The 288,358-nt window shown below is 37.1% G+C and overlaps 3 protein-coding genes and 3 pseudogenes across 7 annotated transcripts in view; 3 read left to right on the top strand and 3 right to left on the bottom strand.

Annotated features, from left to right (window-relative positions):
- Window positions 1-724, top strand: part of LOC150001828 (max-like protein X pseudogene) — a 1,742-nt pseudogene extending 1,018 nt beyond the window's left edge.
- Window positions 1-79,801, bottom strand: part of SUGCT (succinyl-CoA:glutarate-CoA transferase) — a 1,282,463-nt gene extending 1,202,662 nt beyond the window's left edge. For both annotated transcript variants that reach the window (XM_090286756.1, XM_090286757.1), the window contains exons 1-6: window positions 79,672-79,801; window positions 41,087-41,138; window positions 40,366-40,439; window positions 36,337-36,422; window positions 35,785-35,835; window positions 19,071-19,191 (exon numbers count right to left, since the gene is read on the bottom strand). In XM_090286756.1, the coding sequence (XP_090142882.1) occupies window positions 19,071-19,191; window positions 35,785-35,835; window positions 36,337-36,422; window positions 40,366-40,439; window positions 41,087-41,138; window positions 79,672-79,762 (475 nt within the window). In that variant the 5' untranslated portion in view covers window positions 79,763-79,801. The remainder of the gene's footprint in view (window positions 1-19,070; window positions 19,192-35,784; window positions 35,836-36,336; window positions 36,423-40,365; window positions 40,440-41,086; window positions 41,139-79,671) is intronic.
- On the top strand, window positions 45,281-51,958 carry LOC150001827 (G2/mitotic-specific cyclin-B1-like; annotated as a pseudogene).
- Window positions 79,802-80,032: 231 nt separating the features above from the next.
- Window positions 80,033-82,409, top strand: MPLKIP (M-phase specific PLK1 interacting protein). Its single transcript, XM_090286755.1, has 2 exons — window positions 80,033-80,602; window positions 81,629-82,409. The coding sequence occupies exons 1-2, from the start codon at window positions 80,264-80,266 to the stop codon at window positions 81,827-81,829; spliced, it is 540 nt and encodes a 179-aa protein (XP_090142881.1). The 5' UTR covers window positions 80,033-80,263; the 3' UTR covers window positions 81,830-82,409.
- A 41,004-nt stretch (window positions 82,410-123,413) lies between these two features.
- Window positions 123,414-259,398, bottom strand: CDK13 (cyclin dependent kinase 13). 4 transcript variants are annotated; one of them, XM_090287374.1, is made up of 15 exons: window positions 257,137-259,398; window positions 214,625-215,284; window positions 207,170-207,340; window positions 205,681-205,820; window positions 203,822-203,992; window positions 161,266-161,455; window positions 159,646-159,702; window positions 149,931-150,032; window positions 149,752-149,829; window positions 139,637-139,753; window positions 138,981-139,112; window positions 133,957-134,004; window positions 132,239-132,444; window positions 125,455-125,907; window positions 123,414-124,895 (listed from the first exon to the last, which is right to left on the bottom strand). In XM_090287374.1, the coding sequence occupies exons 1-15, from the start codon at window positions 258,357-258,359 to the stop codon at window positions 124,045-124,047; spliced, it is 4,599 nt and encodes a 1,532-aa protein (XP_090143500.1). In that variant the 5' UTR covers window positions 258,360-259,398; the 3' UTR covers window positions 123,414-124,044. The 4 variants fall into 4 exon arrangements, with proteins under 4 accessions (XP_090143500.1, XP_090143502.1, XP_090143501.1 ...); XM_090287376.1 differs by having other exon boundaries at window positions 125,455-125,727; window positions 257,137-259,396; XM_090287375.1 differs by lacking the exon at window positions 133,957-134,004 and having other exon boundaries at window positions 257,137-259,397.
- LOC150001824 (dnaJ homolog subfamily C member 9 pseudogene) lies at window positions 177,442-179,601 on the bottom strand (annotated as a pseudogene).
- Window positions 259,399-288,358: the final 28,960 nt, after the last annotated feature.

The following is a 288,358-nucleotide window of genomic DNA, read 5'->3' as shown; positions in this document are numbered from 1 at the left end:
CACATATTTAGAAACCACTGTTTGCCTGTTTTGGTCTCTTGGATGATAACTGGCCCAAGTTTGGCCATTTTGGCAGTAGATGGACAGGAGGAAAGGATTAAGAGGAAATACTTCCACAGCTACAACAGGTGAAAGGCTGTTCATGCCTAACCTAGAGCTGTCTGATTAGCCAAAGTAAAGCCACGGCTTTCTGCCAGCTCAGGGCAGGGCTGCCAGGTGTCCTGCTCCTGCCTTCTCTTGCTCCTCTGCTGTGGACAGTAAAGAAGGAACTTCCCACCCACTCCTGCCATCTCTGTCCCCACAGGCAGTGGCACTACACAGCAAAGTCCAGTGTGACACAGCACATTAAATTTTTTATTTTTCTAAATACCAACAACACAATTTTGCTAAAGTTAAGAGTTTTAGAAAATTAGCTGGGCCTCAAAACCGCCCCCAGCAAAAGCCATGCACATGGGTCTCCACCATCTCAGTGCTGCCTGCATTTCCCCCAAGGACTTGGGGGTGGTTAGAGGCCTCCTTGGGTATATAGAACCCAGGAGAATCTGGGGTGCAGCCCTGTACTCCTTGAATGCTGTGTATAATAGTCTCTCTCTACCTTTGTCCCCCAAGCTTCCTTTTGCCTTCCCCAGGTTTGATATCTGGGAGGTTTGATTATCCAGGGGAAATTAAATATTTTTATATCAAATTATATTACAATAAATATTGCCAAAGGCTTTCCTTTAAAAAAAAAAAAAAAAAAAAGAATGGTCAAAGGACCTGAACAAACACTTCTCCAAAGAGGACATACAGAGGGCCCATAGGCACATGGAATAATGCTCAACATCCCTAGCAACCAGAGAGATGCAAATTAAAACCACAATGAGATACCATCTCACACCTGTGAAAATGGCCAACCTAAACAAATCAACATGATTTCCGGCCTGGATGGAGACCTGGACAGACATTCTGTGTCTCCCTCCACAACAAAGAAGAAATAGAACTACGTTAAATCTGGAGACAACCAGAAGATCTGGAAATCGAGCTGCGTAGAAGTCCAACAAAGATGTAAAGAAGAAATACTCATCCGGACAGGTTGAAGAGGGCAGAGAGGATGCGGTGTGGCAGCAGCAGCAGTGGCAGTGGTGGCAGCGGCAGCAGTGGCAGGCCAGTGGAGAGCACAGTCAAACATTTTACAAACTAGGAAGGGACACCTGGAGAGCGCGCCCAGCACCAGACCCAACTGCGCAGCTAATGGTCCCAGCACCGGGGAAAAAAAGCCTCATGCTTCTGACTGTGCAAACCAGTGGAGGTTTGGGTGGAGGAAGATACTGACAGTCTCCCAGCAGAATCCAATTCTTTAAAGGACACCCATGGACTAGAATGTCCACAGACCCACCCGCTCTGAGAAAGACAGCCAGGGCAACAGCTAGGGAGGTGCCAGTCCCATACAAAGTTGCAGAAGTGCCTGGAAAAGGGGCAAGTGCTGAGCAAGCGGCATTGTCCCCTCTCAGACCTCTCCCTCACAAACAGCGCCACAACATGGTGAAAAGGGTTGCCCTCTCCTGACGTATAACTAAGGCCCGCCCCTTGAAACATAACAGGAGCGACAGCTCTATCTAAGACACAGAGGCAAACAAACACAGGAGCCTGTCAAGATGAGGAGACAGAGAATTATGGCCCAAAAGAGGGAACAGAACAAGGTTCCAGTGGGAGAAATAAGTGATGAGGAGATAGTCAACCTAACAAATGAGGGGATAGCCAAGCTAACAGATGAAGAGTTCAAAACACTGGTGATAAAGATGCTCACAGGCTTGACAGATATGCTTAAGTATGGCAGATGCATAAGGGAAGACATGAAAGCTATGCTAAATAAAAGGAAGAAAAATCCACACAAAGCCAATGGTGAAGGGACTGAAACCAGGGTTCAGATCAATGATTTGGAACATAAGGAAGAAAAAAACAGTCAACCAGTACAAAATGAAGAAACAAGAATTGAAAAAAATGAGGAGAGGTGTAGGAACCTCTGGGAAAACTTTAAATGTCCCAACATCTGAACCATAGGGGTGCCAGAAGGAGAAGAGAAAGAGTAAAAAATTGAAAACTTATGTCAGAAAATAATGAAGCAAAACTCTCCAAATTTGGGGGAGGAAATAGACATACAAGTCCAGGAACCAAACAGTGTCCCAAAAAAGCTAGACCCAAAGAGGACCACACCCAGACGCATCATAATTAAAATGCCAAAGATGAAAGATAAAGAGACAATCTTAAAAGCAGCAAGAGAAAGCCAAGAGTTTCCTACAAAGGAGTGCCTATAAGACTATCAGCTAATTTCTCAAAAAAAAACATTGCAGAAAAGGAGGGACTGGCAAGAAGTATTCAAGGTGATGTAAAGCAAGGACCTACATCTAAGATTACTCTATTCAGCAAAGCTATCATTTGGAATGGAAGGGTAAATAAAATGCTTCCCAGACGAAGTAAAGCTAAAGGAGTCTATCATCACCAAGCTATTATATGAAATGTCAAGGGGATTTACTTAAGAAAAAGATCAACATTATGAACACTAAAATGACAACAAATTTATAATTATCAACAACTGAATCTAAAAGATAACAAAATCCAATTCTAAGCAAACCAGAATAGGAATAGAATCATAGGTATGGGGATCATTTGGAGGGTTATCATCTGAGAGGGAAAATGGGATGAATTGGGGAAATAGTGCAGGGATTAAGAAGCATAATTGGTTGTTACAAAATAGACAGGGGGAAGTTAAGAATAATATAGGAAAGAGTGAAGCCAAAGAATTTATGTGCACAGCCTGTGGACATGAAATAAGGAATGTGGGATTGCTGGAGAGAAGGGTGGTACTGGGCAGAGAGGAGCAAAGGAAAAAAACTGGGTCTACTGTAACAAAATAATCAATAAAATATACTTTAAAAAATCCACGAACAAGTGCTTGTGAGGATGTGGATAAAGGGAATCCTAGTGCACTGTTGGTGGGAATGCAGACTGGTACAGCCACTATGGAAAACAATACAAAATTTCCTCAAAAAGCCAAAAATGGAACTAGCTTTTGATCCAGTGATTCCATTGCTAGAATTATACCCAAAGAATCTTGAAACACCAATTAAAAGGAGTTATGCACCTCTGTGTTCATAGCAGCACTATTTATGACAGCCAAATGCTAGAAACAGCCTAAGTGCCCATCAGGAGATGAGTGGATCAAAAAACTGTGGTACATTAAAAAAAGATAAAAAATAAAAAATAAACCTGTGGTATATTTACACAATGGAATACTACACAGCAGAAAGAAAGAAGGAACTCCTACCATTTGCTACAGCATGAATGAACTTGAGAGTGTTATGCTAAGTTAAATAAGGCAGGTGGTGAAAGATAAGTATCATATGATCTCATCTAATACAGGAAACTAATGAACAAAACAAACAAACAAGCAAAATAGAACCAGAGACATGTAAACAGGAAACAGACAGACAGTGACCACAGGGGAGGGTAGAGGGGGAGAAGCTGGTAAAGATGGGGAAGGGGCTAGTCAAGGAACTAGTGTGAATGACCCATGGACACGGAAACCTTAATGGAGATAGACTGTGGGAGAAGGGGGTGGTGGGTGGAGCATGGGAGAGCAAGGGGGAAATATGGGACAACTGTACTAGATAAATAATAAAATATAAATTTAAAGAAATGATATAAAGTTGCATGCCACACACAAAAAATCTATGAACGTTAAAATGACAACAAAGTCACAATTATAAACAACAGAATCTAAAAAATAAAGTCAAAAACAAACTAAGCAAACAACCAAAATAGGAACAGAATCATAGGTATGGGGATCATTTGGAGGGTTATCAGCTCAGAGGGGAAGGAGAGAAATGTGGAAATGGTGCGAGTATTAAGAAGAATAATTAGTAGGTACAAAATAGATAGGGGGATATTAAGATTTGTATAGTAAATGGTGAATCCAAAGAACTTATATGCACAATCCATGGACAGAACTAAGTGGACTGCTGAAAGGAAGGGTGGTACTGGATGGAGGGCAGCAAAGGGAAGAAAAAAAATTGGGAGAACTGTAACAGCATAATCAATAAAATATACTTTAAAAATAAAATAAAACAGTACATCTAAAAAATAGTTAGATCTAGTGGTAACATGTCATCTACTATGTATCGAACCTGTCTTTCACATTGATTCAACAGAGTAATGATCACTGGACTCTTCATTCTGTTTAAAATAATAACACTCACTGAAACATTGCAGTTATAGTTTACTTAATAGGAAAATACCACTACAGAAATATTTACACTGTGAAAAGCACTATTTACACCAAAGTTGTATGTCATAGTCAAAGTATTAAATTATCTCAACCTAAATGCACAGAAACAGGAGTATTTCGGTTATTATTTTGGGTAATAAATATTTCAAAAATAGTATGTTTTGTAGTTTTTATATTATAACAAGATTTTCAGGTATCTATTTAAGATAAATTTATTGAAATATAAGGAGTCAAGTTTTTGCTTACTTCTTTTTTCAAATCTTCTTAAATGTAGTCATTTTCCTTCCTATCTTAGGAAAAACCCTAAGGCAAAATTATTATAACTGTACATTTACTTCATTGTTCATGCTCTTTTGGTACTTTAAAGTAATGAAAACTGTATAGTGCTATGGATGAACTATAGAAGAAATAACAAATTAGGTCAACTATTCACTAACCCTAGGTTATCTCTGAAAGTATATTTGTAAAATATAAACATAATACTTACACTTACCATTATCTAAAAAATGTGGAATGCAGAAAAAATGGCAGCTATTAAAAACTTTTTAGAGAACTTCTGGCCAAAATGGAGGCCTACATAGACACACTGTGTCTCCCTCCACAAATAAGAAAAAAAACTACCTCAAAATTAGAGACAACTAAAGTTCCAGAAAACCGAGCTGCATAGAAGTCCAACAAACAAAGATAAAAAGAAGAAATACCCATCCAGACAGGAAGGAGGGGCAGAGCCAGGATGGAGAGGAAGTGGTATGGCAGCGCAGCAGCATCAGGCCAGCAGAAAGCACAGTCATACATTTTAAAAAGTAAGGAGGGACACCGGGGGAACACTTCCAGTTCCAGACCAGACTGCGCAGCTACAGTTCCAGCACGAGGGAAAATAAAGCCTCATTCTTCTGTGAAAACCAGTGGGGGTTGGGGCGGAGGAAGAAACTGCTGGTCTCTCAGCAGAGTCCACTTGTTTAAAGGGCCCCATGGTCCTAGAATGTCCACAGACCACCCACTCTGGGAACAACAGCCAGGGCAACAGCTAGAGGGGCACCAGTCCCATATGGGAAGCAGATGAAATGCCTGGAAAAGGAGCAAGTGCTGAGCAAGCTGCATTGCTCCCTCTCAGAACCCTCCTCCACAGACAGTGCAACAATGTGGTGAACAGGTCACCCTGGACTGACAAAATCTAAGGCTCCACCCCTTACTATATAACAGTTGGGACAGCTCTAGCTAAGACTCAGAGTCAAATAAACAAGAAAGCCTGACAAGGTTAGGAAACAAAGATGTATGGTCCAAAAGAAGGAACAGATCAAGGCTCCAGTAGGAGAACTAAGCCACAAGGAGACAGCCAACATAACAGAAGAGGAGTCAGCCTGTTACTGCTACAGAGGCGAGATTGAACACTTTGAAGCGGTGTATAAAGTAAGCAAAGGACTTTAATAATGGCCAGGAGTTGGGCAGACCCTGAGCTGGTCTCTAACATGCTCCAACCTACAATGGAGTCTAAACACTGGGTTATTATACTGATTAGGCCTCCTTTGTTTCTTCTTTGGCGGGAAACAGCCTTAGGAAGAGGGGGCTGGGCAGTAACAGGAACAGAAATTCGCAAGGCTATAAAGTTATCTCCGGCAGCAGCATAGCTTTTCAGCCAGGAAATAATTCTTTGTGAAGCTGTTTATTTTCAAAGGGCTAGATATTCTGTAAAGTATAACTTTTACAAATGTTATAAACCAGACACAAGTAAATGGAAGGTGACAGAGGCTGAGGTGCTTTTAGCTTGTAAATCACCAATTGCTACACTTTTTTCTACATTTCTTTTTTCAAGATTTTTTAGCAAGTCCTTGCTACTTTTTACAAAGAACATCTGAAACCCCTACATATTTACATATTTAGCAGACCTTTGAAACTTTTTACAGGGAATATTTGGTGCCCCTACAAGCCAATCTAACAGATGTAAAGTTCAAAACACTAGTGTTAAAGTTGCTCACAGGCTTGAAAGACATGGCAAACACATGAGGGAAGAAGTAAAGGCTATGCTAAATGAAACGAAGAAAAATCCACACACAATCAATGGTGAAGGGAAGGAAACTGGGGTTCAAATAAATGATTTGGAATATAAGGAAGAAAAAAAACAGTCAACCAGTACAAAATGAGGAAACAAGAATTGAAAAAAAACGAGGAGAGGCTTAGGAACCTCTGGGATAACGTTAAATGTGCCAAAATCCGAATTATAGAGGTCCCAGGAGAACAGAAAGAGCAAGAAATTGAAAGCTTATGTGAAAAAATAATGAAGGAAAACTTCCAAAATTTGGCAAAGGAAATAGATATACAAGTCCAGGAAGCATAGACTCCAAACAGGCTAGACCCAGGGAGGACCACACCCAGACACATGATAATTAAAATGGCAAAAGTTAAAGATAAAGAGAGTCTTAAAACCAGCAAGAGAAAAGCAGAGTTACCTACAAAGGGGTTCCTATAAGACTATCTGCTGATTTCTCAAAAGAAACTTTGAAGGCAAGAAGGGACTGGCAAGAAGTATTCAAGGTGATGAAAAGCAAGGACCTACAACCAAGATTACTCTATCCAGCAAAGCTATCATTTAGAATGGAAGGTCAGATAAAGTGCTTCCCAGAGAAGGTGAAGCTAAAGGAGTTCATCATCACCAAGCCATTATTATATGAAATGTTAAAGGGAGTTACTTAGGACAAAGAAGATCAAAACTATGAACATTAAAATAACAACAAACTCACAACTATCAACAACTGAATCTAAAAAATAAAAACAAAATCCAACTAAGCAAACCAGAATAGGAACAGAATCATAGGTATGGGGATCACTTGAAGGTTTATCTGCTGGGAGGGGGAAGTGGGAGAGATGGGGAAATAGTGCAGCAATTAAGAAGCATAATTGGTTGACAAATAGACAGGAGGAAGTTAAGAATAATATAGGAAAGGGTGAAGCCAACAAACTTATATGCACAACTCATGGATATGAACTAAGATTGATGGAGGGAAGGGGGGTACTGGGCACAGGGGAGCAAAGGGGAAAGAAAAATAGAACTACTACTGTAACAACATAATCAATAAAATATACTTAAAAATTTTTTAAATTAAAAAAAAAGAAAATAGATACTTTCTTCCCTTGTCTTCCAGGATGTTCTCTCCCCCACCTCATTAACAATTCCTTCTCAACCCTTTTCACTGTTCTTGTCAGTTCCCAAATAGCTAGTCACTGTAGTACAGTTTTCCCTCACTTATTGTGGGTATTACGTTCTAGACACCCCTGCAAAGTAGGAACCTTACATTTATTCTACACTCTTAAACCTACGTAACTTTAACAACATATGTATTCAGCACGGCAAAATCCCACGATATAGCAAAAAATCCGCGATAACTAAATATAATATTTTTTTAAAATCCTGCAATACAGTGAGGTTGCAATAAGTGAACCGCGATATAGAGAGGGACTACTGTACACCAGGCTCAGCCCCTTTAACTCTCCTTTATCTACACTCACTCACTAAATGATCATACCCAGGCTTCAAATGCCATTTAGTTGATCATAACTATCAAATTTTACATTTTCCCTCAACTTCTGACTCTTAGACCCAGTCCCTTACTCTATAGCTCCACCTTGATATCTAATAGCATCTCAAAATGAGTCACACTTGACGTCCAAACTTTCAAAACACCAAACTTTTCACATATTCCCAACCAAACCTTCTTTCCATAGTCTTCCTCAACTCAGTAAATAGCAGTTCCATTGTTCTAACAGCTGAAGCCAAAACCGTAGTCATCCTTAACTCACTGTTTCCTAGACACATCAAATGTATCTGAAAATCTTATCCCCCTTTATCTTGAAAACATATTCATAATCTTATCACTCTTCAACTACCTCTACCACTACTACCCTTATTTACACCACCATCATCACTAAACTGGAATACTGCAATAGCTCCTCTTCACCCCATCCCTCTTGCCCAGTTTTATTCCTCTCTTTAGCCCTTATCACTACCAAACTCAATTTTGAAAAACACAAAGAACATACATGTTGACTATCTTTCCAATGTAGAACTTAAATCTCCTTGAGAGCTTAAATATGCTTTGTTCACTGCCATATCCCAAAACTTTAGAATAATGCCTATCAGGGAGTTTGCAATCAAGATGGTAGAGTAGGTAAATGTTGTGCTGACCTCCTCCTATGACCACATCAAAATAAAATCAAATTAGAACAATCAACCTGGAAAAGTAAAGACTAACTGAATAGAAATCCTATAACAAAGGATATAAAGATGTAACATCAAGACTTATAAAAATTTCCGGCCTTGATGGATGTCTAGACAGACATGATGTGTCTCTCTCCACAGCTAAGAAGGAATACAACTACCTCAAAACTAGAGACAACCAGAAGTTCCAGAAAATCGAGCTGCATGAAAATGCAACAAATAAAGACATAAAGAAGAAATACTCATCCAGACAGGTAGGAGGGGCGGAGTGGGGCCAGAGATGACGCAGTGTGGTGGTGGCAGCAGCAGCAGCAGCAGCAGCAGCAGCAGAGGAAGGCCAGTCACACGTTTTAAAAAGTCAGGAGAAACACCTGCAGAGAGCTCCCAGCACCACACCAGACTGCACAGCTCACAGTCCCAGCATCAGGGAAAATAAAGCCCCATTGTTTCTGACTGTGCAAACCAGTAGGGGGTTGGAATGAGGAAGAAACTGCCGATCTCTCAGCCGAGTCCACTTGTTTAAAGGACCCCCATGGTCATAGAATGTATGCAGACCCACGCACTCTGAAAAAGACAGGGCAACAGCTAGAGAGGCGCCACTCCCATACTTGGAAGTGGGAGAAGTGCCTGGAAAAGGGGCAAGTGCTGAGCAATCAACATTGTTCCCTCTCAGACCCCTCCTCCACAGACAGCACCACAACATGGTGAAACGAGTTGCCCTGTACTGACGAATACCTAAAGCTCTGCCCCTCAGGACGTAACAAGTGTTACAGCTCTACCTAAGACACAGAGGCAAACAAACACAGGAGCCTGTCATGTTGAGGGGACAGAGAATTATGGTCCAAAAAGTGAAACAGACCAAGGTTCCAGTGGGAGAACTAAGAGATGAGGAGACAGCCAACATAACAGACACAGAATTAAAAAACACTGGTGATAAAGATGCTCACAGGCCTGATAGATAAGCTTAAGTATGGAAAATGCAGAAAGAAGGAAGTGAAGGCTATTCTAAATGAAAGGAAGGAAAATCCACATGAAACCAATGGTAAAGGGACTGAAATCAGGGTTCAGATGAATAATTTAAAAAATAAGGAAGAAAAAAACAGTCAGCCAGTACAGAATGAGGAAACAAGAATTGAAATAAAGGAGGAGAGGCTTGGGAACCTCTGGGACAACTTTAAATGTGCCAACATCCAAACAACAGGGGTGCCAGAAGGAGAAGAGGAAGAGCAAGAAATTGAAAACTTATCTAAGAAAATAATGAAGGAAAACTCCCCAAATTTGGCAAAGGGAATAGACATACAAGTCCAGGAAGCACAAAGAGTCCCAAACAAGCTAGACCCGAAGAGGACCACACCAAGACACATCATAATTAAAATGCCAAAGGTTCAAGATTAAGAGAGAATCTCAAAAGCAGCAAGAGAAAAGCAGAGAGTTACCAACAAAGGGGTGCCTCTAAGACTCTCAGCTAATTTCTCAAAATAAAGTTTGCAGGCAAGAAAGGACTGGCAAGAAGTATTCGAGGTGATAAAAATCAAGGACTTATAACCAAGATTACTCTAACCAGCAAAGCTATCATTTAGAAAGGAAGGGCAGAGGAAGTGCTTCTAAGACAAGGTAAAGCTTAAGGAGCTCATCATCACTAAGCTATTATTATATGAAATATCTAAGGGAGTAACTTAAGAAAAATAAAATCAAAATTATGAACATTAAAATGACAACAAACTCACAACTATCAACAACTGAATCTAAAAAATAAAAACAAAATCCAATTCTAAGCAAACCAGAATAGGAACAGAATCATAGGTATGGAGATCATTTGGAGGGTTATCAGCTGGAAAGGGGAAGGAGGAGGAATGGGTAAATGGTAAAGGGATTAAGAAACATAATTGGTTGGTACAAAATAGACAGGGGGAAGTTAAGGATAATATAGGAAAGAGTGAAGCCAAGTAAGTTATATGCACAACCCATGGACATGAAATAAGGGGTGTGGGATTACTGGAGGGAAGGGGGTTACTGGGCAGAGGGAAGCAAAGGGAAAAAACTTGGGACTACTGTAACAACATAACCAATAAAATATACTTAAGGAAAAAAAAAGACCCGTAAAAGGGACACAGATGTGAAATAGGCTGGGCTACCACACACATGTGGCAGCTGAGAATCTGGAGGCATATCACAGCTGCAGAGGCTCCCCCTGAGGAGCAAAGACTCCTAGGCCCACACTGGGTTCTGCAGCCTGGAACACCAGTGCCAGGAACATCTTGCTGTGAAAATCAGTAGGAATTCAGTCCATCAGGTGATATGAAAGACTTCTGGAAACCCAAGCATGTTCTTAAAGGGCACATGTACAAACTAACTCACTTGCAGGCACACACTCTGGGCTCCAACAAAGGGACAGAGGCTCAGGAGGTGCCTGAAACATATAGGGGAAAACTACTATGTGGCTTTAGGCAAAGTCTGGAGGGACAGTCGCCATCTCTTCTGTGTTGAGTTCTCCCCACAAAAGGCCAAAACTGAACCTGCATTAATCTGGTGATCACCATTCACCACACCTTGGTGACTCCGTAACATCCTGTCTTACCCAACTCAAGTACCACCTGAGACTCTTTCAGTGGCTTAGCCTTACAGACAGCTGGCAGAAAACAGCAGACCTTGGGGTGCCTAGTGTCTTTTGCTACTTAGGCCCCTTGCCCAGTACTGGTGTGAGCCAGCTTGGGTTACCAGTGTGGCCTCACCCACATGCCCAGCATAGGCAGCTACCAAATGCAGATCACTTTATAGTTCCTACCAGGTAGGATAAGGCCAATCACAGGCAGCAGCTGACCTTGGCCTGTACTGGAATCCCTCCTGAGAGGCTCCAAAACTAACAAACCTGGTGGCCATCTTCAGACCACAACAGAGCACCAGCTAATTAGCTTCACAAGCAGCACACCCAAAGGGTTGTCTCAGGAGACACTAGACCTCACTGGGGCAAACCCCATTCATGGGGTCAGCCCCCACACAGCAGTTCATATGCCGCCCCTTATAGCATAGGAGGTGTGACAGCCCTGCCCAGGAAGCAAAGGTAAACACAAAATGGTCAGGATGGAACAGATCATGAGAGAGATCCCAGTGATGCAGATGACCAGACAGCAAATATCTAATCTAATGGATCAGCAGATAGGAAATCTTTCTGAGGCTCAGTTCAGAGCTATAGTTACAAGACAGCTTACAGACCTAACATCACATCTTAAACAAGACAGGGAAGAAATGAAGGTTAGTCCTGCTGAAATGAACAAAAATACATATGAAACTAGTGGTGAGGGCAAGAAAACCAGGGATCCAATCAACAATTGGAACACAGGAAAGGAACGAACAGTCAACCAGTGCAGAAAGAGGAAACAAAAAGTGAGGAAAATGAGGAGAGGCTCAGAAACTTATCAGACAACTATAAGCGGGCCAACATCCAAATCACAGGGCTGCCAGAAGGTGAAGAAGAAGAACTAGAAATTGAAAAATTATGTGAAAAAATAATGAAGCACAACTTCCTGAACTTGTGGAAGGAAATAGATTTACAGGTCCAGGAAGCACAGAGAGTTTCAAAAAACTGAACCCAGGGAAGACCACACCAAGACACATTATAATCAAATTGTCAAAAATTAAAACTAAAGAGAGATTCTTAAAAGCAGCAAGAGAGGACTTCCGGCCAAGATGGAGGCTTAGACGGACACGCTAGGTCTCCCTCTACAACTATAGAGGAATACAACTACTTCAAAACAAAGGATAACTAGAAATTCCAGAAAATAAAACTACACGGAAGTCCAACATATGAAGTTATAAACCAGCGGTGCCATTTGGGCAGGTAAGAGTTAAAAAAGGCAGTGCTGTTTGCGGTCGCACCCGGAGCGGCGGGCAGCAAGGAGTCCCGGCAGGCAGCGAGGAGTCCCGGCAGCCAAGCCCCTGGCGGTGCGCGACCCCAGCGAGGAGTCCCGGCGGCCAGGCCCCTGGCGGTGCGCGACCCCGGCGAGGAGTCCCGGCGGCCAAGCCCCTGGCGGTGCGCGACTCCGGCGCTGGGGAGAGTGGCCACCGCATCGCCTTGAACAGTGAGGCCCAGGGGGGCGGGAGGACGGATCCCGGTCTCCTAGCTGAATAACTGTGTGAATCCATCTTGGACCCCCGCCGCCAAAGAAAGCACCACAGGGCTGTGAAATAGGTCGCGGACAGGCAGGCACCGGTCGCTAATTTGTGATGCGTACACAGGCACTGCCCCTGACAGCCAGCCCAAGAAAACAAAACGCATCTGTCAAAATGAGGCAGGCAACTGTAGAAATACCGGTAACACAACTCACCAGGCAGCAGATAGAGAACCTGACAGATGAACAGATAAGAAACCTGTCAGAGGCTCAGTTCTGGGCCATTGTTATCAGGTGGCTTACAGAATTCACAAAAGAGCAGGAAAAAGATATGAAAGAAGCGAAAAACTTTCATAACGAAAGGAACAAAACCGCACACGAGACAGAAGGAAAGGAAATAAAATCCAGAGTTCATTTCAACAAACTGGAATATGGAGAAGGAACAAGCAGTCAACTAATGCAGCGAGAGGAAATGGGAAGCAACAATGAAAGGATCAGAAACCTCTGGGACAGCTATAAAAGGCCCAACATAAGAATCATTGGTTTGCCAGAGAATGAGGAAGATGAACTAGAACTTGAAAAATTGAGTGAAAATATAATAAAGGAGAACTTCCCAGACTTGGGGAAGGGAATAGACCTGCAGGTCCAGGAAGCAAGGAGAGTTCCCAAGAGACTGGACCCAGGGAGAACCACTCCAAGACACATTATAATCAAAATGTCAAAAATTAAAGATAAAGAGAGAATCTTAAAAGCAGCAAGAGAGAAGAAAAGAATTATGTACAAAGGGGTCCCAATTAGACTATCAGCTGACTTCTCAAGGGAAACCCTACAGGCAAGAAGAGACTGGCAAGAAATATTCAAAGTAATGAAAATCCAAAACCTACAACCACGAATACTCTATCCAGCGAAATTATCATTCAGAATAGAAGGACAGAGAAAGTGTTTCCAGGACAAAATAAAACTGAAAGAGTTCATTAGATCCAAACCACTGTTATATGAGATGTTAAAGGGACTGGTTTAAAAAAAAAACAGAAGCTAGGGAGATGAAACAAAGGCAAACTAAATAGGCAACAAGAGTGGAAGAGGAACTGTGGGTACGGGAAGCATATTGGGGGGAGGTCAACAGGGAGGGGGAATGGGGAAAGGGAGGGAGATGATATAGGAATTGGGGATCAAGGTAGGAGGGAATGGAATAGACGGAGAGAGGTTGGGAGGAACTGTATGCACAACTAATGGACATAATCTAAAAGGGGGGGACAACTGGAGGGAGGGGGGCCACCGGGTGGAGGGGAGCAGAGGGAAGGGAAATTGGCACAAATGTAATAATTTAATCAATAAAACACATTAAATCTGAAAAAAAAAAGCAGCAAGAGAGAAGAAGAGAATTACGTACAAAGGGGTCCTGATAAGACTATCGGCTGATTTCTCAAAAGGAACTGCAGACAAGAAGAGACTGGCAAGAAATAGCCAAAGGAATAAAAAGCAAAAACCTACAACCACAATTACTCTATCGAGCGAAGCTGTCATTCAGAATAGAAGGGCAGAGAAAGTGCTTCCAGGACAAAGTAAAACTGAAGGAGTTCATCAGATCCAAACCACTGTTATATGAAATGTTAAAGGGACTTGTTTAGGAGAAAGTGGATCAAAACTATGAACATTGAAATGAAAACTGTATCACAACAACCAACAACAGAAGCTAGAGAATCGAGACAAAGGCAAACTAAGTAGACAACGAGAATGGGAAAAGAACTATAGGTATGGGGAACATTTTGCGGGAGGTGGGCAGGGACAGGGATGAGGGGAAAGAAAGGGAGATGGTACAGGAATTAAGAAGCAGAGTAGGAGGGAGTGGAGTAGATAGAAAGATGTTGAGAAGAACTATATGCACAACCATCGGGCATGGACTAAGAAGAGGGGGACAACTGGAGGGAGGCTGGTCACTGGGTGGAGGGGAACAAAGGGAAAAGAAATTGGGACAACTGTTACAGCATAATCAATAAGCATATTAAAAAAAGAAAAAGAAAAGAAAACCCTATACATTCCACGAAATCGTTACTCTACCTAATAAGTGAATTTGGCAAAATAGAAGAGTACAAAGTCAATATTCAGAAATCAAAGGCATTTCTGTATACCAACAATATATATCAGAGATAGAAACCAGAAAAAAATCCCATTTATTGTAGCAACAAGAAAAATAAAGTACCTAGGAATAAACTTAACCAAGGAGGTAAAAGACCTGTACTCAGAAAACTATGTAATACTGAAGAAAGAAATTATGGAAGATACAAATAAATGGAAGCATATACCTAGTTCATGGATGGGAAGAATCAACATCATTAAAATGTCCATACTACCCAAAGAAATTTATAGATTCAACACAATCCCTATTAAAATACCAATAACATATTTCACAAACCTAGAACAAATACTTCAAAAATGTATATGGAACCAAAAAAGATACAGCAATCTTGAGGTGGAAGAATACAATACATGATATCAAACGATACTACAGGCCACTGTAATCAAAACAGTCTGGTACCAGTATAAGAATAGACATATAGATCAATGGAACAGAATAGAGAGCCAAGAAATAAACCCAGGTCTATATGGTCAACTAATATTTGACAAAGGGGGTAGGAACATAAAATGGAGTGAAAAGAAATGGTGCTGGGAGAATTGGACAGGGACACGAAAAAAGAAAGAAAGAAAGAAAGAAACTAGACCACCAGTTTACACCAAACACCAGAATTAACTCAAGATGAATCAAAGACTTAAATGTAAGTTGCGACACCATACAAGTCCCAGAGGAAAACATAGGCAGGAAAATTTCATATATCCCACGTAGCAATATTTTCACTGATAGATCTCCTAAGGCAGGGGAAATGAAAAAATAAACAAATGGGACTACATCAACTAAAGAGTGTCTGCTCAGCAAAAGAGAAGAGCAGCAAGATGAAAAGGGATCCAACCATACGGGAAAACATGTTTGCCAATGATACCTCAGACAAGGGATTGATCTCCAAAATATATAAAGAACTCATACGATTAAACACCAAGAAGACAGACAACCCAATTAAAAAATGGGCATAGGACCTGAATGAATACTTCTCCAAAGAGGACATACAGAAGGTCCATAGGCATATGAAAGAACGCTCAACATCACTAGCCATCAGAGATGCAAATAAAAACCACAATGAGATACCGCTTCACACTGGTCAGAATGGCCATCATCAACAAATCAACAAATAAGTGCTGGCAAGGATGTAGAGAAAAGAACCCTAGTGCACTGTTGGTGGGAATGCAGACTGGTGCAGCCACTATGGAAAACAGTTTGGAATTTCCTCAAAAAACTAAAAATGAAACTGCCTTTCGAACCAGTAATTCCATTGCTAAGATTATACCTCAAGAATCCTGAAACACCAATTCAATAACCTATGCACCCCTATGTTCATAGCAGCACTATTTACTATAGCCAAGTGCTGAAAACAGCCTAAGTCCCCATCTGCAGAGGAGCGGATCAAAAAAATGTGGTACATTTACACAATGAAATCCGTCGTCGTCGTCGTCGTCGTCGTCGGCAGCCGTCCGTCTCGAGAGACGATGGTGTAGCTTCTTAAGAGTCTATCTGCACCGCCGAGAATGGTTGTGCAGTCCGACTCGGGAGTGACACGGTATCTGTCTCCTCCCGTGTTGAATCAACATCTTGCGATGACGCTGAAGCTACAGAACCTGGGCAGGGTAATATGGAGGGTCTGCTGTTGCCCATGCAGTAGACGCCCCCCTCTCTTCGCAGCTGAAGGGTCCAAGGGAAAGACGGAGTCAATACAGCTTGGCTTCAGGTGCGCCGCAGGAGTTGCCGGTGTTGACTACAACGTCAAACCGCCTTAGGGACTCCGGCTCCGGATTTTCTGTCGGGGTTTACTCCCTTAGCCTTTCCCCTGAAGAGGTATGCCGCAAGGCAGCGGAGGTTTTTTGGAGTCAGAGTTTTCCTTCTCTGATGTACCCTGACTGGAAGATCGAACCAGCGACACTTAGCTCGCAGGCCGACGCTCAATCCACTGAGCTAAACCAGCCAGGGCAAACACAATGAAATACTATGCAACAAAAAGAAAGAAGGAATTCCTGCCATTTGCGACGACATGGATGGAACTAGAGAGAATTATGCTTAGCGAAATAAGCCAGGCAATGAAAGACAAATACCATATGATATCACCTAATACAGAAAACTAATGAACAACACAAACAAATGAGCAAAATTGAACCAGAGGCATGTAAACAAGGAGTAGAAAAACAGTGACAAGGGGGAGGGGGGAGTGAGAGAAGGAAGATAAGAAGGGGCAGGGTCTAGTCAAGGAACTAGTATAAAGGACCCATGGACATGGACAATGGGGTGGAAACTGACTGTGGGAGAAGGGGAGGTTTGGATGGGGGGAAGCAATGGGGGAAAAAGTGGGACAACTGTAATAGAAAAACAATTTTTTTAAATGATTTAAAAAAAAAGAATACCCACTTCAGATTGAAAGATACACTTAGACTATAAGTATAGGAATGAGCAAAGATGTTTTATGCAAATAGAAATTTTTAAAAGCTGGGATAGCAATACTTACACCAGATGCCCCAACAATTACATTTCTGAGTATTTATCTGAAGAAATCCAAAAACACTAATTCAAAAAGATATATGTACCTCTATGTTCATTGCAGCATTATTTGCAATTGCCAAGACATTGAAACAATCTAAGTGCCAATCAACAGACATTTAGATAAAGAAGATGTAGTATGTGTGTCTGTGTGTGTGTGTCTGTGTGTGTGTGTGTGTGTATACACATAGAACATTACTCGACCATGAAAAGAAATTAAATCTTAACCACGTGTAACAGCATGAATGGAGGGTATTATGCTAAGTAAAATAAGTCAGACGGAGAGACAAATACTATGTGATTTCACTTATATGTTCAATCTAATGAACAAAAATTAATGAACAAAGCAGAAACAGATTCATAGATACAAAGAATAAACTGACAGTTGCCAGATGGGAGGTGGGTGGTAGGACTGGGTGAAAAAGGTAAATGGATTAAGAAGCACAGATGGTAGTTACACAATAGTCACAGTGATATAAAGGACAGCATAGGGAAAATATATAGTATATGATATAGTAATAACTATATATGGTGCCAAGTGGGTACTAGATTTATCAGGGTGATCACTTCATAAATTATATAAACACGTGGATTGAGCGTCGGCCTGCGAGCTAAGTGTCGCTGGTTCGATCTTCCAGTCAGGGTACATCAGAGAAGGAAAACTCTGACTCCAAAAAACCTCCGCTGCCTTGCGGCATACCTCTTCAGGGGAAAGGCTAAGGGAGTAAACCCCAACAGAAAATCCGGAGTCGGAGTCCCTAAGGCGGTTTGACGTTGTAGTCAACACCGGTAACTCCTGCGGCGCACCTGAAGCCAAGCTGTATTGACTCCGTCTTTCCCTTGGATCCTTCAGCTGCGAAGAGAGGGGGGGTCTGCTGCATGGGCAACAGCAGACCCTCCATATCACCCTGCCCAGGCTCTGTAGCTTCAGCTTCACTGGAGAGGACACTCCAGCGTCATCGCAAGATGTCGATTCAACACGGGAGGAGACAGATACCGTGTCACTCCCGAGTCGGACTGCACAGCCATTCTCAGCGGTGCAGATAGACTCTTAAGAAGCTACACCATCGTCTCTCGAGACGGACGGCTGCCGACGACGACGACTATGCTGTACACCTAAAACTAACATAAAATAATATTGAATGTTCACTGTAATTTTTTTCTAACATTTTTGAAAGAATAATGCCTGGCAGATCATTGGCATGCCATAAGTATTTGGTGAATGAATGAATTAAAAAAACTGAAAAATATTATGAATTTTTCTAACAAAAACTAATTATATGACTTTCAATTTTCAGAACCACTTTCCTACATTGAATCCTTAACTGAAAGTTAATTGCTTATGAAATATGTAAAACTAAGAAATATGATGACTGTTTTTTCCCCATTGGTCTAAATGCACATACTCACATACATCCACACACTCACAAAGTTAACTACAAAGGCTTAAGTACCTAAAATACTTTATAATACTCTTTTCCTTGGCTTAGCACTTTTGAATATATTGAAGAGATATATTGAATTCCTGTGTTTTCTTAAAGCCAATTAACATTTCAACTATAATTCTATTGCATATATGAGTTAATAGTACTTTGTAAATGTCTGAAAAATAACAACTAGGAAAACTGGCAAAAATTATAGTCAGACAATTTATAGAAATGTAAATTGCTAATAACACATGAAAGTTTTTCTTCAGATTAATGTTCTTTAAAGTTTAATTTTCAGCATCCTAAAATGTCTTGGGAGGGGAAAAAGAGCAAAACCACTTCAAAGGGTTCTTATAGAAATAAAGAAATAAGGATATTGGTAAATCTATTCAGTGACAAAGGTGTGGAACTGAAATACCTGTGATGGAACAATAGATGATGTGAGGAGCAATCTTGTCTATATCTTCGTAGCCAAGGCCCATTGCAGAAAGTTTGCCAGGAACATAGTTTTCCATGAATATATCACAAACAGCTGCAAGCTGAAGGAAGAGTTGAAAATGAATAAGACTCCTTAAAGGACTGCCAAACTTTCAACAAATCCCCGCATTAAAAAATTCTAATTTCAGTAAAAAAACAATTGATCCTCATTTTGTAATAGTACAAAAAAATCACAGAAAAAGTAGAATTACAAAGTAGAATTAGATCAAATTTCAGGTGCCAATTAACATTTTATCTGTTTCTCCTACAGCAACTCTATTCAGCATGCTCCAAGGAGAACCCCAATAAATATGCATTTATTTACTAATAATTTTCTACCAAGTATTGCTTGGGGGTTTGGAAGAAAGCAGGTGTTAGTATAAAATAAAACCCAAAACTACAGTTACACATCAATTTATTCCACACATTTCTCTGAGTCTCTATTTACTACTTATAGATATCAAACACATCTAGGCTTCTACAGCAATCATCTCTCACTGAGCAAGTTATGCATGGTGCATAATATAGTACCTTATGCAAATGGCATCTAATGTATTATTTTTAATTTTAAAAACCAGGTTTCATTTCTTCAAGAAGTTGAATATAGAATTACCATATAACCCAACAATGCCACTCATAGCAGGGACTCAAAAAGATACTTGTTTGCAAATGTTCATAGCAATATTAGTGGCAACAGTCAAAAAAGGTAGCAACAATCCCATCCAGCAAAGGATAAATGTATCCATAAAGAGGGATATTGTTCAGCCATAAAAAGAAGTTCTGATACATGCTACAGCATGAATTAACCTTGAAAGATTATGCTAAGTAAAATTACCCAGACTAAAAACTACAACTATTGTAGAATTTCACTCACATGAAATATCCAGAAAAGGCAAATTTAGAAACAAAAAGGATAAGAGATTATCAGGGGCTGCGGGGAGAGGCAATTGCAGTTATTACTTAATGTATACAGAGTTTCTGTCTGAGGTGATGAAATACATTAGAAATAGATAGCAGGATGGTTGTACATTGAATGTAATTAATGCCACTGACCTGGAAACTTGAAAGTGATTTAAATGAAAAAATTTTAAATATATATACCACAATAAAAACAAAATTTTAACTAGGTAGGGTTTTGATATTTTTACACTTCTATGGAATTCTAAATCACATCTCAATCCACATAAAGTATCCAGATGGAACACAAATTCACTATTTCAATAAGACAAAAATACAAATATAATGAATAACATACTAATAGAAAAGTGTTCAAATATTTTAATTAATTAAAAAATCAGATTGAAAATAATTTACATGGTATTATTTTATGATTGGAGGGGAGGAATAAGTATACAAGTGTTACTAGAAGACAATCTGTCCAGATCATTGGGGAGTCACCCCCATTGGCCAAGGTGGTGGCAAGCTGAGGTTCTTACACTAAGCACACAGAAAGCTAGAAATATCAATGGATAAGGCCTGAGCACAAAAAGCTAGCAAAATAAATGGATAGAGGAAAAAGCCCTGCCCCCTCCTTCTGGTACCGGATTGGTGGTGAGACTAGTGGAAGGTAGACACATGCACCATAGAAGTCAAATTGGCACAGAGGCAGGTGCTGGACGAAAGAGGCTTGTCAGTCTAGCCTGGGGAAAAAAGGGATTGGTGGATAGGCAGACCTACCAGAAGAGCACCAAACTATGAAAAATTGATTGGTCATTTTGAGAAAGCACCTCATCTATCCCATACCCAAGATAATATAATCTTAGGGGAACATAGAAACACTCTCACATGTTACTTGCTTCCTCATGACCTGTGCTCACATGGTGCACCAGCCTGTTCTCTCCAGGGGCCATGTGGCCTTAGGAGCTGTGTAGCCCATGACTCCAGGAGAAAGCCTCTCTCAGGTTCTCTCTTGTCCACCTGGTGATGCACTCTCCGTGAATTCACATACTATATTGCCCAGGAGCACATGACCAAGAGGCTATGGCACCTGCAGGCTCCACACACAAGCTCCAGGAGACAGTTGAAATGAACAGGAGCTGGGAATGAGCTAAGCTACTGAATGGTGACTAAGAGTGCCTAGCAGCCACATGCAGGCTCCAAAGGACTGTACTTTAAACTGGAGGAGAAACTCTGGACACTGGCTTTTGTCTTGGTTTTGCTGAGGAAATGCACTTTGAGACAAGAGTACACCATTCTCCAGGATCACACAGCACCTGAATAAAATCTATTTCCTTTTGCACCAGCATCTGACTCACGAGTTTGGCTTTTGTGGTAATAAGCAGCCAAACAGAACCCCTGTTTTATTGTTCAGTTACACAAGGGCATAAAGAGATTTGACCAGCCAAGATGGAGGCATAGGTAGATGCACTGCATTTCTGCCCACAACTAAGAAGGAATACAACTATCTCAAAACTAGAGACAACCAAAAGTTCCAGAAAATCTAACTGCATGGAAGTCCAACAAAGATATAAAGAAGAAATACTCATCCAGAGAGGTAAGAGGGGCAGAGCTGGGACAGAGAGGAAAAGGTATGGTGCCAGAGCAGTGGAGGCAGCCTCGGTAGCAGCCTGGCAGAAAACGCAGTAATACATTTAAATAAGTAGGGAGGAAAACCTGGAAAGCACTCCCAGCGCCACATCAGACTGTACAGCTCATGTTTCCAGCGCCAGGGAAAATAAAGTATCATAGCTTCTGACTATGAAAATCAGTGGGGGTTGGGGTGGAGGAAGAAACTGCCAGACTCTCAGCAGAATCTGCTTGTTTAGAGGGTCTTCACAGTCCTAGAACACCCACAGACCCACCCACTCTGGGAACCATTGCCAGAGCAACAGCCAGAGAGACAGCAGTTCCATACAGGAAGTGGGAAAAGTGCTGAGTAAGCAGCACTGCTCCCTCTCAGAACCCTCCTCCACATACAGTGCCATGACAAGGTGAAATGGGTTGCTCTGTACTGACGAATATCTGAGACTCAGCCCCTTATAACATAACAGGTGCAACAGCTCTATATAAAACACAGAGGCAAACACAGGAGGCTGTCAAGTTGAGGAGTCAGAGAATTATGGCCCAAAATAGGAATGGATCAAAGATCCAGTGAGAGAACTAAGCGACGAGAAGATAGGCAACCTAACAGATGCAGAGTTCAAAATACTGGTGATTAAGATGCTCACAGACTTGACAGATATGCATAAGTACCACAAATGCAGAAGGGAAGAAGTGAAGGCTAATCTAAGTGACATGAAGGAAAATCCACACAAAACCAATGGTGAAAGAAAAGAAACCAGGGTTCAAATCAATGACTTGGAACACAAAGAAGAAATAAACATTCACCCAGTATGAAACAAGAACTGAAAAAAATGAGGATAGGCTTAGGAACCTCCGGGACAACTTTAAACTTGCCAACATCCAAGTCCTAGGGGAGAACAGGAAGAGCAAGAAATTAAAAACTTATGTGAAAAAATAATGAGGGAAAAATTCCTAAATTTGGTGAAGGAAATAGACATACAAGTCCAGGAAGAATAGAGAGTCCAAAACAAGCTAGACCCAAAAAGGACCACACCAAGACACATCATATTTAAAATGGCAAAGGTTAAAGATAAAAAAAAATCTTATCTTTAAAAACAGCAAGAGAAAAGCAGACAGTTACCTACAAAGGGGTGACTATAAGGCTGTCAGCTGATTTCTCAAAAAAACTTTGCAGGCAAGAAGGGACTGACAAGAAGTACTCAAAGTTATGAAAAGCAAGGACCTACAACCAACATTACTCTATCCAGCAAAACTATCATTTGGAATGGAAGATCAGATAAAGTGCTTCCCAGAGAAGGTGAAGCTAAAAGAGTTCATCATCACTTATTTTTAAAAAAGAAGATCAAAACTATGAACACTAAAATGACAAAAAAAACCTCACAACTATCAATAACAGAATCTAAAAAATAAAAACAAAAACAAACTAAGTAAACAACCAGAATAGGAACAGAATCATAGGTATGGGGATCACTTGAAGGGTTATCAGCTGGGAGGGGGAAGAGGAGAAATAATGTAGGTATTAAGAAGCATAATTGGTTGGTACAAAATAGACAGGGGAAGTTAAAAATAATATAGGAAAGGGTGAAGCCAAAGAACTTACGTACACAACACATGGGCATAACTAAGGGTAGTGGGATTGCTGGAGGGAATGGGGACACTGGGCAGAGGGAAGCAAAGGGAAAAGAAATTGGGAAAACTGTAACAGCATAATCAACAAAATATACTTAAAAAAAGATATTTGATATGATACAAGTATACTAAAATACTAATCTTTTTGCCCGTGAACAGATATTGTGTAAGAATAAAAATAATTTTTTTAACTAAAAATATTTTTAGAGTACCATGTAGTCTACTGTAGAATGTTATTTTAAAAATATGGAAAACGAGAGTAAGAGTTTCTACTGATAAAGAAACCTAGTAGTTTTTTATGATACCCAAGAAGTCAATATGTATATATATTGATAAAATATCCCTAGAAAAGTATATAGGGGAGAAATTGTCATTTTCTCCATTTTATATTTATTTTAAATAAATAAAAACTAGCCATATACTAGGTAGTCTTAGTGAATCTGTCATCCAAAATATTCTCTTTCCCTCTCTTATTTCAGGATATTCCCCCATTTTGAGATCATGTATATTCCCTATAGCTTTAGAAAAGTCACTCACAAAAATTCTAAACAGAACAATTGTAAAATCAGACCTTCAGAAATTCCTGAGTTATACTAATCTCCACATTATCTCCAAGTATTATGCAAATCAACAGCTCCAGAATAGACTAAATTTGTTTACTGAATTTCCCTAACCTAATAATCTAATAGAAAATAAAGTGAAGAGAAAAAAAGAAGACTGATTCCCAGTTTTATTGGAGATCACCTCTGCCTCACATAGTTGCTCACAAATTACCTAATAATCTATTCTGAAACCTTGCCTCCCCCCCAAAAAAAGCAAGCACAATTTTGTATGAGTTAGAAAACCCACCATCTTTTTCTTTCTGAAAGGGTAAAAATAAATCTTGCAGTCACAGAGGAAAATAAGAACTAAAATAAATTTGAAATATAGAGTACCTAATTCTGAGTTCTCTTTATTAGATATCACTTAGTAACAAAATGGATGAGCAAGATCAGAAGTAGTGAGAAATGTGATATTAATTTAACCATATTTATGAGTACAAAATTAATATTAAATAATTTTTAAATATTACTTGTAAGAGATGTGTTCTGAAGGATTTATGGCAAAGTGTCTTGCCTTCTTTCAAATAGTTCATAACCATACACATAAAAGCATGCATACAGACTTCCAGCCAAGATGGAGGCCTAGATAGACACACTGGGTCTCCCTCCAAAACTAAGAAGGAATACAACTACCTCAAAACTAGAGACAACCAGAAGTTCCAGAAAATCGAGGCATATGGAAGTCCAACAAACAAATATATAAAGAAGAAATACTCATCCAGACAGGTAGGAAGGGTGGAGCCAGGCCGAAGAGTGTGGTGACGGCAGGAGTGGTGGCAATGGCAGGCCAGCAGAAAGCACAGTCACATGTTTTTAAAAGTCAGGAAGGACACCTGGGGAGCACTCCCAGCACCACACCAGACCATGGCAGCTCACGGTCTGAGTGTCGGGGAAAATAAAGCCTGATTGCTTCTGACTGTGCAAACCAGTAGGGGTTGGGGCAGGGTAAGAAACTGCCAGTCTCTCAGCAAAGTCTGCTTGTTTAAAGGGCCCCCACAGTCCTAGAAGATCCGCAGACCCACCCATCTGGGAACAACGACCAGGCCAACAGCTAGAGAGGTGCCAGGCCTATATGGAATTGGGAGAAGTGCCTGGAAAAGGGGCAAGTGCTAGGCAAGCAGCATTGTTCCCTCTCAGATCCCTCCCCCACATACAGTGCCACAACATGGTGAAACGGGTCACCCTGTACTGATGAATACCTAAAGCTCTGCCCCTTTCAACGTAACAGGAGTGACAGCTCTATGTAAGACACAGAGGCAAAGAAACAAAGGAGTATGTCAAGATGAGGAGACAAAGAAGTATGGCCCAAAAGAAGGAACAGATCAAGGTTCCAGTGGGAGAACTAAGCGATGAGGTGATAGCCAACCTAACAAATGAGGAGATAGCCAACCTAACAGATGCAGAGTTCAAAACACTGGTGATTAAAGATGCTCACAAATTGACACATATGCATAAGTATGGCAGACGCATAAGGAAAGAAGTGAAGACTATGCTAAATGAAACGAAGGAAAATCCACACAAAACCAATGGTGAAGAGAAGGAAACCAGGGTTCAAATGAATGATTTGGAATATAAGGAAGAAACAGTCAACCAGTATAGAATGAGGAAATAAGAATTTTTAAAAATGAGGACAGGTTTAAGAACCTCTGGGACAACTTTAAACGCGCCAACATCCGAATCATAGGGGTGCCAGAAGGAGAAGAGGAAGAGCAAAAAATTGAAAGCTTATGTGAAAAAATAATGAAGGAAAACTTCCCAGATTTGGTGAAAGAAATAGACATACAAGTCCAGGAAGCAAAGAGAGTCCCAAACAAGCTAGAACCAAAGAGGACCACACCAAGACACATCATAATTAAAATACCGAAGGTGAAAGATAAAGAGAGAATCTTAAAAGCAGAAAGAGAAAAGCAGAGAGTTACCTACAAAGTAGTGCCTATAAGATTGTCAGCTGATTTCTTAAAAGAAACTTTGCAGGTTAGAAGGGACTGGCAAAAAATATTCAATGTGATAAAAAGCAAGGACCTACAACCAAGACTACTCTATCCAGAAAGGCTATTATTTAGAATGGAAGGGCAGATAAAGGCTTCCCAGATACAGTAAAGCTAAAGGAGTTCATCATCACCAAGCCATTATTATATAAAATGTTCAAGGGACTTATTTAAGAAAAAGAATGTCAACACTATGAACATTAAAGTGACAACAAACTCACAACTATCATCAACTTAATCTAAAAATAAAAACACAAACAAACTAAGCAAACAACCAGAACAGGAACAGAATCAGGTGTGAGATCATTTGGAGGGCTATCAGCTGGGAGGGGGAATGGGGAGAAATGGGGAAATAGTGTAGGGACTAAGAAGCATAATTGGTAGGTACAAAATAGACTGGGGGAAGCTAAGAATAATATAGGAAAGGGTGAAGTCAAAGAACTTATATGCACAACCCATGGACACGAACTAAGGGGTATGGGATTGTTGAAGGGAAGGGGGATACTGGGAAGAGAGGAGTGAAGGGGAAAAAATTGGGACTACTGTAACAACATAATCAATAAAATATAGTTAAAAATTGTTTTAAAACACATACATACAAATATGTACATATATAAATGAGCAAATACAGCCAAATGCTAAATTTTTTATATCTTTCAACTTTTGTGTTATATTTGAATGTTTCATAATAATATGTTGTAGGAAAATACAGCCTATAACATTGCTCTGTGGACACTGTATAGATATTGTGACTGTCAACTAATTAACGTGGAGAATACTTGAAATATAATGTTAGAAAGTTATCAAATCATTTTTGCCATGAAAATACAAGGTTCTACATAGATTTCATTCGCAAAATTTTGTTTTCACACAGCCTGTTTTTGGTTAACCTAGTTGACAAAAGAGGTTTTTTTTTTTTTTTTTTTTGAGCTCTCATGTATCCAGCTGATTGCTTGGTATAATACTATAGAAGAGTTTCTATAAACTAGACATTATATTAGCAATCATAGCCCCCAAGGCCTGAATGCAGGAGTTATTTTACTACTCTTAAGGCCAAAAAAGAAACCAATGCCATAAAAATTTAAAAACAAGGCAAAATAATTTTTCCTTTAGGCAGTAAGACACATAATTTGGAATGATATAACTAGCCAGCCATAGAAATGAATAATGTCCCCAGACAATCTAAGTTTATATTAAGTTTAATATGAGTCAAAATGTACTTTGTTATTACGAATCAGATAAATCAGGCCCACAGTGAAACTTAATTTAAAATCCTTAGAGTGTGGAGGAAGACACTGGTAAGTAGCAAGGACAGTAAAAAGGAAGTCCCAGCAATTCGTTTATTTTGGTCAGAATTATACATGTAGGCCTGAAATACTCAAATGTATTAGTAGTAAGAGTTATGAATTCCACCTAACACTGCCCCATTGATAAACCCTACTGAAGCTGTAAATTATTTGTTTAATCAAATCTGAAGCCTTTACTATTCAAGATTCAAGATAAAATATCAGAATACCCTGAATTAAAAGCAAAGAAGTAGGGATTGTGAACACTGAAGATGAAAGAAAACAGAAAAAGAAAATTTAGGAAAGAAAACACTCTTAGATTAATAATAATAATAACTACTGAGATGATAAAAGGAAGGACCTGAGAAAGAAGACAATGGGAAATGGATCAAGGTGAGAGTAGGCACTGTAGAAAAACAGAGCAGTACTACAATAATAAAGAACAATTTATAAAAATCAAACAAAGTTTGACCTGAAAAAAAAAAAAAAACTAGGAATGTACGAGTGTCTGTCCATCTGCGTAGGTGCTCGGATGCAGGTGGCCCAGGCTCTCCCAGCAGAGTCACTGCTGCCTGGCCTGGCACTTCTGGCTGTGCATGTTTGGAGCATGAGCAATTTTGTGAAATTAACCAAATTCTCCTTGGGAAGTAGCTGCCTGTGAAATTTACAAAATCCTCCTCAGGAAAAAGCCAGCAGAGCTGACCTGGGGGCCAAGCCTTGTTCCTGCCCCTCCACGACAGGCCAGACTATCAGGAGCTAGGGTCCAGGAACTGCAGTATTTGCCAGGGAGGGGCCTATTGCCTCCCCAACCCCTGACGTCACTGAAATGGCAAGCCAGATAGAGTGGCACTGAGGAGGCTGTGGTTTGAGAGAGGAGCTACGAGCACCAGGGGTAGAGAGATGGCCAGGGCTACATGGGCTGCAGAGGCCAAGTAGGGAGCACAGCAGCAAGAGTCTGAGGCTAGGACCCACCGGAGAGCGTGAGCTCACCACAATAGTCCCGTGTTGTAGTTTTGCTGCTAGACTCTTCCCTCCCTTTCCCCACCCCATCAGGGTGATATGAGACTTGAAAGAAGGCAATTCATACAAGATATATTCTAGTGATTTTAGGGAGAGTGAGAGAAAAGCATTGGTGTGAGAGAGAAACATCAATAGGTTATCTCTGGTAGTGCCTTCACTGTAGATCCAACTCACACCCAGAAGCCCTCTCAAGGCAGAAGCAGATCCTGCAGTGACTTGGGACATTTACTGAAATACCCCAGCACCCAGTGTTGATAAAAGCCAGTTTTGCAGAGCAGCTTGGCATACCCTGGGAGCAGCCAAGCCCAGAGGAATAAGCTATAAACTGTGGATCACTTGTAGCTTCGAAAAGTCTTCTAAGGGCCAAACATGGACAGCACCAGACATCAGATTCAGGCATCGGAGCAGCATCCAAAGGGATAAACCAGCAGGCAAACACCAAACTCTGCTGAGACCAATCCACTTAGTACTTTTTTCATTATTTTTGCTTTTTCTTGTTCATAGCTTTTTTATTATTTTTTTATTGTTGTTTGAAAAAAATGACAGCAAACTTCCCCAACTTGGTAAGGAAAAAAAGTCAAGCAAGTCTAGGAGGCAAAGAGGGTCCCAATCAAGATGAACCCAAAGAGACCAGTCCAAGACACATTACAATAAAAATGGCAAAATTTAAAGACAAAGAAACAATGTTAAAGTCAACAAGGGAGAAAGAGCTAGTAACATACAAATGAGCTCCAATAAGGCTATCAACCGATTTATCAACAGAAACACTAAATGCGAGAATGGACTGGCACAAAATATTCCAAGTAATGAAAAGCAAGAACCTGCAACCAAGACTACTCTCATTTAAAATCGAAGGCAAAATAAAGAGCTTCGCAGAAAAAGAAGGCTAAAAGACTATATCTCCACCAAGTCAGCATTGCAAGAGATGCTAAAGGGACTGCTTTAAGAAGAAGAAATGAGAGAGACGGATAGGCAGGGACACAGGTACAAAGGGAAAAACTAGCAATGAATAAGTTCCTATAAAAATAACAATGAATAATTACCTTAAATATCAAGACCATAGAGTGGCTCAATGGATATGACCCACACATGTGCTGTCTACAAGAGACCCACCTCAGAACAAATTATTTACACTGGCTGAAAGTGAAGAGATGGAAATAAATATTCCATGCAAATGTACATGAAAAAAGATCTGGGGTGGCAATACTCATATCAGACAAAATAGACTTCAAAATAAAGGCCATATCAAGAGATAAAGAAGCTTACTACTTAATACTTAAGAGTATAGTCCAACAAGAGGATATAACTCCTGTAAACCTATATGCACCCAATATAGGAGCACCTAAATATATAAAGAAAATCTCGGAGGACTTTAAAGAAGAGATAGACAGCACTACAGTCACTGTAGGGAATATTAACACCCCACTGTCAACAATGGATAGATCTTCCAAACAAAAAATTAACAAGAATATTGCAGAACTGAATGACACTCTCTACCTCAGATGAACTAAATTGATATTTACAGAACATTCAACCCCAAAGAAGCCAAATATACATTCTTCTCAAATGCATATAGGTCATTTTCAAAAACAGACCACATGGTAGAACACAAAACAAGTCTTAACAAATTCAAGAAAACTGCAGTGATATCAAGCATCTTCTCAGATCACAATGACTTGAAACTAAGAACCAACCTCAAGGAAAAAAATCAAAAACATTCAAATATATGGAGGCTGAATAACTTGTTATTGAATAATACATGGGTTAACAATGACCAAAGAAGAAATCAAAAAGCATCTGGAAACAAATAAAAATGAACACACAACAACCCAAAACCTATGGCACACAGCAAAGGCAGTCCTGAGAGGGAAGTTCATAGCAATACTGGCCTTCCTAATGAAGGTGGAAAAACATCAAATAAAGAACCTAACCCTACATCTAAAAGAATTAGAGGAACAACAACAAATAAAACCCAGAGTGAGCAGAAGGAAGGAAATAATCAAGAACAGAGCAGAATTACATGACATAGAGACTAAAGAAAGCAATCCTAAGCATCAATGAATCCAGGACTTGGCTCTTTGAAAAGATAAACCAAATGACAAACTGTTAACCAGACTCATCAAGAAAAAAAGAGACAGGGCCGAAATAAATAATATTAGAAATGAAAGAGGAAAAATAACAACTGATACCACAGAAATACAAGGGATTGTAAATAAAATTATTATGAACAACTATATGCCAAGAAATTAGACAACTAGACAAAATGGATAAATTTCTAGAAACATACTATCTTCCAAAACTGAATCAGGAAGAAGTAGAAAACCTGAATACACTGATAACAATGAGCAAAATTGAAGCAGTAAAAAAAAAACTCCCAGCACACAAAAGCCACAGACCAGATGGCTTCACAAGTGAATTACCTAACATCTATTCTTCTCAAACTGTTCCAAAAAATTCAAGAAGAGGGAAGACTCTCAAACTTTTTTGATGAAGCCAGTACTATCCTAATTGCAAAACCAGGTAAAAACACAACAAAAAGAAAATTACAAGTAAATATCTCTGATGAATATAGATGCAAAAATCTCAACAAAATACTAGCAAACTAGATCTAGCAATAAAGTAAAATGAACATACACCATGATCAAGTAAGATTTACTTCAAGGAGACTTCCGGCCAAGATGGAGGCTTAGACGGACATGCTTGGCCTCCCTCTACAACTAGAGAGGAATACAACTACTTCAAAACAAAAGATAACTAGAAATTCCAGAAAATAAAACTACACTGAAGCCCAACGTATGAAGTTATAAACCAGTGGCACTCTTTGGGCAGGTAGGAAGAGCGAAAGTGGGTGGTGCTGTTTGCGGTCGCATCAGGGACAGCGGCAGGGAGAGCAATCCCAGCGGCAGGGAGGACAATCCCGGCTGCAGTCAAACCCCGGCGGCTCGCGACCCCAACGCTGGGAGAAGCAGCCACCACATCGCCTCGAACAGTGAGGCCCAGGGGGCGGGAGGACGGATCCCAGTCTCCTAGCGGAATAACTGTGTGAATCCATCTTGGACCCCCGCCCCCACACAAACCGCCACAGGGCTGTGAAATAGGTTGCGGATCGCAACTGGTCGCTGGGCAGTGACGACAAAGCGCCGGCGAGAAAGATTGCGGACCGGCGACGGTCGCTGGGTTGTGACGAGTACACAGGCACCGCCCCCTATAGCCGGCCCAAGAAAACAAAACGCATCTGTCAAAATGAGGCAGACAAGTATAGAAATCCCGGTGGCTCAGCTCACCAGACAACAGATGAAGAACCTGACAGATGAACAGATAAGAAACCTGTCAGAGGCTCAGTTCAGGGCCATTGTTATCAGGTGGCTTACAGAATTAACAAAAGATCTGGAAAAAGATGAGAAAGAATCGAAAAACACTCATACTGAAAGGAACAAAACCACATATGAGACAGATGGTGAGGAAATAAAATCCAGAGTTCAAATCAACAAACCAAAACACAAAGAAGGAACAAACAGTCAACCAGTGCAGAGAGAGGATATGGGAAGCAAGGATGAGAGGATCAGAAACCTCTGGGACAGATATAAAAGGCCCAACATAAGAATCATTGGTTTGCCAGAGGGCGAAGAAGATGAACTAGAAATTGAAAAATTAAGTGAAAATATAATAAAGCAGAACTTCCCAAACTTGGGGAAGGAAATAGACTTACAGGTCCAGGAAGCACAGAGAGTTCCAGATAGGCTGGACCTAGGGAGAACCACACCAAGACACATTATAATCAAAATGTCAAAAGTTAAAGATAAAGAGAGAATCTTAAAAGCAGCAAGAGAGAAGAAAAGAATCATGTACAAAGGGGTCCCAATTAGACTATCAGCTGACTTCTCAAGGGAGACCCTGCAGGCAAGAAGGGACTGGCAAGAAATATTCAAAGTAATGAAAATCCAAAACCTACAACCACAAATACTCTATCCAGCGAAATTGTCATTCAGAATAGAAGGGTGGAGAAAATGTTTCCAGGACAAAATAAAACTGAAAGAGTTCATCAGATCCAAACCACTATTATATGAGATGTTAAAGGGACTGGTTTAGAAAAAGGAGGATCAAAACTATGAACACTAAAATGAAAACTGCATCACAAGAAACAACAACAGAAGCTAGGGAATTGAAACAAAGGCAAACTAAACAGGCAACGAGAGTGGAAAAAGAACTATAGGTATGGGGAGCATATTGGGGGGAGGTCAGCAGGGAGGGGGAAGGGGGAGAGGGAGGGAGATGATATAGGAATTAAGGAGCATGGTAGGACAGAGAGAGGTTGAGAAGAACTATATGCACAACTAATGGACATGGTCAAAAAGGGGGGGACAACTGGAGGGAGGGGGGCCACCGGGTGGAGGGGAGAAGAGGAAAGGGAAATTGGGACAAATGTAACATTATAATCAATAAAACACATTTAAAAAAAAAAGATTTACTTCAGGGATGCAAGGATGGTACAATATTCACAAACAAATAGATGTGACACACCACATAAACAAAATGAAAGACAAAAATGACATGATTATATCAACAGATGTGGAAAAGCATTTGATAAAATCCAGCACTGTTTATGATAAAAACACTTAGTAAAGTGGGAATAGGGGGAGCATACCTTAACATAATAAAGGCCATATATGAAAAACTTACTGCAAACATCATACTCGATGCGATGAGCAAAACTAAAAGTGTTTCCCTTAAGATCAGGAACAAGACAAGGCTCTCTGTCTGCTTTCACCACTCTTATTCAATATACTACTGGAAGTCCTACCCACAGCAACCAGACAAGAAGAATAAAGTGAAGGTATCCAAACTGGAAAGGAGAAAGTAAAACTGTCATTATTCCCAGATGACGTGATAGTGTATATAGAAAATTATAGTCTCCATCAAAAAACTACTTGACATAAGTTATTTCAACAAAGTGATGACATACAGAGTCAACAAGCAGAAATAAATGGCATTTCTGTACACCAACAATGCACTATCAGAAGGAGAAACTAATAAAAAATCCCATTTTTTTTACTATAACAACCTAAATAAATAAATAAAGTGCCTAGGAATAAATTTGACTAAGGAGGTAAAAGACCTGCACTTGGAAAACTATAAAACACTGAAGAAAGAAATTGAGGAAGATACCAATAAATGGAAACATATACTGTATTCTTGAATTGGAAGAATTAACATCATTAAAATGTCCCTACTATCCAAAGCAATCTATAGATTCACTGCAATTCCTATTAAAATACCAATCACATATTTCACAGACTTAGAACAAATATTCCAAAAATTTATATGGAACCAAAAAAGACCCCGAATAGCCTCAGCAATCTTGAGAAAAAGGGGTACAGTACAAGGAATCACAATACCTGATATCAAACTATACTACAAAGCCACTGTAATCAAAACAGTCTGGTACTGGCACAAGAACAGACATATAGATCAATGGAACAGAATAGGGAGCCCAGAAATAAACCCAGGTCTATATGGTCAACTAATATTTGACAAAGGGGGAAAAAACATAAAATGGAGTAAAAGTAGCCTCTTCAACAAATGGTGCTGGGAGAACTGGACAGGGATGTGCAAAAAAATAAAACTAGATCACCAACTTATACCATATACCAGAATAAACTCAAAATGAATAAAAGACTTAAATATAAGTTGGAATACCATAAAAATCCTACTGGAAAATGTAGGCATTAAAATTTCAGATATCTCGTGTAGCAATATTTTTATTGATGTATCTCCTAGGGCAAGGAAAACAAAAGGAAAAATAAACAAATGGGACTATATCATCTTCAAAGAAGCTATCATCAAAATGAAAAGGGAACCAAATGTATGGAAGAACATATTTGCCAATGATACATTTTCAAGGTTTAATCTCCAAAATGTATAAAGAACTCATACAACTCAACACCAGGAAGACAAAAAATCCAATTAAAAAATTGGATTTTTGCTATTCAGCAAAGGAGCTGAATAGTCACTGCTCCAAGAAGGACATACAAAAAGATGCTCAACATCACTAGCCATCAAAAAGATGCAAATTAAAACCACAATGAGATATCACCTCACACCAGTCAGAATGGCCATCATTAATAAATCAATAAACAACAAGCGGTGGCAAGGGTGTGGAGAAAAGGAAATTCTAAGTGCACTGTTGGTGGGAATGCAGACTGGTGCAGCCACTGTGGAAAACAGTATGGAATTGCCTCAAAGAACTGAAAATGTAACTGCCTTATGACCCAGCAATTCCACTGCTGGGAATACACCCTAAAAATCCTGAATCACCAATTTATGTGCCCCTATGTTTATAGCAGTGCTATTTACAATAGCCAAGATTTGGAAACTGCCTCAGTACCAATCAGTAGATGAGTGGATCAAAAAACTGGTACATTTACACAATGGAATACTATGCAAAGGAATTCATGCCTTTTGCGACAGCATTGATGGAACTGGAGACTACTATGCTAAGTGAAATAAGTCAATCGGTGAAAGTCAAATATCATATGACCTCACTTATAAGAGGAATCTAATGAACAAAAATAACTAATGAGCAAAACAGAGCCAGAGGCATGGAATCATGGAATAGACTAACAGCAGTAAGAAGGGAGAGTGAAGGTGGGAACTTATTGAAAGAAGTTGAAGGGATTAGTCAAAGAACATAAATGAAGGAACCATTTTCATGGACAATAGTGTGGGGACTGACTATGTAAGAAGGGGTGGGCTGGGTGGAGTAGAATGAAAGGGGAAAAATGGGATATCTGTAATAGCACAAACAATAAATAATTGAAATTTAAAAAACTATATTCAAAAAACTAAATTATGCTATAGAAAAGATGTAGGAAAACAGATCAGGGCAATAATCAAGTTTTGAGTTCAAAATATATCTGGTAAACAAAAATTCTAAATTTACAGGACTGATCCAATAGAACCAAAGTAGATGGTCATTGGTTCTCATCTTAATAAAATATATATATATACATCTTTTAATCACTCAAATAGATAAGGAAAGCAGCAGCAGAGCAATGATGTTAAAGATGATTGTATGGTATAAAACAAATTTTGAAATTTGTTTCTTTTATCTAGTCTTATATCTATTAGATTAGGTTTTAAACTTCAACAAAGATGGCAAACAAGTTCTATATCACATGATGAATTCAATTTCATGTGCATCAGGAACAATAATAATTATAACAACCACTCCAAGAAGTAGGTACCATTATTACCCCCACTTAACTGATAAGGAACCTGAGGCATTCTTTAAGTAACCTGTCTGAAGTCACATAGCTAGTAAGTAGAGATCTGAATCCCAGCAATGAAATGCTAGGATATGACCCAAACCATTCCGTAATGAGTAGGCACTCAGTCAATAGCAGCTAGTGCTACAATTGAATACTCTCACAGTGTAAAGAAACATTATACACAATATACAAGGAATTATAAAGCAAATTATACTTACTATAAAAGTTGAATTCTTAAATGGCAATTACAGCAAAATTACAGATTGTCAATGAAATAAAATTTTAAAACACTTTTACTCTGTTGTTAAATCCCTAATTACAACCCAGGTAATACTGTACCTCTTTGATGATTTTCACCCCTTGTGGATCTTTGATATTAACAGCTATACTCTACAAATTAAAAAAAAATATATATATATATATATTAAAATGGTACCATAACATTTTTTGTTAATACTGAAAACTCAACAAGAAAGCCATTCATATCATAGATTCCCCTCTTAAAGCAAGTTTATTTTCCTCCTAAAGAAACATTTAAATAATCTTTACTGATTTTATTTGCAATTCAGATGTGTTAGAATGTAGTAAGGATTACAGTAAAAATTCTTCAAATAATAATACCAACTGTTAAGCAATTACCAATTGCCAAAACAGTAACAAATATAAAGAGCCATTTAACAAATTTAATAAAATTATTCCCATTATAAAGCATTATAACTTCTTGTGCAACGTTTTAAGTTAGTAAGTAGAGAAGAAAGATTAATAAAAAGCTCTATTATTCCTATTTGGTAACTGCTGAATGAATAAAATTTCACCTTATTTGAAATATTAATTACATCTACAAAGGAGGGTGGAAACTAACAGGCCAGAATAATATTACAATATTCTTACTTTTTTATTTCGGTTTACACTGAGAAAATAAGTACTTTCTGTCCCCACAAAAGGTGGCCCCCATGTTCGTGTATCATCACCAGCTCCTAAAAGTAATAATATGAGCTATTAATCTTTAACTTTGAAACTTCATGAGACATTTCAAACTAACAGGCTCACTCATCATGTACATTCCAGGTGCCTGAACAAGATCAGCGCAATTCAGTTGAATTAGCAATGCAGAAGAGGCCATAGAAGCCCATTAGGACTACCCAAATTCTCTACCTGTTTATGTTAATCACTGAATCCTTCCATATGCTTTCACTAAAATCCATCCCTGAAAGCCAAAATCTAGAAGGAAATATCCTCCTAGCAGTCTATAGATTTAATAAATGGCAAATTCAAGGGAAAAAAAATTTACTCTCAGTTTTTGGCAAGCAATTCAATCAGTGATTCTTGCATTAAATGTGCAAAGAAAATGTTGAATCTTCAAAAGATGCTTAAATATTATTTAAGTCAGAATAGTGATAAGTGACAAAATGGCATGATAAAATGGCATCTGAGCCTATGTATAGAACAATGACAAATACACTATTAAAAAACTCTGTAACAACAAATCAGAAGAGGCAAAACAAGTTATTGAATAGCAAATTCAGCTATTTATTCTAAATATTTTGTCTAGGTATTGCTTTAAGATAAAAGTTTGAAAAATAGGGTATTTTATTCTGGACATCTATATCAAGTGAATCAGAAAGTCTTTGTGTTTGATTTAAAGACAACACTATAGAGTTACAGGGAAAAAAAATTTTCTTTGCACAACAAAGCATCTGGCAAACAACAGAACTCAGAAAATGAATCAACAATTAAATGGCACAAAATAGTATCACTTGAAAATTTTAATGCAAGTTCTGATTAAAAATTGATATAAGAAACTAATCAACTATATAATTACAGTTAAAGTATTTATCACTAGCCTCCCAAAAAGAATTTGTGAATATAAGTTAAAGCTTAAATTCCAATCTCATTTTAATGATATAATTAATCTATTAGCCATTAGACTTGACTAAAATTAACCCAGAAAAATAGACACAGCCTTTGGAATATACAAAAAACCAGGCAAATAATAAACTCATTTATTTAATTTTTTTTTAGAAACAAGAGAAACAAAAGGCATAGGATGGAGGAAAAAAGAAGCTTTAGTTCTAATTGGAGATTAACCAATAACAACACAAAACTCTAAATGTAAGTATCAAACAAAATACTATGCTCAAAACATCAGGTGGACAAAAGAAAAAATTCCAAGAGCCCACAAAGGAAATCTCCCACTAATTAACCAGAGGCTTCATGGAAAAATTTACAAATCTAGATCTTCAGGATCAGACAGGACTTCTCAGAGTCAAGAGAAAGTCTGGAGACTTTCAAATTTTTTTTTTTTAACTCCCAATACATTTTTAAAAATTTTTTTAATGAAGCAATGTCTAGATAAGGTTAAAATTAGGTAGTTTATTTTCAAGGTTTGCATTGATCTCTCAGGTAGACAAAATGTCAGAAATCTAAATTGGAGGACTACATGGCTTCCCTGCCCCACATTGTCCTTGGTATACAATCAGGGTTTTAGAGAGGCAAAAGAATCAATGCCAATGGCACATAACAGGAAATAAACATTAAAGGTCACAAAATGGTAAAACTAGCAACTGGAGATACATGTTTTATTTGACCCACACACAATTTAAAGTTTATAACTAGCTGCCATGGTTTCAAAATCTAGAGAGCTCAAATACAAATTCAGACTGCTTTAATTGATATTTTATCACATTCAAGCATTTAGCAAGTATTTATTGGCCCCTACAATGTCACAAACACTGTTCTATGCAGAGCACACACAGCAGTGAATAAAAGATCAACACCGCTACCTTCACAACCTTGCCTACTGAGGACAACCCTGAAAAATCAGTAGCATCATTTGCAACCATACACAGTCCACTTCACTCATTTAGGTTACCTGCCTGGCCCTGCAGGCATATAAGTTACACTCACTGACTAACTCTATAAAAAGAAAAATGTATATACTTAAGCTTGATATGTTCTTTGATTACACAAATAAAAATAATCTAAGTCTTAAGTCAGAAAACTACAACCAAATTGTATTTAATGAAAGAACTGAAGAAGTGGACACAAAAAGTGACTACTGAAATTTTAAAATACTCTCAAGTCACTTTTCCTCATATATATGTTAAATAACTATGTTGAAAATCCAAAACGATTAAATGTATAATATGAACACTAAAATGTACTGGGCAGGAGAAGTAAGGGAAAGAGATCAATCACGAAAAGAGTGATAAAAACCTGGGAACAAAGCTCGATAAAAAGTATATGGCTATGAGACATAATAAAGGCCTAGATGAAGGAAGGTGTCTCCCACCATGGAAACAAATAGACCTAAGTAAACAGAAAATAACAATTTAACAATTTCTAAAATTAATATAAATATAAATATTTAACCTAGTGATAAAGTCAAAGAGAGAAATTAGATTGGATGCTCTAGAATGGAAGACAGAGTGGCTGAAATTAGAAAGTGCTGTGGTATTGAAATAGATAGCAATGTAGAAATTAGAAGTTTTATGGAACCCAGAAAAGAAGATGTTTAGCTAGAAAGTAAACACTTTTCAGCATGTATCCAGCAATGACTAAATACAATGAAGATCACTGACTGAATAAATAAAGCATTATCTCTGGAAAGCAGGATTTGCCAGGTTCCTCTACTACCTGGAGCATGATAAACAGTGTCAGATAAATACAATAAAATATACTATTTTCCATGCTGATCAGAGAATCTTCTGCTAACTACTTTGGCCTCCTAAGTAGATCTATGAGTTTTAGCAAAAAGTTGAACCTTCCAAATTGAGTATTCTACTTTATAGCATTTAATCACTATAGTAAATAAATTGACTTAATTATAAAACTACTTTCTTGGCTTATAAATGCATACACACAATTCAAGTCTAGAACATTTTCATTGACTTGGGAATTATGTTCCAAATCCATAAGCATTAGATCTTAAAGGATAAATAATAGCACTAGTTTTAGAAACCTTCTCCCAAAAAGCTGTCTATAGGTTGATACAGAGGACATAGAGAACCCAGACTGTTGACTGCTTACTGGAGGAAGGGGGCATGCAACATGACACTTTTCTAAGTGTCAATAATAGCATGAACTGAGCACCAAAATGCTAAGAAGGTACCAAATAAAAGTGAGAATTGTATACACAAAAAAAGTTTATGTGGTAGACAAAGGGGAAAGAAAGAATATGAAAGATGTCAGATGAAAAACATAAAAACAAGGATTGATCTAAGCCTACATGTTTTCCCTCAAACATGGAAAAATGTTTATTAGAAATAGAAAATAATAACTTAGATTGGGGTATTTGGCTTCCTTTTTGAAGAACTTTGATTCCTTTTCCTTATCTCCTTCTGTGTCCTATTTCTTCCCTTGTAAAATGCCTTTGTCTTTGCCTTTTACTTTATCCCACAGTTAGGGAGTGTGGCCAGGCTCAGTCTAATCTCAGTCTCAACAGTAAGGTTTCTGTGGGCCTAAGGAGAGCCAGAATCAGAGCTGTGCCTGGATATTCTTAGCTGTGTGACCTTGGACCTCAGTGTCTCTGTCTTCTCATTTTTAATCTAGGAATAATAACATCAACCCACAAGGTTGATGTAAGATTAAACAAATTACAATAATATAAGCAAAGAATTTGGAAATATGCCTGGCACTATAGCAAGTGCTGTCAGCATCATTATATGTTGCATTTCAGTTTCTACCAGAGGCTTTCGGGTATGTGTGAAGGACCCGGCTTAAGCCTTAGCCCTTGGCACATATAAAGTATAAGAAGAAATCATTAGTATAGGTTCAGAAGAAAATAAAAAATGGAGAAGAGAAAATAATCATTTTATTTCAATTCTTTCTTCATTCCATAAACAGGTACATGAATTTTTTTTAACTATTAAAAATATATATTAGTTTGTTTCTACGGTTTAAAGGTAGCAATATCTTTACCTGGTCTTTCCACTTTTATAACCTCTGCTCCAAGATCTCCTAAATTCATAGTAGCAAAAGGTCCAGCCAGTACTCTACAATATTAAACAATGATAAATAAGTTACCATGTTGAAGATTTTTATTTTAATTTTCTTAATAGTCCATCAACACAGACAAGCTCATATAATGCTAGTAAGAATTAAAATTGTTAGCACTGTTCAAAAAAGTAATTTGGCCATATGTATCAAAAGCTTTTAAAAATATATTTCCTTTAATGCAGAAATTCTACTTCCAGAATTCTATTGTAAGGAAAAAATTTAAGATTTTTGAGACAAAGATTTATATAATAGGAAGCCTAATTTATAATAGTGAAATATTGGGGAATGACAAATTTTGTGAAAACTGTATAATAAAATATATATTTTTGTTGCATTTTGAATGACACAGGAAACCACTCAAAATATAACATGTGTAAAATGTGGGTAAAACCATCATTCGCATAAGGTTCAAATTTTTGTTTTTAGAATTATATATAAACATAAAGATTGGAAAAAATGCATAAATAATATACAAATTGCCTTTTAGAATGATAAAATTACAGAAATTTTTTGTTATTCTTCTTTCCAAAATTTTGATACTAAGCATATAAGCAAGCACCCTCTTATATAATGTAAAAAATAAATGAATGTTTTTGAGAGAAAGTTAAAATTCATTTACCAAAACAGATAAGCCAATACAAACCTTGTTAGATCCAGAATTTTTACACCCTCCAATGGTTTCACATTTTCAGTATCTGCCAAAACACAGAACACACTTAAAGAGTATCAATACTAATTTTCAGAAGAATGCAGAATTCTTCATACTGTGCTTTAAGCAATCTCTATTTCTACCAAAAGAAACGTTCTTTTACACTATTTCTGCTTTATATAAAACACAGAAATCTTGACCTGATCCAATTAAGTCAATCTGTAAAACTTAAAAGCCTCCAATCCCAAATTATTCCCAATTAATTAAACCCCAAGCTACACTTAAGATAGTTTAATGAAAAATAAAGTGAGATGGGGAGGGATGTATAGGCTGCAAAGAGAGGATTTTTAGGGCACTAAAAAGACTCTATCTATACAATACTATAATGTTAGATACATCATTATACATTTTTCCAAATCCAAAGAATGTACAAACCAAGAGTGAACCCTAACATAAAGTGTGGACTTTGGGTGATTATGATGTGTCAATGCAGGTTCATCAGTTGTAACAAAAGTATCCTCTGTGGGAGGTTGTGAATGTGTGGAACTAGGGGATATATGGGAAATCTCTGTACCTGCCCTTGAATTTAACTGTGAACCTGAAACTGCTCTAAAAAATATATAGTCTTAAATAAATAAATGACTAAATAGTAAACTAAACAAGAAAAATGTACTAACAACAAAAATTAACAACAGACTTCCCGCCAAGATAGAGGTCTAGACAGACACGCTGAGTCTCCCTCCACAACTAAGAAGGAATACAACTACCTCAAAACTAGAGACAACCAGAAGTTCCAGAAAATCAAGTGGCATGGAAGTCCAACAAACAAAGGTATAAAGAAGAAATACTCATCCATACAGGTAGGAGAAGCGGAGCCGGGGCGGAGAGGACGCCATATGGTGGCAGCAGAGGCAGGTCAATGGAAAGTGCAGTCATACATTTTTAAAAAGTGAGGAGGAACACCTGGGGAGCACTCCCAGCACCACACCAGACCGCTGCAGCTCACTGTCTCAGCTCTAGGGAAAATCAAGCCCCATTGCTTCTGACTGTGCTTCTGACTGGGTTGGGGTGGAGGAAGAAACTGCCAGTCTCTCAGCAGAGTCCACTTGTTTAAAGGGCCCCCATGGTCCTAGAACATCCGCAGACCCACCCACTCTGGGAACAATGGCCAGGGCAACAGCTAGAGAGGTGCCAGTCCCATATGAAAGTGGGAGAAGTGCTTGGAAAAGGAGCAAGTGCTGAACAAGCGGCATTGTTCCCTCTCTGACCCCTCCCCCACATACAGCACCACAACGTGGTGAAACGGGTCGCCCTGTACTAATGGAACACCTAAGGCTCCACCCCTTACAGTGTAACAGGAGCAATATCTCTACATAAGACACAGAGGCAAACAAATACAGGAGCCTGTCAAGTAGAGGAGACAGAGAGGTATGGCCCAAAAGGGGGAACGGATCAAGGCTCCAGTGGGAGAACTAAGTGATGAGGAGATAGCAAACCTAACAGACAAGGAGATAGCCAACTTAACAGACTCTGAATTCAAAACACCTGTGATAAAGAAGCTCCCAGGCTTCACAGATATGCTTGAGAACGGCAAACACATAAGAGAAGAAATGAAGGCTATGCTAAATGAAACGAAGGAAGATCCACACAAAACCAATGGTGAAAGGGAGGAAACTGGGATTCAAATCAATGATTTGGAATATAAGGAAGAAAAAAATAAACCAGTCAACCAGCACAGAATGAGGAAACAAGAATTGAAAAAAACGAGGAGTGTCTTAGGAACCTCTGGGACAACTTTAAACGTGCCAACATCCAAACCATAGGGGTGCCAGAAGGAGAAGAGGAAGAGCAAAAAATTGAAAGCTTGTGTGAAAAAATAATGAAGGAAAACTTCTTAAATTTGGTGAAGAAAATAGACATACAAGTCCAGGAATCACAGAGAGTCCCAAACAAGCTAAACCCAGGGAGGACCACATCAAGACACATCATAATTAAAATGCCAAAGGGTCAAGATAAAGAGAGAATCTTAAAAACAGCAAGAGAAAAGCAGAGAGTTTCCTACAAAGCGGTGCCTATAAGACTCTCAGCTGATTTCTCAAAAGTAACTTTGCAGACAAGAAGAGACTGGCAAGAAGTATTCAATGTGATGAAAAGCAAGGACCTACAACCAAGATTACATTATCCAGCAAAGCTATCATTTAGAATGGAAGAGCAGATAATGTGCTTCCCAGACAAGGTAAAACTACAAGAGTTCATTATCACCAAGCCATTATTATATGAAATGTTAAAAGGAATTACTTAAGAAAAAGAAGATCAAAACTATGAACACTAAAACGACAACAAACTCACAACTATCAACAACTGAATCTAAAAAACAAAAACAGAATTCAACTAAGCAAAGCAGAATAGGAACAGAATTATAGGTATGGAGATCATTTGGAGGGTTATCAGCTGGGAGGGGGAAGGGGGAGGAATGGGGTAATGGTGCAGGGATTAAGAAGCATAATTGGTTGGTACAAAATAGACAGGGGGAAGTTAAGAATAATATAGAAAAGGATGAAGCCAAAGAACTTATATGCATGACCTACGGACATGAACTAAGAGGGTTGGGATTGCTCGGGGAAAGGGGGTACTGGGCACAGGGGAAAGAAATTGAGACTACCGACATAATCAATAAAATATACTTAAAAAATAACAATAAAGCCCTCTGCATATTTGTTCTATATTTAAGATGAAGAAAAAATTGAATTTTAAATGTTTTTTAAACAATTACAATCATGTGTGTTATTTCCTTTTCTCTTCACCCAGCAGCTTTAAAAATAAGAAAACGTGTTGGTAATTATATCAGTAATTCACAATGTATTTAACAACATTAAATCACAAAATCAAATTCTAGTTAAATGGCTTATGAAGTTTAAATTATGATGACTGAGATCAGGCTGAACTTATGAGGAATAATGATGAAACTACTGGTTTGATACATTTTTTTAAAAATAGACTTTATTGGTTCCTGTGGCACTAGGTGGACTGGAAAAGAGGCCTGTGTGATTGTGATTGGGTACATTGCAGCTATTGCTGTTTACAGATAATTATGATTGACATTTTCAGAGCTTTCTAGAGCCAGAAGTGATTTTCACTTTCCCTTAAGATGGAGCATATTTTCACAAGCACCATTTGGATTTTTTGGATCATTCATCTTCAAGGAAGAAATGAAAAGGAAGACAATATTGGAAAGATGCTCCAGTTTTCTGGGAAGACCCACTTCGAAATTCTAATGAGGATTCTGAGCACAAAGTAAGAAAGAACACATCTCTGTGAATGACTTAAAGTGCTTATTACTACATGATCATTCAAAGAATGGCTTTTGAAATAAACCAAACAGTAGAATCAAATATTCCAAAAGAGGTCTGAAGAAAACAGGAGACTGTCAACATACCATAGAGTTGATCCTTTGCTAGGATAAAACTGGAACACTTTGCCCAAAGATTTACTCCATGTACCTCACTTCTAGGTTCTAATTCATGTTCCTTCCTTCCCATTACATGCTTCTTCTCAACATCACCTACTACAAATCCTACCCATGTTTCAAGGTCTCCATTAAATTACTTCTTCTCAATGAGTTTATTTCTTATTTCCTAATTGGGTAATAGTCCTGTGGCCTTAACCCACATATATATTTTTGTTGTTCTTATGACATTCACTTTATTCAGCTTTGGGTTCTCATATAGTATTTATCTCCTAACCATTTTGTGCTTTTGGACTGGTGATCATTAAGCTTCATACATACTAAGTACTCTATAAATAGTTCTTTAATTGAATGCAATTAATTTAAGGCAAAAAAAATTTTTAGTAATGATATATCACAAACAGATTATAAATAGTACGCTGCTAAGGTAGTGAGTTACAAAGAAAACAAATGTTTTCTTTTAAAAAATAAGCTATGAGTAGATCACAAAAATATGTTTGTATTTACAATATTTAAATACAGTAAATTTATATAAGAAGCGATAACTGTCTAAATCACATCCTCTGAATCTTGATTCAGATTCTATTAATTAAGAATATGTATTTGGGGCATGCAACAGAGGAACAACTGTTGATATGTGTTGGGTTCAGGTACGCCAGCTCCTCGGAGGCTCCTGCTTTCTATTTCTCCCCACTGAGCTACTGCTTGATGAAGGGGAAGCCATGGCACACCAAGTCACCAAGAATACGAAAGTTAATGCTGAAAATAAGGAAAAGATAAATATGGCAGATGCAAAGCACATGCCTATGGCCACTGATGCAGCCTCCAAGCCCCTGCTGAGGCCAAGAACAGCCCTTGGATACATCAGTAACAAAATCAGTGAACAGCCGGAGGTCAAAGTGTCTTTGAAAAAAGAAGCAAAAACTTTAGCTGCTGGACAACTTATTGCTAAAAACTGCCAACTCTCACCCTGAACCTCTTTTGGTTGATACTCCTTCTCCAAGCTCAATGGAAACATCTGGATGTGCCCCTGCAGAAGAATATCTGTGTCAGGATTTTTCTTATGTAATTCTTGCAGTGAATGATGTGGATTCATAAGATGAAGCTACTCCAAATCTTTGAGGTGAATATGTGAAAGATATCTGTGCTTATCTAAGACAACTTGAGGAAGCAAGCGATCACCTAAACTACCTCCTGGGTTGTGAAGTCACTGAAAACATGAGTCATCCTAATTGATTGGCTGGTGCAGGTTCAAATGAAGTTCAACTTACTGTAGGAAACCAGTTACATGACTGTTTCCATTATTAATCAGTTCATGAAGAATAATCCTGTGCCCAGCTTGTTCCTGCATATTGTTGGTATCACTGCCATGCTCATTGTTGAGCAAATATGAAAAAATGTACCATCCAGATATTGGTGACTTTGACTCTGTGACTGACAACACTTACACTAAGCTCCAAATCAGACAGATGAGAATGAAGATTCAGAGAGTTTAAATTTTGACCTGGATCGCCCTCTACTCCAGCATTTCTATTCATCTAAGGTTAGATGCATCTAAGGTTAGAAAGGTTGATGTGAAGCAACATACTTTGGCCAAATACCCAAGGGAACTATGTTAGACTACATATGATACAGTACACTTTCCTCCTTCTTATATTTCATCAGGAGCTTTTTGTTTAGCACTGAAAACTCTTGATAATGGTGAATGAATAGACACCAGTTCTACCATATTACCTGTCATACACTGAAGAATCCCTTCTTCTTCTTTTAAAAAATTTTTAATTTATTGTTTTTCTATTACAGTTCTCTCACTTTTCCCTGATTGCTCTCCCCACAACCCAGCCCACCCCTTCTCCCACAGTCAAGTCCCACCTCGTTGTACATGTCCATGGGTTATTTATACTAGTTCCTTTACTAAACCATTCCCCTACTCACTTAACTTTTCTCCTCCCCCACACCAACCCCCTGCTGGAAACTGTTAGTCTGTTCCTTGTTTACATGCCTCTAGTTCAATTTTCCTCATTTGTTTGTGTTGTTCATTAGTTTCCTGTATCTGGTAGTTTTTTTTTTTTTTTTTTTCATTGCCTAGATTATTTTGCTAAGCATGATTCTCTCTAGTTCCATCCATGTTGTCGCAAATGGTAGGAGTTCCTTTTTTCCTTCAGCTGCATAGTATTCCATTGTCAACTGTACCACAGTTTTTTCATCCACTCATGTACAGATGGGCACTTAGGCTGTTGCCAGCACTTGACAATTGTAAATAGCGCCGCTATGGACATAGGGATGCATAAGTTCTTTGGAATTGGTGCTTCAGGATTCTTCAGGTATAATCCAAGCAATGCAGTCGCTAGTTCAAAAGGCAGCTCCATTTTTAGTTTTTTGAGGAAATTCCATACTGTTTTCCACAGTGGCTGCACCAGTCTGCATTCCCACCAACAAAGTACTAGGGTTCCCTTCTCTCCACATCTTCACCAGAACTTGATTTGTTAATAATGGACATTCTCACTGATGTAAAGTGGTATCTCATTGTGGTTTTTATTTGTATCTCTCTGATGACTAGTGATGTTGAGCATTCTTTCATATGCCTATGGACCTTCTGTATGTCCTCTTTGGAGAATTGTTTGTTCATGTCCTTTGCCCATGTCCACTTTTGATAAGGTTGCCTGTCTTCTTGGTGTTTAGACGTATAAATTCTTTATATATTTTGGAGAACAATCCCTTGTCCAGGCACCATTGAAAAATGTTTTCCCATATGGTTGGCTCCCTTTTCATCTTGCTGATGGTTTCTTTTGCTGAGCAAAAACGCTTTAGTTTTATGTAGTCCCATTTGTTTATTTTTTCCTTTATTTCACTTGCCTTAGGAGATATATTGGTGAAAATATTGCTACATGGGATATCTGAAATTTTCCTATGTTTTCCTCTAGGACTTTTATGGTGTCATGGCTTACACTTAAGTCTTTGATCCATATTGAGTTTATTCTGGTGTGTGGTATAAGTTGGTGGCCTAGTTTTATTTTTTTGCACATCACTGTCCAGTGCTCCCAGCACCATTTGTTGAAGAGGCTCTTCTCACTCCGTCTTATGTCCCTTCCCCCTTCTCTGAATATTAGTTGACCATATAGACCTGGGTTTATTTCTGAGCTCTCCACTGTGTTCCATTGATCTATGTTTGTTCTTATGTCAGTACCAGACTGTTTTGATTACCATTGCCTTGTAGTATAGTTTGGTATCAGGTATTGTGATTTCTCCTATTGTGTTCTTCTCTCTCAAAATTGCTGTGGCTATTTGGGGCCTTTTTTGGTTCCATGTAAGTTTTTAAGTTTTTGTTCTAGGTTTGTGAAATATATCATTGGTATTTTAATAGGGATTGCATTGAATCGATAAATTGCTTTGGGTAGTATGGACATTTTAATGATGTTGATTCTTCCTATCCATGAACATGGTATATGCTTCCATTTATTTGTATCTTTCTTAATTTCTTTCTTCAGTGTTATGTAGTTTTCTGAGTACAGGTCTTTTACCTCCTTGGTTAAGTTTATTCCTAGGTACTTTCTTTTTCTTGTTCCTATAGCATCCAATTTTTTTTCTATTTTCTATCTATATTTTATTGCTGGTGTGAAGACATGCCTTGAATTCCTTAATATTGACTTTGTATGCTTCTGTTTTGCCAGATTCACTTATTAGGTCGAGTAGTTTTTTCATGGAGTCTATAGGCTTTTCTATGTACACTATCATGTCATCTGCAAATAATGACAGTTTCACTTCCTCTTTTCCAATATGTATGCCTTTCATTTCTTTTTCTTGTCTGATTGCCTTGGCTAATACTTCCAAGACTATGTTGAATAGAAGTGAAGAGAGTGAACACCCTTGTCTTGTTCCAGATCTTAGGGGGAATGCTTTCAGTTTTTGTCCACTGAGCATGATGTTGGCCACAGGTTTCTTGTATATGGCCTTTATTATGTTGAAGTATGCTCCCTCTATTTCCAGTTTGCTGAGTGTTTTCATCACAAATGGGTGTTGTACTTTATCAAATGCTTTTCCTGCATCTATTGATATGATCATGTGATTTTTGTCTTTCATTTTGTTTAGGTGATGTATTACATTTATTGATTTGCGAATATTAAACCATCCTTGCATCCCTGAAATGAATCCCACTTGATCGTGATGTGTGATCTTTTTAATGTGTTGCTGGATCTGGTTTGCGAATATTTTGTTGAGGATTTTAGCATCTATGTTCATCAGCGATATTGGCCTGTAGTTTTCTTTCTTTGTTGTGTCTTGACCTGGTTTTGGTATTAGAGTAATACTGACTTCATAGAAAGAGTATGGGAGTCTTCCATTTTCTTGGATTTCTTGGAATACTTTTAGAAGGGTAGGCATTAGATCTTCCCTAAATGTTTTGTAAAATTCCCCTGTGAAGCCATCTGATCCAGGGCATTTGTGTGCTGGGAGTTTTTTTTATTACTGCTTCAATTTCACTCTTTGTTTTCAGTCTATTCATGCTTTCTCCTTCTTCTTGATTCAGTTTCAGAAAATTATATTTTTCTAAAAATTTGTCCATTTCATCTAGGTTTTCAAGTTTGTTGCCATACAATTGTTTGTAGTAATTTCTTACAATCCTTTGTATTTCTGTGATATTGTTTGTGATTTCTCCTTTTTCGTTTCTGATTTTGTTTGAGTCCTCTCTCTTTTTTTCTTGATCAGCTTGACTAAAAGCTTGTCCATTTTGTTTATCTTTTCAAATAACAAGCTCTTACTTTTGTAGATCTTTGGAATTCTTGATTTAGTCTCTATGTCATTTAATTCTGCTCTGACCTTGATGATTCCCTTCCTTCTACTCACTCTGGGCCTTGATTGTTGTTGTTCCTCTAGTTCTTGTACCTTTAGAGTTAGATTTTTTTATTTGAAATTCTTCTGTTCTTTTTAGGTAGTCCTGTATTGCTATGAACTTTCCTCTCAGGACTACTTTTGCTGTATCCCATAGGTTTAGGTCTGTTGTGTGTTCATTATCATTAGTTTCCAGAAACTTCTTGATTTCTTCCTTGATGCCATTGTCAACCCATGCATTATTTAATATCAAGTTATTCATTCTCCATAAGTTTGAATGTCTTTAAGTTTTTTCCTTGAGGTTGATTTCCAGTTCCAAGGCATTGTGATCTGAGAAGAAACTTGATATAATTTCAATTTTCTTGAATTTGCTGAGGCTTGATTTGTGTCCTACCATGTGGTCTATTTTGAAAATGTTTCATGTGCACTTGAAAAGAATGTATATTTTGCTTCTTTGGGGTGAAAAGTTCTATATATATTAACTAAGTCCATTTGATCTAGAGTGTCATTCAGTGCTTCAATATCCTTGGGTTTCTTTGCTTGTAAGATCTGTCCATTGTTGACAATGGGGTGTTAAAATCTCCTATTCTGAGTGTGTTGCTGTTGATATCCCTCTTATAGTCTTCCAAGACTTTCCTTATATATTTGGGTGCTCCTATGTTGGGTGCATATATGTTTACTAGGGTTATAGCTTCTTGATAGATTGTTCCCTTAAGTATTATGAAATGCCCTTCTTTGTCTCTTTTTATGGCCTTTGCTGTGAAATCTGTTTTGTCTGATATAAATATTGCCACCCCAGCTTTTTTTTCATGTCTGTTTGCTTGGAATACTTTTTTCCATCCCTTCACTTTCAGTCTGTGTAGACCTTTTGTTTAAGGTGTGTCTCTTGTAGATGGCATATATGTGGGTCATTTTTTCGTATCCATTCCGCTACCCTATGTCTGTTGATTGGAGCATTTAATCCATTTTCATTGAAGGTTATTATTGACAGGTATTTATTCATTTCCCTTTGTACCTGTGTTCTTCTCCCTCTCTCTTTTTCTTCTTTTTCTTAAAGCATTTCCTTTATCATCTCTTGCAATGCTGGTTTGGTGTTGATGTATTCTTTTACTCTTCTTTGTCTGGGAAACTCCTTATTTCACCTTTTTTAAAAGAGAGCCTTGCTGGGTAGAGTATTCTTGGTTGTAGGCCTTTGGTTTTCCTCACTTGAAATATTTTTTGCCATTTCCTTCTGGCTTGTAGTGTTTCTGTAGAGAAGTCAGGTTATAGCCTTATCGGAGTTCCCTTGTCTGTTATTTGCTGTTTTTCTCTTGCTGCATTTAGGATTTTCTCATTGTCTTTGAATGTTGCCATTTTAATTATGATGTGCTTTGGAGTGGGCCTCTTTGGGTTCATCTTCATTGGGACCCTCTGTGCTTCCTGGACTTGTGTGAACTTGTATCAAATTAGGAAAGTTTTCTGTCATTACTTTTTCTAACAGGTTTTCTATCCCTTGCTCCTCTTCTTCTCCTTCTGGTATCCCTATGATAGGGATATTGTTGCATTTCATGTTGTCCTGAAGCTCTCTTAAACTCTCTTCATTCTTTTTCAGCCTTTTTTCATTTTGTTACACTGGGAATTTTTTTCTACATTGTCCTCTAGCTCAGTGATCTAATCCTCTGCTTCATTTAGCCTGCTTTTGATTGCTTCTTGTGTGTTCTTCAGTTCAGACATTGTATTCTTCATTTCTTCCTGGCTCTTTTTGATAGTTTCTATGACTTTTTCATGCTGGTGTAGTTCTCAGTAAGTTCCTTGTAACTTCCCTGGAGTTCTTTGTAGTTTCCCTGGCATTCTTTGTAGTTCCCCTGGAGTTTGTTGTAGTTTCTCTGAGTTTGTTGAGTTCATTGAAGTTCCTTATTACCATTGTTTTGAATTCCATGTCTGATAGTTTGCTTGCCTCTATTTCATCCATCCCTTCTTCTGGGAATTCCTTCTTTCCTTTTGTTGGGGTGTTATTTCTCCTCCTCCCCATTTCAGGTGGCTCTTCTTATTGTTTCTGTTCTTAGATTGACCTGCTTTTATTTCCTGCCTTTGTGATGTGACCTTCTTATATACAGTTGTTGAGCTGCTGCCTCTGGCTAATGCCACTTGGAGGGGACTAGTCTCCTTAAGAGATTTTTCCCATAGCACTTGGATGATTCTGCACTGGGATATAGTCTGCTGCTCTCCCAGCTCTTTCTCCAGAGCCAGCACCCAAAATGTTTACAAAGTGCCTGTAGTTCACTTCACCCTCCTTTGGCCTCAGCCGGGGGCGAGTGCGCTCCCTCGCGCAGGCGAGGGGCAGACGGATGGTTTGCACACTGGGGCTGGCAGGCCTCGAGTGCTTCTGCATGCTAGCCAGTGGGCTGCAAGAATCCCTTCTTCTTGTTATGCAACATCTGGCTAAGAACATAGTCATGGTGAATCATGGGTTTACAAAGCACATGACTTTCAAGAACAAGTATGCCTCATCTAAGCATGCTCAGATCATCACTCTAACACAGCTGAACTCTTCACTAGTTTAAGATTTAACCAAGGCTATGGCAAAGGTGTAACTCATGAACTTGAGTTGAAGTACTATAATATTTGCAAATAAAACTGGCACCATGAGTTATGTGTATATATCTTTTTAAAAACAATATGTATTTTCACATGAATGTTTATAGTGACTGTTTGTAATAATCAAAAACTAGAAACGACCCAATGCCCATCAACAGATGAGTGGATAAACAATAAATAAACAAAGCAATAAAAATTAACATATTATTGATACATACAGCAACATGGATGAATATGAAAATAATTGTGCTGAGTAAAAGAAACAAGAAAAAAAAGAGTATGCAATGTATGATTCCATTTATATAAAACTCTAGAAAATGCAAGCTAATCTACAGTGACCAAAAGCTAATCTGTGATTGCTAGTGAATAAGAAAGAGGTGGTTGGAGACATTACCTCGGGGTATGAGGAAACTTTTGGGATAAAGAAAATGCTATCTTTATTCTAGAGATGGTTTAAAGGGTATAACATACTATGTGAAACTTATTAATTTGTACACTTTAAATAGTATTGTTTATTGTCAATTATATCTCAATAAAACTGTTTTTTAAATTCCTCTAAAAATAATTTTATTTATTAGTTTTAGATTCACATTAAAATTGAGCATAAAGTGCAGAGAATTCCCATGTGTCCCCTTTCCCCCACATACACACAACATCATCCACTTTCAACACCCATCACCATAATGGTACAATTGATGAACCTACACTGACACATCACTATCACCCAAAATCCACAGTTTACACTAGGGTTCACTCTTGGCGTTGTATATTTTTTGGATATGGGAAAACACATAAAGACATGTATTTATCATTATAACACTATACAAAAAAGTTCCATTGCCCTAAAAATCCTGTGTTCTGCCTATTTTATCAGTTTCCCTACTCTAGCCTTTGGCAACTAATCTTTTTACTGTATCCATACTTTACCTTTTCCAGAATATCATACAGTCAGATGCATACTGTAGGTAGTCTTTTCAGATTGGCTTCTTTCACTTGGTAATATACAGTTAAGTTTTCTTCATGGCTGAGAGATCATTTCTTTTTAGTGCTGAATAATATCCCATTACCTGGATATAACCCAGTTTATTTATGCATCTACCTACTGAAGGACACCTTGGTTCCTTCTAAGGTTTGACAATCATGAGGAAAGGTGCTATAAATATCATGTGCAGGTATTTGTGTAGACATAAGTTTTCAACTCATTTGGATAATTATCAAGAATTGAGATTGCAGGATCATATGCTCAGAGTATGTTTAGTTTCCTACTCTGTCTTCCAAAATGATTGTACCATCTTGCATTACGTAATGAATGAGAGTTCCTCAGTTCAATACATCCTTCAAAAATCTCAATGTAGCTCCATCACCAGTGAGATAAGAATGAGAGTTATGGAAGTCACACATTTATATGTATACCATCATAGGCTTGAGATGGATCATAGGGGTACAATGATTCCTACTTAGGAGGTCCCCAAACCTCACTACTCTGGTTAGGAATGCTGGAAGTCCATACAATGCACATTATCTCATCAAAATAAGCCAATTCATCATTTTACAATAAGAAATTGCTGCCCCGTCTGGTGTGGCTCAGTGGATTGAGTGCTGACCCGTGAACCGAAAAGTGACCAATTTGATTCCCAGTCAGGGCACATGTTTGGGTTATGGGCTAGGTCCCTGGCTGGGGATGTGTGAGAGGCAGCCAACTGATGTTTCTCTCTTACATCAATGTTTGCCTCCCTCTCTTTCTCCCTCCCTTCCCCTCTCTGAAAATAAATAAATAAAATCTTTTTAAAAAAAAATTGCTGACAGCAATAGGACATACATGAAGGCCACATGACTGGTGCATTATTTTCTTGGAAGCACATTGATGTGGGAAAACAAATTATATTCAGAAAATAAATTAATGGGCAAAGGATCAGAAAAAGGAAAGCAACTGGACTGTTATAGTAATGGCATCCATGAATCACACTTCCAGATATCCACACACTTGTGTATTACCTTTCTATGTTGACCCTGGGCTTAGACATTTGTCTTTCTTTAGCCAATGGAACATCAGCAAACTTGAAACCAGCAGAGGCTGGGTAAATGTTTGCACACTAAGGCTTGGCTTTTTGGAATGCTTCCACCTTCATATGAAGAATCACAAGATAAAAGAACAAATAGAGTGAGGCTCAGCCACCCCACTCATCACAGCTCCAGACATATGGGTGAAGTCATCTTAGAAAATCCACTTCCAGCCATGTCAGTGGGTTCAGGTGAGTACAGCAGAATAACCAGAGAACTTGGAGAAAAAATAAGCCAGTGTTGTTTTAAATCACTAAGTATTGATGTGGTTTGTTATGTAGCATTAAATAAACAGATATAATGACTTATGGCAGAGATAGCCTATTTTGGCAGCCAGAGTGACCCTTTTGAAATGTAAAACATATCATCTAATTCCCCTGCTCAAATTGCTCTAATGGCTTTCTACCAATCTTAGAATGAGATTCAGTATCTTACTACAACCTACAGATCCTACTTTTTCTGGCCCTTGACTACCTCTCCAACTTCATTTCCTATCACTCTCCCTCTCATTTCTCCAGCTACATTAGCCTTCTTGAAGTTCCTTAAACACATTGAGCACATTTCTGTTTTAGGGCCTGTGGCAGAATCAGAGATGTATCACTCAGAATATGCTTCAAAGCAATGGCTTTCTATCATCTAGAAGAAGCATGGTTAGCTTACAACTTCCAGTATTAGCTTCACCAAGGTCCATCCACCTCAGCTGAGAGAGCACAGTATTCTTAGGGCATCCCCTGGTCAAACAACAGCAAAATCATCCCTAGACCTGAACTCTTCCTCCATACATATGCATGTGTCACTCATTTCATTCAAATTTTGGCTCAAATAGCACACTCTCAGAGATGTTGCCAGATATAAAATAGCACCCTTTGAATCTCTATATCTGCACCTTAGTTTTTCTTGATAACACTTATTACCTAATTATATCTTTACTTACTTTATCACTGTCTTTCCCACTAGCATGTAATGTCAATGAGGGCAAGACTTATCTGTATTCAATTCTATACATAAGTAGCTGGCACATGGTAGGCACTCACTAAGAATTAGTAAAGATCACTCTGGGAGGGCATGAAAGAGGGAGGTAAAAACCCATATACTTGAAAATTAGTATGTTCATTGTAATAAATTGAATGTTTGTATCCCTTCAAAATTCATATGTTGAAATCCTAAACCACAATGTTATAGTATTAGGAGATGGGGACTTTGGAAAGTAATTAGATCATGAGGGTGGAACAATCAGGAATGGAAAGGACCCCAGAGAACTTCCTTGCCCCCTTTCAACTATGCGAGGGAAGTGCAAGAAGTTGGTAGTCCTCAACCTAGAAGAGGACTTCGCCATAATCTAACCATGCTGGCACTCTGATCTCACACTTCTAGCCTCCAGAACTATGAAAAACAAATTTCTGTTGTTTATATGTCTGTGGTATTCTGTTTTGGCAGTCCAAACTATGATCATTAAGATATCAGAATCCACAAGGTCAGTTAGCTAATTTTTCTCTCATTTGTACTGGGCTTGACTACAGTAGAAAGAGAAAGTTAAAGAGACAGCAAAAATGCTCTGCCAGAAAGAACAATGATGATTTGAGTGTACAGATAAGTTTAGAACCTAAAATAGAAAACAAAATTAGAGGACAGGAAAGTGAGCAAGAATAGCAGGAGAAAAATTACCAGATAAGAATTTCCATTAGTGAAATAGCTAAAGAACAATTTTAAATAATAGGAATAGTTAATATTTGATTTTAAGTTATATGTAGAACCTCTCCAAAATCACCAAGCTGGTTTTGTAAAGCCTTGCACAAACACAAGTTCCCTGTGTGAGTCATTCTCAAAATCAAAGAAAAGAGGCTGAGTTCCACAATTGAGTTGGTTCTGGGGCAGAAGGAATAGAATAGGTGTGACAAATGATATGAGTGAAAGCTCCCATTAAAAATCCTAGTTCCTACTTTGTGCTAATCAATCTATGATTAGATTAGTAATGACAGACATCACATTCCTTCCTCTACAAGGATTCCATTATCTACTGGGGAAAACAAAGATGCACCACTACTGCAATGATTAAAAGCAATGCCCCTAGGTTCAAAGTGTTACCCTCTACTATATTCTACTTTGATTTTCCCTTTTGTAAAATAGGGATAATAGTGATACCTATTTTCTAGGGTTATTTTAAAATAAAATGAAACAGTGCCTCATGAGCATTTAGCCATGGTGCTCAGTAAATGTCAGTATTATTTCTATCTTTTTCCAACATCTGCCTTTGTGTTCTTTAATTCAGTAAATGTCATTTCCCACCCATTCAGTTACACAAGTCAAAATTCCAACCAAAATCCTTGAATTCTCTCTTCTCTCATCCCTCAAATTTAATTAAGAACAATTTATTATTCTTTCGCACAAAGTATCTCAACTGCTCTCTCTTTTCTCATCCCTGCTGCCACCACTGATGGTTCAGTTCACCATCAACATTCTCCTGAATTAGTCAACAACTTCCTAAACTCACATTCCAGTCTCCAATCTTGGCTTTCTTCACAACACTCTCCATAATGTTGCCAAAATTACCTCTCAAAATGCAAATCAGTCCAATCTTTTCTACCTTATCTGTTTCTGATCTCTTTCTTCCCTCTCAGTTAATGGCATCAACCACCACTTCATGATAGAATTTAGAGATCTTCCAAGACATGTCCTCTTCTTCACTCCCCATATTCAATCAGCCATCAATTTTCTATTAAATCTCCTTTTATATTGCTCTTCAGTTCTCTGGTACTGCTTCATCATTCTCTGTCCCAACTGCCCACAAAAGTATCTTAATCTAGTCCTGCCAATCCTCTGTCCCCACCAATCCATTCTCAACATTATTTCCAGAGTAATTTTCCAAAATGAAAAGTCCATTATGCCATTCTATTATTCATTTATGGTCCTTTCCCTCATGGAGTGTACAGTCCTAAAGAAGCAAATGAGGCTATTTATTATTCATGTTTTTACTCCTGTCCACCTTTCATATTTCAATCTGCAAAAAATAAAAATAAATAAAGGAATGTCTTATCAATCATACTTCTTTCAAATGCTTCATTCTTCTAAGCTTTTGTACATGCTCTGTTCTCTGCCTGGAATAATTTTCTGCTCTTCCTCATCTACACAAGTCCTTCCATCTTTGATAATTCAATCTTCCTTGGAAATTATTCCTGCTTACAACAGCATCTTGATCACGTCTTTATTGATAACATTTATATGGATTGTAACTAACCAGTTAGTTTCAATCACATGATAAACTCCTGAGAGGAGATCATTTTATTCTGTATTTACAACCTCAAGTATTACTGCCTGACATGTAGTAAGAGCTCAATAAATGTTTCTGGAAGAAAAGGAAGGAGAGAAAAGGAAAGATAAAGGAAAAGACACAACATCAATCCTAGTATTTTGCCGCAATGTATTAATAGATTGCCATAATGAAACATTGTAAAAAAAAAATATATTATGTAGTCCCATTGGAACAATATTACAACCAGGGTTTCTTGATGGCCAAGATTTTTTATAACGTAATCTCAGAAGTGACATACTATCACTTCTGCCATATGTTATTAATCACATATACCAATCCTGGTGCAGTATGGGAAGGGTACTACATAATGATGTAAGTATCTGGAAGTAGGACTCGTAGCCAACTTGTAAACTGGTTAATAACACTCACTGTTGTCTTGATTTGTATTTCCCTGATGACAAGTGATGTTGAGCACTTTCTCATATGCATATTGGACATTTTTATACCTTTTTAATGAAACATCTGTTCAAAACTCTTTGCCATGTTTAATTGTGTTCCATTAATGAGTGTACCTACTTAGTACCCTTACAATCCTAGTCACCTAACTCAACACAGTGCAGCATAAACATCAAATTGATGAGCAGAGGCTACTGAGTTTTGTCCCCTACAAAATCCAGCTGCCCAACTTCAAATTCATTACTACCCAATAACCTATTACTCAACCCACCTCTTCCCAAAACAACTATTCCAAATCTCCTTCACTATTGATAAGTTTCCAAATCCCCTTTTCTTGAGCCTCCTTTTAAAATAATCCTACTGGGAGAAAAATGTTATCAATCCCCCAAAAAAGATAACTAAAGATACTGACATTCAGGTGTCATCCATACATAAAGGTCCAGCCATATCATCCTGTATTGAAGCTCACCAGTAAAAAAGCCTATTTTAGTTTTCTAGGGCTGCCATAAACAACAGAAATTATTTTCTCACAGTTCTGGAGGCTAGAAGTCCAAGATCAAGGTGTCAACAAGGTTTGGTTCCTCCTGAGGCCTCTCTCCATCTGGTTGCCTTCTTGCTGCCTCTTTACATGGTCTTCCTTCTATGCACTACATCCCTGGTATCTCTCTCTAATGTCTGAATCTCCTCTTTTTATAAGAACACCAGTCTCATTTTAATTCAACTACCACTTTGAAGGTCCTGTCACCAAAAATAATCACATTCTGAGGTACAGAGGTTACGACCTCACCATATGAATTTGGAGGGACACAATTCAGCCTCTGACATGCTCTACTCACATACACAGTTTACAATCAGCTTTTTAATGCTCATTTCTTATCACACAAGAGAACAGCTAAAAATCAAAAAAATATAGTAAAAGTCCTGAGGGAAAGAAAGAAACCAACACAAACATGAAAAAGAAACTCAGAGGAAACAGAGATAAGGCAGCTGAAAGATTTTTTTTTTTTAGCTACCATTATGATTTCATTGATATGATATTCTGGAAAAGGCAATATGATAGAGATAGAAAACATATCAGAGTTGAAAGAGGCAGGGGATAAAGAGAAAGAAAGATTACAAATTTTGAGGGATGAGTGAAGTGTACTATATGGTTATATAATTTTGTATGTTTGTCCAAACTTATAGAACTATACACCAAAACAAGAATTATACTGTATGAAAATTTTAACTCCATAAAAAAACTGTCATTAATATACTCAGAAACATGAAGATTTTCATCCATAAAACAGAAAAATGTATTTCTTTTAAAAAAGAGTATTCAAAGAATAAAAATCTGATCTTGGAATATAAAACAAACAAACAACAACAACAAAGAATGAGAATGTAAAAGAAAGGCAGAAAAATAGAGGTAATAAAATCACCTATAAAGCAGACAAAATAAAAGAGACAAATGAAGAAGAAGGAAGAAAAATAAAGGATCAACTCAGGAATTACAATAATATAAGTTTGTCACAGAATTAATAGCAAATCAAAAGAGAGAACATTAACAAAGAAATAATTCATAGAAATTTTCCAGAACTAAAGGGCATGAATTTCCAGATTAAAAGGATTTTAAAAAGGCACACACCAAGACAAATCATTGTGAGATTTTGGAATACTGAGATTTTTTTTTCTCTGACAAAAGATCTTGAAAATTTCTAGAAAGAAACAAAGCAGTTCATATACAAAGGATTGGCTATCACAATGGTATTGAACTACTCAAGAACAATACTGAAAATTAAAAGTAAAAATGTAACAAAAACTTTAATATTTTGAGAGGAGAAATTATTTCTTTGAAATTCTAAACCCAGTGAAGCCTGTGTCATGTGTGAGGGTAGAAAAGAGAATATTGATAGAGGAGAAGATGGTGGAGAAGTGAGGGGAGGCGGCGCTTTCTGGCTCCCAAGACCCATCTGTAGTTTGGACTAATTGCAGACAGAACATCTTGGTGAGCACCTGGACACTGGCAGGTGTTGAGCCTTGGCAATGCTGGATTAGAGAAAACCATATGGGAGTGACCTGTTTGATGAGGATAGCGGAGGAAAAAGGCATGAGATGGGATTTCTGACTGGGGTGGCTCCCTGAGCTGTGGCTGGAAGTACACAAAGACTTTGTAGCGACCACAGGCTTCCCCAGAGAGGAATCGGGAGCAGAGTAAATCTTTGCCCACTGGCAGAACCAGGAGAGGATCAGGTGACATCTGGCGCTGAAAGACAAGAAATAGCATACTGCTGTGCATGTGAGAACGTGATTTTTCTTTATTTTTTTCTCTTGTATACTGCGGAGAGGGGAGGAAACTTGGGGGTGATAGGACATTCTTGAGGAGCGCAGGCGCAGAAGTGTGCTCGTCCAATCCCCAACCCTCCCCCTGGGTAGCGTGGGTACGCACAGGGAAGTGCCCTCATACACTGTCCCAGGTGTACAACCAGTTAGCTGGCCGCACATCTGGGAGCCTCTTGGACACACCCCAACAGATATAATATCAGTGCCCCAACTAGCACAGGGAGGGCCCGCTGGGCACGCAGAAGACAGGGCGCAGACACCCCTGGCCAGCCCCAGTGGGCACCAGGCTGGAGCACATACCAAAGGTGCAGGCTCTGCTTGTGCCCACCCAGGCGGGTGCGGGAACGGTGAGCGGCTGTGGTGCGGGAACAGCAGGCGGCGGAGACTCACAGATGCTCACTTCCACCGTGCACAAGTGTCAGGGGGCCCCTCCCCAAGGGGCGAGAAACCAACTCCCAAGGCATGGCTTGGCAGGCCTGAGGCTAGCGCTCTGGCTGGCTCCAAACAGGCACCAAACCTGCAAAGATCAGGAACCTCTGGCCCATCTCATTAGACCAGCTGTGGATCCAGAAAAAGAAGATGACACACAAAGGTTGAACTGAGTAAAACCTTTCCTTTTGCATATATATATATTTTTTTAATTTTTATTTCTATTTTAGTTTTTTATTTGTATTTTATCTTATTTTAATATTTTAAAATTTCTTATTTTTTATTTTAATTTTAATTTTTATTTTTATTAAAATTTTTTTAATATCTCTTCAATTTGTTTCATACCATCTCTCCTTCTCATCCTTCCTCTTAAATTTTTGTTTATTTGTTTGTCAGTTTTGTTTAGTCTACCTTTCACACTAAATAAATAGAATATAACTGCTATATAAATCTAATACTATACAATTCTTTCTTACTATATTCTGCATTCTTCCCTCTTTTTATTTTATTATTAATATACAATGTAAATATTTCCGACTGTCTTGTATAGTCTCGACACTACTTGATACTATTACTAATCTATCATCCCCTCTCTCAAAAATCATATTTTTCCTCTTTAAAAACAACTCATCTATTCTTCCTATAGTATAAAAGCCCTAACCTCTCTACATTTATATTAATACTGGTTCATTTGCTGACGATAGTGGGATAGAGGATGGGGGATATTTTTGAGGGTATGGGTTTCCTGCTTGGGCTGTGTGTTTATGTTTTTAACAGCATCTCCACAAAAGAACTCAAGATAAAATGGACAGAGTGACTCTCAATCACCTAGCCAGAGGGATGATCCCACCAAAAAGCATCTGAAATATAACCATACAGATTAAACAAAAAACATAAAGGGTAACCCAAGAACATCAAGCTCAGGAGATCAAAGAGACTGCACCACTGAAACCCCCAGATCTCCTATAAAGAATCTCATACTACAAAGGCGGGAAGTCAAAGCAGACAAACCCAAAAAACAAAAACAAGAAGAATCCAACATGGTAAGACACAGAAACAACCTCTCGATGAAAAGAAAAGAGGAATCCCCAGAAAGAGAAATAGAGGGAAGAGACATAGCCCAAATATCAGACATGGAATTCAAAATAACGGTGGTGAAGAAGCTCAATATACTTGACAACCTCAAAAACAACTATGACAACCTCCAGGGAAGTTACGAACAGCTCCAAGAAAATTACAGGGAACTTACAGAGAAATACACCAGCATAAAAAAGGACACAGAAACTATTAACAAGAATCAGGAAGAAATGAAGAATACAATCTGTGAACTGAAGAACACAGTAGAATCAATCAAAAGCAGGCTAAACGAAGCAGAGGATAGGATCAGTGAGTTAGAGGACAATGTAGAAAACAATTCCCAGACAATACAACAAAATGAAAAAAGATTGAAAAAGTACGAAGAAGATGTAAGGAAATTACAGGATAGCATGAGGAAAAACAACATCCAAATCATTGGAATAAAAGAGGGAGAAGAAGAACGAGGAATAGAAAAGCTGATAGGAGAAATAATGACAGAAAATTTTCCAAACCTGATGAGAGAAAAAGTTACGCAAGTTCAGGAAGCACAGAAAGTTCCAATGAAGAGGAAGCCCAAAAAACTCACTCCAAGGCACATCATAATTAAAATGGCAACATTCAAAGACAAAGAGAGAATCCTGAAGGCAGCAAGAGAAAAACAGCAAATAATATACAAGGGAGCTCATATAAGGCTATCGACCGATTTCTCAACAGAAACACTACAAGCCAGAAGGGAATGGCAAAAAATATTCCAAGTGAGGAAAAACAAAGGCCTACAATCAAGAATACTCAACCAAGCAAGGCTCTCATTCAAAATGGAAGGTGAAATAAAGAGTTTCACAGACAAAGGAAGACTAAAACCAGCATTGAAAGAGATGCTGAAGGGAATGTTCTAAGAAAAAGAAGAAGAGGAGAGAAACACAGTTACAAAGGGAAATGAATAAATACATGTCAATAATAACCTTACGGGTAAATGGATTAAATGCTTCAATTAAAAGACATAGGGTAATGGAATGGATAAGAAAACAGGACCGACATATTTGCTGTCTACAAGAAACGCACCTCAAAACAAAAGATTTACACAGACTGAAAGTAAAGGGATACAAAAAAGTATTCCAAGCAAACAGACATGAAAAAAAGCTGGGGTAGCAGTCCTCATATCAGACAAAACGGATTTCAAAGCAAGGGCAATAAAAAGAGAAAAAGAAGGACATTTCATAATACTTAAGGGAACACTCCATCAAGAAGATATAACACTGATAGACATATATGCACCCAACATAGGAGCACCCAAACACATAAAGAAAATACTAGAAGACCAAAAGAAGGATATTAACAGCAACACACTCATAGTAGGGGATTTTAACACTTCATTATCAACAACAGACAGATCTTCAAAGCAAAGAAACAACAAGGATATACAGGCATTGAACAACACACTAAACCACATGGATTTAACTGATATATATATAGAACTTTTCACCCCAAAGAAGCAAAATATACATTGTCTTCAAATGCACATGGGACATTTTCAAAGATAGACCACATGATAGGACACAAAACAAGCCTCAACAAATTCAAGAAAATTGAAATCATATCAAGCATCTTTTCAGACAACAATGCCTTGAAACTAAAAATCAACCTCAGAGAAAATAAAGACATCCAAACTCATGGAGAATGAATAACATGCTATTAAATAATGAATGGGTTAACAATGACATCAAAGAAGAAATCAAGAAATTTCTGGAAAATAATGATAATGAACACACAACAGCCCAAAACCTATGGGACACAGCAAAAGCAGTCCTAAGAGGGAAGTTCATAGCAATACAGGCATATCTGAAAAAGGATAGAAGAATCTCAAATAAAAATCTAACCCTACAGCTACAAGAACTAGAACAACAACAACAAACAAAGCCTAGGGCAAGAAGAAGGAAGGAAATCATCAAGATCAGAGCAAAATTAAATGACATAGGGACCAAACAAACAATTCAAAAGATTAACGGAATGAGGAACTGGTTCTTTGAAAAAATAAACGAAATTGACAAGCCTTTAGCCAGGCTCATCAAGAAAAAAAAAAGAGCGGGCCCAAATAAACAAAATCAGAAATGAAGAATGAGAAATCACTACTAATACCACAGAAATACAAAGGATTATAAGAAATTACTACAAACAACTGTATGGCAAGAAATTTGACAACCTAGAAGAAATGGACAAATTTCTAGAAACATATAACCTTCCAAAACTGACCCAAGAAGAAGTAGAAAGTCTCAACAGACCAATAACAAAGAAGGAAATTGAAACAGTAATCAAAAAACTCCCAGCACACAAAAGCCCCAGACCGGATGGCTTCAGAGGCGAATTTTACAAAACATTTAGGAAACAACTAACTCCTACCCTCCTCAAACCATTCCAAAAAATCCAAGAAAAGGGAAAAATCCCAAACTCTTTCTATGAAGCCAGTATTACCCTAACCCCCAAACCAGGTCAAGACACAACAAAGAAATAAAACTACAGGCCAATATCACTGCTGAACATAGATGCTAAAATCCTCAATACATCAAAAAGATCATACACCACGATCAAGTGGGATTCATCCCAGGGATGCAAGGATGGTTTAATATTCGCAAATCAATAAATATAATACACCACCTAAACAAAATGAAAGACAAAAATTACATCATCATATCAATAGATGCAGAAAAGCATTTAATAAAGTACAACACCCATTTATGATGAAAATACTCAGTAAAATGGGAATAGAGGGAGCATACCTTAACATAATTAATGCTACATATATGAGAAATCTGAAGCCAACATCATACTCAATGGACAAAAACTGAAAGCATTCCCCCTGAAATCAGAAACAAGACAAGGCTGCCCACTCTCTCCACTCCTATTCAATGACATATTTCACAGACCTAGAACAAATAATCCAAAAATTCATAAGGAACCAAAAAAGACCCCGAATAGCAAAAGCAATCTTGAAACAGAAGAACACAGCAGGAGGAATCACAATACCAGACATCAAACAATACTACAAAGCCACAGTGATCAAAACAGTTTGGTACTGGCATAAGAACAGACATATAGATCAATGGAACAGAACAGAGAGCCCAGAAATAAATCCAGGAATCTACAGTCAACTAATATTTGATAAAGGAGGAAGGAACATAAAATGGAGGAAGAAGAGCCTCTTCAACAAATGGTGCTGGGAGAACTGAACAGGGACGTGCAAAAAAAAATGGAACTAGACCACCAACTTACGCTGCACACGAGAATAAACTCAAGATAGATCAAAGACTTAAATGTAAGCTGTGACACCATAAAAGTCCTAGAGGAAAACATAGTCAAAAAAATTTCAGATATCCCACGTAACAATATTTTCACAGATACACCTCCTAAGGCAAGAGAAATAAAGGAAAAAGTAAACAAACAGGACTATATCAAACTAAAGAGTTTCTGCTCAGCAAAAGAAAACATCAGCAAGATGAAAAGGAAACCAACCATATCGGAAAACATATTTGCCAATGATATCTCAGACAGGGGACTGATCTCCAAAATATATAAAGAGCTTATATGACTCAACATCAAGAAAACAGACAACCCAATTAAAAAATGGGCAAAGGACCTGAACAGGCACTTCTCCATTGAGGACATACAGAAGGTCCATAGACACATGAAAAAATGCTCAACATCACTAGTCATCAGAGAGATGCAAATAAAAACCACAATGAGATACCACTTTACACCAGTCAGAATGGCCATCATCAACAAATCAACAAACAACAAGTGCTGGCAAGGATGTGAAGAAACTGGAACCCTACTGCACTGTTGGTGGGAATGCAGACTAGTGCAGCCACTATGGAAAACAGTATGGAATTACCTCAAAAAACCAAAAATGGAACTGTCTTTTCAACCAGCGATTCCACTGCTAGGATTATACCCGAAAAATCCTAAAACCCTAATTCAAAAGAACTTCTGTAACCCTATGTTCATAGCAGCACTGTTTACAATAGCTAAGTGCTGGAAACAGCCTAAGTGCCCATCTGTAGATGAGTGGATCAAAAAACTGTGGTACATTTACACAATGGAATACTATGCAGCAGAGAGAAAGAAGGAACTCCTGCCATTTGCGACAACATGGATGGAACTAGATAGAATTATGCTTAGTGAAATAAGCCAGGCAAAGAAAGAAAAATACCATATGATATCACCTAATACAGGAGACTAATGAATAATACAAACAAATGAGCAAAATTGAACCAGAGGTATGTAAACAAGGAGTACACTAACAGTGACAAGGGGGTAGGGGGGAGGGAGAGAAGGGGGTAAGAAGAGGAAGGGTCTAATCAAAGAACAGGTATAAATGACCCATGGACATGGACAACTGGGTTGGGACTGACTGTGGGAGAAGGGGTGAGCAGGGTTCAGGGAAGCAACAGAGAAAAAAGTGGGACAACTGCAATAGAAAAACAAACAGAAATTTTTAGAGAAAGAAAAAAATGAAAGCAAAATAAATTAATAAATGAGTCAGCATATCACCCCCCCTCAAAAAAAACAACAACAACAACAAAAAAAACTCACATGTAAGAAAGTGAACAAAAGAAAATGTAAAGTATGGAAATGAAATTTTAGTGAATATTAGGACAAGAATTTTCCTTCACACTGTTTATTTTTTTCCCTACCTGATTCCTCCATAACTTGGCATTCTGAAGAAGTAAGTAATGACATAAGGTCTTTGCATAAAACTAATAAGATCAGTTGTTAATAGAGGTCTGAGAGGGGGGAAACCTAAAATATTCCCCTCAGCCCAAATTAAGTATAGTGGGCAAAAGGGTTTTGGACAGGTGTGATGTGCCTTGCACACCTTCCTCCAAAGAAGCCTTTTTTCCCCCTAATGTGGGACATTGAAAAATTAATCCCTGCCTTTTATCATCTAGTGGTTATGGATTGAATAATGACTTTTAACCCTGTTGCCAAATCTGTTGCCCCCAGAACACAACAAGGATGCCAGCCTGTTAAACCAAGCATGCTGTTGTCCGGGGACAGCCAACTGACCTGGAGTCTGCAAGATCCTTCCTCATGTGGGAAGGCCACCCTCCCCTCCACACCCCCACTCTTATTAGGAATTTCTAGACCCAAGGGTAGGTAGGACGATGAATATGTCCAGCTTGAAGCAGCTAGAGGAGCACAAGACCTTCGCCCATTGTCCTTTATAAGATTATAAATGGTCTTAAGTCTGAGAGGGGGGAATTGTTATTGTTATAAAAAGTAAATATATTAATTTCTTTAAAGAATAATATAGGAAAGGGTGAAGCCAATGAACTTATATGCATAACCCATGGACATGAACTAAGGGGGGTGGGATGGCTGGGGAAAGGAGGGTACTCGGCAGAGGGGAGCAAAGGGGGAAAAATTGGAACTATTGTAACAACATAATCACTAAAATATACTTTAAAAAAATGTGGAGAGCCTTAGAAGCCTCTGGGATAGCTTTAAACGTGTCAACATTTGAATCATAGGGGTGCCAGGAGAAAAGGAAGAGCAAATTGAAAACTTATTTGAAAAAATAATGTAAGAAAACTTCCCTAATTTGGTGAAGGAAATAGAGAAATCCAGGATGCACAGAGAATCCCAAACAAGTTGAACCCAAAGAGGACCACACCAGGACCCATTATAATTAAAATGCTAAAGGTTAGAGATAAAGAGAGAATCTTAAAAGCAGCAAGAGAAAAAAAGAGAGTTACCTACAAAGGGGTACCTATAACACTATCGGCAGATTAATCAAAGGAAGCTTTGTAGGCAAAAAGGGACTGGCAGTACTACTCGAAGTGATGAAAGGCAAGGACCTACAACCAAGACTACTCTACCCAGCAAAGCTATGATTTAGAACAGAAGGACAGATAAAATCTTCCCAGACAAGGTAAAGCTAAAGGAGTTCATCATCACCAAGCCCTTATAGGAAATGTTAAAGGAACTTATTTAAGAAAAGGGAGGTCAAAACTAAGAACATTAAAATGACAACAAAATCACAACTATCAACAGAATCTAAAAAATAAAAACAAAAACAAACTAAGCAGACAACCAGAGTGGGAACAGAATCAGGAGGAGCATGTGGAGAGTTATCAGCTGGAAGGGGGAGGGGGAAGAAGGAGGGAAATGGTTCAGGAATTAAGAAGCATGGTAGGAGGGTGCAGAATAGACAGGGGGAAGTTAAGAATAGTACAGGAAAGAGTAAAGTCAAAGAACTTAGATGCATGACCCATGGACATGAACTAAGGGGGAAGTGGGACTTCTGGAGGGAGGGGGCTGCTGGGCAGAGGGAAGCAAAAGGAAAAGAAATTGGGACACCTGTAACAGCATAATCAATAAAACATAACAAAGAAAAAAGGAGCAGCAGCTAAGAAAATTCCTTGGCAAGTGGAATAGGGAAACTGAGACAGGTAGCTGAATAAACTGGCCAACCAATTTACAGCCAAATACAGGTCACTTTTCTAGAGATAACATCTAAGACTCAGTTGAGTTTCATCTCCAGACCAGAAAAAGCCACACAACCAGTTGGGTGACATCAGGACCAAATACAATGACTAACACCCACCCCAATGCCTTGACACTGACCAATCCATAGAGACTACAACCCTGAAAGGGCACACCTGGAGAACTGATTAATATTCTTCTGAAACCCTCCCCTGAGATCTCCCCTAAGATTCATGCCTGCAAAAAAGAGACAGTGCCATTCCCTTTCCCTTCTTCTTCCCCCCTCCTTTCCCCACAGGCAAACTCCTCCTAAACTCTAAGGCAATGGCCAGCTGGCAGCTTGTCCCAGGCTAATCTCCTGAACCTGTCCCCAAAGCTCCCATTTCTCTGACTTCCCAGTGAGCTAAGACAGCCCAGCCTAGGCTCTTCTGTTGCTTCTTCTATGCTAAGCCCTTCCTTGTCTTACTGTCCCCAGCTTTAATAAATAAATCCTCATAATCACCTGGACTCATGTTGTGAAACCTTTCCTACTCTAAGTCAAGAACCCACACACTACCAGCTGGCCCTGAGTGGGTCTGCTGTCCAGTAACAAAAGCATGCTCTCTTCACCTGCTGAGGCTTCATCCAGAATAGTTAGCAGGATGCTTTCTTTCTAGCACACATTAGGAGTCTTGAAATAAGCTCTATTCCTAATCGTATAGCTTGGTAGGTAATTTTAGGAGTTTAAGGTACTTGGAAAATTAGTATCAACTGAAAGACATTCCAGAGAAATCAAAATTTTTGAGTTGTTAAACGGCAGTGTGGAAGTGATGCATATATTATAAGGCAATTAAACCATTTAGAGACAGCCAGAAAACAAGTGAATAATTTATAATAATATATAATTTACCTTCTGTTGGCACCCAACTTCTTAAGAACTATCCCTCTCCTGAAAGAACTTAGTTACTGCTGTGGAATTTGCAAACAAACAGGTTTTGGACCTTTTAGATACTACTATTTTAATGAAAACTTGAGAAATTTACAGGAAGAATGGTGCAAAAAGAACAGAAAAAGGCTTTTGAGTCATGGGTAAAGCATGCCACAACCAAAGTACAAGTCAGTGCTAATGCCAAATGTCTGTTCTTCTACAATTTCCAACTTCTTTTGCTATTAGGTTAGACCAAATGCCTGGATTCTGGCCAATAAAACATAAGCAAAAGTAATATAAGCCAATTACAGGCCTAACTCTTAAAAATTTCCCATGAAATCCTCCAAGCCTCTATTCTACAGCTAGTGACTTTAGAGAATACAAGTTTCAAACTGAGAAGCTATATGTGCAAGAACAATGTTTTTATTGTTTGTATAAAACCACTGAGACTGTGGGCTTATTTGCACCATATCACAACCTAGCCTATAGTGACAAATAAAGATGCCAAGCCCTGGAGGAAGAGAAATAGTAGGTATCCTGTAAGCAATTTCACAGCCTTAATGCCAACAACGTGGGTGCATTGCTTTACTGTCCCTTTAGCAGTACAGTAGTCCCTCTCTATATCACGGTTCACTTATCGTGCGCCCTCACTGTATTGTGGGATTTTTAAAAATATTATATTTAATTATTTATCATGAATTTTTTGCTATATTGTGGGATTTGCGATACTGTATACGTATGTTGTTAAAGTTACGTAGGTTTAAGAGTGTAGAATATGTTTAAGAACATAAGTAGTGTTTCTAAAAGTGTGGAAAAGGTTAATAAGGGATTGGGAACGGTTAATAAGGGGCTGGGAATGGTTTATAAGTGTGTGGGAAGGATTTATAAAGCCTTAAAATATATATAAATACTAAAATAAATGTAAGGTTCCTACTTCACGGATTTTCACCTATCGTGGAGGGGTCTAGAACGTAATACACGCAATAAGTGAGAAAATACTGTAGTCCTCAGATATGTGAAGACTTTCCTAAGACATACTGAATCATTTTAAAGAAATTGATTTTCAGGTATTCAACTTCTACATATGTTCTTCCTAAAATCAATCAGGCTATAAATAAACTTTCTTTCACAATAAGCTTTCTCCCACTAGGCAAAAGGAAAGCATATTCCTCACACATCCCAGATCTAACTCTCACCTTAGTTCATGTAAAATTTACTTAAGTGATAAAAACTTTTAAATATCAACTTAATATATGCAAGGGACTGTTTCTCAAATCTCATATAGGATATAGACTCTTCAGCATAAGACCTGGGTTTTGGGAATTCTAGTATAATTTTAGCAAGTCCCAATAAATCCGCTGCTTGCCCAGTAACTGCTGACACCAGTGACTGCCTATGTCCTTCAATGATACCTTAGTCTCCTGGCAAGAATTTAGTAACTTTTCTGTTTTAGTAAACTTCTCTGTTCTCAGAGCCAACACACCCAGAGCCATCTGCAGAAAGTCCCTTCAACTCTGTAGGGACATCCTCTTTAAAAACCCCTTTCTTACTTTTGTTCGGGGCTGATGCCATTTTTGGTCTCAGCCTACCAGTTGCAGCTGGCCAAATAAATCTTTTAAACTCACAGCCTGTTCTCCTGTCATTTCTCCTCTCACTCTCACTGGACCTAATATAGATCACTAGTACAGATTATGTGGAAGGATGAAAAACAGTACCAGTTTATAAATTTTATAAATTTATAGTTTTATAGAATTCATAACCAAAAGTCAGCAAGACAAAGGAATAAACTCCTTCAGCATTCAGGCGTCTCTAATGGACCATTCTGAAGCAACTACTCAGAGGATCAGAGTGGCTGAACCAGGAACGGATGAAATAAACAACAGTGAAAATTTCTGAATATGAGGGCTCACAAACCCAAGACGCCCCTTGAACTTCTCAATGATGGTGATATGGTTCTCCCTTGGGAGAAGACTAACCAAAGGCAAGACCTTTGCACAAATTAGAAAAATACACCCCTTCCAGGGGAAAACTGAAAAAAGCACCCACTCTAGGTTGATAAAAACTGTCACAGGTATGGGTGGTGGAATTAAAATTACCATAGATAGAAGAAAATGTAGGGGTGGGGGGGTTTGCAGTATTAGACTGTGAATACGATGAGCATCTTTTGACACACACACACACAAAACATATTGAGCCCAATTTTACAGAACACTATAGATATTTAACTAGGAGAAATAGAAGGGAAGAGAAAGGGTAGCCTAGAAGTATATGAGGTAGATATGTATGATTCATAATATGACTTGTTTTTTATATATTCCAGTGAGCAATTATGGGGAGCAGAAGAGAGGTCTAGAGAGAACTTAGGATGCTTTCTGTGTGAAAGACTATTGAACCTTCCCAGAAATTTCTCTTTGAGAAAAATTAATTCTTTAAGGCACTTAAGAGTTTTGGGAAATGGTGAAGGGAAAAATGAGGAGCATGTTTCCAAGGATAAAAGCAGACCTCAAGATAGTCTAGCCATGGTCATGTTGCAAACTCTTTAAAGCTTTTAACACAGATTATCGAATTGTCCACCGAAAGGCAGTATTAATATATACTGGCATCAGAGTGTATTAAAATGGTGTTCTCCACCATCTTCTATAACCCTGAATGTCATCTCTTAATTAAGTTTTGTGGGGTTTGTTGCAAATTTGACAGTTACGAGTGTGCATGTCACTGTCATTTTACTTTGCACTTATTTAATGACCTATAGAATTAAACACTGTTTTTCATATCTGCTGTTTTTCATATCCTCTTCTAAATTACCTATTCTTATTGTTGGCCTATATTTCTACAGGCATATTTGTTATTGATTTGTACAGATTCTTTATGTAGCATAAATATTAACCTTTTATTAGTCATATTTAGTAAAAGTACTTTTCCCCTATCTGCTATATACTTTTGGAATTGTTTTGGAATTTCACTTCTAAAAACAACTTGTTTTACTTTCTGTCTTCGGTATTGTTTCAGAGTTCCTCAAGACTACCCACACTTTCAGTGGTTTTGCTAAAAGGATTCACAGGGCTCAGCATATAGTTGTATTCATGACTAAGGTTTATTAGAGCAAAATGGTAAGTGATAGGATCAGCAAGGGAAAAAGGAAGGCAGAGTCTGGAAAAATCCATGGCTAGGCTTCTTATGCCCTTCCCCTCCCATGAAACAATACCAAAAGAATAAAGTAAAACAAAAAATGCATTAATATTTCTCTTGCTTTTTTTCTAAACATTTCAGACTTTCTACAAAAGTATGCATTCTTTTTATAACTGGAAAAACACAAAAATACAAACTCTACTGATAATAAAATTTCATTTATTCATTTAAAAACAAAAAATTGTGTGTGAAATACAATATTCATATTCTTACATTTTTCTTCATGTAGAAGTATTCTGTCAGCAATTTTATTATTTTCAATGAAAACTTTTACAAGTGTGAGTTCATGTATTAATATCTGTTTTTTTTATCTGGGTGAAGAATATCAGTCTACAAAGAAGTAAATATGCATAAAACATTTCACCTGTGCTTAACTACCATAAACAATGTATACATGTTTAGAACTAAAAAGATCATCAGTTTGGCTCTCAGAGACTCCTGAAAACAAGCTGTCTGTAAAACTTGCTTTATCAATGAGAACATCACTTACATGATAGTTAAGTGTTCTGATGTGCTCAGTGCAGGCCTAACCCTATCAATGAGTGAGCTAATCACCTCCTAGAGACTACCTAACAATAGTACCTCTACAAGGAAAACTGAGATAATCTGAAAATATTTCTATACATAGGAATTATTAATACATTCTCTTGTCCTAAGAAATGTTTTATATCAAAAATACATTAATATTTACATCTATTCATAATAAAGGTAGACACAAGCTTTCTTTTTTTTATAAATAATTTTATTTATTTGTTTACTTATTTATTTTATTTTTAGAGAGAAGGGAAAGGAGAAAGAGAGGGAGAGAAACATCACTGTGTGGTTGCCTCTCATTCATGCCCCCAACTGGGGACCTGACATGCAAACAATTCAATGTGCCCTGACTAGGAATCGAACCAGCAATACTTGGCTCGCAGGCCTACACTCAATCCACTGAGTCACAGCAGCCAGGGCGTACACAAGCTTTCTAGAGCAGGGATAAGTTATTAATACTTACATCAAGAAATCCACCATTTTCCCAAACAGCTAATGAGAGCCAGTTGTTAAGCCTTCACATAAAGGGGCTAAACCACAAGGAAAGGTACCCAAAATTATGAATGTGGGAGTATGTATAAAATAGCTAAATGTATACCCCCAGGGTAAGCAAATTCTCCTTGGGAAGAAAAGAGAAAGATCCCTGGGTTCCTACCCTTTGGAAGGTAAATAAATGTCTCCAGGGGTAAGATAAACCTCATTGGTTTTACAACCTTGATCTGGGGAAAAGTCTCCAAGGCTCTTGAGTCTCATACTCCTTTGAAATATAAACATAAGCTTCCTGGGAGTTCCCTAGCAATCTATTCAGTCATCTTTTAACTTCCAAGGCAAGCTCTTTAAATCAGATTCAGTTTTTTAGTTTATAAGCCCTGACCATACAGAAACATAAAAATATTTACACATTAATAAAACTAACCGAAGTATTTATATTTGCAGTACTCGTTATTATCTGACATCTCCTAAAACATTGCCTTTCAAACCCTTTCTGAAGAACCCTGGGAACTCCACAGAGGTGCCCCAAAACCCTCTTTTCAGAGGGGCCATAAAGTGAAGGTACAGGGTAAACAGGTTTCTGGAACCCCAATTTCTGCTTCAAATACAGCCCATCTGCACTCATATTTTAAGCTTCCAACATGGTTTTTTTGAAGTCTGTACAAAAAAAAAAAAAAAAAAATTTAACCACTGCAAGAAAGAAACACTAAAAATCATAGGTAAACTAAATAAAGATCCTCAGTTTTACAGAAACAAAGTTTCATTTACACTTACACTTAAATTTTCTTGGCTTGGTACTCTTAACCTGCATTAATGTCATTAAAGAAAAGAAACAACAGGCCAAAAGGGGATTCTTTTGCTAAGTCACATCACCTTAACTGCAGTTTCAGCATTTCCCAGGGGTGGAATTTTAAACCGGATCAGTCTGGAATTTTAAACTGGATCAGTACTAGTGGTGTAATAAGCATAACAAAACTCCTGACATTCCCTTTCCGCAAAAGAGAATCTGGCCTAAAAATAATCCTTTCTTTTCTTTTGCTACTAACTCCCCTGCCAAACCCTCCTGCCTATTAAAAAAAAACTTCAGTTTTGTACAATCCTCTCAGAGCACCCTTCTAGTTGCTAGATGGGATGATGCCCAATTTGCGAATCACTTAATAAAGCCAAGTAGATCTTCATATTTACTAGGCCGAATTTTATTCTTTAACAATGTAAAATATACACCACCACAAAGTTAACCAATTATTTCCAGGGTGTCATACAACTCACAGGTACTTATAAAGTTCCTGATGTTCTCTGTTCATGTTCTCATATCTATCATCTCAATCCACCAGAAAGAAACAAAACTTTACCCTTCCCCTCATCTCTCTTTTCCTGAACTCACACATATACGTAAGTTCAATATGTTGGCATAAATATCCAAACCTGTATTTTTATGAGTTTATTTGAGCCAAACTGATGACAATGCCAGGAAGCAAAATCTTAACAGATTGAGAAAATGCTTCAAAAAGGGGCACTCTTTCCCTGGCTGGTATGGCTCAGTGGGTTGAGCACCAGCCTGTGAACCAGAAGGTTACAGGTTTGATTCCCTGTCAGGGCACATGCCTGGGTTGTGGGTCAGGTCCCCAGTTGGGGATATGCAAGAGCAGCCAGATTGATGATTGATGTTTCTCTCACACATCAATGTTTCTCTCCTTCTCTTTCTCCCTCACTTCTCTCTCTGAAAAGAAATAAATAAAATCTTAAAAAAAAAAAAAGTGGAAGTTTTGCAGGTTATTTTATACATTACAATCAAAGGAGAAGACTTAAGGACGGCTGCATGAAATTCATCAGTGGTAGATTAGGGGAGGCAGGAAGAAAGCAAAGTGACTGGATAAAGAGTAAAACAGAGAAACAAATACTTATTTTACACCTGTGGGTAGAGGACAGTTAACAATTAACATTTACAGCACATAGAGATGGTATCTGGGTCTGTGGTCTTGTGCTCTGGTGCCATGGATGTACCCTGAGGGATCTGGAAAATTGGAAATTGCTCTGACATTCCAAGGGTATATTATTTTAGATGCAAAAAGACAATAGACAGGTTAACTTAAGATAGAGATTGACCTTAGTCAAGGAAGCTACAGGCCTAGGATGTGACTATGGGCCATGACTCATTTTTAATTAGGAATTTTTATGTTCAGACCATCCTATGTGGTTACTTTTGGTCTCTGAGTTCATAGGGTCTGCCATGCAGGCCTCCCCTGAATTTATCAGATTTAGTATTGTAAGGGACAAAGAAGTCAGTGACTCTCAAACCAGTAGGAGATAATTAACAAATGAATCATGGGAAAGGGGCAAGGAAATGACATTCTGCAGGTCCTCACATATATCTCTGGAATCAAAAGAAGGAAGATTGTCATCAGCAAACACAGAGAAATGGGAAGATGTAGCTAAATAACTTTGCAAATAAGTTGGAATTAGACCTATAACTAGATTATCCTTAGTTAATCACACCCTTAGTTAACTAGTTAATCGAATTAGATTGTAAACCTGGATTAACCAGTAATGGAGAAATAGGGGAGAAGTAGAGGGGCGGAGGAGCTAATTGAGTTAGGAAGGCGGAGCTAATCTCATTAGTATAAAAGCAATTTACTTTGTCTACTTTGGGCTCCCATGCCCCTGGCTGGCTGTGCGCCTGACTCTGCAGACTTGTGACTAAACACCTCACTTTGCTGCTGAAGTCCGATGTCCCAGTGTACTATTGTGAGCATTTCTCAAAGTACGTGGCCCCTTTTTCATCCACAAATATAAATAAAGGATATGGCAAAAGTAGGTTTATCATTGTTCATGTGGAATACAATAGTAAAAAATAATACAAGAGTAAATTCTATGTTCTGTGTACTCACAACTGTAAACCCTATAGATATTTAGGGATCTCAGATCCTGAAATTCCCAGGCTAACACCTGGATATAGCTACATATAAAAAAATTCAATATTAAGGTTAAACATAATAATCTCTAAATCTAAAGTACTATGCTACCCAATACCTCTTTCAAAATTTTGCATGATCCATTTTTCAAAGGATAGACTATCAATTCCTATTTCTTTACTTAGGATAAAGAAAACAATTAACAACAACAAAAAAAAAAGGACAACAATTGCCTGGAATTTAACAAGCCAGAGTTCTGATCCCATCTCTACTTGCAATGTGAATTTAAGCAAGTCACTTAACTTTTCTAGGCTAATTCCTAATCTGTAAAAGGCAAATGGCATATTCTCAGAAGTGATCCAAGTATAATCTTCAGTTGAAGAATAGAGTGAAGAAATAAAATGAAGTCACTATAGCTAAGATGCTTAATTACTAAAATCAAGCAGGTTGAGGTAGGAGGAAACTATTCTTATTCAGTAACCCTCTGATTATTCCCTGAAGGATTAAGGAAAGAATGTTTACATATACAGACCACCTGATACACACTATCCAGATCACAGGTCATCTAGAGCAGCCATTTTCTATCTTTTTCATCTCATGGCACATATAAACTAATGACTAAAATTCTACGGTAGACCAAAAATTATATTTTTTGCCAATATGACAAAAAAAATAGGTATAATTTTGATTCATTCACAACAGACAACTGTTGTTACATTGACTGTTATCATTTCTTTAAATTTGACAATCTAAGGGAAAAGAGGACAGTACCCATGTCTAAATAGTCAGGTATTACATGTTTTAATTCTTGCAGCACCCCAGTGTGCCTCAGCATACCAGTTGAAAATCACTGTTGGAGAGGATTACCATCTGACCAATCCAGAAGCTAAGAAAGCAGGACTGATTCTTCCCAAGAATGCACTTTTTACTATAAGAACTGTGGATGAAAAAGAAGCCTCATACTAAATCTGACAAGCTCAGGGAAGGCCTGGAACAAACTCAGAGACTAAAAGTAACCACATAGGATGATCTGAACATGAAAATTCCTAACTAAAAGCAAGTCATGGCTGGTAAACACATCCTAGGTCTGTAGCTTCCTTGACAAAGGTCAGTCTTTACCTTAAGTGAGCCTGTGCTTTCTTTTTGCATCTAAGATAACATACGCCTGGAATGTCAGAGTAATTCCCTTTTTTCCAGACCCCTGAGGGCACAAGAGCACAAGACCACTGAACCCCTTATTGTTATCTTGTTGCCCAATACCACCTCTATGTATTGTAAATGTTAATTGTTAACTATTCTATACCCACTGGTGTAAAATAAGTGTTTCTCCAGTTCACTCTTTATCCAATCACTTTGTTTTCTCCTGCCTCCCTAAATCTACCACCAGAGAATTTCATTCAATGTCCCTTACATCTCCTTTTTTGATTCTGATGTATAAAATAAACTGCAAAACTGCCACTCTTTGGAGCATTTCCTCAATCTGTTGAGATTTTGCTTTCTGGCATTGTCATTAGTTTAGCGCAAATAAACTCATAAAAATTCTTAACAGGTTTGGATATTTCTTACATTGACAGGACTCTAAGCTTTCCTTTATTCTTCAGAACACTGGGTATTGCCTAGCTGTGCAACTTGCAAACCCTAACACCCTTGAATAAATCTTTATCATTTATTTCTAGTCAAAGCCAGATAATTACTGTGAGAAATAAAGCTCACAATGAAACATCAGGACACAGGACTTAAGCAGTAAATGAAGCAGTTATTTATTCACAGATCTGCAGCTCTGGGAGCAGCCAGATCAAGGGTGCACGCCAAAGCTCAGAGCAGGCCACTTTTATCCTAATGCGAGTAAACACGCCTTTCCTCCCCCTCCCCTTCCTCTCCATTTTCCCCTACTGGATACTCCGGAGTCACAATCTAACGCAATTGATTAAATCAACTAAGGGTAGTAATTAACTCAGGAATAAGTTTCCTTAACTAGCTGACCATGCATAATTCCCAAGTGATTAATATTCCATGATGGGTTCCCCTTGCACTCTGGGTTATCTCTGACCGTTTGTCTCCAGCCCCTCTATTTCTAAATTACAGTGTTCAAGATTACATTACTCTCTTGCTGCTAATCATTTCTTACCAGTTTAAGTGTCACTTTTATCTGTCCCTCACAATTATCAAGAATTTACTCTCCTTCAATCATCCTATTCACCTGCAAGGATGGTGAAAGGCACGCTGTCATGCTTAACCTACGTGTCAAAATTTTTCCATTGCATTTCTTTCCCTCCGCCTTTTCTAATACAAGTTCATATGTATAGAAGATAGTAAGACAGCACTATAGGGAAGAGTGTTCTAGAATTGTAAGACAAGTCAAAAGACAACTTACAGTATTTTACTGAATTCTGCAAAATTACTTGCCAGTTAAAAAAATTAATAATTAATTTGGTTCCTACCACTCTCATTTTTCTGCTCCCTCCCCACAGAAAACATAGATTGGCTGATGATATAAAAGGGACAACAGGTGAGAATCATTGATCAATATGATGTGACGCACCAAAGACAGAGTCCAGAAAGAATTTTGGAACAGAACATAAGTATTTAGTAAAGTGGATAATCTGGGGTCCTCAGATGAGATTATTTTGCTTTGACTGATTCTACAACTTGCTTCTAAAGGAGAAATTTGGTGAACCAAATTTTCTCAAAATAACCAACCAAAAAACAAAACAAAACAAACAAATAAACAAAAAAACGGTGGATTTCCATTCACTAAAGAGGATGGAAGCTGAGAAGACATCACACTCTGGCTAGGCCTCTCAGGGAATAGAGCGAGGAGTGGCAGCTACAAGAATATGTATAGGCTGAAAAGCACAGGCTACCTATGAGCTAAGATTGAATGATTTTAAGTTCTTTAAGATTCTGTTTATTACAAGCTGATTTCAAATCAAGACTCAGTGAGTCTAACCCCAATTTCGGAGGGAGGAAAGGAAGGACTACAAAACTATAGTAAATATCAATTTAGAATTCCAAACAAATTCTGGGACAACTGTCTGGTACAAAGGCGTATTTTACTATACATTAGATGTCATTCTTGAATTATCACATTTTTCTTTATAAAAGTCTGTGAAATAATCAAGATCTTGAGAGCTTTGGCGAAATTTTGCTCTTTGAAAATCAGCATCCCTGTTTTCTAGCCTAATCCAAAGAAGGGAATAAAGTTCAGCATTTGTTTGCACAGCCTCTCCAAGTTAAAGATGAAATCTGAACTCCCTTCTGAAATGCGGGTGTACATTTTTGAAGTTACTTAAACTTGGGGGACGAGAGGGTGGAGGTAACGGAGAGAGGCAAGACGTCCGCCCAGTAAGACCCCGTGGGGCGCGGACCTGCAGCAGCAGCGAGCCACCAGCCCTGGGCCCAGACGCCGGGCTGGGTTACTCTGGGAGAGCAGGACGAAGCCAGCGATCCAGAGTGCGTCGAGGCAGAAAGACCAAAGGGCAGGCTGCAGGGTCAGCAGGAACTTCAGAAAAGCTCGGGCGCTCGACTCAGGGCGCAGCCTGAGGTAGAAGGCTGGGTTTGGGATCCCCTTTGCCGCCCAGACCGAGTCTTGAAGGGTACCTGACTGCGGGCGGCCGGTCCACAGCTCCCTCCCGCCGCCCCGGCTGCAGATAAAGCTGGTTCTCCACAGAGCCGCAACCCTCGCCAGCATCACGAGCTTCTCTGACACCCTCTGCCCAACGTGAGAAGAATGCAGTGCACACTCGTCCTGCAGCCCCTAGGGGCGCCCACAGACACCTCAGACCTCGCCTCCCCAGCCCCGCCCCGCCCCGCCCCGCCCCGCCCCGCCCGGCAGCCAGCCTGCTGGTGCAGGGCGGGAGAGTTACCGTGTCGTGTCACTCTGTAGGCAGGCATCTGGTCAATTGGTCCCGACAAAAAACCCCAAGCCTGCAAAGATCGCAGCCAGGATGGGTGTTCAGCCTTTCCTTTGTCCTCTTCTTCCTCTCTCCTTCACTTAAATTATTTCATTCTTTACCCAATTCAATAACCCATTTATTCCCCTGCCCCTAGCGGAATGTTTGTAAAACCGGAACCAATTTGTTGTACGGCTCTGGCAGCCGGAGGTCTTTGGGTAAAGGACCACCAGCTCTGAAGCGTTCGTCGGGACAGTTCCGGGAACGGAGCAGTCAGGTCTTGGTTTTTATTTCCAGATATGCACCGACAGAGTTTTCGGCCCCCGACTCCTCCTTACCCCGGCACCGGTGCAGGAGGTTGGGGTAGTGGGAGCGGCTTCCGGGGTACCCCAGGTGGAGGAAGACCACGGCCGCCCTCCCCTCGGGACGGGTACGGGAGTCCTCATCACACGCCGTCGTACGGGCCCCGGTGTAGGCCTTACGGGAGCAGCCATTCTCCACGGCACGGCGGCAGCTTCCCCGGGGGCCGGTTCGGGGCTCCGTCCCCTGGCGGCTATCCTGGCTCCTACTCCAGGTCCCCCGCGGGGTCTCAACAGCAATTCGGCTACTCCCCTGGGCAGCAGCACACCCACCCCCAGGTAATAAAATAGCCAGCGATTACCGAGCTCTTAACTGTATGGCAGGCATGGTACTAATAATCCCTTTACGTGGTTATTTTTTTTTTTTAATCCTCTGAGATGAGACTCAATTGTTAGCCCCGCTTTGCAAATGAGTAAACTGAGGCTCAGAGAAGTTAAAACTTTTTAGATTACCTGAGAAAGTGGCAGAGCCTTACTTTCTAGAGCTCTCCTGCGTTTAGCCGCTAGGCTGCCACTCGTTCACGGATTCCCCTAATTCACTATCCTTTGTCAGAGCCCTTGCCAATTCGTCTCAGCAGATTTATTCTGAACCCAGGTAAACGAGGAGCGCGGAGGGCGGGCGGGAAGCGAATGAATTCCCTGGATCCCCAGCGTGGAGCTCATCTAGGTTAGAGAATTATAGGCTGCTGGCACTTTTTTTAAATCTTGTCTAACCACCCCCGCTCCCCGCATTTGTTTTCAAACTTCACTGGCTTCTGCTCCAAGTTTTCTCAAGGGAAAATCGGTAATAATGGAAGTTCCCTATTCCTGTCAGTGAGAGTGAATACAGAAGATGAGACAGTATTTCTGGTGTGTGTAAGATTTTGGTGGTTTACAACTTGCATATATTCGGTGCATCTCCAACTTTCCTGATGCTAAACGAGCCCCATTCATTCCTTTCAGTCTGGAGCTAATGATATGGCAAGGTTCTAGAAACTTTGAAGCTATAGGATTAAAAGTTATTTTTGAGGAAAAAATGAAATAAATTATTTCTTATTTCATCACCAATTGATAGTTCTGCAAAGTTTGAAAACCCAAAGTATTTGAGGTAACAGTGGGCATGGAGTTAATAAAAGCATATTAAATGGTTTAAATAGTTTTTAAAAACAAAAACACTGGATTAAAGAAAGCATGGACTTTGCATCTGAACATACTTGGCTTCAAGGCACAACTTTTACCTAGCAATGTGATCCCTACTAACTTAAAGTACCAGTGATCTCTTATTAAACACTTTTTTTTTTTTAACTGATGATTTTTTTTCTAAAGGGTTCTCCAAGGACATCTACACCTTTTGGATCAGGGCGTGGTAGAGAAAAAAGAATGTCTAATGAGTTGGAAAGTTATTTCAAGCCTTCAATGCTTGAAGATCCTTGGGCTGGCCTAGAACCAGTATCTGTAGTGGATATAAGCCAACAATACAGCAATGCTCAAAGATTCACAGGCAAAAAAGGAAGATACTTTTGTTAACATTTCTGAAATTCATCTGGAAACTTCATGTGTGAGATACACCTTGGACAAAACTTTCACTTGTGTACTTAAGTTGAACCCTGATATGGGTCTTCTTGGTATTTTTCATCATATCAAATACTGCTAGTAGAGAGGACCTATGGTAGGATAATATGCAATATTTAGCTCTCTGGAAGTGCCTACCACATTTTAGAAGATTTACAGTTCCCAAATATTTAACATTCTTCATTATAGAATGGACATTTGTCTTTTAATGTTTTGAAAGAAAACATGTTGTCTAGCTATATTGTGGTTTTGTCATATGCTAAAGGAGTAGAATTATTAAAATAATGCTTTGTAATTGGAATTCATCAGTAAATATTTTGCTTACTACTTTTGAAAATAAAATAGATAATCTTTGAGTTGTAGACATTTCTATATTTGTTCAAAGGGAAAGAGGGGTAAAGGAGATTTCTGTTGCTATTATCACCATTGTTTTATGTGCATATTTTGTGTAATGCTTTTGTAAAACTGCATTGAAATTTGATTGGAAGTCACAGAAACTCACTTAAGCTTAAATAAAAAAGTTTTTTATACCCTTTATACTCACTTAACTGGAAAGGACAAGGACATCCCTACTTCTTGCATAACTAGGTCAAAGTATTTTGTGTCTGAATTTCTCTACATTTTTCAGTATTGTGGAAACATTTTCTCTTGAGGCCAAGGAATATGGCTACCAGCAGTATCACTTCCATTGTGAAGAGGATGTTTCGCAACTCTTGTCAATCCCAGATAAGACAGATTGGCCATGCTTACTTAGATTATTTTTGTGTAATCCTGATCCAGTAACTGACCCAGGTAATAAGTCCTAATTAGTTTAAACAGTGGGCCCACCTCTACAATGAGACAGGGTGCTATGATCATCAGCCCCACTAGACCTACCTGGAGTACCTATAGTAAAGGAGAGAAAAATATGAAGGGATTTTTTCCCGCAACTCTTTTTCTTCTAAGAGAGAGAACGGAAGGGATAGAGAGAAACATTGATCAGTTACCTCTTGTACACACTCCAACCCACAAAGTAGACATATGCCCTGACTGAAATCAAACCCATAGCCTTTCAGTTTATGGGAGGATGTTCCAACCAACTGAGCCACACTAGCCAAGGTTTTCCCAACTATTGAAAGAAAATTAAGTTTTATAATATCCAGGCTTTTTTACTATTTTGAGGTCATAATACATGAAAATAAAGTCATTTCCAGAAATAAATGTCTAAAAATGAAATAGTCACACCACTATTAGAGCCATACCCAATTCTATTTGTTAATGTCATCATGGAGGCAAAGAAAATGAGGAGGAAAGGATTTTAGATTAATAAAACATCCATGATTACCAGGACTACTGCTAATTACTAGCTGGATGAATTCTTTAACTTCTCTATGCCTCAGTTTTCTCATGTAAAATGAAATTAATAATACTCATAGAGGTGTTGTGTTTGACAATTAAATGGGTTTACATGTGTGAAACTCAAGGCCAGAGCCTGGCACATAGTAAGCACTCAATAAATGGTAACTATTTCTCATTCACCCCTATATCCTCAGCTCTTAAAACAATGCCTGGAAAGTAATAGGTACTTAATAAGTATTTGGTGAATTTTTGTAGACATTCTGATTATATCTACTATATTGCTCTGCCATTATCTCCTGTTCAATAAAAAAAGTACTTTTTCCCCAGTATATTAAAGGAAAAGTCTTTATTCCCTACTACCTTATCTTTCCAGATGATTTGAGGTCATGATGTATGATGAAAATTAGAGAAAGTAGAATACTTTTGTAACCCTTTTATGGAACTTAATAGGTAAAAAAAAAAATTATTATCTTTAGGAAATGGCTTTTGGAAATAATTATTAAAGCATCTCTTAGAGATCACAGGGTTATTGGCAAAGATAAAAAAAGGAAGTCAGGAAGGATTTTGTACTAAAGTATATATATTTGGAATATTTTCAGATTTTAACATCTAATTAACAGTTTTTGTGCATTTTATCTTGCTTCTTTATAAATGTAATGTTAAACAACTAAATGTAAAAATTTTTTTCCTGTCAAGTTACCAACATCTACTTCCAGAGGTCTTTTTCTGATGTTTTTAAGAGAAACATTTTTGTTTTCAGAAAAGGTGCATTTCTGTGTTGCTCTAGTTTGTGGTCTTTTCAGTTATCAAAGTTCTTTCAACAGTGACATTTTGGGTTATTTCTATTATTAGCCTATTTTTGTTTAGCTGACTGAAAGAAATGGATTATTCTTTTAAATTAAAAAAATTTTTTTAGTGTTCCAGAGTACATATTTTTACCTCCATAAAAATGCTAAATAATTATGTTAGAGAAATTTATAGTTAAGCTTGCATCTTGAGTATTTATATAATTAAAGAATGAAAAAATAATCTGTAACTGTGTCTTCAAACAACAGTATTCAACTTTCCAGGGTATATGCAGGCACAGATAACTTTATGGACATCCAGAGCCACATCTGCCTAAAGACCGTCTCCAAGATCAGTGGATTATGCCAGTTCTCCATTTTCTCTTCTGCCATTGTGTAATCACCCTACCCTACTTTACAAAAGAAAACTGTGGCAGTTATATTTTTCAAAAGTTAAACAATATTTCAGGTCCCACATACTGTTCCAGAAACTTGCCACTACCACATCTAGATGTAGAGTTATGACCCTTCCCTTTGAACCTGAGCAGACCTTTCCTTTCTTTCCACCAAAGTAGTATGGTGGAAGTTAATGTATTTTCATTATGTGTGAAGTGTGGTTTTATTGGCCCGTGTGGAGATGTTCAGAATTTAGATGTGTTGTCAAGTAAGGGAGAGTAATGGCAGGTTTTGTTTAATGACCTTGCTTTTTAGTCACCTGACTATTCAAAAAAACATTTTTCTTGTGGGTGAATAATGTGAAAGTAAAGCAAAGAGATCATGAGGAGAAGGCACCTTATCTTTAGGCAACAAATCAGAAGGTTGTTGGCCTCATCTATCTTAGAATATTTGAGATTGGTGTAAGAGATTTTGGATTTTGGTGACTGCTGTAAGTAAACTCCCTTCACCATTATCGGTAACAGTAAAGAGCCTAATGAGTATGTGTAAAACCTGTCTGAATAGCATAATTTGCATGATTTCAAGGAGGAAATTAAAAGGTCATGTTTATTTCTGACATATTAACATTACATCTTCAAGCTGAAAGATCACATTTCAGAGGTAAGTTCATGGTTTTATATTTTGTAGGACATGTTTCAGATTCTTAGATAAAGCATTTTTATTAACTTTTACCAGGTTTATTACTAGATTCTATATATTCATATTAATTTTTTAACTGCCCCAAGTCTCCTGCTTATTGTCTCTGAGCTATTTCTGTTTTTATCATTCCAACTATGTATTTAGGTTTAAATAAACAAATATATTGTGGATTTTATTATAAATAAAACAATAGTCATCAGTACCATAACCATCATAGCCATCAGGATACTTTACATAGTAAGCACTAAACTTACTAATGACCAGGTATATTTTTGGTCTTAGTTTTTACAGTCGATTATAATTTTTCTTTTAATCAAGACATTATTATTATTTAATTCACCATTATATACCACTTAGTAAAAACACTACCAACTAAACTTTGATATGCCATCAATTATAAGATGCATCCCAATTTCAGAAATGTTAAAATATGCATTTTAGTTTGATGAAACAGCATAAACAATACTCTTAACAGCAGAACATATAAATACATATAAATACAGGTGTAAATATCCATAAAACACAGTTTTAGGACATAGTGCATTTAACTTTAGAATTCTAGCTTAAGGTAATTAGGATTACTTCTTAGATCTTTATATTCTCTTCTAATTATGTTAAAGACATAAATGCTTTTCAAACAGAAAAGTTCTAATCTCTATAATCATCCTCAAGAAATTAAGCAACTTCTAATTTTATGGGGTTGCTTTACTCCGTTTTGTCATAATTTCCCTAATTAAGATGACTCCTAAGTGTAAGTTATAGGTAAGCCTCAGAAAAGCCATTGGGTTAACACTCGAGCTGAGAAGGAAAATGGCCTGAACAACAAGGTCTTCAGTTAGAGTGGTTTTTAATTCTTTGCTTTCAGCAAGAAGAAAGCTTAATCAAATTGTCAATTAATGATCATTAAAAAATAATTTAATGATAGATCACTTTATGATTTTTGGCATATAACATAAAAGGCGTCCAAGAATTATGGCATCACTATAGCAAAATTTTATCCCCTTTAATTTATGTGCATGGGTTCTCAGCATTTACTTTAAAAATAGTAATAAAATTGAGGTGTCATATAGCAACTGGAAATATTTACCCTTGAATATAGAAAAATACAGCACCATTCATCTCCTTGAACTACATTTCCAATAAAAAGATTTTGTGCTTTTTTTAAGTTTTATTTTTAGAGAGAGGGGAAGGGAAGGGGAAAGAGAGGGAGAAAAACTAATGTGTGGTTGCCTCTTGCATGCCCGAAACCCAGATATGTACCCTGACTGGGAATCGAAGTGGTGACCCTTTGGTTCTCAGGCCAGCGCACAATCCACTGGGCCACATCAGCCAGGGCTGATTTTGTGCTTTTAATAACTTATTAAAGTTGATATATTCATGTTTTTAGCACTTGAATAGTAATGATAATTCAGACATCAGTCTTTTAATATTTGGAGGTTTATACAGGAAATGGATTTTTTAATTTCCAAAAATATTTTTTTCTTTCAACAAATATATTTTTCGTACATTCTGAGAAACAGCTGTATGGCAGGGTATCAGTAAAAGACTTTCAAGCATCACACTATATTACAAAGACATAAAAATTACATGGGGAAGTAAAATCAAAACGGGAATAAAATAGTGTAAAATATTCTATCATTTTAAGGATGGTAGATATCAAATTGCTGTGATATTCAGATTCAGTTAATAGTGTAATGGATTTAGCTTAAAATATCACTAATCCAGAAATGACTTCCTTTGCAATTTTTGAAACGATTAAAATGTTTTTATAATGACTTGAAAATTTATAAAAAGGTACATCTTCTCAAAATTACTTTAAAGAATATATGACCAAAATTTTTAAAGATCTCAAACCAGCAGAGGAGAGAAATATAGTAAACTATAAATCCAGGAGAAGCCAGGGAAGAAGGAAAAAAGTGAAAATGACAGCAGTAATTCCAAATATATCAATAATAACAATGAACCTAAAAAAATAAAATTTATCTTTTAAAAGGCAATATCAGATTGGATTAGAGAAATGGAATCGATCTACAGGTTATTTGCTGGCTTAGAAAATACATCTAAAATGAAGAGCTATATAGAATTTGTAAGAATATAGAGAACTGGTGTAAAAATTTGAGATTATAATATATACATATTCTTTTCAGATATGAACAGTATATTATAACTTTTATAACTGTTCTAAGTCACAAAGACTCCTCAAATTTAAAAGGTTTGATAGATATGAAGATTGTATTTTCTGACCAAAATGTTTAATAAATATAAAAACCAGAAATACCCTCTCAGAAAATATCAATGAAACAGAAGACAAATTAGCAGAATGTCAATAAAAGTAAAAGCCTCTTCTTTGTATGAATTAAAGTACACCAACATTGATGGAGGAATTGTTGTAGTACTTTGTGGTCGAGGGCTTGCAAGTAATTCCAGCAGACAGAATGGGACAGATGGAGGGCTGCAGCATGCTCAGGCAGGTCAGCACTGAGCGGTGCAAGCACCTTCCTTTTATTGGATTTTGCAGATATGCTAATCAACAGGGAGGGTCCAGGAATGAGCTCACAGGCACATTCCAGGAATGATTACAATGTACTTGAAACTTACAACAGAGGAAGCTTAAAGGATTAACTGAAGAGAATGCTTCCTGATAAACAAGTCTATATAGCATCTATAGATTCAAAAACAGAAAAACAGAAATTCAATCACTTATTCTTTTAAGGCTAAGGAACAGATACACTGTTCCTTAAACACTAACAGAAAGCAATCAAGGTTAAACACCATTTGTGCTTAGTTTTGATTTCCTTATCAACATCAGGGAAATGGAGTAGTCAGCAAGATTCTTTTTAAGTCACAGGATGTCTTTAAGATTCCGAGTCCTGAGCAGTCAGAGACTGTTGGCACCAGTGAGTCCAGCTCGCTGCTCGGATCATTAAACACCTGGACTGAAAGGCATGTAAACATACCTCAAATCAGAAGTCTTGATTTCTAGCATCAGGAATAAAAGGACAAAAAGAAAAATTTAAACAATATTAACTTTTGGTGTAATCAGGAACTATGCTAAAGGAAAAAAGATTACAGTGAAAAAACAATAGTGATGGAATCAGAAGGATAATGCAACAGTGAAATAAATCACTTGTATTATTTATTCTTCAGTTTTCTTGATGTATTGCCTCAAATACTGTATCATCTTACAAGAAGGTATAGAAGAAATCTGGAGACAATTTATGTTTATTTTTTTAAAATCTTTTTAGGTCACAGCTAGGAATTGAGCATTTTTTTCATTTTCACACCTGAAGGCCTGAATGTGAAAAGTAAAACTAAAAAATAAAAATAAAACAAAGAAAATATAGTCAGCATATTTTATGAATTTCTAATAGGGAAGGATTTCATATACAAAAGACAAAAATCCTTGTTTCCCTCAAGATCCGGAACAAGGCAGAGATACCGACTTTCACCACTCTTACTCAACATATTACTGTAAGTCCTGACAAAAAAAGTAAAACTGTCATTTGCAGATGACATGATATTGTATATAGAGAACCCTAAAGATTCCACCAAGAGACTTTTAAAACTGATAAATGAATTAAGTAAAGTACAGGATAAAATATCCAGAAATCAGTTGCATTTCTATACACCTATAATGAACTATCTGAAATGTAAACTAAGAAAATCCCACTTACAATTTCATCAAAAAATAAAATAAAATACATTGGAATAAATGTAACGAAGGATGTAAGAAACCTGTAGTTGGAAAATTATAAGACACTAAAAAAGAAATTGAAGAAGATACAAATAAGTGGAAGCATATACCACGTTCATGGATAGGAAGCAGTAAAATATTCTTACTAACCAAAGTAGTATATAGATTCAGCACAATTCCTATCAAGATACCAATGACATATTTCACAGAACTAGCACAAATACTTCAAAAATTCATATGGAACCACAAAGAAACAAAACAAACAACAACAACAACAAAAAGAATACTCACGGTGTTACAGAACCCCTGGACTGCTCCAATTGAAAACAAACCCACGGGCTCTTTAGTTAGGGGCCCGATTGCCTGCCACCAAAACTATAACTCTCAATACCAGAGTTTAGTGAAAAGAAAAAGAATTGTTTATTTAACAGTTATATAGATTTAGTTATTTGCGGATTTCTGTTGTTAAGTCTTATATTCTTTAAAACACCCATAAACACATATTCTTGCCTCCCCCCTACCAAACCAGGCTAGCTTTAGAAAAGTTAGAGAAACCGTTTCCCTACTTTCCAAACACAGTTCAGCTTTACCAGTAGCTTCCAATCACTCAGTTCTGATTGGGGAGGTCCTTTCTGTGCTGTGGTGCCCTCCAGCTCTCAATGCAGAACCACCTGGATTCTTAGCCTCCTTGCAAACTGCCTTCTTCCTGCAAACTGCATGGATCTCCTCTCCTCAAAACTGCATGGTGAGAGCCTCTTAAAGCAGCCTGGAGACTCCTTCTCCAAGCCACATGGAGAACTTAGCTTCTTTATTCCGCATGGAGAAGGCCCCTTCACCAAGCCGCATGGAGGGGGCGAGAGAGCAAGAGCACGAGAGCGAGTGAGAGAGCGAGAGAGAGAGAGCTAAAATGTCCGCAGCTGCTTACATATCCCTGACTGCGTCCTCTGACGCAGTGAGTGTTGCAAACAGTTCTGACCATTCACAGAACCTTACGTAGGCTCTGTGTGCTTTTTCCATACCGTCCCCTGGTTCAACACTCCTCCCATCTACCTGAGGCTTTGGATGCAGTAAAGCCATTTTGCATAAAAAAGACACTAGCCACCAGCCTCAGGCATGTGGAGGCATTCTAAAAGCTGCTTCCTTCTCCCCATCCCCCAGCCGCAAACTCTGGAGATTTTTGGAACACCCCTGTTTCTGTAACAACGGTAGTCGAGAAAAAAGAACAAAATTGTAAGGATCACACTACCTGATGTCAAAATATAGTACAAAGCCATAGTAATCAAAACAGCATGGTACTTACATAAAAATATATGTAGAGCAATGGAACAAAATAGCCAAGAAATAAACCCATATCTTTATAGTCAAAAATATTTGATGAGGCAACAACACAAAATGTGGTAAAGATAGTCTATTTAATGAATGGTGTTGGGGAAATTGGACAGATACGGACAAAAACAAAATGAAACTAGACCACCTTTTTACACCATACACAAGAAGAAACTCAAAGTGGATTGAAGACTTAAATGTTAGATTCAAAACCATAAAAATTCTTTTAAAAAAGGCCAGCAAAATCTTGAACATTTCTCGTAGCAATATTTTTTTCTGATAGATCTTTTTGGGCAAGAGAAACAAAGGAAAAAATAAACTAATGGGGCTATATCAAACTAAAGAGTTTTTGTACATGAAAGGAAACAATCAATAAAATGAAAAGACTATTGAATTCGGAGGACATATTCATCAATGATACAACTAATATCCAAACTTTATAAAGAACTTATAAAAATCAACACCAAAAACAAACAAACAAACAAACAATAGCCAAAGGACCTGAATAGACACATGTCTAAAGAGGACATACAAATGGCCAATAAGCATATGAAAAGATGCTCAACTTTACTAATCAATGGAGAAATGAAAATTAAAACCACAATGAAATAACACCTCACACTTGTCAATTGGCTATCACCAATAAATCAACACATAACAACTGTTGGCAAGGATGTACTTGTGCAGTTTTGGTGAGAACGCAGGTTGGTGCAGCCACTGTTGAAAATAGTATGGAGTTACATTTAAAAATTTAAAATGCAACTGCCTTTTGACCCAGTGATTCAACTTCTGGGAGTGCATCCAAAGAAACCCAAAACACTTCATTCAAAAGAATGTACGCACCCCTTTGTTCATTGCAGCCTTCTTTACAATAGCCAAGATGTGGAAGCAGCCCAAATACCTCTCAGATGAGTGGATAAAAAAAGCTGTGTAGGATCTGGTCAAGATGGTGGTGTAGGCAGATATGGCTCGCCTCTTTGCATTACCACATCAAAATTACAACTAAAATATAGAACAACCATCGGCCCGAACTGTCAGAAATTGAGTTGGATAGAAGTCTGACAACTACAGAATTAAAGAAACCATATCCATTGAGATGGTGCCAATCGAGAATGGGCTGGTGTCTCACCCCTGTGTGGTGGATAAAAATTCAGGAAGGATATCTCAGGAGCGAGGATTCCCAGTCTCACACCTAGCCTCGGGTTTCAGTGCCAGGAAGATAAGTCCCCGCAACTTCTAGTTGCAAAAACCAGTGGGGATTGAGTCAGTGGAAGAAACCACTGGAGCCCCAAGCAATTTATCTTAAAGAACCCACACACAGACTCACCTACTCAAATTCACTCCCTCTGAGCTCCAGCACCGGGATAGCAACTTGAAAGGCACCAGTAGTATACAGGGAGAAACTGAAGTGTCTGGCATCAAGGTGAGCAGAAGCCATTTCCCCTTTTCTGAGCCCTCTCCCCATCGAGCTTTCAGGTCAGTGCCATATCTGAGACTCCATCAACCAGGCTAGCACTGTTTGACCTACCTTGGAGTTCCCCAGAGACTTCCCCACCCAACTTATGGGCCCACCCAAACTGCTTTTCCATATGAATAGGTAAGTCTTGCCTCATGCTTCACAACTTCCCAAATCCTATCAAATAAGCAACAGCTGGGCTCAGTGAGCTCCAGCCCCAGCACTAGCAGCAACCAGCATTGAGTCACAGCTTGGCTTCACCTGGGAATCTCCAAGCACAGCACAAGTAGCAGCCATCTCAGACTGCTTTATAGGTCAGGCAGGGTGCCCCTGGCAAAACACAGGTGGGAGCTGATTGTGGCCTGCATCACCCAGGAAACCCAAAGCCAGTGACCCAGTGGACAGCTATGGACCACGTCAAAACACCAGCACCCTGCCCCTGCACAGCTGACCTTCCACAGAAGGTGGAGGTTGGTAGTTAGTGGTCACAGCCAGTCCTTGCAGCTGACTGGCCTGGATAAATCCCTCCCATTGATCTGCCAACAGCAACCAAGGCTCAACTACCAGAGGAGTGTGTACTCAGCCCACACGAAGGGCGCACCTCGAATACCCAGCTTGGGTGATAAAGGAGACTGTGGCCCTGGAACCTACAGGACACATACTACATTAGGCCATACTACCAAGACACTGACTCAAAGCTGCTCTACCCAATACACAGAAAAAAAAACAGGGAGGCTGTCAAATTGAGGAGGCAAAGAAATATGTCCCAAATGAAAGAACAGAACAAAACCCCAGAAAAAGAACTAAACAAACCAGAGATAGCTAACCTGTCAGATGCTGAGTTCAAATCACTGGTGATCAGGATACTCAGAAATGGTTGAGTACAGCAATAAAGTAAAGGAAGAACTGAAGGTTATACAAAGTGAAATATAGAAAAATATACATGGAGCCAACAGTGATGGAAAGGAAGCCTGGATTCATATCAACAATTTGGAACAAAAGGAAGAATAAACATGCACCCAAAACAGAAAGAAGTAATAATTGAAAAAGAAGAGGAGAGGATTAGGAACCTCTGGGACAACTTTAAATGGACCAACATCCAAATCATAGGGGTGCCAGAAGGAGAAAGGAGAGAGCAAGAAATTGAAAACTTATTTGAAAAAAATAAAAGAAAAGTCCCCTAATTTCATGAGGGAAATAGGCATACAAGTCCAGGAAGCACAGAGAGTCCTAAACAAGTTGGACCCAAAAAGGATCACACCAGGACACATCAAAATTAAAATGCTAAAAGTTAAAGGTAAATAGAAAATCTTAAAAGCAGTAAGAGAAAAGCAGCGAGTTACCCACAAAGGAGTACTCATAAGACTATCAGCTGATTTCTCAAAAGAAACTTTGCAGGCAAGAAGTATTCAAAGTGTTTGAAAGAAGGAGCTATAACCTAGATTACTCTATCTAGCAAGGCTGCCATTAGAATGGAAGAGCATATAGTGTGCTTCCTAGACAAGGTAAAGCTAAAGGAGTTCATCATCACCAAGCCATTAATATATGAAATATTAAAGGGACTTATTTAAGAAAAAGAAGATCAAAACTATGAACAGTAAAATGACAACAAACTCACAACTATCAACAAATGAATCTAAAAATTAGAAACAAACTAAACAAACAACAAGAACAGGAACAGAAACATAGGTATGGGTATCCTTAGGAGAGTTATCAGTTGGGAGTAGGGAGAGGGAGAAAGGGGAAAATGGTGCAGGGATCAAGAAGCATAATTGGTGGGAACAAAATAGATAGGGGAATGTTAAGAATAGCATAAGAAAGAGTGAAGCCAAATAACTTACATACACGACCCATGGACATGAACTAAAGAGGGGATTGCTGGAGGAAAGTAGGGTACCGGGCAGAGGAGGCAATGGGAAAAAAAATGGGACAACTGTTACAGTACAAGCAATAAAATATACTTTTTAAAAAAGCTGTGGTACATTTACACAATGGAATACTACTCAGCTGTAAAAAAAAAAAAGGAAACCTTATCTTTTTCAACAGCATGGATGGACCTAGAGAGTTTGTTAGCTAAGTGAAATAAGAAAAAGACAGATATTGTATGATTTTATTTATATGTGGACTCTAATGAACAAAATGAACCAAGAAACAAAATAGAAACAGACTCAGATACAGAAAACAGACTGGCAACTGTGAGAGGCAAGGGTGTAGGGGTAAAAAAGTTGAAGGGATTAAGAAAAAAAACTTAGACATACAACTCTATGGTCATTACCAGAGGGAAACTGGTGTGAGGGAAGTAGGAAAGGGTAAAGGGGGGCAAATGGTGATGGGAAGAGATATGACTTGGAGTGGTGAACACACAATATTATAGAATTATACCCCTTTAACCTATGTGATTATATTAACCAATGTAAGATCAATAAACTCAATTTAACCAAAGAGCACATAAAATGTCGACAAATTCTACTGTATTAATATTAAAACGCAACAAATGGCACCATAAAGGATAAGCTATTTAACAACACACATAACTAACAAATTATTCATATCTAGAACATGTAAAGAATTTCTACAAATCAATTAGAAAGGCAAGCAGCCCCATTGTCAGCCAAGAAAGGCAATTATGCAAGAGAAAACCTAGATGGACAATAAACATAAATTTTTAATAATCAAAATTGAAGTCACAGTGACTTCACATCACTTTTATCAGATTGATGAAATTTTAAAGATCTGACAACACTAAGTGTTGGTGAAGATTTGGAGCATCCTACACTGCATAAGAGCTTATGGGAGTATAAACTGGTAGAACCACTCTAGAGAGCATTTGTCAATGTAATGAAAATAAGATGCTCAATATCCTGAAACCCAGGAAATTCATGTCTAGATATTGTGGAATAAAATTATTACAAATACCAATTAATGTAATTTAAACTTGTTTAAAATTGGAAATATTAGTCACTAGTCAGAATATCATAGAATGAGAAAGCATTCTAAGACTCTCAAAAGTACTTTAGGGCCCTGGCCATGTGGTTCAGTAGGCTAGAGTGTTGTCCCATACACCAAAAGGTTGCAGGCTCAATTCCTGGTTAGGACATGTACCTAGGTTGTGGGTTCAATCCTAGGTTGGGGCGCATACAGGAAGCAACCAATCGATTTTTCCCTTTCACATTATGTTACTCTCCTCTGCTTCTCTCTCTGAAATCAATGAACATCCTCTGGTGAGGATTTTTTTAAAGTACTTTGGGGAGTGCAAATATCTTTAGAAAGATTTTTTTTGAAAGGTCAGAGACTATGGAGCAGTTATCATAAAATGTAGGTTAAATGTACTTGTTAAGTGTTTACTCAGAAGGACAAAGACTCATTTCTATAACATTCTTAGATTCATATTTAACAGTCCTCCAGGGGTTACCAGTCAATGTGATTATAGAAAACTTTAAAAAATATTTGTGTAAAATGTGTTCATTTACATAGATTTGGGATAGTAGGTTGAATTTGCTCACAAAGTTTGTATAATAACCTGCTGACCATGACCTTTCTGTTTCATAATTAACTCATCATAAAAAATTATCCTACTGAATTCTTGTACTGAATAAAAATATCTAGTCTTGGCTGGTGTGTCTCAGTGGAATGAGCACTGGCCAGGGAACCAAAAGGTTCCTGGTTTGATTCCCTGTCAGGGCACATGCCTGGGTTGCAGGCCAGGTCTCCGGTTGGGAGAGTGCAAGGGGCAACCAGTCAGTGTTTCACATATCAATGTTTTTCTCTCTCTATCTCTCTTCCATCACCTTTCTCTAAAAGTAAATAAAATCTTTTTTTTTAAGTATCTGAAAGCCCTCCTCCTTGCAGAAATTATTCTTGCAAATGGAAAATTAAAACAACATGAATTATTTTCTTGTACAATAATATGTAGCACTTGAATTTGTGCAGAGACATAACAAGAATGTTCTTTGCAATAATCAAATGACTGGAAATAATCTGACCACCAATAGGAGAAAGGATAAATAAGTTGTATATTTGCCCGATTCAGCAATTGAATTAATTAGAACTGCATGATATAATATGAAAAAATCGAAACTAATTTTGAGCAAAGAAAAGCCAAAAAAGCCTATGTAATATTCTTCACATAAAATGTAATAGCCTACAAAATAATTCTTTGTATTATTTATAGATGTATAGGATAAAGTAATAGTATGAAAACATGAATGTAAGTAACAAATACTGTATTTGTAATAGTAATTACTTGGGGATGGGTGAGGAAATTCAGGCTTCAAATAAATTTGGATGAGTGTATATGTGTTTCAAGCTATCCAAATTTGGAAAATACTACAATTTATGAAGGGTGGCTATTGGGTTTTTCATGTACTTTTCTCATTTCTTTGAAATATTCCATGATTAAAACTTTATTCTGATCCTCTTGACACATTTGAAAATGCCAGAATTACAACAGTACCAAAACCAGACAAAGACATTACAGGAAGGGAAAACTATACCCATTATCTCTCATGAACATAGATGCAAAAGTCCTCAACAAAGTAGCAAATTAAATTTGACAATGTATTAAAAGAAATATAGCATTAACAAGTGGGATCCCAGGTATGCAAGACTGATTCAACGTTCATAAAGCAGTTAATGCAATCTATCATATCAACAGACTAAACAAAAAAATTATATGATCTTATTAATAGATACAGAAAAGGCCTTTGACAAAATCCAGCATTCATTCATAATTAAAACTCTCAGCAAACTAGGAATAGAGGGGAACTTCCAAAACTTGATAAAGAACATCTACAAAAAACCTACAGCTAATATCATACTAAATGTTGAGAACCCAAATGCTTTCCAGCCAAGATCAGGAGCAAAGCAAGAATGTCCCCTCTTACAACTGCTTTCCAACATCTTATTAGAAGTCAAAGTTAATACAATAAAACAAGCAAAGGGGGTGTGGGGGATGGCATATATAGGTTGGGGAGGAAGAAATAAAACACTATTTGCAAATGTCATGACTTTATATGTAGAAAAATCACAAATCAAAACAAGTGTTCTTGATCTAATAACTAATTATAGCAAGTTTGCAGTATAAACAGTTAGTATACAAGAGTCAATTGCTATCTTATATACCAGCAATGAACAATTTTTATTTGAAATTAAAAATTCAATATCACTTACATTAGTACCAAAAAAAAAAAAAAAATACATACAAAGCTAACAAAATATATACAAGATATATATGAGGACAACTATAAAACTGGGAAAATAAATTTTTTAAAATTTAAATAAATGGAGATATTCCATGTACATGGATAGGAAGACTCAATATTTTCAAGATATCAGTCCTTCCCAATTTGATTTAATAGATTCAATACAGTCCCAACCAAAATCCCAGAAGTTATTTTGCAAATATTGACAAATTTAATCTAAAGTTTAATTGTAAAGGCAAAAGACCCAAAGTAGCCAACACTGTAGAAAAAGAACACTGTTACAGGACTGACACTACCTGACTGAAGACTTACTATAAAGCTACAGTTACCAAGACTATGTATTTTTGGTGAAAGAATAGACAGCTAGGTCAATGGAACAGAATACAGAGACCAGAAATCGTCGTCGGCAGCCGTCCGTCTCGAGAGACGATGGTGTAGCTTCTTAAGAGTCTATCTGCACTGCCGAGAATGGCTGTGCAGTCCGACTCGGGAGTGACACGGTATCTGTCTCCTCCCGTGTTGAATCGACATCTTGCGATGTCGCTGGAGTGTCCTCTCCAGTGAAGCTGAAGCTACAGAGCCTGGGCAGGGTGATATGGAGGGTCTGCTGTTGCCCATGCAGCAGACCCCCCCTCTCTTCGCAGCTGAAGGGTCCAAGGGAAAGACGGAGTCAATACAGCTTGCTTCAGGTGCGCCGCAGGAGTTGCCGGTGTTGACTACAACGTCAAACCGCCTTAGGGACTCCGGCTCCGGATTTTCTGTCGGGGTTTACTCCCTTAGCCTTTCCCCTGAAGAGGTATGCCGCAAGGCAGCGGAGGTTTTTTGGAGTCAGAGTTTTCCTTCTCTAGAGACCAGAAATAGAGCCACACAAATGTAGTCAACTGATCATTGACAAAGAAGCAAAGGCCATTCGATAGAAAAAGAATAGCCTTTTCAACAAATGACCCTGAAACACCTGGACTTCCACATGCAAACCTTACGCCTTATGTAAGATACAAACCTATACAGATAACATAGGAGAAAATCTACGTGATCTTTGGTTTGGCAATGAATTTTAGATACAACACTAAAAGCATGATCCATAAGAGAAAAAATAAGTTGGGTTTCATTAAAACTGAAAACCTCTGCTCTACAAAAGACACTGTTAGGAGAATGAAAAGACAAGCCACAGATGGGGAGAATATAATTGCAAATCAATGAGATGCCATGTTTACAATGGTAAAATCCAATGGCAAAAATCTAAATCACTGACAACACCAAATGCTGACAGGAATGTTAGAACAACAGAATCTGTCCATTGCTGGTGGAAATGCAAAATGGTACAGCTGACTTGGAAGACAGTTTCTAATATTTCCCCCTACTAGACCTGAAACACCAAAGATCTCTGACATCTAGCCAGAACAGAACAGACCATCGGAGAGCAGATTTCACAGCAACGCTGAATCACAATTAAGCTGTTCCACAGCAGTGCTGTTTTCACACCCATGCTGTAGCACTGTTTGCACTGAATTAAGTTTCCTTTATCACTGCACCCCAAATTGAGGAATCCTGTTGGCATTGAATTGGCACCAATGACAACTGGTTGATGATCCAAACCAAAGGGAAGTCATCAGACTAGGGTGCAAAGTTGAAAAAGGCTAATTAGTTTAACATGCTTTTGTACATGAGGGTAGAAATATCCAAGCACGTAGTATGTGACATGAGCGCCATTTAAGATAGTAGTTTAACATATGAGAAATGCTCACAATAAAACACCGGGACACAGGACTTGAGCAGTAACTGAGGCAGTTGTTTATTCACAGATCTGAAGCTCTGGGAGAAGCCTAAAAGCCAAATCAAGGTGTGCACTGAAAAGATGGAGCTGGCTGTTTATCCTAATGCAAGTAAACCACCCTCCTTCCCCTCTCCTCCTCCTCTGTTTTTCCATGCTGGATACTCCGGAGTTACAATCTAACTCGATTAACCAAATTAACTGAGGGTGATAATAAACTCAGGGTGAAATGGTTATAGGTATGTCTCCAGCTCCTCTTTGAAATTTCCCTATCTTGTTTGCTGGGCTGTCCATTTCCTGGAGTTTGGTGAGGAATACCTCCCGATCTTTGATCTTTGATCTCAGATACCCTTTGTCCTCAGAAGCATTTGTGCTGAGCTGCGAAATACCCCTTTTTGATTTGTAAATATGCTAATACTGTTAACTCTGGCTCAGAGACCCTCTAATTACATTTGCCTATTGCTGCTAATTATTTTCTACTGGTTTGGGAGTCAACAGTTTCCTTGCCCCTTACAAACATGATTATGAAAAGCAAAATACCTTTTATTTGTGGGCAGGGACATATGTGCAAAATGACCTTTGAGTACCAAAAATGTGTGTATCTTTTGAGAATGGAAATAAGAAACTTGCATGGCATTTGAACACAATAAATAACACTCATTAAATCGTCGTCGTCGTCGTCGTCGTCGTCGTCGTCGTCGTCGGCAGCCGTCCGTCTCGAGAGACGATGGTGTAGCTTCTCAAGAGTCTATCTGCACCGCCGAGAATGGCTGTGCAGTCCGACTCGGGAGTGACATCGTATCTGTCTCCTCCCGTGTTGAATCGACATCTTGCGATGACGCTGAAGCTACAGAGCCTGGGCAGGGTGATATGGAGGGTCTGCTGTTGCCCATGCAGCAGACCCCCCCTCTCTTCGCAGCTGAAGGGTCCAAGGGAAAGACGGAGTCAATACAGCTTGGCTTCAGGTGCGCCGCAGGAGTTGCCGGTGTTGACTACAACGTCAAACCGCCTTAGGGACTCCGGCTCCGGATTTTCTGTCAGGGTTTACTCCCTTAGCCTTTCCCCTGAAGAGGTATGCCGCAAGGCAGCGGAGGTTTTTTGGGGTCAGAGTTTTCCTTCTCTGATGTACCCTGACTGGAAGATCGAACCAGCGACACTTAGCTCGCAGGCCGACGCTCAATCCACTGAGCTAAACCAGCCAGGGCCAAACACTCATTAAATAGCTTTGAACAAATTAATGCATAAATAAATGTGAAAATACAAACTGTACAAAACTAAGGAACTTTGTTTTTTACATTTGTATGTATGTGGGTTTCTTCTTTTTTAACAATCTAGGTTTGTATGGTGAAAATTCAAATTTTTAAAGTCTCTTGGCCCCCCACCCCCACCCCCCAAAAAAAGCCTGCACACAAATGTTTGTAACATAATCGCAAAACTTAGAGGCAACCAACATGTCTTTCAATAGGTAAATGGATAAACAAACTGTGGTACATTATCTAAACAACAGAAAACTGAAGCTGCATCCAGGGACTAAGGAATTATTTAATCAAGAAGCTGGAGACACCTAGGAAGCTGGCAAATAAACATTGGAATCTCAGGAAAACTACAATTTTTCTAATCAGTGGCGACAGCCAGAAGTGGTCTCTGACTCGCTTTTGCCTTCCAACCCTTGGACAAGTGCATATAACTGGCAAAACTGAATTTATATTCATAACTCTGGGTGCAAGGTAGTCAGGGAATTTCAAACAAATAAACAACCCTCCCCCCCATTTTTCTAACTTTTCTGTGAAGGAAGAGTCTGCTGAACAATGGGACCAAGACAGGAAAGAGCAGAACAAACAATGAGAGAGCAAACACAAGAACTGATAGCATTATCTAAGCTTCTGTATCCAGCAAGTCCTAGATTTTGTCAGTTAAGTACACTTTCTGTGTAAGTCAATTTAAGTTGGATTTTTCTGAACCTTGCTACTTGAAAGAATCCAGACTAGTACAAAAATTACATGTAGTGGAGTAATGGAAAATCTGTTCATGTATATAACACCATTTTTTAAAGAAGCATTTGCTTATGCATATAAAATCGTTGGAAGATTTAATCTGTTGATTGTATTGGGGTTACAGAGATTTTCACATTCTGCTTTACACATTTCTGAATTGTTTGCATTTTTCATTGGGAGCATACATTATTTCTGTCATCTGAAGTAGCAAACATTAAACACAACTGCTGTTTCAGAAAATATCTATGGAAAGAAAACAAAAACAGTTTAAAACTTAGTTTTTTTCGTTTGCTGTGTTCGGTTAGATGACTTCATTCAAGTCATAGACTAAGACCCTAACATTGTTTAAAAACTGAATGCCATATAGATGGAAGTGATGAACACTTTGCTCATGTCAGTATACAGAATTTTTCATGAAAGAAAGGTATGAAACATGTGGCTTTTAAGAGAGAAAACTCTAGCAATGTACAGGCCGATACAATTCTCTCAGCAACGCCAGTGGAAAGATTCTAGTTTCTTAACAGTCGCCAAGAGTCTTGGAATTGAGTCTCACTGGCACTAATTGAGTGACATGTCCATTGCTAGATCTGTAACTGTGACAAGAAAATGTGGGTATTTTTAATACAGAAGAATTTCAAGTTTCTGGAAAATACAATCCAAAACACCAAAATAAAATAAACAATATTTACAACCTAGGACCAGAAGAAAAACAATTTTTCTATATAGAGAGTTCTTTGAAATCTGTAAGAATACACTAATAATTCAAATAGAAATGGGCAAACATTATGGACATAAAGTTTGCAGAATAATTTTAAAATGACATATATGACTACTTCATTCATAATTAAATGCATAATTTTATTTAATAGATAGTTTAGAACAGTTTTAGGATCACAACAAAACTTAGTGGAATATACAAAAAGTTGCATATAACCTGTCTCCATACACTCACAGTTTCCTCCACTATTGACGTCTCCCACCAGAGTGGTACATTTGTTATAATTAATAAGCTTACAATTGACACATCATAATCACTCAAAGTCCAAAGTTTACATTAGCATTAACTCTTGGTGTTATACAGTTTATGATTTTGGACAAAAGTATGACATGTATCCACCATTATAGTATCATACAGAGTAGTTTCACTGCCCTAAAAATCCCCGTGTGCTCTGCCCATTTATCCTTCCTTCCCACCTCCCAACTCCTGGCAACCACTTATCTATTCACTGTCTTTATAGTTTTGTCTTTTCATTTTGTATTATGCCTTTGCATTATACAGATGTACAATAACATGTACTCACCACTGTAGCTGAAAGCATTTTTAGTGAGAATTTTTTTTCTTTTTAATGAATTTATTGGGATGACACTGGTTAACAAAATTATACAGGTTTCAGGTGCACAATTCTACTTAATCTATACACTGTACTGTGTGTTCACTACCCCAAGTCAAGTCCCTGTCCATCACTATTTAATAACCCCTATACCCTGCTCCACCTCCCTTCATCACACCTTCCGCCGGCAATCATCACACTGTTGTCCATGTCTATGAGTTTTCTCTCTTTTTATTCCTTTTTGCTCAATTCCTCCACCCTCCCACCCAGCACCAACCCCACCCCAGTCCTGACAGCTGTCAGCCTGCTCTCTTATCTATGAGTCTATCACTGTCTTGCTAGTTAGTTCATTAAATTCCACATAATGAGTGAAATCATATGGTACTTGTCTTTTTCTGACTGGCTTATTTCACTTAGCATAATACTCTCCAGGTCCATCCTTGCTGTTGCAAAGAGTAAGATTTCCTTTTTTTTTTTTTTTAATGGCCAAGAGTATCCCATCGTGTAAATGTACCACAGTTGTTGTTTTTTTATCAATTGATCTACTGATGGGCACTTGGGCTGCTTCCAAATCTTGACTATTGTAAAGAAGGCTGCAATGAACATGGAGGTACAAATATTCTTTTGAATTAATGTTTTGGTTTTCTTCAGATAAATTACCAGAAGTGGAATCACTGGGTCATAAAGCAGTTTCATTTTTAATTTTTTGAGGTAACTCCATATTGCATTCCACAGTGGCTCCACCAATCTGCACAAGGGTTCTCTTTTCTCCACATCCTTGCCAACACTTGTTTGTTGATTTATTGATGATACCATTCTGACAGGTTTGAAGTGACATCTCATTGTGGTTTCAATTTGCATTTCTCTGATGATTAGTGACATTGAGCATCTTCTAATAATTTATTGGCCAACTATATGTACTCTTTGGAGAAGAGTCTGTTCAGGTCCTTTACTCATTTTTAATTGGATTGTTTGGTTTGGTTTGGTTTGGTGTTGACTTATAAGTTCTTTATAATTTTTGGATATTAACCCTTAATCAGATGTATCATTGGTAAATATGCTCTTCCATTCAATGGGTTATCTTTTCATTTTGTTGATGATTTCCTTTGCTGTGCAAAAAGTTTTTAGTTTGATGTAGCCCCATTTGTTTATTTTTTCCTTTGTTTCCCTTGCCCGAAGAGATATATCAGAAAAAAATTTGCCATAAGAAAAGTTGAGATTTTACTGCCTATGTTTTCTTCTAGAATTTTTATGGTTTTCAGTCTTAACATTTAAGTCTTTAATCCATTTTGAGTTTATGCTTGTGTGTGATATAAGAAAGTGGTCTGGTTTCATTTGTTTGCATGTATCTGTTCAATTTTCCCAACACCATTTTTTGAATAGACTATCACTACCCCATTTGTGTGTTCATGCATCTTTTGTCAAATATTCATTGACTATAAAGTTGTGGGTTTATTTCTAGGCTCTCTATTGTGTTCCATTGATTGATATGTCTGTTTTTAATGCCAGTACCATGCTGTTTTGATTACTATGGCTTTGTAATATATTTTGATATCATGGAGAATGATTTCCCCAACTTTGTTCTTTTTCAAGATTGCTGTGGCTATTTGGGGTCTTTTGTGGTTCCATATAAATTTTTGGAATATCTGTACTATTTCTGTGAAATAATACCACTGGTACCTTGATAGGAACTTCTGTGGCTCCCAGTCTTGGTAGGTGCCTTATTTAGTACATGTCCTGTTTGGTCCAGTGGTGCAGTCTCCTTGATCACCTGAGCTGGGGGCTCCAGGAATGTCGCTTGTGTGGGTTATGTGATGCCATCCTGTTATTACTGAGTCTTAATTGCTATTGGCCTGTTCATATGTTGGATTGACCCTCAGGCTGGCTAGTTGTGAAGCTCAACCCCAAATATGCCATGCAAACTGCTATGCAGGTGCTGACCAAACAAAGGAGAATTTGCCTCAGCAGGGTCTGGTGCCTGCCAAGATCTCCCTTTGAATATGCCATTTGTGAAGCTTATTGGATCCTCCTCTGATGTTGTCAGAAGCTGGCCACTGGTTGTGTTGGTTCTGGGTCTCTTGGGAGGGACTGATGCAGGCCAATGTAAAATACTGCTTGTGACAGGCCCTCAAAAACCTGTTTGGAGCTACCAGTGATCTACAGTTTGAGGTTGGTACTCACAGGAAGGACCAAGCTACACACCAAGCCCAGTATTTTTACCAGCACTTGGCCCAGGGGAAGGTCTGCAAAAGTCCCAAAACACACCCAAGAAGATCCATCTCACCTGCCTTCACCTGCTGGCTGCCTGTTAGGCTCAGTCACTCGAAGAGTTTCTGGCTGCACTCCTCAGCAGGTCATAAGTTCCACAGAGTGGGTAAGAGGGAGCCTGGAGGGTGGGGGTATTGTTTTCCCTCAGGATGTTGCTGCATGGAGGGGAGTTCTCCACCCAGGAAAGAAGGTGTCTTGGTATGGGGAAATGACTCAGCACAGGGATGCAGGCAGCTGTCCCTTCAGCTCCTTCCCAGAGCCACAAACCCCAGACTCTCCTCACATGACCTGTTCCCTCTGCCATCCCTTGCCAGAATCCCAGTGAGTGGCTGTGAATAAAATTTTGTTCATTGGCCCTTTAAGAGTGTGTGCATCTCTAGCAGGCTTCCACTTGTCCCTGGAGGACAGAAATCCTGTTGCTTTTCATAGACAGAAATTACACTCTATTTGGTTCTGATGCTCTGAACTGGGAAGCCTGGCTTGGGTTTTAGACCCCACACTTCTCAGGAGGAACCTTCTGCGACTGAGATATCCCTCTGAAATCTTAGCCCCACCTGTAGGAGCAGGGTCAGCCCTTTTCACATCTCTGCCCTTCCTACTACTCTCTATGTGGCTTCTTTAAATCATTGGTTATAAGGCTTCTTTCTCTTCATATAGTCTTCAGTTGGTTATTCATGGTGATTATAATTTTGTTGTCATTCCAGTTTGGTCCTGGGAAGAGGTGAGTGTAGCTTCCACCTACTTCGCTGCCATCTTGGATCTCTCAAGAGAATGCAGTTTTGATCAATGGGTCAAGCCTGGGGCACTTGTCATCCAGAAAGGCAGAGGCAGAGTTTGTAGGGACCCTCTGAACCACAAAGACTCAGAATATAGGAATGCATAGTTCCTCAACAGAAAGCAGAATGTATTGACAATGGGGAAACAAATTGGAAACAAGGAAAGACATTCCATCTCCTGGCAGCCCAGTTTTCATATATAGGCTTCTTTCCACACCTACTTAATTTTTTTATGAGTTTTTTGTTTTGTCCTACTTTATATTTTGAACCTTAAATTTACAGAAAATTACAAAAATAGTACAGAAAATTCCCACATAGCCTTCACACAACTTTTCCTGGTGTTTATATCTTACATAACCACAGTACATTTGTCAAAACTAAGAATACTAAACTAAACTACAGACTTTAGATTTCATCAGTCTTTCCATTGATCTTTTTCTTGTTCCAGGACTGCACATTGCATTTAGCATACATATACTTCTTAAAAGTCATATCTGATAAAATATAACTAACATATATGACAAATCATACCTTATGGAGACAACTCAAAGTTTCATAATTCATTCATATTGAAGTATAAAAACATCTGGTTGATAAGTATTTCCTTTTTCAGGTCTAGATATAATACAATTCCTTATGGAAAGTTGTGACTACATTACACACTTAATCAATTCCACAAAACTCAGTGTGCAGTGATAGAAAGAATGATGAGGAGGTAGAGGAGAAGTCTGTACTACAAGGGTCCCACCCTCCAGAAGATAATTCTGGATTTTTTGGGGTCCCCCTTCATATTGGGAAAAATTTATAATTCAGAAGAGAGTAGTGAGCTTGGAGGGAAACTCTTTGTTGGCAAAAAGGGGTTTTCTAGGAGTACAGATAGTTTATCCATAATAACAGGAAAGATGTTAATGAAGTAGAGATGATTAGCAAAAGGTAGAGGTAATGTAGTAGGAACTTTGGAATTTCTCTTACTTATTTCTATATCTATGAAATGGGGAACAAAGTCATCAATTGAAATTTAGGATGAGTAAGTATTGTGGGTTGAGTTGTGTTGCCTCAAAATTCATGTTTAAGTTCTAACCTCAACACCTAAGAATGTGACTATATTAGGAAATAGGGTTTTAAAAGAGGTAATTAAGTTAAAATGAGCCTTTAGCCCTGGCTGGTGTGGCTCAGTGGATTGAGCACCGGCCTGTGAACCAAAGGGTCACTGGTTCGATTCCCAGTTAGGGCACATGCCTGGGTTGTGGGCCAGATCCCCAGTTGGGGGCACATGACAGGCAACCACACATGGATGTTTCTCTCCCTCTCTTTCTCCCTCCCTTACCCTCTCACTAAAAATAAATAAAATCTTAAAAAAAAAAAGAGCCTTAATGTAGGCCCCAATTCAACATGATTGATGTCTTTATAAGAAAAGGAAATTTGGAGATGAGATCACAACAGAGGAAAGACCATGAGAGGACACAGCAAGAAGGCAGCCTTGATAGCTCTAGCAACTAATACAGGAAGGAAGTACTGGAAAGTTGAGTAGAGAGGAGAAAAGTATTAAATGATAATGTGGAAGAGTGAGAATGGGAAGGACTCAGAAATTATGCTGTACTTCATGAAATCTAAGATGCCATTGATTGTAAGATACACTATTATCTTAGTTACCACTAAAAAAGGAAAAACCCTTCCAATTAAAGTATGGCATGCCATAGTAGGACATATAAGACATCTTCATTCCAGAGATATTAAGTGTGAAAATGTGTACATTTTAAAATTGATGAAATATGGCTGTGTAATTTTTGGACAGCCTTAAAGGCCTACATGAGATTAGTGATCATGAAGTAAAGTGAAACTTAGTTGGCATGATTGATTATTTTTTCCAGCAAAGCTAAACTACATGGATGCAGACATACTGCGGATTTAAACAGTATTTGGGGAGTTTGGGCTGAAATAGAGTTTTAGTTTTTTTTCAAGTGAGTGCAGGAAAGCAAGAGGGTGACAAGGCAGTGGAACATGTGTAGAAAGGAGTGAGGGAGTGCTTATAATGAAAAGGCAGTTAGAGTCTGAGTACTAGAGGGAGTGAGCTGCAAACTTAGGAGGGATTTTCAAGGAGTAGTATAAGCAACATGCTTTAAATTGCACTTTACGGGGGATCATGTGATTGGAGTTGGTGAAGCCCAGAGTTTTAAAAGGGTATGATCAGCTGAGATGAGGTGAAGAATAATAAGATCATTAGAGAAGTTCTCAAGAAACACAGAAGCTGGCCCTGGCTGGGTAGCTCAGTTGGTTAGAGTCTTGTCCTGATACTTCAAGGTTGCAGGTTCGATCTCCTGTCAGGGCACACGCAAGAATCAATCAACAGATATAAATAAGTGGAAAAACAAATCGATGTTTCTCTATTTCTCCCCCTTCCTCTCTCTCTAAAATCAATAATTTAAAAAAAGGAACAAGGAAGCCAGTATTTGAAGGATCATCCACATAAAGGTTGAAAATAAGAAAGCCAGGAATTAAAATCTAAGACTGGGTAGGAGGCAGAGTATGGTGGGAAGGGTGAATGGGGAATAATAACTCAGAGATCAGTAAATAATTACAACAGGAAGAACTGAGTGGTGTAGTCTGAGGGCGTGAGAGTGAAAGCTATGTAGTTTCAAGGAGGCAACAAGAGTGGTCTGAAAGTGAAAAGGAAAAGGAAGGACACTTAACTAGACTCCAGGCCCAGTGATACAAAGGAGAGAAAATAGCTATCACTTGAGAGATCTGCAGAGCAATCAGTGTTCTCAGGAAAGAGCCATGTTTCAATCAAGACAAGAAGGACAAGAAAACACAATTATACCTTAACACACTGAGTATGGTATTTTAAGGTCAAAATTATTTTCCTGAAATTTTGCAGAAACTTTTAGTACCCAGAGTTAATGTTGAGGAATCTGAAACCAGTCTGATTCTCTTTCTTTCATAGACAATGTTTTTGTTAGTTCCTCAATAAAAAATAAATATTAAGTTCCAATGATTTTTAAAATTCTGATAATTAGTTTGATATATTTTAGGTGTAAATCTTTTATCATAAATCTTGCTTTGCGTTCAATGAACCTCTTCAATTAAAAGAGACTCACGTCTCTTTCAACCTTGGGAAATTTTCTTCTAACATGTCTTTACTTCTTTCTCTCCGTTCTCTCCTTTTGGAATTCCTATCAGATGAACAGTGGAATATCTAGATCTATTCTCCATTTCTTAATTTTCCTTTTGTACTTTATTTAAATTTTTAGTGGTGAATTTTAGGGAGGATCATCACCAGCATCTCTTAGCTTGATATTCAGGATCACTAATTTTATCTTTAGATGTGGATATTCGGTGTTACAGCCAATCCAGTATTTTGGTTTTTGCAATCATGTTCCTAAATCCTGTAACTCTGATTCTTATTTTTGTCAACACTTTTTATTTTTTAGTGAATGCTTTATAATAATTATAGGTGATTCTCCAACATTTCTGCAACTCTGGTCTAAGTCATTCTGGTCACTTCATTCCTTTTTTCAGTGATTGACTTGGTAATGTACATGTGGCTCAGTTTGGGGTAATGAGATGTACTTCTTAAGAGGTGATCCTTCTTGCTGTAGAGAATTCTGTTTAATTGTGATACCTGGGACAATCACAACAATCTTGCTACTATGCTAAAGACAAAGCCAACACACAGAGAAAGACAGAACCAAGAGAACTACAAAGAGGTAAACCTGGAGTCCTCATGCACTATATCTAAAGCTCAACCTTTTCTGGATTTATGTGAGAAAATAAATTTTCCTATTGCTTATGCAACTTTGAGCTGGATTTTCTGTTATCTGTAGCAAAAACATGCTGACCTTATACTAAAAGTGAATAAAGGAAGTGAGATGTTTTAAGTAGCAAATCCTAAAATGTGGCATTAGCAAGGTGAAGGAGATAGAATTGGGCAAGGTGACTCTCTCTATTCTATGTTCAGTTGACTATTGTATTTGGTTAAATTGTTACCATATTCGAGGTCTGTCCAGAAAAAGTCCAGCCATTGTTAATATAATGAGAATGGTTTGCAAGACATCAATGTAACCTAGCAGCCAATGATAGTGGACTGGAATGCACATGCATGAACAATGATGACTTCTCTGTACTAGTCAGTGGAGGTGGTAGATGCCATTGAGTGTGCATGTGTGCTGTGTGTCCATTGCATTCAAAATGACTGAGCAAGTAGAGCAATAAATCTGCATCTAATTTGGCATTACATTTGAACACTCCTCTGCAGAAATTATTCAAATGATTCAGGAGGCTGCAGCTATGGGCATCTTCATCACAACAATATGCCCGCTCGTGTATCACTTCTTGTGCAGAATTTTTGGGCAAAATAGTCAATCATCCGGGTGACTCAGCCTTGCTATAGCCCAGATTTGGTGCCCTGTGACTTCCAGCTTTTCCCCAAACTAAAATTACCTTTGAAATGGAAGAGATTTCAGGAAAATACAGCAGGGAAGCTGATGGCAGTTGGGAGAACTGTGTGAGATCCCAAGGTGTCTACTTTGAAGGGGACTGAGGCATCATTGTCCTATGTACATGTTTCTTGTATCTTGTATCTTCTTCAGTAAATGTTTCTATTTTTCATATTACATGGCTGGACACCTTCTGGACTGACCTCATACACTGGGACACTAATTATTATACCTACAGAAATTTAATGTTAAGGAAAATGGCAGGAAAAAATTCAAGATGTTGAAATATGTTGGCTATTTCTTGTAACCTACAAGAAAGAGATGCAGCCCTGGCCGGTATGGCTTGGTTGGAGTGTTGTCCCATAACTGCAGGTCTGTGAGTTTAATTCCCAATCAGGGCATGTAAGGGAGGTAACCAGTCAATGCTTCTGTCTCCCATCAATGTTGCTCTCTCATTGTTCCTCTGTCTCTAAAAGCAATGAAGAAATGTCCTCAGGTGAGGAGGAAGAAAGAAAAAAAGAGAGAGAAAGAGAAGAAGGAAGGAAGGAAGGAAGGAAGGAAGGAAGGGAGGAAGGAAGGAAGAAGGGAGGGAGGGAGGGAGGGAGGAAGGAAGGAAGGAAGAAAGAAGGAAGGAAGGGAGGAAGGAAAGAAGGAAGGAAGGAAGGAAGGAAGGAAGGAAGGAAGGAAGGAAGGAAGGAAGGAAGGAAGGAAGGAAGGAAGGATGTATCCAGTTCAAGGTGGCCTCCCTGAAAGCAGACATCCTTTTTAACTGTGGCCTGCAATCCAATTCTCTGCCCCAGGAAGTGAGACATATAGCAGGTGATAAGATTGAGGAAAAATGGTAAACCTTATTATGCCTTTCTCAGAACTGTAGGATTATGAATTATTTCTTTCTACCCAAGACTTTCAAATAGCCTTAAGGCCATGTATCATTTACTAGAAGGTCAGATGAATGAATAGTTTACAAAAATTAAGCATGGAGTGATGTCATATTATGTATCACACTTTTCATCAGAAACATACCAAGAAATGATAAATGGTGATTCAACTGGTATCCTTTTAGCACAGCTGCAATTATAACCAGAATTTTGCTGACTGTAAATTTAATATTTATTTTCATAGCTTTCACAATCATTAAAGATCAAGTACCAGCCAAACTTGCTCTCCATTATGGAATTCCTCTCTGCCCATTTCCCCTCTAACCCCCCAAACACAAGTGTGATTCTCTAAGTAGGTTTTTGCTTCACCAATTATACTGGCATAAGATATTGTATTTAGTGTCCCTGAGCTTGAAATTTCTCTGAAGTATTTCACCATGTGGTAGTTTCTTTGTTTTTAGGTGTTTGCCATACTAGTTCCTCCAACTTGACTTGCTTTCTAAGAATTTGCAAAAACTTCGATTCTAGAGCACAGAAGCCTATAACCTCGTGCTATTATTGTAGTAAATATGATACATACACACCAATTCTGAGGAGAGTGTGCTCAGTATGCTGATTTCCCTTTGCACCAATTTCTTAAAGAAAATTTTGATGTGGGTCTTAAAATAAGTGGTTGGATATGGACTCTGAAGCCAAACTGACTTAAGAATTGAATGTGTGTGTCCCCCAACAAATTCATATACTGATGGCCTAATCCCCAGTGTAGCTATATGTGGACTAAGGAATTAATTAAGGTTAAATGAGGTCATAAGAGTGGGGGCATGATCCAATAGCATTAGTGTCTTTATAAGGAGACACACCAGAGAGCTTACTCTCTATCTTCAAACTCAGAGGAAAGGCCATGTGAGGACACAGAGAGAAGGCAGCCATCTGCAAGCTGGGGAAAAGCTCTCATCAGAAACTGAACCCTGCTCTTCCTTGATCTGGGACTCCCAGCCTCTGGTATTTTGTTATGGCTGTGTTCAAATCACAACCTTGTGAGTGGAGGCAATTTGTTTAACGTGTCCTTCCCAATGCAGTAGTCTCTCCTTCTCCATGGGAGATACATTCCAAGACCCCCAGAGGACTCCTGAAACTGCAGACAGTTCCAAACCCTATATGATAACCTAGATAGGTACTACTGAACTTACAGACACTGGACAAAGGGATGATTCACATCCTGCGAAGGATGAAGCAGGTTGGCATGAGATTCATCACGCTACTCATGTGAGCAACTTAAAACTTATTTCTGCACTTAACTGAAACTGCGGAAAGCAAAACCATGGATAAGGAGGACTACTGTATCCTATTCTGTAAAATGTAGTTATAAATAGTATGTACCTCATGAGTTATGAGGATTAAATAACTTAAATTCATAAAGGGCTTAGTACAGTGCCTAATACAGTAAACAAAGTGTTGGTTAAATGATCAACTACAGCAAATGCAGTAATATCATGAGTATTTCCTATACTGTCCTTTGATAAAAAGCTGGAGCATAACAGTAAACTTTTAGTTAAGGCAATTCTACAGACTATCAAGATAATGGTGGAAGTTCTGCAGGCCTAGCTTGATCTGAGGTTACTAACTGCAAGAATACATGAACTTCTTCCTAAATGTAGTTAGTGCTTTTGTGTTTTGTTCAAAGTAATAAAAAAAAAAAAAATCCATTTTTTCTAACAGGTTTGCTTTTTTCCCTTTTGCATTTAGGCCTATGATCTACCTCAAATTAATTTTTGAATATGATGTGATATAGGGCTTAAGCTTCATCTTTTCCCTCGCACAGATACCAATTACTCTAGCAACATTTTTTGGAAAAGATTATTTTATCTCTACAGAATTGCATGAAGGTGAAGATGTATGTAAGGGTATGTTTCTGGACTTGTGTTGGTTCAAAACCTTGGGAGCTTCCCAGATAAAATCTGAAATTAGCCCCAGTAAACAGAGGGCAAGGAGAGACTGAAGGAGGCAGGCCACTCCAGAGTGGTAGCAGAAGATTTAATAAGCAAGGGAAATTACATACGAGGCCTGTCTTGGGTTCAAGAGGAGTAAATGTCTGTCCTTCCACCAGAATTTTAAGTTTATATAGAGCGTTCTGTCACATATACCATCCAGATGATCTCAGCAACACGTTGCTATCTCAAGGCTGTGTTCTTGAAAACTCCTCCTACTATGGGAATGAATGGTGGGTAGAACATACATTCCAAGGATAAGGGAGGGGGTGGGGAGACTCCGACTGTCCAAATTCAGGTTGGTGTCAACATGTAGTCACATCCTCTCAAAGACCTCCTCCAACAATTTGTTTTCTCTTCCTTTGGTTTATTGTCAGCGATTGCCAACCTTTTTCATCTCATGGCACACATAAACTAATTACTAAAATTCTGCAGCACATCAAAAAATATATATATATATATTGCTGTTCTTTTATTTGACATTTTAAGGAAAAGAGGTCAGTTCCTCTGACTAAATAGTCAGGTATCGTATATTTTAAAAATTATTGCAGCATACTGGTTCAAAATAGCTGGCCTATGTCTATCTTTGTGCCAATACCACACTATCTTAATAGCTATTACTTTATATTAAGTATTGAAATCTGGTAGGAAAGCTTTTCAACTTTGTTCTTCAAGGTTGCCTTCACTATACTAGTTTCTTTGCATTTGCACATAAATTTTAATTTAATGTTAATTTACACACATACACACACATGCCTGCTGGGTTTCAAATTGGGATTACATTGAATCTATAGATAGCCCAATATGAATAGAACAGACATACTACTATCGAGGCTTCCATGAGCTGTGTACTCTTTCAAGCTCCTCTCTCCTCTCTACTCCTCCATAGCTTTAAATCTTTCACTGCTTTCAGCAATGTTTTAGTTTTTAGTATAGAAGTATATCTTTCTTAGGATTTACTTCTAAGTATTTAACTTTTCATGCTGTGTTTAGTGAACTTCATTATCCAACTTTGCTAGTATATATATATAATTGTTTTTTTTTTTTTTTAGAAAGAGGGGAAGGGAAGGAGAAACAGTGATGTGAGAAATATCAATTGGTTGCCTTTTGTACTTGCCCTAACCACAACCTAGCCGTGTGCACTGACTGGGACTCAAACCCATGACCTTTTGACTTGTGAGATGATGCCCAACCTAGCCACATCAGCCAAGACTACAATTGATTTTTGTATATTGATCTTTTCATTTTCTTTTTAAAATAACTTGTAATTTTTCTGTATGCACAATCATGTCATCTGCAAATAGGAGATTGTTTTCCTATTCAGTCTTTATACATTTCCCCCCTTGCCATATCGCGCAGATCACTAGTAAAATATTGACAAGAAGTAGTTAAACATCCTTGTCTTGTCTGGACCCCAGGGAGAAAGTATTCAATATTTCCCCATTAACTTTGTTACTGTAGGTTTTCTTTTTGTAGATAACATTTAACAAATTAAGAAACTTCCTTTCTATTTCTAGTCTACTGAATATTACCATGAATGGATGTTTAATCTAATACTTTTTGCCCTTATTGAGATGATGGTCTGGTTTTTTGCCTTTATTACATGAATGTAGTATATTACTTGACTGATATTACTCAACATTGCATACCTGGAATAAACCCCTTAGTCATGACATAGCATTCTTTAAAACATGTATACACCTACACACACACACACACACACACTCATATATCTGGGACATGACCCATGTAGCTCAGTTGACTGGGCGTCATCCCACAAAGCAAAGGTTGCTGGTTTAATCCTCGGTCAAGGCATATGCCTGGGTTGCTAGCTCAGCCTCAGTTGACAAGAAGTAATTGATTGATATTTCTCTCCCTCTTTCTCCCTCCCTTCCCTTCTCTCTAAAAATAAAAGAAAAAAAAAAGAAAAACAAAAAATCTCTGGATTTTCTAAAATTTCATTAAGAATGTTCAGTGAAAGATATTTGCTTATAATTTTCTTGTGAAGTACATGTCATATTTTGGTGTCTGGGTTATGCTGAACTCACAATGAATTGGAACATATTCCTTCTTTCTCTAATTTCTAAAAGTTTGTGTAAATTTGTAACTTTTTCCGTGTTTGGAAGATTTCATTAGTGAAGCATTCTGAGCCTTCAGACATATTTGTGGGGAAAATATTTTCATTATAGATTCCTTTCACAGATACAAGACTTTTAGATTTCTTCTGCCAGTCTTAAGTTGTATTTGTCTACTTCATCTAACTTACCAAATTTATTGGAACAAAGTTGTTAATAAGAGTATATACTGTCTGGTTTCCTTAACGTGAAGCTTAAGAACAGGCAAGAGTAATCCAAGGTGATAGAAGTTAGAATAGCTCCCTCTACGGGTAATAACTGGGAAGGAGCAAGATGGTCTGGAGTGATAAATTTATGTCCTCTATCTTAATCTGGGTGGTGGTTACATGGGTATAAACATATAAAAATTAAGTGCTCTTAATATTAATTTATACATGTTATACTTAAATAAGTTTAGAGATAAAATTAAAAAATAAAGCTTAACATGTGATTCTGATGCCCATTCAAGTCTGAAACTTGTGTTCTGGCATGGCCTGAGAGCCAATCAGAGCACGGGGTGGAGACCGAACTATCCAAAGTGAATCGTTCAGATACAAGAAGAGTTGCATCATTTCCTTCTAGCAAATGTAGAACTAGCTTATTATCATCTCTTCCAATGAAGACAGAAAAATAATTTCTCTGAATTTGAAAATAAACTTTAGTGTTTAAGCAAAAGAATAGATGAACTATATATACTTTGCAGTTCTAATCACTCCTTTCAGGTGTTTAAGATGGAACTAGACAGAAGACAGTTCAAATATTTTATATTCTGTGGAAAGCATCAATGACAATTATTGGTTAACTGAAACCAATACTTCTAATTTGAATTTTACTTTATTTCTTAATAAGAAATAAGCATCAATAATGAAGCAGATTTTCCCTTTCACTACACCCACCCAATCTTTCCAACAGCAAACATTCATAAAGCAATTACTATACTATACACGAGGCACTATTACTCAGTCCTGAAAACTTTAGGTATTTGTACCCATTTCACAAATGTAGAAACTGAGAATCAAAGTTTCAATAACCTGTCTAAGGTTATACAGATTAATAAATGGTAAAGCCAGGAGATAGACTGGTTTGTAGGCTTTTTTCTTTTTCTTTTTCTTTTTTTTTTTTTTTTACTTTTAGAAAGAGGGGAAGGGAGGGAGAAAGAGGGAGAGAAACATCTATGTGCTATAGAAACAATCAGTTGCCTCTCCAACGCCCCCACCTGGGGACCTGGCCCACAACCTAGGCATGTGCCCCGACTGGGAACTGAACCAGCGATCTTTCAGTTCATAGGCTGGCACTCACTCCACTAAGCCACACCAGCCAGGGCTAGGCCTGCATTTTAAACCAGTATGGTCAATAATAACCCACAACCAGTCTGAGTTTTCAAAATCTTTGAAATATTTAAAGCTAAATAGAAACAGTCTGTACATATTACAAGTCAACAGAAGACCCCAAAATACAAATTTAAAAAAAGAGAAAATGAAAATCAGGTTAGTAAGATTAGAAACAAAGTCAGCAAGAACATTTAAAAAAACTTTTAAGGAATATAAAATAAACTGACAGAAGCCTAGGTAATTGTGGTAATATTGAAATTGGCCTTAGCTTAAACCTTGAATAGAAAAAAATGAAGTATTTATGACCTGGTATCTGAAGATAGCACTGAATATATAAAGCAAAAAGGACTAGACATATATGAAAAAATACATAATAATGTCTCCTTGAAAGGTAAGGAATGATATAGGGAATCTCACCAGTGTTTAATTTAATAATCTTGATTTAATGATTATATGAAAACTGTAACCTAAAAAGAAATCTTTAATAAATTCCCAGAGCAAACTACATGTAATAGAACTTACATGTTATTAACAACAACAAAAAAAACCCTAAAGTAAAAAAATTTAAATATACCCAACCACCTGGAAGTTGAAACACCCTATCCTAAATAATTCTTGGGTCAAACAAGTAAACAAATTTGCAGTCACCAAATATTTATAAAATGCAATGAAAATAAATACACATTCTTAACCTACAGGATAGAACCAAAGTAATAATCAAAGAATTAATAACATTAAAATAGTTCATTTTAGAATTAAATGAAAAATAAATGGACCAATTTATTCAACTCGAGGTAGAAACAGAGTATTAAAAAAAGGAATCAAAGTCAAAATACTAAAATAAATATAAAATAAATGATTATTCTTCCCTGGCTGTGGAAAGAGTATGGAGGTGGAACAGAGCAAATCCTATTTGCCTAGCAGGAAGAAAAGACCAAAAAAGGATTTGTAATAATAGCTAATATATGTATTTAAAACATTTTAAATGTAAGGTAGGCTAGCCCTGAGCAGTGTGGCTCAGTTGGTTGGGAACCAGCCCACAAAGCAGAAGATTGCTGGTTTGATTGGTTTCTCAGGGCACAAGCGAGGGGCAACTGATCAGTGTTTCTCTCCCTTTCTTTCTACCTTCCTTCCTCTCTGTTTAAAAATAAATAAAATCTTTAAAAATAAATAAATAAAGGTAGACTATATGATGAATTTCCAGAAAGATAAATTATTAAGATTTACTCAAGAAACAGAAACTTCGACAAAACATGGAAAAGTTGTGAAAGAATTACCATCAAGAAAAGAGTCAGGTGTATCTGGATATAAATACAACAGTATCACTTCAGTAAACAGATCATTCTTAGGATATATAAACTATTCTAATCAAATAAAACATGAGATAGTTTCCAAGACACTCTAGAAAGCTATCAAAACTTGTTAATCAGAACCGTACTTACTTCTTACAGATATAAATACAAAATCCTAAATACAGGATACGTCAATAGAATGCAGCATTTTTAATTGATAAACATTGAAAAGCGTCTTTAAAATACTTAACATCTTGTATGTGAAATACTAAAAATTAGACATTCATAAAATCAAAAACAAAAATTCCCATTACCATAGTCAATCAATGGAAGCCATTAAAAAAACTGAAAAGTAAGCAGTGACTAATTTAAAATATTACAATACTTAATCATAATATGAAGAGTCCACTTCTAAAAGTCAAACAAGTATTTCTGGAAATTTTAAAAACAACATATCAGAACTATAGTAAAGAAAATTTCAAACTTTTAATGAGGAACATGCCAAAAAAAAAAAGTCTACTATGCTTTCAATGGAAAGACCACCCCTCCACCCACCAAAGTAAATTTAAACACTTAGTATGTTTCCAGTTAAATCTCAACAGGATACTTGTGGAAAGTGATCAAAATGACTCTAAAATCACATGTAAAAAGAAATAGGCAGGAATAGAAAACTGACAAAGGGACAATTAAATTAACAAATATTGTCTCTGTCACACAACCAAGAATTGAAGTGATTTAAAAAAAAAAAAAAAAAAAAGACTACAATGACAGATGCATAGTTTATAAAGTGTAGTACTTGTAACCAAAAGAGAAAGACCAGGATGGAACATAACGGAAAGTCCAGTAATAAGCCCAAATAACACAGAGAGATGGTATTTTAAAACGAGGGACAGAATGAATTATTTAACAAATGCTCTTGGCCTAACTAGTACAGCCATTCAGAAAAAGTGTAAATTTGGATCATCACCTCACAACGTCTCATAAATTCTAGAATGGCTTAGAATTAGAAGTAGAGAGCTAGAGAAGTCAAATAAAAGTTGTGTGAAAATTAGAGGAAACTTTTCCAAGGAAAAAAACCATAAGGAAAGATAAATAACTTGACTGTATCTTTTGAATTTTTCTATTACCAAAACACATCCCTGGAATTTTTAAGATTACTGTTTAAAAGGGGCTACCTTCCTTATATAAACAGCTCTTCAAAGCAAGAGGTAAATGCCTAATAATTAAGCATATGAAGTTAATAAACAAGACACTTGGCTAACATGAAATAATGAATTTCACTAGTAAAGAAATATGAATTAAAACAAGATGACTTGTCAAACTGGCCAAGATTTAAAGAATTTTAAATACCTAACATAGTTACATGAAAAGGGGAAATAAGAATATAAACTGTGCATCCCATTCCTAAGGGCAATTCAAATGCAAAAGTTTTTTAAAAGATTTTTATTTATTTTTAGAGGGGATGAGAGGGAAAGAAACATCAATGCGTGGTTGCCTTGCACGCACCCCCAACTGGGGACCTGGCCCGCACCCCAGACATGTGCCCAGTGACCCTTTGGTTTGCAGGCCAGTGCTCAATCCACTGAGCCACACCAGCCAGGATAAATGCAGCAAAAGTTTTAAAATGCACTCTTAGACCAGCAATTTAAAGGAAATTATGCATGCTTATATGTATGAGTACACATTTATGTGGATTTTCACCATTTATAACAGAACAGTTAAGAAATATTTTGTGTTCAGTAATAAGGAATTGTTAACTTATGGTTCTCCCATAAATAACTTAGAACCATTAAAAAGAGGGTAGAATTATTGACATAGGATGTTCACAATGTATTGTTAAATGAAAAAAAACTAATTAAAATATAATCCCATTGTTTCAAGAAAACATACCTCCATCAAAAGACAAAATATTAATGGTGGTTATCTCTGGTTTTGTTCCTATGTTTTCAAAAATGTACAAATATAAAAAAAGGAAAAAAGGCTTTAGATTTTAAGCTTTGTCAATAAAACATGCCACAGTTGGTAACAAGTGGTCATCTTTGTCAGATAGGATTATTCCTAAATCTGTTCTGCAGATAAGTCAGAAGAAAACAAGGTTAAAAATGGCCTGGAATTCTTACACTTTATTTACAGACTATCAAATACAGATTTAAAAAACAAAATGATTTAAAACAATTAGATTTAACAGTTACAAGACTTTACTAATCAAGTTCTTGCAAAACAAAGTACAACAACTTAAGCACAATTATAGAAAAATAAAAGGGTGATTCACTATACAGCCTCGTTTTGAATGCAATTAAAACCCAGAAAATTCTTAATAGAACATTTAATATGTTGAAAGGAATAAGACCCACAAAATTTGTCTATATAATCCAAAGGGCAAGTTCTTTCCATTGTTATTAAAATTTTGTTTTCCCCATCTTTAACTGGATCCCTTGATAGCTTAGTTTGTTAATAGCTTTTATTTTTAAGTCAACTAAAAATAATTTAGGAAATTATCTGGAGAGGCCTTTGGTACATGACAAACTACTGCTCCCCTTATAAAACAACTTAAAAATTATAAAACTTGAAGTATGAAAGCAATGTTTGCAGGCCTGCTGATACTAATCTTCCACCTACAAATAGAAAATAATTTTAATGATTCAGGTTTACCTAATCATTTTTTGTCTTAAAAAAAAAGAGGAACCTCCTTGTTAAAGTCTACCCACAAATGAAAGTCTCTAAAGGCCCCTAATTTTTCTAAAATTGTTTATTTTCCTATTTTTTCTGAATTGTTGACTCTTTAAAGCCACTTGTGTTTAGTATTCTAAATTTAATTATTTTATTTCATGAAAACACTAGTATTTTAACTGTCAATGTTCTTATTGAAAAGTTAAGTATTTACTTCATGATTTAGACATGGCTTAGAACAGTGGTTCTCAATCTTCCTAATGCTGCGACCCTTTAATACAGTTCATGTTGTGATGACCCCCAACCATAACTAAAGCATAGTGATTAATCACAAAAACAATATGTAATTATATATGTGTTTTCCGATGGTCTTAGGTGACCGCTGTGAAAGGGTTGTTCGACCCCCAAAGGGGTCGTGACCCACAGGTTGAGAACCGCTGGCTTAGAAGAACAAGCACTGGCAATCCATTTCTTTTAAGTTGCATTTTTCTTAGCAGTAAAGTGAAGAGATAGACCAGATGATTTTAAATAAATGTAAACATTCCGTACAGACTTCTAAAATATCAAAATATCCTAGGGAATCAATAGATTTTAGTCAAAATTTCTATTTCAGATTTACTTCAAAATAAATAAATGAAGGACCTAGAGTGAAAAATTATCAAAAATTGGATTAAGGCTCATAGCAAAAGTTAGGCAGAACAGATAGCAAACCAAGACAGGGAGGGGGAGAGGGATACGTCTCACCTATTAATTCAGCAGTCCTGAGCCCAGTCAGGTAAGATTGCCTGGTGTTCAGAAAATCACAAGAAAAACCATGATAGCACAGGAGGGGAAGCTTTGAAATTCTATGTGTATCATTTCCACTATCTGGGATAAAGTCTTTGAAATTGTACGTCAATCCCAAGGTCCAGAGAAGGGCGGGGAGGATGGGGAGGCCTTGAAGCTGGCTACAAGCATAAAACCCCAATAGTTGGGGCACTCAGACTAACTGGTGAACACTTGCAGCTTCATACTCAAGTGTATTTCATAAACTTGCTATCTTCATTTCCACTATGCATGTTGTCTCTCGCCTGAATTAATTTATCCCTAGTGAGACAAGAACTAAGGAGGGGGAGCCCCTTAACTCAGGACTCCCCAATAACAGCAAATACAGCAAAACTTGAACTCAAAGTATCAGTAAGATTAGTTTGAAAGCATTTAACCCACTTACCTTCCTTTTTTTTCAAGAAATCTCAGTATGTCCTATAAATTGGCCTACTGCAATAAGATATAACTTAAAATTTTTACATCACTTTCCAGTTGTTTTTTCTTTCCAGAACCTTTGTTTTTCCTATTCAACTGACTTTAAAATCTTACAAGACATTCACATTTTCAAGTAGCAAATACCACTAGCCTTTCCAGACACTTTTAAAATCTTGTTCACTGTCACCCTGCTAGAAGTATGACATAATGCCTTTCATGTTTATTGATATATTTGAAGTATTAGAATAGTACCTGGCACTTGGTAGGCACAGAATATGTATTTACTGACAGAATGAAGCTCTGAATCACAGCTCACACATTATCTTAATTCACATTCCACAAACTATTTTAATCAATAAACCCTTTAAAATTAGTCTTTAAAATTACATGGGTAACTGCAACTGTCCAACACATGATGGATTAAAAATGGGAAACATAATAAGTTGCATGCAGAAAAACTTGCTGTGTCAGGAAATATACACAGGAATTTCACATGGAAGACAAATATTTTCTTCTTTTGGTAAGTCAACCTTTTCTGTTTTCATCATCTTATTTGCAATCTGATGACTGGTTTATTTCTAAAAAACTTAAGCAATATTTTATATTCCTTAGATTTCACTCAAGAATACCCAGTGATTACTGCAGTTATTATAACCTACAGAAATAGCAATTTCCCAACTCTGCTTTTTATTAGTCCAAATTCACTAAAATGTTAAATGTTATAGAACAATGCATTAATATTTTTACTACCATATTCCATCAATGTTAAGACACATTCTTTCACATAACAACATCTCTGAATTTGGGAAGTATCTTTAACTTAATGCATCTTATTTACAATTCGGTTGTGGTTTAATTGGCAACATTATTTCTAAGTGGTGCATAAAATATTGGTGTATCTCTCAATCAGTGCTGTCTTAGGATATTATTAGAAGTTGCAGTTCAAATTTTCAATTTCAAGCAACAATTTCCCTATCCTCCCAGCCACTCTCACAACATAAATACATAACTGAAATGTTTAATTAGAAAAACTATCCAAACACAGTTCAATTTTATATAAAATATTTAATTTTTGAAACACAAGCTATTCATGTCACATAAATATCTTCAATTTTATGTTAGCTACTATGGTCAGCAGAATTAACAAGTGTAACTATTAAGAATAACTTAGATACTGTCACTTATAGGAAAATCTAAAGCTCTAAGATTCACCATATTAAAATTTCAGATATTTGAATACTGTAGCTATTTTGCAAAATTTCAAAATATTTCACTTCCTGCAGTGTAGTTTCATTATAAGTTGTTAGTACGTAATATCCAAATAAAAGCAAAATTTTTTTCTTTCGTTTCTCCCCAACAAAAAATTCCATCAAAAAATAAAATGGTAAACTGACATGATTTTATAGCAGTAAAATGGTAAATTTTAAAATATTCTTACTGTCACCATATACTATTTTAAACGAAGTTTCACAAGATGGGGGCACAGGGTTAAAAGACTGACTTTAGAACTGGAGCCATTTCCATCCTATAACAGTTGTTTCAACTTAAGAATCTAATAAAAAAGTAAGTTATCAGGAGAGAACAGTTAGAACAAGATGTTTAATCGGCACAACTCATTTTCAGAGTCTATTTTCCATTTAGTGCTTTGCAAACACTGGTTATTTAACTTTGGTTCCTTTCTAGAATTATTATAATTATTCATGTGTGTGAGTGTGCACAAAAAGTTACCCTTGATACCATTACAGTTCAAATAAGAACTAGTCCATCATTCTTTGTTGCTTTTAATTTAAAAAGTGTTGAAATGAACTAAAGTTGCTCTAAGTCTGGCAGAAGTTCTAATAAACTTCACAGAAGGTGAGAGGAGGGGAAGATAAAGAGGTTTCCTCTTTTTCTTTGCTGCAGTAAGTTCAATCTAGGCAATATATCCAGTTAACAAGTGAACAGTTTTTTCTTAAAATGGCAATTGTATAACTTAAAATATGGTGTTTGCCACACCTCCCCCAGATTCTGTTAGTATGCCATGCTTCTATGCTACTCTGTCCTCCCACTATCCATGGCAAAAGGAAACACAAACATATGGCAAGCCTGAAAGAAAATGGTGCTCTGAAATTCTCATGAAGCTATTACTTTCAACCATTTAAATGACAAAATTTTTTAGAACTTAATGAGAAAAATCAAAGTACTGACTGCAGTTCTACTCCCTTTTTTTTCACTCTCTAAGAAAAGGTGGTAGTAGAAGGTAACACAGCCCGAAGAGAAGCAAAAAAGGAGAAAGTGTGATCAGCAGAGAGAATGAATCTAACAAGAACTGAACAGGCAGATCCCACACACCCAAAAGCTCCCTTACTCTTCAATACAAATGTACTGATTCCCTTTAGAAGACAAATGGGTATAAAGGTTAACTACTTTTTCAGACCTTAAGCTTACCTGTTAAGGCACTTACTTACCCTCCCGAACCCACCCATATTTTTCATATAAAACCCACTATTTCATCTGAATGTATTTTGCTAGGTTATGATAATCTGCAAAATAAAACAAAAATAACATCGACCATTTCTTTTATAAAACTGTTGCATTAAGAGAAAGGTTGTGTTTTATTTTCTGAAATGAGCACAAAGTACACCTTTCACAATAACACTGAAAGCAGGTGCAAAGACTGACAGTGACCTTTGACTAAAGGTAGCTTTGTAAAAAGAAAAATACCAAGTAAATCAGTGCCCTTTCTGATTGTTGTAAAACTGGAGAAGGAAGGGGTTGGATGGCTGTTACATAAAAGTTGGTCCAAACTTACCACAAAAAAAAAAAAAAAAAAAAAAAAAAAGCACAAATGTGCATAGTTCAGATCTGCAAGAGGGCCATAAAAGACTTTTATGTCCCTAATATTAGCATCCACTTAAAACTGCAAGAATACAAAATAAAATTGTTAACTAGAATTTGTGAAGATGTACAATCAACAGATCTAGTTTTTAGAACAGCATGAATTTAAGCAAAGATTTTTTTGTTTTGCTGTTTTTGTTTTTTTTTTTTTTGGTCTTTTTAAAACTATTGTATGCAAGACCCTTTTCACATAAAAATAAAGCTGTTGTTGAATTATTATTATTCAAGTCTCTTGGATTGCTGCCTTAAATTGCAGCTAGAAAAGTCTTTCCAGATAAAAATGATGTGCCTGAGGAAAAACTGATACTCAGTATGGTAACCCTCTGCCTCGACCTCTGCCAGCTGATGTGCTAATGTGTCCCCTGTATCCTTGTGAATATCCAGGTCCTTGGGCAGAAGAAGTCCAGGTCTGTCCATGCATGAGGCTGGGGCCACCTGGGTTTTCCTGTAAGGTACCACCATAGTTATAGTTGTGCATTTTTGCTGGCAAAGCATGAGTATTCTCTGGTCCTGTGGAAGGGTCACTGCTGTTCGCCAGGACTGCAATGGGGCCATGGCTATATTCAAATCTATGGTCCTTGTCTCCACTAAACAACATGGGACCAGTATTGAGGTAAATGTCTCCATATCCAGCTACTGAACTGGGAAATGACTCGGAAAAGGCAGAAGGCTGAGGTTGACCACCAGAATGAGATGAAGTAGTACTGTAGTTATCCAAAGCCTGAATATCTGAGTTTCCAATGAAGCTATGTCGTTCCAATGGTGGAGCAGAGCTACCTGCTAGACCATCATTACTAACATAAGGAGCAGAAGAGAACGAAGAGGGTCCAAAATTGTCCTTGTAGTCTGAAGTAGGTGCATAAGTGTCTCCTGTCTGGTAATCAATACCACCTTCTCTTTTGGGATCATCCTGGGGCTGATGCTGAGCCAGTAGCTGTAACAGGGCTGCTTTCACTCCGGCATGAGGGTCAGTTAACGAAGAACTAGTGGTGGGTACATGCTGCTTTTCTGTCCGATAATCTAGATCTTCTTCAGTGACTGGTGGTGGTTCAGGTGGTTCAGGAGGTCGTTGATCAGGAGGCAGAATACGTGGCCGGTCTGGTTCTGGTGTGAGTTCTAACATCCTCATGTCTTGGTGCTGAATGAGATCATCTTGCCCTAAGTGAAAAAAAAGCAAAAAAAGTCAAAATTTACTGGGGAAAACCAAGTATTCAAAACAGTTAATGTTTTCCATGGGTGGTCCTTAAGAGCATTAGAAGTTCCATCTCTGCCTGTATACTCCCCAAAAAGAAAAGAAATTAAGTAAAAATGAAAAGGGTATATAAGTACTAATACTGTCTGAAAAATTGTGTATTTGACTTTTCAGACATATCTCATATATACCTGTTTATTGCTTGAAGAACAATACCTACTGTATATGCAAAGTTTCTGCCTTGGTCAATCATCCTGTTGTAGTTGGAGTAAAAGATTATTTCTTAACCACAGGTTTACATGAGAAGAATCCATATGTAACTAATAATGAGTTATACTGCACATGGATAATTTGCTAAAGAATCAATTCCTAGAAGTAAACAGACTATAAAACTAACCTAATACCTGAGAATTTTCAGGCATCTCCTAGCAATGCCACTGAACAATATACGTTATAGATAATTATCCACAGCAAGAAAACAGTGTGAATGCAGCTACGTTAGTGGTCCACTATCTGCACACTCACCCGATACCGGAGTGCTAGGTTCTGGAGGTGGCCTGAGCTGTAATGATGCTTCATGTCCCGCTCCATTTTCTCTTTCTTCTAGTAGTGCGTCTTTCTGCTTTGACTGCTGAGCCTTTATTAACTGAGTCAACAGAACTGCAAATGCACTCTGCACAGCCGCCTGGGCAGCATCAGTCTCCGCTTTAGGCTGGAGGCTCTGAGAAGAAGGTTGAATTCCTCCCAATGGTTTCGAAGACTCCTGTTGTGGTGTTGATGGATCTGTCTGTTTTTCACCTGTTGCCAAAATTCCAGCAGGAAGGTTTATTTTATTTAGCTGCTGCTGAGTCTCAGAGTTTACCTTAATGTTCAACACTTGGACAAAATCAGCCATATTAACACTTGTTTTAGATTGTAGTAGGTTTAGTAGAATTGCCAATTCACTGTGGTTTAACTGCTGTGCAGAGCCTGTTTTTACTAAAGACAAAATTTGTATTAATTAGAATTGCCGTAATTTACGACTCCCCCACACATAAAATGGCTCTGTACGACCATATGAAAATGCACATTTGTAGAACAGTGTTTAAGAACCACTGAGAAAAGGGAATCTCAGTCTAGTTTAATTTCATGTCCATTTAAGATGTAACTGAATATAAATTAAAACAAAAAAAGAACTGTGGTCTATTTTGAATAAACTATCTTAGGGGTAAATATTTCAAAAGGAAAATCAAGACTACCACTAGAACCTCATTCTATAAATATAACCAGGAAATATCACCTGTGAATGGTAACTAGATGATGATGATAGCTATAGTGTCGGGTACTTTATTAGCATTTTCGTCGTCGGCAGCCGTCCGTCTCGAGAGACGAAGGTGTAGCTTCTTAAGAGTCCATCTGCACCACCGAAAATGGCTGTGCAGTCCGACTCGGGAGTGACACGGTATCTGTCTCCTCCCGTGTTGAATCGACATCTTGCGATGACGCTGAAGCTACAGAGCCTGGGCAGGGTGATATGGAGGGTCTGCTGTTGCCCATGCAGCAGACCCCCCCTCTCTTCGCAGCTGAAGGGTCCAAGGGAAAGACGGAGTCAATACAGCTTGGCTTCAGGTGCGCCGCAGGAGTTGCCGGTGTTGACTACAACGTCGAACCGCCTTAGGGACTCAGGCTCCGGATTTTCTGTCGGGGTTTACTCCCTTAGCCTTTCCCCTGAAGAGGTATGCCGCAAGGCAGCGGAGGTTTTTTGGAGTCAGAGTTTTCCTTCTCTGATGTACCCTGACTGGAAGATCGAACCAGCGACACTTAGCTCGCAGGCCGACGCTCAATCCACTGAGCTAAACCAGCCAGGGCCTAATAGAGTAATTAATGAATAAATAATAATATAAGAATAACTCTTTGCATAATCACAACTATAAACCTACTTTTGCCCACCCCTGTATAACACAGCTCAAATGCATATAAGTATCTTAGATGATAATATAGACACTGATAAGCAATTTCCATAACTACATAATAAAAGTGAAACTCCAAAATGATGAAAAACTGATGATTAATACTATCTTTTTATATTCTTTATAGATTTTGAGTTTTTATTATTTAATATCATTTTTAGATTAATTCAGAACAAATTTTTCCAAGTTATTCTTGTGAGCTACAGCATTAACAGGGAACAAAGTGTGATAACTATACTTCAAAGGCCAGTTTTCCTTGTTTTTCCTTTCATTTCTCTATTAAGCAGTCTCTGTGTGAGCTCAGAGAAGTAATCTTTAACTATGGTATCTCCTCTACAGAAGTGGCATTTCCTTATTTCAAGACACTTACTGATTAATGAAGAAAATAAAGCAAAGAGGATATATTCCTATTTTAAAAAAGAAAAACAGAAAAACTTAATAGTGAGTTAAAAAAAAAAAAAGGCCTGGCTGGGTAGCTCAGCTGGTTAGAGCATCATCCTGATACATCAAGGTTCCGGGTTCAATCCCCGGTCAGGGCACAATAAAAATCAACCAATGAATGAATAAATAAGTGGACCAACAAACTTATATCTCTCTCTCTCTAAAAATCAAAAAAAATAAAAATAAAGGAAAACCAAAAATAGAACTCTCCACCATTAATAGGGCTGTTAATACGTAGATAAGAAACAACAACAAAATGAGTTCAGAAAAGGCAATTCATTTTTTACCAGCTAAAATAAGAGTGAAATAAATAACCTCTATTCCACAGTGGAATAAGGACAACAGTTCCATGAACAGTAGAAATCAAGACCTGATAGTCTTGTTAAGGAATATGACAACTATCGCCTGAGACAACTGACCACCATTCAAAGTTATGACTGCCATCTCAGATCCTGTTTCAGTAGTAGGTATATAGAACATGTAACTTATATACAAATTAGGAAAACTTCCTGTTACTTCTATTTTGCCTTTCTCCATATTTTAGACATTTTTAACATAAAAAAAAAAATTGAACTTAATGTAGATAGCCTTCGTAGTGTGTACAACAGATCCGTTTCCAAAGCTATGTATATAAAATATTTTCATGTATAAGGGGAATTCACTATTTCAAGAAATTCTGAAGAATATTTCTCTACAACAAGTAACAATTTCTTCTGGTTTTTAAAGTAACATGTATCAACACTCTAATGTAGTCTGACCAAGGTCAAGTATGAGCTTGCAGATTACATGGGAAAGTATTAATGGTAATCGTCAAACTTTCTCAGCTAATCTACTCTATATTTACATTTAGTCACCAAAAGTTCAATTTCATTCACAGGTCTGTTATAATCACATAACTAATTAATCAATATGTACTCGTCTCTTAATAAGTACTAGCTACTTTCTCATGTTTAATAAACTGCCACCTCTGTACATGCACACATACACAGGCATACCTTGGAAATATGTGAGTTTGGTTCCACACAAATAAAAGCGAGTAGTGTAATAAAGCAATTAACATAAATTTTTTTTTTGTTTCCCAGTGCATATAAAAGTTATCTTTACACTATACTGTAGTCTATTAGGTATGCAATAGCATTATGTCTAAAAAAATAATATACATGCCTTAGTAAAAAATACCTTATTGCTAAAAAATGCTAACCATTATATGAGCCTTCAGCCATTCAGTAACCTTTTCACTGATGAAGGGTCTTGCCATGATGCTGATAGCTGCTGACTGATCAGGGTGGTGGTTGCTGAAGGTTTGAGTGGCTTTGGCAATTTCTTAAATAAGACAACAATGAAGTCTGCTGCATCAACTGATTCCTTTCACAAACGTTTCTTCTGTAGCATGCTATGCTATTTGATAGCACTATACGAAAGTAGAACTTTTTTCAAAATTGGAGTGGAATCTCTTACACCCTGAAGTTGCTTTATCAACTATTTTTATGTAATATTCTAAAGCCTTTTTTGTCATTTCAACAATCTTCACAGCATCTTCACGAGGACTGGCTTCTATCTTGGAAAACCATTTTCTCTTCTCTTCCTAAGAAACAACTCTCATCTGTTGAAGTTTTATCATGAGATTGCAACAATTCAGTCACATCTTCGGGCTCCACTTCTGCTTCTAGTTCTCCTTTTCTTTCCACCACATTTTACTTCTTCTTCTGAAGTCTTGAACCCTCAGAGTTATCCATTTGGGTTGGAATCATCATCTTCTAAACACCTGTTAATGTTGATATTTCAACATCTTTCCATGAATCACGAATGTTCTTAATGGCATACAGACTAGTGAACCCTTTCCAGAAGGTTTTCAGTTTACTTAACCCAAATCCACCAGAGGAAATCAGTATCTATGGTAACTATACCCTTGCAAAATGTATTGAAACTACTCCTTGTTCCATAAGCTATAGAATGGATGTTGTGTTAAAAGGCATGAAAACAACATTAATCTCGTACATCTCTTTCAGAGATCTTGGGTGACCAGGTGCATTGTCAATGAGCAGCAGTATTCTGAAAGGAATGTTTTTTGCTGAGCAGTAGGTCTCAATAGTGGGCTTACAATATTCAATGAAGACATTGTAAATATCATGTATGCCTTGTTGTCCTATATTTAAAGCATAGGCAGAGTAGATTTAGCATAATTCTTAAGAACACTAGGATTTTCAGAATGGTAAATGGCATTGGCTTCAACTTAAAGTCACCAGCTGCATTAGCCCTTAACAAGAGTCAGCCTGTCTTTTGAAGCCAGACCTTGACTGCTCTCTAGCTATCAAAGTCCTAGATGGCATCTTCTTCCAATATAAGGCTGTTTTACCTACATTGAAAATCAGTTGTTTAGTGTGCCACCTTCACTAATTATCTTAGCTAGATTTTCTGATAAACTTGCTGCAGCTTCTACATCAGTGCTTGCTGCTTTACTTGGCACTTTTATATTATGAAGATAGCTTCTCTCCTTAAACCTCACAAAGCAATCTCAGCTAGCTTCAAGTATTTCTTCTGCAGATTCCTTACCTCTCTCAGCCACCACAGAATTGAGGAGAGTTAGGGCCTTGCTTTGGACTAGGCTGTTGCTTAAGGGAATGTTGTAACTGGTTTCATCTTCTATCCATACCACTAAAACTTTCTCTTTATTAATAAGGCTATTTCACTTTCATAGCATTTGTTTGTTTATTATAGTAGTACTTTTAATTTCAAGAACTTTTTCTTTGCATTCACAACTTGACTAACTGGTACAAAAGGCTCAGCTTTTCACCTATCACTGTGTTCAAGATGCCTTCCTTACTAAGCTTAGTCATTTCTAGCTTTTGATTTAAAGTGAGATGTGTGTCTCTTCCTTTCACTTGAACACTTAAGAGGCCATTATGAGGTTATTAGTTGGCCTAATTTCAATATTGTGTCTCAGGGAATAAGGAGGCCCAAGAACAGGTAGAGAGATGGAGGAAAGGTCAATGGAGCAGTCATAACACATACATTTATCAATTAAATACACTGTCTTACATGGGCACTGTTGTGGCACCCCAAAACAATTACAATAGTAACATCAAGCATCACTGATCATCATAATAAATATAAGAATGATGAAAAACTTTGAAATATTTTTAGAATTACCAAAATGTGGCACAGAGACATGAACTGAGCAAATACTGTTATAAAGATGGCACCGATATACTTGTTCAATGCAGGGTTGCCACAAACTTTAAATTGGTGAAAACTGCAATTATCTGTGAAGTGCAATAAAGCATAGCACAATAAAAGTATGCTTAGCTCTGACCAGCTGGCTCAGTTGGATGGGCATCAACTGCAAAGTGCAAGGTCGCCAGTTTGATTCCTGATTCCAGGGCGCATGCCTGGGTGCAGGCCTGGTCCCTGGAGTCCATGCATGTGAGAGGCAACTAATTGATGTTTCTCATCCTCTTTCTCCCTCCCTTCCCCCTCTCTAGAAAAAAATAAATAAATTTTATAAAAGAAACAAAAACAAAGTAGGCCTATATTTATTTCATATCAGCCTCTGTCTTCATTAAAACAAACAAACAAACTACAGCTGAATGCTTTCTGGTTTTTTGAGGCCAAATGATGGAGTGGATTCCATTTTTTAAAAAGTTAACATTGAAGAGATTGATTTCTCATGAAGAAGATTACTCTTACAACAGACTGAATCAGAAGAAGGAATTTAGGTTTCCCCAAAATATCTTTCTTTACCGTACTTCAAATCATTTTTGGCACAAAATCAGATAAAACCTTTGAGATTCTGTAAGATAATGGGAAATATATTAAGAGTAATTTCGAGCCTTGCGGACACCCTATCAACCCCATCATGTTTTCAACATTGCTGTTGACCAACAGTTCTTGGGCCTTGTCTCCTTCGAGTTCTTTGCAGACAAAGTTCCAAAGGCAGCAGAAAACTTCTGTGCTCTGAGCAATGGGAGAAAGGACTTAGTTATAAAGGTTCCTTCTTTCACAGAACTATTCCAGGATTCGTATGTCAAAGTGGTGCCTTCGATGGCACATGCGCAAGTTCCATCTATGGGGAGAAATTTGATGATGAGAATTTTATACTGAAGCACACGGTTTCTGGCATCTTGTCCATAGCAAGGCAAATGCTGGACCACACACAAGTGCCCAGTTTTTAATCTGCATTGCCAAGCTGAGTGGCTGGACAGCAAGCATGTGGTCTTTGGTCAGGTGAAAGACAGCATGGGTGTTGTAGTGGCCAGGAAGTGCTTTTGGGTCCAGGAATGGCAAGATCACCACTGCTGACTGTGGACGACTCTCGTAAATACGACTTGTGTTTTATCTTAACCACCTAACCATTCCTTCTGTAGCTCAGGAGAGCACTCCTTCACGCTCATCTGCTTGGAATGTTCTATAATCTTCATGTTCTCGCTGTAGTTCATTGGGTTCCACATTTTTTCCTTACCTCTTCCTAGTCTAAATTACTTAAAAAATAATAATCTGAGGATATTATAAATAGTACAAAAGAGCTTCTATTATAATTTTTGGCTGTTTTCCTTATTTTTCTTCTTACTTCTTAAGCATTAACAGACATTAAATACAGACCCTCAGTGAGAACAGTGTTAGTAAAAGAGCTACTGACTCCTGCACTAGGAGAAAAAAGGAAGTAGGGAAACTTGACTGACTAGTCGTACATAATTTGAGGACTTTTTAAAAGTTACTTACCTTGAGATTGCTTAATATTGTGGTGCCACTAGCAGTGACACATCTGTACTGGCACAAGCAAACAACAAGGAAATGTCCAGTTCACTGAATAAACCTTAAGGTTCAACTTTTAACCTCAAATGCTTTAACACTACAGCAATATAATCAACAGTAGCCACAAAACAATTGGAAGAAAACCAACCCATGAAAGCATTACTGACCAGGTGCTACGTTTGAGTTGCCCTGAGATTTCAGTTGTGAAGTTGGCAGCACACCCTGGGGTGTGTTGGTTCTGCTGTCATCCAAGCCCAGGGACAAGTCTTTTCTGGGAGCTTTAATTATGGAAACGTCATCAGTCATGCCCATCTGCTTCTGTCTTCTTCGCTTTTTACTCCATAATTCGTGACAGTCTTGCCATAAAGGAAGGCTGGAAAAAAAGTAAAATTGTTCGTCAGTGGCATTTCTTAACAACAATAAAAAGCCAATATTTCTTACCAACAAGCTGTCACTCCCCCATCCCCACAAGTTGCTCTTGAAGACTTCACACACAGGCTTTATAAATTCTTCCAGTAAAAATCAACCTTGATGCCCCACCTCCTTCAGGACTTCACCTTTATAAGTAGACTATTTCTCTGTGGCTTCTGAATAATCAATCAATAATCATTTATTAAAACTATAATGAAGAATATATGGTCATAAAAATAGATTACAATTATCTTTGGTGCAATCTTTTAAAGCCAGTTCTTATCACAGTACATCATAATATTGAATATGACATGAAAACAAAAGGCAAAACAGATGCCATTCACAGAAATTAGATGCAGGGTTTAAAAAGTAGTAAAGGGTAGGACATAATATTTGTGAAAATTTTTCATCTTTTTCATACCTTCATATTTGCTTCTGTAAGCAAATGCTCTAAGAATTAAACTGATGCTAGAGGTGTTTAAAAAAGAGGTAATCCAGGCTCAATACTCATCAACAAAGTGTTCTGAATAACTATCAACTATCAAAATTACCCTCAATTCTGAAACAATTCTACCTGAATGTAATTTCATAAACCTGACAACACTGCAGAAAAGCTTTTGTTTAAAGAAAGACATAAATATTTGATTTATAAATGTTTTCTTCTTACCCTAATAATCCAATGGGAAGTTACTATTATACCTATTTAAACATGAGAAAATTAAGGCTTGGAAAGGTTAATAAACTTGCCCAGAATAATTACAAAGCAGCCCCAACCTGGTGATATATCTGCAGTCTTCAACCTGTTTATGTTTTCCTCTAAGGATACATGAAGACTTTCTAAGGGGGTACACCTGGAATTGTTTTAAAAGAATTTCTATATCCACATGTCCTCTTTCCTAAAATTGATCTTTGAGCATGGCCTGCACATTCAGCAAATTCTAATGCCTCCTCTTTTACAATTACTTCTATCTCATGTTATAAAATAAAGGCATAAAGGCATATGCAAAAATACGGTTGACTCTTAGCAATGTAATATAATATTAAGTAAAGAAAGGTCATTTCTGAAAGATTACAAATAGCATGACAGCCCTTATAAAATGAAAAACTAAAATTTAAAAATATAAATTGTTATGGGTACACATAGATGGTAACAAAAGTATATACAAAAGAAAACAGGGATGATGGTTACCTCAAGTGGAGGAAGGCAAGGGGATACAGGTCACAGGATAGGACCGGGGTGGGGGCTGGGGGGACAGGAGAGAGGGTATGATATGATTAAAGTAGGTGATTTTTAAGATTCTAGCTTTTATTTGGTAGGCTCATGGCTGCTTATCAACACCATTTAAAATAACTAATTAAATTAAGTAACTAAACAAAAAAAGAGAGCCATGCATGGACCAATGATGAGTGACAAAAGGATTATGATTAAACCAAGTCTATGCACCTGCGGTCCAAAAACAAAACGAAGGCATACCTCTCAGCCATCTTACTATGGTGCATTGCCTCAGCGTGTAAAAACCTCCTGGAGCAACAAACAAAGGGACAATTTGAAATATTGATATTGGGAAGCTATAAGGCATCATAATCCTGCCAAAGCCTTTTCTCTTTCTCTCCTCACCTCTCATCTCCTCTCCTCTCCTCTCACTCTCTCTCTCTTCCCCCACCCCTCTGTATGTGTGCCTTTGTGCATCTGTATTATAAGATGTGTAGCCTTAGCCTCTGTTGGAATATTCTGAATTCAGATGTACTGCAGTAAGTGGGGTGATTTCACTTCCTCTACCCCAATGTTCAGGGAATGCATAGATCTTGCAAAAGATCCCATGAGAGTAAAGCAAAGAAATCCACTAAAAAGGTAATTTAAAGGTAAGGCATTCTATATGGATGATTTTAACACTCATCTCTAAGAAAGATAAATATTACCTAACAAATAGTTAAAACATTATAGGTCAGTGATACTGACTCACAGATATACCAGGAATGTTTTATAAGATGAACAAATGTTTATGTACTTTTCTAAACGTTCAAAATACTGGCTCAGCCACCAAATTATTGTGTCTAATTAGGCAAAGTAATGACTTCTGTGCCTCAGTTTCCTTATCTTTAAAAATAAGATAACAATCAATATCTTATGCAGTAGCGGTAATATATGTTAATATATGTAAGTGCTCGGACATTATTAGGCACTATATTTATGTTTGATACCATTTATCACCATTAAATATAGTAGCTTAAAGATATTTTTGTCAAATCACATCATGAAATATTTATTCTATTACAGTTGATCATATTTTATACTATAAATTGTCTAATGCTATATAACTGCTATTAAGAAAAAATAAAATTATAGGCTAGCTGCCATTCTGATTTATTTGTTAGCAACTATACTTTTTCTCTTTTCATTAAATACATCAGAAAGTTAGACAGGACATCTAATACAATTAATGAAGTTATTTTTGTTTTTTTTTAATACCCTACTCTCACTTGATTATTCCTAAAAAATGATCAGAAGAGTTTAAGTACATACACATATTTCCTGAAGGAATACCATGCCTTTCTTCACAGCCCTTAGGGCATAAATAATTTGTAATTTTAACTATTATGTATTGCAAAATGAGAAGAAATATTGTTTACATAACTTTTAATTTAAATATAAAATTGACATCATTATAATTTTGACCCGACTGCTTTAGGGATGTATCTAACAAAACTGAATGCATCCCACAACTTCCTACTGATTTACAGGATTTTCACCAAAATGTGTATTAACATTTATTTTTAATGAAAAAAAAAAAATACAGTCAGCTATGTTCTGATAAAAACTGAGTAAATTTAGGTGATACATTTGACAACACGAACGGTGTTTGTAATTAGTTTTTGTGGCAGACATTTTTAATTAAATGGGATACATCTATAGTTCCAAAGTTTTGACAAAGACATATATTTTAAATATGTAATAAAAAACAATTTAATAAACTTACTGGCAAAGTAGCACTGAAATTACATGCTGACTTTCTAACCTCTTCTAAGTATAATGGATTAAATGAATACTAATAAAAGAAAAAATAACAAGAAGACATTTAATAAATATTCATGAAGTTTTTTGGTTTTTTTGTCCCAAAATTTGAAAAATTAAATGATTAATGACTGAGTAACATATTTTTGGCAAGTCATGTGATTTCCACATCTTTACTGTCAAAAAATTTAAGGGAAAAAAAAACAAACAAAAAACGTATCTTTACATCTGAAAGATCATTAAAATAACTTTTGATGACAGATTACTATGTGATTTGGAGGGTATAAAATGGAGGGATTTCATGAAACTAGATATAGCTATGACAAACACCTATTCTCAAATGCTTGTTTACAAGGGTACTTATTAAAATATATTAAAATTAATGTGGAACTATGTTCCATTCTAGAGTAAGTACGATTAATCTATAGATATGCAAATTACACAGTGGAAAAGATCACAGCCCTATTTATTTCATTATGTTGCATTTCCAACAAAATTTAATATTTTTCTTTCTTAACTGAAACATGTACTATTATTATTTGAAATGACAAATTAATCAAGAAGAAAAAGTTTTGTAGTAAATCAGATTTTAAAAATCAAATTTCCATTTATATGTATAGATATATTTATTTCAAAGATGTATAATAGGACAATCGATATAATACTTTCAAGCAAAATATATGCTGCATTAAAAATCTGCAGAAGCATGCCTTGGCTAGGTGGCTCAGTTGGTTGGAGCATCATCCCGTACACCACAGAAGTTGTGGGTTCGATCCTCAGTCAGGGCACATACCTAGATTGTAGGTTCGATCCCTGGCTGGGACACGTGCAGGAGGCAATGAGTCAATGTTTCTCTCTCTCTCCCCATTCCTCTCTTTCTAAATCAATAAACATATCCTCGTGAGAGGATTAAAGAAAAAAGAAACAACCCTGCAGAAGCAAAATTAAGTTCAAAATGAAGAAAGAACAATGTCAAATTAGAGTTTCTTCATATATTTTCTAAGTAAATGTTGGTGACAGAGAAGGAAAACTCTGACTCCAAAAAACCTCCACTGCCTTGCGGCATACCTCTTCAGGGGAAAGGCTAAGGGAGTAAACCCCGACAGAAAATCCGGAGCCGGAGTCCCTAAGGCGGTTTGACGTTGTTGTCAACACCGGCAACTCCTGCGGCACACTTGAAGCCAAGCTGTATTGACTCCGTCTTTCCCTTGGACCCTTCAGCTGCGAAGAGAGGGGGGGGTCTGCTGCATGGGCAACAGCAGACCCTCCATATCACCCTGCCCAGGCTCTGTAGCTTCAGCTTCACTGGAGAGGACACTCCAGCGTCATCGCAAGATGTCGATTCAACACGGGAGGAGACAGATACCGTGTCACTCCTGAGTCGGACTGCACAACCATTCTCGGCGGTGCAGATAGACTCTTAAGAAGCTACACCATCGTCTCTCGAGACGGACGGCTGCCGACGACGGAAATGTTGGTGAACATAAAGATATTAAGATATTTTGATTCCACTGAATATGTTTTTAAGAGTGATTAACTGCTCAAGTGTCAACATTTATGATACTGAAAATTACACCTTTTGCAATTATTTAAACCCTTGATCTAAAGTTTAGATGGCTATTAAAAATGTATTTTGATACAGTTTTACCAGAATTATTTTATGTGTATATACTACTTGAACCAAGAGATGAACTGAGCATTGCCAATAATGGGAGAAAAATGACATTATATTCCTCTTGATATGATACAGCAGAAAAGCACACATCACTACCTATGTAGTATTCTTGCCCCCCTCCAAAAGTTACTCTAATTGTGATCACAAGAAAGCAATTAAAGCCTGATCTTAGAATGTTTTTCAAAATAGCTACCTTTGACTCCTTCAGTCATAAAAACCCTTCTCAAAGAGTAATTAAAGACTGAAGAGACATGAAAGCTAAATGAAATGTGTAAGTGCTGAATAAATTCTTCATTCCCCAGTGTGTGGAAAAAAAAAAAAAGGCTATAATTTGACTATAGGAAAATTGGAAAAATTTAATTATTACATATTGCAAAGTTATAATTCTTATGCTTTACAATGGTACTGTAGTTATACAAAATTAAGTCCTAGTTCTTATAGATACATGTGAATCATTATAAATGAAGTGTCACTTCCACAATACAACAAACAGTTCAGAAAAAAGTTTATATGGAGTGGTAAAGCAAATGTGTCCAAATATTAATAACTGTTGAATCTAAGTGAAGGGTATATGAATTCTCATTTTACTATTTTTCTATTTTAATGTAAATCAGAAAATTTTTCCAACCCAAAATAGAGAAAACTTCTTTGAAGGGATACTAGAGAGTTTTAAGACTACTGATATCTACTGCTAAGCAAAACATAATAATTAAAATTTTTTTAAAAAATGAAACAATTCAAAAATGAATAATTCAGTTCCCTCCGCATGTCAGATGATATATCCTTAATGGCTTTCAAACTGTCCCACAAAGACTATTCATAGACAGCAAAAACTTAATGAAACTGAATATGATGGTCTCAGAAATACAGTAAGCTCAATCTAAGTGGAAGAGTCAGGATCTAAACTCCAAAGCCATGTTTGATCCTTTACAATATGCAAACTGTATTACATGAAAATATTTTATTATAGTTATAGGCTTGTTTTTATGATGCTCATCATCATTTTAAGCTATTAAGAAAATCCTTACTAAGTTTCTAGATCCTACCAAGAAGAACCAAATGAACTACTTTGTTTCCACTCTTTTCCCCAAATCAAATTCTAGAGAAATTACAGGAGCTGCAAGAGAGTGAAGTTTCAAGAACCCAGCTGTTCTGACACCCAAATTCTATGAATTCCATACACTTATCACTGGATAATAAACTTATTCAACAAAGGCTTTTGATACTAATCTTCTTTTATTCAATTATAAAAATTTGCTATTATATAGTTTGCCAAGGAATATTTTATAACTTCTTTGTCTTACTGGACTAACTTGAATTTGAGAGCTGGCTCCACTACCTTTTACTATATTTGTATTCTTGGGCAAGTTTTTTAACCTCTTTGAGCCTGCTTCCTCCTCTGAAAAATGGTGATGATAATAACAACATCCACCTGAGAGGACTATAAAGATTAATGTAACACATAAAAAACATTTAGCTTTAGCACTCAAAATTTTAGCAATAGCAACTAGTAGTATAAGCAGTGGTATGGGCACTACAGTAAAAAGCTGCAGCAGTAACATTTTCTTAGAGTATATTAATAAAATTAGCTAGAGGAAGGCTACTTTTGCTAGTCCTATGTTTAGCTGAACATTAAGCAAGGTTCTGCATTCTAGATGTGCAAATTATGTGTTTTACTGTTATTCTATTTCTCTTTATTCTATTTGACTTAACTGATCATGGAAAAGCTTCTGATAGTTACATATAGATGTTATTAAAACTGTCCAGATTCTTTATATATGGGATCTAATAATAATAATAAGTCACTTACTCTGGTGGAGGCATTTTTGAGGGTTCCACATCCCGTAGGAACTCACACTGAAGAGCTTGTTCTGCAGTGCAGCGCTTACTAGGATCCAAGGCAAGCATGTAATCAAATAAGTCTAGTGCAGCTGCAGGAATACTGACATGAGAGGATTACAAAAGTCACACATGTTCTTTGAAATAAGTTTAATGTTTCTTTAGAAGCTTATTTGAAATACTAGCATTTTATAACATTTACAATACTTTAATGCAATAAATTCTAACTTTCCTCTGAAAAAATATTTTTACATATTTCTGTAACTATTATCCTAATTTTAAGTTTGACAAAAATATATTTTATTATTTTATGGGCAGTTAGTTATAACAGTTTCCTACAACAAAATAAAAACCTGAGCTCAAGTAACTTGAAAGATGTTTCATTAAAATTTAAAATACTATTTAAGTTCTTTCATATAAGCATCTAATCTAACACAGAAAACCAAACCACTGATGCCATATGGTAGTGAAATGGTAATCTGCATGTAGCAAAGGAAAACTCAAAATAAAATGACAGAAGAATTGTGATAGGTCTAATCTGCATCAACAGAGGATAGAGTGACAGAATTCAAAACAAATAAAAAAAAAAATCAATGCAATATGGATGTTTAAGCATCCCCTCCTTACAAAACAAATTCTTCTCTTAACTTGCGACGATACTGCTTCTTTGGTTTCATAGTGTTGAAATACGGCAATTTGATTACATCGGGCCACACTGCAGGACACGGACTCCCACATATACGGCTAAACACACAAAAAGAAGTGCATCACTATAAACACATATACAAAATAATACACACAACTGCTTTACAAAATATCAACTCACTTAAGTCATGATTTAAGTATAGAAATTTTTATTAAATATTTTAGTTATCCCAAGTTAATTACTTGTTTTAAGAAATTTATTTTTAGTGGTTATTCTAATACTCCAAACATTCCAGTTCCTAGAAAGATAACCTTATTTACAAAATCAAATCTTAAAACAAAGGCAACACTCAAAATATGCTGATCAAGTTTTGAACCAAAATAAGAAATTTTATGCCAATCAGGGAACTAGAGTTCAGTTTATTTCTTTCTCTGTTTTTTTAGGTACCTGTCACTACCTCTCATCATGAATATAATGAACATTGCAATAATAACAGAAACAAATATCCTACACTCAGGAAGGTAAGCATATTGTAAAGATTGCTGAATTCTGTCAACAGGAAGAGCCTAAAAGTAACATTTTCAAATGTATGTACAAGTTCTTTAAAATTGTGCTACTGATTTCAGGATACTTAGATATTTTAAATGCTTTACTCTCTGATTATCTATATCCTGAAAACCCTCACTACTTTTACATTAGTTTGTAAGTCCTTGTGATGATAATTTATAGAAGAAATGCTGTAACTAGTAGCTAAGTCCAGTTGGTAAAGAGATAAAAAACTGATTTTGGTAATATGTAGATAAAAATGGGTTAAATATGCTTAACTTGAGTATACTGAATCCCAAGGAGAAATATACAATGTATATAAAATGATCAGCTGGTCTTTAAATGTAAAAAGAAAAGGTCCATGCATCACTAAAAGTAAAAATATTCTACACATACATAAATATAAACGCATGCACCAATGTGTATGAAATCATTTGACAACTAAATTGCCATTCTTTAGCTGAGCTTTAGAATGCTACCTTAGACAACCTCTCACATTTTTTTTTTTTTACCTCTCACATTTTTTAAGCTACATGTCACCCAAACTGTGCTTTTTATTTCAATATACAGTAGTCCTCCTTATCCACAGGGGATATGTTCCAAGACCCTCAGTGGATGCCTGAAACCATGGAGAGTACCAAACCCTATGTATACTATGTATTTTTCCTATACATATGTACACACCTATGATAAAGTTTAATTTATAAATAGGGCACAGTAAAAATTAATGATTATAATAAACAAGAATTATAATATTCTATAGTAAAAGTTACATGAATGTGGTCTCCCTCAAAATATCTATTGCACTATACTCTTACACAGCGTGGACACAGGTGGGAAGGAGTGGGATGATGTAGGAGTTTATCATATTACTAGTAACAGCATGTAATTTAAAACTTACGGTTTATTTCTGGAATGTTAAATTTAATATTTCAGGCCACAGGTAACTGAAATCAAAACTGCGGAGAAGAGGAAACTACTGTACTATAGTTTAGGATTTTTATAAGCCCAAGCTTTAAAAAGGTATCAAAAATCTTCTTTATCCATTCCCAATCTCTTCTTCCTTACAACCCAATTTTTGCAACCTCCTCTAAAATACAATAGCTTTCTTAGGAAAGAAGACCAAACTCAGGAACATGGTTTTTTATGATCTGATCCCAAATTACCTTCCCTAGTCTCATCTTCCAATTCATATCTCACCAAAGACCAACAATGCCTTCACATCAACGCTTATATTCCTTCTCCCTAGATGTTATTTGAATCCTTTTCACTTCTCAAGATCCAGATCAAAAGTTATCTATTCATAGAAGTCTTCTGTATCCCTAATACTAATCAAAATGGTCACTCTTTGCATGCTACTTGTTTCTTTTACCACTATTTCATCCTGCTTTGTATTTTAGTTGTTTACATGTATGTTTCTCTTGTTAAATTATAGTTTGGGAACCATGTCACTTAAACAATAGACAGGTGGGAAAGGGAATAAGAGAAATGTTACTGACAAAGAGAAGTGCACAGGCAAAGGCATGGAATTAGCCAAGTATAAACATTTGGAAGGAGGAATAAAGAAATCAGTGTAGGAGAAATTTAGAGCTCAGGTAGGTTTACCTGGAAGATAAATAGGGGCCACACAATACAGCTTTAAGAGGCAGTTTGCCTAATTAAAGTTGACCCTTAAACAACACAAGTTTGAAATGCATGACTCCTCTTATACACAGATTTTTTCAATAAATACTGTAAATGTGTTTGATCTTATGATTTTCTTAATAACATTTTCTTTTCTCTAGCTTACTTTATTGTAAGAATACAGTATATAATACAGGTAAAATATGTATTGACTGTTTCTGTTATCGGTAAGGCTTCTGGTTTCAGTTTTTGGGAGTCAGAAGTTATACTCAGATTTTTTTACTGCACATGGGGTCAGTGCCTCAACGCCCCATGCTGTTCAAGGATCAACTGTATAATGAAAACAACCTTTGAAGACGAACTTTAGAACTGAACCCTGTCTGCACGATACTGTTCAAATTGCATCTCATAAGAATCTGTTTCTTGTTTCATAAAACGAAGATTAATCTTATTTTGGGGCTGTGAAATTAAATGAGCTACCATCTGGCCCATTAATAGCCTTATAATATATATTATAATATGTCTATTAGCTAAAGAGTTTAAGTTATTTTATTATACATTGTGGGAAAACATCTGAGTAGTAAAGGTATTTAATTGGTAGCACCATACAGGATCGAACAGACATACTGAGGCATGAAAAGTTACTAGAAACTAGGAAAGCAGATGATAACTGCAGATCAGCAAAATCTATGCCTGATGGCCAGCCAGCTATCCCAAAATCATTTACTGAAGATTCTTAAAATGCATCATATGCTAAACCCCAAGTAGCTGAGGTCTATTTTAGGAATCTACTCTCAGCTATCGATTTATATATTCTGGTGTCAATACTATATGGTAGCTTTATATTTTTTTTATGATGCTGAGAGGACAAACCCCTCTATCGACCCATTCCTCGAATTACTCTTCTCAGAATTTCCTTACAGATAAAATGTAGAATCAATACTACCACACTCCGAAAGTATTGGGATTCAACTGCTGCTGTGAATTTATATTTATTCAGAAAGGATTGTTATTCTTACAAAGCTTAATATGTCTTTATCAGAAATATTAAATTTTTATATTTCCTTCATTTTTATATGTATTGCTTCAATTAGATCTTCTATATATCTTTTTATGGGTTTTATTTTTTACTTTTTTCAATAGGTTGTTACCTTTATTATATTTCCTAACCAGTAACTAGAAAAATTTTGTTCCGGGAAAAGCTTCAAGTCTGACATAAAAATTTTAGGCAGCCATGTGAGTTCCTGTGATTTGTAACAGTTTTAGTAGCTATTTCTTTAAGGTTTTCCATGTTTATCTATAATCAGAATTCATCTACTTTTTTGAATGATACCTCTTTATCATTACAGTATGTTACATTATACATCAATTTCCAAACAATGTTAGAATGATAATGATGCACTATACAATATTGGGTGATTTGGTTTTGTTACTGATTTTAATTGGAGTACCTTTATTGTTTATCACTGGGAAAGATGACAACTTTGGTTTGAAAAACACAATGCAAAATAAAGGTATTTGCAGACACACACAAATTCACACATATGTCCTTCAAGCATTTATTCTTTTTCATTATGGGTTTTACTTTTGTGGCTTTTAAATATTTAAAGAATATTTACTTTCATCAGTTTGATTTTTAGAAACTTTATTATAATCATTATCTTCATTTACTTCCCTGGGCTACTAATGTCATAAATTATATTAAGAGTTTTCCTAATACTTAACCATCTTTACATTCAAACAAGAAATACCACCTGGGCCTAATAAATGTACTATTATTTTAGTATAATGCTGTATTCTATTTGGTAACTTGTTCTGCATCAATACTCATGTGATATTTGTATACAGAAGCAGTGATCAAAACTGGGGTCCAAAGACCTGTGGGTGTCCCCTAGACCCTGCAAACGTCTGGCAGGTTAAAGGTATTACTAAGACATTATTTGCCTTTTTTAATGTGTTGATTTTATACTGATGGTACAAGGCTAATGGTGGGTCAAACCACCAGCACCTTAGCATGATTCAAGGCAGTGGAACGAAACTACAGCAGTTAAGTACTCTTTACTACCACACAACACAGGGCAGGGAGAAGCCAGTTTCACTTAAGAATGTACTTATCGAAGCAATAAAAAAATATTAATGTTATTAAACCCTAACATTTGAGTATACATCTCTTTAATATTCTCAGTGATGAAACAGAAAATACTCATAAAGCACTTCTACTGTGTAACAAGATCTGACAGCTATCTTGAGAAGCACCTGTACAATTATTTGAGCTGCAGGCTGAAGTAGCTCCTTTATTCATAGAATACTTTTTTTACCTGCAAGAACTAACAGACTATGGTCACTCAGACTTGGGTATCTGTAGACATTTTCTCAAATATGATCAAAGTAGGCTTGTTACTTCAAGGAAGACAACGGCAATATTTGCTGTCAATTATACAATTCAAGCTTTCAGGAGAAAATCAAAATACCAGAAAACGTTATTATCTACACCATGAAATTGACAGCTTTACAATAAATACCTAAAGGCTTTTCTGATGATAACAAATAATATATAATATATAATGAAATGTTACATTTGGAAGAGATGCTCAATTCACTGATACAATATTTTCCAAATGACAAATACATAATTTATAAAACCATCATAGTTATAAAAGATCCATTCTGAGTGTAAGAGAGACCAATGGATTTCAGTATATTAGAGTATAAAATATTACTTCATCTGGTTTCAGATTGCACATTATATCTAACCTGTAAAAAATTACCATGGATTTAGTACAATTTCAAAAAAGAATATGCAGAATTCTCTGAAAAGACTAGTGACAGCAGTGTATCATAGACATGAAGATCCTAGATATACTCTATTAAGCCGAACATTAAAAGATCTGTATAAATATAAAAATGGTATTCATTTCACCAAGATTTATTTACATTTGGAAAATATTTTTTATAATTTTAGATGTAATTTTTAACATAGTATTTTTAAATAAATTAAAAATATTTTTAATTTCTCAGTTTTGATTTCTAATAAATATCAGTAGATACAACCAACATAAACAAAAGCTCCTGGGACCTTTCATAATTTTTTTAAATGTAAAGAAGTTTTGAGACCAAAACAACTAACAAGCACAAGTCTACAGAATTTTTTATGCTATTGCCTTGTAAAGGTATACATACTTCATTTTTTTAAATATGGAAACTTTCTTTTCCTATATTCTGAAAAAAACCATAGCCTGTGCTTTTAAAATTTTTTAAATTTCACCTGTGTCACCATCTAGGCGTGAGACTTTTGAGGGATGTGGGGGCGGGCACTGGGGGAAGTTGGGTAGAGAGAAGCAGGATTTTTTTCATTCTGATTACAAATGCCTTTTATTTCATAAGCAATGTACACTGTGTGGTATATATAAAGGCTCTTTTTGCTGGCTGCTATAAGTCTTAGAGTTAAAAAGTGTTTACTCTTGTTTAAAAAGTGTTTCCCACATTCCTTCCATTTTGTCCTCACTTTTATTTTTCATTCTCTTTTGCAACTTATCAAAATTCGTGAAATTTTGTGCAGCCACTTTAATATTGAAAATTTAAGTCACGCTCTTCTATCACAAAAATGTTTGTAATCTACCTAAGATATTTTCTGGAACAAGGCAAAATACAGATTACTTGACTACTGTAGTAGTGTATAGCTCTTTAAGACAGATTATGATTAGTATTCCCACTGTTTATCAGTTTACAAGTATTTTTACAACACAAACTCTAGACCTTATCATTCCTGAGGCTTTCTTCTAGATGGGAGAAATATCCCAGCATTACTACAAGTAAGATGAGGGGGAGAAGTGTGTATTACGAAACTTACCTTTATTTGATTATTTCAACACTAAGCATATTATTAGCCCTGTTCTACTTGTGAAGAAACAGAATTAGAACATTACAGAACTTACTATAAGTCACAAGAGCAGGAAGTAGCTGAGAGGTCATTAGAACCAAGGTCTGTAAGACTCCAAAGCCCACCCTTTCAATATACTCTGCTGCCGCCTTCAAATCAGGGAGACTATTTCTTTTAACAGAAACTTCTATTTTTTCTTCACATTTTAAAATTAATGCTATAGAATCAAAGTCGAAGCATCTCTTTCTGTTTTAATATATATTTGATATCTTACCAACAAAATAAAAATATTCTGAAATACATAAACTGGAAAGTAAAACAGGTCCATGTTGAGATAAACAGTTTCAGACTCCGAATGTATTTGTTTTACCTAAATGGGATCCAATCAAATATAGCCTCCTAGAAAACTGCTCTTTTCATGCAATTATGCTGCTCTTCTATGTCAATATCTCCAGATCTACCATCTCCTTTTTATTGAGTTGGCCAAAAAGTTAGTTTAGTTTTTTTCCATTAGGATGGCTCTAACTTCAAACTTCACTTGAAACAATTTTGTTAGATTGTATTTGACAGCTGTCATATCAGCATGCATTTAAAAAAAAAAAGAAAAACTAATCAAAATTGGTGAAATTTTGTGCAGCCATTTTAATATTGAAAATGGAAGAAAATACTCAACAGTTTTGGCAGATTATGCTTTATTATTTTGAGAAAGGTAAAAACACAACAAACACAAAAGAAGATTTATGCATTGTATGGAGAAGGTGCCGTGGTTGATTGAACGTGTCAAAAGTGGTTTGCGAAATTTCTTGGTACTATTGACATTTTGGCCAAATAATTCCTTGCTGTGGGGCTGTCTTATGCATTGGAAGATGTTCAGCAGCACCCCTCACCTCTACCCATTGAAAGCCAATAGTGGGACATGGCTGACATACTCAAAATATCCAAATTGTAATTGTTGGTGAAAATGAAAACTGTCTTATTTTACAGAAAAAACTAAAAGAACTTTTTGACCAACCCAATAAGTGGATGGCCTAGTTTTTTTTTCTTTTTCCATATGGTTCACTAAACATGCTCATAAAATAACTTAAGTACACTCATCCCTCAGGATTTTTATTACCTTGCTGTTCCCTCATTTCTTTCAGATTTCTGCTCAAATGATACCTTACTGGAGAGACATTCCTTTACTATCTACACCACTACCTCCTATCATTTTTTTTACCCCCTTACACTTATAACCACCTGACATATTTTAGTGTTTGTTTTGTCTGTCTCCTCCAACTAGAAAGTATAAAAAGTTGTGTGCCAGTCAGTAGGCACTGAGAACACACTGGCACACAACTGGCAATCAATAAATACTGTTAAATTAATCCCCCTGACTTGAAATGTCTTCTTCTTATAATCTAAGGTCCATATAAACTTGCTTTATTTCTGAACTTCCCATATCATTCCACCAATTCATTTATTTATCTTGTGCAAGTACAAAATGGCTTTATTAGTTACTAAATTTTGTTTTAACAATGATATGCCAAAGATTCCTTCTTTTTAAGTATTTTCTTGGTTATTTTCATGTTTATCCCTCCCTTCAATCATTTTCTAAAAATGTCTTGAAATCTCATCAGAACTATAATGATATAGGATGAATTACCATCTTTAAACAATTAAGGCTTCCTTGCTAAAATCAAGATATGCTTCTCCAATAGTTTTTCAAATCTTTACAATTTTAATTGGGACATTATAGGTTTCAATATTCCTGGGGTATATATGGTGTTAGCTTTTTAAAAAGCATCTTTCCCACCCTCTATGTTTCTAACTGATTATTATTGCTTTGTATTTTGTACAGTTGTTTTTAGTATGTATTAGTATGTATTTGTTCATTTTTGTGTACACACACACACACATTGATTTTCTTAACACTTGTCATTTGATCCAACTTTATTTAAGATGTTTCAGGTGATATCCTTGTATGTTGTACATATGCATATACGCAATGCTATCATATACAATTTATGACAATACTATCTTCATATTTCCACTAACTAGACCTCTTATTGGATCCCTTTTTATAATCCTATTAGGTAATTGGTTAGTACTTCTAACTTAAATAATGGTACTAGAAGACAACTTTTCTCATTCTTGTCTTCTAGTATTTCACCACTAAATATTATTCAGGATTCTAGTTAGTGATACATATTTCTTTCATGTTATAGAAATATCCCTCTACACTTTCTTAGAAAGTAGTTTATATTTCTAGCAAATGCCTATTCAACACTTATCAAGATAAACATTATTTTACTTCTATTAAAATGGAGTTATAAGAATAGACTTCCTAAAACTGAAACATCCTTGTATTCTTAAGATAAACTTTATTTGACTTTCTGCAAGTTAATTTTCTAGGACACTATTGCCTAATCTCTCCTTTAGAATTTTTGGACTAATACTCTGCAGACCTTTTTCATATTCTTTGTCAATTTGGTATATGTGTCATACTAACTTTGTAAAAAGTTGCAGAAAGGTTTATTTCTTACGTAATACTGAGAATTGGTTTAAAGTTTAGATACTAAGGTAAACCTGTGTACATTTAAATTTCAATTTTGCCATCATACTAGTTATTTGACCCTGGACAAATTCTTTACTTTTGTAAGGTCCCATTTTCTTAACTTTAAAAAGAAGACATAGGGTTGTTATAGAAATTAACTGAGGCCAATTCAGGTGAAATTCTTAGAAGAGTGCTTGCATAGTGTATAACTAAATAAATGTGAACTTATTATTAATAGGTGGCCTAGTATCCAATACAATCAAGACAAACAATAGGTAAACTGAAAAAATGGTTAGGGGGAATAACTTTAAAAAAAAGATACAGAGATACATAACTTAAACATTTTATTTTAACTGAAAATTTATAAGCGGACATTTATTCTCCAATCTCCTGACACAGACCAAAGCCCTTCTCTTTGAATAGAGAATTAATTGAATGAGATTCTGCATTATCTTTCTTGTATAAACCACATCCATAACATACCATCAAGGATTTAAAACAATCTCAGTATCTTCTAAATTTTTATGACTTTTCTTTCTAACTTACAGTTACTTGCCCATTCCTAATTACATAATTTGACAACTTTGTTAAGTCCTTGCAAAGCACTGCATCTGCCTATATTTAATCAAATAACAAATATACAATAATAAAAAGTTGGCATAAAAGAATGAAAACAACTATCTCTTGGTCATCATACTCTTCAATTGGTGGAATAAGTAGATAGTTACTAGAGAGAGGTAGCATACTAGCTGGAAAAATTCAGCTTGCCATATTATCTAAGCTAGTATTATTTACAAAAGGAATGGAAAGCATCTATTAATCTAGTAAGTCTGTTGAAGGGAAAATTCATAGTATATGGGTATCTGTGTCTCATACCAGTATCTTTTCTAAAAGTTTTCATCTATATTTTCAAACATTCATGAAAATCTTACAAGTTGTAAATTAACATTAGACTCATATGAGAAAAGCCCCTCTAAAAAATAAATTTATTTAAAATATTAGATGAAGAAAAAGTTACTAATGTATGATAATTCCTTATAACCTAGTTCCTATGATGGGCTACAAATAATGAAGACCTATGCTAGTGGATAGATGCATATATTTTGCTGTGTATACACACACAGATACATATAAACACATATACACAGAGGTATATGAAATAGAGTATTTCTTTACAACATCCTCAAACATTAATTCTTCCATCCTGTCTTACCTGAAAAAAAAAAAAAGCCACCATTTATTTTCCCCTCCCTCATATTTATTCTTCCTTCCCAGTCTTATCTTTTTGACCTCAAGTCCTTTGATTTAATCACAAAAAAGACTTAGGGACTTTAAGATCCTTAATTTTAAGAGAGCAATTATCAAAGTGCCTGCATTCTAATCTTTCTCCTCCATTCAGCAATCATTAGTCTTCAAGAGAACCATGCTGTTCTCCTCCTGAAAACAGACTGAAAGATTTTAAATTTCCTATAGAGTACAACACCTGCCAGCAAATATGACAATCATGAGCTTACCTTATTAATTCTAGTTGTGCAAGTTCCTGATTTGCTTGAAATATAGGTTTTTTAGTGAAGAGTTCACCAAGGATACATCTAATAAAAAAATAAAACCCATCATTACCAAATTAAACAATGATTTTACTTCACTAATAAAAGTTTCAAATAAATTAAACTAGTCAGAAAGCCTATCTTACCCACAGCTCCATACATCAATAGCTGGTGTATATCGTTCTTCTCCCAATAGCAGTTCAGGTGGGCGATACCATAAGGTGATGACCTTGTTAGTATACGGCCGACTTAAAATAAGAAAAAAAAAAAAGAAAAGAAAAAAACCAACTCTTTAAAGTTAGTATCTGGTAGAATAAGAGAGATTCTCTTAGGATATATTATTTTGGCGGATCAAAGTACCCCTAAAATCCTAATTAAAACTACTTTCAAATGCCTACTAAATACAGACATGCCATAACATATATGATCATAATATATATCTGAAAGCAATGTGATTAACTGAAAAATTTCTTTAATACATAAAAATAAAATGTGGTTGGCTAGTTTTAACTGTAATCTGGTCAAAGCAAGGTCTATCAACGCAACTGTTCAGTATTGCTTTTTCTTTCCATAATAACTTTTAAAGACATTAACTGATGTAAAGACCAAATCTGGCAAATTACTAGTATGTAACAAGACATAGTTGAAACTGGAACCACCTTACCAAAGTTTTCAACTGGGCACATCTTTGGCAATCTTTCATTGGTTTTAGTCTGCTTTAGTATGTGAATAGAAAGTACAGAAATGTAGATTGTAGTATTTGAGGTCTAGATGCTGCAAAGAACCACATAGTACAAATTCTCTGGCAAAATGTTTTCAATCCTCAGAGAATCATCATGATCTGCTGATTTATATAAATAATGAAAGTCTTAAGAAGTTAAAGGTAGTTCTCCCACTGACGGTGTTTAGGATATATACTTGAGGGTGATCACTTTGGCTTTAGATCAATTCTAAAACTCTCCTTCTGGATAGCCTCCAAATCACAAGGACATCAAGGCCATATCATAGGAAATTTCCCAGCAAGGGGAAAATATGAGCAAAGGGGAAAAAATTGGAACTATTTTGACAATATAATCAATAAAATATACTAAAAAAAATTTTAAAGTGTCTAAAAATAAAAAATGTTCACCTCTTTATGCCTAATTCCCTTTAAATTTGAAATTTCTTCCCTATTTTTTCATTCAATTCCTATACCTCTTTTAAGATCTATCTACATAAAGTCTAATCTCTATTTACAATAGATTTTCACATTCAATTTGTATCATACTAACCACTGTATTAAACACTGTATTTTTATATTTTCTACCCTCCCCCAAAGTCAAAAAACCCCAGAAATTATTCCTTATTATGAACCCCACACAACAAGCCCAGAACAATGCCGGGCACAAGGAAGATACCTTAATGTGTATGGCCCTGCAACTGTAGGTGACATACATGAATTAGCTAGGTGGGTGAAAGAATGAAGTTTGCAAAAATTATGACGACCAATTTTCTAAAACATTTCAAGTATCTATAAGCAAAAGCCATGGTCTTGTTACTCAAGTGCAATCAGATTAACTACAGTCTCAAGAAAATGTTTAAATTAATGTAAATCTATCTGTAAATAGTTCATTTAAAATCTTTTTATGTGTAAAAATGTTCATTTTTTTTTAAAGCATATTGAATTGTGTGGAGAAATTAGTGTTACTTCTACTGAAAAAGGAAAATTTAAATAAATTACTTTATATATAATATACGAGTATAAAGTTCTAGGCAACATTTAGAACACATACTTTAAATAAGCTTTTAAAACTAGTCTGTAATAAGCTTTTAAAAGTTAACACTGATGAGATAAAAAAAATGATTGTTTTATTAAAGTCAAGACAAAGCTTTTGATGATTTATTTCAAAATTTTGCAAAATAGATGTCGCACATCACTTTCTACTTAGTGTTTAATGAGAAAGAAGCAAACATTGAGAAAGTGCCCTGGCCGGTGTGGCTCAGTAGGTTGGATGGAGCATTGTCCCATAAACCGAAAGGTTGCAGTTTGATACCCAGTCAGGGCATGTATGGGAGGCAACCAGTGATTCTCACATCAATGTTTCTCTCTCCCTCATTCTCCTCTCTCTAAAAGCAATGAAAAAATGTCCTCAGGTGAGGATAAAAGAAACAAAACATATCATGAAAGTATGCAGAAACAAGGACTTTAAACATAAAGCAAATTCCAAGGTAGGGGGAGTTAATAGAAAATAAAGCCAACTGAATCACCCAGTTAAAAATTGTTTATAGCCCTGACTGGTGTAGCTCAGTGGGTTGGGAATTGGCCTACAAACCAAAGGGTCACCAAATGATTTCAGTTAGTGCACACATAGGTTGTGGGCCAGGTACCTGGTTGGGGTCATGTGAGAGACAACCAACCAATCAATGTTTCTCTTGCACATCGATGTTTCTTTCTCTCCCTCTCTTTCTCCCTCTCCTTTTCCCTCTCTCTAAAAATAAATAAATATTTGAAAAAATACTTGTTCATAGTATTATCAAGAATATATTCCATGTTAGGATATTGTGTTTCCAAATGTAAAGACAAAAGTAAAAGGCACTGAAACTATGTTTTGAAATGAGGACATTTAAATCCCAAAAAACTATTATACTATTGTAATATGAAAGTGTATTATCCAAAGTCTGACGAATAAACAAAAATCTAGAATCCCCAAAAATAAAACACTTCAAACTTAGTCTACTAGGTTGGCTACCCACTGTCAACATTCTAAAGATAGTCCTGTTTAGATTACAAAAAAAAAATGCAAACTGATATGACACCGCGTATATGATATTTTATTTTATTTTCTCATGGATTTTTTTTTAAAAATTACATTCTGAGAGATGTCTACCTAATCTCACACACACACAAAAAATTTCATATTGAAAAAGAAAATGAATTAAAAATACACAGTCAGGTTCTTAGGTGTTACAGAGCAAATCAATACACTTTAAAAAGGAAAATCTAAAAACAAAATGAACCACCCCAATTTATTCTCATAATTAAATTAGAGGCAATAAAATCCATAACCCAGCAAAACACACACATACAAAATCCCTCTTCCATTACATTAGGGAAGAGAAGATAAAAAACAAAAAATAAAAAATAAAAAATAAAAAACATACCAATAAGCTGTTTTTCTTGGATGGCTAAAAACTAAACTTCATAAAGATCAAGAAATAATGGTCTCAACATTATATACTCTGAATTTCAATTTCTACTAACTATCTTTGTCTGTAAATCCCATTAACACATTTTTTTTAAAGAAAGCAGAAACTATTTTTGGGGAATAGTTTGGGAAGTAACACCTAAAAATAAAAACAATTCCTTTTCATTTAAACCATCTACCTTAATGTGGCTAACAAAATATTAAAATGTAAACTCATTAGACTTATATTTATAAAACTACCATGTGAAACCTCAGGTAATTTTAAATATTTGATGTTATCAAAATATTTCTCATTTATAAAACTTATTAGATACTTAAACTTTAAGGGAGACTCAGAAATGAAAATATCACACACTTGCTCACCTGCTGAAGACTAAATAAGCACACTTCATTTGACAAAAATAAAATACCATATTTGAAAGGCAAGATAACAGAGACAGTGAAATTTAGCAGACTGTTTGCTACAAAAGAACTCTTAACAAACTGCCATCTATCTCCAAAGCCACCTTGAGAGGCCCCTCAAGCTCTCCAACTGTAAGATACTTTTTAGGTAATTGAAGTTAGATCCAGAGTCTAACCAGGGAAGCACTCCAGTATAATGAAAATAAACATCCTTTCTGCCAAAAGATCCAAGTTTAATTCTAATTTAGCTCTGCCACTTACTAACTGTGTGATCTTGGAAATACACTTAAGTTTTTTAAACCTTAATTTCTTTATCTATAAAATGTGCATAAGAATAATGATATCTACACCACCTATCTCATAGGACTGCTTTCCCTTAAAATAATTCTTGTGAAAGGAAACTATATATAATAAGGTACCATGCACAAAAGTTAGTTAAGTTTGTTCCTTTCTTTATAAACAACAAATATTTACTATGAATGCATCTTAAGTTTTAGGGTATATAAAATATGAAAGTTTAAAATACAGTCCCTGTCTTTAACTACAATTCTAGCTTTAGTGAAAATGCAAGAACACAAATAATAAGATCAGCATTAAGGAGGTAATTTTATCATGAATATAAGCTCACCTAGTCCTTGGACAAGTAACAAAGAGGCAATATTTCTCTTCCCCTATTTACGCCTATATAGAGAACTTTGGGGTAATTCAGTTTTGCTTTTAATGGAAATTTTATGAAAAAACACTAGATGGCGATACTGCATTCCAAAATGTTTTGATCAGTTAATTTTTAGAACCATGAAAGATGTTTTTCAATATCTTATAAATAACGATCTTAGCAATTTTAAATCCTTAATCTTAAAGCTGAGAATAATGAGGTCTGGAGAGATCAAGTGACTTACCCAATTTTTCACAACTAATTAAATAGCAGTGCCAGGAATAGCCAAAGATTCCCCATTTAGGTTAAGGAGTTTTATGTCCCTTGCATTAAAAAAAAAATGCTAAGTTATCTCTAGAAAATAAAGTTAATTTCAACTTATAGTGAAAGCAAATACTTTTTTATATGAAATGGTTACACAAAGAAAAAAAGATATGCTATCATTTGGAAAAGCACTGGAGCAACCTAGTAAAAAAAAACTCCAAAGAGGGCATATCATTGTGGTTCAAGTCATAGGACAGTTTAGACTTAACATAGTTACTAAAAACAATAAACCAAATTAAGAAATGGGGCAAAAAACCTTTGTTTCCAAGAACTATATTTCCCAATGCCAAATAGACAAAGTATGAATACAGCTGTTCAAAATGAGAAAATGACTTTTAAGTTTAAAGGAATCATTTTTTTCCAAATTTTAACCCAGTCATTCTCATGCTTTCTTATGTTGTAGAGTTCACATAACAGGAGATCCACACTGGTCACATGCCCTCAATGTCCAGTTCCTTCATACTAGCTATAATTCCATCCAGTTTTCCTCAAATTCAAAAAAGATGTTAAAAAAAATCAAATGAGGAAGAGATATGGTTGACACTATTAGAGTGGTAAGCTGAAATTTGCTCTATTGTTAAACAAATATACCCTGTAGTAATTTCTTAAACACTTTATTATTGTGTCTATAGCTAATTACTTAGAAAATACTTCAAACTGACTTAACATTGATGAGTATGTATTATGGCAAAGCCCTACCTTTCTGCTCATAATAAAAATGCAATATGAACGAAAAATCATTTGCTGTATGTTTATTTCAAGAAATATCTAGAAAACTTGAGATAACAGAGTAAAATCTATTAAAGGCATGTTTCAGTATATTAGAAATGAATTATGTTACTAAATTTTAGTCAAAAAATATATGTATTTTAAAGTCATTCCATTAAAATTAAGCCTACTTCTCTGATTTTTAAGACATTGAAATTATTCAAATCTAAAAAAGAAAAGCTTTAGGTTATATAAACCCCTGAAGGACAGAATATTTACTAATAAAACAAAATGATACACCAAATTTTTATCTTACAAATCTTAGTAAGCAGAAAAGTTCAGTGTATGCAAAGTTCTCAGATTTTAAATTTCTTACTTCTCTGAGCTCAAAACTCCCATATCAATTCAGCAGGGCAATGAGGATCATTGCTCAGTGAATATACCCCTCATTACACACCCGAAATTCCATTTTAAAAGGTTTGATATATAAAATTTGGCTTTATAGTCAGTTTTTCTGGTTGTATCTATTTCAATGTGAAAAATTATCTGCATACAAAGAATCTGAGATAACCATGGCCAGTATGGCTCATTTCGTTGGAGCACAGTGCCATAACCAGAGGAGGCTTTGATCCCTGGTTCAGGTGCAACCAATCGATACTTTCTCGCATCGATGTTTCTCTCTCATTTCTTCTCTCCCTCTTCTCTCTCTAAAAGCAATGGAAAAATGTTCTTGGGTGAGAAATAAATGAGTGAATGAATGAATGAATGATTCTGAGATGGAAAATGGTAATTCAGCTGTTCTCTACACTAAAAGCTAACATAAAAACAAGAAAAAGTAGGTTTATATTCAAGTATGACAAACACATACTGTATTATGAAAGGATAATATAATTACAGTGATATATAAGGAGATAGAATCCTTAATTAAGCAAAATTTACCCCTGAAGAACAGACACTGAAATTAGTCACTTAAGAAAATACACTTCAAGAGCAATGTTGGATTAAGTACACATGTGGACAAATTGGGAGCTGGAAACCTTGACTCTGCTAACAAATAGTTTTTGACCCTTAAAGTCACTTAACGCTTTCTAGGTTTCAGTTTTCTGAAGTGCAAAATGAGGGTTATAGCTTTTAAGCTCTAGAACAATTTTAAACTTAAAAACCAATCATACAATACTTTCTTTAAAAAATATTAATTAGATTCACATGTAGGAAAGTGAACAAAAGAAAATGTAAAGTATAGAAATGCAATTTTAAAAATTTAATTAGAAGTGTAGTGGGTAAAACAAAAGCAAAAAACCTCTGGCTAAAGTAGGTTGAGGGGACTGTACTTGTATCCAAAACCACTAGTCCACACCATAGTTTCTGTGGGGTTTCACGGAACTCAAATGAATCCAAAACATACCATTTAAAAACCTCTAAATAATAAACAATGAACATAATTTTCAGAATGGCACAGACACAGCAAGATTCAAAATAAGTAGATGTTTTTCACTCTAAAAAACTCAAAGGGTATTTTTCAACTAACCTGAAACTGGCAAAGATTCAGTGAAAGTAAATATCTATTTCTAAGAATTCCAATTAACTAGCATTTCTTTTTTTTTAAAGTATATTTTATTGATTATGTTGTTACAGTTGTCCCAGTTTCTTTTCCCTTTGTTCCCCTCCACCCAGTACACCCCTTCCCTCCAGCAATCTCACCCCCCTTAGTACATGTCCATGGGTCGTGAATGTTAAGTTCTTTGGCTTCAACCTTTCCTATATTATTCTTACCTTCCCCCTGTCTCTTTTGTACCTACCAATTATGCTTCTTAATTCCTGCACCATTTCCCATTTCTCCCCCTTCCTCTTCCCAGCTGATAACCTCCCAAATGATCCCCATACCTATGATTCTGTTCCTATTCTGGTTGTTTGCTTAATTTGTTTTTATTTTATTTTATTTTTTTACGTTCTGTTGTTAATAGTTGCGAGTGTGTTGTCTTTTTAATGTTAACAGTTTTGATCTTTTTCTTAAATAAGTCCCTTTAGCATATCATATAATAAGGGCTTGATGATGATGAACTCCTTTAGCTTTACCTTGTCTGGGAAGCACTTTCTCTGCCCTTCCCTTATAATGATAGCTTTGCTGGATAGAGTAATCTTGGTTGTAGGTCCTTGCTTTTCATTACTTTGAATACTTCTTGCCAGCCCGTTCTTGCCTGCAAAGTTTCATTTGAGAAATCAGATGACAGTCTTATAGGAACCCCTTTGTAGGTAACTCTCTGCTTTTCTCTTGCTGCTTTTAAGATCCTCTCTTTATCTTGAACCTTTGGCATTTTAATTATGATGTGTCTTGGTGTGGTCCTCTTTAGGTCTAGCTTGTCTGGGACTCTCTGTGCTTCCTGGACTTGTATATCTATTTCCTTTGCCAAATTTGGGAAGATTTCTTCATTTTTTTCACATAAGTTTTCAGTTTCTTGCTCTTCATCTTCTCCTTCTGGCATTCCTATGATTCGGGTGTTGGCATCTTTACAGTGATCTCAGAGGTACCTAAGCCTTTCCTCATTTTTTTCAATTCTTGTTTCCTCATTCTGTTATCGTTGACTATTTATTTCTTCATGTTCCAAGTCACTGATTTGAACCCTGGCTACCTTCTCTTCACCATTGGTTTTGTACGGATTTTCCTTTGTTTCACTTAGCATAGCCTTCACTTCTTCCTTTCTGGGTTTGCCGTACTCAAGTCTATGAGCACCTACATCATCAGTGTTTTGAACTCTGCATTTGTTAGGTCGGCTATCTCCTCGTCGCTTAGTTCTATCACTGGAACCTTGATCCATTCTTTTTTTGGGCCATATTTCTCTCTCTCCTCAACTTGACAGGCTCCTGTGTTTACCTCTGTGTCTTAGGTAGAGCTGTTGCACCTGCTATGTTGTAAGGGGCAGAGCCTTAGGTATTCATCAGTACAGGGAGGCCCGTTTCATCACATTGTGGTGCTGTGTGTTGGGGAGGAGTCTGAGAGGGAACAATGCCACTTGCTCAGCACTCACCCCATTTCCAAGCACTTCTCCCACTTCCCATATGAGACTGGTGCTTCTCTAGCTATTGCCCTGGCCGTGGTTCCCAGAGTGGGTGGGTTGACGGACGTTCTAGGACCGTAGGGGCCCTTTAAACAAGCAGACTCTACTGAGAGACCAGCAGTATCTTCTGCCACCCCAACCACCACTGGTTTTCACAGTCATAAACAGTGAGGCTTTATTTTCCCCCGTGCTGGAACCGTGAGCTGTGCGGTCTGGTCTGGTGCTGGGAGCACTCCCCAGGTGGCCCTCCCTCCTTTTTTTAATGTGTGACTGCTCTTTCCGCTGGCTGGCCACAGATGCTGTCGCCACCTCCACACCACGTCCTCTCCACCCCAGCTCTGCCCATCCTACCTGTCTGGATGAGTATCTCTTCTTTATATCTTTGTTTGTTGGACTTCCGTTCAACTCGATTTTCTGGAACTTCTGGTTGTCTCCAGTTTTGAGGTAGTCGTATTCCTTCTTGGAGGGAGACGCAGCGTGTCTACCTATGCCTCCATCTTGGCCACATGACAACTAACTAGTATTTCTTTACATTAAATATGGTTACACTAAAGAAATTACAGAGTTGCCATATAAAATGTCAGAATTCAATACATATCTAAAAATAAATGATGCTGTCTGACAGGAAAGAAATTGGCTATCTAAAACTTTATTTAAAGTAGGTTTACAGTTTGGAATAAACGAAACAAGAGTTTATTCTTATATTATTATTTATTAATTACTCTATTATTTTCCATACAAACCACTATAAACCTACTTTTTCCTATCCCTGTGTATCTAAAAATAAAGAAATAATGCTGACTGACAGGAAAGAAATGGGTTAACCTTGAGTTTTATTAAACTCAGTTAATTCCATAGTTTATTTACATAAAATCTATTTCAAAAAATATTTCTAAATTCCATATTAGTTCTAATAAGACAAGTCATATTTCACTACCACCAGGCAAAAAAGTACCAAAGTGAGAGACACACATCAACTTTTACCAGAGAAGCTTCAAACAGACGTTATACCTGAACTATCTTCCTTATAAGTTTCTTTCAATAAAAAGTTCCTGGGAGCTTAAAACAACAAACACAACTATAGATATAACTATAATTTTAAAAAAGGAAGTTCAAAATAATAATTAAAACAGTTTGTAAGTTTAAACATGCAAAATAAAAATCATATACTAAGGTTTCTCACTAAACACAAAAATTACAAATGTTTTAATATCTCAATCTGAATTAGAAACAAGTATAAATTTCTTTAAAAATTCCTAAGTTCATTTAAGTTACATTTAAAATGACACACTTTCTATTTACTTCTAAGTGTTAAAAACACAACTATTTTTAAATTAAGATAAATGTATAAACTTTTGTAATTAAAATAGTCCACCCAGTTATGGTGTAAAATTTTATTCTCCCGTGTATTTAACCATGAAAAATAAATTTCCCTTTGCTTAAAAAAATAAACTATCAATAAGGTATTCTTTCTATAGCTTCTAAAACTGGTCTCTAATGACCAGTAATATTCATTTGAAAGTACTCTTACCTTTCTTCTGAGCTATACAATCGAGCAAGTCCAAAATCTGCAAGTTTTATCTGCCCTCTGGTGGAAGTAAAACAAAATGAACAAAGGATATTAGTCTACTTTGATTTGGTCATACACACTTCTATTCTATTCCTAGAACTAATAAAAAATATACTTATACAAACTTTAACTTTGACCACACTGCAGTACCCAAGGTGTTATAGGTAAAGGCAAGTAGATAAATTCAAGATAAGATAAAAAATTAGTACTTTTCTTTGAAGAGCTAATATTGATACTATTTATATTAGTACTAGTACAACAGTATTTCAGTACTATTTAGTTCCTATTTAGAAAAGTACACTTCAAAGAAAATAAAACACAATGACATAATTTCTACTACTTAGCAATGAGACAACTTATTTGTTCTAGTCAATAAGGTTCAAGAAATAAGTCACATTTTTTAAAATTTGTTTAATTTTCCTGTTCCTCAGAGGGGCTAGGTGCATCGAATACTTTATACTAACCAAAATCACGACCAGGCATGCTTTACTTAAACTAACCAATAATACCAAATACAATAGAATTGTGAGAGTTAAGGTTATGCTGCCAGTAAAATATTCAATATTCTAAAAAATTTATTTGTTTGTTTGTTTGTTTGTTTATAGAGGGGAATGAAGGGAAGAAGAAAGAGAGGGAAACATCAATTGGTTGCCTCTTGCACACTCCCTACCAGAGACCTGGCCCACAACCCAGGCATGTACCCTGACCAGGAATCGAACTAGTGATCTTTTGGTTTGCAGAACAATGCCCAATCCACTGAGCCACACCAGTCAGGGCTCAACATAAACTTTATATGTATGTGTGTATGTAGATATATATTTGAGAGTGTGTGTGTGTGTGTGTGTGTGTGTGTAGGTATACACTTCAAAAAAATCCACTTTAAAACTGTGATGAATATTTTAAAAAACTGTTAATTAAAATAATTCTAAAATCTAGTCTTACTCCAAAGCTAAAATCATATTATCAATTAGAAGATCCATTCATATTAGTTGAACAAATATAAAACAAGAAAGTCAGCTAAGTATTATTTTATGTACATTATAAACTATTGTTGGAAGTTAATTAACTATAGTATATTTAACACAAAGTTAGAAATACCACAAGCTGTAATGTTCCTGATTGTGTTACAATAGTTTGAGCAATGAAACACAGTTGGCCCTTGAACAACACAGGTTACAACTGCACGAGTCCACTTATATGCAGTTTTGTTTTTCAATAAACACTATAAATATATTTTCTCTTCCTTATGATTTACTTAATAACATTTCTTTTCTCTAGCTTACTGAATTGTAAAAATACAATATATAGTACATTTAACATAAAATATGTGTTAATCAACTACTTATGTTATTGGTAAGGATTCCAGTCAATGGAGGCTATCAGTAAAGTATTGAGAGTCAAAAGTTATACACAGATTTTCACCCGTGTGTGTGTGTGGATGGGTAGGGGGTAATTTGGGACCCCTATACTCCTAGATGTTCAAGGATCAAATGTAATCTAAATTATGAATCCTTTTAACAAAATCTAGGTATACATTATATAAAACTCACTTTGAATGTATATATCAAACTCATATCATACCTATTATTTAGAAGAATATTTGAACATTTAATATCTCTATGCAAAAAGTTCTTCTTATGACAATAATCCAGACCTTCCATGAGCTGTCTCATAAATGACTTGATGTGATTTTCATTAAAATGAACCAAGCCTGATTCTAGTAGTCCCATCAGATCATGGTCCATATATTCAAATACCAGATAAAATGCACCTAAAAACAAAAATAATTAAAACATTAAAGATTTTTTTTCTTTCAACTTTTCTTAATCCTTGTAAAGAAATGCTACTTTGTCACTTTAATAATGTTCATCTTTCTCTTTGAACCTACTATCAATAAATGCATCCCAAGGATCTAACCCAGTTTGTATTTCATAACAAAACCCTTATGATATAAAAATCAATGGGCTGATTTTCACATTGCTGTTTCTGGGTATAATTAATGTAAAATAAATTCTTAACTGGTTAACATAAATGGTCTCTCAGCAGAAATGGCATAAAATTAAAATAGCTCATTAAAGAAAATTTAAAAGTAGCAAAAGAATTGTTTTTAATAAAAAAATAAAACCTGAGTTCAGTTGAACTTTAGATGACTTCCTTTAAACCTTCAACATATAATTTAATTGTCTACACAGCTGCAAAGCATTTGAAAGCATACAAATTACAACTTTGTTATGAAACCAGCTTAATCCTGCTATCAGATCCTAACATAACGTAGCATATAACACAGAACTTATAAGAGGAGATTCAAAAATCTAAATGAAACTTGCATAAATTGAATCTAAAGCTATATAAAAAAATATGCCAATCAAGCATAGTTTAGCAATTCAGAATGGAAAAGCTAATAAAATTCAATTCATCTATTTGTCAAAGGAATAAATTATCAATATGCCAAAAAAAAGGCATCTGAAGGAAGTTCACCATCAGTTTCTAATTAATCTGTTATAATCTTAAAAGTTTATAGTGATACTTCTCTGAAACCAACAACTAATGATATATTTACTAGTAATATGCCAGGTGTTGCATACAAAATGAAAACATTCATTACTCTAATTGTCCTAAAAGTTAGTAAAATTAAAGATAAAATATAAAAATTAAAAGAGACAATGAATGTCCTCCTGAAAATCCAAAAGAATAAAGAAAGAGTAGCTGGGTTAGAGAAAATCATATATAAAAAGCAAAAGATTTCATATATGCCAAAAACAATTCATTAGAAATAAAATGTAAATGAGTCCAAAAGAGAAAAAATTACAAATGATTGGAATAAACTTTAATTAGAATTATACAAATTCTTAAGAAATATCAAACTGTAAAATCTGTATTTTAATGCAATTTAAATTTTTTAAAAAACCAATAATTTTGTTTTCTTTGCTGAAGGGGACATTCAACTTGACAAAATAATTCTAAAATTCACCTTAAAGAAAACAAAAACCAGACTTGGACAACTGTAAATGTATATTGTGAACACAAGAACAATCATCTAAAGATAATTTTAAAAAGAAGCATCACTGATATGCTAAAAAAGGAGAAAAAAGGAATCATATAAAAAGCTTAATTAAGAAAGAAGGGAGAAAAAGAGTAGGAGGAAAAAAGACAACTAACAGAAACATTAACAAATATGAAAGATATTAATCTAACTGTATCAATAATCACCTTAAATGCCCGTGGTCTAAATACACCAATTAAAACACAGAGGCTGGTAAAGTGGATTAAAAAAAATAAGACCCAGCTATATGTTGCACATAAAACATCAACAATAAATAAAGGTAGAGAAATTAAAAGAATGAAGAAAACTGTTCCATACTATTACTAATCAAAAAACAAAAACAAAACAAAGCAGGAGTAAATATATTAATTTCAGACACAGCAGACTTAAGAGCAAGGGAAGTTATCAGTAATGAAGAAGGGCATTACCTAATGATAAAGGGGTCAATTCTCCAAAAAGATAGAACCACCTTTAATGAGTTTCACTCCTTAGAAAAGGCTGCCAAAATACATAGGGGAAAAAACGGAAAGAACTATACAGACAAATATAAATGATTCCTATATATGATTCTATATAATACTTCATCCAAAAATAACAAAATATTTATTCTTGTTAAATTTACATGAACCATTCACCAACAAAGAGCACACTAAGGGCCATAAAACACACTTAAACAAATTTAAAAGAAAAGAAATTATACAGTGTATGCTATCAGACCTCAATTAAATTAAAGTAAAAATCAGTAATAGGAATATAGCTGAAAAAATACAAAATACTTAAGAGTTTAAAAAAAATTAAAAAACATTAAAATGACACATGGGTTAAAGAAAAGGTCTAAAAAGAAATTTTAAAATATTTTGAAATAAATTAAAATGAAAATACAACTTAATTAAAATATGTAGGCTACAGCAAAGTTATTCCCTAGAGAGAAATTATAACATTGAAAGATGTATTAGAAAATAATATCTAAAACCAACAACCTAACTGTCCACTTTAGGAAACTAGAGAAAGAGCAAATTAAATTAGAAGCAAGCAGAAAAAGAAGTAATAAAAATTTGAACAGAATTCAATAAAACTGACAATAGGAACTCAACAGAGAAAAAACAACAAGTCTAAAAGCTGAGTCTTTGAAAAGATCAATAAAACAGGTAAGCAGCCAGATTAAGGTGCAAACTACTAATATCAGAAATGAAATTACTAGTATCAAGGTCATCACTATTGCTCCCGAGAACATTCAAAGGATGGTAAAGAAATACGTGAACAACTAAATGTCCATAAATTTGATAATCTAGATAAAACAGATTAATACCTTGAAAGACACAATCTACTAAAACTAACACAAGGAGAAATGGATCATTTCAACAGGCCTATGAGGCTTTTCCATAAACAGTCGGGCCATTGTTAAATATAACAAGAATGGTTTGTGGGACATCGATGTAACCTGGCAGCCAAGAAGAGTAGACTGAAATGTAAGTGCGTGAACAATGACAACTTCACCGTACCAGTCAGTGGGGGTGGTAGACGCTGTTAGTGAGCATGTATACTGTGCGGCCACTGCATTCAAAATAACTAGCAACAAATCTGCATCAAATTTTGCATTAAGCTTGAACATTCGTCTGTAGAAAACTTAAGTTGGATGAGTCAGAAGGCTGCAGCTATAGGCAACTGGTGATCGGCAGCTTCATCACAACAATGCGCCCACTCATACTAGCAATAACAACTGTAATTTAAAATTAAAAACATTTCACCAATTACAGCAACAAAACAAAAACACTTAGGTATAAATCTGGTATAAATCTAACAAAATATGTACAACAGCTATGTAAGAACAACCACAAAATTCTGAAACAGAAACCAAGCTCTAAATCAATAGAAATGTTCCATGTACATGGAAAGGGAAGACTCAATATTGTCAAGGTGTCAGTTCTCCCCAAATAGGCCAATAGATTTAATACAATCCCAATAAAACCCCTAGGAAGTTATTTTGTGGACATAGACAAATTGAAAAAGTTCACATATGTAACAGCAAAAGACCTCTGATAGCCAACCCAATATTGAATAGAGTATTAAAGGAGAATGAAGTTAGAAGGCTGTTACTATCTGATTTCAAAACTTACTACAAAACTACAATAATCAATCCAATGTATTAGAAAAAGAACAGACAAGAAGATTAATAGAACAGAAAGTCCATTAACAGACCTTAAAAAAAAAGTCAACTTCTCTTAGACAACAGAGCAAAGACATTGCAATAGCAAAAGGACAATCTTTTCAACAAATGCTGGAACAAGTAAACATGAAGATGGGGGGGAAAAAAAACCTACACACAGACCTTATATAAGTCACAAAAATTTACTCAAAATGGATCACAGACCTACGGGTAAAATTCAAAACTGTAAAACTCCTAGAATATATCATTGGAGAAAACTTAGGCGAACATAGATTTGGTAATGACTTGGTAGATTCAACACCAAAATCATAACCTGTAAACAAGAAATGGTCTTCTTGTGGAAGAAGTTGGACTTCATTCAAATGTAAATCTTGAGAAAGAAGAACAAAGTAGGAGGGATCACAATACCTGTTGTCACACTATATTACAAGGCCACTGTAATCAAAACAGTCTGGTACTGGCATAAAAACAGACATATAGATCAATGGAACAGACTAGAGCCCAGAAATACAACCCAGGTTTCTATGGTCAATTAATAATATGTGACAAAGGGGGCAGGAGCATGAAATAGAGTAAAAATAGCCTCTTCAATAATGGTGTCGGGAGAACTGGACTGGTACATGCAAAAAAAAATGAAACTAGATCACCAGCTTACACCATACACCAGAATAAACTCAAAATGGGTAAACCATGTCACCATAAAAGTCCTAAAGGAAAACACATAAAATTTCAAATACCCCACACAGCAATATTTTCACTGATATATCTCCAAGGGAAAGGGAAATAAAAGAAAGATTAAACAAATGGGACCACATCAAATCAAAAAGCTACTGTTTGGCTAAAGAAACCATCATCAAAATGAAAAGGGAACTGTAAGGGACACAGAAACTGGTGACTCTCAAACCAGTAAGAAATAATTAGCAGCAAAGGACAAATTAATTAAATCTTACATCAGGGGGTCCCCCAATCCGAGTCAACAGTATTAGCACACTTACAAGTCAGGAAGGGACATTCCGCAACTCAGCACAAATGCCTCTGAGATCAAGGGGGGAAGATTTTCATCACCAAACACAGAAAGATGGGAAAATGTAGGTAGACAGCCCAGCAAACAAGTTAGGGAAACTTCAAGGGAGAGCTGGAGACAAACCTATTACCAGATTACCCTTAGTTAATCATTACCCTCAGTTAATTTAATCGTGTTAGATTGTAACTCTGTATTATCTAGCATTACCCTGGCTGGTTTGGATCAGTGGATTGAGCGTTGGCCTGCGAGCTAAGTGTCGCTGGTTCGATCTTCCAGTCAGGGCACATCAGAGAAGGAAAACTCTGACTCCAAAAAACCTCCGCTGCCTTGCGGCATACCTCTTCAGGGGAAAGGCTAAGGGAGTAAACCCCGACAGAAAATCCGGAGCCGGAGTCCCTAAGGCGGTTTGACGTTGTTGTCAACACCGGCAACGCCTGCGGCACACTTGAAGCCAAGCTGTATTGACTCCGTCTTTCCCTTGGACCCTTCAGCTGCGAAGAGAGGGGGGGGTCTGCTGCATGGGCAACAGCAGACCCTCCATATCACCCTGCCCAGGCTCTGTAGCTTCAGCTTCACTGGAGAGGACACTCCAGCGTCATCGCAAGATGTCGATTCAACACGGGAGGAGACAGATACCCTGTCACTCCCGAGTCGGACTGCACAACCATTCTCGGCGGTGCAGATAGACTCTTAAGAAGCTACACCATCGTCTCTCGAGACGGACGGCTGCCGACGATTATCTAGCAAATGGAGAAATGGGGGAGAAGGAAGGAGGGGGTAGGGCTACTCCCGTTAGTATAAAACCAGTTTGCTTGTCTGCTTCCGCACACACGCATGTCCCTGATATGGCTGTGTGTCCAGTTCTGCAGACCCGTGAATAAACAATGCCTCATCTACTGTTTAAGTCTTGTGTCCCAGTGTTTTATTGTGAGTGTTTCTCACAGGAATCAACTGTACGGGAAAACATATTTGCCAATGATACCTCAGATAAGGGTTTAATCTCCATAAGATATAAAGAACTTATATCACTAAACACCAGGAAGACAAGTAATCCAATTAAAAATGGGCAAAGGACCTGAACAGACACTTCTCTAAGAAAGACATACAAAAGGCCCACAGGCATATGAAAGGATGCTCAACATCTCTAGCCATCAGAGAGATGCAAATTAAAACCACAATGAGATACCACCTCACACAAGTCAGAATAGTCATCATTAACAAATCAACAAACAACAAGTGCTGGTGAGGATGTGGAGAAATGGGAACTCTAGTGCACTGCTGGCAGGAACTGCCTTTTGAATCAGCAATTCCACTGCTGGGATTATAGCCTAAGAATCCTGAAACACCAATTCAGAAGAACCTATGTACCCTTATGTTCATAGCAGCCCTATTTACAATAAGCCAAGTACTGGAAACAGCCTAAGTGCCCATCAGTAAATGAGCAGATTAAAAAACTGTGGTACATTTACAGAATGGAACACTATGCAGCAGGAGAAAGGAATTTGTACCCTTTGCAACAGCATGGGTGGAACTGGAAAGTATTATGCTAAATAAGTCAGTAGGTGAAAGACAAATACCATATAATCTCACCTATAACAGGAACCTAATGAACAAAACAAACAAACGAGCAAAAGAGAACCAGAGGCATGGAAAAGACTGACAGTGACCAGAGGGGAGGGGTAAGGGGGATAAGGGGAGCAGAAGGGGCAGGATCTAGTCAAGGAACATGTATAAATGACCCATGGACATGGACAACTGGGTGGGGATTGACTGTGGGAGCAGAAGGGTGGAGGGGAGGCAGAGGAAAGCAATGGGGAAAAATTGGGACAACTGAAACAACAAAACAAAACAAAAAAGAAAAAAATCAACAATAAGTAAACAAACAGTCCAATTAATGCTATTAAAAATATCCTTATGGTTATAGTTTAATGTCCAATTAAAAATACTATTTGCAATAACAACAACAAAATAAAAAAGTGGGTAAAAGATAACCTCCCCAAAGAAAATACATAGATGGCACTTAAGCATATAAAACATTATCAGTATACTTCATCAGAGAATGAAAAATGGCAAATTAGAACAATAATGGGATATCATAAATACTTATTAGGTGGCAAACACATAACTGAAACACTGACAGTACCAAATTCTGTTAAGAAACCACCCACCATTCATCGCTTGTGACAATACAACACGATACAGTCTCTTCTGAGGAGTGTGTGGAAGTTTTTACAAAATCAGACATATTCTTACCATATGATTCAGCAATCACACTCCTTAATATTTACCCAAAAGAACTGAAACCTTATGTCCACACAAAAACCTGCACATAAACATTTATAGCAGCTTTATTCATAATCGTCAAAATTGGAAAGCAATCAAAATGTCCTTCAGTAGGTTAATTCATGAATAAGTAAACTGTGGTATATCCAGACAATGAAATATTAATCAGCACTAAAAAAAAAAAAAAAAAGGTATATGAAGCCATGAAAATCCATGGAGAATACTTATATGCATATTATTGTACTAAGTGAAAGAAGCCAATCTGAAAAGGCTAAATACTGTATGTTTCCAACTTATGATGTTCTGGAAATGGTAAAATTATGGAGACAGTATAAAATTCAGTGGCTGCCAGGGTTTCAAGGGGTAGGAATGAAAAGGTAGAACAAAGGAGATTTTTAAGACAATGAAAATATTCTTTGTGTGTCTGTGTGAGAGAGAGATTGATTCAGAGAGAGAGAGAGAGAGAGAGAGAGAGAGAAATTGAGATTGTTTCTGTGTCCATGGGACTGACTGTGCCAGTCTTTGTCTCTATTTTTGTGTCCTGGCCTGTGGACCTCTCTGACTCCATTGAACTCTGTATGTCTGTGTTGGACTCTGTGTGTCTGACTGTTTGACTGGCCCTATCTGTCTCTCTGATTCTGTCTCTCTCACAAAAGTAAAATTCTAAAATAACTGAAATGGTATAAAGAGTTTATATAAAACATAAATTAGGATTTATTTAAATATGTGTATATTTAAATATATATTCTATTATTTCTATTTCCTTTTTTGAGTTCAGAGTGTCTAAAAGGATACAACACACTGTTAACACTGGGATAAGTAGAAAGTAGCAAGAGAAAATGGGAAATTAATTTTTTCTTCTTATACGTTTGCGTTATTTCAATGATTATGGTAAGACACTTTACTTTTATACATCGTAGAAAAGAACTTTACTTTCAAAAGAAAAGTATTAAAGAATTGATTGTTAAAATAAAAGATTTTAAATTCAGTAAAAGCTGATCACATTAAGCTCTATGCTCACAGGCAAAGCAATAAAATTCAAAGAGAATACCCTGAAGGAATAAATTACTGTGTTAATTGCACTTCTGATCCCCTTCTTTGAGTAGTGGACAGCACAATCATTACTGTTCACTGCAATTAGACTGAATCCTTCAATACTTCCCCCACCAAAAGATCTGAGCAACCCTTGACAAGAAGCCAAGCCAAACATTTGAGGCCTAGCAATCACAACTTGACCTGACTTCTAATTGGTGGAAACCCTCTCATTATCAACCCAAAAGAACCCTGTGCTCTAGGGCATTCTAAGAAAACAGGCTATTGATTTTAGGATGGGCCTCCCTAATCTGTATCTCTTATCCAAGTTTTAGTAAAACTTGGACTTTGTAAAACCCCATGCACACTGGCTTGAAAAAAGGAAATTTATCAATCTTCTAAACATTCTCCTTGGTTTTTGGGGTACGGAGTAATATAGAGCTTTCAAAAATCTTATGGCAAGAGCCAAAGTTCCCTCTCTCCATTTCTCAATGCTGGCTCTATCCTCAGAACCTATACTGCCTCAAGGTGGTTGCTACAGCAAGAGACCTTTCTTGTTCTTAGGCTCACATCTCACACTTAAGAAGAAACCATTCTATACCTGAAATCTGAGGAAGAGTATCAAACTCTGGGCAGGAGAATTGTAAAGATCTGAGTGGCATGCCCCTAGGGAACTGGAAGTGGAGTCAGCTTCACAGCTACTTGGACTTAATAAGATAAAAGGTGAATCTTCAACAAAAAGCCGAAGGTGGTTGTTAGCAAAAGGAAGGTAAATAGGAGGGTAACTAGTTAAGGTATTAGGGTCAACTGTTGGTAAGAGACACCAAAACATATCAAATACATTATCTATCCCAAAGAAGGGCCAATATCAAGCTCTTTTCTATGTATGACTACATTGTCCATTCAGAAGCCATTAGTCCCATGTACTGATGAAGGACCTGAAATGTGGTTAGACTCAGTGAGATGTGCTTTCGATTTTGAAGACTTAGTACAAGAAAAAAATGTAAAACATCCCCCAATTTTAATATTCATTACATGCTGAAATAATATTTTAGGTAAAATATATTTTTAAAATTGAAAGAAGAAAATATATAATTAATTATTAAAAATATATGGCAAGAGGAATACACCAAGAAAATAAACAAATTCACTGACACACTAATTTAAATGAGATGAAATTGTCTACTTATTACTAATTCCAAAATCAAAACATTGTTAAAAGGAAAATTATAGCTAGCACAATTTATAAAAATGTGTTTTGAAATTCTTATGCCCTAACCGGTGTAGCTCAGTTGGTTAGATTTTGTCCTGCAAAGCAGAAGGTTACCAGTTCAATTTCCAGTCAGGGTACATGCCTGGACTGTGGATTCAATCCCTCATTAGGGCACATAGGAGAGGCAACCAATTGATGTTTCTCTCTCCTGTCTATATTTTGCACCTCTCTCCTTTCCCTACCTTCCCCTCTGTCTAAAAATAAATAAATAAAATCTTTAAAAAATTCTTATAGTAAGATTAATCCTAATACAAAAACTATTTCAAGAAAAGGATGTGCAAAAACAATCTACTTTCAATTATCCATTCGATAACTATTTACCAATATTAACCTAGATCCTATTTGTCCTAAGATAAATAAATCAGTAATGGCTGAAAGCAGAGAGAAGGAATAGAAATAGTGAATATGAGCCAAAAAACTACAAGCTTTCATTTGAAAATCCCAATTTATATTTTATAATATATATTTTATATAAACTTTATACTGTAGTATTTTAGAATTTTACCTTCGTGAGACTTTATATGACAAAATAGTCAACACAAATTTATTTTTAGTAAGTACAAAGATGAGTTGCTAATATTATTAGCCTAATAAGGTAACATTGCAGATAGATAACTAATTGTATTATAATGCTTTAACTGACAGGCTTAAAAATGCTATGGTGTCCTGAAACATGAAAACTGACTGGGGAGGGCAAAAATTTAAGCTGAGATTTAGAGCAGGGCTGGGAGCAAGCAGACTGATGGGGATAGGGGCATGCTCTCTTTGAGATACCTTTGTGAAATGTGAAAATGGAGAGACCTAGTGAAGAGCTGTAACTATCTGGAGCTCAGATCTAGAAATATTTTTATGAGGTAATGGCACAAAGCTTATGATGATAATAACCTTAGAACTATGAGAGTATCTCAGAAGAAGAGAGAACACCAAGGACGTACCCTGAAGAACACCAACACTGAAGGATAAGGCAAAGTAAGGGCCAATGATTAAGGCTACGAAGCAACAGTTAGAAAACAAATCTGGCTAGAGCTTTTTCAGAAAAGCCACAAAGGCATTCAAAGCAAATCAACATAATAAATGTTGTCCATGTTAAGAGAAATTAATACTGGTTTGTTAAGATATCATCAGTGACCTTATTTTTATCAAGTGGTAGGAAAATTCAGACCAATTAATGAATAAAGAAATGAGAAAGTACAGGTTGTAAGTACCAAATACTCTTACAAAAAGTTTTGCAACGAAGGAAAGGAATAATACAGTAATGGAGCCATTGGCCAACTCAAATCAGAGAAAAAATTGTTTCAGATAGAGATTTGAGTAGGTTTAGTGCTGAAAGTAAGAAGCCAGTGAAGAGGGAAGAGTTTGAAAATGCAGAAGAGATAACACACAATGAAGTTCCTAGGAACTTAAAAGAATCAGTTCCAGCAGGAAGAAGAAATTACTACTTCCTCTGAGATAAAAGAGTGAAATGGGTAAAGAGTGAAGGAAGGGCATGGAAAGCTAAAGTTGAGAGAAAAGTGTGAGTTTCTTTGTAGAGAATAAAGCAATGTCTTCTCTTAAAAAAATAGGAACCTTCACTTTGTAGAATGGAAGAAGCTCATTAATGTGAGAAGCTGCTAAGGACTGTCCAGCAGCCCTGAAGTTCCAGCTCTAGGCCATAAATCTGAGAAAACAATCTACACAGTTGTGTTACAGAAACAGGGGAGTCCAAAAATCCCCAGAATTTGCGGCTGGGGGATGGGGAGAAGGAAGCAGCTTTTGGAATGCCTCCACATGCATGAGGCTGGTGGCTAGTGTCTTTTTTATGCAAAATGGCTTTTAGGCATCCAAAGCCTCAGGTAGATGGGAGGGGTCTTGAACCAGGGGACAGTATGGAGAAAGCACACAGATCCTGCGTGAGTTTCCGTGAATGGTCAGAACTGTTTGCAACGCCCACTGCATCAGAGGATGCAGTCAGGGATATATAAGCAGCTGCGGACATTTTAGCTCTCTCTCACGCGCTCTCTCTCTTGCTCTCGCGCTCTCGCTCTCTTGCTCTCTTGACCCCTCCATGCGGCTTGGTGAAGGGGCCCCTTCTCCATGCGGAATAAAGAAGCTGAGTTCTCCATGTGGCTTGGAGAAGGGGTCTCCAGGCTGCTTTAAGAGGCTCTCGCCATGCAGTTTTGAGGAGAGGAGATCCATGCGGTTTGCAGGAAGAAGGCAGTTTACAAGGAGGCTGAGGATCCAGGCGGTTCTGCATTGAGAGCTGGAGGGCACCACAGCACAGAAAGGACCTCCCCAATCAGAATTGAGTGATTGGCAGCTGCTGGTAAAGCTGAACTGTGTTTGGAAAGTAGGGAAACGGTTTCTCTAACTTCTAAAACTAGCCTGGTTTGGGGGGGGGGGGAGGCAAGGATATGTGTTTAAGGGTGTCTTAAAGAACATAAGACTTAACAACAGAAATCCGCAAATAACTAAATCTATATAACTGTTAAATAAACTATTCTTTTTCTTTTCACTAAACTCTGGTATTGAGAGTTATAATTTTGGCGGCGGACAATTGGGCCCCTAACTAAAGAGCCCGTGGGTTTGTTTTCAATTGGAGCAGCCCAGGGGTTCTGTAACAGTTGTATGATTTTTCTCCAGCAAGTTTAATATTAAAAAATTAAGCGATCTAACATTGAAAATTAGGACAAATCAAATGGCATGAGTTTCTTGATGCGTCTCTTAGAAAATCATTAATTGCATTCTAAATATCTTTATGGAAATGTATAATCAAAAAGTAAAGTATAAGTTGTATCAGAATTCTGCTTTCTCAAATTCAACATCAGAAATAATCAAGAAGGACGTTAACAGACAGGATTTACCAGTTCTAAAACTAAGGCTGCAAAAAAATGCACTGTTCTTTACTTGAGAAAACAAGTAAAAGAATCAAAGACTAAATATTAGTAATGTGCAAAATTTCAAGACATTTATATGAAATTCAAAAACATTTCTGCCTGAAATAAGCAAAGAAAAAGAAAACAAAGAAAGCAAAACATTTCTTCTTGTGGCCTTAATTTGTAATTACTAGAAAATATTTCGAGCTTTAACCAGAGAAAGTGAACTAACCTAACATTAGGAGTCCCAAGCCATATCACTGACACTGAGGGCGGATGGGAACATTCCTCCATTCTTCTTTGACTCAGTGTTCTGTTCAACTTAAAACAGAGAGAAAAGAACTTCTTTTCCCTATTCCTTGAACCTCGCCTCAGCCCCAACCCTAGTAGTGGATCGACTATCCAGGACAGGCAGTCATACTCCCAAAAAATTTAAGGGCCATGGAGTAGGGGCCTTGTCTTTTTAATTTACTGCCTGTTTCCAGCAACTAGAACAATGAATGGCATATAATAGGTGCTCAACAAATACTAAGTAATTTCTTCTAAAAGTATTCAGGGATCTTACTTCAGCCTTTTTATTTACCCAAAAGTCACATTAGTAACTCTGCACTTCCCATAGGTCAGAGAGACAAAAAAATTAGAGGTAGGGGTTGGGGTGTGAGTGTTGGCAGAAAAGGAAGGAACCTATATCCTCTGTGTCTCATTGGTATTATGGTAGAAAACCTAAAAAGGGATATGTGCACATTACATGTTATAAGAAGTTGTGGCTGAGAGTAGCAGAAGCAATAAAAAGATAAATATATCAATTCCTGAAATGGCAGAGAAGAAAGGTTTGATGATTATGCCAGGCTGAAAGAAAATATGTCAAATCCAGAAATCCAAATAAAACCTCAGCCCTCCAAGCTTCAAACTCTAAAAACTTGAGAGCTCCTGGCTCTTCACCTTAGGGTCTCCATTCCTAACTTATTCTGGCCTCCAAGGCCACCACCAGTGATATAAGCTGGGCAAATAAATGTGCTCCCACTACATGAAAGGCCATAGGAGTAAAGAGTAGAAATCTATTAATGCTACAACTGGGAGTGGGAGGGGAAAGGTGTGTATGTAGGCTCAAAATTTGAATTTCCAATGCTTTTTCTCACAAATATACTGTGATACATCCAAGTTAGATTTTCCACATCCTTTTGAAATCAAACTGAAATGGCTATGGCTATCTGCTTGGAAAAGAATATTTCTAGTCCCTATTTTACATATATCAGGTGCTGTGTGTATCAAATAGTGGCTCTGACTTTTCCTGTATCTCATTTCCTTCTCTGCTCCTCATAGATTATTTTTGATGAATACATTTATTTTTAATTTTTTACATTATTTTTTATTGTATTTTTTCCATTACCATTTATCCCCACTATACCCTCTTCCACAACCACCCACCTGCTCCTCATAGATTTTTTGATGAGGATTCAATGAGTGAATATATGTAAGGAGCTTAGAACAGTGCCTGGCCCACAGTAACCACTTTTTTAATTACATAAACCACTAATTTATTTTTTAGATTTATTCAAACTTTCTAATTAATTTCTAAAAAGTATATTTGGTTCTACTTTTTTAGAAATGTCTTCATAAATTTTTTAGTCTACCACAAAGAGAATTGTATAGAGTTAAAATAGACAAAATTATTATTTCTAAAGATGAGAACTAACCTTTGGGAATCTCAAATTAATTTAATTTATAACTTTAATATGTTTAAAGTAATCTTATTGTTCAAAGTTACCTTGCTTTTTAAAGACTTCGCCTATAACTTGCACTACCTAAAAAGCATTTGTTAGTTTTACACAATGTTTATTTAGCTTAATGATGAGTGCTCCATTAAATTGCCATCATTTAATGTAAATTAAATTAAATTCGCTTTCAGAAAACTCATTTATTGTTATAGGCAAGAAAAAAGCTTTCTGAAGTGAAAAATCATTCCATTCCTGTTATCCCAAGTATCTATAAAAGTGGACAAAACTTGCAAATGTGTTACATTTGTTAGAAAACTTCATTATACTAAAATGAGCAAAAAAATTTCCAAGTTAAAGCTTGGTGCCAAGTGGGTGCTTGAAATACTGGGAGGATCACTTTGGAAATTATGATTGCCTAACCACTACGCGCTACACCTGAAACTAATATAAAATAATACTGAATGTCAACTATAACTAAAAAAATTTTTTTTAAATAAACAAACAAGCAAACAAACAAAAACAGGTTTGGTGCCTGAAAACCCAAAAGTGAAATGAACTTAAACCCTAATGAACAAGCCCAGTGATGAAATAACAGTCAGGAAATAATTATTATATTCACTAAAATAAAACACTAAAGACAGAACATTAAAAAAAGAGTGTCAATGCAATTTTCCACATCCTAAACTATAACTTCATGACTCAACATATTTGGCTGGCAATTCCCACCTGACCTAGAGACAGAGAAGCTTAAATGGAAAAGTTTGTATAATTTTCACTTTGCATAGCAGAGTAGGTATACAGTAGTCCCTCTCTACATCGTATTTCAGTTATCGCAGCCTCACTGTATTGCGAGATTTTTTAAAATATTATATTTAATTATTTATTGAGGATTTTTTGCTATATCAGCGGGATTTTGCAGTACTGTATACGTATGTTGTTAAAGTTACGTAGGTTTAAGAGTGTAGAATATGTTTAAGAACGTAAGTAGTGTTTACGAAAGTGTGGGAAAGGTTAATAAGGGACTGGGAACGGTTTATAAGTGTGTGGGAATGTAAGGTTCCTACTTCGTGGATTTTCACCTATCGTGGGGGAGTCTAGAAAGCAACACATGCGATAAGTGAGGGAAGACTGTATTCTCAATCTTCTACCATACTAACCTAGTGTCTTCAGATTTCATGTAAAGCCAATGAATTGGCCTCTGTACAATTCAGCTATCTCCCTCCATTCTAACAAGCTCCGGAGTTCTGAAAGTGGTACTTTTCTTAGTTTCTTTGCTTTTTATTATATTTTAATTTCAGTACATTTTATTTAAGTAGGTTCTTGGCAACTCTTCTGGTGACTGGTTCACAGATGTGCAGGCACACTCAGACTGGGCCTATGAGGCACTGAAGACGGCCACTGGAAGGAAGCCAAGGATCTCTTTCACTAAATAAGAATGACTGCCACTTCAAGTCATATTACAGTGAGAATGAAACAGACGCATGGACAGCATAACTTAGGGCTTTGATGACATCCTTAAGCCACTCAATCAGGTAAAGTCTGCCCATTCTCTGGACCTCTTCTTAAGTAAGCTAATAGAGTCCCATGTGGTTTATAAAGAATTTCAACTGGATTTTCTGTTACTCTGCTGAATCACTCTGATACAATGTGGTTGTTAATTTTATGTGTCAACTTGGATAGGCTACAGTGCTCAGTTGTGTGGCCAAAACCAGTCTAGATATTGCTGTGAAGGTACTTTTATATGTGATTAATATTTACATTTGGAGGAGGGGATAATTTTTTTTACTATATTAAAGTGTTCTAATGCTACTGTATGAAGACAGATACTTTAAAGAATTAAATACAACAATACAATTAAAGAATATTTTTAATCTGTTTATAATCACAAACTGAAAATGTCATATGCTTATCTCAGATAAATTACGACACATAAAGCTCAGTTTCAGAAGGCTTGTTTCATGCACATAGTATTGAATATATTAATCTACAAATCAGAGATTTTAAGTTGAACGGTCCCTTAAAAACTTCCAAATATTCTAGTGAACATATACAATTTGATTTAATATTAGTGAAAATCCCTATAATTCTCACAAAGCAGTATCGTGAGTGCATGATAGCAAACTACTGATGGTTTGCCTTTCAAAGTCTAAGGACATTTAGCAGCAACATCACAGTGATCATTTTAAAACATTTTTTACTTGTTTATTTAATCATGTACCTATTTTCCCTATATGTCAAGCAAATAGTACAAAACCTGATTGGATTAAAACAAAAAAAGAAAATGAAAACGAAAGAGAGGATCTACTCCAGAATATTAAGATTCTAAGTAAGGAGAGTACCTGTTCTAATAAACATGCACATCACTCAGAATACTCTGCAGCTCACTCTTCTGTAGCAAAATGACAACTGGTAAAAGAAGTATGGACAGATCCACATTCTAGATAAAGTTTTGTTACATAAGATCCACAGAAGCAAGTGCTATCAAAAGTATACTAACTTTCCCCTCTTCCCTCAATAATCACCACCAAATTCCTTCACAGAGGACTTCACAGAATGTCAGGGGACTTCTAAGATGTACCAAGATCAGGCTCAGAGACTCTAATTTACATCCTCAATCTGACTATTTTAGGGAGGAAAAACAACTTTTCTAAAGGGCTGAATTGACTTTTGTCTTCAAATCTTGATTGTACCTTGCCTACAATAGCACTAATTAACACCTAAGAACTTTTAAAGAGAAAAATTCCATTCTTTCTTTTCTTTACTGAAAAACGTTTTTTCCACTTATTTAGAAAGTTTGCAGTACTTTGCTTCCACGTGAGCCAGAATGTTGTCCATTTCCTTTTCCTGATCCTTTTATCTGCTCTGAATGACTGCTTTCAAGTTACCTTCTTTTTCAAGTCCCAACTCCTTTTCCAAGTATTCATCTTTTGCTTCAATTCTTTGACAAAGACATTATAAGGATTGGACCTCTCCAATATCAATGGCTTGCTAAATAATGTTCCTTATCCTGGGTTCCAGTGTGTACTGCATGCATGGCAGAGACTCCATGATCTGATCCATGTCCCCTTTGAAGTACAGACAGACCTGTTTAGTATCAGCCAGCTCTTCTTCAGAACCTTGGTATGTCTTCTCAAAAGCTAGAATGTCTTCTAGAGATATCTTTTTTTTTTTTTAGAGATATCTTTTTAAAGTGTAACCTCCAATATGTCTCCCACTCCCAATGCTGGCTACACACAATCACAATCCTCATCCACTCTTCCTTGTTCCTCATACATGCTCTCTGCTCTTTGTCCCTCAATATGGAATAACTTTCCTGAGAATCTGAAAGCAGCTAGTGGTGTCCTGCTTGTCATATTTGCCTACCTGGTCCGGATGCACTTACAGGGCCACCTTGTGGTAGCCGCGTGGGACCTGTCTCGTATTGCACACCCAACATTCGGTAAAGGTCGGTGATGCTGAACAATTCCTCATGGCCAGCAGAGGTGCAGAGCTGGCAGCAGCCTCCCTGAAGGTCCCAGAGACACTAGAGCTAGAGCTCCAAACTGCTTTCTTTTCCAGTACAAAAAGGCCAGATGTGATTAACATTAAAATCAGTAGATTTTTCTGCCCTGGCCAGTGTGGCTCAGTGGACTGAGTGCCAGCCAGTGAGCTGAAGAGTTGCAAATTCGATTCCTGGTCGGGGCACATGCCCGGGTTGCGGGCCAAGTCCCCAGTTGGGGGCACATGAGAGGCAATCACACACTGATGTTTCTCTCCCTTTCTTCCTCCTGTCCCCTCTCTAAAAATAAATAAAATCTTTTTTAAAAAAGTTTTTTAAAAAATCAGATTTTGAGGTACAATTACCCTCAATAATAGAGAAGGCTTTGAGAGAATTCTGACTGCCTTTGAACTCAAGACTGCAACATCAACTCCATCCAATGTTTTCAGCTTACCAGTCAGCCTTACAAACTTCAGACTTGTCAGCCTTCCACAATTACATGACCCAATTTCTTAAAATAAATCTCTCACTGTATGTATATATCCTATTGGTTTTACTTCTTGAAGTAATATACTCAATATTTTTCCTGAAGTTTATTACATTTTAATAAAATGAGAAATTTTTACAACTTTGATATGTTGATAATAAACTGCAATACATTTAGAAGGTACAATTTAAGTAGTTTTCAAAAAGTATACGCCTGTGAGACTGTGGCTACAATAAAGATAACGATAATATTCATCATCCCCAAAGACTTCCTTGTTCTCCAGGAATATACTGGAGACTTATTTACATATTCCTTTACAAACTTTTTCCAGTTCATTATACAAGGGGGTGGCCCCCCCAAAATGGAATTATCTTCTGAAGGGGGAGGTCCCCTTGTAGTATAAGATACTCCCGCTAGCTGAGTGTTCTAGGAACCCATCTCTATCAGTGTACTATCGGCACTGTTATGAGAGGCTGCGTGCAGCTTCAGTCAATTTTTTTAAAGACTCAATGCATTTGCCCATTTCATGAGTTATTTATGAGTGCACTTGCCCACACCATGCTGAGGGTTCAGCAGGTTTTGTCAGAAAATGGCATGACCCTCATGCCCCACCCTCCCTATTCACCCAATCCCAACTCCAAGACACTTTGCCACTTTTTTTTTTTGTTTCCCCAGATGAAAAAAGTCCTCGAAGAGAAACATTTTGCGAATATGGAAGAAATAAACCAAAAATTGGCAGAAGCACTAAAAGGCATCAGAACTGATGACTTCAAAAATTGTTTTGAGCAGTGGTATATTGCATCAAATGGAGAGTACTTTCAACGTAACTGAAATTTAATCGTAAGAATACACAATTTTTTTATAAATAATTTCCATTGGGGGGGTATCCCCTTTCACACAAAGAGCAAGTAATTTTCCGTATCACTGAACTTCTACATAATTTTAATGGTTATATAGTATTCCATAGTAATAACATGCCAGAGTTCTGTTCAATAACTATTGTTAGATATTTAATTCTAAAGTTCTGCAATTATAAGCAAACTGTAAAGAACAATCTCATAGCTATATCTATGAAAAGCAAGATTACTTATGTTTCTAAAAATAAATTGTTGCATTAAAGCATATTACTTTAAGAAATAATTATTATATCAACAAATATTTATGCATCACTATGTGCCAAGCACCACACCATGCCCTTAAATACTCTCTTGAAAGTTATACCAATTTTCACTCTCAAGCATTACGAAAATAGCTATGTATGATCCCATATGCTAATCATGAATTTAAAGAAAAATCCTTGCTCTTCTTCAAATGATCCTCAATGTCATTTCAGTCAAATCTGTATTTACTTATCTAAATGCATGAAAATAAGCAAAAATTTTTTTTAAGGGGGGACAAAACCTTTACCAACCAGAAATAAAAATGTAATATAAGGCTGCAAAAATTAAAACAACATGGTATGGTAGCAGGACATACAAAAGGATCAATAGAACAGGAGAGCCCAGAACATGTGGAAACTCTGTATAGGTGTAAAAAAAGAAAAAAAAAAAGCAGAACAGAATAAGATAAAAATAAAAAGACTTAAATATCTAAATATTTTAAAAACTAAAGTAGAAATTGAAAAAATGCTAAAAAACACGCATTATTTTCCAGAGGGCTGTGACTTAATAAGCTTGAGACAAACCACTTTCCCTCCAAAAAAACCTCAAAACCAACCAACACAACCACATACAAGATTTAGAATAACAAAGAACATAGCAAAACAAAGTTTCAGGCAAGGAATAGAATAAGAAAAATTATGTGAAACACGAAGAAAGTGATATGTGAAACACATGAGGCATTAATATCTATATTTTAATATGTCTCAAGTCCGTAAGAAAATATCAAAGGAAAAGGCAATTCACAGAATAGAAATAAAACATGAAAAAACTTTAAACTCACAAGTAATAGGGAAGAGAAATATTAACTTTTCTTATCAGATGAAAAATATAAAACCAATAATACTATACTCTATTTTAGTAAACTAGACATTCACACAAAATTTTTGTACTGACTGTAAATTGGTATAAGCGTTCTTATAAATTAATTGGACTGTAACTATCAACATTAAAAAAGACTATCATTTAATCTAAAAATTTCACTTTTAAGAAAGTATCCTACAAAAAGACCCAAACGAATAACATGCAGATTTATATTTAATGATGTCTGGTAAAGCACTAATAAGTGAAAACTAAAAACCAATAACTTAAATATCCATCTACAGGAGAAAGCCCAGTAAAATAGAATATATCCAAATTACAAAACTACAGAACACTATCTTCTTTTTTAAACTGATTCCTTGATAAACATAGATGCCTATTTTGTACACACACACACACGTTCAGAAAGAACTGTAAAAGGGAGGACACCTCTGATGTCTATTTACACTGTTAGCCAATATCAGATCATTTCTGCCCATATCTCCCTTCTACTCATTTGTTTTTTACTTCTACAGTTGTAGTGTTTTTAATTCAATCAGATGTTATTTTTATAATTCTAAAAAGAATTAGGAAAGAAAAGTTCTTGTAAAAACACTACCCAGTTTTTGATAGATAAAAATATATTTAAATTAATTTCATTTATTATAGTAGGCTGAATTTTTAAAAATATTTACTGGAAATTACTGTTTTCTTATTACTCATTTTTATCTTTTCCAAGTAAACCTCTTATAAACTACAAAGGAGAACTGTACCTGTTAAAAGAGCACTTAGGCCATAGTTCATATTTCTTTTAAACATCATACCTCTAAAAGATATGAAACATGGCATCATATCTTCCAAATTCTAACATTTGACTTTCATTAAAGTTCTACATACAAGCTAAAAAGTTAAAATAAAATAAGAAATTAGAAAGTCTTATGTGGTAATTGCAAGATAGATCAACTATTATACTGCCTCCCTGTAACCTATTAAGAGTAACATCCTAGCATGTAGGTTGACTCTAAGGTAAACATAAAGAAAAAAAACAGTACAGTATTCCCTCACTTATCACGAGTATTACGTTCTAGACACCAACACCCCCGCAATAGGTGAAAATCCGCGAAGTAGGAACCTTACATTTAATTTAGTATTTATATATATTTTAAAGCTTTACAAACCCTTCCCACACACTTATACACCGTTCCCAGTCCCTTATTAACCTTTCCCACTCCCTTATTAACCTTTTCCACACTTTTATAAACACTACTTATGTTCTTAAACATATTCTACACTCTTAAACCTACGTAACTTTAACAACATACATATACAGGACCGCAAAATCCACGATACAGCGAAAAATTCGCGATAATTAAATATAATATTTTTAAAAATCCCACAATACAGTGAGGCCGCAATAAGTGAACCACGATATAGAGAGGGACTACTGTAAACTATTAAAGAGGTAAAAATATTTCACATATTTATCTCATTTAAGCTTCACAACAACAAATAACAGTATTATCTCCTTGTAACACATGAGGCACAGGGACACTAAATAATTTGCTCACTATCACTCAACTATAAAATAATAAAAGTAAAACAGTACCCGAGCCTGATTATCCCATTCCTCTTTTCATCATGAGGGAACAGGAGTAACTGGTTTCCTGAGAGAGGACTCAAAAATCATAAAGCAATCTATTAGCTCTCCTTTAGTTTACTGCCCTTAAATGGTAATCTGCCTGTTCCCACTGAAGAATTTAATGCAGAATTCTCTTTATTAATGGCCATAATAGTCTCAATGTCAGATCACCTGCTCATTCACATCCACCTTCTACTCTCCATTTCAAACCCAACAGGGATCTATCTTATTGCCTGCTACTGAGTTTCTTTCACTCTTCTGATCTTCTCCCAGTCTGGGGGACTGATCCAACCAATGAGCTCACTTTTTAATGAATCACAGCTAACGAGTTTAACCAATTAATCTCAGCTAGTCAGATGTGACTGAACTTCTTTTCACTCTTCTTGAAAACCTTTACTATTAATAATTAGAGACTATTTCTAAGCTTTCAGAAAAAATTTTTTTTAACTTCTGATGTCTCATCTCCATGTAAACTTCATTAAAGAACTGAAACTAAAGTATAAATTTCTCCCAACCTCCATCTTCTTTGCTTAATTATAAACAATTATATTACTTATCTATTTCTGCCTTCACAATCTACCACCAAGCTATAATAACAGCAAATTTTACTGTGTACTTCTTATGTACAATATTCTAGACTAAGTGTTTCATATGCACTATTTCATTTAATACAACAAATCTTTGAGTTAGGTACTATTACATGTTCAGATGAGGAAAACAGAGAATATGTAATAATGGAAGAAGCAAGAATTCAAACTATACTCTTAACCACTACACATACTTCCCATTACTATTACTTTATCACATCTGCCTCAAAAGAAGCTATTTCTTATTCGGTTATTTAGGAAATATTGCCAGGAAATATCCCCACCCCCACCCCTTTTCTATTTCCACTACCCGCTCCCTACTTTCCCACAGATTCCATTTCCTTTAAACACCTGACAATCCTTTGCCATAGGTCATTTCCTGGTGGTCGTTTATATATTCTGATTTCTCTATGTTCTTTAAACTCTAAATTTCAACACATGGAACTAACTCTATAGTTCCCTGTGACCCTGAAAAGAAAGTCATTCCTAATTAAGATTTCATTTTTATTACTTGAAAAACATTATTAGCTATATTTCACTGAATACTACTAAAGCACTTTCTTATATCTTTAATTATGTGAAATTCACAATCATAAAAGGTTCATCTGATTATTCTGGAACAGACTACTATCTGTTTTATAAATATTTTTCTCCTCAATTCAACTCAACATTTACTGAATAGTAGTAACATAAGAAACACAAGGAAAAGAGGAAACCAGATGGCTGGATAGTGTTTACGTAAATCACTCAAAAGATGAACACTCTTACTATGTAAAAAATGTATTAAAATCAATTAAGAAAAATACTGGTACTCTAATAAAAATATGCAAATGACAGAAATAGGTATTGTATGGATAAAGAAATATAAATGGCATCTAAGCGCAAGAAACCATCCAATGTCTATAGTAATAAGAAATGATTATTAAAAAGACAATACAATTTTTTATCTATCAAATTTGCCAAAGATCAAATGAAATTACTATAAATGCTACTTGAAGTACATGATAAGTATGTCACTATTTTTTTTAAGTTAATATTTCTGTTCCTTGGCATAGTATTTATAGTCAAGCACCATTTAGGTTCCTAAACTACCTCTCAAGCTTCATTTTCTATAACAGACCCACCACTCCCCCAACAGTTAGTTATCCATCTCAATTTACACAGTATTTTCATCAGAACATAAAATACTTGGGAGCTAGTTGGGGTTTTTATTTATTGTTTTGAACAGCTTTATTGAGCTCTAATCCACATACCATTAAAATGTACAATTCCATTGGTTTCTGTGTTTTCACAGAGTTATGCAACCACCAGCACATTGAATTTTAGACCATTTTCGTCACCTCAAAAAGAACCTTGTACCCATTTACAGTCAGTATCCACTTGCAAACCCCCTCCAAGTCTATGGCAACTCCAATCTACTTTCTGTCTCTATGGATTTGTCTATTCTGAACATCTTATATAAATGGAATCATACAATACAGTCTTTTATAACTAGCTACTTTCACATAGCATAATGCTCTTAAGGTTTATTCATGTTGTAGCATCGCAACACTTCATTCCTATTTAATTTTTAAAAACTGGTGAAATATACATAAGAAAATATACCATCTTATTTTTAAATGTGCAGTTCACTAACATTAAGTACATTCACACTGTTGTGCAACCATCACCATCTATTCTTAGAATGCTTTTTATCTTGTAAAAATGAAGTCTGTACCTACTAAACAGAAACTTCCCAGTCTCCCTTCCCTCCACCCCCAGCAATCATCATTCTACTTTGTCTCTATGAATTTCACTACCTCAGGTTCCTCACATAAGTGGAATCATACAATATTTGTCCTTTTGTGACTGGCTTATTTCACACAGCATAATGTTCTCAAGGTTCATCCATGTTGTAGCATTTGACAGGATTTCCTTCTTTTTTTAAGCTGAATACTGCATTGTATGTACATGCCACATTTTGCTTACCAATTCATCTGTCCAAGGAGGCTTGGGTTGCTTCCACCTCCTTCCTGGTTATTATAAATAATAATGCTATAAACGTGGAGTACAAATAACTTTTCAAGATGCTGCTTTCAATTCTTTTGTGTCTAGACATGTGGTAATTCTACTTTTAATTTTTAAAGAATTGCCGTATTTTCCACAGTAGCTGTATCATTGTATCAGTGGCAAAAAGAACAAGGATTCTAATTTCTCCACATCCTTGCCATCATTTGATATGTTCTACTATTGCTCTTATTTTTATTTTTTTAGTTACTTTAATGGTTAAGAAGTAGTAACTCATTGTAGTTTTGATTTGTATTTCTCTAATAGTGATGTTGAACATCTTTTTACATGCTTAATGTCCATGTAAGTACTTGACCTTTTTATTGCTGTTGAGTTGCAGTTCTTTATATAAACTGGATACGAACCCTTCCTTATCAGATGATTAGCAATATTTTCTCCAGTATGATGGGTTGCTTTTTTACTGTTGATCAGTCCTTTGAGGCATAACATATTTTACTTTTGATGCAGTACAATTTATCTATTTTGTTGTTGCCTATGGTTTTAGTGTCATACCTAAGAAACCATTGCCACTTCTAATGTCATGAAGTTTTTCCCCGATGTTTTGTTTTAAGTTATATAGTTTTAGCTCTTATGTCTAGGTCTTTGATCCATTTTAAGTTAATTTTTGTATATGGTATAAGGATCCAACTTCATTGTTTAGCAGGTGCATATCCCATTTTTCCAACACCACCTGTTGAAACTGAATGCCTTAGCACTCGTCAAAAATCATTTGACCATATATACAACAGCTTATTTCTGAGCTACATATACAGTTCCACTCTTCTGTATGTCTGTGTTTATGCCACTATTACATTATTTGATTACTCCAGCTTTGTAGTGAGTTTTGAAATCAGAAAGTGTGAGACCTCAAACTTCGCTCTTCTTCTTCAAGATTACTTTGGTAACTGGGAGTCCTTTGAGATTCCATATGAATTTTAAGATGAAATGTTCTATATCTGCAAAAAAAAACATTGTTGGGATTTTCACAGGAAATGTACTGAATCTATATAGATTGCTTTGGGTAGTATTAACATCCTAACAATATTAAGTTTTCTAATCCATGAAAAGAGATATCTTTCATTTACTGGTGTCTTTCATCTCCTTAATTTATTCCTAACTTTTATTATTTTGATACTATTATAAATGGATTTTTCTTTCGATGCTATTGTAAATGGAAGAGTTTTCATTTTTTTCAAATTGCTCACTGTTAAGAGTACAGAAACACAACTAATTTTGCATGTTGATTTTGTGCTCTGCTACTTTGCTGAGTCCTTTTATTCTCACTTTTTCCGTATGTAGACTCTTTAGGATTTTCTACATATAATATGATCATGTTATCTATGAACAGAAATACCATAATTTTATTTCTTTTCCAACTTGACTTTTTCTTGCTTAATTGCTCTGACAACTGACTTTCAGAACTATGTTGAAGTGACAAAAGCGGGTATCCTTCTCTTCTACTCAATTTTATAACAAATGCTAATTTTAATCTTTCAAGTTGACCCTGCACTGACTGTTGATGAGACTATTCTCTTCCACTGAATTGTGGACTTTTCATATACAGCAATTAATATGTTGATATAGTTTCCTTCTATTTCCAGTCCATTGAATGTTATCATGAAAGGGTGCCAAACTTTGTCAAATGCTTTCTGCCATCTATTGAAATGACTATGTGATTTTGTCCTTAATTTTGTTAATGTAATATATTACATTGGTTGATTTTCATATGCTGAATTATATTTGCATTCCAGAAATCTCACTTAATTATGTGTAATCCTCTTAATAAACTGAATTCCGTTTGTTTTTTCTGAGTTTTTGCATAAATATTCATCAGAAATGTTACTCTGTGGTTTTTGCTTGCAGTGTCTGTGTGAGTTTAGTATCAGAGTAATGCTGGATTTACAGGATGAATTGGTGTTTCCTCCTGTTCAATTTTTCTTAAGAACTTTAACACCACTGGTGTTAATTCCTCTTTAAATGGTAGAATTCATTGGTGAAGCTACACAGTTCTAGACTTTTTTTATTGGAATATTTGATGATAGATTCATCTCCTTTCTAGTTATAGGCCTATTCAGGTCTGTTCAGACTTTCTATTTCATGATTCTTGGTAGGTTATTTCTATGAATTTGTCCATTTCATCTAGTTTATCCAATTTGTTTGAGTAGTTCATTCCTTTTTGTGACAGAATAATATTCCACCACATGGACACACAGGTTTCCCCAACTATGTGAAAGTAGAGGATCCCTATAAAACTTTTTATAAGTCAATGGTATAAAGCAAAAAGTATTGCCCACTTTTCATAAGTCTGTGATACATCACTTCACTTTTACAAAAGACCTGTATTATGTAAAACTGAAAATGCTCTTCTGATTTCTTTCCATTAGCAAACACAGGTACTAATGTGGGTCTTTCATAAAAGCAAAATGGCATTAACAAAAACATTTAGAAAGTGGGGGATACCTGTACTAGATTCTATCTATTCATCAGTTGATGGGACATTTAGGTTGTTTGCACTTTCTGGCTACTATGAATTATCCTGCTGTGAACACTGGTATACAGGTTTTTGCTTTTAGACATGTTTTTATTTCTCTTGGATACATCCCTAGGGATAGAAGTTCAGGTTATGTGGTAACTCTAATACTTCGAGAAAATGCCAGACTGTTTTACCAATATGGCTATATCATTTTAAAATCCCATCAAAAATATACACAAGTCCTCTGATCTCTCTACATCTTTTCCAACAGCTGTTATCTTTTTGTTATGGCCATCTTATAGCTTATAGAGTGCAGAAGTGCTATCTCATTGTGGTTTTAATTTGCATTTCCCCAACGGTTATGATGTTAAACATCTTTTTGTGTGCTTATTGGCTGCCTGCATATTTTTTTTTAAGAAAATGTCTATTCACATCCAATGCTTACTTTTCAAAAGGGTTTTCTTTTGTGAATTTAGTTTTAAGAGTTCATTGTACTGTTGACTCTGAAACAACATGGGTTTGAACTGCGTAGGTCCTTTTATACAGGGATTTTTTTTTCAATAAATACTTCTATTGTTTTCAATCTGTAGTTCTGGAGATGATGTATGCACTTCCATTTTAGACAGAAGACTAAACATCCATGGATTTTGGTAACCACAAGGGATCCAGGAACCAATCCCCCACATATACTGAGGAACAACGTAAGTCTTTAGAGAGTTAATAATTATATGTGGATTTTCAACCATGTATGGGGTCAGTGCCCCTAACCCCCACATCATTCAAGGGTCAATTGTACACAAGTCCCATATTAGATAGTGATTTACAAATATTTTCTCCCATTCAATGAGTTGTTGCTTCACTTTCTCAGTAGTGTCCAATAATGAACCAAAGTTTTTAATTTTGATGAAGTCCATAAACTATATTTTTGATTAACGGCCTTTACTGTGTCTTCTTTAATTGTCATAACTAAAAAGCCTTTGGCTAATCCAAAGTCATGAAGATTTACTCATATTTTCTTATGAGTTTTAGTTTTAGCTTTTATCGGGCCATTGATCCATTTTGAGTTAAGTATTGTGTTTGGTGTGAAGAGGTTCAATTACCTTCTTTTGCATGCGGACATCAAGTTGACCCTGCACTGACTGTTGATGAGACTATTCTCTTCCACTGAATTGTCCTGGTGTCTTTGTTGAAAATCAACTGACCATAAATGTAAAGATTCATTTCTAGACCCTCGATTCTAGTCCATTGGTCTATATGTTTATCCTAATGCCAGTATCACAGTAATGACCACTCTAGTTTTGGAGTAAGATCTGAAATGAAGTATGAGTCTTCTAACTTGGTTTAAAAAATTTTCTTGGCTAAATTACCTCTCTTAAATTTTCATATCAATTTTAGGATCAGCTTGTTGATTTATGAAAAGAAACCAACTGGAATTTTGACAACAGATTGCACTGAAGACAGAGATCCATCAACATGAAATGTTTTTCCATTTATTTAGGTCTTCAATTTCTTTCAATGGTGTTTGGTAGTTTTCAAAGTACAGGTCTTATACACTTAATCTGTCAACTTATTCCTAAACACCTTATTCTTTTTCTAAAGATTTATTTATCTTTAGAGGGGAAGAGAGGGAGAAAGAGAGGGAGAGAAACACTGATGTGCAAGATACATCGATTGGTTGTCTCTCGCGTGACCCCAACTGCGGACCTGGCCCACAACCCAGACATGTGCCCTGACTGGAACTTGAACTGGTGACCCTTCAGTTTGCAGGCTGGCACTCAATCCACTGAGCCACACCAGCCAGGACTATTCTCTTTAAGATTATTATAAATTAAAGTTTCCTTTTAAAAATTTTAATGCATTTTATTGATTATACTATTACAGTTATGCCAATTTCCTCCTTTACTCCCTCCACCCAGTACCCCCCATTCCCTCCAGCAATCACCCCACTTAGTTCATGTCCTTGGGTCCTGAATATAAGTTATTTGGCTACTCCATCTCCTATACTGTTCTTAACACTCCTTATTCTGTACCTACCAATTTGTACTACTTAATCCCTGCACCTTTTCCCCTAATCTCCCTTTTCTCCTCCCAACTGATAACCCTCTAAATGATCTCCATATCTGATTCCTTTACTGTTCTTCTTGTTTGCTTATTTTGACTTTTAGATTCAACTGTTGATAGCAGTGAATTTATTACCATTTTAATGTTCATAGTTTTGATCATCTTCTTTTTCTTAAATAAGTCCCTTTAGCATTTCACATAATGATGACTTGGTGATGATGAATCCCTTTTTAGCTTTTCTATGTCTGTGAAGCACTTTATCTGCCCTTCAATTCTAAATGATAGCTTTGCTGAATAGAGTATCTAGATTGTAGGTCCCTGCTTTTCATCACTTTGAATACTTATTGACACCCCTTCTAGCCTACAAAATTTCTTTTGAGACATCAGCTGAAAGTATTCCGGGAACTCCTTTGTAGGTAACTATCTTCTTTTAAGATTATCTTTATCTTTAACCTTTCTAATTTTCATTGTGTCTTTGGTGTGGCCCTCTTTGGGCCCATCTTGTTTGGGGACTCTTTGTGCTTCCTGGACTTGTATGTCTGTTGAAGTATCCAATGAGTTCCTTGAGCATCCTAATAACCAGTGTTTTGAACTCTGCATCTGATAAATTGCTTATCTCCATTGTTTAGTTCTTTTTCTGGAGTTTTGTTCTATTCTTTCATTCAGGCCATATTTCTGTCTTCTTGTTTTGGCAGCCTCGTTGTGTTTCTTTCAATGTATTAGGTCAGGGGATCCCAACTCCCAGGCACAGACAGGTACCAGTCCATGAACTGTTAAGAACCAGGCTGCACAGCAGAAGTGAGAGGTGGGCCAGCAAGTGAAGCTTCACTCACATTACCCCTGGAGCTCTGCCTCCTGTCTGCTGCCCCCACCCATGGAAAAACTATCTTTCACAAACCAGTCCCTGGTGCCATAAAGGTTGGGGACCTCCATATTAGGTAGAGCTGCGTTGACTCCCTGTTTTAGTAGTGTGGCCTATTGTAAAAAACTACACCAGTAAGTTGGCTGGGGTGGAGCCTTAGGTAATTACCAGAGAGGGGAACCTGTGTGAACCAGGCTGATGGAGTCTACAGTATGGTGCCACTGCTCCGTGTCTCTACGTGGGGGAGGCTCAGAAAGGGGATAATGCCACTGTCTGGCCTTTGGAGTTTTGTCCAGAAGGTAGATGTCCCTCAGCACTTGCCCTAATGCCAGACACTTCAGTTTCTCCCCATATGCCACTGGTGCCCTTCCAGCTGCTATCCCAGTGCTGAAGCCCAGAGGGGGTGAGTCTGTGTAAGTCCTAAGTCCACTGTAGGTCCTTAAAGAAGAGACTCCTGAGAATCCTGCAGGTTTTTCCACCACCCCAAACCCCACTGGTTTTTATAGCCAGAAGTCATGGGAACTTATCTTCCTGGTAGCACAACTCTCGGTTGGGTGGTCTGGAGTGGGGCTAGGATCCCTTGCTCGCAAGTTATCCCTCCTGATTTTTATCCACCACATGTGGGTGTAGGATCACCCCTCTCTGCGTATCTCTGTCCTTCCTACCCATCTGGATGAAAGTGACTTCTTTAATTCCTTGGTTGTTGGACTTCCATATATAGCTTAATTTTCTGACATTTCTGGGTGATATCTGTTTTGTAGTCTAGTTGTAATTTTTGCTGTGTTATGTGAGGAAGTGAACTGTATTTACCTATGCCTCCATCTTGACTGGAACTCTATAGTTTTCTTAGCTTTGAATTGTACATTGTTAGTATACAGAACTACAACAGATTTTTGTATATTACTCTTGTATCCTGCTCCCTTGCTATAAACTTTTTATTAGTTCTTAGAAGTTTTTAATGGATTCTACAGCATCTTATGTATTGTGTGCACACACAGATACTCATAGATACACACACAAATTAAAGACACTTTGATGTCTTCCTTTTATATCTGGTTACCTTTTATTTCATTTTTTTGCCTAACTGCCCTGGCAATGTTGAACAAAAGTCATGAGAACAGGCATCCTTTTTTTCATAGATGCCCTATACGGGTTGCTGCAGTTCCCTTTTATTCCTAGTTTGTTCTATTCCCAACCTATATTTGAGAATGTAAACTGGCACAACCTTTCTGGAAAACTGGGTGATGTGTGTCAAGAAAGTTCAAAGTTCAAATCCTTTGACCTAATATTCTTATTTTTAATAATTTAAGGGAATAATCAGATGTGGATAAAAAATTTTATATGAAAGGAATCTGGGTCCAATGTCCATGGACTCTCTGACTGCTATTATTGATGGGATATCTACTCCTTAATTCCAGAACCTTTGTGACTCACTACATAATTCCTAACCAATTCTATAATTCAAAGTTGGTCAGGACTTTTCCTAGCATATAAAGTCCCTTCTTTGTTTACAGGTATATGAATAGCTGCACACCACTGCCAGAATTTCCCAGTGTAAAATTTCAATATAGGAAGTAGTAAGTGTCTGAAAGAACTTAAATGTACAACAATGGAGAAATAAAATATGGTCCATTCCAGTGAGTGACAAATTATGCCAATTTAAAAAAAGCTATTACTAATGAAAGAAACAGAATCTCAGTTTAGGAATAAATAATAATAAATATGGGAGAAAAGACACACAGGAAATATGCAGAAAAATAATAGTGATAATATCTGGGTTGTTTTATTTTTATCTTTATATTTAGTTTTTCAAATTTACAAAAGAAACATTACTTTTATAATCAAGTAAAAAAAGTCTATACATTAACATTTTCCTTTCTCTACCTCTGCCCTGCTCAAAATGGTACTAACTCTATGTAGCAGCAATTTTCAACCTTTTTTATTTCATGGCACACAAAAACTAATTACAGTATTCCCTCACTTATCGTGGATATTACGTTCTATAACCCCCCGCGAAGTAGGAACCTTACATTTATTCTACACTCTAAAGCCTACATAACTTTAACAACATACGTATACAGTACCGCAAAATCCCACGATATAGCGAAAAATCCACGATAAATAATTAAATATATTATTTTTTTAAATCCCACAATACAGTGAGGCCACAATAAGTGAACCGCGATATAGAGTGACTAACTGTACTAAAATTCTGCGGCATACCAAAAACTATAATTTTTGCCAACTTGACCAAAAAATGTCTGTTGTCAGGATTTTTTATTTAGCAATCTAAGGGAAAAGAGGTCAGTGCACCTGACTAAATAGTCAGATATTGCATGTTTTAAAAATTCTTGCAGCACACTTTTTGACAAATCGCTGCTATGTAGTAATATTAATAGTGCTACACAGAAAGCGGGTAGTAGGATCTTAACACTATAATCTCTGACCTGGTACCCTTAACTGGAAATGTCACATAAAATTTCAGACACAAATGGAATGTACAAGTGAGACTATTTTATGTTTTATCTTTTACATGCCATAATGAAGTCCCCAGTAGATAAAAAATTTCAATCCTACCTCAGTATGCCGCTGGAGGCCCAATGTAACAAAAAAAAATTTTATTCTTAATAAAATAACTTGTAAGTTCATTCATTTTTAAGGTGGGAAAAAAAGAAGACAGTTTACAGTTGGTATGAACATACTCCATAGCAAAGTTCTCTTGTTTATCTGGTAGGTTACACAGCCTACAGTATTTAAATTGTTCTCACTTCTTTTGAAACTCAACACCTACAACTAACATTCTAACAATTATATATAAACTGAGTTAATAACAATAAGGAAAAACTTCTGTCATTCATATATTAGTCTGATTTACATCTAACAAGTACTGATCCTCTGGTTCCCAGAACTAGCTTGAGTCAGGGATCAGACACTGTATTTTTTTAAATCCTAGCATTATTCAATAGAACTTGATGATTTCACAGAAATGTTCTATATAGCTGCCCTATCCAAAATGCAGTCAGTATCCAAATGCAATTGAAAGGTAGATAATGCAGTTAAGAAACTGAACTTTCCAGATCTAGGATCCAGTACAACAAACATTTTTCAACTACAGGGCACTTGAAAGGTGGCTAACATAACTAAGGAACTGAATTTGCCCAGGTGTAGGATCTAGTACAATAAGCATGTGAATAATATAAAGAATGAACAGGCCAATCAATAACACTTCTTTCACAAAACTTATATTAGCAGATCTATATTGTAGAAATGAGTTCACATTTTTAAGAAAATTAGGGAAGGTCATCTTAAAGCAAGATAATTTTTAGGGGATATACTAATCAATCTTTCATTGTCTTATAAAACAAATTAAGACAGTTATGAATTAGAATGCACTCCTCTCTATCTATCCAAATTGCATCCGCCTTTAACATTATACTTATTTCATTAAACCTTCCCACTTCTGTATTTCATTCATTCATTTACTCAAAATTTTAATAGTAATCTGTGTGCTGTACACTATGAATATAAAGTAGAATAAAATTCAGACCCTGCTCTCAGATATTTCAAAAGAAATATGATATGAAAGCATAATGCCAAGTTGAAATAGAAAAAACTATAACAGAACTCTGTATAATATGAAATGAAAATGCAGGAGAACACCATGTGTGAGTCAGAGACTATAGAGGAAGTGATATTTAAGAATCTTCCTTCAACCATATAGTGACACCTTGCCACAAGTATTTATTATAGAGCATTGTTTTCTTGATTTTTAGGAAACTTTCACATTAAAAGATTACTCAACTTCTCACATTAAACAAATAGTTATACAGTGATTAATACTGGTTTTTGATTTTCTAGGATATTACGGTAATTTTAAATACCAAAATACTATTTTGTTGGAGTGATATTATTTTGTTTCTTTAATCTGAATACTGAAATATTTACATTTTGAGATGGAGAATAATGACTCATGTTTTTCTTTACACATATACATATAACTGCAAAACAAAGTCTTCCCTACCCAGAGAATTTTAATTAAATATTATACACTCATTCAGAAAGTATGTTTTTTAATAAATTCATAATCCTCAGTGAGAGGAAGAAAATACAGCAAACCTTCCATTGCAAAATAATCCACATGCTCGTTAAAAAAAAAAAGGAAATATGAACATGAGAGTACTGAAACTAATACAAGTAATTGTATGCCACTCTCCTTCCATATTGAAGAAACTAAAAAAACTAAAGGTACAAAATACTTTCTTTGAAACAAAACTCCACCTTTCCTAACAATAACAAGATTGAAAACAGACAAAAAGATTAAAAATCCCCTCAAAGTTATTTAAAAGAGATGGGACTTCCTAAAGATGAAGAAAAAAAATTAGAATTAGTTCATCTCCCCTCCATTTCCCCCTATTGTTTTAGGGAAAAAAACCTCAGGATTTCTAAGTTTTTGCACAAAAATACACCCATGGTTTGGTGATATCATTTAACCCTGTTTTCATAAGAACAGTAATTTCTTTTTGAAGGCCAAATATTATTTTAAATTCAATTTTTCATTTTTAAAAAATGTTTTAAGTAAAATCAAGTGGTTTTTTTTTTAAATTATTTTATGCTGCTATTCTTTTTCTTTTTACCAAGGTCGTAACTGTTACTTATGGCTTCTTTAAATTTACATAGTACTCCAACATATTAATAGTCTCTCAACTGTAAAATACCAAGTACATTTACAGTATTATTAGTTACCAAATTATAGAGGAAAGGAAACCTTAAAATTGTGTGAATGAGCAAATGGTATTAAGGGAGTCTTGTTCAAGATGACCATGTAGTATCTGTGCCCTCAAATGCCTCACAACTCTGGAATGTCCACTGTGACAAACATATGTCAGCACACAGTAAATTCTCACGTTCTTCATTTTCTGACGCATCTGGTGAACTGGGAGTAGGAAGTTGGCCAAAGATATTGTGCCCTCTCTACCTTGTCTGACCAATCACATCCACTGCCAGGCCAGCTATAGCCTTGGCTCCTCTAATAACTACAATAAGATCCATCACTGAAGCAACCCTGTATTGCATACAGTATTTCCTCACTTATCGCGGGTATTACATTCTAGACCCCCGCCCCTCTGCGATAGGTGAAAATCGGCGAAGTAGGAACCTTACATTTATTTTAGTATTTATATATATTTTAAGGCTTCATAAACCCTTCCCACACATTTATAAACCATTCCCAGTGCCTTATTAACCTTTCCCACTCCCTTATTAACCTTTTCCACAGTTTTATAAACACTACTTATGTTCTTAAACATTCTACACTCTTAAACCTATGTAACTTTAACAACATACATATACAGTATCGCAAAATCCTGTGATATAGCAAAAAATCCGTGATAAATAAATAAATATAATATTTTTAAAAAGCCCACGATACAGTGAGGCCGCGATAAGTGAACCGCAATATAGAGAGGGACTACTCTATTTCCTCAGTGGTATACATGCTGTCTTGATAGGGTACTCTCTCTACAACAGGGGTTCCTGTTGCTAGAGCAAGTGCAGGGTCAAATTCATCAATATCAAAACTTGGATGAATTAGCCTTTGTTTTTTGCCAATCTGCGGATTGAACGTCTGTTTTATCACCTTCTGAATACCAAGTCAATCTATATCTCTCATGGAAAAATAGTGAATATCATAATTCATTAAAATAAAATGTTCAGGAGGGTCCATATCTCTTAGACCAATGTACATGATACTTGGAGAAGAGATACAAAGTTAGATCCAGAAAAATCTTTGGAGCTGTATATCCTGTTCAGATGAACATTTTCATTAAGCCAGCTTCTCTTCCAGCAACAGGACCATATTCTACTCCTTTTCTTTTTTGTCCCTATGAGAAAGGGAGTCCAATCACAGCCACAAAGTGGACAGACTTTTTCAGGATATAATGCACTTGCATCTAGATATGAGAGGCAGTTTCTTTGGGATAAGATGGATAGTATGAGCCTTCGCCAAGCAAGAGCTTAGGCAGCCATTTTTATATAGCCAGTGGCTTGTGTTATAATAATCAGATTTTATATTTTTATAAGTTTATATTTTACTTGATTTTGTGGTTTACAATTTTTACATTTAAGCTGTTTAGCATATTTAGCTTACTTTGTAAACTTTTATGAATTCTCATATACAACTAAATCAAAGATCCCATAATGTCTTTTTGCTCCACCATGGCAATCATAATTAGTATGTCAGACAGGTAGAATGGTGAGGATTAGAACCCAAGGATTCCAAATCTATTTCCCCTTTTACTAAATCATGCTGCTTCATCAGGATCTCATCGAAAGTAACAGAGTCAGTAATTCTAATAGGTATCACCTCATACTTGTTAGAATGCCTATTATCATCAAAAAGGAAAGAAATAACAAGTGTTGGTGAGGATGTGATAAAAGAGAACCCTGTGCACTATTGGTGGGAATGTGAATTGGTGTAGACACTGGAAAACAGTATGGAGGTTCCTCAAAAAATTAAAAATAGAAGTACTATATGGTCCAGCAATTCCACTTCTGAGTACTTATCCAAAGGAAACAAAAACACTAGCTCAAAAAGATATGTGGCCCTGGCTGGTGTGGCTTAGTGGACTGTGCATCGGCCTGAGAACCAAAGGGCTGCCAGTTGGATTCCCAATCAAGGTACATGCCTGAGTTACAGGCCAGGCCCCCAGTTGGGGACATGCAAGAGGCAACCACACATTGATGTTTCCCTTCCTTTCTCCCTCCCTCCCTCTTTCTCTAAAAATAAATAAATAAAATCTTTTTAAAAAGGGGGGAAGGGGGCCTCGAAATAGGACTCTAAAAATGGTTATTTTTAAATAAAAAAAAGTGTGTGTGTGTGTGTGTGTGTGTATGCAGCCCCATGTTCACAGCAGTACTATTTGCAATAGCCAAGACATGGAACCAACCTAAGTGTCCAATGAAGGATGAATAATTAAAGAAAATGTCACATACACACGCACACACGAATATTATTCAGCCATAAAAATAAAGGAAGTCTTGACAATTGATACAATATAAATGGACCTTGAGGCCATTATGCTAAGTGAAAGATTGCTGGTTGCCATAGGCAGGGGATGAGGATGGATAGGTAAAATGGGTGAAGGTGATCAAAAGGCTCAAACTCCCAGCTATAAAATAAATAAGTCATGAGGATGTAATGCACAACATAGTGACTAAAGTTAATAATACTGTATTGTATATTTGAAAGTTGCTAAGATAGTAAATCCTAAAAGTTCTCAACACTAGAAAAAAAATTAGTGGCTTGTGGCAATTGATATTAATTGTATTCATTGTGGTCATTTCACAATATATACAAATATTGAATTTCTGAATCTAATAAAATGTTATATGTCAATTATATCTCAATAAAATAATTTTTAAAAGGGATTATCTTTTAAATTTTATACTCCCTCACATACTGTAATACATTTAACTAGTAACTGGCATCTAAATGTAAATTCTCACATAACAACACTTTCTTAATCATATCTCATATAATTACAAACAGAATTATGGTGGGAAAAAAGGTAATGAGGGTACAAATAGATGAAATCTATGATTTCTAAAATGCAGTGCTAGGCACTATGAAGCAATCAAAGCAAAACAAAGACTGCAGGAAATTTATAATCTAGTACAGAAAATCAATTATGATAACAAATATAGAGAAACTATAAACACTATATGTTCAGAGGTAGCAAGTCTTAAAAATGTTAAAAATGTTAAAGTATGGACAATATTATAATAAGTAAAGCTCATTTATTCACTCAGCAATTAGCAACATAGTACCTTCTACAGCTGGTTCCCATCCTCATGTGGAAAAACAAGTAATTAACAAATCAATCCAGTTATTCTGAGAAAGTTGACTAGCTAGGGCTCTTAAATTGTATGTGTCTATATACAGCAGAAAAAGGGAAGATCAGTCAGGTAAGGCCTTACTAATGAATAAAGCAACATTCAGGCTGAGACCTAGTGGGTGGGAAGTCAACTTTTCAAATAGTATGCATGCATGTCTGTGTGTATGTGTGTGGTGAAAGTGGAGATGTTTAAGTCCAGGGTATCAGAATGTTTAAGGCAGAGAAGTGCACTGGAATATGCAACAATTCAAAAGACCAAAGTGGCTGAAGTTTGGCAAGCAATAAGAAAAATGGTATAAATGGGACTGGAGAAATAAGCAGGTGGCATGATCTCAGAAATCAAAGAAGTAGGAAGTTCAGGGTATGTTTGGAGGAAAAGCAAATATATTAATTTGGCTATAGTACTAGGTTAATGAAAAGTAATATTTCCACACAACCCTCAGATATAAAATTTTAATTTATTTCTTACTGTGCAGTAAGAGAAATAATGTTCCCCTTTAATGGATGAAGGGATAACAGGCTCAGAAGGGCTAAAGACCTTGCTAATAAGGTTGCACTACTAATAAACTAAGTCACAAATCCCAGACATACTAGCTTAAATCAAAACAGTATCCTTTCACTACACCATCACAAGTAATAAAAAATAAAGTTATAAACACAAACTGGGTTAAAAGTAAGACTAAGGCATACGGGCTTTATTTTGTACAAAAACTAATGGAAGTGATATCATTTAAAAAAATAATTCTGATGATCTCCATAGTGTATACAGAATATTTTCAAACTGATGTTCCTATATGCAAAACAAATACGAAAAATTGTATCAATCATTTTATACTGTTTCCCAGAATAAGAGTGTGTGTGTGTGCACGCACACGCACATGAGTGGTTGCAAACAGAGTCCAAGTACTATGCTGAATTAGAACATGCGTCCTTTAATCTGTTTTATATTAGTTAGTTTGGAAAAGAAAATTTGCTCTTCAAAAATCACAGGTTATAAAGGAGTCAACCTTGGCTCCAAAATCTTAACTCTGTAGATCTAAAACCTATTGACAGTAGAGCCTTTTTTCCACCCATCATATGTATTCTAATGATAATTACTTTAATAAATGTATCAATTTATGTTCCACTTTTCTGCTAAAAAGTCAACCATATACCAGGTGCTGTTTATTAAACGCAATTTCAGGTAAGATTTTTGCCTCCACACTTTTAGAAATATAAAACACTACCATGAAGTTTCCTTGTACGTTAGGCATTATAACATTAAAAATATAAGGTAAAAAAACTACTCAATCTAATAAGTGAATTCGGCAAAATAGCAGGATACAAAGTCAATATTAAGAAATCGAAGGCATTTTTATACACCAACAATAAAAACTCAGAGATAGAAACTGAAAGAAAAATCCCATTTACCATAGCAACAAGAAAAATAAAATACCTAGGAATAAACTTAACCAAAGAGGTAAAAGACCTGTACACAGAAAACTACATAACACTGAAGAAAGAAATTAAGAAGATACAAATAAATGGAAGCGTATACCATGCTCATGGATGGGAAGAATCAACATCATTAAAATGTCCATACTACCCAAAGCAATTTATAGATTCAATGCAATCCCTATCAAAATACCAGCAACATATTTCACAGACCTAGAACAAATACTTCAAAAATTTATATGGAACCAAAAAAGAGCCCGAATAGCCACAGCAATTTTGAGGCAGAACACAGGAGGAATCACAATACCTGATATCAAACTATACTACAAGGCCACGGTAATCAAAACAGTCTGGTACTGGCATAAAAACAGACATATAGATCAATGGAACAGAATAGAGAGCCCAGAAATAAGTCCAGGTTCATATGGTCAACTAATATTTGACAAAGGGGGAAAGAACATCAAATGGAGTGAAAAGAGCCTCTTCAACAAATGGTGTTGGGAGAACTGGACAGGGACATGCAAAAAAATGAAACTAGACCACCAGCTCACACCATACACCAGAATAAACTCAAAATGGATCAAAGACTTAAATGTAAGCCGTGATACCATAAAAGTCCTAGAGGAAAAAATAGGCAGGAAAATTTCAGATATTCCACGTAGCAACATTTTCACTGATATATCTCCTAAGGCAAGGGAAATAAAGGAAAGAATAAACAAATGGGACTACATCAAACTAAAAAGTTTCTGCTCAGCTTAAGAAAACATCAGCAAGATGCAAAGGAAACCAACCATATGGGAAAATATATTCGCCAATGACATCTCAGACAAGGGATTGATCTCCAAAATATATAAAGAACTCATACAACTCAACACCAAGAAGACAGACAACCCAATTAAAAAATGGGCAAAGGACCTGAACAAACACTTCTCCAAAGAAGACATACAGAGGGCCCATAGACATATGAAAGTATGCTCAACATCACTAGCCATCAGAGAGATGCAAATTAAAACCACAATGAGATACCACCTCACACCACTCAGAATGGCAATCATCAACAAATCAACAAACAACTTGTGCTGGAGAGGATGCGGAGAAACGGGAACCCTGGTGCATTGCTGGTGGGAATGCAGATTGGTGCAGCCACTGTGGAAAACAGTTTGGAATTTCCTTAAAAAACTAAAAATGGAACTGCCTTTTGAACCAGCAATTCCATTGCTAGGATTATATCCAAAAAATCCTGAAACACCAATTCAAAAGAACCTATGCACTCCAATGTTCATAGCAGCACTATTTACAATAGCCAAGTGCTGGAAACAACCTAAATGCCCATCTGTAGATGAGTGGATCAAAAAACTATGGTACATTTACACCATGGAATTCTATGTAGCAGAAAGAAAGAAGGAACTTCTACCATTTGCAACAACATAGATGGAACTAGAGAAAATTATGCTTAGTGAAATAAGCCAGGCAACAAAAGAAAAATACCTTATGCTGTCACCTATTACAGGAAACTAATGAACAACACAAACAAATGAGCAAAATTGAACCAGAGGTATGTAAACAAGAAGTAGACTAACAGTAACAAGGGGGGCGGGGGGGAGGAAAAGAAACGTGTAAGGGGAAGGGTCAAGTAAAAAAAAATATATATATATATATGAATGACCCACAGACAGGGGCAACTGAGTGGGGACTAAATGTGGGGAAAGGGAGGGACAGGGTGCAGGGAAACAAGAGGGCTAAAAAAGTGAGACAACTGTAATGGAAAAACAAACAAAAAATTTTTTTAGTGGGGGAAAAATGAAAATATGAAGAATGGAAATGCCAGTTCAGTGAATATTAGGACAAAGATTTTTCTTCACGTCGTATATTTTTCTCCCTATTTGATCCCTCCAGAGTTTGGCATTCTAAACAAGTAAGTAATGACATAAGTTTCTTTGCATAGAACTAATAAGACCAGTTGTCAACAGAGGTTCCTTTTTTTTTTTTTTTTGACCAAGTCTTTGACTGGAATGTCAAGCCTAAAGGAAACATACTTGGGCTCAGATTGTTACCAGAAAGCCCTGAGGAACTGGGAATGACTTTCAAAGGTAATAAAAGCCCGTGAGATAAAAGACCTGGTACCATGGTTGGTTGTGCAGTCCACAGCAATCTTTCCAGGGAAGGAACGAAGGTTGTTTTCCTGAAAGATGGCTAGAAGGGACCTTAAGGCACAAGGAAAAACCAGAAAGACTTGGAAAAAACAGGTGTGTACAGGCAAGGGTGAATGCCAGATATGTGGCTCAGCTTCTGTGCCCTGAAGAACAGACTGAAGGTCACCCCAAATATTCCCTGGGTAAGTTCCAGCAAAGCAGAACTAAAGATCATAAGTGATCATTTGCTGCTCTTGTTATGTTTATGCAAACGAACGGGATAAATTAAAAATGGACTTAATGTAGTCCCTTTAAAGACAAGGAGGGTAACCTTAGGGAGAAAAATTATTATTCAAGAAAAATCACAATGATCAGTAGTAGAGTATAAAACAGGGCAACTAACCGTCTTAAAAGTTTCTTCTCATTTAAAATATGGTTTCACTTGAAAATTAAACCATGTCTGTGATATCATCAAAGATATTCAAGTTGCAGGCAAATAGAATTTCAAGTGCCTTGCAACTAGATGTCTTCCCAATAAGACAGTCTTACAGATTTAGAGACTTGTTTGTGGGTTATGTTACATAAATTAACACGTGTTTTTTGTTTTCAAAGGACATAAGCCTATGATCACAACACCTGAGTGATTATCTGTACGCATAAGCCTCACTTAATCCTCTCTGCAGCGCTGCCTCCTGAGACTCAACGGTTTGGCTGAACTAAATGGCTGGGTTGGGGAAGAATGGGGTGGTCTGTGGGCTTCACTTTAAAACGGGTTTCTCTTTTCTATCCTAATGGCTTGGACAGAAAAGGCCCAGAGGTCTGAGAGGGGGAAAACCTAAACTATTTACCTCAGCCCAAACTAAGTATAATGGGCAAAAGGGTTTTGGACAGGTGAGATGTGCCTAGCACACCTTCTTACAAAGAAGCCCCCCCCCCTTTTTTTTTTCCTAATATGGAACATTGAAAAATTAATCCCTGCCTTTTGTCATCTAGTAGTTATGGATTGAATGATGTCTTTTAACCCTTTTCGCCAAATCTGTTGCCCCCAGAACACAACAAGGACACCAGCCTGTTAAACCAAGCACGCCGTTGACCGGAGACAGCCAACTGACCTGGAGTCTGCACGATCCTTCCCCATGTGGGAAGGCCACCCTCCCCTCCACACCCCCACTCTTATTAGGTTTTTCTGGACCCAAGGGTAGGAAGGACGACGACCATGTCCAGCTTGAAGCAGCTAGAGGAGCTTGAGGCCTTTGCCCATTGTCCTTTACAAGATTACAAAGGGTCCAAATATTTGAGAGGTGGGGGATAATTTTTACGAACCAGGGGTATGGACTTGGGGGGGACTGCTGGGGGAGGGGGGTGCTGGGTGGAGGGGAGCAAGGGGGAGAAAATTGGAACTGTTGTAACAATATAATCAATAAAAAACATTAAAAATATATATATATATATATGGTAAATATATTCTAATACTACTAAAAACTGTTTCTCACTCAGTAAAAAAATGAAAACAAAAAATTGTATTTGATGCTCAGAAAACCAAATATTACTAGTAATACTTTAAGTGTGATACTGGTAAATGTGCTCTGATGTTTACTTGACTGACTTTACTTAAATGGTCAGTATTGGTAACAAAACCTGCAATATAGCTAAATCACGAATACACAAAATTGATTATGTAAATATGCACACATACCTTTATCTTTCTTAAAATCCAAAGCATCTTCTTTATCGGTAACTATTTCCTTCATATTGATAATACTCTGGTGAGTAAGCTGCCGGAGAATTTTAATTTCTCGAATTGCTGTAATGGGAAAGCCTTCCTTTTCATTATCTAGACGAACTTTTTTCAGGGCTACCATTTCTCCTATTAGAAAGTAAGATCAGGTTACTAGCTGACAAAAAGCACATGACATTTTTCTTAATTTTAAAATTTATATTAATTAATAATTTCTATCCCTATCTCTTCAAATTACAATACACAAAATACATATTTAGTCTCCAACATACCATATTATGTTGATAGTTCAAAAAATTAATAAGTCTCTGAGATATTTATCCAAACTTTAGAATACTATACAACTATATAAAAAGATAGGGTAGGTCCATGTGTTATCTTACACTCTCCAAGATAAATGAAGTAAGTATGATGATGAAGATTAGATACCATTACACTGCCATTTTTGAAAAGTAAAGGAGGGAAGGATAAATATATCTGATATGCTTATATATTCATAAAATCTCTCTGAACAGATAAGAAAATTCTATAGATTATACAGGTGAGAAACTATGCTCAGACATTAACTTGCCTAAACTTGCCAAGTTATTCAGTAGTGAAAGTGGGATTCAAAATCTAGTTTAGCCGTCTCAAAAGTATGCGCTCTTCACACTGCATAAAATAGCCTCATAATTTAGATATAAGTAAGTCTGTATCAAATAAAACCTAAGTATTAAATAAAACACACACATGCACACATACAAATTCTATTATAAGAAAACACTAATCATGATAATAAAGGTATGTTCATTCCATTTCTTTGGAGATAAAAAGGAATTCTGTACCTACAAATTGCTCAAAAGAAGAATGTTTATTGCTTTAATCTTTAAAACATATTTCATTATTTTTTAGGGCATTTTAAAGTGTAGAATAATTCCTTGTTTTATTAAACAGCTTTGAAAGTTATAATTTTTTTGATAATGCTGAATCATCATTATCAATATTAATATTCCATGCTATAACTGCTTTAGAATGAGACAGTCATAAGATAAGTCTTCCCCTGTATTAAATGTCCTTAAATAGCTATGCTACTTTAATCTATTGGTTTATTTCAACAAGGAATTATAAGAATATACTCTGGCTCGGTGCATTACTTTAAAATACATAGCCTCTGACAGTTACTTTTTCCTCTTCTGCAAGGCCTTTTAAAACTTTCTCTCAGGTTCCTGATTAAGTTTTGAAAGATTAAGCTGCTGAATCTGGCCTCCAAATAAAGGGTAATTTCTACAGGGAAAAAAAAAAAAGTTGGCCAAAATAAAAATGTTGCATAAAGGCTTACTACAACAAAATTTACTACTAAGACTCCTAATGTCAATATACACTTTTCCCTGATTACTAACAACCTAAGAATTTATTCACCATAAAAGAAAAGAAACATAAATTCCATCATACTACATATCCCAAATACTAAAGGAACACTTTTAGAAAACATAAAGGTATGCATACTCACTTACATATACTCAATTCTTACATAAGTGCATATATAAAACAAAATAAAGAACAAGATGAACAAAAAAGAAGGAGGACTCAATGACACAAGACAGAGTGTGGTGACTGCAGGGGGTAGGGGATGTTTGGGGGAGGTGGGCGAGGGGATTAGGGAGATAAATGGTAATAAAAAATACAATTAAAAAGTTAAAGTTAATTAATTCAGCCTAAAAAACCCAAGATGAAATAATAACTTTTTCCCTAAAAATTCCTGAAATTATACATTAAAAAAGAAACACAACTTAACACACTCCATTGACCTGAAGATCCAGAGCATCTGACATTCTTACCGGTGTCTTTATCCCTGGCCTTGTAAACTTGTCCATAGGTACCTTCTCCAATAATTCCGATGATATCGAATTTATCCACGCAGCGTTTTCCCCAGTCAATATCCTTTTCTTTGATTTCACCAAAGCGAGGCCCACATATTCTATCAAATATAGTTCTGAAGTTTTTATATACAATCAGGCAAATTGAATAACCTGTTAAGTACTTCAATATCCACCCGCCGCCCCATCTTATATCCTTTATTTCCCCCACCCTTCCACACTAGTGATCTAAGACAAGTAACTCTGAGATTTGGTATTATAAATTACCATGAAAGTCAAGGTATCATCTCCACATTGACTCTTCTTCTGTAGACTAGCACTTAAGATTGAGAAAAGAGTAAAAGTAAAGCTCATATGAAGGACTTGCAGAAATAAAACATCCTTTTTCAGTGACTGGACAAAACTAACATTAGTATGCAGAGTCAAAGTTCTCTAACCAACCTTCAGAAAATTTTCTTTTCCATTCGGTGATAGTGTGTGTGTGTGTGTGTGTGTATTTGCTTTCAAAACACAAAATTTTAATATGACTATTATCAAAATGTAACTAAAAAACTCATTGAAAAATTCAGACTTATGATAGATAAAATTATCTTTAAAATGGAAATACCAGAAGGACTTATAGTCTAAGAGTATACAAAGGTATTAATAAGATCAACTCTCAGTAATCCACACTTTAAGTATGTGTAAATATATATGTAAATATATTTATACATATGATAAATATTTGACATTCTTCAAAAAAACATGTAATTTTGCAGTATTTTAATACGTAGTCTGGTAGATATCAGAAATTCAGGTAAAGGAATAAAGCTATTAATACTCAAGGAAAGGCTATTTTAAAAGTTTTCTTGCTTTCTGCTCCATAGTAGAAAAATACTAGGTGCTACCTGAACAGCAATGCTTAAATCAGATCTATCTCAAAGTCTTACACTTTCGACTGGTTAAAAAAAAAAAAAAAAAACTCAACATTCTTCCCACTTAACTGTAATGCTAGTTTAACATACAGATTCAGACATTCTTCCACTCCACCTCTTGCAAAATGAAGAATGGATTTAGTCAAGAGAGTAAGGGGAACTAAAACCAAAGGAAAGCCTAGCAGCTTTCCCATTACTAATTTTGTTTGGGCTCACTTAATGCTGACTTCCACCCACCTTGTCCAATTTTAGTGATTCTGTGTTATTAAAATATCTTAATTATAAAGGTTATCTTTAACATATTACAAAATTACAAACTGTGAGAGAAAATTAAATCTGGTTTTATTAGTCATTTTGAATAGGTATGCACGCAACTATGAAATTTTTTCAAAACTCCATTAGTTTATTTATATGCTTAAGTTGAAAGAATAAAAACACTGTTTAGTATTTTAAAATCTTAATTTGTTTTATGATTTTTATGATGATCCAAAATCATCTCTGGTGAATTTAAGAGCAGGTAGAAAACAAGCACATACTTAGGCCTCCTTTTACTATGTAACTGTGCTGCTGTTTTCTTTTCCTCTGGACTCCTTGAGAGATCATCTCCTCCTGGTAGCTCAGGGGGCAGTGGTAAATCAGCAAGTAGACATCGTAGTTTCTTTTCTACTTCTTTTTTAACTGCTTTTACTGAAATATTTCCTCGTAAGCTAAAAAAGAAAGAGGTCAGACAAAAAAATACATATACAAAAATTTCGCCGAGAAATAATGCATCCATGTCTTATATCATGCAATGGCAAAATACTGAGTTCTTTATTTTTCAGATAAAATAATATACTATATCCAACTGCAAAATAAAAATTGGGGGATAAGAATTATGTGGAATTGGATCAAAGCTAAGGAAATTTGAATAAAGTATGGATTATTGATATTGGTTCATTAATTGTAACAAATGTACCATACTAATGCTAATAATGAGGAAAGTGAGCACAGGGTATATGGGGACTCCGTAATTTTTCTGTAAGTCTAAACTGTTCTAAAAATTTGGTGCATTTTATAAAAATGATATATAATTACTATAAAACTACATTAAAAGTCAACTATTTTTACAAGAAAATTCATTAACTTTGTAATAGCATATGGTATGATTCTATTGGAGACACAAAAAGCTGTTTGTTGTAAAAAAATAAATAAAACTACAAGCTATTATTCATCTTGCCTACCAAAATAACCACAAACCACTAACTTAGCTTCACTCCTTTTCATGTTAACTTTTCTAAACTGGACACTGATTCTTTTTATTCTAGAGCCTTTTAAGGCTCTAGATTACTAGAATCACAGGTGAAAAGTTTAGCTCAGTTAGTTCTGTACTTTTTTATGACTTTATAAAGAGCTCTGATTTTTAAAGTATATGTTAACTTGGTAACTGATCATTTTAAACCTCCCAGATATTACAAAATCTTTTATCTAATAATATGAAATGTTGAAAGAGAATCTTAAAACGATAATCAACTTTGGACTTCAAATACTTTCACAGCAGGTATGAGTCCCATAATGGAAGTTTAATGAAACTAAACTGCTGTGGTCATAAGTCACTAACAAAGTTATCAACATATATCACTTAATTTTAATTTCTTATAACAAAACTTGTATTAATTTTGAACATTATTATACAACAAAGTAATCCTTAAAAACCATCTGATAAAAACTATTTATCAATAATCAAAATAAAATTGTACCTTTTCTTCATAACCCTGTGTTACTAGAAGATTCTTTAACCAAAAAATCATACTCAAAATTAGTTTGCAATTTTATTTTTTTGCAGTTTTAATTTTAAAATAATGGTATCATAGAGTCCACTTTTCAATTTTACTATCTCCATTCAACAAATACTGACTGTATACCTCTATGTGCTAGGTATTACATAAGGCATTGGAGATCTAACAAAAACAAAACAAAACAAAACAAAAAAGAACCAGCCTTGACCAGTATGTCTCAGTTGGTAGGGCTTGCTCCCACACAGTGAAAGGTTCTAGGTTGATCTCAGGTTGGGGCACATGTTTGGGGTGTGGTTTCAGTCCCCAGTTGGGGGGTGTACAAAAGGGAACCGACGGGTGATTTTCCTCCCTCTTTTCTCCCTCCCTTACCCCCTCTCTTTAAGAATAAATAGATAAAATCTTTAAAAATAATAAAAAACACAGTTCCTCTCAGAAAGGATCTTACAGTTTTTTAGAAGTCTGGTAAGCCACCAGATAAAGAACTACACAAATGGATTCCCAGAGTAAATGTGCTAGCTAAGTTAACTGGTAATTTAATGAGGATTGAAAGACAGTAAAAGCTTCTCTAGAAAAGGTACCATCTGAACTCTGAAAATAAACCTATTTAAAATAACTTACTTAGAAAAATGAAGTTGCCAACTTGTAATTAAGCTTTAGTCAAAATTTCTCATTTACCTGAGGATTCAAATCAACATTTTGCGGGGTGGGGAACCAAACTAGGAGTCTTAATTTTTAAAAATTTTATTTAGTGATTTTAGGGAGAGGAGAAGGGGGTGAGGGAGGAGAGGAGGGAGGGAGGGGGAGAGAAGGGAGTCAGGGTGGGGAGAGAGAAAGAAAGAAAGAAAGAAACATCAATTTGTTATTCCACTTATTTATGCATTCACTGGTTGCTTCTTCCATGTGCCCTGACTGGGGATCAAACCCACAACCTTGGTTTATCAAGATGACACTTTAACCAACTGCAAGGCAAAAATCTTAATCTTACATATGATTAAAAATTGAAAAGACTGATCATATTCCAATATATCATATGAACTTTCAAATTCAGCTATATTCCTAGACTTAAATGAAATACTGCTTTCCAAGAAAAATACTATATAACTAAAAACATTGTATTTTCACTGAATACTTGCAATAACCAAATAGGAAATGTGATTTTTTTTTAAGTTTACATATACTATAGCAACAAAAACAATAAAATTCTTAACAAGAAATGTACAAGACCATGAAGAAAATTTAAACATTTGACTGATGAATGTAACACTAGATTTGAATGAAAATGAACCATGTTTTGTATGGGAAACTATAATACTACTGTATTATAATTAATCTATTACATTTAATAGAGTCCCAAACAAAACCCAAGGAAGAGTTTTAAATACAACTTAACAAGCTGACTATAAAATCCAAGAATAAAAGCAAAAACTGCCAAGAAATTTCTAAAAAAGAATGGCATGGGATTTGTCCTGTCATATATAGTTCACCTATCTAAAAAGATCTCAAACCAGGACCCAAAGGCTGGATGAAGTCAAAGAATATATATTACTGTCTACCCAATATTTTGTAAAGCACTATGATTTAACTATCAATATTTTTAAATCAAAAGATTTATATAAACATGGAGATTACAGGATCCTTTTAAAAAAAATAAAAAACTCAAGCAACACTGGGCCCAAATTCATGTATAGCAGCATAAAAGTTGTGCCTGAATAGCAGGGCTGCTCACTAATCAGTTATTTATTTGATCCCTCCACTTTTGTATTATCTGCCTACCACTATAACAGAAATTTGAGTCTGAGAGCCAATATATTATGCATCTAAAAAAGTTTAAAAAGTACTGGCAAAGAAATAATTAAATATCTTAATAGAAAAGAGAGCCCAGAAACATAGATATCTGTAAGAATTTTTTTATATGGCACCACAAATCAGTGAAATGAATTATTCAATAAATGATGTTACTAATTGGACCTATTAGTCCACAGGGTCATAGAGGAGAGAGTGTCTTTCTTCTTCGGTTAAAAATCAAAAACAAATTGTTGGAAATGTGAGGTCTTTTTAAAATTTATATACTCAGAAGTTTGAAAAGAAAAATAACTCTGATTACAATTTTTAAAATGGAAAACATCCATATTGCCAAAACAAAACAAATAAATCTCAAAGACAAAAACAAACTCTGAGGCAAAGGTTAAGTTCCCTACAATAAGGAGTACCTACAAATCAATTAGAAAAAGAAAAAACGTTCTTAAGAAAAAGCCAGAATAAGGGGAGGGATATAATTGTGGGAGAAGGGATGGGCTGGGAGGGGGGAGCAATGGGGGAAAAATGGGACAACTGTAACTGAATAACCAAAAAATAAAAAAAATAAAAAAAATAAAGCCAGAATAAGATATGAACAAGCAATTCACTAGAAAAAATAAATAGCTAAATGAAAAATTAACTCATACATATTTTTAAAATTACCAAAAATTCAAAATCGACAATGTTGTTGAAATAATTTCATACACTGGGTGTATAAATTGGTATACTGTATAGTGTTATTGAGATGTAAGTTGGCAGTTTCCATCGAATCATTAAATGTGCATACGCTGACCTTGCAACTACCCTACAAAAATTGCTCAGATGTACATGAAATGTTAATATAAGGAGAGTTTAATAGCGAACAATTATAAATCTAAGTATCCATTAACCAACAGCAGAACAGTTAATAAAGCATGATGCATCCATTCCTATACGTAGGACTAAATCTCCAACACACTAAGTGAAAAAAAAAAAGTCAAAAAATATTATACAGAGTGTGATTCTAATATTTTTTTAAAAGAAAACAATATTATATGAAAATATACAGCTAACACTCTATCTTATGGTTTTCAGAGAGTAATGGATTCCAGGTCTCGGTGAGAAGTTTAAAGTGAACCTGAAAGATTATTATTTGACTAGGAAATAAGGAAGTACTCAAAAACCAATGTGGCCATGTCAAAAGGACAAAGGAGTCAGCTTAAAGTTCCCACTGGCCAAATTTCAGATGATTGGATCATCAAAAGGAAGTGAGTGTAATTGGTGTTGAATCAATCTTTGGCCACACATGTTAGTTGTAAATACTCAGGAGCCTTAAACTTCAATACCCATGAAACACACTAACACAGTCAAAGAAATAAAAGCAGACACAACAAAATAAAAAGGTAGAAAAGACAGAAAAGGTGAGTCAAAAAATTTTTAATGACCTGCTATAAAATGTGCCACCAGCTAATTAAAAACAGATGCACAAAGAATACCTTTCTTAAGGATTCAAACAGGTATGTCCTGAGTTCCTAAAATTATCACCAGTAAAAATTTAGATCTAAAGCGCACATGAAGAATAAAGTGGAAAACGAGTCTCACTGGTCCAGAATCATTGGATTCTCAGGCACTAATACTAAGTGACTCAATCCTGCACTCATTGTGCTAGAAAGCCCATTCTACAACCATCAAAATTACAAATCAGGGACTTCCAACCAAGATGGAGGCCTAGATAGACAAACTGCATCTCCCTCCACAAATAAGAAGGAATACAACTATCTCAAAACTAGAGACAACCAGAAGTTCCAGAATATCGAGCTGCATAGAAGTCTAACAAACAGTTATAAAGAAGAAATACTCATCCAGACAGGTAGGAGAGGTGGAGCCCGGGCAGAGAGGAAGCAGTGTGGCCAGGCAGTGCCAGCAGCAGGCTAGCAGAAAGTGCAGTCACACGTTTCAAAAAGTAGGGAGGGACATCTGGGGAGCGCTCCAAGCACCAGACCAGACCACACAGCTCATGGTTCCAGCGCCCAGGAAAATAAAGCCTCATTGTTTCTGACTGTGAAAACCAGTGGGGGTTGGGACAGCAGAAGATACTGCCGGTCCCTCAGCAGAGTCCGCTTGTTTAAAGGGCGCCCACGGTACTAGACCGTCCACAGACCCACCCACTCTTGAAGCAATGGCCAGGGCAACAGCAAGAAGGACGCCAGTCCTATATGGGAAGTGGGAGAAGTGCCTGGAAGAGGGGTGAGTGCTGAGCAAGAAGCATTGTTCCTTCTCAGGCCCCTCCCCCACATACAGCGTTACATGGTGACATGGGTCACCCTGTACTGACATGAATACCTAAGGCTCCGCCCCTTACAACGTAACAGCTGTGACAGCTCTACCTAAGACACAGAGGCAAACAAACACAGGAGCCTCTCAAGATGAGGAGACAGTGAAGTATGGCCCAAAAGAGGAAATGGATCAAGGTTTCAGTGACAGAATTAAGCGATGAGGAGATAGCCAACCTAACAGATTGAAAGTTCAAAACACTGGTGATAAAGATACTCAGACTTGACAGAAATGCTTAAGAACGGCAAACATAGAAAGGAAGAAGTGAAGGCTATGCTAAATGAAACAAAGGAAAATCCATACAAAACCAATGGTGAAGGGAAGGAAACTGGGGTTCAAATCAATGATTTGAAACATAAGGAAGGAAAAAAATCAACTAGTACAGAATGAGGAAGCAAGAATTGAAAAAAATGAGGAGAGGATTAGGAACCTGTGGGACAACTTTAAACATGCCAACATCCAGATCATAGGGGTGCCAGAAGGAGAAGCGGGAGAGCAAGAAATCAAAGCTTATGCAATAAAATAGTGAAGGACATCTTCCCAAATTTGGCAAAGGAAACGTACAAGTCCAGGAAGGACCGAGAGTCCCAAACAAGCTAGATCCAAAGAGGACCACCCCAAGACACATTATAATTAAAATGCCAAAGGTTAAAGATAAAGAGAGAATCTAAAAAGCAGCAAGAGAAAAGCAGAGAGTTAACTACAAAGCTGTGCCTATAAGACTCTCAGCTGATTTCTCAAAAGAAACTTTGCAGGCAAGAAGGGACTGGCAAGAAGTTTTCAAGGCGATGAATAGCAATGACCTACAACCAAGATTACTCTATCCAGCAAAGCTATCATTTAGAAGGGAAAGGCAGATAAAAGTGCTTCCGAGACAAAGTAAAGCTAAAAGAGTTCATCATCACCAAGTCATTATTATATAATATTTAAGAAAAAAAATAAAATCAAAACTATGAACATTAAAATGACAACACACAACTATCAACAACTGAATCTAAAAAAAAAAAAAAAAAATCCAACTAAGTGAACCAGAATAGGAATAGAATCATAGGTATGGGGATCATTTGCAGGGTTATCAGCTGGGAGGGGGAAGTTGGAGAAATGGGGAAATGGTGCAGGGATTAAGAAGCATAATTGGTTGGTACAAAATAGGGGGAAGTGAAGAATAATATAGGAAAGAGTGAAGCCAAAGAACCTATATGCATGACCCATGGATATGAACTAAGGGGGGTGGTATTACCGTAAGGAAGTGGGGTACTGGGTAGAGGGGAGCAAGAGGAAAAGAAACTGGGACAACTGTAACAACATAATCAATAAAATATACTTTAAAAAAAATTATAAATCACTATTGTTATAAACTCTCAGTGCTCCTGTATAACAGTCAAGCCTTGAAATACCACAGTTAGAGTACTATAATGAGATAACACTTGATGAGGTCTCTCGGCAACATTTTTAATTGCAAAGAAAACTGGGCCTCAAAGGCATAAAACAGGACTTTATACTCTTACCTTCATCCTTTTATAAATGTTTCAAATACAAAACAAGCCACACTCCAAATATTTATAATAGAAATATGTAAACATGTTAAAGGAAAGCATAACCACATTATGGATTTTCTGTAATATGTAGTTAATCTCTAATGCAAAAATATCTTAAAAGTCAAGAAAAGACTAAACTAAAGGTATTAATTCATATAACCACCAAAGCTGGTAAATTTAAAAGGCCACTGAAGAAACTTAGAAACAACCAAGATACATGCTGTATAACACTCAGGGCAGACTTTCATAAAATGTTCTGTCTCTGACATTATCATCAAGGAGTACTAAACCAAAGAAAATACTGGCATTCCTAATTCCCAAGCTCAAACTGACATATACACTGTATCCCAAGGCAATGGCAATTTTTTCCTGGAATTCTTAGCATAATCTATAATTCTGTCATTCTACAAATAATGTGCTACACTTTAAGACATACATTAGAAAGAGAATCCACTTACAGTCTTTTGTTGGAAAGTTTTTTTTTAGGCAGGGGGGGAATCATACAATTTCTCATTTCAAACTTGTATTTTTTCTTTAAATAGTTACTGACCAAATTTTTTGCACTTACCTATCAGCATCTTTATCTTCAGGCAGCATGGGAGGCAAAGGTAATGGTGGTAATGTAGAAGTCACTAGACCCACATGTTGCTCCTTCTCCTTGGCTCCTATGCTTGGTGTAAGTGGTTTGGTTTTCTCTTTAAGAGATACTGGTTCCTCCTTTGTAGCAGCAGATTTACTCTCCTTTCCAACTACAACTGCTTTCTTGGGGGCTTTATCTACAATCAAATTATTATCCACCTTTGTTACCTGAAGTGGTGGCTTTGTTTTTGCCTTGTCATTTTTCAAAGTTCCACCACCTGAGGGAGAAGGTGCATGATCAATCTTAAGTTTCTTCGCATCCTTCACATGGTTTGTTTGTGATGCGTTGACACCAGTTTCTGTGTTCCCCTTGGTAGGTGTAGAGGTGTTTGAGGCTTTGGCAGCTTTAGCAGCGGCCTCAGCAGCCTTAGCTGCTTCTGTAGCCTTCGCTGCCTCTGCAGCTCTTGCTGCCTCTGCAGCTCGTGCTTTTTTATTCTTGTTCAATTCAGCTGCCAGGCTACTCTTCAAAGTTAGTGTGCTAGGAGAAATGCTAGAATGACGACTTCTGGATCTAGACAATCTGTGCCTGCTACGAGATCTTGAATGCCTAGATGAATATGGGCTTCTGCTTCGGGATTTGGCAGACCGCCTGGTGGAAAATAATTAAGATTTAGTCAGTAATCAGAAAAGTTCAGTTGAAATTTACCAAAACTGCTAACTCGAGCCTGTAAAGTGATTTATTTAATTTCAAAATCATAATACAATTTTGGAGGGAGGATTTTTAAAAAACAAAAAGTGCTTTTAAGTAGAATATTATCTGTGATCTGGTTACTATAGTTTTCCTGAAAATACAGGGATTGTCTAAATCTTGATCTAGCCTACAAATACTCAAAGGTGGGGTTGAATAAAAGTAAATATCTGTGAAAAGAAATACTGTTACAAGTTAGGACAAAGTGTGACAAGGCATCACTGCTGTCTATGAAAACGGAAGTAGGCAACAAGGATAATCTCTATATCTCAAAAGAACCCTCATCCATTAACTTCAGAAGTAGGTCTATCTGCAACAAGAGTGAAAAAGACAAAGCATACCATTAGGTAATAACTATAAGTCTCTAAATCTTAGAAACTGTGCAATGTACTTCTCAAAAATTACTGGAAAACACAAAACTGCCATGTATTTAAAAGTGTGGTGGCAATCAAAGCTCCTATAAAACATGCAGTGCAACACCAAAAAAAATGCAGCTGAGCTTTTCGAATCTACACCTTATCAAAGCTTTATACTCACAAGACAAAACAAACACTATGATAATATTTTAACATGTTATCTCACTTAAGCTCACATCAAATTCAGTAAAGTATCTATAGTTTATAGATAACAAACTGAATCTAAAATACTAGCTTACCTAAATTAAATTAGTTTCATACTTATAGGTAGTTACATTGGTTTTTATCTAATTTGCCACTACCCTATCTCTCCAATACTCTTCTATCCTATTCTGTGACCGAGCAGGCTGACCTCAATAGATACATCTTCTGGGTTCCAGTGCTATCTGTCAATGGCAGATCGGAAGGCAGAGAAAGGCTGGATTATTTCTTCCGAGCTCCTTCCCTTTTCTGGATCATATTTTCTGACAGAAGCTGTGTCCCTCTACTACCATGGCTCCTGTCAGGCACACCTGTCTCCACAGTTCTCACTAGGCTCCAATAACACTGTACTTTCCTCGCCCCTTCAAGCTTCCCTCTATAAATAGTGAAAACATACTCCATCCCATCTCTGTGGTCCTTCATTAAAGTCTCTTGAACCCTCTGAATCTGATTCAGTTTCCTTCTAGAACTTTGCCTGATCCAGCTGTATGCCAGGTCTTAAACCCAGACCTTCTGACCCTGAAGTAGGTGCGTTAACACAATTAGTACATTAACACACTGCCAAGGAGAGAGCTCTTGCTGAAATTTTGTATAAGCTGGGGAAGGAGGGAAGGAGGATTTGTAGATGAGGAGAAAGCAAAGAAACTCCTGGGGAACCTTAATTAAAATGGCCAGAGTGAAAAGGGAGAACTGGACATTTTTCTTTATATCTGACATTAATATAGTATGAAAGGGAAAGTGTAGGAACATTCAACTATTTTAATAAAACAAAATAATGATTAGCTTTAGAATAAAATCAAATACAACCTCTCCCTTATTCTTTCAAAACATTTCAAAATGCCACCTAGTGTTCAGCACTGAGCTACTGTTTCATACAAACTTCACATAAAATGTCACATTATTTTAAATTAATGAAAACATTGGTATTAAACATAATCTAACACTTGCTTATAATTAAATATACATATATACCAATCAATAAAATCAATGAGCTTACATTTATTCATGGAAATGAAAGGAAATGTTTGGTTGTAAAATATTTTGGATAACTTTTGGAACCCAAAGTGCCATAACATGAAACAATCGGTCACATTTTAAATTTCCTCTCCATTAAGGCTCTTGGACCCCCCCCTTTGACCTGGGGTGGTGAACACACAATACAGTGTACTGATGATATGCTGTGGAATTGTGCACCTGAAACCTTTATAATTCTGTTAACCACTGTCATCGCAAAAAAATTCAAGAAAAAAAAAAAAAAAAAAACTCTTGACCTCTAAACAAGCCTGATATAAGTCGTGTTTCCATACCCTGATCAAATACTAGTGAGCAGCAGAAACGTACACAGCAGAGAAAAGCTGTCATCTCATCAGAGGTAATAGCAGAGCAATTTTCTTATATTAACTTTCCTACCCTAGCATACTGACACATAAATTATATTGAACTAGGAGATTTATGATCCATAAGTTTTACCTGAGAAAAGAGATTCAAAGGCATCAGGTAAAATCCCAACACAATTCACTCCTCTGGCCTATTAAATTATTCTCTTCTGTACAGAATTTGAGTAAGAGAGATATTAGTAAAGACTTTTTTTAAAAGTTTTGCTCTGTGAAAAAGTTATTTTGGAAAAAAGGATATTTTGAAAATGACATTTTTATGGTACTTGGTCTCTATACCAAAGAATTCTTCTAGACAAACCCTACTTTCCTCTCTAATTCCTCTATTTCTTCTCAGAAGTTCTTTAACTTTTTCATGTCCTAATAAATTTGTATTCTCTCAGATATTTCACATCTGCTAATAAATTTCAATTATATACTTACTGTTATAACAAACAATTTGGGAACTTAAAACTAAATATAAATACAAATTTCAACTTCAGGTCATTTTTACTAATGATCTAATACTTCAGCCATGCAAAACTTCAAGGGTGAAAAGGAAGAGGATCTCTAAGACTATTTGATGGAACTATATCATGATATCCTACTAATAGAACTGAAATGGCTGGTATAGATAGCAAGTCCCTGTTTTATAAATAAGATTTTTCTTCTTTTAAAAAATGTTTGAACTTCCAGCTAAGATGGAGGGGTAGACAGACATGCTCCATCTCCCTCTATAACTAAGAAGGAATACAACTACCTCAAAACTAGAAACAACCAGAAGTTCCAGAAAACCAAAGTGCATGAAAGTCCAGCAAATAAAGATATAAAGAAGAAATACTCATCCAGACAGGTAGGAGGAGCAGAGCCGGGGCAGAGAGGACATGGTGTGGTGGTAGCAGCAGGCTGGCATAAAGTACAGTTACACGTTTTAAAAAGTCAGGAGGGACACTTGAGGAGAGTTCCAAGCTCCTCACCAGACCTCGAAGCTCACTGTCCCAGCACCGGGGAAAATCAAGCCTCATTGCTTTTCACTGTGCAAACCAGTAGGGGTTGGAATGGAGGCAGAGTCTGCTTGTTTAAGGGCCCCCACAGACCTAGAACATCCGCAGACCCACCTACTCTAGGAACGACAGCCAGAGTAGCAGCTCGAGGGACGTCAGTCCGGTGTGAAAGTGGGAGACGTGCCTGAAAAAAGGGGCGAGTGCTGGGCAAGCGGCATTGTTCCTTCTCGGACCCTACCCTGCATACAGTGCCACAACCGTGGTGGAACACGTCGCCCATTACTGACGAATCTAAGGCTCCGCCCCTTACAACGGAGTAGCATCGACAGCTCTGCCTGGGACACAGAAGCAAACAAACAAAGGAGACTTCCGGGCAAGATGGAGGCCAGGACTGACACGCTCCATCTCCCTCCACAATGAAGAAGTAATACAACTACCACAAAACCAGAAATGACCAGATGTTCCAGAAGATAAGTGGAAGTCCAACTTATGAAATTATAAAGAAGTGGCGGTCATCTGGACGGGTAGGAGGGGCAAGCCGGTAAGGAGAGTTCAAGCTGTGCTGTCTGCGCAGAAGCAGCAGCGACAGAGGCAGGACAGCAGTAAGCACAGACACCGTATTTAAGGGGAGGCTAGAAGCGCCTGGGGAGCACCCCTGGCTGCAGACCAGACCCGTCAGCTTGCGATTCCAAAGCCAGGGAAGGCAGACCTCCATTGCCTTGGACTGTGAGGCCCAGAGGGGGTGGGGACGGAGGAGGAGGCTCCCAGCAGAGAGTAAATTGCAGGAATCCATCTTGGACCCCCACCCCCGCAGAAAACGCCACAGCATGGTGAGATGGGTCGCCCAGTTATGATGAGTGCATGGGGCTCCGCCCCCTATAGCGTAGGAGGTGTGACAGCCCTGCCCAGGAAGCAAAGGTAAACACAAAACTGTCAGGATGGCACAGACCATGATAGAGATCCCGGTGACACAGCTGACCAGACAGCAAATATCTAATCTAATGAAGCAGCAGATAGGAAATCTTCCTGAGGCTCAGTTCAGAGCTTTGGTTATAAAAATGCTTACAGACCTAAGAGCAGATCTTAAATAAGATGGGGAAGGAATGAAGGCTAGTCCTGCTGAAATGAACAAAACACATACGAAACTAGTGGTGAGGGCAAGAAAACCAGGGATCAAATCAACAAATCGAAACATAGGGAAGGAACAAAGTCAACCAGTGCAGAAAGAGGAAACAAAAAGTGAGGAAAATGAGGAGAGGCTCAGAAACGACAGCTATAAGCGGGCCAACATCCAAATCACAGGGCTGCCAGAAGGTGAGAAGAACTAGATATTGAAAAATTATATGAAAAAATAATGAAGCAGTACTTTCCTAACGTGGGGAAGAAAATAAGACTTACAGGTCCAGGAAGCACAGAGAGATCCAAAAAAACTGGACCCAGGGAGAACCACACCAAGACACATTATCATTAAAATGGCAAAAATTAAGGATAAAGAGAGAATCTTAAAAGCTGCAAGAGAGAGGAAGAGAATTACATACAAAGGGGTCCCAATAAGACTATCAGCTGATTTCTCAAAAGAAACTCTGCAGGCAAGAAGGGACTGGCAAGAAATATTCAAAGGAATGAAAAGCAAAAACCTACAACCACAATTACTCTATCCAGCGAAGCTGTCATTCAGAATAGAAGGGCAGAGAAAGTTCTTCCAGGACAAAGTAAAACTGAAGGAGTTCATCAGATCCAAACCACTGTTATATGAAATGTTAAAGGGACTTGTTTAGGAGAAAGAGGATCAAAACTGTGAACATTAAAATGAAAACTGCATCACAACAACCAACAACAGAAACTAGGGAATTGAAACAAAGGCAAACTAAGTAGGCAACAAGAGTAGAAACAGAATTATAGGTAGGCGGAACATTTTGGGGGGCGGTCGGTGGGGAGGGGGAAGGAGGAAAGGGAGGGAGATGGTACAGGAATTAAGAAGCGTAGTAGGAGGGAGTAGATAGGAAGATGTTGAGAAGAACTATATGCACAACCAATGGGCCTGGACTAAGGGGGGGGGACAACTGAAGGGAGGGGTGTCATTGGGTGGAGGGGAACAAAGGTAAAAGAAATTGTAACAAATGTAATAGCATAAATAAAGCATATTTAAAAAAGTTTTTCTAATATTTCTATACAGTATATTCTGCAGTGAATATATATATTAGCTTTTTAAAAAATTTTTTAAATCCTCATCTGAGGATGTTTTATCAGTTTCAGAGGGGGGCGGGGAGAGACAGACAGGCAGACAGAAACATTCATGTGAGAACACAACACTGATTGGGTTGCCAGTTGCCTCTCATACACACCCCAACCGGGGATAGATCCCACAACCTAAGTATGTGCCCCAATCAGGAATTGAACCCACTATCTATCTGTGTATGGGACAATGCTCCAACCAACTGAGCCACCCTGCCAGGGCTCTTGTTTATTTTTAAAATTTAAGAGATTATAGGATCTCTTCAAGAAGTTCAGAGACCTTTTTATGTTTCTAAGGTTTTCCCAATGTCACACAACACAAAGTAGGACCAGGAATAAAAACAGTATCCTGAAACATAAATGGTTAGTGATCACTGTTAATTACGTTAGTGTTCTTCAGAGAGAGAGAAGAGAGAGAGCATGGTGTACTGTTCACTTGACTATATCACACAATCCCTGGAAGAGTCCAGGTCTTCGGAAATTCTGCCTTATTAGCAAATAGTACTGATTCTTAAAACTTTTGCTACAATAATATCTAATCCCTCATTATAGAACAGTGGTATCCAATAGAGCTTGCTGGGATGATAGAAATGTTCTATATATGTAATATCCAATACAGTATTTTTTAGCCTAATTTTTCTACCCTGCTTATTTTACATACTAACAGCTGCCCTGCCCATTTCAAAACCTTGCTGACAATCTGCATATTGCTTCCCATGCAATGATAGTTCAACATATGTAAATCAATAAATGTGATATACCACACTAACAAAATAAAGGATTAAAATTCTATGATCATCTTAATAGATGTGGAAAAAGTATCTGACAAAATTCAACATCCATTCACAATAAAAACTAAACAAATCAGGTATAGAAAGAACATGCCTCAAGATAATAAAGGCCATATATGACAAGCCCATGGCTAACATTATGCTCAACAGTAAAAAGCTAATACCTTTTCCTCTAAAATCAGGAACAAGACAATGATGCTCAACTTTCACTACTTTTATTCAAGATAGTATTGGAAGTCCTAGCCAGAGCAATTGGGAGGTGAGGGTGGGGAGCAAGTAAGCAAGAAGTAAAGGAAAGGCATCAAAATCAGAAAGTAGTAAAATTTTCTGTTTGCAAATGACATCTTACCAATAGAAAACCCTCAAAGACTCCAATAAGTAGTGAGAATAAGTGAATCAATTTGTCAAAATTGCAGGATACAAAATCAACATACAAAAATAAGTTGTGTTTCCATACAGTAACAATGAACTATTAAAAAGAGAAATTAAGAAAATAATTTCACTTACAATAGCATCAAAAAGAATAAACTTAACAAGAGAGGTGAAAGAAATTGAAGAGAAATACATGGAAAGATACTCCATGCTCATTGACTGTAAGAATTAATAATTAAAAACCATACTATCCAAAGCAACCTATGTATTCAATGAAATCCCTATCAAAACTTGAATGGCATTTTCCACAGAAAAAAACAATTCTTAAAGTCAAATGGAACCACATAAAGATCTTGAATAATTAAAGCAAACTTGAAAAAGAACAAAGCTGGAGAACACACAATCCTGATTTCACACTATGTTACAAAGCAATAGTAATCAAAATAGTATGCCACGGTACTGGTACTATAACAGCTCTATGAACTATAACAGTATTATGCAGCCTCTTAAATTCATAGTACCCATCCAGGATCATCTCTCCATCTTAAGATCCCCATTTTAATCACATCTTACAAAGTCCCTTTTGCCATGTAAGGCAACATAAGTCACAGGTTCACACAAACATCTTTGGGAGGAGTGCATTATTTAACCTACCACACCTTCTATTCTCCAGGGCACTGTTCTATTTCAGACCTCATTACCACTCCTCTAGGCTTCCTTAACATCTTAAAAATAACTGATCTTTTCATATCAAATCTCTTCCTACAGACATCATAATCAAAGTAATCTTCACTGTTCAGTGATTATTACATGCCCCAAATTCACTCACCTTCCTTCTCTTCTTAGTACCTATTGCAAACCTTCGCAACTTTCTTCAAGCTCACATACCATTCCCAAAGTATTTCCTGAACATCACCATATTTCTATCTTGCAGAAAAAAACAAAGATTATCAGGCATGTCTCCTGCCTGCAAACTTAATCTGTATCTCCATCCAATTTACACTCCACCTAAGCAGAGGTGTTTCTCTTTCAATCCAAGCTAAGCCTTCTAAAATGCTATCAATCTCATGTTCTCTCAATCCTTGAGCACCGTCCATAGACCAGCAGCATCAGCAGCATCTGAAAGATTGTCAGGAATGCTGTTTTCAGGCCTCAACCCAGATCTTCAGATACAGAATCTGCATTTAACAAGACCCTCATTAAAGTTAGGGATGCACTGTGCTCGCTGTTCTATTGCAACTGCCTATTTGCTATTTTCCCTCAAGGAATAAATAACTCAAGTCTTTAAGATCTTCAAAAACAGATCAGAATAAAGATGGTGGCTACAGTGTGGGAGAGGGACTCAGCACAAGGATCCTGGCTGCTGCTCCTTCAGTTTTCCCCACAGAGCCACAAACCCCAGCCTCTCCTCAGGTGACTCTAGTCTGCTCTGCCTTCCCTCTGCTGGATCCAAAGTCTTTTTTCTTTTTTTTTGGGAAAGGGGTCAAGATGGCGGCCAAATAGATGCAAGCTGAGTTCACTTATTCTAGCCCCCAACTCGGATTCTCAGTTCATCTTCCAAAAAAAACACCCTGAACATTCAATGGAACCTTAGCTGATACGAAGCTTTAAGCCAAGAATAGAAGACACTTCACAATAGATGCCCCTATACAATAGCATACAAGATGTGGCAGGGGTTGTGACTCCCAGTCAGCCAGTTGGAGGGGAGAACCCACCAACAAATGAATCATCAATAATAATCAAAGCTCAAGTACAACAAAAGAGCTCATATAAACTGAATAAAGAGAATACCTAGAGCATCCCGATCAGGAGCTCGAAGAAGCTGCACCATTGAATTCCACAGAACTCGTACCACAGAACGCCAAGCCACAAAGACAGGCAGGCAAAGCAGAGCAATCTGAGATGCAGAAACAAAAACAGTCACCTAAAATGCAGAAACAAAGAAATAACCCCCAATCAAAGGGAAAGGGGGAATGCCCAGAGAGTTAAATGAAATTGGGGCAAGCAATCTATGAGACACAGAATTCAAAATACTGGTTATAATGATGCTAAAGTAACTCAGAACTACAAGGAACTTTTTATGGTAGCTACAAGGAACTTAGTAGTAACTACATCAACATGAAAAAGGAAATGGAAACTATGAATAAAACCAGGAAGAAATGAAGAATACACTAGAAGAAATCAAAAGCAGGCTAGATGAAGCAGGACCAAATCAGATAGCTGGAAGACAAGATAAAAAAATAAAAAATCCAGACAGAGCAACAAAACAAAAAAAGACTCAAAGAAAATGAGGCTGGTGCAGCTCAGTGGATTGAGCACCACCTGCAAACTTGAAAGGTCACCGGTTCAATTCCCCATCAGGGCACATGCCTGGGTTGCTGGCTGAATCCCTGGTTGGGGGACATGCAAGAGGCAACTAATAGATTTTCTCTCGCACATTGATGTTTTTCTCCCTCTCCTTCTTGCTCCATTCACCTCTCTCTAAAAATAAATAAATAAAATCTTAAAAAAAAAAAAAAAGACCAGAATAGTTAAGGGAGCTTCGGGACAACATAAAATGTAACAACATTCACATCATAGGACTATCAGAAGGAGAAAAAAAAAAGGAGCAAGGGATAGAACACCTGTTTGAAAAAAAATAATGACAGCCCTGGCTGGTTTCATGCCAGCCTGCAAACCAAAGGGTTGCTAGTTCGATTCCCAGTCAAGGCACATGTCTGGGCTGTAGCCCAGGTGACCAGATGGGGACATACAAGAGACAACCACACACTGATGTTTCTATTCCTCTCTCCCTCCTTTCCCTCTCTCTAAAAATAAATAACTAAAATCTTCTTAAAAAATGACATGAAAAAATGATAGAAAACTTCCCTAACTTGGTGAGGAAAAACATCCCACAAGTTCATGAATCTTAGAGGGTCTCAATAAAGGTGAACCGAAGAGGCCCACTCCAAGACACACCATACTTATATCAGACAAAATAGACTTCAAAACAAAGGCCATAAAAAGAGACAAAGAAGGTCACTACATAATACTTAAGGGAGTAGTCCATCAGGAAAATCTTGGAGGATTTCAAGAAAGATATCAACAGCAACACATTCATTGTAGGGAATTTTAACACCCACTGTCTTCCAAACTAAGAATTGACATGGATAATGTGGCACTGAATGATACTCTACGTTAAATGGACCAAATTGATACATACAGAACCTTGCACCCCAAAGAAGTAAGATGTACATTCTTTTCAAATGCGCATGGAACATTTTCAAATATAGACCACATGGTAAGACACAACACAAGCCTCAACAAATTCAAGAAAACTGAAATCATATCAAGCATGTGCTCCAATCACAATGGCTTAAAACTAGAAACCAACCTCAAGGAAAAAACTCAGAAACATTCAAATACATTGAGGCTGAATAATTTGCTATGAAAAATAATTGGGTTAACAATGATCAAGGAAGAAATCAAAAAGAACCTGGAAACAAATGAAAACAAACACACAACAACCCAAAACCTATGGAGCTCAGCAAAGGGAGTCCTTAGAGGGAAGTTCATAAATACAGGCCTACCTAATGAAGGTAGAAAAATATCAAATAAACAACCTAACCCTACATCTACAAGAACTACAGGAACAACAACAAACAAAGCCCAAAGTGAGTAGGAGGGAATAATCAAGATCTGAGCAGAATTAAATGACATAGAGACTAAAAGAACAATCCAAAGCATCAATGAATCGAGGAGCGGGTTCTTTGAAAAGATAAACAAACAATACCACAGAAATAAAAAGGATTATAAGGAATTACTATGAACAACTACATGCCAAGGAATTGAACCTGGACAAATTTCTAGAAATATACAATGTTCCAAAACTGAATCAAGAAGCAGCCTAAAGCACGAATAAACCGATAACAACCAGTGAAATTGAAGCAGTAATCAAAAAAATCCCGGTACAAAATGCCCTAGACCAGATGGCATCACAGGTAAATGTTACCAAACTGTTATCCTTCTCAAACTATTCCAAAAAGAACTAAGAGGGAAGACTCCAAAACTCTTTTTACAAGGCCAGTATCATCCTAACCTCAAAACCAGGTAGGCACAACAAAGAAAGAAAACTACAAGCCAATATCTCTGATGAACATAAATGCTAAAATCCTCAATAAAATACTAGCAAGTCAGATCCACCAATACATAAAAAAGATCATACACCATGATAAAGTGGGATTCCTCTCAGGGATGCAGGACAGTACAATATTCGCAAATCAATAAACGTAATACACCACATAAAGAAAATAAAGGGAGAAACAAGATGACGGAGGAGTAAGTGGAAGCTACACTAACCTCCTCCCAGAACTAGTCTGGATTTACAACTTAATTCTGGAGAAATCATCTGGAATAACCAACCGAACACTAGCTGGAGAGAAGTCTTATAACCACGGAGAGACAGAAAAGGCCGTTACATCACAACGTGACCAGTAGGGAGTGCGGAGACGCAGAAGGGCTGGCTGGGCTCCCACAGGTGGTAGCTGAAGGGACTGAGAAACAGCTCAGAAGCCAGGGGTTCCCCCTGAGAAGGGCAGGGTCTAAACCCCCAGCTGAGCTTCCCAGCCTATAGCAACAGAGTGGAAAGTAAAATAGTACCCAGCTGTGAAAAGTGAAAAGCCACAGGGTTTCTTGCTAGCTGGAGAGAAACAGCTGGAGAAAAAGAGCTCTTAAGCGGATCACATATGAAAATATTTTGGCCCCCACTGACCCTGGGCTCGAGCAGAGGGAAGGCAGAGAGGACTTGAGATGCTTGGGGAGAGTTTGGTGTGGTGGCTTTGAGGGGAGAACTGGAAAAGCAGCCAACCTGGTCCCAGTGCTGACTCATGCCCAGTACTGCCTCATCCCCAGTACTACAGGCAGACACCCCCCCAACCCCCCTCAGCCTGAGGGGAAGCAAAAGCCCTGCCTACAGGAATTAAGCTGCCACACCCACCGTCCTTAAGCCTGGTGGCTAATCACAGATTGAATAGATTAACAACCAAAGAAGCCAGACAAACGCAGTAGATCCCTGGAAGTCTCCAACAGGCTGCCTAGGCCCAGACTGGTACAGGATCTGACGCCACCAGGGGCAGATCCAGGAAGTGCAGATCATTCTAAGAAGCACCAACAAACAACAGGAGTCACAAAAATGGGGAGACAGAGAAACAACCCCCCATCGAAAGGAAAGGCAGAATCCCCAGAAAGAGTGCTAAATGAAACAAGAGAGGAGCAAACTATCAGATACGGAATTCAAAACATGGATTATGGAGAAGCTCAATGAGCTCACGGAAACTACAAAGAACTTACTGAGAATTACACCAGCGTGAAAAAGGACATAGAAGCTATCAATAAGAGCCAGGAGGAAATGAAGAATACAATCTCTGAATTGAAGAACACAACAGAAGGAACTAAAAGCAGGCTAGAGGAAGCAGAAGATCGGATCAGCAAGCTGAAAGACAATGTAGACAAAAACTCTCAGACAGTGCAACAAAATGAAAAAAGACTGAACAAGACTGAAGAGGCTCTAAGACAGCTGCAGAACAACATGAAACGTAATAATATCCGTATCACACGGATTCCAGAAGAAGAAGAGCAAGGGATAGAAAACCTCTTTGAAAAACTGAGAGAAAACTTCCCTAACATGAGAAGAGAAAGAGTCAGGCAAGTCCAGGAAGCACAGAAGGTCCTAATGAAGATGAACCCCAACAGGACCACTTCAAGACACATCATAATTAAAATGGCAACATTCAAAGACAAAGAGAGAAACAACTAATAACATACAAGGGAGTTCCAATAAGGCTATCATCAGATTTCTCAGCAGAAACACTACAAGCCAGAAGGGAATGGCAAAAAATATTCCAAGCAATGAAAAACAAAGGCCTAAAACCAAGAATACTCTGCCCAGCAAGACTCTCATTCAGAATGGAAGGTGAAATAAGGAGTTTCCAAGACAAAAGAAGGCTAAAAGAATACATCTCCACCAAACCAGCATTGCAAGAAATGCTAAAGGGTCTGCTTTAAGAAGATGAAGAAACAGAGAGAGACAGAGAGGAACACAAGTACAAAGGGGGAAAATGACAATGAATAATTACTGAAAGAAGGAATTTCTACCATTTGCAACAACATGGATGGAACTAGAGAGAATTATGCTTAGCGAAATAAGCCAGGCAACGAAAAAAAAAATACCTTATGCTATCACCTATTACGGGAAACTAATGAACAACACAAACAAATTAGCAAAACTGAACCAGAGGTATGTAAACAAGGAATAAACTAACAGTAACAAAGGGGGAGATGGGAGTGAGAGAAGGGGGTAAGAAGGGGAAGGGTCTAGTCAAAGAACATGTATAATGACCCACGGACATGGACAACTGGGTGGGGACTGACTGTGGAAGAAGGAGGCGCAGGGTGCGGGGAAGCAAGAGGGGGAAAAAAGTGGAACAACTGTAATGAAAAACAAAAAAAATTTTTAGTGGGGGAAAAAATGAAAATATAAAGAATGGAAATGCAAGTTCAGTGAATATTAGAAGGACAAGGATTTTCCTTCACACTGTATATTTTTCTCCCTATCTCATCGCTCCAGAGTTTGGCTTTCTGAAGAAGTAAGTAATGACATAAGTTTCTCTGCATAAAACTAATAAGACCAGTTGTTAATAGAGACTTTTTTGACTAAGACTTTGACTGGAATGTCATGCCTAAAGGAGACATGCTTGGGCTCTGGTTGTTACCCAAAAGCCCTCAAGAACTGGGATTGATTTTCAAAGGTAATAAAAGTCCACGAGCTAAAAGGCCTGGTACCTTGGTTGGATGTGAGGTCCATGGCAATCTTTCCAGGGAAGAAATGAAGGTTGTTTTCCTGAAAGATGGCTAGAAGGGACCTTCAGGCACAATGGAAAACCCAAAGGACATGGAAAAGACAGGTGATTACAGGCAAGGCTGAATGCCAGGTATGTGATTCTGCTTCTGTTCCCTGAAGGTCACCCTAAAAATGTTCCTTGCATAAGTTCCAGCAAAGCAGAACTAAAGATCATAAGTGATCATTTACTGCTCTTGTTGTGTTTATGCAAATGAACAGGATAAATTAAAAATGGACTTAATGCAGTCTCTTTAATGACAAGGAGAGTTATCTTAGGGAGAAAAATTGTGATTCAAGGAAAATCACAATGCTCAGTGGTAGACTATAAAGTAGTGCAGCTAACTATCTTTAAAGTTTCTTTTCATTTAAAATTTGTTTTCATTTGAAAGTTAAACTATGTCTGTGGTATTATCAAAGATGTTTAATTTACAGGCAAGAAGAATGTCAAATGCCTAGCAACTGGATGTCTTTCCGATAAGACAGTCCTACAGATTTAGAGACTTGTATGTGGGTTATGTTACATAAATTAACAGGTGTTCTGTTTTCAAAGAGCATAAGCCTATGATCTCATTACCTGAGTGATTGTCTGTACTATAGGCCTCACTTAATCCTGTCTGCATTGCTGCCTCCTGAGACTCAATGGTTTGGCTGAACTAAGTGGCTAGTTTGGTGAAGAATGGGGTGGTCTGTGGGCTTCACTTTAAAACTGGTTTCTCTTTTTTGTCCTAATGGCTTGGACAGAAAGGGCCCAGGGGTCTGAGAGGGGGAAAACCTAATATATTTCCCTCATCCCAAACTAAGTATAATGGACAAAAGGGTTTTGGACAGGTGAGATGTACCTGGCACACCTTCCTCCAAAGAAGCCCTTCTTTTCCCTAATATGGGACATTGAAAAATTAATACCTACCTGTCTCTTATCTTCTAGTGGTTACAAACTGAATAATGTCTTTTAACCCTGTTGCCAAATCTGTTACCTCCAGAATACAACAAGGATGCCAGCCTATTAAATCAAGCATGCCGTTGTTTGGGGACAGCCAACCGACCTGGAATCTGCACGATCCTTCCCCATGTGGGAAGCTCACACTCCCCTCCACACCCCCACTCTTATTAGGGATTTATGGACCTAAGGGTAGGTAGGACGACAACCATGTCCACCTTGAAGCAGCTAGAAGAGCTCGAGACCTTCGCCCATTGTCCTTTATAAGATTATAAAGGGTCTTAAGTCTGAGAAGGAGGGATTGTTATTTTTTATTGTTAAAATAATTAATTATTTATTTAAAAAAGAAGAAGAAGAATATATGAAAGGGTGAGGCAGGAGAGCTTGTATGCACGACCCATGGGCATGGACTTGGGGGTTATTGCTGGGGGAGGGGAGCAAACGAAAAAGATTGGAACTATTGTAACAATATAATCAATAAAATATACTTAAAAAAAAACAATGAAAATTAAAAAAGAAAAAGAAAATGAAGGACAAAAATCACATGATATCAACAGAAGCTGAAAAAGCATTTGATAAAACCCAGCACCCACTTATGATAAAAACACTCTGTAAGTGGGAATAGAGAGAGCATACCTCAACATCATACCCAACAGGCAAAAACAGCTTTCCCCCTAAGATCAGGAACAAGACAAGGGTGTCTGCTTTCACCACTCTTATTAAACATAGTACTAGAAGTTCTAGCCACAGCAATCAGATAAGAAAAAATAATAAAAGGCATCCAAATTAGAAAAGAAGAAGTAAAACTGTCATTATTCACAGATGACATAATAGTTTACACAGAAAACCATATAGGATCCACCAAAAACTACTCGTCCTAATAAGTGAATCTGGCAAAATAGCAAGATACAAAGACAATATTCAGAAATTGATGGCATTTCTGTACACCAACAATGAAATGTCAGAGAGAGCAACTAGGAAAAAATCCCATTTACTACAGCAAAAAGAAAAATAAAGTATATAGGAATAAACTTAACCAAGGAGGCAAAAGATCTGTATGTGGAAACTATAAACCACTGAAGAAAGAAACTGAGGAAGAGACAAATAAATGGAAGCATATACCATGTTCTTGAATTGGAAGAATTAGCATCATTAAAATGTCCATACTACCCAATGCAATCTACAGACTCAACACAATTCCTATTAAACAACCAATGGCATATTTCACAGATCTAGAACAAATATTCCAATAATTTATATGAACAAAAAAAGACCCTGAATAGCCTCAGCAATCTTGAGAGGGAAAAAAAAAAGTAGGAGGGATCACAATACCTGTTATCAAAGTATACCACAAGTCCACTGTAATCAGAACAGTATGGTACTGGCATAAGAACAAGCACATAGATCAATGGAACAGAATACAGAGCCCAGAAATAAACCCAGGTCTCTATGGTCAAGTAATATTTGACAAAGGGGGGACAAACATACAATGAAGTAAAAACAGTCTCTTCAATAAATGGGAGAACTGGACTGGTACATGCAAAAAAAAAAAAATGAAACTAGACCACCAACTTACACCATACGCCAGAATGAACTCAAAATGGATAAAAGACTAAATATACACCATAAAAATCCTACTGCAAAACGTAGGTGAGAAATTTTCAGATATCCCATGTAGCAGTATTTTTGCTGATACACCTCCTAGGGCAAGGAAACAAAGGGGAAAAAACAAATGGGACTACATCAAATTAAAAAGCTTCTGCACGGTTAAAGAAAACATCATCAAGATGAAAAGGAAACCAACTGTTTGGGAGAAGTTATTTGCCAATGCTACCTTGGACAAGGGTTTGATATCCAAAAAATATAAAGAACTCATACAACTCAAATCAGGAAGACAAATAATCCAATTAAAAATGGGCAAAGACCTGAACAGACACTTCTCCAAGCAGGACATACAGAAGGCCCTTAGACATATGAAAAGATGCTCAATATCACTAACCATCAGAGAGATACAAATTGAAACCACAATGAGATACCACCTCACACTGGTCAGAAGAGCATTCATTAATAAATCAACAAACAAGTGCTGCCAAGCATGCGGAGAAAAAGGAACTTTAGTGCACTGTTGATGGGAATGCAGACTGGTGCAGCCACTGTGGAAAACAGTATGGCATTTCCTGGAAAAACTAAAAGTGAAACTGCCTTTTGACCCAGTGATTTCCCTGCTGGGAATATACCCTAAAAATCCTGAAACACCAATTCAAAAGAATTTATGCACCCCTATGTTCATAGCAGTGCTATTTACAATAAATAGCCAAGCGCTGGAAACAGCCTTAGTGCCCATCAGTAAATGAGTGGATAAAAAAACTAGTACAATTACACAGTGGAATATTACGCAGCAGAAAGAAGAAACCCCTACCTTTTCCGACAGCCTGAGTAGACTGGCATTTATGCTAAGTGAAATAAGCCAGTCGGCAAAAGACAAATACCATATGATCTCACCTATAAGAGGAATCTAATGAACAAAATAAACAAACAAAATATAAACACTGGCATGAAAATATGAAATGACTGACAGTGACCAGAGGGGAAGGAGGTAGGGGATAATGATGGAAAGAAGGGGAAGGGACTAAAGAGCATGTATGAAGGACCCATGGACAAGGACAAGAGTGTGGGAACTGACTGTGGGAGTAGGGGTTGGGATGGATGGAGGAAGGCAAAGGGGAAAAAATTGGGACAACTGTAATAGAATAACAATTTTAAAAATCTGGGGGGGGGGGGGGAAGGCCAGAAAAAAGCAAGTAAATCATGGTACCTTGATACTGTATTTTTACCTCTCTCCAAACCCTTCCTCTTTCTCCTTAAATATACCCTATTCTCAGGCAATGGCATCCACTAAAGTAGCAGAAGTCCAGAAGTTATTTTATATTCCACATGGTTCCTCTCCTCCCTTCTTCCATTTCCAACTGATACCCAAGTCCTGCCAATTCGACATTTAAGTATCTCTCCAGTTTTCCAGGCTCCTTATCCCCATAGCTACCATTTCATATTGGGTCTTACATCATCTCTCACTTGGCCCAGTTGGTATAGAGATCAAATACCATAAAACACCATTCCCAAAATATCCTTTGGCTATGTTCCCCACCTTTTCCAATTTACTCTCCATACTGCCACCTGCATCTTTCAGGTACCCCTCTACCAAATTCTTCACAGCCTTTAAATGCATTAAAACTTGTCCAGCCATCCCAAAACACATATAAAGTGCCCAGCCTAAATGTTTCTCTCACATTCCTGTCTTCACTTTTTCTACCTGCTAAGCAAAGGGATACTTCATATCAAAGTATCGGGTCTACCATACCACTATATAAAGTGTTCCCTTACTAAGCCAGGCCACTGAAAATATTCCTTGTGCTTTGATCCTACCACCTTTTGATCCTATCTCATTAGAGTAATAATTAGATAATCTGTCTTCCCCAATTAAACTGAAATCACTGCATGTCCATAGCCCTGCCTAGCACAAACACAACAATAGCAGATGCTCAATAAATATTTGCAGAATTAAGTACACTGCTGATAGAATTCCTACTGAATGTAATTTACCTTCCTTAGCCTGGTATTAATGTGTTGTATGATCTACCTGGCCCTACCCTACCTTTTCTTATCAAGTTCTGAATCTGCCTAATGCTTCTCTCCCTGCATTTACTCACACAGATTCACTTATTGAGAAATTTTCTTCCCTCCCCCTCCTATTAAAGTCCTATCCATCATTGGAGACCTAGTACAAGAGCCCTTCATTGTACAGAAAGTCTTATCAAACTCCAAGAAAGAAGTGAGCTCTCCTTTCTTTGAATACCATAGCACTTTATATAATCTTTATCACTAAACTTTGTATTTATTTACCACATTATTACTAGACTACATCCTCTTTGAGGAGGAGAAGCGAGGTCTATTTCTTTTTATCATTCCATAGCCCTTAGTATACCACACAAACAGTAGTCTTTTACTAAACAAACATACTACATTAGAACCTTACAGTTTACAAAACACTTTTCTAGGCTTTTTTTTTTTTTTTCCCCGTTTGACTTGCTCTTCATAGTAACCAAAGTATAGAGAATGCAGATGGGGGAACTAAAATGAAGAGGGTTAAGAAGTTTATTTAGAGGCCAAAAGATATGAAGAGGGAGTCAAACAAACTCAAGACCAAGTCTTGCCATTCAAAGCCAGGCACTATTTATTGCTACCACACCATACTACATCCTTCCCCTCCATTTATTTCTTATCTATCTTCATGGATCAAGCTAAAGTACCAACTCCTCTTTGACCTATCCATTTGCTGAAATAACTTGTTACATACGGCTCTGTATTTATTTCTTTATCTTTTAAAAACATAAGTAGGGTTATGTCATGCCTTTGCCTAAAACTCTCCAATGGCGTCTCACTGCATTTAGAATAAAAGTAAAAATTTTTGTGATCCACAAGACCCAAACTGTCTCTCTCCTTTATTTCGTCCTCTTGCATTCACTAGGCTCCAACTATACTAGATTCTTTCTGATTCTTCAAAAGATCACGCTTCTTCCTAAACTGGTATCTTAACACATACTGTTTTCTCTTGGGATGTTTAGATCATCACATGGCTGACTCTTTCTCATCATTCAAGTCTCCATATATCAACTCCAGAGTGAGACTTTCCCTTAACAGAAAGATAAATGAGCAGATCTATACCCTTCTCGTCCCCAGTCTTGTATCACTACATCCCCAGTGCTTTAAAGTGTTTCTGGCATGCAGAAAGAGATCAAAAGATTCCTACTGAACTGATGGGGAAAAAAAGAGCAAACAACAGGTTATCTTCTATCCAAATGCCTCAAAGTACTAGCAGAATGCTTTGCACATAACTGATATTCAGCTAGTTAACCAATAGGTCCATTAATAAAATTCTATTTAAACTAAAAAGTTAGGAGACAATTACATTTAGCTAGTTAATGTCTTCATATAAACAGTGAGATGAATTTATTATTTTTATGAATAATTAAACATTTTACATCCATTATCCAATTGGGATCTAAGGAGCAAAACTACTTTTTCTGATGTAGAACATTCCTTATTTTTAATAACTAGTGGGTCTTTATAATCAGAAAAAAAATAGTCACATAAGAAATACAAATCACCAGTAAAAAAATTAAAATACTCCCTTCTCTTTGGTAACCAGAAATGGCAAAATAAAATGGTGGTAAATTTCCACCCATCAGAATGGCAAAAATAGAAATCTTGAAAATACCAAGTATTCATGAGAATGCAGAAAAATGGTTACAAATAAATTATCATCAGGAATGTAAAATTGCTAAGGCCTTTTAAAAGGCAATTTGGTAGTGTCTATCAAATGCTTTGAATCTGCAATTTCACTTATAAAAACATCTCTTACAAAAACATTTCCAGTTGTGTCAAAAAGGTGTTACACAATATCCTTTAAAGGTTAGTTTGTAATACAGGGAAAAATAGCTTCGTACCCAACAACTGATGGTTAAATAAAACTTGATAAATTTCATTATAAAATTTTATATAGCCTTTTCTTTAAAAAGCATGTAAATAACAGCATATATGGCATAACATTCCTAATGTTTATATGTAGATAACGTTTGTATGTAAGTAGACATGCAGAAAAAGGATGTACATCCATCTATTGGGTTGGCCAAAAAGCCTGTTTAATTTTTTCCACAAAATAAAAGACATATTTTCATTTTCACCAATGACTTCATTGATTTGGATATTTTAAGTATGTCTGCTATCTCCCGCTATTGACTTCTAGTGGGTAGAGGCCAGGGGTGCTGCTAAACATCTTCCAATGCACAGGACAGCCCCCCAGCAAAGAATTATTTGGCCAAAACGGCAACAGTCCCAGAAACTTCAAAAACCACTTTTGACGCATTTGATCAGTCACAGCACCTCCTCCATACACTGCATAAATCTTTTCTTACATTTTTACCTTTCTTGAAATAATAAAGCATAATATGCTGAAAATGTTACCTATTTTCTTCCATCTTCAATAACAGAATAGCTGCACAAAAATCCACCAATTTTGATGTTTTTTTTAATGCACGCTGATATGATAGCTGTCAAATACAATCTAGCAAAACTGTTTCAAATGAAGTTAAAGGCAACTAAGCACTACTACAGCCATCATACGGAAAAAAAATAAAACTTTATGGCCAACCCAATACTTACATGGTTATTTGGGCTGAAATGGGAATGAAAAAGACATAGAGTTTCTTTTACAGCTTACTCTGTATGCTTTTGCACTGCTTTCAAGCATTTCAAGCATTTTATGTGTTTTAAACATACGAGGGCAGATGAAAGGAAGTAAAATTATTATAGAAAACTGAAAAATACAGAAAAGTTTAAAGATAAACACTACAAGAAATTACCACAAACTAAAAGGTATAGTATGAATTAAAATTTTAGAAAGTTTGTACAGATTTATTCTTACTCTACTACACCAACTGCTTAACTTTAAAGAATTAAATCTAGAAAATCGTAAGTGCTTTAAGTAACACTAATTAAATTTTAAAAATACTATCAACATTAATGCATATATATTTTCATAACAAGTAAAAGATTTCTTCTATTTCTAGCCCCTAACATAGTAATGGATAATTACACAGGCTCATGTGGAAGGATCAACCAAAGTATCCAGAATTTTTTTTCTTTATTTTTTTTCTACACCATAAGTGACTCTTTGGGGAAACAATTGTCATCAAAAAATAAAACTAGGCATTTCTTTAAAATTCACCACTAACACCATTTTGTGGAAAAAGACTATATAGTTTCCCTACATGATCAGGAACAAGACAAGAAAGTCAAATGTCACCACTTCTAAACAACACCATACTTGAGATTCTAGCCATTTCAATTAAGCAAGATGAAAACAAAAGAATTCCAGAATGAGTGGGGAAAAAAGGTAAAACTGTCTCTATTTAAAGATAACAAACTTTAAAACACCTTTGAAAATGTATTTTTTAACAACTCGGACAACTACACATCCACATGCAAAAGAATGAAGTTGGGTCTTTCCCTCTCGCTGTATAAAAAAATTAACTCTAAACAGATCAATGACCAAAATGTAAAAGCTTACATGTAGAAAATATTACGATAAATCTTTGTGACCTTCAGTTAAGCAAAGCCTTCTTAGATATGACACCAAAGCACAAACAACAGAAGAAAACACAAAGTGGACTTCAACAAAATCTCAAATTTTTGTGCTTTAATGCACATCGACAAAGGGATACAGCGAGAGAAAATATTTGCAGGTCATATATCTGTACCAAAATTTTACTGCTCCTCTATTCAGAGTACTTAGGTTGTTTAAAGTTTTTTTTTTTTGTTTTGGTTTCTTTCTTTTAATTAGGCAGGCATTATTCATCCCATTTTACAAGAAAGACCAAGGTTAAAAAAGCATAAGTTAATAGAAATGCTTTTTGATATTGCTCTGCTACAAAAGTGCCTAAATCCACATCTTTTAAATTCCTTCCTTTTTCCATAATGCTGGATATTTACCCAAATAATTGAGGCACAACAGCTGCCAAATGGAGAGCAGTCTTTTGGTTGCTTTGTTGACCCCTCACCCTTGGAATTCTTTTCTTCTTTTAAGTCCACAGGCAATGACTCAGAAGCTAAGTGACTTGTCCAAAGTCACACTGTTAGAAGAGCCAATATGGTTATTAACACTACCCTTCTTTTTATTATATTAAAACTGACTCTCCTGAATACAAGAATCCTTTCTCTCTCTAGGAGAAGGATGTTGCAAGTCATGTTAAGAGACGTGTACCCAGAATATATTAAAAATTTTAAAGATACAACAATGAGAAGGAAACGTGATTTGAGACTTCCAGCCAAGATGGAGGCATAGACAGACACACTGTGTCTCCCTCCACAACTAAGAAGGAATACAACTACCTCAAAACTAGAAACAACCAGAAGTTTCAGAAAATCAAAGTGCATGAAAGTCCAGCAAACAAAGATATAAAGAAGAAATACTCATCCAGACAGGTAGGAGGGGCAGAGCCGGGCAGAGAGGACACAGTGTGGTGGTGGCAGCAGTGACAACAGCAGCAGGCCCGAGGAAAGCGCAGTTACACGTTTTAAAAAGTCAGGAGGGACACCTGCGGAGCGCTCCTAGCTCCTCACCAGACTCCACAGCTCACTGTCCCAGCACCGGGGAAAATCAAGCCTCATTGTTTTTGACTGTGCAAACTAGTGGGGGTTGGGAAGGAGGCAGAAAATGCTTGTCTCTCAGCAGAGTCCGCTTGTTTAAAGGGCCCCCACGGTCCTAGAACGTCCGCAGACGCACCCACTCTGGGAATGACGGCCAGGGCAGCAGCTAGAGGGGCGCCAGTTCGGTGCGGAAGTGGGAGAAGTGCCTGGAAAAAGGGCGAGTGCTTGGCAAGCGGCATTGTTCCTTCTCAGACCCCTCCCCCACATACAGTACCACAATGTGGTGAAACAGGTTGTCTGTTACTGACAAATATCTAAAGCTCCACCCCTTACAACATAGTAGCATCGACAGCTCTGCCTGGGACACAGAAGCAAACAAACACAGGAGACTTCTGGCCAAGTTGGAGGCCTAGACTGACAGGCTCCGTCTCCCTCCACAACGAAAAAGGAATACAACTACCGCAAAACCAGAAATAACCAGAAAATAAATGGAAGTCCTACATATGCAGTTATAAAGAAGTGGTGCTCACCCAAACAGGTAGGAGGAATGAAGTCTGGGAGGAGAGTTCAAGCTGTGCTGTCCGCGGCAGAAGCAGCAGCGCATCGACAGAGGGAGGACAGCAGTAAGCACAGACACCTGTATTTAAGGGGAAGCGAGAAGCGCCTGGGGAGCACCCTTGACTGCACACAAGACCCGTCAGCTTGTGATTCCAAAGCCAGGGAAGGCAGACCTCCATTGCCTTGGACTGTGAAGCCCGGAGGGGGTGGGGACAGAGGAGGAGGCTATCAGTCTCTCAGCAGAGAGTGAACAGCAGGAATCCATCTTGGACCCCCACCCCCGCAGAAAATGCCACAGCATGGTGAGATGGGTCACCCGGTTGTGATGAGTGCGTGGGGCTCCGCCCCTTATAGTGTAGGAGGTGTGACAGCCCTGCCCAGGAAGCAAAGGTAAACACAAAACTGTCAGGATGGCACAGATCATGATAGAGATCCCGGTGACACAGCTGACCAGACAACAAATATCTAATCTAACGAAGCAGCAGATAGGAAATCTTCCTGAGGCTCAGTTCAGAGCTTTGGTTATAAAAATGCTTACAGACCTAAGAGCAGATCTTAAACAAGACGGGGAAGGAATGAAGGCTAGTCCTGCTGAAATGAACAAAACACATACGAAACTAGTGGTGAGGGCAAGAAAACCAGGGATCAAATCAACAAATCGGAACATAGGGAAGAAACAAACAGTCAACCAGTGCAGAAAGAGGAAACAAAAAGTGAGGAAAATGAGGAGAGGCTCAGAAACTTATCAGACAGCAATAAGCTGGCCAACATCCAAATCATAGGGCTGCCAGAAGGTGAAGAAGAAGAACTAGATATTGAAAAATTACGTGAAAAAATAATGAAGCAGAACTTTCCTAACTTGGAGAAGAAAATAGAAGTAATGGTCCAGGAAACACAGAGTTCCAAAAAACTGGACCCAGGGAGAACCACACCAAGACATATTATCATGAAAATGGCAAAAATTAAGGATAAAGAGAGAACCTTAAAAGCAGCAAGAGAGAGGAAGAGAATTACATACCAAGGGGTCCCAATAAGACTATCAGCTGATTTCTCAAAAGAAACTCTGCAGGCAAGAAGGGACTGGCAAGAAATATTCAAAGGAATGAAAAACAAAAACCTACAACCAGCAAAGCTGTCATTCAGAATAGAAAGGAAGAGAAAGTGCTTCCATGACAAAGTACTGAAGGAGTTCATCAGATCCAAACCACTGTTATATGAAATGTTAAAGGGACTTGTTTAGGAGAAGAAGGATCAAAACTATGAACATTAAAATGAAAACGGTATCACAACAACCAACAACAGAAGCTAAGGAATTGAAACAAAGGCAAACTAAGTAGGCAAAGAGAGTGGAAAAGAATTATAGGTATGGGGAACACTATGGGGGAGGTCAGCAGGGAGGAGGAAAGGGGGAAAGGGAGGGAGATGATACAGAAATTAAGCATAGTAGGAGGGAGTGGAGTAGATAGGAAGATGTTGAGAAGAACTATATGCACAACCAATAGGCATGGACTAAGGTGGGGGGACAACTGGAGGCAGGGATGTCACTGGGTGGAGTGGAACAAAGGGAAAAGAAATTAGGACAATTTCATAAACAATAAAGCATATTAAAAAAAAAGAAGTAAAGGTGATTTTAAAATGAGTAAAATATCTGAATAAACCCCACACACAAAACACACAAATAGCCAATAAACACATGAAAAGAGGATCAGCATCATTAATTATAATGAGATACTATTTTAAACACCAGGATTATAATAATCAAAAAGAAAACTACTGCCGAGGATGTTGAGAAATCAGAATGCTCATATATTGCTGGTCAGAATAGGAAAATGAGGCAGCCATTTGGAAAACAGTGTGGCAGTTCCTTAAAATGTTAAACTTAGAATTACCATATGACCCAGAAATTCCACTGCTAGATATACACCCAAGAGAAATAACCTGTTCATAAATGTTCACAGAAGCGTAATTCATAATATCCAAAATGCAGAAACAGCTCAAATGCCCATCAACTGACAATAAAAATGTAATATCCATACAATGGAAAAATATTTGCCATAAAAAGGAATGAAGCACTGATACATAGAACACAGATAAGTCTTAAAAGCATTACGCTTAAGTGGGAAAAAAAATTAATTGTATGATTCCATTTATATGAAATATCCAAAATAGGCAAAACCACAGAGACAGAAAATAGATGCCAGGGGCTGGTAAAGGTGGTAATGGGGAGTGACTACTAACATGTAGTTTCTTTTTGGGATGATTAATATGTTCTAAAATTATTGATGATAGTTTCACCGGTCAACTTCACACTAAAGACCCTTGACTGTACCATTTATTATTTTTTTATTTTTAATATGCTTTATTGTTTATGCTATTACAGGTGTCCCAATTTCTTTTTCCTTTGTTCCCCTCCATCCAGTGACCCCATCCCTCCTATGTCCACCCCTCTTAGTCCATGCCCATTGGTTGTGCATATAGCTTCTCTCAACATCTTCCTGTCTACTCCACTCCCTCCTACTATGCTTATTTCCTGTATCATCTCCCTCCCTTTTCCCCCTTACCCCTCCCCAATGACCTCCCCCCAAAATGTTACCCATACCTATAATTCTTTTCCCACCCTCACTGCCTACTTAGTCTGCTTTTGTTTCAATTCCCTAGCTTCTGTTGCTGGTTGTTGTGATAGTTTTCATTTTAATGTTCATAGTTTTGATCCTCCTTCTCCTAAACAAGTCCCTTTAACATCTGATGAACTTCAGTTTTACTTTGTCCCAGAAGCACTTTCTCTGCTTTTCTACTCTGAATGACAGCTTCGCTTGACAGAGTAATCGTGGTTGTAGGTTTTTGCTTTTCATTCCTTTGAATATTTCTTGCCAGTCCCTTCTTGCCTGCAGAGTTTTTTAAAGAAATCAGCTGATAGTCTTATTGGGACCCTTTTATATGTAATTCTCTTCCTCTCTCTTGCTGCTATTAAGGTTCTCTCTTTATCCTTAATTTTTGCCATTTTGATGATAATGTGTCTTGGTGTGGTTCTCCCTGGGTCCAGGTTTTTTGGAACTCTCTACGATATAGGGGGCGGAGCCCCATGCTCTCATCACAACTTGGCTACCTGTCTCACCACGCTGTGGTGTTTTCTGTGGGGGTGGGAGTCCAAGATGGATTCCTGCCATTACGCTCTGCTGAGAAACTGTGAGCCTCCTCCTCCGTCCCCACCCCCTCCAGGCCTCACAGTCCAAGGCAATGGAGGTCTGCTTTCTCTGACTTTGGAATCACAAGTTGACGGGTCTGGTCTACAGCTGGGGGTGCTCCCCAGGAGCTTCTCGCCTCCCCCTAAATACAGGTGTCTGTGCTTACACCACTGTCCTGCTGCTGTTGCTGCCACGGACAGCACAGCCTGAACTCTCCTCCCTGGCTTCACTCCTCCTACCTGTCCGGACAAGCACCACTTCTTTATAACTTCATACATATGACTTCCATTTATTTTCTGGAACTTCTGGTTATTTCTGGTTTTGCAGTAGTTGTATTGTTGTATTACTTCTTAGTTGTGGAGCGAGACAGAGTGTGTTAGTCTAGACCTCCAACCTGGCCAGAAGTCTCCTGTGTTTGTTTGCTTCTGTGTCCCAGGCAGAGCTGTCGATGCTACTACGTTGTAAGAGGTGGAGCCTTAGGTATTCCTCAGTACAGGGCGACCTGTTTCACCACGTTCTGGCACTGTATGCGGGGGAGGGGTCTGAGAAGGAACAATGCCACCTGCCAAGCACTTGCCCTTTTTCCAGGCACTTCTCCCACTTCCGCACCGGACTGGCGCCCCTCTAGCTGCTGCCCTGGCCGTCATTCCCAGAGTGGGTGCGTCTGCGGATGTTCTAGGACCGTGGGGGCCCTTTAAACAAGCGGACTCTGCTGAGAGACAAGCAGTTTCTGCCTCCTTCCCAAACCCCACTAGTTTGCACAGTCAAAAACAATGAGGCTTGATTTTCCCCGGTGCTGGGACAGTGAGCTATGGAGTCTGGTGAGGAGCTGGGAGCGCTCCGCAGGTGTCCCTCCTGACTTTTTAAAACGTGTAACTGCGCTTTCCTCGGGCCTGCTGCTGTTGTCGCTGCTGCCACCACCACACTGTGTCCTCTCTGCCCCGGCTCTGCCCCTCCTACCTGTCTGGATGAGTATTTCTTCTTTATATCTTTGTTTGCTGGACTTCCATGCACTTTGATTTTCTGAAACTTCTGGTTGTTTCTAGTTTTGAGGTAGTTGTATTCCTTCTCAGTTGTGGAGGGAGACACAGTGTGTCTGTCTATGCCTCCATCTTGGCCGGAAGTCTAATTGTACCATTTAAAATTGGAGTAAATTGTATGCTGCATGTGAATTATATCTCAAAAAGATGTTATTTTTAAAACTAGTAAAAAATAAATAACATAAAACTGAATTGTTTGTTCTAAAAGTATACTTCCAGAAGTGGAGGCGTAGGCAGGCATGCTTCACCTCTTCACACACCATAAGGATCACAACTAATCTCAAAAGAAAAAATAACCACAATTGCCAGAAAATGGAACTGTATGGAAGTCCAACAACTAAGGATTTAAAGAAATATTCACCCTGACAGATAAGAGGAGGTGAGACAAGGAACGGGCCGGGGATGGATGGACAGGACATTCTGTGGTGCCGGCAAGGTGATGCAGCCAGAAGCTGGCAGACCAGGGTGGTCCCACATTCACACGTGGTGGATAAAAGCCAGGAGGGACACCTGGGGAGCAAACCCTGCCCCCCCAAGCCAGACCATGAAGCTCAGGGTCCATAGCTTCTGGTTGTGAAAACCAGTGGGCGTCGGGATGGCAGAAGAAATGTCCGCCTCTCAGGAGGGTCCGTTTAGACGGTTCCTACAGTCCTAGAATGCACACAAACCCACTCACTCTGGAAATCACTACCAGGGCAACAGCTAGAGGTGTGTCAGTCACATAAGGGAATTGGGTGAAATGACTGGAAATAGGGCGAGTGCCAAGGGGCACTGTTCCCTCTCTAACCCCTCCCCCACATACAGCACCACAATGGGATGAAACCTAAGACTCTGCACTTAACGTTAACAGGTGCACCAAGACAAGCACTCAAAGTAGCTCTACCTAATACACAGAAACAAACACAGGGAGGCTGCCAAATTGAAGAGACACAGAAATATGGCCCAAATGAAAGAACCAATAAAAACTCCAGAATAACTAAGCGAAATGGAGATAACCAACCTATCAGATGCTGAGTTCAAAACACTGGTGATAAGGATGCTCAGAGAACAGAGAACTCACTGAGTATGGCAAACGCATAAGGGGAGAAATGAAGGCTACATTAAGTGAAATGAAGAAAATTCCACAGGGAACCAATAGCGAAGGGCAGGAAGCTGGGGTTCAAATTAATGAATTCGACTATAAGGGAAAAATAAACAGTCAACCAGTACAGAATGAAGTAACAAGAATTCAAAAAAAACAAGGGGAGAATAGGATGACTCTGGGACATCTCCAAAAGTGCCAACATCCAAATCATAGGGATGGAAGAAGAAGAAGAAGGAAGAAGAAGAAGAGCAAGAAAGTGAAAACTTATTTGAGAAAATGAAAGAAAACTTCCCTAACTTGGTGAAGGAAATAGACATACAAGCCCAGGAAGCACAGAGAGTCCCAAACAAGCTACACCCAAAGAGGACCACAACAAGATACATCATAAATATATGCTGAAAGTTAAAGATAAAGAGACAATCTTAAAAGCAGAAAGAGAAAGGAAGAAAGTTATCTACAAAGGAGTTCCCATAAGACTATCAGCTGATTCTCAAAAGAAACTTTGCAGGCAAGAAGGAACTGGCAAGAAGTATTTAAAATGATGAGAAGCAAGGACCTACAACCAAGACTATTCTATCCAGCAAAGCTATCATTTAGAAGGGAAGGGCAAATAAAGTGCTTCCCAGACAAGGTAAAGCTAAAGTAGTTCATCACCAAGCCATTATTACATGAAATGTTAAGCGACTTATTTAAGAAAAAGAAGATCAAAGCTATGAACAGTAAAATAACAACAAACTCACAACTATCAACAACTAAATCTAAAAATCAAAAACAAACTAAGCAAGCAACTAGAACAGGAACAGTATTATAGATATGGAGATCATATGGAGTGTTATCAGCTGGGAGGGGGAAGAGGGAGAATGGGGGAAAAGGTACAGGGCTTAAGATGCCTAACGGGTAGGTACAAAATAGGGAGATGTTAAGAATAGTAAAGTAAATGGAAAGCCAAAGAACTTACATGCATGACCCATGTACATGAACTAAGGAGGGGACTGCTGGAGGGAAGGGAGTACTGGGTGGAGGGGAGGGCAAAGGGGAAAAAATTGGGACAACTGTAATAGCATAATCAATAAAATATAGTTAAAAAATAAAACAAGGAGAAAATCTTTGTGTCCATGAGTTAGGTAGAGGGGTTTTTTTTGGTGGGGGGGGGGGGTTCTAGAGAGGCACAAAAAACACACATTATAAAAGAAAAAGGTACTAAATTGGATTTCATAAAAATTTAAAACTTTTGCTCTTTGAAGCTTGTTAAGGAAAGGCAAGTCACAGCTGAGAAAAAACACTTGCAAAACATGTATCTGACAAAGAGCTTGTATATAAAATATGTACAGAGTTCTTAAATTTTGTGAACCAAGCAACCAAACCCATAAAGAATATGGGCAAAAATTTTAAGACACTTCACAAAAGATATGAAGAGCAAACAGGCACATGGAAAGATGCTCAACATTATTAGTCATCATGGAATTACAAATAAAACCACAATGATATGCCACTGCTCATCCACAAGAACAGCTAAAAGCAAAGCTAACAAAAGCTTAAGTTCTTTATCATGACTGTGGAGGTGGTACACAAGTGTATCTATTCAACTATACAATTAAAATTGCTGATATACTGTATTTAAGTTATACCTCAATATAACATTTTTTTAAATGAGTTACTGAAACATGTTCAATATACCTAAGAGAGTGGGGTGGGGGGCAACTCTAATACAATCTGGATGTACTAAGTACTCATAAAAGTGATCTCAGTGCTAAAGGAATTAAGAGAAATAACTTCAGGATGAGATTAATCAAGGTTTCTTATATAAGATGACACCTAACTCTGGTTGGAAGCATGGGCAATAGGACTGGCTAATTGAGGAAAGGGCATAAACTCAAGCACAGGGGGCATGCAATTCCACATTTTTTAAATAGTAAGGAGTCTAGACCAACAGGTACAGAGAACAAACAGATGGTTGCCAAAAGGGAGGGGACTCTTTTTTTAAAAAAAAAGAACCTGAGGTGTACTTTTATCTTATTCACTATTATCCTATTAAATTGCTCTACAGCTGCTATGGCAGTCATTACAGTGACCAGTGATTTAGACTTCTTGAGCAAAGGGCTTTAGGTAGGTTTCACTATTAAAATTTCCAGTTTTTATTATTAAAATCAACCTCAGATAGAACAATAGGCCTCCACAAGGAAATAATTCTTGAATTAAGAAGGGCTGTCAGTCCCATCATCAATGTTTCATTCATGAAAACCAGTATTTGGGAATTTATCAATCAATAAAACCAACGAGCACTCTAAGAATGAAAAACAATCTTATTTTAAGTAGCATATACAGTGCTGTGCAACCCTTTAAAAAGCTGCCTTTGTTCACTGAAGCACTGCTTTTAACAGCAAATACTAGAAGCAACTCAAGTGTCCATTTGAAACGGACTGGTTCAATAAACTATGAGGTAGCCTCCCACACAATGGAATACTAGGCAGCTCTGATAAAGGAATGCAGAAGCTCTTCCTATACCAACATGGGAAAATCCCAGAACATTCTGTTAAGGACACAAAGCAACTTACAGAACAGATTATACAACATGCTGCCTTTTGTATAAAACAGCAGGAAGGGAAATGAGAACATATATTCACATTTGCTTTTATTTACATAAACACTAGACAGGTATATGAGACACTGACTGGCATATAAGGGGCATGAGGGGAAATTCTATTCACCCACATCCAGTGGAGGGAGGGAGGGATGGAGGAAGGGAAGAAGAAAGGAAAGAAGGAACAAAGGAAGAAGGGAAGAAAGGAAGAAGAAAAAGAGAAAGAAAAGAAAAGAGAGGAGGGGCTGGGAAGAAAAGGGAAGGAGTCCAGTTTGTATTGTGATAAGCATATATAATGAAAAGGATAGTTTGGGTGAGTCTGGGGTAGGGAATCTTAAAAGCCCAGTTCAAGAATTTGATTCTGATAATATGTTTTATAGGAAAATGACAGAACCAAAGTGGTATTTTAAGATGTACAGGAGTAGCTCAGAGAGTAAAGGCCCAAAGCATGCAGACCCAACAGTAAGTCCATAAACTACGACATACAAGCTAAATAAGAGTGTACTAGAGACCACTGCAAAAGAACCAAGAGACCAAGCCATTTATTAGAAGTGGGGAAGGAGAAAAGATCAGTTATTACTAAAATTTGGGCAGGTGATGCCTAGGAGAAACTACTACCTCTTAAAATGCGTGCACACATGTGCAAATCAAAATCTTAAAACGTGAATAAGGTTAAAAGACAAACACATGAAAAATACTTGCTCATGACACACACACAAACGCACACAATTAATACAGTATTCCCTCACTTATCGCGGGTATTACGTTCTAGAACCCCCTGCGATAGGTGAAAATCCGCGAAGTAGGAACCTTACATTTATTTTAGTATTTATATATTTTAAGGCTTTATAAACCCTTCCCACACACTTATAAACCATTCCCAGTGCCTTATTAACCTTTCCCACTCCCTTATTAACCTTTTCCAAAGTTTTATAAACACTACTTATGTTCTTAAACATATTCTACACTCTTAAAACTACGTAACTTTAACAACATCTGTATACAGTACTGAAAAATCCCGCGACACAGCAAAAAATCTGCGATAAATAATTAAATATAATATATTTTTAAATCCCGTGATACAGTGAGGCCTCGATAAGTGAACTGTGATATAGAGGGACTACTGTATCTCTAACACAAAAAGGGCTCTTATAAATTATTAAGAAAGCAAACAAAAATTAATCAAGAAATTAGAACACCCAATAAATAGATAAAAATAAATTCAGCATTAGAAGATGTTAAAGAAATGCAAATGAAAACAATAACGGGTGACTGGCAATATTAACTGATGGTAGGACTGAAGAAATAGGTACTCCAAAACTGCTGAAGATATAAATTGATAAAAAGCCTTCTGAAGATTCATTACCAAAACTACAAATATGCATACCAGTTTTGACCCAACAATTCTACCCTTGGGAAACCCAATCAAGAAGAAATGGGACAACTGCACACAAAATTTGCAATACATACACATAGCAAAATAATAATAGTAGCAAAACAAGTGTGGCCCAAAAAGTTATGGTAAATCCATATAATGGAATACTAGGAGCCAATAAAAAGAATATACTGTGGAGTACAGGGTACAAAAGAGCATTGTAGGATGTTCACATTTATGTAAAATCGTTAAGTCCCTTTGCATACATACATAGAAAAATCTAGAAAACTGTTCATGAAAATGTCAAGAGTGATCATCTAAAGTGGTTGAACTCAGGGAGACTTTAATCTCTTACAGTTTTCTATACTAATTGAAAATTTCTACCATGAGCCTCTATTATCTTCGTAAACAAGTGAAAACTGACAAGCAATATCTGAAAAAAATGACTTCGAGAGGTAAAATAATTAACTTAATGTTAGATAAATTAAGTCTGGAGTGTCAATAAAATATCTCAGTGAGTGTCCCTATGCAACTGAAAATGAAGAAACAGAAAAGTCAAGAGGCATGCAGCCCATTAACTATTTTCAGTTCATCTCACTACCCTTTTCTTTTCCATTTTATAAAAATTCCAGTTTTTAACCTAAATTTTACCCTCTAATCTATGTTCATTTTATTTTCCAACTACATTAATAACACCAGATTATCTCACAATTTAGATGTGTGCAATTTAGAAATTTAAGGAATAAAAACCACTGCAAAGAAGTAATACTTCTGATTTTAGCTTGGTATTTTTGCTCCCAACACCCACTTTAAAGCTTACAAGTATCTACATATAATACAAAGCCAACCAAAAAGAAAATAATAACAAAAACTTAAGTGATATTTACAGAAAAAGTACACAATAAGAGAAAAAATAAAGTAGTCTTAAATAGTGACTGTTAAGCAACATCTATTTCAAACTGGTTTTTAAGAAACAACTACAATTTTTCAAGAGTTAAGAAATAAAAGCTTGATATGCAGTCTGCTCAGAAAATTATCACTAAAAGAACCAGATGATTTATCATAATCAGTACACAACAGAGTACAAATATAAATACCAGATCTGAATTTATTCTATTCATATTAAAAGTGATTCCAGGCATCCTCCACTCATTACCGTAAAGTAAAAGCTAGAAGACTCTTAAGTTCTCTCCTTATAAATCAAAGCACTTATTTTCCCCTAATAAAGTGTATGTGAATGAAAATAACAAGTTTAGAAACACAACTGCTATCTGTGCAAAGGTTGATGTACATTAATCTGTGAAAAAAAATGCTATCAATATTTCAATTAATTCAACCACTAATACACTTTGGAATTTGTCCTCTAGGAGCTTACAATCTAGCAAGGAAAACAAAAATGCAGTCAGCCAAATAATAAAAATATTAAACAGAATTTTTAAAAGCTCCCCAACAAAGATAAAGCAAAGTGCTGAAGGAATATAAGAAAGGAATGGAATTTTTCTAGATGAATGAAGAAAGGTCACAAGATGGTGAAATTCAAATTGGGTTTTGAATGCAAATCTCGAGGCAAAGAAATGAAAAAAGAGCATTACAAACTAAAATAACAGCAAGAGTAAAAATATAGAGAAATAAAAGTGCCTCTAAAAATAGAATTCTGATAGAATGGGACCAGAGAGTAAAAGGCATTACCTGATGATGCATTAAAAAGCTTGGACTTAATTCTATATAATTAAAGTGACACAATCTAACCAAGATTTTAGGATAACTCTACTAATAAAGAATGAATTAGGAAGAGAATAGATAAATCAGGAAGAATAGAATAATAACAGGAAGTGTGATAAAAAATTAAGGCCTTAAGTAAGGTGCTAGAAATGAATAAATATTAGCGTTTGAACAAAAATGTGGTAAGGACTGAGTAGATGTAAATGTCCAGTAAGGTTTGGTCAGAGAAGAAGAAAAACACAAGGCCATCTTGAGAATGAAAAGAGTGATTAAAGGTTTGGATACTTAAAAGAGTTCATCTCAATTTTCCTCCCTTCTGAGTGTTTCTGCATTTATTCTAGTATCCTATATTTTTGACACTTTTTAAAAGCATTTTATAATTTCATTTATCTAAGGATACTTACGACATTTCTATTAAGTACATACTAAATCAGTAGCATTTTATGAGTGCTATGAGCGTCTTTTTTTTAAATTCTGGAATGTCTTCATTTTATATATTTTAGAATACTAGTTTTTAGGAGAAAACACTAAATAATCCATGACAGAGGTACCCCATATATATGCATGTGAATACTAATAAATTCACTTATTTACATCTAGGGTCCACCCATCTTTAGATTCTTGGGTTATTGAAATTTTTCTGTAATTGAGGCTCTGCCAAATCTTGGTGGAACAGAACTTCCACAGGTTCAAAGAGAACCAATTATATATAACAATTTATTGTACTAATTGTGCCTGATCTGACTTGAGTGATTTCAGATTTAAAAAATCCCATTGGAAAACAACCATCGATAACTAAATGTAATTAAGGTCTTTAAGAAATGTTTTTAAAGCCCTGGCTGGTGTGGCTCAGAGGATTAACTGCTGACTTTCAAACCAAAGGGTCACTGATTCGATTCCCAGCCAGGGCTCATGCCTGGGTTGTGGGCGGATCATCACTTGGGAGTGTTTGAGAGACAACACACTGATGTTTCTCTCCCTCCCTTCCCCTCTCTCCAACAATAATTTTTTTTTAAAAAAGAAATGTTTTTAGCCTCATATTCATAAAAGCTACAAATTAGTAAAGACAAAATGAGCTCAGAGAATCTTTAGAAAAATGTTATTTTTTTTTTAATCCTCAAAGAGCTGCAATGACTGCCAGGAAAAAAGAAATTAATACATATATATTGAAACAGGTGTTGAATTTTAGCAAAGCAAATCACTATGTGATGTAGTCAGCTCCCTTGAATGCCAGGTGAGGTTCTATACAGCATAACATCAAGAGCGTGTACTTTAATACATCTCCTAAGGCAAGGGAAATAAAGGAAAGAATAAACAAATGGGACTACATCAAACTAAAAAGTTTCTGCTCAGCTAAAGAAAACATCAGCAAGATGCAAAGGAAACCAACCATATGGGAAAATATATTCGCCAATGACATCTCAGACAAGGGATTGATCTCCAAAATATATAAAGAACTCATACGACTCAACACCAAGAAGACAGACAACCCAATTAAAAAATGGGCAAAGGACCTGAACAAACACTTCTCCAAAGAAGACATACAGAGGGCCCATAGACATATGAAAGTATGCTCAACATCACTAGCCATCAGAGAGATGCAAATTAAAACCACAATGAGATACCACCTCACACCAGTCAAAATGGCAATCATCAACAAATCAACAAACAACTTGTGCTGGAGAGGATGCAGAGAAACGGGAACCCTGCTGCATTGCTGGTGGGAATGCAGATTGGTGCAGCCACTGTGGAAAACAGTTTGGAATTTCCTTAAAAAACTAAAAATGGAACTGCCTTTTGAACCAGCAATTCCATTGCTAGGATTATATCCAAAAAATCCCGAAACACCAATTCAAAAGAACCTATGCACTCCAATGTTCATAGCAGCACTGTTTACAATAGCCAAGTGCTGGAAACAACCTAAATGCCCATCTGTAGATGAGTGGATCAAAAAACTGTGGTACATTTACACAATGGAATTCTATGTAGCAGAAAGAAAGAAGGAACTTCTACCATTTGCAACAACATGGATGGAACTAGAGAAAATTATGCTTAGTGAAATAAGCCAGGCAACAAAAGAAAAATACCTTATGCTGTCACCTATTACAGGAAACTAATGAACAACACAAACAAATGAGCAAAATTGAACCAGAGGTATGTAAACAAGAAGTAGACTAACAGTAACAAGGGGGGCGGGGGGGAGGAAAAGAAACGTGTAAGGGGATGGGTCAAGTTAAAAAATATATATATATATGAATGACCCACAGACAGGTGCAACTGAGTGGGGACTAAATGTGGGGGAGGGGAGGGACAGGGTGCAGGGAAACAAGAGGGCTAAAAAAGTGAGACAACTGTAATGGAAAAACAAAAATTTTTTAGTGGGGGAAAAATGAAAATATGAAGAATGGAAATGCCAGTTCAGTGAATATTAGGACAAAGATTTTCCTTCACGTTGTATATTTTTCTCCCTATTTGATCCCTCCAGAGTTTGGCATTCTAAACAAGTAAGTAATGACATAAGTTCCTTTGCATAGAACTAATAAGACCAGTTGTCAACAGAGGTTCTTTTTTTTTTTTTTGACCAAGTCTTTGACTGGAATGTCAAGCCTAAAGGAAACATACTTGGGCTCAGATTGTTACCAGAAAGCCCTGAGGAACTGGGAATGACTTTCAAAGGTAATAAAAGCCCGTGAGATAAAAGGCCTGGTACCATGGTTGGTTGTGCGGTCCACAGCAATCTTTCCAGGGAAGGAACGAAGGTTGTTTTCCTGAAAGATGGCTAGAAGGGACCTTAAGGCACAAGGAAAGACCAGAAAGACTTGGAAAAAACAGGTGTGTACAGGCAAGGATGAATGCCAGATATGTGGCACAGCTTCTGTGCCCTGAAGAACAGACTGAAGGTCACCCCAAATATTCCTTGGGTAAGTTCCAGCAAAGCAGAGCTAAAGATCATAAGTGATCATTTGCTGCTCTTGATATGTTTATGCAAATGAACAGGATAAATTAAAAATGGACTTAATGTAGTCCCTTTAAAGACAAGGAGGGTAACCTTAGGGAGAAAAATTATTCAAGGAAAATCACAATGATCAGTAGTAGAGTATAAAACAGGGCAACTAACCGTCTTAAAAGTTTCTTCTCCAGATTTAGAGACTTGTTTGCGGGTTATGTTACATAAATTAACACGTGTTTTTTGTTTTCAAAGGACATAAGCCAATGATCGCATTACCTGAGTGATTATCTGTACGCATAAGCCTCACTTAATCCTCTCTGCAGCGCTGCCTCCTGAGACTCAACGGTTTGGCTGAACTAAATGGCTGGGTTGGGGAAGAATGGGGTGGTCTGTGGGCTTCACTTTAAAACGGGTTTCTCTTTTCTATCCTAATGGCTTGGACAGAAAAGGCCCAGAGGTCTGAGAGGGGGAAAAACCTAAACTATTTACCTCAGCCCAAACTAAGTATAATGGGCAAAAGGGTTTTGGACAGGCGAGATGTGCCTAGCACACCTTCTTACAAAGAAGCTTTTTTTTTTTTTTTTTTTTTTTCCCCTAATATGGAACATTGAAAAATTAATCCCTGCCCTTTGTCATCTAGTAGTTATGGATTGAATGATGTCTTTTAACCCTTTTCGCCAAATCTGTTGCCCCCAGAACACAACAAGGACACCAGCCTGTTAAACCAAGCACGCCGTTGACCGGAGACAGCCAACTGACCTGGAGTCTGCACGATCCTTCCCCATGTGGGAAGGCCACCCTCCCCTCCACACCCCCACTCTTATTAGGGTTTTCTGGACCCAAGGGTAGGTAGGACGACGACCATGTCCAGCTTGAAGCAGCTAGAGGAGCTTGAGACCTTCGCCCATTGTCCTTTACAAGATTACAAAGGGTCCTAATATTTGAGAGGGGGGGGGATAGTTAATTTTTATGAACCAGGGGTATGGACTTGGGGGGTATTGCTGGGGGAGGGGGGGCTGGGTGGAGGGGAACAAGGGGGAGAAAATTGGAACTGTTGTAACAATATAATCAATAAAAAACATTAAAAAAAAAAAAAGAAGAAAATAATTAAAAGAGCGTGTACTTTAGAATCACACCAATCCAAGCTGACCTTGGAACAAATCGCTAACTTTTTAAAAGTTTCCATTTTCCAAACATTGAATAGTGGTGTTTCCAACTACCATATGGGTTTTGGGGGTGAATGTACGTTAAGTATTTATTAATGCCTGGCACACAGCAAAACACGAGTGTTAGTATCACTCCCTGCCTCTCTTCATATACCCTCACATTCATTATAGGGCCAATGAGCAAAAAACCCAAGTAGTGAAGAAAATAAGATAAACTGATTATATAAGGGAAAAAGTAAAGCTAAGGAACTGATTAAAAGAAAAGCTTGCACAAAGAACTTAAGTGAAGATTCAGATTAAGGCAAAGATGATTTATTCTAGGAACTAACACCAAGAAAAATATCAAACCATGGTTTTAATACTAGTATTTTGAATGTGTATGCATTTCCTTAAAAATATCTACACTGAGAACTTATTACTATGTAAGCTCCATGTGGACTGGAAAAAGATCCAGTGCTATTTCCTGCAGCATAACACATGCGGTCCACAATATCTCATATGCTCAGTAAACATCATCTCTTCATTTACCCATTCAACAAGAGTCTACTTGTGTCAGACACTATGCTGAGCACTAGGATTTCAACGGTGGGTAAGACAGGCTAGTTGCCTTCATGGAGCGCCCAATCCAACAGTCTATTCATTAAACAACATCGGCCACCTACCACATTTACAAAATTCTTAAAGTAAATAAAACTTTTTGTATTAAACTGGACATGTGAGTTCAATGAATTGTTCCTAAACAATAATTAATACATTTGCTATATTTAAAAATCTTAACTTTTTTCAATCAACTATTTAGACTGTAAACTCTGGGCCCACATTTTAAGCAGGACATTTGACAAACTAGATATAATGTGGAAAATCTAAAAGCCATACCTTATGAAAAATGAGGTTTTTGGCCAAGGGAAGACTCAGAAGACATGGCAACTGTCTTTACATTTTAAAGAGGTAGAATACAGGTTTGCTCCCTATCATTCCAAACTGTTATACTTGAAGTAATAGATAGAAGTGACACAGGTGTATTTGTTTCAATATGAAGAATTCTAACAATTCAAGCTATTCAATATCTCAATTGCATCAGATTTCTGTAACAGTCCACACTATTTCTATACTTTACAAAATGTAAATTTTCATTTAATTCTTGAAATTAAAAAAATAAATAAATAAACTCACAAGTATTTCCCTGCTATGGTGTAGGAAACTGAGTCTCCAGGGTCTTGCTAAGACTAGAACTGGAGTCCCAAATCCAATTAAACAGGCTGTCTTCAAAACAACATCTTCCCTCCTCTAGACATATTCAGGCACACACCAAAAGGCCAGCTGTCAAGAATGTTGGCTAAGATATACTAAAGCTTATTCCAAACCCAATCCTTTAGAAATACTCGTCGGCAGCTGTCCGTCTCGAGAGACGATGGTGTAGCTTCTTAAGAGTCTATTTGCACCGCCGAGAATGGCTGTGCAGTCCAACTCGGGAGTGACACGGTATCTGTCTCCTCCCGTGTTGAATCGACATCTTGCGATGTCGCTGGAGTGTCCTCTCCAGTGAAGCTGAAGCTACAGAGCCTGGGCAGGGTGATATGGAGGGTCTGCTGTTGCCCATGCAGCAGACCCCCCCTCTCTTCGCAGCTGAAGGATCCAAGGGAAAGACGGAGTCCATACAGCTTGGCTTCAGGTGCGCCGCAGGAGTTGCCGGTGTTGACTACAACGTCAAACCGCCTTAGGGACTCCGGCTCCGGATTTTCTGTCGGGGTTTACTCCCTTAGCCTTTCCCCTGAAGAGGTATGCCGCAAGGCAGCGGAGGTTTTTTGGAGTCAGAGTTTTCCTTCTCTGATGTGCCCTGACTGGAAGATCGAACCAGCGACACTTAGCTCGCAGGCCGACGCTCAATCCACTGAGCCAAACCAGCCAGGGGTGTTAGAAATACTAGTGGTCAATATAAACATCATGAAAATATTTCAGTAATGAATGGTGCTCTAGAAAGCAAGCTTCAGGAGGGCAAGGACCTTGTCTTTCTTCACTGCCATATCCCAGTCCCCAAACAGTATCTGGCATATAATACATGCTCAATAAATATTTGCTAAATATGAGTAATTCTAATCACACATAATATAAACAAAACACATAGCACTATTAGATAAATTAAGGAACCAGCTAAAGTATTCAGCAACTAAAAAGCCTAATAAACACAAAATCAATTCTTAAAATTGTATCATATACTTAAAATTGCTATCTAAAGTCCTGAAACTTAGTCTAATCAGTTTTCAAAACAAATTCAATTAAAAACAACAAAAAACAGCAAACCTTTTGGCAAACCTAAAATATCTTAACTAAAAATAAAATATAAGGTCTTACAAGATGTAGAGGATAAATCTGGTGAAATGACTTTTCAGTGTTCAATCTTTGCTTAAAGTATCAATCAACTAGCATTTGAAGTGTGCCTGAATATTGAAATGAAGAGATTTATAGAGCTGTTTTGGTTTAAAGACAAACTCATACCTTCATCTCTCTCTACTCACAACTTTACAAACATTTACTAATCAAAAACATCTGCTAACTAGGTATATATAGTACTATACTAAGAGGCAACATAACTTATACACAGAGGTACTCAGCATGCATTTGGCATTACTGAAAACTAAAACCAACAGGGAAATAACAATCGTTTTGCAAAATTCTAAACTATAAGGCCTAGAATTTCCAGACATCTTAAGGAATATGAAAACATGCAAAATACTCAAAATTTAATTTTTAATTTACTTTGCTTAACAGATAAGTATATATCAATGCTCACACTTTTGGGGAGAATAGTGTAACAAGCAAGGTCTAATAACTATATGAAAGATTTACTCCAATTTCACTAGATTAAATCATACCTTTTAAAGATTTCTGAATAAAAATCCTCATATTAAAGGTCTGTTTAACTTTAAAGTAAGTATAAATAGTAACTTAAGTTTGGAATGTTCTAAACCATTCACTTGGTTACACTGGACTGCATCAGCTAGATTAATTTATGTTATTAGCAACTGGGTGTCATTACAATTAACAGAAACCACAATCTTGTCATTTTTCTACTTTTTGAAATTCGGACCTTGAAAGACTGCATAAGAAACTATTCCACACAAGAATATCTCAAAATGAATTATCTTTCTGATTATCAGAATTTACAACTGTTAAGTTTTTTTCATATATTAAAAGAATACACTTTAGAGAAAGGCTGCTTTCCCATCGTCGACACATTTACAATCTATATCTAATTCTGACATCAGCACGTGACTCATATTATATTATCCTTTATAATGTTGACTCTAAACCGTATTCCATTCCTAAGTCTCCAACAATGAAACCTCTCAGTCTTCAAAATAATGGCAAATGAATTGTGCTGCAAAAACAAAGAGCTGTTGAGAGAAACCTGATAGTACATTAAAGCAACAAGTTTAACTTTGAACTCTTCCTTATATATCTTCCTTACCAGAGAGAAGAAATCTCAGTTGGACCTGTTGCTCTTTTCCTCCAACCCCCTAAAAGGTGTCTGTCATAGGCGCCAAAACGCTTCTTGATACTTGAAGAGTGTCCGAAGATGGGTTTTCTAGTCTCGGGTGGTTTTTAAAGAGCCCGATTCTTTCCCTGCCTCCGAGGATCTGGCCAGCCTAGCCAAAGACAAACGCTAGACAGCCGACTCACCTGATCACAGGGCTGTAAGGGCTCCTGGAGCGACGCCAGCTACTGCTGCTGTAGGGGCTGGGAGACACGTCGCCGCCCCGCTCGTACGAGCTGTGGCGGCTGTAGCTGGGGGACCGGCGGCGGCTGTAGGGGCTCGGGGAGCGCGGCAAACGCCGCGAATAGGGGCTGCTGCCACCTCCTGCTGGGCTGGGGGACTTGCGGCTCCTCAGGCTCTGCGAGGCCCTGTGGGACACCGGGCTGTCGTCCCGGCCTCCCAGTGGGCTCAGGGACCGCTGCCGCCTCCGATAGGCCTTGGGCTCGGTCTTGTCCTCCCGGTAGGCCTTGGGCGGCTCCTTGTAGGCCGAAGGCGGTTCCTTGGACGACTTAGTCCGGCTCCGGTGAGCCTTCAGGTCTCGGTCCTTGCGGCTACTACTACTACTAGACGTAGCCGAGGCGCTTTTCCGGCGGCCGCCGCTACTGCTGCTACTGCCTCCGCTCTTGGTTGCCTCGGCCCGCTCCTCGCCGCTGTGGCTGTGGCGGCTGCGGGACTTTGAGGCCTCACTGCCGCCCCGCTGCCCGTCTCGCCGCCGGTGCTCGCGATGGCGCTCCTTGCTGCGGCCGCTACTGCGGCGGCGGTCCCGGCGGGGCCTGCGCCCCGACCCCTCCCCGCGTCTCTGGGTGCCGGAGGAGGAGGCCGGACTCCCGCCGCTGCCCGCCGTTCCCCCGGCAGCCGTCGCCGCCGTTGCCGCGCTGGCCCCCCCCAGCAGCAGCCCCTGCTCGGACTGGGAGCTCACATCCTCGTATTCCACCAGCGGGGTCACACCCCCGCCGCTACTAGCACCGCCACCGCCGTCCTGCTGCGGCTGGGGCAGCGAGAAGACCCGACGCTTCTCCGCCTCCTGCCCGGCGCGGGGCCCGCGGCGCCGCTTCTGCCGCCCTCCTGGGCGCCTCTTGCCTCTCGTCAGCCGCTTGACCTCCAGAGGGGGGCACGGGCTGAAGCAAGAGGAGGAGGCCGCGGCAGCGGCGGCGGCTGCGGCGGCGGCGGCCGTGCCGGGAGCAGCCAGGAAGAGCAGAGGCGGCGGGGGCGGCGGCGGTTGCAGGAGCTGCGGCTGCAGGAGCGGCAACAGCAGCGGCGGCTGCTGAGGGGACAGGAATCGCCTCCGCTTGCGGCGTTCCTCCAACTTCTTCTCCGCCCAGCTCAGGCCCCCGCCTCCCCCCAGCGCCGTGTCCGAGCTGCTCGGCATTGCCTAGAGCTAGCCGCAGAGAGCGGCGCGGGTGCGGCCTCCTCCCGGGTCAGATCCTGGCCATCTCTCTCGCCGGAAACGACCACAGAGGAGACGGCGGAGGGACACTGAGCACCAGGGTCCGGAAGACACGCCACGATAATCCCGGTCGGGACTCGGGTCCCTGGGTTCCAGGTCACAGTGGAGTACGCAGCGGCCTCCAGGCCTGAAGGCAGCAGGAATCCGGACGGCAGGGGTCCTGACCGTGCTAGTCGCCCTAAGGTTCAGCAGCAAAAACACCAGATGCTCAGGGCGCTGACCTGCGAGTGATTCCGGAGTCCTCCAAGTGCCCCCGGGGCTTGGGGAGCGGCCTTAGCCGCGCTCTGCTCTAGCAGCGCAACGCGGAAGTACCACCTTCAGTGCCGCTTCACTCCATCGCGCCCTGACGTTGGGTGCGAGTTCAAGGGAAGAGAGTGGGCAAGACACCAACACGCCTCCGCCAGCGCCTCCTCCGCGTCGACGTCGTCCTCCAGGGGTGGCAGCGACACACGGCGAGTGCCGCGGCAGTAGTTTCGTCCTGACAACTCCTGGCCTAGGGCCTCGCGCACTCTGCGGCCCGCGGGACGGGCGGCGGAGCGAGGGGGAGGCGACCGAGCTGCGGCTCTCGGTTGGGGCTGCGAGTGTGCGGGGCTGAGCGGAGGGCTGTTTCCGGGGAGAGAGAAGGCGGGGAGGGCGTTTCTGAGTCTGTGGCGACGGGTATGAGCCCCGACTTTCTTCTTCCTCCGCCGGCGAGAGTAAAGGTGGCGGAACTACCAGTCTCCTCCGCTCCCTCCCCTCCCACGAGTAGGCCTCTGGTGTGTACGGCCGGCCCCGGCTCGCTCCTCCCCTTCCCTCCGCTCCTCGTCAGGAGGAGCGAGGGCAACAGAACTTGCTGGTTGGGGCCCAACCTTCACAACCCCTCCTCGCCCCGCTCTTTCGGCCTTTCCTCGGTCCTGACGCAAAGCCGGGAGCGCGCACGCGAGTCACGCTCCGAGAAAGCCGAAGGTGAGTGGTGTCGGGGGCAAAGGAGGCGGGAACAAAGTTGCTCGCACCGGCGTGCTCGCTCCCGCTAGCGACGGTCTTTGTGACCGGACGTGGTGTAACCTACAAACCTCTACTTCCGGTGAGGGTGGGACTACATGTGAAGGAGGCTTAAAGAAAGAAGCTTGGTGCGGCGCCCGCTGCTGTCGCTTGAGACCACAATGATGGCATGCTAGCGGTCCCTGTTGCTAGCGGGCCAACGCCCAATACTGGCTCCTACTGTTCGCAGGCGCCAGACCGACTGCCTGTTGAAAGGTCACAGCAAGAGACATGAATCTGAGGACTTTGACAAGAATAATGCCGTTAGTGGCCCTTTAGCTTAGGCAGTTAACCCATCATCTACCCTCTGCCAAACCACGGGTTTGGAACAGCCGAGAGAGTGGAGCAGCACCCTGCAAAAGAGGGCGGCGGTGGCGTTAACTTAAACTGATTGACGTACACCCAAGTTCGAGGCCCCATCTTAACCTAAAAACACAATTGGAAATCACTGTGTCGAGCTTTGATAACACTGAAAATTACTTTTTTTTTTTAAGGCCTTAAACTAATCCAGGGAATAAATGAAACGTCAAAGGGACTACAGAAAAATCTCAGAATTATGAACAGCAACCTTGAAATCAAAACAACTTGCTCAAATGAGGGCTGCCCTCTTAGCACTTTATTCACTTTCTCCCTAATATCTGTATCTGTTAGGCTGCCAAAGGTAAACATTCAGGGACCTCACATCTCATTTCTTGTCTTACCAGATTGCTTTTCATTAATAGTTTGGACACTTAGGATGATTGAGTTAAAATCTAAATGGTTTGTTGGCTTTTAATATAGTTCAGTTGAAAAGAAAAGCTAAGCATTCATTCAAATGGCTACATGTAGTCACCTGTTGCAGATTTATTTGTTCTGGCCATCAGTTGGTTTTCAGTTCTTAAACATCTGGTATCTTATATGTCATTCATACCTTAGTGTAAATCATTTTAATTGGCTTCACATCTACTAACACTACATCTCAAATTGGGCTGATCTAAGCTAAGATCAGACTTAAATGAAAGAATGAATACAAAGGACGTTTGTTGCTGAAGGATAAAGGAGGCAGCAAAGGAATAGGTAATCTAGACGTCAGAGCATTTTTCAGGAGGATAGACCTGGAGATGGGTCACACAGTGGTACCTATTGGGGAACTTGGAAATTGAATAGAAAAATTAGGAGCAGGATACCTAAAACAAATTTCTCCTTGGCCGAGAATCGCTGCATGGAGGGCCTATAGCCAGTTTCCTGCTAAAGACTAATTAGCAAGAGTTGTTTTTTTTTTCCAAAAAAGATCAACCTGCCCCATCATCCTACTTTGAAAAGCCTGGTATAACAGAACAAAGAGAGCAAAATATAAGTATCACATAGCAGTTCTTCACATCTATAACCAGTTCCATTTGAGAATGTCATCTTCTATCTTATATGATACTTGCAAAGAAAACTTGATCCATAGTAAATGGATAGGACATTGCAAACAAAATTGTAAGCAGAGCTCAAACAGAAAACGTACTAAAATATCTTTAAACAGTACTTGGCACCTACAGGTTTCCACAAAGATTCTATCTTGGTGGAGGTGGGGAGAAGAGGAAGAAATGAAGGATTTTGAGCTCCCCAAAGATACCTGCCCACATGCTCTGAAATACTAATAATTAGTAGGATTCAAATTCCAAAAAAATGGGAAAGACCTTTAAATTAGAAGCCATCTTATTTTATAATAAGCTTGTCTACTTGCCTTCATATGAAGAGATTTGAAATTGCCACTCAGGACTATATTTTAGTATTTTTCTGGTTGTATTAGAATTTTTTGTCTTCTGGCTGAATAAAAAAAAAAGTGGTAAGTTTCTTTTGCTTTATCTAACAGGTGATAATACCATATCAGCTATTCTTAAAATGTGCTCTGAGGCTAAAACCTTTTCAATGGATCACATATCAAGACTACTTTCAAAATAATAATGACATGATTTGTTTTATCACTTTCATTCTTTCACAAATTTATAGTGGAGTTTTCCAGAGGCAATGTGACATGTTATGACATCATTTTAATGGCTAATGGAATATGTGCTTATGTGTTCACATTGTTTTCTAGAACATTGTAGGTATTAGGTTTCTGAAATGTGGTAAACATTTGAACTATCTTATAACTCAGTAAACCAATAGTTTTCAAATGACTAATGGCTATTACAAAGGCATGAGTAAAAGACTCATTCCAAATACAAAACAGACTGATAGGTTCTAATATAACACCACAAAAACTTCATTGGTATAATTTCAGATTCCACTTTACAACTAACCCTTAAGAAACTACTATGGAGTTTTGGTGTAGTGTCGAAGAGTAAATACGATTATCTTAAAAGGCTATTAATATATCCCCTCCCTTTTCCAAAAACAGTGTTCATATATTGCCAGCAACACAACATATTGCAATAAATTGTATAAAAGGCAGACATGAGAATTAGTTTCAATTCTATTAAACCAGGCAATAAAAAGATTTGCAGAAAGGTAGAGCAATAATCCTCTGATTTTTTTTGGTAAAGATAATTAATTTCATTTAAATGTTACTTGTGTTAGTATATAATGGTATTATTGTTTTAAATGAATATTAAATTTTCTCAACTTTTATTCTTATGTCAATAGATATATCTCATATGAAGAAAAACTTTGTGATCATCAAAATTTTTTAAGAGAGTAAAGGAATTCCTAAATGAAAACCTTTGAGAAATGCAAAGTGCAAAAATCATTAAAATTCTAATTCTCTCCTTCATGCTTCTAAATGGTACAAAGAGTTCACATTTGCACTGTCATTCCAGGCTCTTATAACTAGGAATTTCTGCAGTGTCTTTCAACAATGTTCTTCCTTTAGAGAGGCTGGTTGTTTGACTTCAAATTGAGTTTTTCTTAGTCTTGCAAAAATTTAAGCTCTCATTTTTTCAGCCCACTATTCTCCATCATAAGGAAAAATACCGAGCATATTATATTGTCGAAAGAGAGAAAAGCAAAGCTGAAATCATGGAACTTTTCAATTCATGGTAAAAACAATTTGTGGCTAGTATTTACGTAGTACTTACTGTGTGTCAGGCTTTGTGCTAGGTACTTTATATCTATTTTCTCATTTAATCCTCTCAACAGTGCTTACAAGTAGGGTGACCATAAGTCCTGGGTTTGCCTGGGGTGGTCCTGGTTTCTGCCTCTTGTTCGAGCATAATTATTAATAGTATCCCCTTCTCAGCACATAAGTTTCTAAGTTTGGATATAAATTATCAGATCAACCTACCTGTAAAAATTATTATTCTCATTTACAAATGAGCAAACTGAGGCATAGATTAAATGTCTTGCCCAAAGTATACTGCTAATAAACATGGATCTGGGATCCTGAAACAAGTCTGTCTGTTAGCCTAGTAGTCCAGTCTTTTAAGAATTACAAGATGTTTCACAGTAATAACAATACTCCTGAAATTTATGCTGAACCCAACTATAGTAAATATTCTCCAATAAAAGAAGTGCGAATTTTATGATAAAATTTTAAGATCAATTTTGCTAGTAAAACTAAAGTGCCTCTTCTATGCTCATCTTTGACACAGTTCAGAGGCCCAAACTTGCTATCAACCCTTTGCAGAAGAGCAATGTGGGAAAGTTGGGGGGATTTGTATGGTTCAATAAAGGTGAAGGATACTCATTTTTAAATTTTATTTTCTGATTAAAATTGACATTCAATATTTATATTAGTTTCAGTATACAGCATAGTGGTTAGACAATTATAGAATTATCCCTCCGATAATTCTAGTACCCACCTGGCACCATACATAGTTATTACAATATTATTGACTATATACATGTATATTTCCTATGCTGTACTTTAGATCTCCATGACTGCCAATTTGTACTACCAATTTTGTAACTACCAATTTGTACTTGTTAATCCCTTCATCTTTTTCACCTAACTTCCCTCCCATCCAGCAACCCTCAGTTTGTTCTCTATATCTATGAGTCTGTTTCTGTTTTTTTTTTTGTTTGTTAAGATTTTGTTCTTTAGATTCTGTTTTGTTTGTTCATTTACCTTGTTCTTGAGATTTTGTTCTTTAGATTCATACAGTTTGTCTCTGTCTAACTTACTTAGCAAAGAACCCTCTAGATACATCCATATTGTTGCAAAGGGCAAGATTTCATTTTTTTCACGGCTGAGTAATATTCCATTGTATATGTGTACTACATTTTCTTTATCCAAGCATCTCTTGGTGGGTAATTTGGTTGCTTCAATATCTTGGCTATTGTAAATGATGCTGCAATGAACATATAAGAAGGATACCTATTTCTAGAATGGGAAAGAGGGACTAAACTACTGAAGGCCTTCCGAATATAGCTTCTCCCTGATCATGTTGTAACAGAAAACTGGGTTTATACCCAGTTTTCTGTGGGTATAAATATGTCTAGCTAGAAACTACATCTCCCAGCCCTTCTTGTAGGTGAAGGACATGACGGTTTTATGCAGTTTTAGCCAATAAAATGTAAATGGCAAATTGTTGGACGAGGCTCCTTGGAATGCTTCTTAAAATGGAAGCCCAGTTTACCCTTCACCCTTACTTTTCTTTACGTCTGGAACTCAAATGCCGTACTGGCGTTTAACCAATCATCTTGTGACTACAAAGGAACAAGCACACACTAAGGGTGGTTAGGTGAAAAAAAAAAAAAAAGAAGGGCCTGGCTCACTGAGGACACTGTAGATCTACTAAACCACCCCTGAACTGAAAAATGCATATAAAACTGGTAATATGTTTAAGCCACTGCTTATTCCAATGTTATTACATCCAAACTAAATTCCTAAATATTACAATGTGACTCCATCGTCCTATCCTACTTCCATGATGGATATCTGTAAAGAATGATAGCACTCCTTCCTGCTAATCTAAATATAGTCTCAGAATCCATCGCAACATAAGTGCCTGAAACCCGCATTACAGCAGGTCAGCCACATCACCCAACAACTTGAGTCTGAGTGTGATCCTGCAACTGTCACTAGAAGGGCAAACAGTCAAGCAGTGACTATTTGCAATAAGGTTTTTAGGCTGCTGTGTCTTCTTTCTCAGGGGGACCAGCATCCTTTCCTCTGGTACCAGGATCCCATTTTGGTACCACAGGCTATTGGGCCCCTCACTTCACTATGTTGTAGTCAGTCCTTTTCCCTGAGGGAGAAGCCTTTCCCTCTGTGTCTTTCACCACTCTGGGCTCTCCCATGAGTTTATACTAAAATACTTCCCTGTCCAGTAATGGGGGTGCCAAGAAAAGGGCAGAGCTAGAGAAAGAGAACTCTGGATTTATACCAGAGCTTTGGGGATTAAGTTTTTCATTCAATAAGAAAGGAATTGAGAACACAAAGGGTATAGGGCAGGGAGTTTGGGGGAAGTTAATGTTCAATGATGCTCTTGATTTAATCCCCACACCACTCATCACTTTGTTCTTAAATAAAGAAGTTTGGTACATACACCCCCCCACACACACACACACTAATATATTCCAGAATAAAAGTATAACTCAAAATTTATAGTAAAAATTTCAGATTCTTGTGATTATTTGGGGATTTAGTTGGTCGAAAAGTTTAGAATTTCTACCCTGGAATAAAACTATGTACATTACAGTTATGTTATATAGTTATCCCTTACAGAGACAAATCAGTACATTGAATTAAGTCAGAATTTAAAAGGGACATAGTGCCTTTGAATAAATGTTTTGTTAATGTTTAATTTCATAAGAATATGTACTCTTAGGAGATATTTAGGAATTTTTGGAAGTTTACAGAACAAGGATACTTTAAATTTCTAATTATGTCAACTAACAAGGTTAATGAAGAAAGTATAAACAAACATGAACAATTCATCTATGTTATGTTAAAAGTTCTTGTAAATAAGGTCATTACAATCTTAAAATATGTCGAAGGAAATAATTTCTACTAGAACTTTTTTAACTGACAATGTGACTTTATTTCCAGAGTATTACAATAAAAGTATTAGAATTAGCATTTAAATTTTGATTTACCTTTACATTTATGGTCAGATGATTTTCAACAAGGGTACCAGTATAATTCAATGGGAAAGAATAGCCCTTGCGACAAATGGTTCTGGGACAACTGAATAGCACGTGCAAAATAATGAAGTTGGACCCCAATCTCATACCACATATAAAATTAATTCAAAATGAATCAGAGACATAATAGAGCTCAAACAATGAAATTCAGAAATAAACATAGGAATAAATATTTGTGCCACTGGGTTACACAAAACCTTCTCAGATGAGACACCAAAAGCACAAGTGACAAAAAGGAAAATGGCTAAGTTGGACTTCTCAAAATTAAAAAAAAACAACTTTGTGCTTCAAATGACACCATTAAGAAAGTGAAAAAGTCTAAATATTTACAAATTATATACCTATTAAGGGTCTTGTATCTAAAAAATATAAAGAACTACAGCAACTCAATAATGAAATGATAAATAACCCAATTTAAAAAAAAAATGGTTAAAGGATCCAAAGAGTCATTTCTCCAACGAAGATATACAAATGGCTAACAAGGACATGAGAAGATGTTTAACATTATTAGCCATTAAGGAAATTTAGGTAAAAACCACAATGAGATTTCACTTCAAGTACCAGGATGACTATAATCAATAGGCAAGTTTGGTCAGTGATGTGGAGAAGCTGGAACCCTCATACATTGCTGGTGGGAATGCAAAAATGGTACAGCTACTTTGGAAAACAGTTTGGCAGTTCTCAGAGATGTTAAACATAGAATTACAATATGACCCAGCAATTTCATTCTTGGGTGTATACTCACAAGATATGATAAAAACATATTTCCATGCAAAAACTTGTACATGAATGTTTATAGCAGCATAATTTATAATAACCAAAATGTGGAAACAATTCCAATGTCCACCAACAGATGTATGAATAAACAAATGTGTCATATCCATGCAATATAGTGTTTGTACAGGAATAAAGAGGAATTAACTTTTGATACACGCTAAAATATGGATGAACTTTGAAAATTTTATACGAAGTCAAAAAAGCTTTATTTTCTGTCTCTTGATCTTAACCTAAAGTACAAAGTAGACAGTATTATTTCCATTTAACAGTCAAGGAGAATAAAGCTCAGAGGTTGAGTTGTCTACAGCCACATAAGCAATAATGTGAAACTAGAATTTTAACCCAACTATACATCTGAGACAAAAAAAAAAAACACTTTTTAAAAAAATGTTCCTTGATCTATATCCAAACAACCCCTTCCTTATCCTTTATTGTATCTTCAGTGACCACACAAATCCTTCTTTCCTTTTTCCTTTCTGTATTGGTATGTGGCCTTCCCAATGTCATGGACATAGTTAAAAATTTCCAGTGGAAATTAAGGGAATTTAGAGCTAGAAAGAATCTTTAAAAATTAGTTCAATCCCACTCTCCTCACCTGATTAATGGAAACTGAGAGTTACACAGTCAAATGTCTAAGGTCCTACTGCTACTTTGTCAAAGAAACCCAGTTTATTTTATCTTTTATTCAGTACTCTACATTAGACTCATGGTTTTCAAACTCACTAGCAGTACTCAAAGACATTCCAAGAGGTACATAGACTGGAAAGTTTTGAAGAAATCAGTTTTCAGATCCTCAACTTCAATACTTCTAACATTGATCTGCCTGAAAATTCTGTCAGGGTATCTTTTTGGTTCTCTTTATCTCACGTTACAAAACAAAGACACAGCTGTCACTCATTTTCTAATATTAATGGCACATTGCCCAAAATGTAAGAACAAAGGCAAACAAAGCCATAGTTCAAAACATTGGTGTGAGGAAGTCCTTTTTAATCAAGATAATTTGTCTCAAAGTAAATGATATTCTTCCATGGACATATAAATTAGTAAGGGTCACATAAATGTTTAAAAATTATTACTCAAAACATAAAATATAACTGCTGTTTTAAACAATTGTATATTACTGATAGTGGTAATTACAACTCAATCTAGAAAAAATTAACAAATTCTATTTAAATACATATTTTTATAGCGGGATGTATGATGGGGTGATCAATAACAGACTTTACAGAAAAAAAATAGATGTTAGTCTAAATGTGTGAAAGCAATAGAATGAAAATACAAATTCTGCCAATGGATGTTAATCTACTAAAAATATGATAGGGGATATCAAATAGTGATTGTTTGAAAGTATTTTGCATACACATGAGAATGATATAATAGTCTGTTTGTAAATGTTTATATTTATAATACCACAGGAAATTGCATCCTTTGCACTTACTTAAATTTATAATTAAAAGAATCTTAAATGCCAACATAAAAAGGTGCAAATGGATTATATAAGCTCTCAAAATTATTTTAGGAAGTAGAAGGAAAAGAAAAATGGAGACCACTGTCACAGGCAATCTGTACAATATTGATGACTCATAGTAAATTTATTACGTTTATTTTTTAAATTCTCAATAAACCTGTCTGTAATTTTTTTACCCAGTATTATTTTCACACATAAAGGAAAGCCCATTATTGTTGTTCTTTTTAAAAAAAAAAGTTTTTAAATCATGAAATGTCAGAAATTTTGCAGCTTTTTCTTAAACAAGTTCCCCCAGACACTGCTTAAAACCCCTCAATTGCTTCCAACTGCTTATATGAGAAGGTGCTAACACCTTCATACGACTCACATTACTCTGCATGATCTGAGTTACACTTATCACTCCTGTCTCATCTTTCTATCTCTGCTCAAACTCTGCACTTCTGGGACTTTATTTTCAGTTCTTTGAAGGTTCTGGATATTTCTCAACTCTAGGCCTTCACATGAACTGTCCCCACTATTTGGAATGTTCACCCAACTTCCTACACGTCAACTAGGTCTAATTTTTACACATTTAAATCTCAATGTAAATATTGCTTGAAGCTTTCTCTGATATCCCCACCACTGCCATCACTAAGATTGGATTAAATGCTCCTTTCTGTTATTAATAATAGTGTCCTCCCCTATCAGGCACATATTGCAGTCATCTCTTTCCTTGTCTGTATTTCCCAGTAGACTGTGGGTTCCAAGGCAGTAGAGACAGCATCTATTTTATTCACCATCATGTCCTTAAGTATGGTACAATGTATGATACCTGGTAGGTGCTTAATGAATATTGGAAGAATTAATGAATGGATTGATTTTGCTGATTAATCACTTAAAATACTCTTATTCAAAGTAACAGCTACTGTAACAATCTTAAGTGAAAAGGGGATTTACTGGAATGATGTAAGGGCTCACAAATTGACAGAAAGCTATAGTAACAGCTTAAAAAGTAGATAAAGATCCAGGTAACTCTGGGAAGCCAGGAGGCTGGGAAATGTTAGCAAGCACAGCAGAGCACAACCACCTCTGTTGTAGGGCACTGCTGCAACCTCCTCGAGATTCCACCTCAATGCCCTTGGAGGTAATTTGCCCACTGCTGTGAATTATATCCCATCACCTCTTTGCCTTTTTGTCATTTGGTCAAGATTCAAATTTCTGGAAAAATGATCACTAGTTAAAGATCATGTGACCATGCTCAGACTGCTAGAGGTGAGGAACATCAGGATATGGTTCCTGACACTGCCGCTCAACAAGACAATGGGAAAATCCCCTCAAACAGGAAGAAGGGTTTGATATGGAGCAGCGAAGAAAGTACAGGTGTCTGTAACAACTGTATAGAACTAAAGCAAAATAAGTGTTCCCACACAAAGCAGTCTATTTTGATATATAGAGAGCTTCTCGAATGGCTTCAAAGGTAAAAACACATGAATTGACTGTGACGTTTTTATAGGAACAGTCTTTTCTAAATCAGTAATTTAGATGTGTTATTGCTAGTTTTACTGAATGAAGTACTCTATTAAGAATAGAAAAAATTACAAAATAAACATTTAAAACACCAACTGAAAAGAACTTAAAATACTTTTGGTTGCATTATGCAAAAGCTTTTTGTGCTCCAATCTCAATTATAGTACAAAATTCTACCTTTCTGTGAAAATGGACAGAGTATAGATATCCAAAGGACTTTGGAATTTTTAGGAAATTTTATGATAATTAATATTTACTCAGAACCTACTAAGAATTCAGGCTCAAATATACAGCATAAAGGTTTTCTAAGATGTGGGAGAAACAAACCATCTAAGAAAATTTGACCAACCAAGGATGAGAAAGAAGTATGTATTCACACAAAAGTCTGCACATCAATATTTAGACCAGTTTTATTCATAATTGCCAAAATTTGTAAGCAATCAAGATATCCTTCGACAAGTGAATGGGTAGACAAACTGTGGTATATCCATACAATAGATTATTACTCATCAATAAAAATAATTGAGTTATCAAACCACAAAAAGACATGCAGAAGAGGTTGCCCTGTACTGATGAATACCTCAGGCTCTGCCCTTACAACATAACAAGTGTGACAGCTCTACCTAAGACACAGAGGCAAACAAACACAGGAGCCTGTCAAGATGAGGAGACAGAGAAGTATGGCCCAAAAGAAGGAATGAATCAAGGTTCCATTTGGAGACCTAAGCAATGAGGAGATAGCCAATCAAACAGACGTAGAGTTCAAAACACTGGTGGTAAAGATAATCACAGACTTGACAGATATGCTTAAGTATGGCAAATGCATAAGGGAAGAAGTGAAAGCTATGCTAAACGAAATGAAAGAAAATCCACACAAAACCACTGGTGAAGAGAAGGACACCAGGCTTTAAACCTATGATTTGGAACATAAGGAAGAAAAAAACAGTCAACCAGTACAAAATAAGAAAACAAGATTTGAAAGAAAAAAAAAAACAATGAGAAGAGGCTAAGGAACCTCGGGGACAACTTTAAATGTGTCAACATCTGAATCATAAGGGTGCCAGAAGGAGAAGAGGAAGAGCAAGAAATAGAAAGATTATGTGAAAAAATAATGAAGGAAAACTTCCCAAGTTTGGCGAAGGAAACAAGTTCAGGCAGCACAGAGAGTCCCAAAGAAGCTAGACCCAAAGAGGACCACACCAAGACACATCATAATTAAAATGCCAAAGGTAAAAGATAAAGAGAGAATCTTAAAAACAGCAAGAGAAAAGAAGAGAGTTACCTACAGAGGGATGCCTATAAGACTATTAGCTGATTTCTCAAAAGAAACTTTGCAGGCAAGAAGGGACTGTCTAGAAGTATTCAATATGATGAAAAGCAAGGACTTACAACCAAGACTACTCTATCCAGCAAAGCTCTCATTTAGAATGTAAGAGCAGATAAAGTTCTTCCCAGACAAGGTAAAGCTAAAGGAGTTCATCATCACCAAGCCATTAGTATATGAAATGTTACAGGGACTTATTTAAGAAAAAGAAGTTCAACACTATGAGCACTAAAATGACAACAAACTCACAACTATCAACAACTGAATCTTAAAAATAAAAACAAAAACAAACTAAGCAAACAACCAGAACAGGAACAGCATCATAGGTGTGGGGATCATTTGGATGGTTATCAGCTAGGGGTGGGGGGGAAAATGGGGAAATGGTGCAGGGATTAAGAAGCATAATCGGTTGGTACAAAATAAACAGGGGGAAGTTAAGAATAGTATAGGAAAGGGTGAAGCCCAAGAACTTATATGCATGACACATGGACATGAACTAAGGGATGTGGGAATACTGGAGGGAAGGGGGGTACTGGGAAGAGGGGAGCAAAGGGAAAAGAAATTGGGACTATTGTAACAACATAATCAATAAAATATACTTTAAAAAAAAGACATGGAGAAATCCTAGGTGCATATTGCTAAGTGAAAGAAGCCAATTTCAACAGGCTACATACTGTATGATTCCAACTACTGTATATGACATTTTGGAAAAGGCAAAGCTAAAGATAGTAAAAAGATCAGGAAAGCAAGACATTTTTAAGGAAGTGAAACTGTGCTGTATGAAAACATGTCGTTATACATTTGTCAAAATCCATAGAATGTACAACACAGAGAGTGAACCCTAATTTAAACTATGGAGTTTATTTGGTAATAATATATTAATATGGGCTCATTAATTGTATCAAGATATTAATAGAAGAAACTGAGAGGTAGGGAGTATAGGGGAACTCTCTGTACTTCTGGTTCAAATTTTTTGTAAACCTAAAACTGTTCAAAAAATACTCTTAATTTTTTAAAAAGAGAGAAACACGTACAATTGTAATTTTTCAATACTATAAACTTTTTAGTTATGCTTATCATACTATTATACTGATAAAATCAATTAGTATTTTTTTCAAAAGTTGCAGATGAAATACCTGTGAGAAATAAAAATGAAGTACAATAGATGGACACAAACACACAAGTGTTTACTGACAGTGTTAGCCAGCCTCCAAGATGATCGTCAATGAGTCTCAACTTCTTTTTATTGTGGTTTAAGCCCCTAAATTTTATGGTATTTATTATGCATCAGGAGAGAATTAATACACTGCCCTTCCACTAGGATAAAATCAATGGACGCACATCAAGAAGTAAAAAATCCTAAGAACAAATTAACATCTTTGGATTTGCAGAACTTAGGAAGGGTTCTGGTCTTGGGTGCAGCGAACTATTACAGAGGGAAGGAAAGAGAAGTGAGTCAGAATGAGGCTCATTTGAAGTTATATATGAAACAGACCAACTCACACCCAAACCCTGAAACACAGAATAGTTGGCAGCTAAGTGACTACACTTGAATGCATGGTGGTGGAGGTTGTGGAGGACAGGAGAATTCCTTTCTATAAGAACTGCCTAGAGAGAACTAAGGGTACTAGGAAGATATCGGTGCAGCAGAGAATTTTCCATTCTTGCACGTGAGAAATTTCAGGTATAGAAGCCAGCCCTTTACGTGTACTCTCAAAGGAGATGTACCAATTGAGAATCTCCTGCCTTGTGCACAAATTATCAAGTCAGTCTTAGTATTGTCTCTGTTTTTAAGAAAATCAACTTCGTTGTTTTATAATTTATGTACTGACAAATGCATAACGCATCTAATCACAACACTATGTTAAGAATATTTCATTTACAGAAACAAAAGTTTCCTCCTGCCTCTTTGCATTCAATTCTCACCACCACCACCACCACCACCACCTGGCCCCATGCAACTAACTATAGATTAGTTTTCATGATCTAAGATTTTGATAAATTGAATCATAGACTAAGAGGATCTGTCTTCTCATGCTCAGCATAATGTTTTTGAAATTCATCATGTTGTTACTTGTATCAATAATTCCTTCCTTTTTATTGCTGAGCAGCACTCCAGTATATTGATATACTGTTAAAGGGTATTTCTTAGATGTCCAGCCAGGAGGGTAATCAGCTGAACTTGGGTCCTGAACTCAGGACCCCCCATGGTTGCATGCTTCAACCAAGCAGAACAAAGAACTTGACCTAACCGTTATTCCTTTGAGCAGTGACCTATTCCTTTGAGCAATGACCTGGGGAATAGTGGAAAATTTTTTGTCTATACAAGCTGTATTTCTGTCCAAGTTCCTGCACCTGAAATGCTTTATAAACCCCCCAATCCCTAAGGTCAGGGCTGTTCACCTAAGTCCGGCTTGTGGACGGGTGGGCAGTCACTGGCCAGCTAATAAAGGCTCTTTGAATTCTAATTTGGTTGTCTCTGACCGTTTGGTTCTTGCACTTGCTCCACAACATATACCACATTGTTTATTCATTCACCTGTGATTGAACATTTGGATTGTTGCTTGTTTGGAGCTATTATGAATAAAACAGCTATGAAGTTCATGTATCTACATTAGAGTATCATATAGAATAGTTTAACTGCCCTAAAAAAATCCCGTTTGCTTCATTTATTCAAACCTCTCCTACTCCCCTCAAACCTCTGGCAATCACTAATCATTTTTTCTTTTTTAATGTCAGTTACAATTGACATACAATATTATATTAGTTTCAGGTGTGCAACATAGTGATTAGACTTTTATATAAACTTAAAAAGTGATCACCTTGCTAAGCCTAGTACCTATATGACACCTTATATAGGTATTACAATATTATAGACAATATTCCCTGTGCTGTACCTTATATCCCTGTGACTGTTCTTTTTAAACAGGCAATTTGTACATCTTAATTTCTTCCCCTTTTTCACCCATCCCTCCAACTCCCTTCCTACCAGGCTACTATCAAAATATTCCCTGTACCTATGAGTTTGTTTCTGTTTTGTTGGTTTGTGTTTTTTTGCTTTGTTTTGTTTTTTATATTTCATTCATAAGTGAAATCATATGATATTTGTCTTTCTCTGTCTAACACACTTCTCTTAGTATAATACCCTCTAGGTACATTCATGTTGTTAAAAATGACAATATTTTGGTTTTTTTCCTATGGCTGAGTAATATTTCCTTATATACTCATGGTCTCACCTGAAACCTAAAACATTAGCCAAAAACACTACCATTCTTTTTATTTTTTTTTTTAAGATTTTACTTTTTAAAGAGAGGGCAAGGGATGGAGAAAGAGAGGAGAGAAACATCAATGCGGGAGAGAAACATCAGCCGGTTGCCTCTCACAAACCCCCAAACTGGGGCCTGGCCTGCAGCTGCAACCCAGGCATGTGCCCTGACCAGAAGAGAATCAGTGACCTTTAGGTTCACAGGCTGGCACTCAACCCACTGAACCACACCAGCCAACGCTACCCTAGTATTCTTCTTATAGGATAACTAGAATAAGAGGAAAGGGATGTAGAAAAATAATTAATTAATATATAACATGACCATCCTGCATTGGTGACTGGTCATGAGGTCTAAATAGCTGGTGATCCTATCTCTTTTCTTTCACATTCACTTCATGTTTCTCTTACCCTCTGATAGTATCTCGGCTGTATGGGCTTATTTACATAGTAGGATAACTCAGACTTTCATTTCTATGAGATCTGAGTCCAAGGTGGTCTTGTTTTATTCTGTTGCTACAGTTTCCCATTGGCTAGAACAACTGGCCAAGTGAGTACTAGGAGGCACCCAGCAAACCTTATGCGTTTCATAAATATAGTTCTCCACCTTCCTTGTGTATCAGCAATCCAATTTCTCCCTGGTAGTCAGGACCAATGACCCCAGTCAGCATAGTACCTCCATTCTCTATATTGTCCCGTTAGGCACTAGGATATCTAAATCCACAGAGTCTTAGGTTACAGGGAAAAAAATTAAAAATTCTTCAAGAGGGACCACTCCCAGTTCCAAACCTTGGTTCCCAGGTTCATGCATTCTGGTTAAGAGAAAAAAGAAATCATATACTAGTCAATGCTTAAAAGCATGCCTCAGTTTATATATCAGCAGCCCAACCTCACAGGGTGATGTCTCCCAGCTGACATCATGACTAAGCCTTCAACAGGCCATTCCACCTATTCTTTCAAATCAACTACTTCTCTGTCATGGAGCCTGTGGTAAGATCAGGGAGGTTTATGTATGCTGAGCCCCATTGCTCCATTTCTTTTGCCACAAAATGCATTCCCTAGTCCTAAGAATATCATGGTGGTGGATAAAATGTTCTAAGACTTACAAACTGATGTAACTGGCAGCACTGAGGTCTTGTCACTGATTTTTTAAAGTATATTTTATTGATTATGCTGTTACAGTTGTCCTATTTCTTTTCCCTTAGCTCCCCTCTTCCCAGTACCCCTCTTCTTTCCAGCAATTTTACCCTCCTTAGTTCACATCCATGGGTTGTGCATATAAGTTCTTTGACATCACCCTTTCCTATACTATTCTTAACTTCCCCCTGTTTATTTTGTACCAACCGATTATGCTTCTTAATCCCTGCACCATTTCCCCATTTCTCCCCCTTCCCCCTCCCAGCTGATAACCATCCAAATGATCCCCACACCTATGATGCTGTTCCTGTTCTGGTTGTTTGCTTAGTTTGTTTTTGTTTTTATTTTTAAGATTCAGTTGTTGATAGTTGTGAGTTTGTTGTCATTTTAGTGCTCATAGTGTTGAACTTCTTTTTCTTAAATAAGTCCCTTTAACATTTCATATACTAATGGCTTGGTGATGATGAACTCCTTTAGCTTTACCTTGTCTGGGAAGAACTTTATCTGCTCTTACATTCTAAATGATAGCTTTGCTGGGTAGAATAGTCTTGGTTGTAAGTCCTTGCTTTTCATCACATTGAATACTTCTAGACAGTCCCTTCTTGCCTGCAAAGTTTCTTTTGAGAAATCAGCTAATAGTCTTATAGGCACCCCTCTGTAGGTAACTCTCTTCTTTTCTCTTGCTGCTTTTAAGATTCTCTCTTTATCTTTTACCTTTGGCATTTTAATTATGATGTGTCTTGGTGTGGTCTTCTTTGGGTCTAGCTTCTATGGGACTCTCTGCGCTTCCTAGACTTGTATACCTGTTTCCTTTGCCAAACTTGGGAAGTTTTCCTTCATTATTTTTTCACATAATCTTTCGATTTCTTGCTATTTCTCTTCTCCCTCTGGCACCCCTATGATTCAGATGTTGGCACATTTAAAGTTATCCCAGAGGTTCCTAAGCCTCTGCTCGTTTTTTTTCCACTCTTGTTTTCTCCTCCTTTACTGATAAATGTTTTTTTCTTCTGTATATTCCAAATCATTTATTTGAACCCTGGTGTCCTTCTCTTCACCAGTGGTTTTGTGTGGATTTTCCTTCATTTCATTTAGCATAGCCTTCACTTCTTCCCTTATGCATTTGCCATTCTTAAGCATATCTGTCAATTCTGTGAGCATCTTTATCATCAGTGTTTTGAACTCTTCACCTCTTAGGTTTGCTATTTCCTCATTTGTTAGATTGACTATATCCTCATTGCTTAGTTCTCCCACTGGAACCTTGATCCATTCCTTCTTTTGGGCCATACTTCTCTGTCTCCTCATCTTGACAGGCTCCTGTGTTTGTTTGCCTCTGTGTCTTAGGTAGAGCTGTTGTACCTGTCTGGATGAGTTTTTCTTTAAATCTTTGTTTGTTTGACTTCCATGTAGCTCCATTTTCTGGAATTCTGGTTGTCTCTAGTTTTGAGGTAGTTATATTCCTTCTCAGTTGTGGAGGGAGACGCAGCATGTCTATCTAGGCCTCCATCTTAGCCGGAAGTCTTGTCGCTGTTTTTTAAAAATTAATTTTCTCCAAGTCACTGACCAAGTCACTGTTTATGTGTCACTATAGTTCTGTACCTCAGGCTACCTCTTCTTCAACATGAAGTGAACAGGTAGATCTGCAGCTAGAATTCCTTCATAGGAATTTTCCTTAACTACTGGCTTTCTGGGCCACCCTTTGGTGGAGTGCTAATGTAGCAGCTGCCCACTTCCAGTGGTGATTGCATCAAAGGCAGATCCACCAATAAATTTAGCCTGTTTTCCTCTGTTAACTGGCCACATGGAACTTCTCACACAGCACTGGTGTGGATTGAGAAAGAGGTGACCGCGCAGTAGGAGAAGTAGCATGGGAGTCTGTGTTGCCTTCTTATGCAGTTGACTTGTGTTTCCAGATCTGCTTATGAGAATGGCCATAACATTTCTATTTTATAAGAAATCTCCTGAGCATATTCAATTTTGGTGTTTTGGTGGAACATATAACACCCAGTTAATGATGGGCAGTTTGGGTCTGTCAGGACCTTTTTTATTTTTATTTTTTTTAATAGAGAATAGTTAAAGGCCTTTCAAGACCCGAGTCCTTCCAATGAGAGACACAGCCCATGGTGACTTCTTAGAAAAAGAGTTGGAGGAATAAATATCCACTTTCTTCCCTCTCTGTGATCTCCTTCTGGGTTTGCCCTTGGTTGAACCCAAATGAAACCCAAATAAAAAGGGGTTCATTGATTACTGTAGACCACATATGTTGCCCTCCAAGGGCACAAAACAAGGTAGAGAAGGGTGGAGGGTAAATCTGGAGGGGAAGATGGAAGACACCTTGAGCAACAGGTAAATAAAGGGGGGAGCAAATAAATTAAGAATAAAGTGAGAGATTTCAATGCTATAACCTGATGACTCTGGCTGAGGTTTTTGAAACAATCTATGCATGAAAATTTACCACATCAAATTAATTCTGATGATTGTATTGTGACAGCTGTCGTATCAGTGTGTATTTTTAAAAAATTAAAATTGATGAATTTTTGGGCAGCCACTTTAATACTGAAGATGGAAGAAAATATGTAATATTTTCAATGTGTTATGCTTTATTATTTCAAGAAGGCAAAAATGCAACAAACACAAAAAAAGATTTGTGCAGTGTATGGAGAAGGTGCTGTGATTGATTGAATGTATCAAAAGTAGCTTGTGAAGTTTCTTAGGACTATTGACATCTTGGCCAAATAATTCTTTGCTGTGGGGCTGCTTTATGCATTGGAAGATGTTAAGCTGCACCCCTGACCTCTACCCACTAGAAGCCAATACTGAGAGATAGCCGACATACACAAAATATCCAAATCAATAAAGTTATTGGTGAAAATGAAAAATTTGCCTTTTAATTTAAGGAAAAAACTTAATGGACTTTTTGGCCAATCGAATACAAGAGAGCTCCCCTAAGACTCAGCTGATTTCTCTTTGGAAACATTGCAGGCCCAAAGGATTGATATGAAATATTTAAAGTGATGAAAAGCAAGGACCTACAATCAAGGTTACTCTACCCAGTAAGACTAGCACTTAAAATTGAAGAAAAGATAAAGAGCTTCCAAGATAAGAAAAAGCTAAAGAAGTCCATAGCCATCAAATAAGGATTACTGGAAATGTTAAAGGGACTTCTTTAACAACAACAACAACAACAAAAAATAGCAGAGGGGGGAGCGGACATAAGTAAGAATAATAAAATGTCAATAATTACATACCTATTAATATCACTTTAAATGTAAGTGAATTAAATGCTTCAATCAAAAGACATAGGTTAGTTAAATGAATGTAAAAACAGGACCCATGCATATGCTGTCTACAAGAGACCCACATCAGATCAAAAGACACACACAGACTGAAAGTAAAAGGATAGGAAAAGATATTTTAGCAAATGTAAACAAACAAAAAGCTGAGGTAGCAACATTATATCAGACAAAATAGACTTGATACAGAAAAAGCATTTGACAGAATCCAATGAACATTCAAGAGAAAAGTTCACCATAGGTGGGAATAGAGGGAATATACCTCAACTTAATAAAGGCCATATATGACAAACCCACAGTTACCATCATACTCAATGTGTAAAAGCTAAAAGCATTTCCCTTAAGATCAGAAACAAAACAAGGATGTCCACTCTCCCCATTTTTATTCAATATAGTATTGGAAGTCATAACAACAGGCAATGACTTCAGCCAAAAAAAAGAAATAAAAAGCATCCAAACTGCAAAGGAACAAGTAAAACTGCCATTATTTGCAGATGACATGGTACTATAGAGAGATTCCAACAAAAAATTAATACACTGAAAAATAAATTCAGTAAAGTAGTAAGATACAAAATTAATAACCACATTTTATTTTATTTTTAATATCTTTATTGATTATGCTATTAGTTATCCCAATTTCTTTTCCTTTTGTTCTCCTCCATCCAGTGACCAGCCTCCCTCCATTGCCCCTCCCTTTAGTCCATGCCCATTGGTTGTGCATATAGTTCTTCTCAACATCTTTCTTTCTACTTTGCTCCCTTCTACTATGCTTCTTAATTCCTGTACCATCTCCCTACCTTTCCCCCCTTTCCCCTCCCTGCTGACCTCCCCCCAAAATGTTCCCCCTACCTATAATTCTTTTCCCACTCTCATTTCCTACTTAGTTTGCCTTTGTTTGGGTTCCCTAGCTTCTGTTGTTGGTTGTTCTGACACACTTTTCATTTTAATGTTCACAGTATTGATCCTCTTTCTCCTAAACAAGTCCCTTTAACATTTCATATAACAGTGGTTTGGATCTGATGAACTCCTTCAGTTTTACTTTGTCCTGGGAGCACTTTCTCTGCCCTTCTATTCTGAATGACAGCTTTGCTGGATAGAGTAATCATGGTTGTAGGATTTTGCTTTTCATTACCTTGAATATTTCTTGCCAGTCCCTTCTTGTCTGCAGGGTTTCTTTTGAGAAATCAGCTGAGAGTCTTATTGGGACCCCTTTGTACACAATTCTCTTCTTCTCTCTTGCTGCTTTTCAGATTCTCTCTTTATCCTTAATTTTTGACATTTTGATGATAATGTGTCTTGGTGTGGTTCTCCCTGGTTCCAGTTTTTTCTGAAACTCTCTGTGCTTTCTGAACCTGTAAGTCTATTTCCCTCCCCAAGTTAGGGAAGTTCTGCTTCATTATTTTTTCACATAATTTTTCAATTTCTAGTTCTTCTTCTTCACCTTCTGGCAACCCTATGATTCAGATGTTGACCCACTTATAGCTGTCCCATAGATTTCTGAGCCTCTCCTCATTTTCTTCACTTTTTGTTTCCTATTTCTGCACTGATTGGCTGTTTTTTCCTTTCCTATGTTCTGATTTGTTGATTTGATTCTTAGTTTTTTTTACCTCACCAGTAGTTTCATATGTGTTTTCATTCATTTCAGCAGGACTAGCCTTCATTCCTTCCCCATCTTGTTTAAGATCTGCTGTTAGGTCTGTAAGCATTTTTATAACCAAAGCTCTGAACTGTGCCTCAGACAGATTTCCTATCTGCTGCTTTGTTAGATTAGATATTTGCTGGCTGGTCAGCTGTGTAACTGGGATCTCTATCATGATCTGTGCCATCCTGACAGTTTTGTGTTTACCTTTGCTTCCTGGGCAGGGCTGTTACACCTCCTACATTATAAGGGGCAGAGCCTCGTGCACTCGTCACTAACGGGCGACACTTCCCACCACACTGTGGCATTTTGTGGGGCGGGGGACAGAGATGAATTCCTGCTGTTTACTCTCCACTGAGAGACCGGGAGCCTCCTCCTCCATCACCATGCTATCTGGCCCTCACAGTCCGACGCAATAGGGGTCTACCTTTCCCAGCATTGAAATCGCAAGCTGACAGGTTTGGTCTGCAGCCAGGGGTGCTCCCCAGGTGCTTCTCACCTCCCCTTAAATATGGGTGCCTGTGCTTAACTGCAGTCCCACCGCTGTCGCTGCAGCTGTTGCCGTCAGCACAGCTTGACCTTTCCGCCCTGGCTTTGCCCCTCCTACCCACCTGGACAAGCACCAGTTCCTTAGAACTTCATACGTTGGAGTTCCATGTAGCTTTCTTTTCTGGAACTTCTGGTTATTTCTGGTTTTGTGGTAGTTGTATTCCTTCTTAATTGTGGAGGGAGATGGAGTGTGTCAGTCTAGGCCTCCATCTTGGCCGGAAGTCCTAATAACCACATTTTATACGCTGATAACAAATTATCAGAAAGAGAAGAGAACACACGCTTTAAAATTGCATCAGAAAGAATAAAATACCTAAGAATAAATTTAACCCTCAGAGGTAAAAGGCCTATACTCAGAAAATTATAAGACATTGAAAAAAGAAATGTAAAAAGACGCAAATAAATGAAAGAATATATTGTGATCATATACTGTATAGAGATAATTAATATCATTAAAATGTCCATACTACTCAAAGTAATCTATAGATTCAATGCAATCCCTACCAAAATACTAATGACTTTTTTTAACAGACCTAGAACAAATAATTATAAGATTTATATGGAACCACAAAAGACCCCAAATAACCATAATAATCTTGAGAAAGAAAAACAAATTTAAAGGTATTAAACTACCTGATATCAAAATATACTACATGGTTATAATGATTAAAACACATGATATTGGTATAAAAGAGAAATGTAATTCAATGGAATAAAATAGAGAACCCAGAAATAAACCCATGCCTATATGGGTAATTAATCTATGATGAAGGAGGCAAGAACATACAATGTTGTAAAGACAGTCTCTTCAGTAAATGGTGTTGGAAAAACTGAACAGTTACATACAAAAGAATGAAACTAGATCATTTTCTTATACCATATACAAGAATAAACTCAAAATGGATTAAAGACTTAAATGCAAGACATGAAACCATAAAATTCCTAGGGAAAACATAGGCAATAAAATCTCAGACATTTCTCTTAGTAGTATTTTTTGGGTATATTTCATATGGCAAGGAAAACAAAAGAAAAAAATTAAACAAATGGGATTACATCAAACTAAAAAGGTTTTGTACAGAAAAGGAAACCATCAACAAAATAAAAAGACAACCCACAGACTGGGAGAACATATTACTCAATGATACATCTGATATTGGGTTAATATCCAAAATTTATAAAGAACACTAAAAAACAAAAACAATCTAATTAAAAAAGAAGCAGATATCCTGAACAGACATTTCTCTAAAGAAGACATAAAGATGGCCAATAGACATGTGAAACAATACTCAATATCACTAATCACCAGAGAAATGAAATTAAAACTACCATGAGATATCACCTCACATCTCTCTGAATGGCCATCATCAATAAACCAGCGTTGGTGAGGATGTGGAGAAAACAGAACACTCATGTACTATTGGTGGGACTGCAAATTGGTGCAGCCACTATGGAAAAAAGTATGGAGTTTTCTCACTGAATTAAAAATAGAACTAGCTATGACCCAGCAAATCTACTTCTGGGTATCTATCTGAAGAAATCAAAAACATTAATTCAAAAAGTTATATGCTTCCCTATTTTCATTATTTGCAACAGCTAAGATATGAAAGCTACCTAAATGTCCATCAATAGATGAATGGAGAGCCATGTCCAGTGTGGTTGGAGCGTTGTCCCATAAGGTGAAAGGTTGCAATTTCTATTCCCAGTCAGGGCATATATCAAGGTTGCCGGTTTGGTGGACAATCACTTGATGTCTCTCACATCAATGTTTCTCTCCCTGTTTCTCTCCCTCTCTTCCCTTCTCTCTAAAATCAATAACCATGTCCTTGGGTGAGAATTAAAAATATTTTTTTAAATAAATGGACAACATTCAGAGTAAATACTGACACATCTAGTACTAAAAAAAAAAAACTTACATAAAAAGTGGTACATATATACAATAGGATATTACTCGGCCATAAAAAAAGAATGAAGTCTTGCCATTTGCAACAACATGTATAGACCTAACGGGTATTACACTAAGTGAAATAAGTCAGACAAAAACAAAAACCATATAATCTCACTTATATGTAGAATCTAAAAAAATTTAAAAATGAACAAAACAGATTCACAAATACAGAGAACAAACTGATAAGAGAGGGTTGGAGACTCAGTGAAAAGGGTGAAGGAATTAAGAAGTACAGATTGGCAGTTACAAAATAGTCATGGGGATGTAAAGTACAGCATGGGGAACATAGTAATAGTGTAATAAATATAGTAACAGGTGGGTTGTAGAATTATCGTGGGGATCACTTTGTAAGTTATACAAATGTCTAATCACTATGCTATACACATGACACTAATACACTATTGAATGCCAACTCTAATTGAAAAAAATTTAAAAACAATACAGTGAAAGATCATGACACTTCAGCTGGGTGGGAGTGGGCAAGAAGGCATTGAGAAAGGTGCAGGTCCTGTAATGGTAAGTCCAAATAGAGATTACACAGTATTTATGTGGGGAGGCCATAGCAAGTTGAAACAAAAGCAGGTGTCCATCATAGAAGTGAATTGCTTAAAACAGAAATTCTGTGTGAAATATTGATTATGATAAGGTTTAGAGTAGCACTGTTCAATGGAACTTTCTATGATGATGGAAATGTTCTATATCTGTGTTGTCCAATACTGCAGCTACTAGCCACATGTGGCTATTGAGCATTTGATATGTGGCTAATGTGACTGAGAAACAGAATTGTAAATTTATTTAATTTTCATTAATTTAAATAGTCATGCAAGGCTGGTGGCTATTAAATTTAACACAACGATCTAGTGTATGGTCATGTCACCTGCTTTATCAGGGCTTGCAATCCAAAGGCAGCAAAGAGTGATGGAAAAAAAGGAAGGAGCAGAAGCAAATACATTGTGGTGAGTTACTGAGCTGGTCACAGCTTTATAAGAAAACACACTGATTGCTTAGGCATATGGGACATCTCTGGAGGTGCCATGGGGCACTGTTGTATGCAAGAACAGCTAATCCTGGGGAGGAAGGAAGATGTTCTCATCCACCTCCTTCCCATCTCCTGCCTTCCATTTTTCAAGCTTACCCCACAGGGCAATAATTACCCCACCCTTCTGGGTTGGGCAGGGAAAGGAATTCAGTTCTTCATCTAACCTGGAAGTAGTGGAAGGTGCCTGTTGATGGGTCAGTTTGGACCTGGTTCTGAAGCTGCTGCTTCATGAACAGGCATGAAGGAGGTCAGGCCGAAGCCAGATCCTCACCCCAAGGGAGTCTGTGTCAGCTAAGATGCTAAATTAGTTCAGTCTATTGAGCCAGAGGCCAAGGTGAGTGATGGGGTAAAGGGGAGCTTGACCTGAGAGGCTGGGTAGGTGCTTAAAATCAGTCTGGTATATTGTGAGTGGCCTTGAGCAAGTCACTTAAAAACTTCAAGCCTTAATTCCCTTTTCTGTACAATGGGTAATGGTACCTACTCATATGCTGGCTCAAATCACACACACACACACAAGTATGTGTATATATATGTGTGTGTATATATATATACACATACAAATACATATGTATACACATGTATATATTTCAGTATTATTACAAGAACTTTGTGACAATAGAATGATAGGTGAGGCAGTAATCATTCTTGCCATTTCACAGATATAGAAATTGAAGCTAAGAGAGATTAAATAAAAACACCTGTTAGAGCCAAAGTTCATCTGATTAAGCCTCTTATTCTTTCCTCTTGAGACTTCATCAGAGAACTGAATTTCAAAACTCTAAGAGAGAGAAAGAAAAGCAAAAATTTACATGTAGTCACAGATATTAGAAAGGGTAAAAAAATGTGTAGATGAGTGGATCAGAAAACTGTGGTACATTTACACAATGGAATACTATGTAGCAGAAAGAAAGAAGGAACTCCTGCCATTTGCAACAACATGGATGGAACTAGAGAGAATTATGCTTAGTGAAATAAGCCAGGCGATGAAAGCAAAATACCATATGATATCACCTAATACAGGAAACTAAAGAACAACACAAACAAATGAACTAAATAGGACAAAGAGTAGAATAGTAGTCAATAGGGGGGAGGGGGGAGGGAGAGAAGGAGGATAAGTAAGGGAAAGGTCTAGTCAAGGAACATGTATAAATGACTCATGGACATGGACAACAGGGAGGGATATGATTGCAGGAGAAGGGGTGGATTGGGGGGGGGGGAGCAATGGGGGAAAAATGGGACAACTGTAATTGAAAAACCAAAAAATAAAAGGACAAAAAAAAAGCAATTCTAAAATTTTTAAATTGGTTTTATAAAGGAAAATGTGCTTTGAAAGCAGTTTACAAGAAGAATTTTAGAAGTACTCCACAAACTGTTTGTTTTGAATAAACTTATTTCTGTTGAATCACAGTGACCTGTTGAAACATAAAATATAAGACCAATTCATTCTTCCAAACAATTTTTAGGAGAACTGATCTCATTTAATAGGCGAGTGCAGTAGACCTACTATCATTGAGATCTCACATGCTCTGACTTGTCAAGACCTCGCTTCATGTCTCCTCCTCCCAAGCAGCAGCCTCAGCTATCAAGATCTTTAATCCCTTGGATCCAACTGTCTCTTAGACAGTTAGAGCCAAAGTAACACAGCTTTCACTGACGGCAACGTCTTTCAGATCTCAGTTCCGAGGAAAAGACAATGAAATGGAAGGGTTAATTAAGCAAAGGCCCTCCAAACTGCTATGAGTAAAACTCAATAATTAAAATGAGCCATGAACTGTTAGTTTTTTGCACTTTATGTAAATACAGAGAAAAATGACTCTCAAAAATAAGGTTGTTACTTCTAACCTTCATACTCTCCAAGTAAGGTGAAATAAGGATGATGTTGATGTAATGGAGGTAAACAGAGATTTCGAAAACATCCGTCAGTTCCCAGAAGCACACAAGAGAAATGAACAATTTCATAACTGAAGACTTTTCCTGTAAATTGTATGGGTTTCATAAGGCTATGGAAACAGAGACTGGCACCTATTAACTTTTTACCCTGAGAAGCTAATGCTGGAAGGGATGAGAAGGCCATCCAATTGTTAGTTAGACTGAGTCACGTGTCCTAGACTACTAGAACGTTCTCATGAGAGAAAAACAGGGGCTCTGTGTCTCTGTGTCTCCAGACTTACTCCCCTAACCCTAAATCAGAAGGTGGTGGCAGGGCCAAAAGATACAATGATAATCAATATGGGCTTCTTTCATGGGGTGTTGAATGGTGCACTACTATTGATGTAAGCACTTAATTAACATGGACATCTCTGAGGCCTTTTTTTAAATTAAACTTATTGGGGTGACATTGGTTGACAAAACCATACAGGTGTCAAGTGTACAACTCAATAAAAACATCATCTGCACACTACATCGTGTGCCCATCACCCCAAGCAAAGTCTGTTTCCATCTCCAATTGCACCCACTTTGCCCACCTACACCTAAGCCCCATCCCCTTTCCTTCTGGCTATCATCACGCTCTTGTTTGTGTCTGTGTGTTATATATATGTTTTTTGGCTAAATTTTTTGAGATAAGGAAGAATGGTATCAAATACACTATACTGTAGAATGGTGGAACACTGTATATAGTTTCAAATAAAACTCCCACCAAAAGAGACAGAAACTGTGCTGTCAAAGAAGAAACAAGTCTGCTTTCTGTCTGTATGTTCTTGATCCCAGAATGGTGCCTTCCATGGATACAGTAAGACAAAACAAACCTTTGTTATTGATGCTGGGAGTAAAAATGTTCAATTAAAAAAATAAATTGTCCTGGATTTTCTGAAGTAACAATTTGTTTGCTTTTTACTTTCAGTGGCCAGGTGATGGAAACATGTATGCTTTGACTTCACATTATTTGGTGAGGCATTAACATGTAGTCATTCCACAAACAGCTATGAAAAAATGTTTCAAAATTGCTGGTGTCTTTTTCAAATTAATTTTCATTTGCTAGCTGTGCGATGTTGAGAAAATTACATAATTTCTTTGATCTTATATTTCTACATTTGTGATATTAATAATTACATCACAGGGATGTTGTGAATATCCTCAGGAGAATGCCTAGTGTACTGTAGCTAATAGGACTACTGTGTTAAAAAGCATGCAAAAATGACAGTTAAAATGTATTTACAGTTTCTCTTCTGAATTTAATGTGAATACCAGCAGAAAAAGGGAAAGAACCAGAAAATAGTTTATATTTTGGAAAGTACTGTAGAAGAAAGTCAATGACATATGACCTAAACCTTTTTCTCAGATTTAGGCCAGTTCTACTTTTTCTGAAATATGGGCAGTTAAAATTTTCATTTGGTTTCAAAGAATTTTGTTTAAATCAAAGACCTTTATACATCTAGATTTTTTCAGAGTAAATACAAAAAAATTACCAGGAAAAGAATCCTGGAGCATTTCTGGTTTCATCTGGATCTGAATTTATAGTTTCTTATCATCTGTCTTATAATTGTTTGTAAAATGGGGCAAACTTTAACTTTCATGAATCCTATCCTTCTCAGTTAAAATTTTGTTCAAGAGAAACTCATACAATAAGTATCTTCTAATAAGTCCAGAAATGACTGGAAATAAAGTCTCTTTAAAAATCATCAGCAGCAATAAATATTTAGTGATTGACTATTATTTTATGCGCCCCTGGCTGGTTTGGCTCAGTGGATTGAGCGTCGGCCTGTGAGCTAAGTGTCGCTGGTTCGATCTTCCAGTCAGGGCACATCAGAGAAGGAAAACTCTGTAAACCCCGACAGAAAATACGGAGCCGGAGTCCCTAAGGCGGTTTGACGTTGTAGTCAACACCGGCAACTCCTGCGGCGCACCTGAAGCCAAGCTGTATTGACTCCGTCTTTCCCTTGGATCCTTCAGCTGCGAAGAGAGGGGGTGTCTGCTGCATGGGCAACAGCAGACCCTCCATATCACCCTGCCCAGGCTCTGTAGCTTCAGCTTCACTGGAGAGGACACTCCAGTGTCATCGCAAGATGTCGATTCAACACGGGAGGAGACAGATATCGTGTCACTCCCGAGTTGGACTGCACAGCCATTCTCGGCGGTGCAGATAGACTCTTAAGAAGCTACACCATCGTCTCTCGAGACGGACGGCTGCCGACGACGATTATTTTATGCAATACTTAAGCAGTGCGAATATAATTCAAGCCTTCAGGAAACATATTTTTCAAAAGAAAAGTTAAAAGAGTTGATTTTGAGTACATTAATCTATGAAAAAACAATTCTTTTCCATTGGTAAAAACTTTGTCTCTTTTCTGATTTAATTTTGTGTAATTCTGGTGTTAAACTGGGAGGGACACCCCTGTGAGGAGTGGAAAGAGGCAATTGAAAGAAGGGTGGGGTTAAGCTGAACAGGCACGGGCTTGATTATTTATCTGGCTTGGGATTTGTCTGTTTAATAAATGAGCTGAGAACTACACTTTCTCATTAAAACCATAAGATTACAAGTTCACTAGTGAAATCAGGTTCATAAGAAAATGAGTGAAGATGCTAAACTATAATGAATTATCTAATGAGATGCTGTGGAAATATCCAAGACAGTATACAACCTATCTTTGGAAGAATGGAGAAGACCCCTCCTTGGAGGAGAGGTAGACTAAATTGAACTTGAATGGATAAGTAGAAGTCAGCCATGGGAGAAAAGATTGAGAAAGGAAGAAGTGATGCCAAAGGGCTCAAGGACTAGCAAGCACCACATTTGGAATGGTTGCAGAGTTGAGAGATGAGACCAGAAAGGTGAGTAAAGATCAAATCAAAAAAGACCTTAATTCTGTCATGAGGCAATGGAGATCCATTAAAAAATTTACATTAGGGGAAGGCATTAAGCAGATTTGCCTTTTAGTAAAGTCCCTTAGGAGATAGTTTGAATATTGGCCCAGT

Source organism: Furipterus horrens, unplaced genomic scaffold, assembly GCF_987537825.1.
Source record: "Furipterus horrens unplaced genomic scaffold, mFurHor1.1.pri manual_scaffold_9, whole genome shotgun sequence".
NCBI classification, from domain to species: Eukaryota; Metazoa; Chordata; class Mammalia; order Chiroptera; family Furipteridae; genus Furipterus; species Furipterus horrens.
This window is presented reverse-complemented; position numbering and strand designations above follow the sequence as displayed.

Excerpts from the sequence above, each read along its gene's own strand:
- CDK13 (XM_090287374.1), bottom strand. The coding sequence starts at position 258,359 with ATGCCGAGCAGCTCGGACACGGCGCTGGGGGGAGGCGGGGGCCTGAGC. Across the intron at positions 161,456-203,821 it reads GGATTTTAAGAAAGATAAAG|GTGCATTTTATCTGGTATTT; the intron begins GTATGTGTGCAT and ends TTTTGTTTTTAG. Across the intron at positions 159,703-161,265 it reads AATATTCTTCTAAATAATAG|AGGGCAGATAAAACTTGCAG; the intron begins GTATGATATGAG and ends TACTTCCACCAG.
- MPLKIP (XM_090286755.1), top strand. The coding sequence starts at position 80,264 with ATGCACCGACAGAGTTTTCGGCCCCCGACTCCTCCTTACCCCGGCACC. Across the intron at positions 80,603-81,628 it reads AGCAGCACACCCACCCCCAG|GGTTCTCCAAGGACATCTAC; the intron begins GTAATAAAATAG and ends TTTTTTCTAAAG.